The 288,358-nt window shown below is 45.2% G+C and overlaps 2 protein-coding genes and 1 long non-coding RNA gene across 7 annotated transcripts; 1 reads left to right on the plus strand and 2 right to left on the minus strand.

Annotated features, from left to right (window-relative positions):
- Positions 1-42,292: 42,292 nt before the first annotated feature.
- Positions 42,293-187,612, plus strand: PIK3C2G (phosphatidylinositol-4-phosphate 3-kinase catalytic subunit type 2 gamma). 5 transcript variants are annotated; one of them, XM_040435314.1, is made up of 32 exons: positions 42,293-42,350; positions 70,213-70,331; positions 72,525-73,136; positions 80,890-80,972; positions 81,080-81,234; positions 85,231-85,513; positions 94,918-95,017; positions 96,939-97,009; positions 97,893-97,956; positions 98,217-98,342; positions 99,686-99,713; positions 101,532-101,721; positions 103,863-103,985; positions 104,203-104,334; positions 109,013-109,124; positions 117,810-117,934; positions 126,088-126,276; positions 126,434-126,527; positions 128,819-128,913; positions 136,200-136,380; positions 149,796-149,903; positions 151,294-151,386; positions 163,163-163,292; positions 169,083-169,198; positions 170,479-170,648; positions 172,261-172,417; positions 176,681-176,790; positions 176,919-177,090; positions 185,970-186,030; positions 186,117-186,196; positions 186,368-186,493; positions 186,682-187,612. In XM_040435314.1, exons 3-32 carry the CDS (start codon positions 72,546-72,548, stop codon positions 186,820-186,822), a joined length of 4,206 nt encoding a protein of 1,401 aa, XP_040291248.1. In that variant the 5' UTR covers positions 42,293-42,350; positions 70,213-70,331; positions 72,525-72,545; the 3' UTR covers positions 186,823-187,612. The 5 variants fall into 5 exon arrangements, with proteins under 5 accessions (XP_040291248.1, XP_040291239.1, XP_040291232.1 ...); XM_040435305.1 differs by lacking the exons at positions 42,293-42,350; positions 70,213-70,331 and adding an exon at positions 70,369-70,825; XM_040435298.1 differs by lacking the exons at positions 42,293-42,350; positions 70,213-70,331 and adding an exon at positions 70,832-70,913.
- Positions 187,613-187,889: 277 nt separating this feature from the next.
- On the minus strand, positions 187,890-231,148 carry PLCZ1 (phospholipase C zeta 1). The gene is made up of 11 exons (XM_040435344.1): positions 230,973-231,148; positions 216,706-216,907; positions 215,736-215,880; positions 215,010-215,162; positions 210,232-210,429; positions 205,016-205,172; positions 193,536-193,652; positions 192,632-192,804; positions 192,095-192,227; positions 188,783-188,932; positions 187,890-188,322 (listed from the first exon to the last, which is right to left on the minus strand). The coding sequence occupies exons 1-11, from the start codon at positions 230,980-230,982 to the stop codon at positions 188,240-188,242; spliced, it is 1,521 nt and encodes a 506-aa protein (XP_040291278.1). The 5' UTR covers positions 230,983-231,148; the 3' UTR covers positions 187,890-188,239.
- Positions 231,149-284,839: 53,691 nt separating this feature from the next.
- Positions 284,840-286,044, minus strand: LOC120986928. The gene is made up of 3 exons (XR_005775847.1): positions 285,870-286,044; positions 285,706-285,775; positions 284,840-285,127 (listed from the first exon to the last, which is right to left on the minus strand). It is a non-coding gene; the product is annotated as an uncharacterized LOC120986928 (long non-coding RNA).
- Between the last annotated feature and the right edge of the window lie 2,314 nt (positions 286,045-288,358).

Genomic DNA, 288,358 nt, shown 5'->3' on the forward strand with positions numbered 1-288,358 from the left:
TTCAGTTGTTTCACACTTGTTTGTTATGTATATAATTCCACATGTGTTAATTCATAGTTTTGATGCCTTTAGTGTGAATCTACAATTTTCATAGTCATGAAAATAAAGATAACTCTTTGAATGAGAAGGTGTGTCCAAACTTTTGGTCTGTACTGTGTATATATATATATTCTAATAATAATAAACCCGCATCCCACTTGGCCATGCTGGCTCAAGTGGATTCTACAAATCTGACACATTGTAAGGCCCCATTCACACGTCCGCAATTTTGCGGAACGGGTGCGGATCCATTCATTCTCTATGGGCCCGGACGTGAAGCAGAGAGCACACTATGTGCTCTCCGCTTCCGCATTTGCGGAGCACGGCCTTGAACCTCCGGTCCGCAGCTCTGCAAAAGCAGCTGCGGACAAGAATAGGCATTTCTGAAGGGGTGCCGGCCGGGGGTGTTGCGGATCCGCAATTTGCGGGTCCGCAACACACCACGGATGTGTGAATGGACCCTAAATGGTTCAGACATACACTTCAAGTTATAATACAACATTTAAAATGTAATGTATTTTATCAACAGTAATCATATCATGTCTTCAGAGGATGAGCAACAGCCCTGTACTAGTAAAAAAAGCTAGGCGGCTTTGCAAGTTTCGGGATGAGTGGCTTGAAAATGCTGACTTTAAAACATGGCTTGTAAAGGAACAAAACAAGGTGATAATACACTGGGAAGATGCCGTGTGTGTCGCAGTACATTCAAGGTGACATATGATGGCCTTAAAGCTGTTAAAGCTCACCAAAATTCAGACCGTCACAAGCAAGCTATCCATGCTCAGAAAACATCAGATACTCTGCAAAAGTTTTTTGTCAAAGTCAACACAGAGGAGGAAGACAAAGTCCTTGCTGCTGAAATCTAATCTATCATGGGGTTACACATCATCATAGCTATTTGTCTCAGGTGAGTTATTTTATGATTGTTATAATTCAACCCTTTTCTAGTAGTAGTAATTTAGTTTACTTTACATAATTTGCATTATTCTAACAGTATAACTAATGTATTTTTACTGATTATTTATGGTATTTGATAAAAAGAAAAGAAAAACAATTTTAGGGTACTTTCACACTAGCGTTTTTCTTTTCCGGCATAGAGTTCCATCCTAGGGGCTCTATACGGGAAAATAACTGATCAGTTTTATCCCCATGCATTCTGAATATAGAGTAAGGCCTCTTTCACACTTGCGTTGTCCGGATCTGTCGTGCACTCCATTTGCCGGAGGTGCCCGCCGGATTCGTAACAACGCAAGTGGACTGAAAGCATTTGAAGATGGATCTGTCTTCAAAATGCATTCAGTGTTACTATGGCAGCCAAGACGCTATTAAAGTTCTGGTTGCCATAGTAGTAGTGGGGAGCGGGGGAGCAGTATACTTACCGTCCGTGCGGCTCCCGGGAGGCTCCAGAATGACGTCAGAGCGCCCCATGCGCATGGATGACGTGATCCATGCGATCACGTCATCCATGCGCGTGGGGCGCCCTGACTTCACTCTGAAGCGCCCCGGGAGCCGCACGGACGGTAAGTATCCTGCTGCCCCGCTCCCCACTACACTTTACCATGGCAAACAGGACTTTAGTGTCCTGGCAGCCATGGTAACCATTCAGAAAAAGCTAAACGTCGGATCCGGTAATGCGCCGAAACGACGTTTAGCTTAAGGCCGGATCCGGATTAATGCCTTTCAATGGGCATTAATTCCGGATCCGGCCTTGCGGCAAGTCTTCAGGATTTTTGGCCGGAGCAAAAAGCGCAGCATGCTGCGGTATTTTCTCCGGCCAAAAAACGTTCCTTTCCGGAACTGAAGACATCCTGATGCATCCTGAACGGATTTCTCTCCATTCAGAATGCATGGGGATAATCCTGATCAGGATTCTTCCGGCATAGAGCCCCGACGACGGAACTCTATGCCGGAAGAAAAGAACGCAAGTGTGAAAGAACCCTAATCCGTTCAGGATGCATCAGGATGTCTTCAGTTCAGTCTTTTTGACTGATCAGGCAAAAGATAAAACCGCAGCATGCTGCTGTTTTATCTCCGTCCAAAATGCCTGATCAGTTGCCAAAATGCTGGATCCGGCATTAATTTACATTGACATGTATTAGTGCCAGATCCGGCATTAAGAAACACCTGAAGGACGGATCCGTCCTTCTGGTCTGCGCATGCGCAGACTGGGAAAACTGTGAAAAAGAATGCAAGACGGATCCATCTATCGGCATCCGTCTCACAGATGCTTTCAGTCACATCCAGATCGGCGGATCCGGCAGGCAGTTCCGACACTGCCGCAAGTGTGAAAGTCCCCTTAATCCCCTTGTAATAGTAAAATATTAGCAATACATTATGAGGTGTTCACTCAGAATATAGAGATATTAAAATCCATACATAATCTTTAGATTACACTATAGCATATACTTGCTTTTTATTACGATATATTTTTTTAACTTCTTTTTTAGGACTGTGGGAATAAACTTTATTCTAAAGTTTTTTTCAGACTCTCAGATTGCCAGGAAAATGCATTGTGGAAGAACAAAATGCAAAGCAATTGTCCAAAATGTTTTAGCCTCTTCTTCAGTTGAATCCCTAGTAAAGCAGATTCAAGGTGGAAAACCTTTTTCAATTTCGCTTGATGCTTCAAACAAAGGCAACTCCAAATATTTTCAACTTTCAGTGACCTATTTCACAATGGATAAGGGAGTTCAGAAAAGAGTGCTGGATTTTTATGAGGATGCTGATGAAACATCTGATGCAATGTCTGCTCATATACGTCAGGTTCTGAGCCCATTTCAGCTTGATCTCAAACAAGTTATTTCTTATGGTGCAGACAATGCATCTGTGAACTATGGTATCCATCACTCCGTGTATACCAACCTAAGGTCAGAAAATTCTTACCTTTTGGCTGCAGGATGCAACTGCCATCTGTTGCATAATACTGCAAAACATGGATGGAAAAGGTTGACGCTAGATGTGGAAGCCTTCATAATAAAGGTTTACAATGAGTTCTCCTGCAGTGCTAAGCATGTCAAAGAACTAAAGTCATGCTTTGAATTTCTTGATATGGGATATCAAAAACTTTTTTGCCATGTACCAACACGATGGCTATCGTTATTCACGGCTTTGGATCGGTTGTTGAAGATGGCCAGCTGTGAAGATGTACTTTATTAAAAAGGGAGAAGAGAACTTTCCACTTCTCATTTGGGATTTTATCAAGTCTCAGGAACATGGTGTTAATCCAAAATCGGAATTTACAATCCATGAATGTTTCCTTTTTTTTGTCCACAATTTTATGAATGTATTTAAACCTGCCATTTTAAAACTGGAGAGTGACACTATGCAGTCGACTGAAATCTTTCATATTCTTGATGAAGTTCTTAACAATCTCAAGTCACGCAGAGCAGAGAATTTTTTGGGCTTCAGAGTAAACCAGACACTGAAGAATCTTCCACCAAGTTCACAGGAGGCATTAAAAAAAATGCTTTTTAAGTTTACAACTCAAGTATACTATATCTGGAGAAGCGATTTAATTTTGGATCAGATTTCTATTTAAAGAAAATCGCCATTGTTAGTCTAAAACCTAAAGAGACTTTTACATTTAACAGTGTATGTGAAGTTCAGAAGATGTTTAACATAGATGTTGATGGTGATGAACTCTTCAGTGAGTTCACCATTCTTCAAAAAATTCTGCACTCATTGGATCCTGATGAAGAACATTCTGTTTACCAAAGATGGGTAATATTATTAGAGAAATGCTCTGCACCCAATCTTCAGAAAATAGTGGAATGCATTTTGGCGATTCCGGTAAGCAATGCATTTGTGGAGCGTGTTTTCAGTGTTATGCAAAACCTTTAATGAACAAAACAGGATGTCCTCTGACTCGGTGAAATCGAAAATCTGCATAAAATTCTACTTTGACATGTCTTGCATGGAAATGTATGACTTTGTTGTGAATAACAAACAACGTCTGAAAGCTTCAAAGCCCAATTCGAAGTACATATGGAAGAAGAAATAAAGTGTAAGTTTTTTATTTTAATTATATTTTGATGTGTAGGGTAAATGTGATATATAGCCAAGTATACATGTGGGGTTTAATAGTAGCTTTTTTTGCCCACAAAAGCAGCTTTACATTTTTTTTTGAACCTTGTGCATTTACAGTAAGATTCAGCAGTTTTTTTCAAACATATTTTATTTTACTAGAGCATATGTATAATTTCGGCATATTCTTTTCTTTTTTTAGATAATAAGACATTTTTTTATATTCCTTTTCAATTTACTTAGGTATCCAGGAGTAGAAACACTAAAACTGAGGATGACCAGGACTTCTCTTGCTGCATTAATCTGTTACATTTCTATTGTTTGAATTGTTTAATGGGCACTTTATTTTTTACTTAAACAAAAAAATGTTAAATTTTTCAGGCAATGTATTATTTGGTTAAGATTTTGAAAACCGAGGTTTTATTTATCAACCTGGGATGGGTTGTCGTTTGTTATTTAAATTTTTAAAAAGCACTTTATTTGGAGTTTATTACTACTGGATGTAGTATTTTTGTATTGAGGATTGTTATGTACCAGGTACAATTTGTTCCTTAAAATTTAAAAAAACATATTTTGTTTTAGTACGTAACCTCGGTTACTCCTTTATTTAAAGTGTATAATTTATTGTTGCATTTCAAGGTTCAGAAATAAAACAAATCTGTTACTAATTTGTTAGATTGCCTTCTGTTACTATTTTATAAAACTCTAAAAGATACAGTTGTAAGTAACCAAATTCTTGCCTTATAAGGAGAAAAAGTTTACTTTTTACTCATTACATACAATATATTTCCTTTTGTATAACTAGTGATGGACAAACATCTTCCGGGACGGTTCGCAAACACGATCGCGCGAACGCAATCAAATGTTCTCGAACCGCAAATTCACGGCAGGCCCTATTCACTTTAATGGCAGGCGAACCTGAAAAACCTTCAGCTCATATTTGCAGCCAGCAAATACTTACTAGAAGTGCACAAATAGTCCCACAACATGGACAGTGACATAGCATAGGGGGATCATTGGCAAAAATTCAGACAAAAAATATGTATTTTAATCATGGGCCATTTTATTTCCTATCAGTTTGATGTATACAAATGTGTAGCACTCCACGTTTTTGTATCCTGCAGAGTCTATTAAAAAAATGCATACGTAACGCACATTTTTTTTCTACCATAGAACTGTATGGTGAACGGACGCCACTGTACGGCATCAGTCTGAGGCATCTGTGAACCCAGCCCTAGTGTCAGAATAAGCACCAGTACACATCAGAGCAGCGTGGCAGAGAAGGGAGGCTGCCATGTACTGACAGAGCGCTACCTGGTCCTGGTGGTCAGGGATGAGGATTGTGCTTCCCAAGGATCATTTTCTACTGGGAAATACAGGGCACAGTATAATACACTAGAATCTATATAATATAAAGATATTAGCCCTACCCCTGAATGATAATACAATTAGGTGATCATTTATTATATAGAAATACGTCTATGTTAGGTGTATTTCTGACACAGATTGTGGCGCAAAGGTCCTTAGCACAGCAATCTGCATATTTTTCCCGCTCATGCCAGGTCTAAAAAAGGATGGCGTGGGCAGGGAAAGGGATACAGTTACGGCCATCCAGATATTAAATACCACCGCCATTCATTGACCGGATAACACCTCTATATAATGACCGGATAACACCTCTGCACAGTGACCGGATAACACGGCCATACTGTGCCCGGATAAAAGGGTATAAAAGGTCACAGTACAGGGAATAACTAGGGGCACTGCACAGGGTGTTGTAAGAGGGCACAATGCAGGGTATAAGGTAGCACAGTACGGGGTGGGGGGCACAGTCACATGACCCTGTGACATTAGGTCCTTATGGTGAATGCAGTTCATACGCCACCATAATGAGAGGCACAGAAGTAAGACAGGGGTGTGATTATGTGGCTAGAGATAAAAAATTTACTGTCGGCCAGTACAGGCCCCAAAAATGAGGCAATAGGCATTCACCTGACAGCAAAGAACTTTGGATTCTGTGACTGGAGGTACATTAGGCGGTCACAGGATAACTATGTAACTGTCGGCCAGTACAGTACAGACAAATGCTGCACTACCTAAATGCACTATATAGAAAGTATATTATCAGTATATAACACTCCTGCTTTAATCAGTTTTTATGTGGGGTAACTGGTAAATCACACCAGTAGAAATCAGAGTTCGGGCGAGTTAGAGAGATGGGGGCCTAACTGTAGTTCTTGCTTAACCGTAGTTCAAGCTGGGGTTTCATCAGATATTATTCCTCATTTTATTGCTGATTATTCAGATGTTTTTTCCACCACTGAGACAGATACTCTCCCTCCCCATAGGTCTTATGACTGTGTTATTGACTTGGTACCCGAGTCCAAATTTCCTAAAGGACGGATTTATAATCTTTCCGGTGCTGAGCACAGGGCCATGAAAGACTATATCCAGGAGAGTCTCAAGAAGGGACATATTAGGCCCTCCACCTCTCCCCTGGGAGCAGGATTCTTTTTCGTTAAAAAGAAGGACGGTGGTCTCAGGCCCTGCATTGACTATAGAAATTTGAATAAAATCACTATTAGGAATCAGTATTCCATCCCGTTGATTCCTGATTTGTTTAACCAGATTTTGGGTGCTTCGCGGTTTTCTAAATTTGATTTGAGAGGAGAGTATAACCTAGTTCGTATTAAGGAGGGAGATGAGTGGAAAACTGCTTTTAATACTCCAGAGGGACACTTTGAGTATCTTGTTATGCCATTCGGTCTTTGCAATGCCCCAGCTGTGTTTCAGAATTTCATGAATGACATTTTTAGAGAACTCATCGGCAAAGTTATGATTGTTTATCTCGATGATATTCTTGTCTTTTCACCTGACTGGGATTCTCATGTGTCTCACATCAGATTGGTTCTTAAAATCCTCAGGGAGAATCATCTGTCCGTTAAATTAGAGAAATGTTTGTTTGGAGTTAGGAGAGATTCCTTATCTCGGCTATATTCTTACTCCTCATTCATTTAAAATGGATCCCAGTAAGGTTCAGGCTATCCAAGATTGGGTAAGACCATCCTCATTAAAGGCACTCCAACGCTTTTTAGGATTCGCCAATTTTTACCATAAATTCATAAAGAATTTTTCTGTTATTGCCAAGCCCCTTACTGACTTAACTTAAAAAGGTTCTGATCTGGTTAACTGGTCGTTGGAGGCCTGTCGGGCCTTTGACACCCTTAAAAATTGTTTTCAGATGGCTCCAGTCTTGGTTCAGCCCGATACCGAGGAACCTTTTGTGGTGGAGGTTGATGCTTCAGAGGATGGTGTGGGGGCCATCCTTTCTCAGGGGTCTTCTAACCTCACTAATTTAAGGCCATGCGCCTTCTTCTCTCGTAAGTTCTCTCCTTATGGGCATTTGAGTAATGGAGGCATTTTTTAGAAGGGGCTAGACACCGTATAACTGTCCTCACCGATCATAAGAACCTAGTGTTTCTTGAGGCGGCCAAACGCCTTAATCCTAGACAAGCCAGATGGGCCCTGTTCTTTACTCGTTTAAATTTTTCTGTTACTTTCAGACCAGGTAGTAAAAATATTAAGGCAAATGCCTTATCCCAGAGTTTTAATGCCGTCCAACCTCCTGACCCCCCCCCCCCCCCCCCGAACCCATCTTTCCGGCAAGCATCTTTGTGGCAGATTCAACGGGCTCAGCAACTTGCTCCTCCACAAACACCGGCAGATAAGTTATTTGTTCGTTTTCAATTATTGGGTGAATATAATGACTCCGTGCTCTCTATTGCTGCCACTAGGGAATTGCTGCTGAGGTCTTTCTGGTAGCCCACTTTGTCTAAGGATGTACGGTCTTATGTTTTGGCTTGCGATGTTTGTGCCAGGTCTAAGACCCCGAGAACACTTCCCGCTGGTGAACTACAACCACTACCCATTCCCTGCAAGCCATGGTCTCACATTTCCATGAATTTTATTTCTGATCTGCCCACTTCTGAGGGGAAATCAGTGGTGTGGGTAGTGGTTGACTGTTTTAGCAAGATGGTGCACTTTTTTCCTTTAAGTAAGCTCCCTGATGCGAAGACCTTAGCATCCTTGTTCATTGAACATGTGGTACGTCTGCATGGGGTCCCTGAGAATATCGTCTCTGATAGAGGCATTCAGTTTGTTTCTGGTTTCTGGAGGGCTTTTTGTCGAAGATGCGATATCTCTTTATCCTTTTCGTCTGCTTTCCATCCACAGTCCAATGGGCAGACGGAACAGTTAAATCAGGCAGTGGAGCTTTTTCTAAGGTGCTATGTATCACATAACCAACTCTTATGGATGAGATACCTCCCGTTGGCAGAATTCGCTATTAACAATCAAGTTAATTCTTCCACGGGGGTGTCTCTTTTTTTTTGTAACAGTGGTTTGCATCCTCGCTTTTGTTCTAGTCCCTCTGTATCCTCACTCAACCCTCAGGCAGATTCTTTTACCTGTAGACTGTGCACAGTCTGGGCACAGGTTCAAACAAACCTGGAAAACCCAGTGTAAACATGCCAATAAGAGACGTTCCAAGGGGGTAAATTTTGTACTCGGCGATAAGGTGTGCTTGTCGACGAAGAATATTGCTTTGAAACAGTGTCCTAGGAAATTCTCTCCGCGTTTCATTGGACCATACAATATTATTGAAGTTGTTAACCCAGTGTCCTTTAGACTTAAGCTACCCGACTCTTTTCGTATTCATGATGTGTTTCATAAGTCGTTGCTTAAGAGATATGTGTCACCAGTGCTTCCGGTTAAAAACCTCCTCCACCTGTGGAGGTTGGAGGTCAGGAGGAATTCATCATCTCTAGAATTATTGATGTTAGAAAGGAACTCCTTTCAATACCTGGTCCACTGGAAAGGCTATGGACCCGAAGAGAGGTCTTGGGTGCCAGCTACTAAGATCCACGCCCCGAAGCTCATCAAGAAGTTTCATAATGAGCATCCTGGGAGATTTGTACCCAAGGGCTTGGGTCCGGTGGCCCCTCGTAAAAGGGGGGTACTGTAACGGAGCGCCGAAGGCGCACTCGGTCTCCCATCAGCCGCAGACCTGCTGCTTAGCTTCGGGAGCAAGGATCTGTGTTCAGCCTCGTTCCCAGGACGGCTTTTGCTAGCTGGGAGGCTCCCTGCTCCTAGGTCTGCCTTGAGCACTGAGCTGATCACTCAGTGCTCGACTTGTTTGTCTGTCGGTCATGTGACGCTGGCCACGTCACATGACCCTCACTCCTCACTATAAACACAGGCAACCTGCTGGCTACAGGTTGCCTGTGATTTTGGTCTCTTAGGCTGTGTATTATTATTGTTATTTAGCTTACCTTTGGATTTGACCCTTGATCTGCTTCCTGACACCTCTTCTGCGTTCTCCGCTTGCTTTTGGATTTTGTCTTTGCCTCTTCTCTTGTACTGACATGACCTCCTGGACTGACCCCGGCTAGTTGACCCGCCTCGCCCTTCCGTTTTTCCACCTTGCATATTCCACCTCTCTGTCCGCTCTAGTGCTACCTCTCATTGGCTCTCCGCTTCCCTGCTGTCTCTATCTCTCTGCTTGCACTTACTCAGGTCAGGGACTGTCGCCCAGTTGCGCCCCGTCACCTAGGGCAGGTGGTGCAAGTAGGCAGGGGGGACTGGGTTGCAGCTCAGGGGGTGCACCTCCGCTCTATCTTTATACCCGCGACTCTACCCTGTGACAGGTCTTCTTTGGTCCTGGATAGAAGTGTGCCCCGGAGACTTTGATTGCGGCTTAGTTTAATGTCTGAATGAGGTCAGAAGCAAATACAGTATGTGTTTTTCAGAAATAACACAATGGGACCCCTGGTTGTTTAAGTAGGGAATAAGAAGGTTGTGTCTGAGTGGGGGAAGGATAAGAGTAAAGGCCTCTGGTGATTAGAATTGGGAATAGGTGTAATTTTGTGAATTCCTGAGTAAAAGGAAGAGAGCCCTGGTGGTTAGAATTGGGAATAGGTGCAATTTCATGAATGAGTGAGGTGTAATCCTGAATAAAAATACAAATGGTGGCACTGTATATTGGATATATAACATAGGCTATGTATGAGTATTTGGTTTATATTAGAAAGTTGTACTTGTGCGATGTTTTAGATTTATGTATACATTAACACCTGGAAAAGTCCTAAGGGGGAGGCTCAGTTCAGTCATTGATGTACCCTTGTTTATAATTTTTAAAGATTCTATATGCAGTTCAGTTCTGGGAACCAGTCTATAGAAAGGATGCTTTGGAACTGGAAAAAGTAGAAAAAAGAGCGACTAAACTGATAAGGGGCATGGAGGGTCTTAGTTATGAAGAAAGATTAAAGGAATTCAATTTATTTCGTTTTGAGAAGAGACGTCTAAGGGGGACACATGATTAACCTGTACAAATATATCAATGGGCCATACAAAAAATACGGTGAAAAACTGTTCCATGTAAAATGCCCTCAAAAGACAAGGGGGCACTGCCTCCGACTGGAGAAAAAAATGTTCAGTCTCCAGAAGCGGCAAAGCTTCTTTACTGTAAGAACTGTGAATCTGTGGAATAGACTACCTCAGGGCATGGTCACAGAAGGAACAGTGGACAGTTTGATAAAGGGTTTAGATGAATTCTTAAAAGTAAATAACATTAATGATTATGAAAATGTGTAGAAATCTGAGTCTAACTTCCATCTGGGATTCATGTCCCCACCTATCCTATGGTTGAACTTGATGGACTTTTTTTTTTACCATATTAACTATGTAACTATGTAGCACTAGCTCAACTGCCACTGACCACCCACTAGGAAATTCCTTTGTCTTTACACACCCTTGTGCCACTGTAATACCCCAGATTGGTATTGCCATTCCTACACCCTGCTACTGTCTCTAACAGGCTAACAATAATGTAATCTTTGCATTTTTTCTAGGTCCTTTACACTGTGTAATAAGAAAATTTAGACTAGCACATTCATAGTCGCAGGTGCACATCCATAAAGCTAGCATGCAGGAAGCTAGCAATAATACACTGTGCATTCATATTATTGCTATGTAACTGTTATTCGTTATATTTCATGTAATGTGCCTGGTTGTCCAGCAGATGGTAGTGTGTATCTGGCAGAGTAAGAGAGATCTTTAGATAGAATGAAACTTACCATTCCATTCTCCCCCTTTTTGGGGAGATGTGGGCTAGTCCTGCTGCTTATCAAGGGAGGGGCTGCAGGAAGTGTTTGGTCAGTCTTAGTGGAGGCTAGTGTTCAAAGCAGACGAGTCAAAATGGAGCATTTAGGGGAAGGCCCCCCTACTGCAGCAGAAGTCTCCCAAATGGGAAGCAGCTTATAGAGCACTCTGACTCCTTACAGATTAAGAGACAGAGTATTGCAAGAGGGTCAACAGTCAATGGCACCCCACTCCAAAGGTACCAGAACTGCTACAGAGTCAAGGAATCAGACTGAAGCTAGAGTTTAGCACAGGAGAGAAAAAGTAGTATATTCAAGTTAGCAGGCCAGTTATCCCAAAACCTGCTGAAACTAAGAGAAAAATCACTTCTTGTATGGATGCAAGTTGATTCAAGTAATGCTGTTTAACTTTATAAAGTCTGGACTCGACTAATTCTCCACCTCCACCATTACTCTCCTACTCTAACCCTGGGGATCAACGGTATCCAGGTAGGAGCACCATGACACACACAGAAAGGCCGCACCACACCACTTGGCATTCCCTTAAACCTGGGACACGATTGGCCCTGGAGGGTGGCGCATTGCAATTATTGACATCATGAACAGGATAAAAATATTTTTGTGCCTTACTATTGAAGGCCCCTGCATCTATGAAACCCCCTACAAGTGACTTTATTGCATTTACTTACTGCTGCAAGGTGTGAATCTGCATCAGTTGCAGCACTGTGGCAAAACAGGGGTTAATCGGCCATCCACCAAGCAGAGGGGAAGGAAACAAACAGCCCGCTGCCACAGAGGCACCATCCCAGGAGGACAAAGAAACCTACTGTATCCCTACAGGAAGTAAAATCAGCAGCCATCTTGGAGAAGGGAAAATACAGTTCCAGCTTCATTCGATTCTGAAAATCAATATGCAGAGGTCTGAGTGAGTACTGCTGGGGAAACTAACCTTAATAAAGACTGTTGTGGCCATAATCTGCCTGCCAGAGCATTATACTCCCCAAATGTGAGCAATTGAGCATGGGTACTTCATGTTTCCTCATGGACTCCATTTCTACAGATATTCAGCTGAAGATCTTATCAGCTGTATTCAGGATCATAATCCCTGAGAAGTAGAGCAGAGAGGGGGATGAGGCGGCTCTATAGCTCAGTGTTGTAAAGTAACTTGTCCTCTTGTGTGATTAGGACAGGCTTTGTGTGTACTAATAGGACAGCTGCCATTTTATTTCTCCTAATGATTACTTCCTAGACAAAACGAGCCATTATAACTAATGAAAGGTATTTGGGAATATATTTATAATAAAGTAATATTTAAGTATTTTCACTTTCTTAATTTCCGGAGAACCCCTTTAAAGGACAGGGCAGAATCAAATGTTATCCCCAGGCAGCGGACCTGCAAGACTGGAGAAAGTGTTGTGCTGTTAACTGTAATAGGGGGGCTAAGTGACATGGGGGAAAGATGATAAATTCCGTTTTCTCCATGTTGAGTTTTAGGAAGTGGGAGGAGAAGAATGAAGATATAGCTGCCAGAAATTCTGGGATTTTGGATAGCAGGGAAGTGACATCTGGACCAGAGAGGTAGATTTGACTGTCATCAGCATAAAGGTGGTATTGAATGTCATTGGACTCTATGTGCTGTGCCAGGCCGAATGTACAGTCAGGTCCATAAATATTGAGACATCAACACAATTCTAACATTTTTGCCTCTATACACCACCACAATGGATTTGAAATGAAACAAACAGGATGTGCTTTAACTGCAGACTGTCAGCTTTAATTTGAGGGTATTTACATCCAAATCAGGTGAACGTGTAGGAATTACAACAGTTTGCATATGTGCCTCCCACTTGTTAAGGGACCAAAAGTAATGGGACAGAATAATAATCATAAATCAAACTTTCACTTTTTAATACTTGGTTGCAAATCCTTTGCAGTCAATTACAGCCTGAAGTCTGGAACGCATAGACATCACCAAACGCTGGGTTTCATCCCTGGTGATGCTCTGCCAGGCCTCTACTGCAACTGTCTTCAGTTCCTGCTTGTTCTTGGGGCATTTTCCCTTCAGTTTTGTCTTCAGCAAGTGAAATGCATGCTCAATCGGATTCAGGTCAGGTGATTGACTTGGGCATTGCATAACATTCCACTGGTATGCTTAGGATCATGAGCAGTTCCTTTCCTTCTCCATACTCTTCTTTTCCCATCACTCTGGTACAAGTTGATCTTGGTCTCATCTGTCCATAGGATGTTGTTCCAGAACTGTGAAGGCTTTTTTAGATGTCGTTTGGCAAACTCTAACCTGGCCTTTGTGTTTTTGAGGCTCACCAATGGTTTACATCTTGTGGTGAACCCTATGTATTCACTCTGGTGAAGTCTTCTCTTGATTGTTGACTTTGACACACATACACCTACCTCCTGGAGAGTGTTCTTGATCTGGCCAACTGTTGTGAAGGGTGTTTTCTTCACCAGGGAAAGAATTCTTTGGTCATCCACCACAGTTGTTTTCCGTGGTCTTCCGGGTCTTTTGGTGTTGCTGAGCTCACCGATGCGTTCCTTCTTTTCAAGAATGTTCCAAATTGTTGTTTTGGCCACGCCTAATGTTTTTGCTATCTCTCTGATGGGTTTGTTTTGTTTTTTCAGCCTAATGATGGCTGTCTTCACTGATAGTGACAGCTCTTTGGATCTCATCTTGAGAGTTGACAGCAACAGATTCCAAATGCAAATAGCACACTTGAAATGAACTCTGGACCTTTTATCTGATTATTATAATTGGGATAATGAGGGAATAACACAGACCTGGCCATGGAACAGCTGAGAAGCCAATTGTCCCATTACTTTTGGTCCCTTAACAAGTGGGAGGCACTTATGCAAACTGTTATAATTCCTACACCGTTCACCTGATTTGGATGTAAATACCCTCAAATTAAGCTGACAGTTTGCAGTTAAAGCACATCTTGTTTGTTTCATTTCAAATCCATTGTGGTGGTGTATAGAGCCAAAAATGTTAGAATTGTGTCGATCTCCCAATATTTATGGACCTGACTGTATAAATGGAGAAAATAAGGGGACCCAGGACAGAGCCTTGAGGGACACCAAGAGACTGGGCATTATGAGGAGATGATTTATGAATGGGAAACGCTGAAGCTTCTGTTCTTTGATGCCGAGGGAAAATAGGGTTTGTAACAGGAGAGGGTGGTCGACAGTGTCAAAGGCAGAAGAGTGCACACGGCTAGTGCCTGTATATTACAGACCCCATCCTGAAATAATTGATATAGCTCAAAGGAGTTCTCTGGCGTCACAGTTCTTCAGGCAATGTGCTGACGACAAGACACGGGTGGTTTGCACGCTGTGCAGTCAGAGCCTGAAGCGAGGCATAAATGTTCTAAACCTGAGCACCACCTGCATGACCAGGCATCTAAATAAAAAGCATGAGCTGCAGTTTTTCCTGAAAAAACATGAAAGATCTGAGACTTCTCCTGCGGTCATCCTCTTCCTCCCCCTCTGGAGCGACAGGTGTGGCGTGCCAGAACCGCAGGGGCGACACGTGAGGTGCACGGTGGGCCGATGAGGGGCAGTAATAATACAGTTCATCGGTTTACTCACGGTTAGCAGAAAGCCTCCCTGGGCCGGCAGCACAGTGATGAGGAAGACAGCACGAAATCCTCCGGGGCACACTCTGTGGTAGGGGAGCACGAGCCTAGATGGAGGTTGAGGTGCCCTTCATGACGGCGGTGTTTAGGGTGCTTGTGGCAGCTGGGTGCCTTGGTGGTATTTGTCGTGACGCCAGTACCGTTTATGGTGGTACAACCAGTCTTAGTGGTGGTATTGGAGAATGAGGTAGAGAGTGGTAGGATACAACTCACAACTTTTACTGTAGCTGGTTTTAGTTGCAGCATATACATCCAGACAGAATACAGATTCTTGATATTTAGAGGAATTTTGTTGATCCACTGTTAATAGGTTTTGGCTAGGCCGTGACTCAGGCTGTGGTTCAGTAGTACTCTTTTCAGGTATGCTTAGTCCTATAATTTCTGTATCTTCCAAGCCCTTGAACAGGTAGCTAATCTGTCTTCTATACTTTATGGTGAGGCTGCCTGTAGCTAGATTGTCCTCCACCATGTGCAAAGGTGCCCATTAAGCCTTAGGTAGTGGCTGTTATCACCTTTTGTCTCTCTGCTTGGTTTTCTTCCAGGGACGCAACTCTATCCTCTGGTTGTAGGATGAAAGGAACTAAGAGGACCACAGGAGGAAAACGCTCTCCTGCTCCTCATACCTTGGCACTACCACATAGCTGCTTCTTACTTCACTCACTACTCTGTGATGTGGTGTCTCAACTGACCTGAATCACTTCACTAGCAACCACAACAGCAACTCCCAACAACAACAAACCACACTAGGCCTCACTAAGGTATTTATATAGACTGAGTGTTATCCCCCTCTAGTGGTGGGATGTATAAAACACACCTAACCAGCCTATGAACAGTGATACAACAGGTGATGTAATGCAGAATGACATGCAACACAGTAATGCAGCTTTTCAGTAATTTTGCAATTCCCACGTGTCCTGAGTGGGACGCTGCATACCCCCATGGTAAAAGATAAGTCGACCTCAACGTTGGTATCTGAAGCTGTGGATCTCTAAGCCGTTTTCCTGTAATACACTAAATACACACCACCAAATATGCACATATTGATATAGACATTGCAATGCATTATCATGACTCTTCGATAACCTCCTGTAAATAAAGGGTTATGCACAAAAATACATTCTAGGCAAATATATAATATATCGCATACACATTATTATTTTTTTGGTTGATGCTTTACGGCCAAAAATGGTAATTAAGTAGTGATCTCAGATAAGGGCAGTAAAGTCCTTGATACGGTTTTAAAGACAAAGTCCATACCTAAATTGGGGTATAAAACATGTATAAAAACTTTTTAAAGTGCAAAATTTTTGTAAAAAGGATGAACACAGAAAAGTCTTTCTGGGTAGTGTACTTTAAACGTTTCATCAACATAGTCCCTTGATAACCTGAAAATGGGGTAAAAAGGGGTTAAATAGCACAAGACACACAAATAAAGTGCAACTGTGATTATTTTAATTTTTTCTGGATTCAAGTGGAGTCCAATGATGGAGTCCTTGCTAATAAAACACAGAGAGGGTCTCAAAACAAAAACAAGAAGAGAAGTCCTCTCAAAACAACGGCAGCTCCTGCTCCATATAAATGCTTGGGATACGGCCTACTTAATTGTAGGGATCTGGACTGGACGACACATCTGTAGGGATTGGACTTCCAGAATCCCATGAATCAGGGGAAGATCCTTCTGGTTTTCCCTCCATTATCCGCTGTTTAGGAGTGGATGGCAAATTCAACTTCTTTCTCAGCTCTTCGAAAATAGGAGATCCCTCCTTCTTAGTACTGTAATCCAGCCCAACTGCGGGGTTAGTCCTGGCTACAGGCTTTGATTCCACTGAAGGAATTCTCATTAGTGGTGGACTTGTTGGTTCACCTCTGTAGGTTGGAATGTCGAATTCCTGATGCTGCTGTACAGCCAGCCGCTGGAACAAAACTGCACAGTCCTCAGCAGATGCGCTTAGGCCTTTTGGCTCTGGCCTCTTTCTCCTAACACGTTCCCTCTGGGGTTTGGGATAACCCCCAGGGTCTTTAGTAACGCTGGCAGGTTGCCAGAGAATGTTGGTGCCCGCAAATCCAGTGGCATACTGATTTTGGGTGCTAGGCGGCACATATTTTGCAGCAGGCTGCACGTTATCCTCCTGCACAGGCATGGTAACAGCAGGTGAATTATGGTTAGGTAAGTTAACTGTGGTTGTAGACACTTTTTTGTGCGGCGTTGCTAGGGGCAACCGCTATCTTGCGGGTGTATGGCCCTTTAAGAAACTTGGTGCCGGCTGAATGCAGTGCTTGAGTAGCACCTGTTTAATTCTCTGACAGCGCTCCTGGCTATCAACGCTCCTTATACTTAGTAAGGGCAAATCGGAGTACTCACAGGTCACGATTACTACTTGGGGGACGGCAAGCAATGCAATCTTTTCCTCTTCGTTAGTTCGCATGCGAAGTCTCGCGACTTTTGGGTATGCGCACGTCACACTCTCCTCCCGTGACCGGCGTCTCACTTTGATGTGGCTGCAAACAGAGGAGGCGGCGCTGCGTTTGCATATAGGATCGGCCTCCCAGAATTGATACAGCAAAGGTAGTAAGGGCTGGCCGGCCAATTTTGCATAAATGGGCGGCACTAGGTTTTCCCACTCTTAGGGGGTGTCACTAACTTATCCACTGTGATGGCACAGTATTTTTTCAACAAGAAGGCCTCCGGTGGCCATCTTAAGTGCATAGAAACAGTCCATTCAATTACAGCAAGCCGTTTTAGTAACACACAAATATCTGATTTTCTCACTTTTGACACTGAGATTTTTATGCTGAAGACTGGTATAACACTTCCATGCAACTTCCAAACACTTTAAACAGTTCTGTGGCCCAACACAGCGTGTAATAAGTCAAAGTCTCTCAATGAAGCAAAGGGGCTTATTCTCATGCGACAGTCTTTTAAATAAGGCGCAAGGGTTAAAATCCTGTTCGTGACGCCAAAATTCAGATGTGGCATGCCAGAACCGCAGGGGCGACATGTGAGGTGCACAGTGGGCCGATGAGGGGCAGTAATAATACAGTTCATCGGTTTACTCACGGTTAGCAGAAAGTCTCCCTGGGCCGGCAGCACAGTGATGAGGAAGACAGCACGAAAATCCTCCGGGGCACACTCTGTGGTAGGGGAGAACCAGCCTAGATGGAGGTTCAGGTGCCCTTGATGACGGCAGTGTTTATGGTGCTTGTGGTGGCTGAGTCCCTTGGTGGTATTTGTCGTGACGCCAGTACCGTTTATGGTGGTACAACCAGTTGTAGTGGTGGTATTGAAGAATGAGGTAGACAGTGGTACGATACAACTCACAATTTTTACTGTAGCTGGTTTTAGTTGCGGCATATACATCCAGACAGAATACAGTCTCTTGATACTTAGAGGAATTCTGTTGATCCACTGTTAATAGGTTTTGGCTAGGTCCTGACTCAGGCTGTGGTTCAGTAGTACTCTGTTCAGGTATGCTTAGTCCTATAATTTCTGTATCTTCCAAGACCTTGAACAGGTAGCTAATCTGTCTTCTATACTTTATGGTGAGGCTGCCTGTAGCTAGATTGTCCTCCACCATGTGCAAAGGTGCCCATTAGGCCTTAGGTAGTGGCTGTTATCACCTTTGTCTCTCTGCTTGGTTTTCTTCCAGGGACGCAACTCTATCCTCTGGTTGTAGGATGAAATGAACTAAGAGGACGACAGGAGGAAAACGCTCTCCTGCTCCTCATACCTTTGCACTACCACATAGCTTCTTCTTACTTCACTCACTACTCTGTGATGTGGAGTCTCAACTGACCTGAATCACTTCACTAGCAACCACAACAGCAACTCCCGCCAACAACAAACCACACTAGGCCTGCCTAAGGTATTTATGTAGACTGAGTGCTATCCCCCTCTAGTGGTGGGATGTATAGAACACACCTAACCAGCCTATGAACAGGGATACAACAGGTGATGTAATGCAGAATGACATGCAAAACAGTAATGCAGTTTTTCAGTAATTTTGCAGTTCCCACATGTCCTGAGTGGGACGCTGCACAGGATCACCTGGCCCCCCCAAAAGAGAGGATGTGACAGCACCACTAAAATCACAAGCAGTGTCACTGAGCATCTCCACACTGTCTCATGGAATCGTTCAGCTGTCCATACCCCAAACCATGGAGAGAAAGAAGAAATCGGTTGGTGCATTTCCTACCACCACCGAGGATTGCTGGACATTTCTTGGTGCCTGCTGTTGCCTTCTCCTCCTACTCTGTTTCTACTACCTCCTCATCCTCCTCTGGGCCTAGCTGGTTTAAAACACATTCCTTGTCTGCCGCATGTGCAGTGGGCCGCCCCCTGGGGCCCTACTGGGAGGACAGAGAGAGTGTACCCCGGTGTAGGAATGGCCGAGTGGTATAGGGTGGCCTAAAATGTCCCTTTATATGAGGTGTGAGTGTCACAGTCCTCCTACCTGGATACGTCTGGACCCCAGGTGTTGGCTCCAAAGCGGACAAATAGGGGTGAATCATTGAGGGATAAAAGAATAACTTGAGTCCAGACCTTGTGATGAAATTGAATAGCAGCTTTACTTTGCATAAACCTTTCTCCAAAATGGTTTACAGACTTTGTCTTGGTCCCATCAGGCTTTAGCATGAAACTGACAGGCAAACTCGTTACTGCTACATCTGTTTCTCTCTGCCTCTGCTGTACTGTCAGGCTGACTGTATGACTTTGCTTCTTCTGTATGCTGCACGTCTCTTTGTATGGTCTGTCTCTAGATTAGACCAGGGAATTTTCCTCCTGGCTCCTGAGGCTTCAAGCTTTGGCCTCCATGGCCAGCAGAGCCGAGGGTGCTCTGGCTGGCTTGGCTTGGGCACGTCCAGCAGAGACATGCCCAGCACACCCTCCCTTGTCAGGGGGTAAGCTGGAACTCACTAACTCTGGTCCCCGCGATTCCTGCAGGAAGTGGGACTAGCCCACCTCCAGGGTTCCCTCTAAGCCTTGGCAGCTGCTGAGCAGGGTCGGCTCAGAGCTGGCACAGCACCATCAAAGGTGGGCGATAGGAAAACCTAAGATAATTGTCACATTAAAGAGCATACAGTGTAACCCCTGCACCATCCCATACAATACAGTATAATCCCTGCACCATGCTGTGTAATATACAGTATAATCCCTACACCATGCTGTACTGAGAACATTATAATCCTTGCACCATGCCGTATAATATACATTATAATCCCTGCACAATGCTATACAGTATACATTATAATCCCTGCACCATGCCGTATAATATACATTATAATCCCTGCACTGCTGTACAGTATAAATTATAATCTATACATCATGCCTTACCATATACAACATAACCCCACAGTGTAGGTGTTATATTGTATATTGAACAGCATGGTGTATGGATTATAATGTATATTGTATAGCATGGTGCAGGAATTATAATGTATATTTGCCAGGGAGGCTAGCCCTGATCTGTCACACCCCAACAAGTTTGCACGTTTGACAGATGAGGGGGATATCAGTCCAGAGACGGCACTGCCGCAGCCGGACACTTCCTCTGCCAGTCAGGGGAATGTCAGCTCCAGTAAGCAGGGGACCAGGAGAGCAGGGCAGGCCAGACAGGTGCTGGTAGTGGGAGACTCCATTATTAGGGGAACAGATAGGGAAATCTGTCGCAAAGACCGTGATCGCCGAACAGTGTGCTGTCTTCCTGGCGCTAGAGTTCGACACATCGCGGATCGGGTTGACAGATTACTGGGAGGGGCTGGAGAAGACTCAGCGGTCATGGTCCATATCGGAACCAATGACAAAGTTAGAGGAAGATGGAGAGTCATTAAAAATGATTTCAGGGATTTAGGTCAAAAGCTTAGGGCAAGGACCTCAAAGGTACCACGGGCCACACAAGAAAGGCAGTGGGAGATTAGGGAGGTTAACAAGTGGCTCAAGAACTGGTGTAGGAAGGAGGGGTTTGGGTTCCTGGAGAACTGGGCCAACTTCTCTATCGGCTACAGGCTCTATCGTAGGGACGGGCTGCACCTCAATGGGGAAGGGGCAGCTGTGCTGGGGAGAAAGATGGCTAGAAGGTTGGAGGAGTGTTTAAACTAGGGACTGGGGGAGGGTAATTACGTTATAGGATGGCAAGATAGTGAAGATAGAGACCAGGGGCAAGGTAGTGGGACTGGGGGAGGAATGGAAGGAGGGACTAGAACAGTTCAAAAGGAAAGGTGTAGGGTAAAAAATATACATAAACCTCTCAAATGTATGTATACTAATGCCAGAAGCCTGACTAATAAAACTTGGGAACTGGAATTAGTGATGTGTGAGGAGGACTATGACATAGTGGGAATAACTGAGACATGGCTGGATGATAGCTATGACTGGGCAGTTAATGTACAAGGTTACAGTCTGTTTAGAGAGGATCGTCAAAACCGGAGAGGGGGAGGGGTCTGCCTTTATGTAAAGTCCTGTCTAAAGCCCACACTCCATGAAGATATAAGTGAGGGACATGAACATGTAGAGTCACTGTGGGTAGAGATACATGGAGCTAAAAACAACAATAAATTACTAATAGGAGTTTACTATAAACCACCTAATATACCAGAGTCCACAGAAAATCTACTACTAAATGAGATAGACAAGGCGGCAAATCATAATGAGGTGGTTATTATGGGGGACTTCAACTACCCAGTTATAGATTGGGAAACTGAAACTTGTATATCTCATAAAGGAAACAGGTTCTTGGCAATAACCAAAGAAAATTACCTCTCCCAACTGGTTCAGGACCCGACTAGATGGACGGCCATACTGGACTTAGTATTAACCAATAGACCTGACAGAACAACAGACGTGCAGGTTGGGGTACACCTAGGAAATAGTGACCATAAAGTAATAACCTTCCAATTATCATTCAAAAGAGCGTTTCTACAGGGAGGAACAAAAATACCAAACTTCAAAAAAGCTAAATTTAGCCAACTAAGAGAGGCCATAGGCCTAACTAAATGGGATACAGTCCTCGCAAATAAAAATACAGCCACAAAAATGGGATATCTTTAAAAACATCCTAAAATCTCATTGTGAGAGGTACATACCGTATGGGAATAAAAGGTTAAGAAACAAAAAGAAACCAATGTGGATAAACAGAACTGTAAAGAAAGCAATAATTGACAAAAACAAAGCATATAAAACGCTAAAACAGGAGGGTAGCACGGAAGCACTGAAAAACTATAAGGAAAAAAATAGAACATGTAAAAAGCAAATAAAAGCGGGCAAACTAGAGACTGAGAGATTAATTGCCAAAGAGAGTAAAACTAACCCTAAATTGTTCTTCAATTATATAAATGTTAAAAAGTATAAATCTGAAGGTGTCGGCCCTTTAAAGAGTAATGAGGGGGGAGTCGCAGAGAGCTACGAGGAGAACGCAAAGCTGTTAAATATTTTTTTCTCCAATGTATTCACTGAGGAAAATAAACTGTCAGATGAAATGCTGAATGTTGAAATAAATTCCCCATTAAAAGTGTCCTGTCTGACCCAGGAAGAAGTACAACAGCGACTTAAAAAGATTAAAATAGACAAATCGCCAGGATCGGATGGCATACACCCCCGTATCCTAAGGGAATTAAGTAATGTCATAGCCAGACCCTTATTTCTGATATTTGCAGATTCTATACTGACAGGGAATATCCCACAGGATTGGCGCATGGCAAATGTGGTGCCAATATTCAAAAAGGGTCCAAAAACAGAGCCTGGAAACTATAGGCCGGTAAGTTTAACATCTGTTGTGGGTAAACTGTTTGAAGGTTTTCTGAGAGATGCTATGTTAGAGCATCTTAACGGAAATAAGCAAATAACGCCATATCAGCATGGCTTCGTGAGGGATCGGTCATGTCAAACTAATTTAATCAGTTTCTATGAGGAGGTAAGTTCTAGACTTGACAGCAGCGAATCAATGGATGTCGTGTATCTGTACTTCTCCAAAGCATTTGACACTGTACCACATAAAAGGTTAGTATATAAAATGAGAATGCTCGGAACTGGCTCAATGATAGAAAACAGAGGGTGGTTATTAACGGTACACACTCAGATTGGGTCACTGTCACTAGTGGAGTACCTCAGGAGTCAGTATTGGGCCCTATTCTCTTCAATATATTTATTAATGATCTTATAGAAGGCTTGCATAGTAAAATATCAATTTTCGCAGATGACACTAAACTGTGTAAAGTAATTAACACTGAAGAGGACAGTATACTACTACAGAGGGATCTGGATAGATTGCAGGCTTGGGCAGATAAGTGGCAGATGAGGTTTAACACTGACAAATGTAAAGTTATGCACATGGGAAGGAATAATGCAAGTCACCCGTACATACTAAATGGTAAAACACTCGGTAACACTAACATGGAAAAGGATCTAGGAATTTTAATAAACAGCAAACTAAGCTGCAAAAAACAGTGTCAGGCAGCTGCTGCCAAGGCCAATAAGATAATGGGTTGCATCAAAAGGGGCATAGATGCCCGTGATGAGAACATATTCCTACTACTTTACAAATCATTAGTCAGACCACACATCGAGTACTGTGTACAGTTCTGGGCTCCAGTGAACAAGGCAGACATAGCAGAGCTGGAGAGGGTCCAGAGGAGGGCAACTAAAGTAATAACTGGAATGGGGCAACTACAGTACCCTGAAAGATTATCAAAATAGGGTTATTCACGTTAGAAAAAAGACGACTGAGGGGAGATCGAATTACTATGTATAAATATATCAGGGGTCAGTACAGAGATCTATCCCATCATCTATTTATCCCCAGGACTGTAACTGTGACAAGGGGACATCCTCTGCGTCTGGAGGAAAGAAGGTTTGTACACAAACATAGAAAAGGATTCTTTACTGTAAGAGCAGTGAGACTATGGAACTCTCTGCCTGAGGAGGTGGTGATGGTGAGTACAATAAAAGAGGGGCCTGGATGTATTTCTGGAGTGTAATAATATTACAGGCTATAGCTACTAGAAAGGGGTCGTTGATCCAGGGAGTTATTCTGATTGCCTGATTGGAGTCGGGAAGGAATTTTTTATTCCCCTAAAGTGAGGAAAATTGGCTTCTACCTCACAGTTTTTTTTTGCCTTCCTCTGGATCAACTTGCAGGATGACAGGCCGAACTGGATGGACGGATGTCTTTTTTCGGCCTTATGTACTATGTTACTATGTTATTGTACGGCATGGTACAGGGATTATAATGTATACTGTACAGCAAATGTATGGAGGTTACACCATGCCGGACAATATAACCCCTGTGGGATGGATAGATACGAAATAGATAGATATACGTATATACAGCCTATACGTATATACAGCCTATACCTATACACAGTCTATACCTATACACAGTCTATACCTATAAACAGCCTACACCTATATACGTCCTATACCTATGTACGGTCTTTACCTATATACGGTCTATACCTATAAACAGCCTACACTTATATACATATATACAGCCTATACCTATATACAGTCTATACCTATATACATTCTATACCTATATACAGCCTACACCTATATACAGCCTATACCTATGTACATATATACAGTCTATACCTATATACATTCTATACCTATATACAGCCTACACCTATATACAGCCTATACCTATGTACAGTCTACACCGTGTAGACTGTACATAGGTGTAGACTGTATATAGGTATAGACTGTATATAAAAATAGGCTGTATATAGTGTTGTGGAAATTTTATTATGCGGACATTTTATCTTAGGATGTGTGTGTGTTTTTATAGATTGTCATCTGTCTCCCTGTGTCTGATTTAGCCGAAGAGCGCTCTAGTAGAGGGTACTTTGGCTGCATCTGGACCAGTGGTAAAACCGTCAGTATGAAAACCTTCTCATGGGCTTGGAGACATATCTGCTTTTAAGACATGCATATCTACTCGTACCGTACACTGACAATAGCCGTAGCAATGTCTCGCAGATAATCTCAAACCTATAGGAACCAGTAGAATGATCTTTATTAGATACTGATCACCTTTGAGCAGTATTGAATGAGGTCCATGCTGACAGTGATGGGGGGGGGGGGGCGGCCACCTGGCTGATCAGACAATGGACATGACTTATACAGGGATGGGGTGTGTGCATTGTCTGCCCAGCCACATTCATTGCCCCTCCCTGTCCTTTGACATGTCATCACTTCCGGTATGTTATCACTTCCTGTATCCTTGTCTTGGGCCAGCCCCTTTTACACCTTTTGTTAGTAAATAAAAGGTGTAAAAGGGGCTGGCCCAAGACAAGGATTCAGCAAGTGATAACATGCAGGAAGTGATGTCAAAGGACAGGGAGGGGCAATCAATGTGGCTGGGCAGACAATGCACACACCCCATCCCTGTATAAGGAAGGATGAGTCATGTCCATTGTCTGATCAGCCAGGTGGCCGCCCACCCCCCATCACTGTCAGCATGGACCTCATTCAATACTGTTCAAAGGTGATCAGTATCTAATAAAGATCATTCTACTGGTTCCTATAGGTTTGAGATTATCTGCGAGACATTGCTACGGCTATTGTCAGTATACAGTACTTAAAAGCAGATATGTCTCCAAGCCCATGAGAAGGTTTTCATACTGACGGTTTTACCACTGGTCCCGATTCAGCCAAAGTACCCTCTGCTAGAGCGCTCTTCGGCTAAATCAGACACAGGGAGACAGATGACAATCTATAAAAACACACACACATCCTAAGATAAAATGTCTGCATAATAAAATTTCCACAACAATAGGTATAGGCTGTATAAAGGTATAGGCTGTACATAGGTGTAGACTGTACATAGGTGTAGACTGTATATAGATCTAGACTGTATATAGATATAGGCTGTATATAGGTATAGGCAGTATATAGTTGTAGGCTTTATATAGGTATAGGCTGTAGACTATTATTGAGATGGGATGGTGTGTTTCTGCCAGTGGTTTCACCCCTTGTGTTCTGCAGCAGCATGTCCTCCAAATCTGTCCCCAGCATACTTATGTAGCAGGCGCAGCAGGCAGCTCTCAGTCTCAGGACGGAGTCTAGCTTCTAAGATGGCGCCGCCGCCAACGCCGCCTCCACGTTACCTCTCCCTGTGCACTGCTGCTCCTCCTCTTCGGTCAGAAAAAGAAGGAGAAGGCAGCAGTAGCGCCGGAATATGTGGCAGGCGGTGCCCCGCTGAGCTGCATAGCAGGAAGTTTTGGAGAAGTCAGACTCATCATGTGTAAGCAGGGTAAGCGGGTAAGCGACCGCTGAGCAGCACAATAATTGCTGTGTGGCCGCGCACCAGCGCAGCTTAGCGGGAACACCGCTTACCTCTCCACAGAGGGGGATTAGAATGGAATGGAAAGCTCTATTCTACCTAACTGTAGCTCTGCCATTTACGCTGCCACCTGCTGGTAAACCAGGCACATTACATATGAACAATTACACAACAAAATAGAAATGCACAGTGTTGAGGACCCGGAATAAATACATTAAATGACATGGGGTTAGACCATTACAGATAGTGCAGCGCGCTACAGGGTGCGACGTCAACCAAGGGGTCCCTCTAAGATATGATGAATGTAATTTTTAGTGACCCCAGTTGCATTTCAGCAATGAGCGACAAGGTCCCCCTAAGTAGGTGGTGGTGGAGCCCAGTGTAGGAATGCCAGAGTGGTATAAGGGTTGCCTATAGTGTCCCTTAGGTGCGGCTTTAGCACTTGTCACGGTGCTTCTACATGGAGAACCTGGAACCAGGCGTAGTCGTCCGCAGCGGTGCAACTAAAATAGTTAGGTGGTGAGGATGAGGGTGAAATAACTTGAGTCCAGACTTGTATTAACTTTGAACACAGCTTTGATTTGCATAAACCTTCAACAGGGAACAATCCTCCAACTTTATCTTGGTTATCAGCCGGTTTTGGCATTAGTTTTGGCAGGCAAACAAATTCGGCTCTGCAACATGTGTCACTCTTTTAGCTCTGCTATGCTGACTAAATTAAATAGGAACTTTTCCTCTTCGATTGTAGGCTGTAACTTAGCTTTCTGTTATCTGACTCTGTCTTTATCTTTATCCAGAAAATCTTTCCTCCTGGCTCTGAAGCTCTTTCCTCTTTTCTTTTGGCCTTCTCTAGAGAGGGCTGGAATGCTAGAAGGTTCCACTCCAGGGACACTAGCTCTGCCAAGATTGCCGCCATCTGCTGGTAAACCAGGCACATTGCACTTTAACATAACATTACAGGGAAATACAAATATACATTATGCTGGAACTGACAATAAGCACACAGGATGACACAGGATCACCCATAGGAGATAGTGGAGTGGCACAAAGAGGTGGTAATGCCACTCGTGTTACAATAGTAGCAGGGTGAAGAAGTGTTAATGCCACTCTGGGGCATTACACATGTGCAGAACTTGGTGGTGCATAGGTTCCTGACAAATTATCCCGAGATGTCAGAGCTGCTGCAGAAAGTGTGAGCCATCTGTGCACGCTTTCAGCATTCTCACCCTGCTGCTTCTCACCTGTCTGCGCTGCAGCGTAACTTCTGCCTTCCTGCTCACTGCCTCATATGCGATGTACCCACAAGGTTAAACTCCACCTTGAAAATGCTGGAGAGACTGTGCGAGCAGCAGCAGGTGATAGTGGAGTTTCAGCTGCAGCACGCACGGGTGAGTTGCTCTACGGAACAGCATCACTTCACCACCAACGAGTGGGCCTCCATGCGGGACGTGTGTGCTGTGTTGCACTGTTTCGAGTACTCCACCAACATGGCCAGCGCTGATGACGTCGTCATCATCGTTAGTATCCAACTTCTATGCCTTGAAATAACACTTCAGGTTATGATGGATGAGATGGTGGCACAGGAGGAAGAGGAGGAGGAACAGGGATCATTCACACGGTTATCATGCCAGTTGTCCATACTTGGCTCGGAGGGTGGGTTTCTGCACCAACTGCGGCCAGGTACACAACTGTCCAGGGCACAGTTTTGGAGGAAGAGGTGGATGATGATGGTGAGGAGGAGGAACTGTGTTCACAGCAGGACGGCACCCAAAGCAGCTCATGTGCATCACTGGGGCGTGGCTGGGGGGATACAAAGGCCATAGACAATACACATCCCACCGAGGACAGCTTGTCGTTGCCTCTGGGCAGCCTGGCACACATGAGCGAGTACATGCCGAATTGCCCGCGTACCGACTGCCGTCTTTACTTCTGTTACTGTATCGTGATCGGAAGATGGCGAATACAAGCGCTTGCTGTTAGACGCATTACTGACCTGATTTCCACCTCGAAGCACGAGGAGGAGGAGGAAGTGGCCAAAGCAGCTGGGGCGTCGGCACCACTTCAGAAGGGAGGGTTAGTATTGCAGAAATGTGAAGAACCTTCGTTAGCATGCCACAACCTTCAGCACCACTATCTGATACAGACCGTCTTAGCAGGAGGCAATGTTTCAGCAACATGGTGGAACAGTACGTTTGCACATGTCTGCAAGTATTGACTGATGGGTCTGATCTATTTAACATCTGGGTCTCGAGGTGCAGCGTACTCAAGTTAGGTGTAGAAATGTTCCTGGGTGTTGTAGTGCAATCATGACACTAACCTGAGACGGCTGACTCTCTGCAAGGGCAGGGGATGATAGGAAATGTTCGTGACGCCAGTGCCAATTAAACGGTGGCACGCCGTTTGCTGATAGCAGGAATAACTGAGGAACCACGTGATGTTAAAGCAGAACTCAAACTTTAGTAGTCATCATATAGGGACACAGTTCCTTTGCAGACAGTTGATTTTCAATACAGTTGATGCAGGCAATATATGTATAGCAAGGTGACTTCAGAGTGTTAAACACAGGACTTGCAGTACAGGCAGCTTGCACTCTATTCCTGACTGATCCTGGAACATAGAAAATCTTCTCCAAGGCCCAATACCCTAGCTCTGGCGTATATCCTTGGTTTTATCTTTATCAAGTACCTCCTCTGTTATCTTGAGTACCTCTTGCTTTTCTGAGCTTTGCCTCTGTCTCTCTCTCAGCTTCCTCAGGCTCTAGAAACTTCTGAACTCAGGTGTTCCTGCTTCTGCATAGATGAACTCAGGAGGGGAACCTTCTCCTTGAATCTGGAACCCGGTTACAGGGACTGCAATACCCTCTCCTGGTCTGCAGGCTTCCGGCCTGGACTTGACTCTGACATTGTCTAATCTCTGGTTAGACTAGACTATCAACCTTAGACTGACTTTCCCTTCCCTGACTGGGCCTTATATAGACTAGGGCTCCCTAGCTCCCTCTAGTGACTCAGAGCTGGAATGACACCCCTAGCAGGCCTGTACATGCAAGTTTCACAGTAACAGGGAAATACATAGCATTACATTACATTTTATAAAGATGACTTATACCAACTTCCCCATAAATAAGGGGACACGACAGCACAACAAGTGACCCTTTTGGTAGTGACGGGCATTACAGTCCCCGTACACTACATACCCCACTGCTTTAAGCTGAGTACGACCTCGTACTCCATCAGGGCTCGCCCAACTGGAATCTCTACCTGAAACAGAAAAAGAGACATGCAGGCATACATATATGTAATTCATCTGCATTTGCATTCATATCAGGTCCAATTGGCCAAGGTGAAGGGTGATGACAAGGGGCGTCGTTCTCTTCTTCTCAGGATAGTGAATGGAACTGGGACGCTGACCTGGCACAGCGTAACATTATAACCAGGATAGTCCATGACAATGAATAAGTCCATAATAGAACAGCAAAATAGATAAAACAGTATAAAAGTTCTTGGAGGCTCAAAGAACAAACATGAGTCCGTACCCAGCTTATTTTCCTATTAAATCACAGAGGCTCTCGTGCGGTGGAGTCCATCTCTGGGCACATTCACTTTAAAAAGAGTAAGAATCTCAGAGGCTCAGGTTCTTTTGAGTCTGTCTCCGGGCACGGTTCCTTAGTATCAAGTTGCACAATATAAAACAAGTGCTGTAATACCCCTGATCAACCTGAAAAGGGGGTTAAGGGTAAAAGGTGCAACTCAGGAACAGGCACAACTTGGCGTGGGATAGCAGAAGCAGGCAGGAGGTCCTGGAAACAAACTTGGCTTTGTTGACTTTATTATTTCAGTGGGTGACCACTACCACCGAGCCGTGGGTAAACTGGCAGCAGCAACAAAGGACCAGAAACATAGGACTCCTGTCCTGGAAGGGTTAATAACATCATTCTTTGGTGAAATAAATCAAAGGCCTAGCAGGCTGATTCACAGGGGTATGTCGTCATTACCCGGCTCTGCTGGCAAATACGGCCTGTAGTAGTCCTCTACAGGAGGATGGGCCCACATAACGGTGTTAGGGGGCAGCTGCAAGGTAAAGGGGCCCCTAATAGGTATTGGCCCCATGGGCCTAGGGGTAAACCCTTGGGTGGACCGTACTGGTCCCGGCATGATAATTGTGGGATGTAAGACAGTTGGTACCGCCGCCGCAAGCGGTCCGGTGGGCTCGGTGTAGCAACTCACAGGAATAACGGGTCTTCCTTGGGGCCTTGACGGAGCAACATTAGCAGACGGTGGTTTACGGGTGGTGACAGGCACCCTTACCTCGTCCTTCTTTGGCGGCGTCTGGATCCTGGCGGTCGCGATCTTGCGCAGCTCCTGCAACTTCTCCTCCAGCCGGACAATCTGTTCACCGATGCTCTCCGTGTCAGAGTCGCTGTCATCTGCTGGCGCCGCCGGCGCAGGTACAGTCAACGATGGCGCGGACTCGGCCTCTGCAGGTTCTGGTGATGCATCGGGTCTCCGACCCCTCCGGATGTTCTCAAAGGTATTGCGAAGTCCTTTTAAGTTTTCCATATCTTGTATGGTCTTCTCCCGACGAGGCAGCTCGGAGGAAGGATAGGGGCTCACCCATTTTTCCAACACGGTGGGCTGCCAGAAGACGTTAGGCCCAAAGAAGGAGCTCCGCTCCTGGAAGGCGTGATGGGCCGGCTCTGGAGAGCGTTCCGGTTCCCGCTCGCAGCCAGAGTAGTCTTCTTCTTCTGCCTCCCAGTCCTCAGGTTCTCGCTTGGGACGGGTCACAGCAGTTGCATAAGGGCCTCTCAGGCTCTCGGCAGGGGTGAACTCCACTTCCTCTCCCTCGCGGAGGCTGTGCTGATAGAAAGGGAGGTAGTCTCTCTTGACAGATCTTCTGTTAACATATAGGTCTCTGCCAGTCAGGTAATCTTGTATGAACCCGTAGCCACGGGCTTTGTCAAAGGACACCACCAACCCCTTTCTCCTTTCCAGGCGGGGTTGGGTGTTGGTGTGTCGTTCATGGATAGTCTTGGTCAGTTCCTCATAATAGATTTTGGTCTTTGTATTCCGCTTTATAGCGGCCTCCCGGATCTCTGCCATTAGTGAGGACCACTTGAAAGAGGGCTGAAAGAAGTCTCTCCAAGAGCCATAGCAGGGCTCTGGTTCTTTCTCCCGTGGCGGGCAGGTGGGTTTCTCCGGTCCCGGAGAGTAGGCCGGTGGAGCCTCTTCTGGCTCTACACCAATATCTTTCATTTTTGGTATTTCAGGCGCGGACGTTGCAGCAAAGTGGTGCTCACTCTCCAACATGCTCGATCCTTCTCCCGAGAGCGATAGGGTGGCGCCCACAAGTTCCGCCAGCTCCTCCCATTGCACTGGGAGGTCGCCCCCCAGGTATTCCAGTATGTGGAAGGCGGAGTCCATGCTGGCCGACATGCAAATGTCCAGATAAGCAGTGGCGCCTGACCTTGAACTCCTTCCCGCTATTTCCTCAGGAAGGCGCCAATTTTTCCCGCCTTTTCGGGACGAAGATGACGCAGCAGTTATTTCAGTAAGCTCAGCGGCCATCTTTGGGTATAAACGCTGTCTATTCACTGACAGCAAGCAGGATGATGAAAAGTCCATAAAACCACACTCCAATGTGGCGATTTTCTTCCTCTTGATAGCGCAACACTGCATAGCGCTTTTTAGAGGTTTTAGGTACACTTTGGGTAGGATTTTCAGTCCACAAAGTCCACTTTAAATAAAACAAGCAATTTGTCACTTTAGTCACAGGGCAACTGTATAAGGCACAAAGTTCACGCTTCTTGCACCAGAAAGCATGCGTATCCTGTTCGTGACGCCAAAAGAGAGGTGCAGCGTACTCAAGTTAGGTGTAGAAATGTTCCTGGGTGTTGTAGTGCAATCATGACACTAACCTGAGACGGCTGACTCTCTGCAAGGGCAGGGGATGATAGGAAATGTTCGTGACGCCAGTGCCAATTAAACGGTGGCACGCCGTTTGCTGATAGCAGGAATAACTGAGGAACCACGTGATGTTAAAGCAGAACTCAAACTTTAGTAGTCATCATATAGGGACATTAACGGAAACGCAGTTCCTTTGCAGACAGTTGATTTTCAATACAGTTGATGCAGGCAATATATGTATAGCAAGGTGACTTCAGAGTGTTAAACACAGGACTTGCAGTACAGGCAGCTTGCACTCTATTCCTGACTGATCCTGGAACATAGAAAATCTTCTCCAAGGCCCAATACCCTAGCTCTGGCGTATATCCTTGGTTTTATCTTTATCAAGTACCTCCTCTGTTATCTTGAGTACCTCTTGCTTTTCTGAGCTTTGCCTCTGTCTCTCTCTCAGCTTCCTCAGGCTCTAGAAACTTCTGAACTCAGGTGTTCCTGCTTCTGCATAGATGAACTCAGGAGGGGAACCTTCTCCTTGAATCTGGAACCCGGTTACAGGGACTACAATACCCTCTCCTGGTCTGCAGGCTTCCGGCCTGGACTTGACTCTGACATTGTCTAATCTCTGGTTAGACTAGACTATCAACCTTAGACTGACTTTCCCTTCCCTGACTGGGCCTTATATAGACTAGGGCTCCCTAGCTCCCTCTAGTGACTCAGAGCTGGAATGACACCCCTAGCAGGCCTGTACATGCAAGTTTCACAGTAACAGGGAAATACATAGCATTACATTACATTTTATAAAGATGACTTATACCAACTTCCCCATAAATAAGGGGACACGACAGCACAACAAGTGACCCTTTTGGTAGTGACGGGCATTACAGTCCCCGTACACTACACATGGACTGAGCTTGGAGGTGCTGGAATACCCTGCGGCAAGTGTATTGTCTGAATGTGTGTTTAGCACACCAGGAGGTGTGATCACAGACAGGTGTATCCGCCTGTCCACAGCCAACGTGGACAAGCTCACGTTCATTAAAATGAACCAGGCATGGATCCCACACCCAGCCATTGTTATACTTGAGAGCAATTTGTTTGCTCTGTTTGCCATTTCCCAATGTTTTGGGGCCTCAACAAATAATAATAAAAAAGATATATATATATTACAAAAAAACAAACAGTGTTGGCTACCTGTTCTGCCTGCACCGCCATGTTCACCTCCTCCTCCACTCTGACCTCCACCTTCTGGTTCAAGAATATTATTTGTTATATTGGCAGAGTGCAGTGTCCTGAAACACACTGCTTAATAATGTGATTGTGTTTCATGTAAACTGTGCTTGTATAGGAGTTCCAATAAAGTTGCATAGGGAGGGGGAGGTTCTAACAAGCCTCCCAGGGCTGACTCCACCCTGCACACAGTACAGAGGAGAAGGAGAAGGAGGTCAGTATGTGTGATGTCTGACCTCAGTAGCCATTTTGGAGAGTTATCCAAACTCCATAGTTAGTTCCATGTACCAGTCCATAGAAGGGAAAGATTAAAGAGGAACCAGGCAATTCAGAGAGGGAGTGAGAATATTGGCAAAGGAAGGTAACTGTCGTTTATCAGGCTCTAGTCTCCTTTGCATTAGGTGGAGAGATTCTAAGCTACCAGCTGCCCACCATAACCAAGGACAGAAAGGCCATCTGTCAGAACATAGTATTCCTAGAGAGGATACAGAAGTATATCATTATACAATACAGCAGAGATAGTACATCCCTCCAGCTTGGAGAAATAAGGGAGAAAGATTAATTGTCATAGAAAACTGCTCCTTATGCAACTTCTGGGAACTAATCACTATAAAAACTGCCTTGCTGTAAATTACTTTTGCATACATTGATGACCTTTGGATCAGCTTCAGTAAAGTACTGGGAGTTTGTTAAGAAACTTGGTCTCCTTATTCCACATCATCTCTGTTAAAGGAAATATTAATTCAGTGACGTATGTGACGACTTCTTTTCAGTGTTCAGTGGGTGTGCAAGGCAATCAGAAAATCGTTAATACACAAAAAATCTGAAAGATTTTAGGTTCTCTGCTGTTGATATTGCCCTGTGTCGAGTTCTGATTGAGAAAACCGCTCTACCTGTCCGAACCATCAGGCACTGGACCCTCAGAATCCACTGACCGCGTCCCTCTCGTCTGACTAGTTCACAGCGTAATCGATTTTCCTCACCAAAACCAAACACAGAAAACAAATTCTTAGCAGTGGGCCTGGCTCGCCAATGTTAAGGGAAATATTAATTATTTATATTTTGAGTAATCTCAATTATTAGTCTCCTACCTGGCTCTCCAATTTTAAGGGAAATATTAATTGTTGAAATTTAGGGTAATCTCAATAATTAATAATCATAAATAGGCATGAGTCGTCTATTGATGACTCCGCCTATTTATACCTAAAATAGAAATACTCTCTTAATTAGCTAATTGACTAATTACCTCTGTTGCCTTTACACTACACCGAACTACGTGTGGGTTACTACTACTACTACGGCGTCTACTACAAAAGATTATACACTGTATGTTATGAATAAAGAAATATTTATTACACAATACAAATACAGTATATTACGCTATATCTATATATATTTATAGATCAATGGTTATAAATATATATACATATAGACGCACACACCACAGTACAGTAATATCACCACAATAAACACCTAGCTACACTACACACAGTACAATATAATACACAATTCCAACCCAAATCTACCTAAATTACACACGTAATTACCAGCAACCCACCCACCTGGCTATACACTATCCCTATTGGGATAACACAATTATGGCACTGCAAGGGTTAAGACAATGCAGGCCAGAGACATTTACAGGGAAAGGGTTAAAAGGTTAACCCAGGGTTGGTGGGTTAACATAGGGAACCCAGGGGTATACAGGGAGTGGCACAGAACACAAGGTCAGGGCTGGAACAGGGGTTCAGCAGGGTTAAGGCTGGTTCAGGGGTTTAGCTGTAGGGATTAGGGTTGGGGTGATTCAGAGGTACTTCAGGGCATTCAGAGGTACCTCAAGGGTTAATGATGGGCTAAAAGCGTTGGTGGTATAGGGAATACTCAGCCACTAATGCTCTTCTTCCAGGGGTTACTCGTTCCTCCCAGGGGATGATCCTCGTTAGGGGTTGCTGGGGTTAACGTATCTTCTGAGCGCCAGCTGCGCTCTCCTTTTGCAGGGGGTGCGGGGGTAGCCTCCTCTAAGTGCAGCGCATCGCTGCCTGCGCTCTCTTCTTCGGCTGGGGGGTTGGGGTTCTCACCTGTAGCGCAGCGCTGACGGGCTATTTAAATCAGGCGCCCTCGCTACCGCCTTCCCACGCTACAGGCGTGCACACGCATGTCTGCATCCAAGTCCACGTGGGCCGACGCGGTGATATGACGTCACCGCGCCAGCCCACGCATCCTGGAGCGCGCTTCCAGGCGGGGGATGATTTGAATCTCCCGCCTGTGAAGCGCCTGCATACCTCCTGGTGCTGTAATTACATAACTGTCCAGTTGTTGGCCTCCCTTCCTGCAAGCGCATTCCAGAGGGGGGGGCACCAGAAATGGGGGATATTCTGGACGCATTTTAAATATATATACAGTATATATATATATCCACAGATGCTTGAGGCACATCTGTAAATATATATATATACACTCACCTAAAGAATTATTAGGAACACCATACTAATACGGTGTTGGACCCCCTTTTGCCTTCAGAATTGCCTTAATTCTACGTGGCATTGATTCAACAAGGTGCTGATAGCATTCTTTAGAAATGTTGGCCCATATTGATAGGATAGCATCTTGCAGTTGATGGAGATTTGAGGGATGCACATCCAGGGCACGAAGCTCCCGTTCCACCACATCCCAAAGATGCTCTATTGGGTTGAGATCTAGTGACTGTGGGGGGCATTTTAGTACAGTGAACTCTTTGTCATTTTTCCAGTCTTCAACAGTCCAATTTTGGTGAGCTCGTGCAAATTGTAGCCTCTTTTTCCTATTTGTAGTGGAGATGAGTGGTACCCGGTGGGGTCTTCTGCTGTTGTAGCCCATCCGCCTCAAGGTTGTGCGTGTTGTGGCTTCACAAATGCTTTGCTGCATACCTCGGTTGTAACGAGTGGTTATTTCAGTCAACGTTGCTCTTCTATCAGCTTGAATCAGTCGGCCCATTCTCCTCTGACCTCTTGCATCCACAAGGCATTTTTGCCCACAGGACTGCCGCATACTGGATGTTTTTCCCTTTTCACACCATTCTTTGTAAACCCTAGAAATGGTTGTGCATGAAAATCCCAGTAACTGAGCAGATTGTGAAATACTCAAGCCGGCCCGTCTGGCACCAACAACCATGCCACGCTCAAAATTGCTTAAATCACCTTTCTTTCCCATTCTGACATTCAGTTTGCAGTTCAGGAGATTGTCTTGACCAGGACCACACCCCTAAATGCATTGAAGCAACCGCCATGTGATTGGTTGACTAGATAATTGCATTAATGAGAAATAGAACAGGTGTTCCTAATAATTCTTTAGGTGAGTGTATATATACACATACAAAACCGGGGGTATGAATGGGCAGTTAATAAGCCCACATATACACTGCTCAAAAAAATAAAGGGAACACAAAAATAACACATCCTAGATCTGAATTAATTAAATATATTCTTCTGAAATACTTTGTTATTTACATAGTTGAATGTGCTGACAACAAAATCACACAAAAATAAAAAAATAGAAATCAAATTTTTCAACCCATGGAGGTCTGGATTTGGAGTCACACTCAAAATTAAAGTGGAAAAACACACTACAGGCTGATCCAACTTTGATGTAATGTCCTTAAAACAAGTCAAAATGAGGCTCAGTAGTGTGTGTGGCCTCCACGTGCCTGTATGACCTCCCTACAACGCCTGTGCATGCTCCTGATGAGGTGGCGGACGGTCTCCTGAGGGATCTCCTCCCAGACCTGGACTAAAGCATCTGCCAACTCCTGGACAGTCTGTGGTGCAACGTGACGTTGGTGGATAGAGCGAGATATGATATCCCAGATGTGCTCAATTGGATTCAGGTCTGGGGAACGGGCGGGCCAGTCCATAGCATCAATGCCTTCGTCTTGCAGGAACTGCTGACACACTCCAGCCACATGAGGTCTAGCATTGTCTTGCATTAGGAGGAACCCAGGGCCAACCGCACCAGCATATGGTCTCACAAGGGGTCTGAGGATCCATCTCGGTACCTAATGGCAGTCAGGCTACCTCTGGCGAGCACATGGAGGGCTGTGCGGCCCTCCAAAGAAATGCCATCCCACACCATTACTGACCCAATGCCAAACCGGTCATGCTGGAGGATGTTGAAGGCAGCAGAACGTTCTCCACGGCGTCTCAATACTCTGTCACGTCTGTCACATGTGCTCAGTGTGAACCTGCTTTCATCTGTGAAGAGCACAGGGCGCCAGTGGCGAATTTGCCAATCTTGGTGTTCTCTGGCAAATGCCAAACGTCCTGCACGGTGTTGGGCTGTAAGCACAACCCCCACCTGTGGACGTCGGGCCCTCATATCACCCTCATGGAGTCTGTTTCTGACCGTTTGAGCAGACATATGCACATTTGTGGCCTGCTGGAGGTCATTTTGCAGGGCTCTGGCAGTGCTCCTCCTGTTCCTCCTTGCACAAAGGCGGAGGTAGCGGTCCTGCTGCTGGGTTGTTGCCCTCCTACGGCCTCCTCCACGTCTCCTGATGTATTGGCCTGTCTCCTGGTAGCGCCTCCATGCTCTGGACACTACGCTGACAGACACAGCAAACCTTCTTGCCACAGCTCGCATTGATGTGCCATCCTGGATAAGCTGCACTACCCGAGCCACTTGCGTGGGTTGTAGACTCCGTCTCATGCTACCACTAGAGTGAAAGCACCGCCAGCATTCAAAAGGGACCAAAACATCAGCCAGGAAGCATAGGAACTGAGAAATGGTCTGTGGTTTCCACCTGCAGAACCACTCCTTTATTGGGGGTGTCTTGCTAATTGCCTATAATTTCCACCTGTTGTCTATCCCATTTGCACAACAGCATTTGAAATTGATTGTCACTCAGTGTTGCTTCCTAAGTGGACAGTTTGATTTCACAGAAGTGTGATTGACTTGGAGTTACATTGTGTTGTTTAAGTGTTCCCTTTATTTTTTTGAGCAGTGTATATATATCTGGGGGAAAGCCCATATATACATATATATATATATACAGATGTGTGCAATATAAGGGGCATACACACATATCTCTCTCTCTCTCTCTATATATATATATATATATATATATATATATATATATATATATATACACATACCTGGGCCCATACTGGCCAACCAGGCCCAATATACATATGTATATATTAAAAGACATATATACATATTTTAGCATAATACTCCTTCCCTCTACAATCTCCTAATTGCACCTCACGGTGCTGACATCACAAACACAGGGTCCCAGCAACCAAAGCACCCTAAGCATACCCACTACGATCAAGGGCACCTCAACTTCCATCTGGCTGGTGTTCCCTGCAATAGAGAGTGCCCCGGAGGATTTAGTGCTGTCTTCCTCATCACTGTACACCGACCCAGGGAGCTGCAAAACTGTGAGTACAACTACTACCCCCATCAGCCCACAGTGAACTCACATACTGCCCCTGCTGTCTTGTCCGCTGCAAGAGTAGAGAAGTATACCAGCCGCACGTAGCCATTGTTATATTCCAGTGCAGTTTGTTCATTCTGTTTGTCATTTCCCAATGTTTTGGGGCCTTCCCCCCCAAAAAAGACAGTGCAGGCAACAGTGTTGACAAAAGACAGTGTTGACAAAAAACAGTGTAGGCTACCTCCTCCTCCGCCTCTTCCACCTACACCGCCACATCCACAGCCTCCTCAACCTCCTACTCGACTTGGACCTCCGCCTCCTGGTTCAAGATTATCATTTTTTATTTTTTATATTCTATGTTAAGTAATTTCCCTATCTATATTTGTTTGCAGGGTGATTGTCCTGCTCTTGCCCTTACTACGATTATTTTATAGCATGAAAGTTCGGGTCCCCATTGACTTCTATGAGGTTCGGGTGTCAAGTTTGAACTAAAGTTCAGTCGATCCTGAACGTCCCATTTGCGGTCTGCAATGCAGGCACAGAGCCCTTACGGTTGTTTTAATGAGTCCTAATGATGTTAGCTTTGGCAGCTAGCAGATCGTTTATGACTTTGGTTAGGGTGGATTCAGTGGAGTGATTGGGTCAGTGATAGATGCACTGTACCACTTTTCTTGTTCTCTTCGTTCTGTCGCCCTCTGGTGTCCTTTGTGAGTATTGCTGATGGTGACTTGCTGACTAAAGCTCAAGTGCATGACTTTACCTTGTGGATTCACACTCATTTCTTCCATTTCTTTATCTATGCAGGTAGAGCAGCCTGCACTGCGGGAACATTCTTCAGATGCCTTCTTGTTTGCACCAAACAGGAAAAGCAGAAACATCAGCATTATGTGTGATTACGAGAAGAGACAACCCACTGACATAACTGAACCGGAGGCTGCAGCATCTTCCTGGTAGAGGAATCCTAACATGACGTCTACTCCTGACTTGGAAACTCCAGAAAATATTTATCTTCTAGACATGCAGATATAACCTGCATGAAGGAAAGGTGAGTGACCAGTAATATGTTCGCGACCACTTCACCACCTTCTGACTAGTATATCTCTGTAATGATGTAGCGTATGTAACTATACGAATGTATAGCTTGTCAGATTTGCTGGGCAGAACCGTCCTTGGTAATATGTAACCAGGACATGAGGTAACACTTTCTTATCACTTTCCATTCTCATTATCTAAGGTAAAAACAGTAACTGAGGCCATAAGAGATGCTGAGAGCAGTGTGAGCGAGAGAAAGAATCCCTGGAGCCAGGACGCAGGTAACGGTAAGGCTCGAGGCACTTGATGCCCCACAAATTGCTAACATCTCTAGTGGGGTCAGGATTCTGTATCCTTGTACTCATCATGGACATGTAGGCAGGGGCGGATTGGCCATGGACCTTACAGGGAGATATCCAGGTGGGCCGATGCCCAGGGGGCCTGTGGCAGGCGCAGCACTATGAACTGCCTTTTGCGCTGTGGCATTAGAAGAATTTTGATATCTCTGACTTTTAGTCTAACCAGACTGTCTATTACTCTATAATTCCTCTAGCGCCATTCTATGGAAACAGTAGGTTTAAAGAGCACACCAAATGTTTCAAATAACTTCCTTATTAACTTCAACTTTTCTTCATATCCACGTGAAGTTAAGTGTTGTCTTCCCTATTGGTATTTTGTTTGTTTGTATTTCCTTGTCTTTTGTATCTAGGCCTGAGGGAGACTCCTGTTCATCCTTCTGGTGGAGTAATAGCTTGTCTCAAGTCCTGTCACTATACCAGGGCCCTACAGGGTGTGTTAGGGCTCTAGGTTTCTGTGTATGAACTTTCCTACCATCAAGGTCAGTTAATACTGATAGGTAGTCAGGACTTGGATTAGGGTTGTTCTAGGTGGTGACCTTCTCCTTTACCCTAGTTTCCAGGCCTAGTTCCTGTCCCCTTTCCTCCTGTGCTCGGTGTGGAGTTTCCCACCCAAACCGCATCCGTGACATCATGCCTGTTGTCCATACATGGCTCAGAGGGTGGGTTTCTGCACCAACAGCGGCCAGGTACACAACTGTCCAGGGCACAGTTTTGGAGGAAGAGGAGAATGATGATGATGAGGAGGAGGATTGTGGCACCCAAAGCAGCTCACGTGCATCACTGGAGCGTGGCTGGGGGGGATACAGAGGACATAGACAATACACCTCCCACTGGATACCACAGAAACTGTCTGTACGTTGGCCAGAGTAGAAGCCACTCCCAAGTAGGTGTTTGCCATTTCCCAATGTTTTGGGGCCTCACCAAATAATAATAAAAAAAATAAAAAAAATACATTAAAAACAAACAAACACAAAAGCAGTGTTTGCTACCTGTTCCGCCTGCACCGCCATGTCCACCTTCTACTCCACTCGGACCTCCACCTCTTGGTTCAAGAATATTATTTGTTATATTGGCAGAGTAGAGAAGTATACCAGCAGCACCCAGCCATTGTTATATTCCAGCGCAGTTTGTTCATTCTGTTTGCCATTTCCCAATGCTTTGGGGCCTTCCCCCTTAAAAAAAACCCGAAAGAAATAAAAAAATAAAACACAAAAACAGTGTAGGCTCCTCCTCTTCCACCTACACTGCCACGTCCACGGCCTCCTCAACCTCCTACTCCACTTGACATCCGCATCCTGGTTCAAGATTATTATATATATTTTTTTCTATTCTATGTTAAGTCATTTCCCTATCTATATTTGTTTGCTCTTACACGCATTTTGCTTCCTTTTGCAGCCCTCTAGCCCTTACTTTGGGAACCAAAGTTTGGGTCCCCATTGACTCCTATGGGGTTCAGGTGTCAAGTTTGAACTAAAGTTCGGTCGATCCTGAACGTCCCGTTTGCGGTCTGCAATGCAGGCACAGAGCACTTACGGTTGTCTTAATGAGTCCTAATGATGTTAGCTTTGGCAGCTAGCAGATCGTTTATGACTTTGGTTAAGGCAGATTCAGTGGAGTGATTGGGTCAGTGATAGATGCACTGTACCACTTTTCTTGTTCTCTTGGTTCTGTCGCCCTCTGGTGTCCTTTGTGAGTATTGCTGATGGTGACTTGCTGACTAAAGCTCAAGTGCATGACTTTACCTTGTGGCTTCACACTCATTTCTTTCATTTTTTAAATCTATGCAGGTAGAGCAGCCTGCACTGTGGGAACATTCTTCAGATGCCTTCTTGTTTGCACCAAACAGGACAAGCAGAAACATCAGTATTATGTGTGATTACGAGAAGAGACAATCCACTGACATAACTGAACCGGAGACTGCAGCATCTTCATGGTAGACGAATCCTAACATGACGTCTACTCCTGACTTGGAAACTCCAGAAAATATATATTTTCTAGACGTGCAGATATAACCTGCATCAAGGAAAGGTGAGTGACCAGTAATATGCTCGCCACCACTTCACCACCTTCTCTGTAATTATGTAGCGTATGTAACTATACATGTGTATAGCTTGTCAGATTTGCTGGGCAGAACTGTCCTTGGTAATGTGTAACCAGGACATGAGGTAACACTTTCTTATCACTTTCCATTCTCATTATCTAAGGTAAAGACAGGAACTGAGGCCATAACAGACGCTGAGCGCAGTGTGAGCGAGAGAAGGAATCCCTGGAGCTAGGACACAGGTAATGGGAATGCTCAAGGCACTTGATGCCCCACAAACTTCTAACATCTCTAGTGGGGTCAGGATTCTGTATCCCTGTCCTTATCATGGACATGTGGGCAGGGGCGGATTGGCCATAGACCTTACAGGGAAATTTCCCAGGGGGTCACCTGGGCCTGTGGCAGGCGCAGCACTATGAAGTGCCTTTTGCGCTGTGGCATTAGAAGAATTTTGATATCTCTAACTTTTTAGTCCAACCAGACTTTTTTGTTACTCTGTAATTCATCTAGTGCTGTTCTATGGAAACAATAGGCTTAAAGAGCACACCAAATGCTTGAAATAACTTCTTTATTAACTTCAACTTTTCTTCATATATAACACTGCCGACTCCGCAGCAGATAGTCCATGTACATAACACGTGTTGAAAAGATATCACAAGATGGCGGTATGCATAAGATGGTGGTTCAACTGTTCAATCTTGTCATTCAACATAAAATAGTGGATATATTTACTGTATCTCTTGAGTATCTGTACTCTGACTTTAAGTTATTTAAGCACTTTATGATCTCTCTGAGAGGTATATCTGAGGTCTAACTAATAGTTCTACTTACAGAATTTGGTCGCAATTTGCAGTATGCAGTTAGCAGTAACTATTTGCAGATTAATTGAGTATGATCTGGTATGGTTGTATGCAATTTGGATTGCAATATGGAATTTGAATGGTTGCGATTGTTTGTATTGTATTTGTAGTTTGCAATTGAATTTGTGGTTTTATTTGGTGGAACTGTAATGAAACACACATATAACTGGTTCAGTATACAGTTCTAATCACTATATTAACAATAGGAACATTATAATACTGTTTTAAATACCTATTTTGGCCTCTCTGCTTCCATAAAACACAGCTCTTAGTGGAGTTAATGTCTGTTCAGCTTCTCTCTCTGGTGAATAATGATTCCAGCAGCTCCTGCTAGGAGAATTTCCCACACAAGCTGTGTGTGAGGCTGGCTGTAATTGGTCAAAACTCCTGCTGTGTGTGAGGCTGGCTGTGTTTGGTCTAGTCTCCTGCCCAGCAACAACAGTTTAAGTCTATGCTTTCTGTTGTTTCTGCTGTGTCATTGAGCTTACCTCACATCCATATAATGAATCTTAAAGGCAAACTATCTTTTCTGCTTCTGTGAACACAATATATAACAGTTATATGATATCCAAACATGAAGTCACTGTATATATCTCTGCTTTTGTCTTTAACACACAAACATAGGAACTGTATTAAGGTTATTGTCAGGTTTAGTTGTATAAACATATAAGCTATATTAGCAGCCTAGGACAGGTCTTAGTTGGCCAGCTACAGGGCCCTACTTATGGCCGACTAGCGGAAGTATTTGGGGATTATTTTGTTGGCAGTATTTTGTGATGCACTGTTGTATTTGGCTCTGTTGGGATGGTATAATGTGCCACAATATGTTATTGCTGGCCCTGCACTCCATCAATTTGGCCCCAACTACAAAACGGGTCCACTTTTAGTATTTTTTCCAGGGTCACTTTAAGTTCCCAGTCCGCCCCTGCATGTGGGAATCACTTTGGCTTTGACTCTGTTTCATTTATAAACTGTAAATAGCTGGCTGATAACAGGGACCAATAGATTGAATTAATCTGTCTCATGATCATCCTCTCTCCATGCGGAAATGTCTAATACCCGAGACCAGGTATGCTCAAACTGCGGCCCTCTAGCTGTTGTAAAACTACAACTCCCATCATTCCTTGCTGTAAGCTGTCCATGCATGCTGGGAGTTGTAGTTTTGCAACAGCTGGAGGGCCGCAGGTTGGACATCCCTGCCCGGGACCAGTAGATTGTATTCACCTGCCGTTCAATCAGCTTCTCTCCATCCTGAAATGTCTGGGACCAGGGATCAATAGATTTTATTCATCTGCCACCCCAATTAGCCCCTCTCCATCCTGAAATGTCTGATACCAGGAACCAATAGATTTTATTCATCTGCCCCCCTCCCCAATCAACCCCTCTCAATCTGCAGCGGCCCACTGCCAGCATCCGGGGTATCCCTTGCCCCTGAGGAGGTTTCTACGAAATATGTCCCTCTTATAGAGCAAGTAAACGTGACGCCAGTTCAGGTAAGCAATGAGGACATCGAGTCCCCTTTGTAGATGGTAGTGTTGGTACCCAGATGTAGGATTGCTAGAGTGGTGTAGATGTTGTATGCATGTGTCACGGTGCTCCTACCTGGATATTCTTGGATCCCAGAAGTGGTGTAGTCCGAAGCAAGTGCAAAAGGGAAGAATAACTTGGATGATGAAGGAATAATTGAGTCCAGACTTGTAGTAACGCAGAACACAACTTTACTTTGCATAAATGGTAATCCAAACAGTTTTCAAACAATATCTTGGTCATCAGCAGGTATTGGCTTATTCTGGCAGGCAAACACTTCTGCAATAATCTCAGCTCTGCTATGCTAGCTGGAGTAAATAGGAACTTCTCCTCTTCTGCTGGAAATTAGGTTAGCTGTAGTCTGTAGGCTGTCTCTTACTTTAATCTTAGGAACTTTTTGTCCTCACTTTGAGTACCTCAAGCTCTAGCTTCAGCTTGGATGTGCAATGAGCTGGATCGGGGTATGCACTCTGATGCCAAAATATGCAATGGCTGGGTCAGATGTAAGTGATAGTCTATAGTTTTGTTCTTGACGCCAATTGCAGCCTGCGCAGGGTACTAACACAGGGCCCTTTAACCCCTTCCCGACCTATGACGAGTATACTCGTCATGGAACACTGCTACTTAGCACTCCATGACGAGTATACACGTCATGGCATTAAACTGACACCATGTCTGCAGACATGGTGACAGCGCTGAGACCCCGGCTGTTACACACAGCCAGGCACCTTGGGTCAATGCCGAGGGGGGTCCTGTGACCCCCCCTTCCCCCGTATCGGCGATCGCTGCAAACCGCAGGTCAATTCAGACCTGCGGTTTGCAGCGCTTTTTGCAGTTTCTGATCCCCGCGATCAGAAACTTTTAAATGCCTAAAATAAAGATTTTTTACCCCCCCCCCCCTGCACCCCTGAATGATTTTATGCTGGCGGGTGGTGCAGGGGGGGGTTGCAAGCGGTGCGGGAGGTGCGGGAGGCGGGCGGTGCGGCAGGCGGGATCGCGATCCCCTGCCCGCCTCCTCTTGAATATTCATTGGCGTCCAGTGGGTATACCAGAGTGTCAGCACATTGCTGACACTCTAGTAAAAACGTCTGACATCTGTGCTTTGATGTCAGCCGTTTAACCCTTTCCCTACCGCAGTCCGTACGGACCGCTGTATGGAAGAGCAGAGGTTAACAGTCAGGGAGCTCCCTCAATCTCCCATCGGGGTACTGCTGTGCCTTTGCAGCCCCCAGACAGGATGGTGTCACAGAGGGAGGGAGCCCCCCTCCTTCTCCTTCCCCGTCTGCTCAGTTGTGGCAGACGGAGAAGGTTCCCATGACAACAGGACGCCTTCTCAGGCATCCTGCTGTCCATGGTGCTGAACAGATCTATGCTAAAGACAGAGATCTGTTCAGACAAAGTGTAAGTAAAATACAGTACAATACACTATATAGTGTACTGTACTGTATTATACAGACATCAGACCCACTGGATCTTCAAGAACCAAGTGGGATTTTTTTTTGTTTCAAAAATGATATTATTGTGTAAAACTTAAATAAATAAAAAGTATACATATTAGGTATCGCTGCGTCCGTAAGAACCTGCTCTATAAAAATAGCACATGATCTAACCTGTCAGATAAACGTAAATGATAAAAAATAAAAACATTGCCAAAACAGCTATTTTTGGGCAAATTTTCCATTTTAATCCATTTTTTCCCGTAACAAAGCAAGGGTTAACAGCCAAACAAAACTCAATATTTATTGTCCTGATTCTGTAGTTTATAGAAATGCCCCATATGTGGTTGTAAACTGCTGTATGGCCACATGGCAGGGCACAGAAGGAAAGGAGCGCCATATGGTTTTTGGAAGGCAGTTTTTGCTGGACTGTTTTTTTGACACCATGTCCCATTTGAAGCCCCCCCTGATGCACCCCTAGAGTAGAAACTACACCCCTCAAGGTATTCAAAACTGATTTTACAAACTTTGTTAACCCTTTAAGTGTTCCACAAGATTTAATGGGAAATGGAGATGAAATTTCAGAATTTCAATTTTTTGTTACTTTGCCTCACAAAAAGTGTAATATAGAGCAACCAAAAATCATATGTACCCTAAAATAGTACCAACAAAACTGCCACCTTATCCTGTAGTTTCCAAAATGGGGCCACTTTTTTGGAGTTTCTACTCTAGGGGTGCATCAGGGGGCTTCAAATGGGAAATGGTGTCTAAAAACCAATCCAGCAAAATCTGCCTTCCAGAAACCATATGGCGCACCTTTCCTTCTGCGCCCTGCCGTGTGCCGTACAGTAGTTTACAACCACATATGGGGTGTTTCTATAAACTACAGAATCAGGGCAATAAATATTGAGTTTTGTTTGGCTGTTAACCCTTGCTTTGTTACTGGAAAAAATGGATTAAAATGGAAAATTTGCCAAAAAATTGAAATTCTGAAATTTCATCTCTATTTGCCAATAACTCTTGTGGAACACCTAAAGGGTTAACAATGTTTTTTAAAATCAGTTTTGAATACCTTGAGGGGTGTAGTTTCTTAGATGGGGTCACTTTTATGGAGTTTCTACTCTAGGGGTTCATCAGGGAGGCTTCAAATGGGACATGGCGTCCAAAAAAACTGTCTAGCAAAATCTGCCCTCCAAAAACCGTATGGCATTCCTTTCCTTCTACACCCTGAGCCCGTCTGCCGCACGTCAAGGCGATCTCTGTTAGACGGGTCCTAACACTAAATACTACCTGTTATGTGCCATAGAGTGGGCTCGGCATGCATGTTGGTACCTGCATCCCTTGTAATGGAGGCCATTATGGCACCAAAAATGGTAAAAGGCAGCATGCATGTGGATCCAACACTCCCTGAATTTTATGGCGACCATTATGGCGCATAACATTTAGTATTTAGTGTTAGGACCCGTCTAACAGAGATCGCCTTGACGTACGGCAGACGGGCTCAGATGGTCTTCTACAAAATGATTGGCCAAGCATCTCACTTTATAAATAAGCGTAGCATTAGCACTATAATTTTTGTGACTATGGCATTGTTGTACTTTATCTGATTTGCAGGGTGCTGCTGCATTGTCTCTTTTTTCCTCTAGGTCTTTGCCATGGCAGCGTGCACCTGCGCACTGGGAGGTGCTGACTAACCTCCCTGAATTTTATGGCGGCCATTATGGCGCATAACATGTAGTATTTAGTGTTAGGACCCAAAATACAAAGGAGAAATGTCTCTGGTTGTTTTACGGTAATTCCTCTGCGCTGCAAGCCGCAAATAGTGACGTGGGTTATTGTCACTTAGCCAAGGTTCAAACAAAGACTGCGCTGCCGAAAGAATATTCCTTTTCTTTTCCTCTCTCCTCGGATTAAAGGGGAAGAGAACTAGGTTTTCACCAGGTTCACAGGATGTAACAAAATCCTCCTCAGATCTACAAGTGCAAGATTCCATTCACAGTGTGCGTATTTATCACCACTTGTGTCCAGGTACTTGTGTCCGCGCTTGTACAGGCGGCGCATGCGCCGTCGGACTCAAGCGCGATCCTGTAACTGAATCGCACGTGAGGAAGAGAAGACAGGCAGGCATCGGGGACGGCGCATGTGCGATTCAGTTACAGGATCGCGCTTGAGTCCGACGGCGCATGCGCCGCCTGTACAAGCGCAGTCCCGGCGACTGAGCCGGGTGTCAATTACACTGCTTAGAGGCGGGGTTAGGGCAGGGGAGTTACAGCCTGGAGTGAGGGAAGGGCTACCCCCTTGACTTCTACCGTGACTTGTGGAGCTGGAGAAGAGTACTTTATAAAGCGATTTTTCCATGCATATACATGACAGAAAAGCGGGACAAGACCGTGTGCTAACACAATGAGGATAATCTATAAGGTACTTTTGATAGTTTATTAAGTGAAATCCAGGTGAAAGGTTCGCTTTAAGGAAATCTTCCAAACCCTCTTTACTGCCCTCCCATATGAGCAGGCAGTCATCGATATAACGACGCCATACCGTCAGGGTTCCTCTTTCAGTTTTTTTCTCCAAGATGGGGTTGATTATCTCTCTTTCCCACATAGTCATAAATAGATTTGCGAGGCTGGGGGCGAATTTCGCCCCCATTGCCACGCCAGACTGCTGCAAATAGAAACTATCTTTGTAGAGGAAATAGTTATGGGATAGGCAGAAAGCGACACAGTTCAAAATGAACTGTGTTTGATGTTCTGTTAAATCCGGATCCCCATTAAGGGCTTCTTCCACCCCTCATGCCTAAATCATTTGGAATGCAGGTATACAAAGAGGCAACATCCACAGTCGCCAGCCATGTTTGTTGGTTAAGACTAGGGATGTCCCTGCCCCTGCACCTCGCACAGCTAACAGCTTCAGAGGGCAGCAGCAGGCACTGTGTAATAGGAGCCGACAGTGGAAGCTAGCTCCGCCCCGCCCCTCCCCGCCCTCCAACCAATCAGAGACTCACAGCACAGGGAGCGTAGTGCAGGGACTCAGAGAATCGTCTGACAGTTTATTAGTTAAAAGAATCCAATGAGTCACAGACCTTGTCACCGAGTCCCTGCCAGGCTTCCTGCTCTGCGGCTCCCTGTAAGTCCGTCCGGGGGAAGGGGGGGCATTATTAGCATAGCATGTAGTGGAGCTGGGTGTGTACAGGGTGCATGTAGCAGAGCAGGAAGTCTGGCAGGGACTCGGTGACACAGTCTCTGACTCATTAGATTCTTTTAACTAATAAACTCTCAGACGATTCTCTGAGTCCCTGCAATAACTATAATTACATCACAGTCTGCTCCACTGCATTCACTGCAGCAGAGCTGTGTTTGCCAGGAGCGAGTCCCTCTAAAAGTGATAGTGTCTGTCTTCTATGGCCCTGGTCCTTCCCTTCCTGCCTGCAAGCTGCACATTGATCTCTAAAAGCAGGCATTAGGGCAAGAAGAAATATACATTACTGTATGATGGCCACAAGACTATTATACTGAGGAGGGGGGCTTCAAAAATTGTTTTCCTGACTCCTTACAGTAGCGTCTCCTTGTGGCCGTCCCATACAGTATAACGTCTCCTTGTGGCTGCCCCCATACAGTGTAACGTCTCCTTGTGGCTGCCCCCATACAGTATAACGTCTCCTTGTGGCTGCCCCATACAGTATAACGTCTCCTTGTGGCTGCCCCATACAGTATAACGTCTCCTTGTGGCTGCCCCATACAGTATAACGTCTCCTTGTGGCTGCCCCCATACAGTATAACTTCTCCTTGTAGCTGCCCCCCATACAGTGTAACGTCTCCTTGTGGCCGCCCCCATACAGTATAGCGTCTCCTTGTGGCCGCCCCCATACAGTATAACGTCTCCTTGTGGCCGCCCCCATACAGTATAATGTCTCCTTGTGGCTGCCCCCATACAGCATAACGTCTCCTTGTGGCCACCCCCATACAGTATAATGTCTCCTTGTGGCTGCCCCCATACAGTGTAACGTCTCCTTGTGGCTGCCCCCATACAGTATAACGTCTCCTTGTGGCCGCCCCATACAGTATAACGTCTCCTTGTGGCCGCCCCATACAGTATAACGTCTCCTTGTGGCCGCCCCATACAGTATAACCTCTCCTTGTGGCCGCCCCCATACAGTATAACCTCTCCTTGTGGCTGCCCCCCATACAGTATAACGTCTCCTTGTGGCCGCCCCCATACAGTATAACCTCTCCTTGTGGCTGCCCCCATACAGTATAACGTCTCCTTGTGGCCGCCCCATGCAGTATAACGTCTCCTTGTGGCCGCCCCCATACAGTATAACGTCTCCTTGTGGCTGCCTCCATACAGTATAACCTCTCCTTGTGGCTGCCCCCATACAGTATAACGTCTCCTTGTGGCCGCCCCATGCAGTATAACGTCTCCTTGTGGCCGCCCCCATACAGTATAACCTCTCCTTGTGGCTGCCCCCATACAGTATAACGTCTCCTTGTGGCCGCCCCATGCAGTATAACGTCTCCTTGTGGCTGCCCCCATACAGTATAACGTCTCCTTGTGGCTGCCCCCCATACAGTATAACGTCTCCTTGTAGCCGCCCCCATACAGTATAACGTCTCCTTGTGGCCGCCCCCATACAGTATAACGTCTCCTTGTGGCTGCCCCCATACAGTGTAACGTCTCCTTGTGGCTGCCCCATACAGTATAACGTCTCCTTGTGGCCGCCCCATACAGTATAACGTCTCCTTGTGGCCGCCCCATGCAGTATAACGCCCACTATAATGCCCCCCAGTAGTAATAATTCTCCTTATAATGTGACAGTGCAAAAATACCCCCTTGTAATGCCCCCAGTTGAGCTAATGTCCCCATAGAAACATAGAAACATAGAAACATAGAATGTGTCGGCAGATAAGAACCATTTGGCCCATCTAGTCTGCCCAATATACTGAATACTATGGATAGCCCCTGGCCCTATCTTATATAAAGGATGGCCTTATGCCTATCCCATGCATGCTTAAACCCCTTCACTGTATTTGCAGCTACCACTTCTGCAGGAAGGCTATTCCATGCATCCACTACTCTCTCAGTAAAGTAATACTTCCTTATATTACTTTTAAACCTTTGCCCCTCTAATTTAAAACTGTGTCCTCTTGTGGTAGTTTTTCTTCTTTTAAATATGCTCTCTTCCTTTACCGAGTTGATTCCCTTTATGTATTTAAAAGTTTCTATCATATCCCCTCTGTCTCTTCTTTCTTCCAAGCTATACATATTAAGGTCCTTTAACCTTTCCTGGTAAGTTTTATCCTGCAATCCATGTACTAGTTTAGTAGCTCTTCTCTGAACTCTCTCTAGAGTATCTATATCCTTCTGGAGATATGGCCTCCAGTACTGCGCACAATACTCCAAGTGAGGTCTCACCAGTGTTCTGTACAGCGGCATAAGCACTTCACTCTTTCTACTGCTTATACCTCTCCCTATACATCCAAGCATTCTGCTGGCATTTCGTGCTGCTCTATTACATTGTCTTCCCACCTTTAAGTCTTCTGAAATAATTACTCCTAAATCCCTTTCCTCAGATACTGAGGTCAGGACTGTGTCAAATATTCTATATTCTGCCCTTGGGTTTTTACGCCCCAGGTGCATTATCTTGCACTTATCCACATTAAATTTCAGTTTCCAGAGTTCTGACCATTCTTCTAGTTTTCCTAAATCCTTTTCCATTTGGCGTTTCCCTCCAGGAACATCAACCCTGTTACATATCTTTGTGTCATCAGCAAAAAGACAAACCTTACCAGCGAGGCCTTTTGCAATATCACTTATGAAGATATTAAACAAAATCGGTCCCAGTACAGATCCCTGTGGAACCCCACTGGTAACATTACCTTGTTTTGAATGTTCTCCATTGACTACAACCCTCTGTTGTCTGTCACTCAGCCACTGCCTAATCCACTCAACAATATGGGAGTCCATGCTCAATGACTGCAGTTTATTGATAAGTCTTCTATGTGGGACAGTGTCAAAAGCCTTACTAAAATCTAGATATGCGATGTCTACTGCACCTCCACCGTCTATTATTTTATTCACCCAGTCAAAAAAATCTATAAGATTTGTTTGACATGATCTCCCTGAAGTAAACCCATGTTGTTTTTCATCTTGCAATCCATGGGATTTTAGATGTTCCACAATCCTATCCTTTAATAGGGTTTCCATTAATTTGCCTACTATTGATGTCAGACTCACTGGTCTATAGTTGCTCGATTCCTCCCTACTACCTTTCTTGTGAATGGGCACGACATTTGCCAATTTCCAATCTTCCGGGACGACTCCTGTTACTAATGATTGGTTAAATAAATCTGTTAACGGTTTTGCCAGCTCACCACTAAGCTCTTTTAATAATTTTGGGTGTATCTCATCAGGCCCCTGTGACTTATCTGTCTTCACCTTAGACAGCAAACTTAGAACATCTTCCTCTGTAAAGATACATGCATCAAACGATTTAATAGTCATTCTTTCTAGTGGAGGTCCTTCTCCTTTTTCTTTTGTAAAAACTGAACAGAAGTATTCATTAAGGCAGTCGGCTAGCCCTTTATTCTCTTCTACATACCTTCCGTCCTTTGTTTTTAATTTAGTTATTCCTTGTTTTAATTTCCTTTTTTCATTTATATATCTGAAGAATGTCTTATCCCCTTTTTTCATAGACTGAGCTGAGCATAGTGCCCCATAGTGCCCCCATAATGTCCCAGTATAAAATACCCCTATATAGTGCCCCCAGTAAATTCCCCCATAGTGCTCCTCTCCCCCCTTCCTGCTAGTGCCCCGCATAATGTACCAGTATAAAATGCCCCATATATAGTGCCCCAGTAGATGCCCCTCAGTGTCCGGCCTCTGATAGGCTGCCGGCCTAGTGTCCCCCATAATGTCCCCCAATAATGTGCCAGTAAGTGTCCCCATAGATGCCCCCCCCATCATGTGCCAGTATCAATTGCCTCTCTCCTCCCCCCCACATGTCCCAGTATCATAGTGCCATCCCCCCCCCCCCAATGTGCCAGTATCAAGTGCCTCTCTCCTTCCCACCCCCCATGTGCCAGTATCATAGTGCCAAACCCCCCCATGTGCCAGTATCAAGTGCCTCTCTCTTCCACCCCATGTCCCAGTATCATAGTGCCATCTCCCCCCCCCCTCAAAAAAGTGCCAGTATCAAGTGCCTCTCTCCCCCCTATGTGCCAGTATCATAGTGCCAAACCCACCCATGTGCCAGTATCAAGTGCCAACCCCCCCATATGCCAGTATCAAGTGCCTCTCTCCTCCCCCCATGTCCCAGTATCATAGTGCCACCCCCCCCACAAAAAAAGTGCCAGTATCAAGTGCCTCTCTCCCTCCCCCCCCATGTGCCAGTATCAGGTGCCAACCCCTCTCCCCCCCATGTGCCAGTATCAGGTGCCTCTCTCCCCCCCCAGGTGCCAGTATCAGGTGCCAAACCCCCTCCCCCCCAGGTGCCAGTATCAGGTGCCTCTCTCCCCCCCATGTGCCGGTATCAGGTGCCAACCCCCCCTCCCCCCCAGGTGCCAGTATCAGGTGCCAACCCCCCTCCCCCCATGTGCCAGTAACAGTCGGGTATTAAAAAAAAATAATAAACATTTCTACTTACCTCCATGTCAGCGATGCGACATGTGGACTATTTAAAGCCTCAGCATCAGCGATGCGACATGTGCACTATTTAAAGCCACCCGCGCTGTCCAGAGACCGCTCATCTTTCCGATCACATGACCCATCGCGTGACCACAAACGTCATGGTCACGTGATCGCAGGTCCTGCGACCACACTGTATCGGAATAAGGTATGTGGGGATGCTGTGTCTCGCTCTGTATGTGTCACGGGTGTATGTGAGCAACGATAGTAATTCACAGTACAGAGCAACTGACTGGACCCAGAACTAGGGAGGATAAAGGGTGACCCCTGTCCGACCCTCAACGCTTTCCCTATTCTGCTAAAGCACATGCCCGGATCCAAAAGGCGGAACGAGGCATGCCCACGTGCCTAAGACTAATGACCACTGTAACCCCTACAATAGTGGAAGGGGCACGGCCACCAGTGCCCTACTCAGTATATGGAGGGAACCGTGGCCACCTCAGATCCAGTCAGAAAACAAACAGGAATACAACAATGTCTGCAGACTTAGCTGAAGGTGTTGTAGCCGCAGAGAAGACGGATCCAAGGACAGGCTGGCAAAATCCGGAGTGCTAGCTGCAGCAGAACACAGGTCCAGTGGACTGATAGCTACAAGTGAAGAAACCAAAGCAAGAGCCACAACTGAAGTGAGAACTATAATCCACATCCTATCATAGGAGGAGGGGTGATATAAAGAGAAGGAAATCAAACACATGAAGGACAGCTGTGGTGAAAGAAACCAGAAGTAAACAGAGTAGTGAGAACTAGGGTTGTTGCGGGTATCGAAATTTCGATACCCAATCGATACTTTTGTCCCGGTATCGATACGATACCGGGATTTCCGTTTTTTCGATACTGGGCTGCGCTTCTGCGCAGTCTAGTATCTCTGAACATGAGCGCGCTGCTATCGGCGCGCTCATGTTCTCTCTCAGCAGCACGGGGAGAAGGAAGCTGTCCTCCCTCCCCCTGTGCTGCTGCCGCTGCCACCAATGAGAAGAGAGGGGCGGCAATGAGAAGAGAGGGGCGGAGTAGGGGCGGCAATGAGAAGAGAGGGGGTGGAGGAGGGGCGGCAATGAGAAGAGAGGGGCGGAGGAGGGGCGGGCGCACTGCGCCACCAATGATAGGATTACTATCGGAGCGATGGGAGGAGACATCAGCTTCACTAGTGGGCGTTCCTTTTCCCTGCGCTGCGATTGGACAGCGCTACAGCCAGGGAGAAGGAACGCCCACTAGTGAAGCTGATGTCTCCTCCCATCGCTCCGATAGTAATCAGCAGCATGTGGAGCAGGAGAGGAGACAGTAATGGGGCACTGCGGGCGAACGGAGCGGCGCCCAGGACTAAATGGTGAGTGCTGAGACATCGCTGGGCGCCGCTCTGTGTGGCCTAATAGTGAAAGTCTGGACTCATATACAGTAGTCAGTCTTTAACACATACAGGAGGCGGGTGCCGGCAGCAGAATCGCATTGCCGGCACCCTGCCCCTGACAGGGAGCTGCGATCAGCGGCAGTTAACTGCCGCTGATCTGCTAGTACCCGCCTCCTGTATAAAGGGGTAAAATCATTGGTGGTGCAGTGTGCCCCCCCCCCCCCCCCTCAATCCCCCCATCCCATTAAAATCATTGGTGGCACAGTGCGCCGGCCCCTTTCAACCCTCCAGTATTAAAATCATTGGTGGCAGTGGCCACAGGGACCTCTCCACTCCCCCTCATTGGTGGTGCAGTGGCAGCTTCTGATCGGAGCCCCAGCTGTGTAAGCCTGGGGCTCCGATCGGTTACCATGGCAGCCAGGACGCTACAGAAGCCCTGGTTGCCATGGTAACATCCCTGATGCTGTGTGCACAAAGCACAGAGCAGCAGGGACAGTGTGGAGTCCTATTCACCCTGATAGAGATCTATCAGGGTGAATAGGAAAAGGGATGAAAGATCCCAGGTTCTAGCCCCTAAGGGGGGAAATAGTTATTAAATAAAAAGTGAAAAAAAAAAAAAACACTAAAATATGAAGTATAAATCACCCCCCTTTTCCCAATTTCACATATAAAATATATAAATAAACATATTACATCGCCACGTCAGAAAAGTCCAAACTATTAAAATATAAAAAAAAAAATCTAGGTGGTGAATGCCGGAACAGAAAAAATAAAATAAAAACTGCGCGATTCGCCATTTTTAAAAATGAGGAATGCACGTGGCTTTTTTTGTTTATTTTTTTCGCGTGGTATCGAATGGTATCGAGTATCGCAATACTTTTTCATGGTATCGAAACCGAATCAAAAATTTGGTATCGCAACAACTCTAGTGAGAACGCCTCCCAGCTCTAGTAGTGACATCATCACAGGGGTGGAGAAACAGAGCTGTGAGAACGTCCCAAAGCTCTGGTAGTGACAGTACCCCCCCCTCTACGGGTGGACTCCGGACACCCAGGACCCACCTTCTCAGGATGAGCCCTATGAAATGCCCTGATGAGGCGAGTGGCTTTAATGTCCGACACCGGAACCCACATCCTCTCCTCAGGACCATAACCCTTCCAATGAACGAGGTACTGAAGAGAACCGCGGACCATGCGAGAGTCCACAATTCTGGAAACCTCAAACTCCAGATTGCCATCAACCAAAATCGGAGGAGGAGGCAAAGAGGAGGGTACCGTGGGCTGGACATATGGTTTTAAGAGAGATCTGTGAAATACATTATGTATCTTCCAAACCCGTGGAAGATCAAGACGGAAGGCAACAGGATTGATGACTGACAAGATTTTATAAGGCCCAATAAACTTGGGACCCAATTTCCAGGAGGGAACCTTCAACTTAATGTTTCTAGTAGACAACCACACCAGATCACCCACATTCAGGTCCGGACCAGGCACACGTCTCTTATCAGCCACACGCTTATACCTCTCACTCATCTTTTTAAGATTACTCTGAATCTTTTGCCAAATGGTAGACAAAGACGAGGAAAATCTCTCCTCCTCAGGTAAACCAGAAAGAGCCCCTCCCGAGAATGTACCAAACTGCGGATGGAACCCATATGCACCAAAGAATGGTGACTCACCAGAAGATTCCTGACGACGGTTGTTCAGAGCAAACTCAGCAAGAGGGAGAAATGAACACCAATCCTCCTGGTTCTCTGAAACAAAACAGCGCAAATATGTCTCCAGATTCTGATTAAGGCGCTCAGTCTGACCATTCGACTGCGGATGAAAAGCAGAAGAGAAGGACAGCCGAACCCCCAGGCGAGAACAGAAAGCCTTCCAGAACCTGGACACAAACTGCGTGCCTCTATCGGAAACAATATCAGAGGGAATGCCGTGCAATTTAACAATATGGTCGACAAAAGCTTGCGCCAACGTTTTAGCATTGGGTAAACCAGGGAAAGGTACGAAATGAGCCATCTTGCTAAAACGGTCCACCACCACCAGGATCACCGACTTCCCCGAGGAACGAGGAAGATCCGTGATAAAGTCCATGGACAGGTGTGTCCAAGGACGGGAAGGAATGGGTAACGGGAGAAGGGAACCTGAAGGCCGTGAACGAGGGACCTTAGCGCGAGAGCACGTCTCACAAGCAGCCACAAAACCCTCCACCGACTTACGAAGAGCCGGCCACCAAAATCTCCGAGCAATGAGATCCACCGTGGCTCTACTCCCGGGGTGACCAGCAAGAACCGTATCATGATGCTCCTTAAAGAGTTTGTGACGTAGCTCAGGAGGCACGAACAACTTCCCAGAAGGACAACGGGCAGGTGTCTCAGTCTGGGCAGCCTGGACCTCGGCCTCCAAATCGGAATATAGAGCAGAAACAACTACCCCCTCCGCCAAAATGGGACCCGGGTCCTCAGAGTTTCCTCCTCCCGGAAAACAGCGAGAGAGAGCATCAGCCTTCACATTTTTTATCCCAGGTCGGAATGTAACAACAAAATTGAATCTGGAGAAGAACAGAGACCATCTGGCCTGTCTCGGATTCATACGCCTGGCCGACTCCAAGTATGCCAGATTCTTATGGTCGGTAAAAACGGTGATAGGGTGCCTGGCCCCCTCCAACCAATGGCGCCATTCCTCGAAAGCCAACTTGATGGCCAACAACTCCCTATCTCCCACATCATAGTTTCTCTCTGCCGGGGAGAGTTTTTTAGAGAAAAAGGCACAGGGTCGCCACTTGGCAGGGGAAGGGCCCTGGGACAAAACCGCACCCACACCCACCTCGGAAGCATCCACCTCAACAATAAAAGGTAAGGAAACATCGGGATGCACCAAGACGGGAGCAGACGCAAAATTCTCTTTAATCTTAGAAAAGGCTGCAAGCGCCTCCTCCGACCAAGAGGAAAAATCCGCCCCCTTTTTTGTCATGTCAGTGAGGGGTTTGACAACAGAGGAATAATTCAAAATGAACTTTCTGTAATAGTTCGCAAAACCCAGAAAGCGCATCAATGCCTTCTGATTCTCAGGAAGCTCCCACTCAAGTACAGCACGGACCTTCTCGGGATCCATGCGAAAACCAGAAGCAGAGAGGAGAAAACCCAGAAATTGAATCTCCGATACCATAAAAAGACATTTCTCCAGCTTGGCGTACAATTTATTTTCCCGCAGAATCTGCAGAACCTGAAAAAGATGATCCTGATGGGTCTGAACATCAGGGGAAAAAATCAAAATATCATCAAGATATACCAATACGAATTTCCCCATTAAATGATAGAAAATACTATTAACAAAATGCTGAAAGACGGCCGGAGCATTCATCAGGCCGAAAGGCATAACGAGATTCTCGAAATGCCCGTCAGGGGTATTAAAGGCCGTTTTCCATTCATCCCCCTCTCTAACCCTGACCAGGTTGTACGCGCCTCTCAAATCCAATTTGGAAAACACCTTGGCCCCAACAATTTGATTGAAGAGGTCCGGGATCAGAGGAAGGGGATAGGGATCGCGAATCGTGATACGGTTCAGCTCCCTAAAATCTAGGCAAGGTCTCAGAGAGCCATCTTTCTTTTTAACAAAAAAAAAACCCGCGGCCACAGGTGACTTTGAGGGACGAATATGCCCCTTTTCGAGACTCTCGGAGATGTAAGTTCGCATTGCGATTCTTTCCGGTTGTGAGAGATTGTAGAGGCGTGCTTTTGGCAGCTTGGCGCCGGGAATGAGGTTAATGGGACAGTCAAACTCCCGGTGAGGAGGTAGCTCCTGAACACCGCTCTCGGAAAACACGTCCGAGAAATCAGAGAGAAATGATGGCACCGTTTTAGTAGACACCTCTGCAAAAGTCGCTGTGAGACAATTCTCTCTACAAAAATCACTCCACTCATTTATTTGCCTTCCTTGCCAATCAATAGTGGGGTTATGTCTAGTGAGCCAGGGTAACCCCAAAACTAGAGGAGACGGCAATCCGTTAAGGACAAAACAAGATATATCCTCCACATGAGTGTCACCTACAGCTAGCCGGATATTGTGAACAATGCCCTTCAGAGATCTCTGTGAGAGTGGAGCAGAGTCAATAGCAAAAACAGGTATATCTTTATCTAATGTGCAAACCTGAAAACCATGCATGGCTACAAATTGAGTGTCAATAAGATTGACGGCCGCTCCACTATCGACAAAAATCTCGCAAGAAATGACTTTGCTCTCTAGCGCCACCCTGGCAGACAGGAGAAAACGGGAACTGCAGGTCAGAGGAAAAGCATCAAATCCTACATCAACTTTGCCCAAAGTAGCAGATGAAGCAGAACTTGATGATTTACCTTTTGAGATTTTTCTCTTATTATCGCTCTTAGTACGGTTCAAGAATCTCCTAGACGGACAAACATTAGCCAAATGACCTATGCCCCCACAACAAAAACATACCATACTCTGAGGACTAAATCCTCTTTTATCAGGGGCAAGTCGAGCTAGCTGCATGGGCTCCTCCTCAGAGGGGAGCGAGACAGGATGAGGCCCCTGCACACTGAATGAGTCCGCACCATTGCCCCTAGACTGACAATGGCTGGACAGAGAGGTCTCGTTTCTTTCTCTTAGACGCCTGTCAAGGCGTACCGCCAATGACATGGCAGACTCTAAGGACGTTGGTCTCTCATGGAAAGCAAACGCATCTTTTAATCTCTCCGAGAGACCATGACAGAACTGACTCCGGAGTGCAGCATCATTCCAACCCGAATCAGCTGCCCATCTCCGAAATTCAGAACAATAAAGCTCCGCAGACCGTTTGTTCTGGCATAAAACACGTAGGTTAGATTCGGCCAGAGCAACACGATCCGGGTCATCATAAATCTGCCCCAGGGCCACAAAAAATCCCTCCACGGATCGAAGGGAGGGATCCCCTGATGGCAGCGAAAAAGCCCAAGTCTGAGCATTACCCCTGAGCAGGGAGATGACAATCCTCACCCTCTGCTCTTGATTACCAGAAGAGTGAGGACACAAGCAAAAATGGAGTTTGCATGCCTCTCTGAAACGAACAAAATTCTCACTGCCCCCGGAGAACGTCTCCGGAAGTGAGACTTTTGGCTCGCAACAGACTCCATGAGCCGGAGCAGGGCCCAATGCTTGAAGCTGGGTCATAGATTGACGGAGATCCGCTACTTCCAAAGAAAGACCCTGCATGCGGTCAACCAGGTCAGAAAGCGGATCCATGTCAAAAAAGGACGGTTTTGGTGGATTATAATGTCACGGGTGTATGTGAGCAACGATAGTAATTCACAGTACAGAGCAACTGACTGGACCCAGAACTAGGGAGGATAAAGGGTGACCCCTGTCCGACCCTCAACGCTTTCCCTATTCTGCTAAAGCACATGCCCGGATCCAAAAGGCGGAACGAGGCATGCCCACGTGCCTAAGACTAATGACCACTGTAACCCCTACAATAGTGGAAGGGGCACGGCCACCAGTGCCCTACTCAGTATATGGAGGGAACCGTGGCCACCTCAGATCCAGTCAGAAAACAAACAGGAATACAACAATGTCTGCAGACTTAGCTGAAGGTGTTGTAGCCGCAGAGAAGACGGATCCAAGGACAGGCTGGCAAAATCCGGAGTGCTAGCTGCAGCAGAACACAGGTCCAGTGGACTGATAGCTACAAGTGAAGAAACCAAAGCAAGAGCCACAACTGAAGTGAGAACTATAATCCACATCCTATCATAGGAGGAGGGGTGATATAAAGAGAAGGAAATCAAACACATGAAGGACAGCTGTGGTGAAAGAAACCAGAAGTAAACAGAGTAGTGAGAACGCCTCCCAGCTCTAGTAGTGACATCATCACAGGGGTGGAGAAACAGAGCTGTGAGAACGTCCCAAAGCTCTGGTAGTGACAGTATGTCCATATATGGAGTCAGTGCTTGTATTTCAGAAAAGTTTCTGCTGGGATTCGAACCCACGACCTTCTGTATCAGAGGCAAAGCACCTAACCACAAGACCATAAGAGCTCTCTTGCTGCTGACTGAAAAAATATGAGACTTCTACTGTTATAGCTAGCTAAGTGTACATCTATACACATGACAGCTGCTCATATATAGAGATATTATTTATTTTTTCAATCAGTTGCAATGCCTCCTTTATGGCTGTGTGGGTAAATGCTTTGCCTCTGATACACTGATACATTGGAGGTTGTGGGTTCGAATCCCAGCCACATCAGGAGACTTTAGGATACAGTAAGATCAGATCACATTGGCGAGGGGGCCTGGTCAGCCGCTGCTGCTGTGAAGAATCGATATTTAACTAACTTGAAAATAAACTGTCACACGCTGCCGGGGCCCGAAGCAGCAGCTTCCCCGGTAGTTACGCCGCTGCCTGTGTGTAGTGTATGTGTGTGTTAATAAAAAATAAATAAAAAACAGAATGCGGTCCGGACGGGCCCCCAGTGGCCACTGCTATGGTTGCTATGGCGATCCCTACGCCACTGGATGTGGTGACACAAGTGGTGATAAATATGCACACTGTGAATGGAATCTTGCACTTGTAGATCTGAGGAGGATTTTGTTACATCCTGTGAACCTGGTGAAAACCTAGTTCTCTTCCCCTTTAATCCGAGGAGAGAGGAAAAGAAAAGGAATATTCTTTCGGCAGCGCAGTCTCTTTAGTGTTAGGGCCCGTCTAACAGAGATCGCCTTGACGTACGGCAGACGGGCTCAGATGGTTTTGTACAAAATGCATTGGCCAAGCATCTCACTTTATAAATAAGCGTAGCATTAGCACTATAATTTTTGTGACTATGGCATTGTGGTACTTTATCTGATTTGCAGGGTGCTGCTGCATTGTCTCTTTTTTCCTCTAGGTCCACCTGTGCACTGGGAGTTGCTGACTAACCCCCTTTTTTTCCTAACATGAAGAAGACTTATGGGAAATGTAAAGTAATAACTATTTTTGTAGGTATTAATATGTATTATAGAAGTAGAGAAATTGAAACTTGGAAATTTGCTAATTTTTTAAAATTTTTGGCAAATTTGGTATTTTTTTTATAAATAAAAATTTATTTTTTTGACTCCATTTTACCAGTGTCATGAAGTACAATATGTGACGAAAAAACAATCTCAGAATGGCCCGGATAAGTCAAAGCTTTTTTAAGTTATCACCACATAAAGTGACACTGGTCAATTTTGCAAACAATGGCCTGGTCCTGAAGGTGAAAATGAGCCCGTTCTTAAGGGGTTAAGGATGTTATAACTCATGCCACAGGTTAGGAATGCCAGAGTGGTGTAATGTCTCTGTATGGTAGTAGTAATGGTGTCAATGGTGTCTCCTACCTGAGTACGGCTGGACTCCTGGATCCTTGCACACTTGCAATAAATTGAGTGTGGTACTAGTAGGAGTAATAGAGGGATTTGCAGCAGTAATTGAGATCCGGACCTTTGGTAAAGTTCAAACTTGTCTTTACTGGTTGTAGCTTTCATCCCAGCAAGAAACAGCATTAGATCCAAGCAGGTATTGGCAATGTGTGGCAGGAATATATCTTCTGCTCTATCATGTACCTGGAGCTTTTCAGGAAAGGACGTCTGCTTTGTCAGTTCTATTTTATGGCAGGAATTTGGCTTCTGCGCTTTTCTATCATCTGCTGTGTGGGGATTGACTAGCTGAGGAGGAATATGGTTTCTCCTGGGGTTTATTTGACTGTACTCACAGTTAGCTTTCACAGGGTATGCTTCTTCCTGGAACTGGAGTTGTCTGCTTGCTTCTTCCAACTGAGGCTGCAAGGCTCAGGCTGGGGATGAGGATCAATGTCTCAGCCGAGACAAGATCCTGGCTTTGGATCCCTATATCTGGGAGCTCCTACACGCACAGCCTTCCCCTAGCAGGGGTGGCTGGCACACTAACTTAACTTCCTTCCCTCCCCATGCTGCAGGAAATGGGTGCAGCCCACTTTGCTCACAGGGGGGGGGGAGCTGAACTGGAACAAACTATTCCAGCTCAGAGACACTAAACTGACTTAAGTCCCTGCCAAAACATTGCTGCCACCTGCTGGTGAACATGAAGAATGACAACAATATACATTTGACAAGGCTTATAATGCACATTTGTGAGGATATCATGTAAAATTACATCAGGTGACAAGGTAAATGCTTTTAAGGAGATTGTAGCGGGATAAAAAAGTTTCGTAACACAACTCTGGGGTGTTACAGATGAAGGCAATGCAAGCCCAGGAGGGGACAAGCAACCATGTAGCACTTCACAGGCAGGGCCTGTGGGCCTAGCAAAGCAAGCAGTGCTCTGCTAGCCAACACACAACCTTTCCCTAGGAGGGGGTAGGCTAGACTTCTTACTAACTAAACTCCTCCTCCTCCTCCCTCCAGGCACATTACATGTTAACATTACATCTGCATTGGAATAAATATATACAGCGAGAATGACATGATACAAATGTATTAGATAATAACATAAGTAACATAGTACATAAGGCCAAAAAAAGACATTTGTCCATCCAATTCGGCCTGTCATCCTGCAAGTTGATCCAGAGTAAGGCAAAAAAAAAAAACTGTGAGGTAGAAGCCAATTTTCCCCACTTTAGGGGAATAAAAAATTCCTTCCTGACTCCAATCAGGCAATCAGAATAACTCCCTGGATCAACGATCCCTCTCTAGTAGCTATAGCCTGTAATATTATTACGCTCCAGAAATACATCCAGGCCCCTCTTGAATTCCTTTATTGTACTCACCATCACCACCTCCTCAGGCAGAGAGTTCCATATTCTCACTGCTCTTACCGTAAAGAATCCTCTTCTATGTTTGTGTACAAACCTTCTTTCCTCCAGACGCAGAGGATGTCACCTCGTCACAGTCACAGTCCTGGGGATAAATAGATGATGGGATAGATCTCTGTACTGACCCCTGATATATTTATACATATTAATTAGATCTCCCCTCAGTCGTCTTTTTTCTAAAGTGAATAACCCTAATTTGATAATCTTTCAGGGTACTGTAGTTGCCCCATTCCAGTTATTACTTTAGTTGCCCTCCTCTGGACCCTCTCCAGCTCTGCTATGTCTGCCTTGTTTACAGGAGCCCAGAACTGTACACAGTACTCCATGTGTGGTCTGACTAGCGATTTGTAAAGTGGTAGGACTATGTTCTTATCACAGGAATCTATGCCCCTTCTGATGCAACCCATTATCTTATTGGCCTTGGCAGCAGCTGCCTGACACAGATTTTTGCAGCTTAGTTTGCTGTTTATTGAAATACCTAGATCCTTTTCCATGTCAGTGTTACCCAGTGTTTTACCATTTAGTATGTACGGGTGACTTGCATTATTCCTTCCCATGTGCATAACTTTACATTTGTCAGTGTTAAACCTCATCTGCCACTTATCTGCCCAAGCCTCCAATCTATCCAGATCCCTCTGTAGTAGTATACTGTCCTCTTCAGTGTAAATTACTTTACACAGTTTAGTGTCATCTGCGAAAATTGATACTTTAATATGCAAGCCTTCTACAAGATCATTAATAAATATATTGAAGAGAATAGGGCCCAATACTGACCCCTGAGGTACTCCACTAGTGACAGTGACCCAATCTGAGTATGTACCGTTAATAACCACCCTCTGTTTTCTATCATTGAGCCAGTTACTTACCCACATACAGACGTTTTCTCCCAGTCCGAGCATTCTCATTTTATATATTAGCCTTTTATGTGGTACAGTGTCAAATGCTTTGGAAAAGTCCAGATATACGACATCCATTGATTCGCCGCTGTCAAGTCTAGAACTTACCTCCTCAAAGAAACTGATTAAATTAGTTTGACATGACCGATCCCTCACGAAGCCATGCTGATATGGCGTTATTTGCTTATTTCCGTTGAGATGCCCTAAGATAGCATCTCTCAGAAAACCTTCAAACAGTTTACCCACAACAGATGTTTAAACTTACCGGCCTATAGTTTCCGGGCTCTGTTTTTGGACCCTTTTTGAATATTGGCACCACATATGCCACGCGCCAATCCTGTGGGACATTCCCTGTCAGTATAGAGTCTGCAAATATCAGAAATAAGGGTCTGGCTATGACATTACTTAATTCCCTTAGGATACGGGGGTGTATGCCATCCGGTCCTGGCGATTTGTCTATTTTAATCTTTTTAAGTCGCTGTTGTACTTCTTCCTGGGTCAGACAGGACACTTTTAATGGTGAATTTATTTTTACATTCTGCATGTCATCTGACAGTTTATTTTCCTCAGTGAATACATTGGAGAAAAAAATATTTAACAGCTTTGCTTTCTCCTCGTCGCTCTCTGCGACTCCCCCCTCATTACTCTTTAAAGGGCCGACACCTTCAGATTTATACTTTTTAACATTTATATAATTGAAGAACATTTTAGGGTTAGTTTTACTCTATTTGGCAATTAATCTCTCGGTCTCTAGTTTGGCTGCTTTTATTTGTTTTTTATATGTTCTATTTTTTTCCTTATAGTTTTTCAGTGCTTCCGTGCTACCCTCCTATTTTAGCGTTTTATATGCTTTCTTTTTGTCATTTATTGCTTTCTTTACAGTTCTGTTTATCCACATTGGTTTCTTTTTGTTCCTTAACCTTTTATTCCCATACGGTATGTACCTCTCACAAAGAGATTTTAGGATGCTTTTAAAGATATCCCATTTTGTGGCTGTATTTTTATTTTTGAGGATTTTGTCCTAGTTACTTAGGCCTATGGCCTCTCTTTGTTGACTAAATTTAGCTTTTTTGAAGTTTGGTATTTTTGTTCCTCCCTGTAGAAACGCTCTTTTGAATGATAATTAAAAGATTATTACTTTATGGTCACTATTTCCCAGGTGTCCCTTAACCTGCACATCTGTTCTGTCAGGTCTATTGGTTGATACTAAGTCCAGTATGGCCGTCCCTCTAGTCGGGTCCTGAACCAGTTGGGAGAAATAATTGTCTTTGGTTATTGCCAAGAACCTGTTTCCTTTATGAGATATACAAGTCTCAGTTTCCCAGTCTATATCTGGGTAGTTGAAGTCCCCCATAATAACCACCTCATTATGATTTGCCGCCTTGTCTATCTCATTTAGTAGTAGATTTTCTGTGGACTCTGGTTTATTAGGTGGTTTATAGTAAACTCCTATTAGTAATTTATTGTTGTTTTTAGCTCCATGTATCTCTACCCACAGTGACTCTACATGTTCATTTCCCTCACTTATAGATGACACGCTGTCAGCACATAGGAGGTAACAACAAGGTGCACAAGAGTGGTAATGACACTCTCTGGGTCATTACACATCCTAAAATAATTAATACTAGACACCAATAGATTGTATTCACCTGTCCCACAGTCAGCCCCTTTCCATCCTGAAATATCTGATACCAGGGACCAATAGATTATATTCACCTGCTCCGCAATCAGCACCTTTCCATCCTGAAATAATTGATACCAGCAGGGCCTAATAGACTGTATTCACATGTCCCACAGTCAGCCCCTCTCCATCCTGAAATGTTTGATACCAGGGACCCATGGACTGTATTCACCTGTTCTACAGTCAGCCCTTCTCCATCGTGAAATGACTGATACCAGGGACTTGTAGATTGTTTTCACCTGTCCCACAGTCAGACACTCGGAAGCCTTAGGCCTCTTTCACACGGGCAAACCTGCGAGAGTAGGCATGCACGCGCATGATAAAAAACTGAATGTGGTACCCAGACCCGAACCCGGACTTCTTCAATGAAGTTCGGGTTTGGGCTAGGTGTTCTGTTGATTTTATTATTTTCCCTTTTAACATGGTTATAAGGGAAAATAATAGCATTCTTAATACAGAATGCTAACTAAAATGTCCATTGAGGAGTTAAAAAATAAAAAAAATAAACTCACCTCATCCACTTGATCTCGCAGCCGGTATCATCTTCTTTCTTCTTCCTACAGGACCTGCAAAAGGACCTTCGATGACGTCATTGCGCTCACCACGTGGTGAGCGCGGTGACGTCAGCGCAGGTCCTGCTGAATGAAGATAGAAGGACCTATCAGGAAGAAGAAAGAAGACGATCAAGTGAATGAGGTGAGTTTATTATTTTATTTTTTTAACCCCTCAATGGACATTTTAGTTAGCATTCTGTATTAAGAATGCTATTATTTTCCCTTATAACTATGTTTAGGCTAGTTTCACACTAGCGTTCAGGTGTCCGCTCGTGAGCTCCGTTTGAAGGAGCTCACGAGCGGTCCTGAACGCAGCCGCCCGGCCGCAATGCATTCTCAATGGAGGCGGATCCATTGAGAATGCATCCGCCTGCCAGCGCTCAGCCTCCGCTCCGCTCAGTGAGCGGACACCTGAACGCTGCTTGCAGCGTTCGGGTGTCCGCCTGGCCGTGCGGAGGCGAGCGGATCCGTCCAGACTTACAATGTAAGTCAATGGGGACGGATCCGCTTGAAGATGACACCATATGGCTCAATCTTCAAGCGGATCCGTTCCCCATTGACTTACAATGTAAAGTCTGAACGGATCCGCTCAGGCTACTTTCAGACTTAGAAAATTGTCTAAGTTTTAATGCAGACGGATCCGTTCTGAACGGATGCAAACGTCTGCATTATCGGAGCGGATCCGTCTGATGAAACATCAGACGGATCCGCTCCGAACGCTAGTGTGAAAGTAGCCTTAGAAGGGAAAATAATACTGTGAATTGACTTTAATGGGGTCCAGGGTTGCTCATCCCTATTTACTAACATCATCTCCTAGCAACCATGCGTGAAAATCGCAGCGCATCCGCACTTGCTTGCGTATGCTATGCGATCTTCACGCAGGCCCATTCATTTCTATGGGGCCTGCGTTGCGTCAAAAACGCTGAATATAGAACCTGTTGCGATTTTCACGCAACGCACAAGTGCTGCATTAAAAACAATGCTCATGTACACAGCCCCTTTGAAATGAATGGGTCAGGATTCAGTGCAGGAGCAATGCGTTCACGTCACGCATTGCACCCACGCGGAATACTCGCCCATGTGAAAGGGGCCTTAAAAGGAACCTCTATCACCCTGATTTTAGACCATTATCTACAATACATATACATGAGTAGTAGTGCAGATACGGAGTCCAGATCGCTATTTATTATTTCTCTGCTGCCCTCAGTTACTCTGCTGTCAGACCTCAAAGCTGCACTAATATACACAGTCCGGACTCCTGTGGTGTTTTAACATAATAAAGAGGACTCCTGTATGGATGCTTGGCAGTCCTTATAGAGAGGAAAGTGCTGGCCGGACCTGAGGCTAAAAGCCTGGGGGAAGGCCAGGCATGACTACGTTTGGAGGGAGTGATAGTGAGGGTAGGCGAGCATAGGGTTAATAGGGGGCAGGAAGGGGCGGCGTTTTAGAGGAGGGGGTTTAGGTGTTATATAGTGGTCGTTGGGGAGTGGAAAAGGTGCCATTTTGGGGAGACAGAGAATCGAGCAGCACCCTTGGGCTGCAGGATTCCGAAAAGTAACGGGGTGTTCGGGCAGGTAGGGGTTGTGTGGCTATGGAAGGGGTGGAGTTTTATTTGGCCGAGCAGGGCGGTGTTTTTGTCATGGCGGCCAAGGTAGGGCGGTGGGGGGTCCTTGGAATTAGTGGTTATGGTGGCTTTGGCGTGGTGGGGAGGGAGCCAAAGGAGGCTCTGAACTCCCCAGGGATTGGTTTATGGAGTGGCGTATGGCGGATATCTGCCCTCGTCGTTGCCCAGGGTTATCGGTTCTGCCTCTGAGCTGGCGTTTAACGGCTAGAGGTAATTTAAAAAGGAGGGGCGGGGCAGTTACCCGTCAGATTTGCGGGGCTCCAAGGACTCCCCCCGTTATTGGTAACAGGCTTTAGGTTGGGTCTAGGTTCTGGAGGCAGGCCTTCAGGTGGGAAGGCCTTGGGAACGGGGTTATTTAATATTTATGTTATTTATGTTAATAAAATGGCTGCTGTGGCCAATAAAATCCACCTTTTGTGTTGTGTCTTATTTGGAAAGGGGGTATTGGCAGGGTGAACGAGTTGACAATACGCTAGTCATGAAGGGGGAGAGGGCTGGGGGGTGGCAGTAGGAAAATAAAAAATAGTGAAAATTGTGTGTTACTGTGTAGATAATGGTCCAGAATCAGGGTGACAGATCACTTGCTGCCGTCTTCATGCAGTACGCAGCCCTGCAGGGTATGGCGAGAGTGAGGTCACGGTTACTTAGGCAAACGAGGGTTGCTCTTGGTTACTCACAGTTTGTAGGGAAACCCTGGACAGGCGTACAGCAGTGATGGAGAGGCTGGCACAGGGGTCCTCTGGGGCACTCTCTGTGTATAGGGACCAGGCCGGTGGTAGGTGAGGTGCCCTGGGTGTGGCAGGATTAATGTGCCGGTGGCAAGATCCCTTTAAGATTCGTGATGCCAGTGCCTGTAACGGTGGCAAACCGATTTATAGTAGTAAGAACTGAGGAACAGTTTGTAGTGAACCAAAACTTTCTGGAAACGGTTAACTATATACAGTTCTTTTAGGTTCAGTTCCATATGACAGATGCAGTGTCAAGCAGGCTTTTACAAATAATGGGAGGCAACAATGTTCTTGCAAGATACTCAGAGGGTTAAATACACTCACAGATCAGGCTGCACCTTTTCCTCAGAAATCCTGTGCACTATTCCTCAGAACTCCTGTCTGTCTTGATCCCAAGGCCCGTATGCCCTATTGGTGGCTTTATCCTTGGTAAAGAAACTTCCTCAGGTATATGTCTCCTTGCATTAGATAGATCCTTCTGCCCTTCAGCTCACTTGTCTGGCTGGAAACACTTCTGCTCTGTACTGTACTTGGTAGGAACTGCAGGCTTCTCAGGAGGTAACTCTTCCCCTGGTAACAACTAGAAGCCTGGGCTGTCTAGCTGCATGTCAGAAGCTCCCTTCAGCTGCTGCCTAGCTAAAGTCCATACTCACTTCTGACTCTACACACCTTTCCCTGAACAGGACCTGACTATTTATATTAGGGGTTCCCTAGCTCCCTCTAATGTTTTGGAGGAGGAATTACACCCTAGCAGGCCTGATAGTCATTTAAAGCAGGGAAAATGCACATAAATAACATGAATAAAGTGACATTATGCATCAAGATGACATGTAAGACACAATGGCCCTGTTCCACAGGAGGTGGAGAACAACGTGGCCCAATTGACCCTTGTGTAGTGCCCACAATTACCTAGTGGGACACTACATTCATGTTTCAGATATTTTATCTTCTGATATCTCGTCATCTCTATGCAGGAAATGTGAGAGTGGGAAATGTCTGGCACATTGCTGTGGTCATGTGTTGCTCCCAAAATAACCAGCAACTGAGACGTGAGAGGATGATGTCCGCCTGAGTCCAGTCCTGAAGAAGGGAGGTAATGACACAGACAACCTGTAGGTCCCCCCTTATGAATGTACAATCATCACACAACCTGTTGTATGGCCGTGTATTCCACCGGTCTGCACTACAGTCTGCTCTCCTGCTTCTGGTTGTGTACTGTTGGCTGTTAAGGCTATGTTCCAGCTTGTACTATGGTTGGCACTGGCACAGCACAGACTGTTGTGTGATGATTGATGTAAAGAAGTTTGTGAAGTATCAGGATCTCCAGGGTGACATCCCACTCTCTGTTTACATGCCTCTGCTCATTCCCTCCCTCCATGTTAGGAGTCTTCTGCACAGCCCTCTGCTTGCTGCTTGCTGTCACAGCTCGCTGTCTGCCAGTGAACGCGGCCCTGTGGGCATTCCAGCCGACACCTAACCTGTTTTACGACAATCCAGAGTCCAATGCGCAGCTGCTGGGGCTGCTCGTGGCTGTGAGTCTTGTCATCTTACATCTCAGACTGATCCTGTGACTGTCACACTGCGCAGGTGAGACCAGAAGCCTGGATTAATATGTAGCCTGGGTTCATAGGTCATGACAGTATACCAGGAGGTGTCCGCAGCTGCATCGTGCCAGGTAGTTCTGAGCAATACAAATGTCTCCTGTGCCATATGTCTCAGCAGGACAGTCCTGTACCTCATACAGTTAGGCCTCTTTCACACGAGCGTTTCAGGTGAGGGACGGATGCTTTCAGGGTGCCTTGTGGGAAACCCGCGCGAAAAGCCACGCAATTTCAGTCAGTTCTGACTGCGTTCTGTTGTTCAGTTTTTTCCACACAAGTGCAATGCGTTTTGATCGCACTTGAGAAAAAACTGAATATGATACCCAGACCCGAACCCGGACTTCTTTACTGAAGTTCATGTTTGGGTTTGGTGTTCTGCAGATTTTATTATTTTCCATTATAACATTTTGCAGGTCCTTCAAGAAGAACCAAGAAGAGGATCCCGGCTGCGCGAACAAGTGGATGAGGTGAGTTATGTTTTTATTATTTTTTAACCCTCAATTGACATTATACTTAGCATTCTGTATTAAAGAATTCTATTATTACTAAATAATAAAGTAAATGGGGTCCCGGGTCATACATCCCTCATCTCCTTAGCAACCATGCATGAAAATCGCACCGCATCTGCACTTGCTTGCGGATGCGATGCGATTTTCACGCAGCCCCATTCATTTCTATGGGGCCTGCGTTGTGTGAAAAACGCAGAATATTGAACATGTTGCGATTTTCACGCAACGCACAAGTGATGCGTGAAAAACATTGCTCATGTACACAGCCCAATTGAAATGAATGGGTCACCTCATGCACTGCACCCGCGTGGAATACTCGCCCGTCTGAAAGGGGCCTTAGTCCTGACAGCTCAGAGCTTTTATAGTAAAATTAGTAATGTCAACAAGCCAGCAGAGGGCAGCACAGAACCGTGTGAGTGGTTACTACTCTGTGGGCAAGTGGGACTGTAATGCACTATTATCTGGGCACTGCATGGCACAGCTTAACCAGGGAATGGACCAACGTCACTTATTGTTGAGGACTGCAGACCGTCAGTCACCGGACAAGCTTTAAAGGTACACTCTCGCCAGCGTCCTTTGTGAGGGAATCAATATGTGGGTGTTGGAAACGGATTTGTACATTATCGCAGTCAGTGCCCAGATAATAGTGTCTGTAAATACAGAGGCATGCTGTGCCTGGCACCACTCATTCACTGTCAATGTTACAGCCAGGTGTAAGGACATTCAGATCGTATATGTGCAACTGCATATTGTTACATTGGCATGATCCCAGTGCCCTGCACAAAGCTGGTACCTGATATCAACATCTCCCAGTATACTGTTGCATAACCATGAGCAACTGTAGAAATCCCTGAACTTTTACATCATGTCTTATACTTCAGTCAACTCCAGAGCTGCAGTCACAATTCTGCCATTGTGTCATGTCTCGTCACCTCTAGTGCTGCCGTCACAATTTTGCAGTTACATCTTGTCTTATACACCAGTTACAATTCAGCTATTTCATCATGTCTTATACTCCTTCATCATGTCTTATACCTTCAGAGCCGCAGTCACGATTCTGCTTTTGCATCATGTAGTAAATTCCTGTATATTGAGTGAGTAGCTAGTGATGGTGGAAGCGGGGCACACTACATAATAACCAAGCAGTGGCATGATTTCACTATGTTTGTCTTTCAGATTTGTGAAACTGGTGTAATCATGAATCCGCCATTCAATATCGGATTTTCAGATCACGTGATGAATTTCCACCCGGAAGAACAATTCCCACAGTTCTCTGCTCCCCCAGGTTTTCATCATGTGACACATGGACCTGAGAACATGATTCTGAATGTACCTACCCCTCCCAGTGTTTTTGCCTCCACTACTCCCAGCGTTTTTGCCCCTGCATCTCTTGAATCTGGTTCATCATGGACACAAGCGGCGGCTCCCTATGGATTCATCACTAATAACTGGATGGAGGAGCAACAGTCATGGTTTCCTCAGCCGCCAGCGCCTTATCTTTGCAGTGAGGAAACAGAGGAGGAAACTCAGACTCTGCCGATCACCATAGGCTTTAGGATTGGATTTGAAAATTATGGAGACCTGGACGATCCGACAGTCCATTACCATCACATCGACAGTGTCGGAGTGCACGTTCCAGCAGGGAGACTTGTGAGGAGCCACACACTGGACGCCAGCACTTGGCCATGGGATCGCCTGTACATGGACAGAAATGAGATGAGACACCACTCCTTATATGACTCTCACATCACGGCTCCACAGTATCATGGATACAGTAGTCAGACTCAGGTAAAGCTTAGTAGGAATTAGATTCTCGTTATTATTTTCCGTAACATTGTGGGTCATTTCTAAAGTGTCTTACACACACTGTATTGGGGGGTGGGGTTGTCATGAAACATTATGCTTGCTCTGGAGTTGTCATGGTAACAGGAACAGACTCACTGCATGGACTTCCTGTTCTGTGACCTCCACTCATAAGAACACCTTTATAAGAGTGGAGGTCACATGACAGGAAGTCCATGCTGATGTGCTACCATGGCAGCACCAGAGCAACCAGAATCCTTTCATGGCTGCAGCACTGAGAAGAGGAATCATGAGTCTCCTTATAATGTCTGAAGCCATTGAACTCTGAAACGGGAATATCTAAACTAAATTTTATACTATAGGGGAGAAGCTGCTGGCAGCTGCCACTGAGGGAACTCAATTTTTATGGATTTGTACAGCAAGTATTGACTTCAGCGAGAGCTGTAGAAATCTGTGTAGAGTGTCCCCCCAGGAGGTGGCTGCAGGTAAAATGTTAACATTAGAGGAGTTGTCTAGAATTTTTCTATTAATGGCCTACCCTCAGGATAGGTCATCAGTATCTGATTGGTGGGGGTCGCCCGCCATTGCCGATCAGGTGTTTGAGAAGTCACCGGTGCTCCTGTGAGCGCTAAGCCTTCTCCGTGCTTACCAACCACAGCGTCGTGCATTGTATAGCAGCTGTGCTTGGTATCACGTTCAACACCATTCACTTCTGTGGTAATGAGCCACACCTAGGCCATGTTACCGATGAATGTTTCATAATTTGGCCTAGGAAAAGCTGAGAGAAGGCTGCGGGTCTACTGCAAGTGCCGCTGCCTTCTCAAACCATATCGGTTGGGGTGCTGGGTGTCGGACCCCCACCGGGTTTTATACTGATGACCTATCCTGAAGAAATGTCAGGATAATGTCACGCATTATATTAGATAATTAGAATTTTTTATGAGGATTACAGTTTGTACAGTGGAAAAAAAATTACATAGTAATTACATAGTATATAAATACTAGAGATGAGCAAATTTCATATTTTGAAATTCGTTCACACTTTTTTTCGTGGTAAATGCAGAATTGCGTTATAGATTCCGTTACCACGGACCATAACGCAATTCTATGACGGAATGCATAACAGAAAGCCTTTAGAGGCATTCCGTTATTCATTCCGTCATAATAGAAGTCTATGGGCTGCAAAACGGATCCGTCCCGTTTCCGTTATGCAGGGGAGTCCTCTCCTGCATAACGGAAACGGGACAGATCCATTATGCAGGCCATAGACTTCTATTGTGACGGAATAAATAACGGAATGCCTCTAAAGGCATCCCGTTATACATTCCGTCAAAGAATTGCATTATGGTCCGTGGTAACGGAATCCATAACGCAATTCTGCATTTACCACCAAAAAATGCGTGAACGAATTTCAGAACATGAAATTCGCTCATCTCTAATAAATATGTATAAATGCTTTCATGCAGACAGTGGTTGACAGTGGTTTTTGCATTTCATTAACATATGCAGCGTTGAATGTAGACCTGCGTGGTAGTGCCGTGGCGTTCTATCAGCTTTTCCCAGGCCAGTGACGTTATGTTCATCGATCACATGGTCTAGGAGCAGCTCAGTCCCATTGAAGTGAATGGGGCTGAGCTGCTATACCAAGCACAGTGCCTTACATTGTATAGTGGCTGTGCTTGGTATTGCAGAGAGAAGGCTGTGCTCACAGGTGTGCCGGTGCCTTCTCAAACAGCTGATCGACGGGGTCCCCAGTGTTGGACCCCCATGATCAGATACTGATGACCTGTCCTGAGGATAGATCATCAGTATAAAAATCTCAGAAAACCCTTTTAACTAAATCCTGTTTCACTTTTGCGGCAGGCTGTTTCGGCAGAGAACAGCCTGCCTGAGCTGTCTGTATTTGGCTTTGCTGGACATTACCTGAATACGCCGACCTCATTGACTATAGTGGGGTCTGGCAGAGATCCAGCCGTTACCTGGGAAATATGCCGGGATTCTCCTGGACAAATACCTCTGCACACATCCGGCAATGCAGGATCCAGAAAACTTAAGCAGGCTGTTTCCCGCTGGAACATCCTTCCGGAATTCCTGACGTAAATATAAAACAGGCCTAAGTTCGCTTTCGAATGGGCATAATGTGGATGCTTTATTGCTGCCGTATTATGCACACAACACCTAAATATCCCGCAGTTCATCAGAAAATAAGTTAGAGCACCATATCTCTGGTTCTGACGAATGTCAGGAGGTTTGGGTGTAGCATCAATAAAATGGGCAGAAGAAGCATCTGCCTTACACCCAGCTGAAAATCAGTTAAAGGAGTTGTCTACTTTGTTTTTGATATTGATGACCTATCCTCAGTATAGGTCATCAATATCAGATCGGTGGGGGTCCAACTCCTGGCACCCCGCCCATTAGCTCTTTCAAGAGACTAGCGCTGCCTTCTCTTCGCTGTTTTCATGCTCATTGTCGCAACTGCAGTGGTGAGCAGGTGTAATTACATCTATCCTGTTCCATTCATCTCAATGGGATGGCTCTGTAGTATTCACTTGAATAGGAAGGAGTTATCTGGTTGAAGTGAATGGGATATTTTAGGTGTAATTACACCTGCTCACCACTACAGTCGCATCAGGTAAACAGTGAAGAGAAGGTAGCGGAATTGGGAATCGGACCCCACTGATCTGATATTGATGACCTATCCTGAAGATAGGTCATGAATATAACAAAAGAGGACAACCCCTTTAAATACAGTTTTTTTTTGTAAAACTAATTAAAAATGAACATTTATGGCAAAAGTCATTGAGCAAAAATGTCTTTCCTGACTTGCAGAAATCTTTTATATCTGTTGAAAATATATTAGATGTTCTCTTGTGATAAGACTATTACTGTAGTAGACAGCATATTTGACTGTAAAGATCAGGTATGGACAGGGTGGACGGGTTTAAAATTTATTGATATTTGTGTGTGGTGCATGTGCTTGGTATTACTTACTTGAGGTTGTGATCCAGACGCAGGTACAGTGAATTTGGAAAGTCTTCAGACCCCTTCACTTTTTTACATTTTCTTATGTTGAGGCCTTGTGCTAAAATAAAAAAAAATTCAAGTTTCCCCCATCAATCTGCATTCAATACCCTTAATAATAAGTGAAAACAGAATTTTAGAATTGTTTGCAAATTTATTAAAAAGGAAGAGCCGAAAATTTGGCATGGACATAAGTATTCAGACCATTTGCTATGACACTTAAAATTTCCCTCTGGGTTCTGACAGCTGACAATACATATCAGAGCAAAAACCAAACCATGAGGAGGAAAGAACTCCTTGTACAGCTCAGAGGAAGGTTTGTGTGGAGGTACAGATCTGGAGAAGCGTCCAAAAAATTTCTGCTTCACTGGAAGTTCCCAAGAGCATGGTGGACATCATAATTCTTAACTTGAAAAAGTTTGGAACAACCAGAACCCATCCTAGATCTGGGTTCCTCACCAAACTAAGTAATTGGGGGGAAAGGGGCTTGGTAAGAGAGGTGAAGAAGAACCCAATGGTCACTCTGGCTGAGCTCCAAAGATCCTATGTGCAAATAGAAGAGAGATCAACCATCACTGCAGCACTCCACCAATCTGTGCTATATGGCAGGCTGGCCAGAAAGAGTCTTTTCCTCAGTAAGATATGTGAACATTTACAAATAAGCACCTAAAGGACACTCAGGCTGTGAGAAACAAGATTCTCTGGTGTGATGACACCAAGACTGAACTTTTTGACCTCCATTCTAAGTGTCATTTTAGGAGAAAACCAAGCACTGCCCATCAAATTCCCAATACCATCCCTACAGTGAAGCATGGTTGTGGCAGCATCATGCTGTGGGGGTGTTTTTCAGCAGCTGGGACAGGGAGACTGGTCAGAGTTGAGGGAAAGCTGAATAGAGCAAAGTACAGAGATATTCCTAATGAAAACTTGATCCAGAGTGCTCTGGACCTCAGACTGTGCTGAAGGTTTACTTTCTAAAAACACAGTGACCCAAAGCACACAGCTAAGACAACACTGGAGTAGCTTTGGTATAACTCTACAAACGTCCTTGAGTGGTCCAGCCAGAACCCTGACTTGAGCCCAATCAAACATCTCTGGAGAGACCTGAAAATAGCTGTCCACTGATGGTCCCCATCCAACCTGACAGAGCTTGAGAGGATCTGCAGAGAAGAATGGCAGAAAATCCTGAAATCCAGGTGTGTAAACCTTGTGGCATACCCAAGAAGACTGGAGGCTGTAATCGCTGCCAAAGGTGCTTCAACTAAGGGTCTGAATACTTAAGTCAATGCAAGATTTTATTTTTTCCTTTTTCCGTAAGTAAGCAAAGATTTTTTTGAGCATGCTGTTTTCACTTTATCATTATGGGGTACTGAGTGCAGAATGATGAGGAAAAACTAAAAAAATATTTATTTTGGCTCAAGGCCGCAACTAAACAAAATGTGAAAAGGATGAAAGGGTGTTACGGATGGTGTTGCAGAACTGGAAGTCACAAATAAACATCAGACTGACTTGATCCCAAACTTAGGAACATATGGGTAAGCCCTATAACAGCCCTAGAGCTCACCCTTACTGCTCAGCCCATGCAAAGATCTCTATGATAGATAATGGCATGCCCATGTGCCTCGACTATATGACACCTGAAAACTCTACAATAGTGAGGGGACACGACCACCGGCTCCCTGCACTTAATACGGAGGGAGTCAGGGTCACCTAGAATCAAGCCAACAGAAAAACACAAGTAAAGGAAGCGACTTATCAGCAGTTGCAGCTTCTAGCAGAGAGTACAATCCAGGAAGTAGTATAAACCCCAAAGTGAGGCAGTATGGGAGGGGATATAAAGAGAGGCAATCAGTGTGAATAGATGACAGCTGGGAGAAGGAAAAGAGATGACAAAGTGAAAGCAAAACAAAAGAACATCATGCAGGAGGTACAGAAGAACATCTGTCAGAGCTTCTTAGAGATCTGGCGGTGACAAAGGGTCTGAATACTTTCTGAATGCATTGTAAATGAATTGGTCATGGCGTTAATAAATGCCCTAATTAGGCATAGAAGGTTGATTAGATAACCAAGCACTCATCTCACTCTTTTAGACCTCAAGCACACAACCGTATTTTTGGTCTGCATCCGATCTGCATTTTTTGAGGATCAGATGCAGACCCATTCATTTCAATTGAGCCACAAGAGATGCAGACAGCACCATATGCTGTCTGCATCCAGATTTCCATTCCACGGCCCCGCAAAAAAATAGAACATGTCTTATTCTTGTCCATTTTGCAGACAAGAATAGGCATTTCTAACAGAGGTCAAGACGTACTAATCCGAAATGTGGAAAGCACAGCCGGTATCCATGTTTTGCAAATTCGCGATTTGAGGATGACAAAACTGGATATCATTATGTGCAGGAGGCCTTAATGGAAAATAAAAAAGTCATAAATCAAGCATACTCTCAAGATTGAGAGAGAAGTCCATGTTAAAACTCCTCTTACAGCTCTACATAGAGAGGTGGATCTGTGCATCTCCTCCTCTCCTTGCCTCCCCCTGCTCCTCCATAGCCGGCCTTTTAGCAGCCAGAGATATAGGCCAGCCAGGTCTTGTTTTAAAGCATACTGGAATCATAGTGCTAGCCATCATACAGCCAGAGATATAGCCCTTAGAAACCAGGGCTAGAGTGAGAGCTGCAGGTATATATGATTCATCCTTAACCTGGTTGTATCTTAAGTATATATTACACCTGCAGATAATACTGAAGATCAAAGCTAATGAGCGTTTGCAGGAACGCTCATTAGCAATGATCTGGCATTGCAATACTCCTGCCAATAACCGGATGAACGAGCAAATACTCATTCATCGGGTAATTGGAATCTTTTAGCAGGTTTAAAAATTATTGTTTGCCGGCAGCAGATCGTGCTGTCTAATCACAATCTGCTGCCGGCAAATAATGATTCAGTATGGGGATGAGTGATAGCATAAGCGATTGCTCCTCCCTATACTGAGGAGGAGATTGCGGTAATAGTGCTAACGAGCAGGCGATTGCCAGGAAGGAAAACTTCCTTCCTGACAATCACGTGCAAAATATGCCGGCGTAATATAAACTTATATCTTGTCTAAATGCTTAGATTGCAAGCTGGCATATATCTCTAGTTGATGTACAGCCCTTGTCTACTCTGCAAAGACATTGTAACTTAGGGGCACATTTATTAAGACCAGTGTTTTAGATCCCTAACCCCTAATTTGGCCTCTCCATAACTTTGGTGCATCTAGCGCCAGTTCTAAATGTAAAAAAGACCCAGATGGACAGCACTCCTAGAATGTGAGCGATGGGTGCACGTCTCCTGGGGAAGTGGTAAGTTTCCCCATAAAAAAAGAAGTAATCCACGCAGAAAAAAATAAAAAAGGATGGAGACAGCATGTCCAAGAATTTGGAATTTACTCCAGATGCAATGATGCAAGCAAAGGCTCTTCACCCGAAACGTTGTATCTGGAGTAAATTCTAAATTCTGGGACGTGCTGCCTCCATTCTTTTTTATTTTTTCTGCATGGAGTGGCCTGGTTTACAAAAAATTACATTTCTGTGCAGCACATATCAGCCATTTCTTATTTCTATCTGTTTCTGGAAAAGTCATTATACATCAACAGGCTCGGGAAGGGAGAGGAGGACAGGAGTGGTGGTAATGGTAAACCCTGGCGCTCCCTTTCCTTCCCTTCGGGACACTTCCGACTTTCGGGCTCCTGCTTGGTGTTAGGTGGGGTACCCTTGGTGTAGATGAGTTTTGGTGCTAGGCCCAAATGGTGAGCTGCCACACAATACAATAAGATAGCAAGGCACGTGTTGGTGCACGGAGGTAATTTGGTGGTTCACACTGGCACTTTCAAACATGAGCACAATCACAGGTGTTTTATGCCATTTCCTCAAAGACTATGTGTATGGGATAGGTAATTTACTAGTCCCTTTTGAGTCTCTTGATTTTCAGATCTATATATCCACAGTACCCTCAACAGGGTGCAGTCTCTCCAAACCGATGACCAGTCTGTACTTTTAATATGGTAGAGGCCCTAGAGTATATCATCCCAACCAAGATGCAGAGAAGTCAATAGCCAAGGTGTAGGTGTTTCATTTCTGGGACAAATGCTCAGCATTCTCCCTTTGTAATGGCTGCCTTCAGTAGTTCTTTCCCTCAGGGGCTGGCACATATGCTGTTACATTGCTGGCTCACAGCTCGGCTCCTTGCTGCTTGTTTTTTCACAGTCTACACACAACAACCTCACTTCCCACTAGAGGAAGGGGTGGTGCCTGCCTCCACCTAGCAACTGTTACTAGGGAGCTCCCTCCCCACACAGCCTATGGAATTCCCAATGCACAAAGTACATAAGTATTAACCCCTTGCAGTGGGACACTGCAATATCTCAAGCAGGGACTGTTATCCTGCTTTACTCAGCCTCTGAATAACAGATTTCCTTGGTATTCAGTTATTCGTCAGCCTTTCTGTGCTGTGACATGGCAGATTGGCCTATTTTAGGAGTTTTGGAAAGTTATGTGACACACCCTATAGGAACTGTAATGGTGGTCATTATGGCCTTGGGAAATGCTGTTTCTATGATGTCAGATCCCACAATGCATGTGTGTAGGAGTAGCACTGTAAACGCTGTTACGCTGGTAATGTATGTCAATTATTTGATAACATTCTTGTGGAGAAAAATTATTCTTTTTCTTGCTCAGACGATTGATTGGAGAATAAAACTACAGGAGATACCAGTAAAAAAGAACCCAGAGGTCGCTGCATTCTCTGATGCTGTTTGGCGGTATGTGTTATGCTGCTCTGTATATAATGTTACTGTTCTATTATCTGATTTACCAGGCGTATTGTCAGCCTGGTGATCAAGCGGTTTCTATGCCCTCTCTCTTTCAGTATAAGGCAGAAGTACTGTGCCTATGATCAGTCCACCAACTCCGGAAGATTGTGGAGCGTGGCTGTTCCCTTCCCAGATGACATTAAGGACTCAGAAGTAGAAATTTTCTTTGTTGGTGATAGTCTCCATGATGAACTACACACCCTGCAGAGAGGTGAGGTGTTCTGTATGTGTGGCACTATACTAACACTATAAGTGGTTGGACTCTACTGACGCTGTACGCGGGGGGACTCTTCTGATGCTGTACGCGGGGGGACTCTTCTGATGCTGTACGCGGGGGTGTACTCTACTGACACTCTACACCGAGGTGGGGGGACTCTGCTGACACTATAAGTGGGGGGACTCTGCTGACGCTGTACGCGGGGGTGTACTCTACTGACACAGGTGGACTCTGCTGACTTGAAAGCAGCAAGAAGGATCCAGCACCAACGAATAAAATCCAACAGTTTATTGTCCAATTAAAATATCAATAGAGAAATCCATATTCCATAGACCATACACAAATTAAAGAGTGCCAAGATACACCCAAAGCTATTAAAAGAGCTCAGCGGTGAACTAGCAAAACCGTTAACAGATTTATTTAACCAATCACTGGTAACAGGAGTCGTCCCAAATAATTGGAAATTAGCAAATGTTGTACCCATTCACAAGAAAGGTAGTAGGGAGGAATCGGTCAACTATAGGCCAGTAAGCCTGACATCAATAGTGGGGAAATTAATGGAAACCATACTTAAGGAGAGGATTGGGGAACATCTAAAATCCCATGGATTGAAAGATGAAAAACAGCATGGGTTTACTTCAGGGAGATCATGTCAAACTAATCTTATTGATTTTTTTTATTGGGTGACTAAAATAATAGATGGCGGAGGTGCAGTAGACATCGCTTATCTAGACTTTAGTAAGGCTTTTGATACTGTCCCACACAGAAGGCTTATCAATAAATTGCAGTCTTTGTGCTTGGACTCCCATATTGTTGAATGGATTACGCAGTGGCTGAGGGACAGACAACAGAGGGTTGTAGTCAATGGAGTATATTCAGACCATGGTCTTGTTACCAGTGGGGTACCTCAGGGATCTGTTCTGGGACCATTGTTTAATATCTTTATCAGCGAAATTGCAGAAGTCCCCAATGGTAAGGTGTGTCTTTTTGCTGATGACACAAAGATTTGTAACAGGGTTGATGTTCCTGCAGGGATACACAAAATGGAAAAGGATTTAGGAAAACTAGAGGAATGGTAAAAAATCTGGCAACTAAACTTTAAAGCGAACCTTTCACCTGGATTTGACTTAATAAACTATAACCAGTACCTTATAGATTATCCTCATTGTGTTTCTATACAGTCTTGTGCCGCTTTCCTGCGATGTATATTCATGAAAAAAACCACTTATAAAGTACTCTTCTCCAGCTCCTGAAGTCACGGTAGAAGTCAAGGGGGTAGCCCTTCCCTCACTCCAGGCTGTAACTCCCCTGCCCTAACCCCGCCTCTAAGCAGTGTAATTGACACCCGGCTCAGTCGCCGGGACCGCGCTTGTACAGTCCCCGATGCCTGCCTGTCTTCTCTTCCTCACGCGCGATTCAGTTACAGGATCGCGCTTGAGTCCGATGGCGCATGCGCCACCTGTACAAGCTCGGTCCCGGCGACTGAGCCGGGTGTCACTTACACTACTTAGAGGAGGGGTTAGGGCAGGGGAGTTACAGCCCGGAGTGAGGGAAGGGCTACCCCCTTGACTTCTAGCGTGACTTCAGGAGCTGGAGAAGAGTACTTTATAAGTAGTATTTTTCATGAATATACATCGCAGGAAAGCGGCACAAGACTGTATGGAAACACAATGAGGATAATCTATAAGGTACTGGTGATAGTTTATTAAGTGAAATCCAGGTGAAAGGTTCGCTTTAAATGTTGATAAGTGCAAGATAATGCACCTGGGGCGTAAAAACCCAAGAGCAGAATATAAAATCAGTGATACAGTCCTAACCTCAGTATCTGAGGAAAGGGATTTAGGGGTCATTCAAGGATTTAACAAGGTAAAAAAATCTAATTTTATTCAATATAAATCACATGAACATTACAGGTGAGACTCAAAAGGGACAGAACATGGAGACCGGGCCCCAAAAGGGCTCTGTAATGTGGAGAATCACAATGGGGGATAATGTGACCATATACAGCAGGTAACAGACAATTAACAGAAGCTGTGAATATTGGAGTAGTTGTGGGTGCAATTACTGTCCCCTAGTGTTGAACAACTACCTAGCTCTTATTCACAGCGTCCAAGCAATGGATGCTGTAGGGTGTAATTGGACAGTGCAATACTACTCATAAAGATGGCATATAACAATAACTGTAAATCACTAGTCCCACCCTAATCCAGATACCATGTTACCTACCCATGTTGCTGCTGAAAAATGGTGACACGGTTCCCCCACTGCTTCAACCTCGACACGTGTTTCGCCACGTAGGCTTCTGTTAATTGTCTGTTACCTGCTGTATATGGTCACATTATCCCCCATTGTGATTCTCCACATTGCAGAGCCCTTTTGTGGCCCAGTCTCCATGTTCTGTCCCTTTTGAGTCTCACTTGTAATGTTCATGTGATTTATATTGAATAAAATGAGATTTTTTTTACCTTGTTAGATCCTTGCTCTTTTTTTGTACAAGTTGCAGTAGGTTCGGGAGTGAGGTTCGGTTTTGGGTTATTGTAGGCTCTAATCATTATTTCAGAAGACTTAAAGGTAGGCAGACAATTTCATAGAGCAGCAGGAAATGCTAGCAGAATGCTTGGGTGTATAGGGAGAGGAATTACCAGTAGAAAGAGGGAGTTGCTCATGCCGCTCTACAGAGCACTAGTGAGACCTCATTTGGAGTATTGTGCTCAGTACTGGAGACCATATCTCCAGAAGGATATTGATACTTTGGAGAGAGTTCAGAGAAGAGCTACTAAACTAGTACATGGATTGCAGGATAAAACTTACCAGGAAAGATTAAAGGACCTTAACATGTATAGCTTGGAAGAAAGACGAGACAGAGGGGATATGAGAGAAACTACTAAATACATAAAGAGAATCAACAAGGTAAAAGAGGAGAGAAGATTTACAAGAAGAAAAACTACTACAAGAGGACACAGTTTTAAATTAGAGGGACAAAGGTTTAACAGTAATATCAGGAAGTATTACTTTACTGAGAGAGTAGTGGATGCATGGAATAGCCTTCCTGCAGAAGTGGTAGCTGCAAATACAGTGAAGGGGTTTAAGCATGCATGGGATAGGCATAAGGCCATACTTCATATAAGATAGGGCCGGGGGCTATCCATAGTATTCAGTATATTGGGCAGACTAGATGGGCCAAATGGTTCTTATCTGCCGACACATTCTATGTTTAAGATGCATGCAGAAAAAACACATCAGTTGATGCATTTCTGACCCGAACTGAGTCCTTTCTCAAGTCCCAAACAAGGACCCAGTTCAGGTCAGAAATGTGTCAACTGAAGTGATTTTTCAGTTTGAATTTTGGCACGCTTTAATTTGTGTATGGTCTATGGAATATGGACTTCTCTATTGATATTTTAATAAACGGTTGGATTTTATTAGTTGGTGCTGGATCCTCTTTGCTGCTTTCAAGTTGGGTCTGAGACATGGAAACCGTGCCCCGGGTGGGGTAAGCTGATTCATTACTGTATTACTGTAATTGATTGCACTGTGCTGATACTGTATGCGGGTGGACTCTGCTGACACTGTATTTGTTTGGACTGTGTATATGGGCAGAGTCTGCTGATACTGTATGTGGGTGGACTCTGCTGATGCTGTATGTATGGGCACTCTGCTGACTCTATTTTGCGGGGCACTTTGCTGGCACAGCCCACACTGACCAGGAAGGTGAGGTGCTCTGCATGTGGGCCGTGTGTACACATTGGGTTTAGAGCAGCTTCCATAACTCTGCCACAAATGTTGTTTGCTAGTTCTTTCTGCTTCTGAGAAAGCTTGGTGACAACCATCCTGTCTGCATTCTGACTCCCACAGCTGGAAATTTCTGCAATATTCACTGTGCTTCTGGTGGTCTCTGTGACTGGTAGACCTGACAGCTGAGAGAAGACTGACCGTTGTAAATATTATTGCACCGTTTCTCATAATCTCTACCTTTCTGCTTATTTACAGACTCTGTACGTATCAAAGATTTAGTCGCTGAAGTTTTGCACCAGATTGAGCACCCTGCACGGCCTGTGCTGGCAACGTGTCCTCCTGCTTCTCTGTACCCTCTCCTACATGCACCGTCACATGACCTATATCCTCATCCACATGATTTGTACTCTGTGAAAACGCAGTCACTGTATCCCTCACTTCAGCTGCCTGTGCAACCGGTTACACCAGGAGAGAAGGCGGAGCCTGTGCCGGGTATCTGTTACCTGAGCATCTGTGGCCTCGATGAGTACTTACAGCCGTGAGTATCCATTGTCTTTATTTTTCTGATATTTTGACCCTGCAAATCCCTGATATGAAATGGTGCTGTTTATCTTTAAAGTGTGTTGTGGTTGGAAGGTAATAGTGTATCATTAGGAAGCAGCACTCAGTATTATGAGTTACCTGATAAAATGTAAGGAAGCAAGCAAGCAAAAGTCTCAAATGGTAACAGCCTGTATGAATCATAAATAGATTAAAGCATAACTTTTAATGTAGATATTTAACCCCTTAAGGACCCTGCCATATTTCACCTTAAGGACCCGGCCATTTTTTGCAAATCTGACATGTGTCACTTTATGTGGTGATAACGTTAAAACGCTTTTACTTATCCAGGCCATTCTGAGATTTTCTCGTCACATATTGTACTTCATGACAGTGGTAAAATTGAGTCAAAAAAATTAATTTTTATTTATATAAAAGAATTCAAAATTTACCAAAAATTGGGAACAATTAGCAAATTTGCAAGTTTCAATTTCTCTACTTCTATAATACATAGTAATACCTCCAAAAATAGTTATTACTTTACATTCCCCATATGGCTACTTCATGTTTGGATCATTTTGTGAATGTAATTTTATTTTTTGGGGACGTTAGAAGGCTTAGAAGTTTAGAAGCAAATCTTGAAATTTTTCAGAAAATTTCTAAAACCCACTTTTTCGGGACCAGTTCAGGTCTGAAGTCACTTTGTGAGGCTTACATAATAGAAACCACCCAAAAATGACCCCATTTTACAAACTACACCCCTCAAGGTATTCAAAACTGATTTTACAAACTTTGTTAAGGCCCCTTTCACACGGGCGAGTATTCCGCACGGGTGCAATGCGTGATGTGAACGCATTGCACCCGCACTGATTCCTGACCCATTCATTTCTATGGGGCTGTGCACACGAGCGGTGATTTCTTACGCATCACTTGTGCGTTGCGTGAAAATTGCAGCATGCTCCTCTTTGTGCGTTTTTCATATAACGCAGGCCCCATAGAAATGAATAGGGTTGCGTGAAAATTACAAGCATCCGCAAACAAGTGCGGATGCAGTGCGTTTTTCACGCACGGTTGCTAGGTGACGATCAGGATGGGGACCCGATCATTATTATTTCCCCTTATAACATGGTTATAAGGGAAAATAATAGCATTCTGAATACAGAATGCATAGTAAAATAGGGCTGGAGGGGTTAAAAAAAAATCAAAATAATTTAACCCGCAACCGGCATCTCTTCAGTCTTCATCTGCGAGCAATAGGACCTTTGATGACGTGACTACGCTCATCACATGATCCATCATCATGGTGGTGGATCATGTGATGGACCATGTGATGAACGCAGTGATGTCATCAAAGGTCCTATTGCTCACAGATAAAGACAGAAGAGATGCCGGCTGCGAGAACAAGTGGATTAAGGTGAGTTAAATTATTTTTTAGCATTTTTTAACCCCTCCAGCCCTATTGTACTATGCATTCTGTATTCAGAATGCTATTATTTTCCCTTATAACCATGTTATAAGGGGAAATAATACAATCTACACTACAACTAACCCAAACCTGAACTTCTGTGAAGAAGTTCGGGTCTGGGTACCACAGTCGGTTTTTTATCACGCGCATGCAAAACACATTGCACCCGCGCGATAAAAACTGAACATCGGAACACAATCGCAGTCAAAACTGACTGCGATTGCGTACCTACTCGCGCTGGTTTGCCGCAATGCACCGGGACGCATCCGGACCTAATCCGGACATGCTCGTCTGCAAGGGGCCTAACCCTTTAGGTGTTTCACAAGAATTTATAGAAAATAGAGAAAACATTTCAAAATTTCACTTTTTTTGGCAGATTTTCCATTTGAATCCATTTTTTCCAGTTACAAAGCAAGGGTTAACAGCCAAACAAAACTCAATATTTATGGCCCTGATTCTGTAGTTTACAGAAACACCCATATGTGGTCATAAACTGCTGTACGGGCACACAGCAGGGCGCAGAAGGAAAGGAATGCCATACAGTTTTTGGAAGGCAGATTTTGCTGGACTGGTTTTTGACACCATGTCCCATTTGAAGCCCCCCTGATGCACCCCTAGAGTAGAAACTCCAAAAAAGTGACCCCATTTTAGAAACTACACCCCTCAAGGTATACAAAACTGATTTTACAAACTTTGTTAACCCTTCAGGTGTTCCACCAATATTAATGGAATATAGATATGAAATGTCAGAATTTAACTTTTTTGGCAGATCCCATTTGAAGCCCCCCTGATGCACCCCTAGAGTAGAAACTCCAAAAAAGTGACCTCATTTTGGAAACTACGGGATAAGGTGGCAGTTTTGTTGGTACTATTTTAGGGTACATATGATTTTTGGTTGCTCTATATTACACTTTCTGTGAGGCAAGGTAACAAGAAATAGCTGTTTTGGCACCGTTTTTATTTTTTGTTATTTACAACATTCATCTGACAGGTTTGATCATGTGGTATTTTTATAGAGCAGGTTGTCATGGACGTGACAATACCAAATATGACAACTTTTTTTGGTTGTTTGTTTCAGTTTTACATAACAAAGCATTTAAAAATAAATAAAGATTTTTTAGTGTCTCCACATTCTGAAAGCCGTAGTTTTATTTATTTTTTGGGCGACTGTCTTGTGTAGGGGCTAATTTTTTCCGGGATGAGATGACGGTTTAATTGGTACTATTTTGTGGTGCGTCTGACTTTTTAATCGCTTGCAATTACACTTTTTGTGATGTAAGGTGACAAAAAATTGCTTTTTTTACACCGTTTTTATATATATATTTTTTTACGGTATTCACCTGAGGGGTTAGGTCATGTGATATTTTTATAGAGCAGGTTATTATGGAGGCGGGGATACCTAATATGTCAACTTTTTTTATTTATGTAAATTTTACACAATTATTTCATTTTTTAAACAAAGAGAGCTATAGTCTTTTCAGTTTTTGGGCAATTATCTTAGGTAGGGTATGATTTTTGCGGGATGAGATGAAGGTTTGATTGGCACTATTTTGGGGTGCATATGACTTTTTGATCGCTTTTATATTCTACTTTTTGTGATGTAATTTTTTTTTTTTTTTTTTTACAGTATTCACCTGAGGGGTTAGGTCATGTGATATTTTTATAGAGCAGGTTCTTACGGACATGGTGATACCTAATATGTATACTTTTTTTATTTCCTTAAGTTTTACACAATAACAGCATTTTTAAAACAAAAAAAAATATGTTTTAGTGTCTCCATATTCTGAGCCATAGTTTATTTTTTATTTTTTGGGCGATTGTCTTAGGAAGGGGCTCATTTTTTGCAGGATGAGGTGACGGTTAGATTGGTACTATTTTAACAGGCATACGCCTTTTTGATCGCTTGGTGTTTTACTTTTAGTGATGTAAGGTGTAAAAAAAATGGTTTATTTAGCACAGTTTTTATTTTTATTTTTTATGGTGTTCATCTGAGGGGTTAGGTCATGTGATATGTTTATTGAGCCGGTCTATATGGACACGGTGATACCTAATATGTCTACTCAATTTTTTTTTACTTTATTTGGGAAAAATGACTTTTTTTTTTTTTTACTTGAAACTTTTAACTTTTTTTTCACTTTATTTTTAGTCCCACTTTGGGACTTCAACTTTTGGGGGTCTGATCCCCTTTACAATGCATTCCAATTCTTCTGTATTGGAATGCATTGACTGTATGAGTAATACAGTGTGTATTAGGCCTCATGCACACGACCGTTTTTTTTTAAGGTCCGCAAAAACAGGGTCCGTAGGTCCGTGATCCGTGACCGTTTTTTCGTCCGTGGGTCTTCCTTGATTTTTGGAGGATCCACGGACATGAAAAAAAAGTCGTTTTGGTGTCCGCCTGGCCGTGCGGAGCCAAACGGATCCATTCTGAATTACAATGCAAGTCAATGGGGACGGATCCGTTTGACATTGACACAATATGGTGCAATTGCAAACGGATCCGTCCCCCATTGACTTTCAATGTAAAGTCAGGAGTGCCTATTATACCATCGGATCTGAGTTTTCTCCAATCCGATGGTATATTTTAACTTGAAGCGTCCCCATCACCATAGGAACGCCTCTATGTTAGAATATACTGTTGGATATGAGTTAGATCGTGAAACTCAGATCCGACAGTATATTCTAACACAGAGGCGTTCCCATGGTGATGAGGATACTTCAAGTTAGAATATACTAAGAACTGTGTACATGACTCCCCCCTGCTGCCTGGCAGCACCCGATCTCTTACAGGGGGCTGTGATCTGCACAGACTCCCCTCGGCCCCCCTCCCTCCCTCTATTGTATAAATTTTATTGGTGGCCAGTGTGCCCCCCCCCCCGGTCCCCCCTCCCTCCCTGTATTGTATTATTTTCATTGGTGGCACAGTGTGCGGCCCCTCCCTCCTTCTATTGTATTATTTTCATTGGTGGCACAGTGTGCGGCCTCCCCTCTCCCCCCCCTCCCCCGATCATTGGTGGCAGCGAAGAGTTCCGATCGGAGTCCCAGTTTAATCGCTGGGGCTCCGATCGGTAACCATGGCAACCAGGACGCTACTGCAGTCCTGGTTGCCATGGTTACTTAGCAATGTTAGAAGCATCATACTTACCTGCTGCGCTGTCTGTGACCGTCAGGGAGCTCCTCTTACTGGTAAGTGACAGGTCTGTGCGGCGCATTGCTTAATGATCTGTCACTTACCAGTAGGAGGAGCTCCCGGCCGGTCACAGACAGCGCAGCAGGTAAGTATGATGCTTCTAATATTGCTAAGTAACCATGGCAACCAGGACTGCAGTAGCGTCCTGGTTGCCATGGTTACCGATCGGAGCCCCAGCGATTAAACTGGGACTCCGATCGGAACTCTCCGCTGCCACCAATGATCGGGGGGGGGGAGGGGAGGCCGCACACTGTGCCACCAATGAAAATAATACAATAGAGGGAGGGAGGGGGGGCCGGGGGGGGCGCACACTGTGCCACCAATGAAAATAATACAATAGAGGGAGGGAGGGGGGGGCCGGGGGGCCTCACACTGTGCCACCAATGAAAATAATACAATAGAGGGAGGGAGGGGGGGCCGGGGGGGGCCGCACACTCTGCCACCAATGAAAATAATACAATAGAGGGAGGGAGGGGGGGCCGCACTGGCCACCAATGAAATTAAAACTGGGGAGGAAGGGGGGTCTGCCCCCTGCTGCCTGGCAGCCCCTGATCTCTTATAGGGGGCTATGATATGCACAATTAAGGGGTTAATTGTGCGGATCACAGCCCCCTGTAAGAGATCGGGTGCTGCCAGGCAGCAGGGGGCAGTCATGTACACAGTTCAAAGTATATTCTAACTAGAAGCGTCCCCATCACTATGGGAAAGCCTCTGTGTTAGAATATACTGTCGGATATGAGTTTTCACGAAGTGAAAACTCAGCTCTGAAAAAGCTTTTATGCAGATGGATCTTCGGATCCGTCTGTATGAAAGTAACCTACGGCCACGGATCACGGACGCGGATGCCAATCTTGTGTGCATCCGTGTTCTTTCACGGACCCATTGACTTGAATGGGTCCGTGAACCGTTGTCCGTCAAAAAATAGGACAGTTCATATTTTTTTGACGGACAGGAAACACGGATCACGGATGCGGCTGCAAAACGGTGCATTTTCAGATTTTTCCACGGACCCATTGAAAGTCAGCGAGTCCGCCAAAAAAAACGGAAAACGGCACAACGGCCACGGATGCACACAACGGTCGTGTGCATGAGGCCTTACTCATACAGCTTCTTGCCTGTGAGATCCAGGGGGCTGGATCTCACAGGCTCTTCACCGGAAGGCAGCCCCGATGCCTAAGGAAGGCATCGCGCTGCCTTCCATGCCATTGGGTCCCCCTCACAGCAGCACGGGGACCCGATGGCAGCGCCGATCCCCGCCCGACATCGTACGTGCCGCGGTCAGTGCTGACCGCGGCACATGAGGGGTTAATGCACCGGTATCGGAGATTTCACCGATGCCAGCGCATGCAGCAGGGGTCCAGCTATCAGTGACTGCCGGACCCCTGCTGCTCCTGCACCCGCCCGATCCCCATGAAGTACATGTACGTCATGGGTCTTTAAGTCCCGCAAAGAAATGACGCACAGATAAGAAGTTATTTGAAACAAACAAAAATAAGTTCACTTATTAATAATAACAATATGGGATCACAATATGCAATTATACACAGGTGCACGGCGGCACCGCTTGGGCACCAGTGGAAGACAACCCAGTTGTCCTACCGCATCCAGGCAATTAAGGTAGATATTCCATTGATAGGTACCTTGAGATATTGGCGAGGTAGGGAAACTTTCCTGTGCCTGTGACGCCCTAAAAGGGGGTGCTACAATAGCTCTAAGAGGCCTAATTATGAAGCACCTGCCCTGACAAGGACAACCCCATCCAGAACCTGTCACTTCAATAAATAGCCCTGACTTGCCCTAATCTCATTTCCCTACACGCATGTTTCGCAGTGAAACTGCTCCTCAGGGGAAAATGACACTGGATAGATGTTAGTATGTACAGCAAACAGGGGGCTAAAATAGGATATAAATGCCTCGTTCATGGGTCAAAAGAAGAGCTATGTTGATAAAATAGAGTCCATATATGGGGCAGTAGACACTAAGCTGATGTAGTAGTGTCCACAGAAAACAACTTAGGTGGGCTCCCAAGGATACAGCGAAGTCACGAACGAGGAAAGTAACTCCAACACTAGCTTTTCCCAAAACAAAATTTTACTAACACGTGGTAATAAACACAACCACAAATACTGAGAACATAAAATGAATTTACATACACCCAGCCCGAAGGCTGAGACCCCTGTGTTGCACAGCACGGCGCCCTCTGATAGATGCCGGAGGAAATTTTGCAGTAATTTACCTACTGGCGGACACAACTAAAACTGTCTTGCCGTACCTATTATTACCCATTATTACCCATTATTACCCTGAAGAAAACACTAACAATTGTTTGGGTGCTTAGTACGGGCTAGCCTGCGGTGCAACACAACAGTTTACAATCTTACCGTGCTCTATAGTATTCCCCCTCCCATAACTAGTCCGTTAGCACGTGCCTGAGTATAACTCCTGAGCAAAACGCTGAACTGGATTGAGTTTGTGGGGGTGTTTATCAGCTCACAAATATGCAATGTCCCTTTAAAGAGGACCTTTCACTAGAATAAAAAATCTAAACTAAATATACAGACATGGAGAGCGGCGCCCAGGGATCTCCCTGCACTTACTATTATCCCTTGGCGCCGCTCCGTTCTCCCGGTATAGGCTCTGGTATCTTCATATGTTCGGCTCCACCCAGTTGAGCTTGCCGGGGTCTCCTTCTCCCATGCTGTAGCGATGGCCAATCGCAGCACTCAGCTCATAGCCTGAGAGGTTTTTTTTTCTCTCAGGCTATGAGCTGAGTGCTGCGATTGGCCAGCGCTACAGTCTGGGAGAAAGAGACGCCGGCAGGCTCCACTGGGTGGAGCCGAACATATGAAGATACCGGAGCCTATACCGGAAGAACGGAGCGGCGCCCAGGGATAATAGTAAGTGCAGGGAGATCCCTGGGCGCCGCTCTCCATGTCTGTATACTTCGTTTAGATTTTCTATTCTAGTGAAAGGTCTGGAGTCTGAAAAGAATATACCCAAATCTTTCTCCCATTGTGAGAGGTAATTACGGTAGGTTTGGTTGTAGCGTTTCCCTCCAAAAGTTTTCTATATAGTAATGAAATGATACCTTTGCGTTGGGATGTAGATTCTAACAGTGTCTCATACCACGTGAGGGCCAAAGGTATTTTCTTGGCCTTTAAAAATTGGGAGCATATGTTATAGAAATGTTTATAATGACTAATAGACCATGTTTTGGTACTATAAACCTCATTTATGGTTTTCAGGGAGGGTATTGCATTATTCGCCAATAGGTCTCTTATTAGTGCTTTGCCTAGCGTGGGCCAGATGCCAACATAGCTCTTCTTTTGACCCATGAACGGGGTATTTAAATCCTATTTTAGTCCCCCATTTCCTATACATACTAACATCTATCCAGTGTTATTTTCCCCTGAGGAGCAGTTTCACTGCGAAACATGTGTGTAGGGAAATTAGATTAGGGCAATTCAGGGCTATTTATTGAAGGGACAGGTTCTGGATGGGGTTGACCTTGTCAGGGCAGGTGCTCCATAATTAGGCCTCTTATGGCCATTGTAGCACCCCCTGTTAGGGCGTCACAGGGACAGGACAGTTTCCCTACCTCGCTATTATCTCAAGATAGCTATCAATGAAATATCGACCTTAATTGCCTGGATGCGGTAGGACAACTGGATTGTCTTCTTCTGGTCCCCAAGCGGTGCCGCCGTGCACCTGTGTATAATTGCATATTTTGATGCCGTGTCATTATTATCAATAAGGGAACTTATTTTGGTTTGTTTCAAATATCTCCTTATCGTAAATATCTACATTAAAAGTTATGCTTTCATCTATTCATGATTCATACAGGCTGTTACCTTTTGAGATTTTTGGATTTATCCTGGTAACATTATTGGGCTCACTATAATCAGTGACTGTTAAGATTTGTGGAAGCAGACAACATATCTGCGTGCAGGTATCATGAAGGTGTATGCAGTGGTGAATCCCCCTTTATGCTGGTGATTGTTATGGCTGCAGAGGTGGCTGTAACCAGCAGGAGGCACAGCTGAGCTACAATTCAGCCATCCCTGAAATGGTCCTCAGATTCATATACAGCAGTGACTTGCTGGGTTTTACATGTGGAGAGTGGGACCCTGACACAGCTCGTTATCACTAACTACATAATCTCCACATATCAATAGTACTTCCGTGTGTCCATGTGATGAGATTAGATACACTATTCCAGTAATGAGCTTAGATACACTGTCCCAGGGGATGAGTTTAGATATGCTGCGTCTGGTAATGAGCTTAGATACACTGTCCCAGGGGATGAGTTTAGATTTGCTGTGTCTGGTGATGAGCTTAGATACACTGTCCCAGGGGATGAGTTTAGATTTGCTGTGTCTGGTGATGAGCTTAGATACACTGTCCCAGGGGATGAGTTTAGATTTGCTGTGTCTGGTGATGAGCTTAGATACACTGTCCTCGGTCAATAGTTTAGATATACTGTTCCTTGGGATGAGCTTAGGTATGGTGTACTCGGAGAATAGCTTAGATATGCCGTTCCTTGGGATGAGCTTAGGTATGGTGTACTCTGAGAATAGCTTAGATATGCCGTTTCTGGGGATGAGTGTAGGTACACTGTCCTCTGTGAATAGTTCACACATGATGTCCAAATTGATGAGCTCAGGTATGCTGTCCCCACTGATGAGCTTTGCCCTCAGTGATGAGCTTAGATACACACTATCCACTTTGTATCTGTTCTATGCTGCAGAGCTTACAGTCTACGGAGTCACACAGCCCTGCAGAGAGAGCGCAGTGTTCGTCTCAGGCTCCATATTGGAGGAAACCCCCAGCCCCTGCTGGGACGCACGGTAAGTTTCCTGATTAATAGAAAACACTTTAACGGGTCGGCAGTCTGTGCATAAAGCTTCATCAACGTGTAAAGAAAGTTCTACAACTTTCTAATGGACATTGTATTTAAAGAGTATGGAAACATTAAATACAATTTTAGGCTGCTTTCACATCTACACTATTATTTCCATTATTTTGCTGTTATAGGAACAGAAGAACGGAAATAACGGAAGTGCTGGATTCAGCACATAACTGACACAAACGGAACCTAACAGATCCCATCGACTGCAATGGGATCTGTTCAGTTTCTGTTCTGGAGAACATTTTTTAGCAGAGAAAAAAGTCCTACATGCCGATATTTTTGACAATTTCTACGATGGAATCCCCAAATGGAGCTTCCAACGCAGACGTGAAAGCAGCCTTACAACAGATCTTTTCTAAAAATGTTGCTGTGTTTTGTTTTTTGTTTTTTCTTCTGCATGTTTTCCCATATATTGCAGGCTGCTGTCTTGTTAAAAGCCAAATCCATTAGAGCATGGATGCTCAACCTGTGGCCCTCCAGCTGTTGTAAAACTGCAACTCCCATCATGCTCTGCTGATTGCTGTAGGCTTGCCGGGCATTCTGGGAGTTGTAATTTTGCAACAGCTGGAGGGCCGCAGGTTGGGCATCCCTGCATTAGAGCAATTGTCTGAAGGCTTAGTCTTCAGCCCCTCTGCCTCTTGTAAACTGATTTATAACCAGAGCGGTTGGAGACAAAGTTATCAGGCGGATTTCACTCTTAACAGGACAGGGCAGCCTGCAATGTATGTGAAAACGCAGCTACATGTTTAAGAAAGATCTATTGGAAATATGTGGTTTAACATCAAAGTACAATGCAATAATTAACAAAAATGTCAATCACAGATGTCTATATATTCCATTTTTGAGATCTCTCTTTGCTGTCAATGAATATAAACATTCATTGGTTACCAGGGGAGTGTTTGGAACTTAAAGTGGCCCTGGAAAAAATACTAAAAGTTGCCCCGTTTTGTTGTTGGGTCCAAACTGATGGAAGGCAGGGCCAGCAATACCATATTGTGGCACATTATACCACCCTAGCAGAGCCAAATACCACAGTCCATCACAAAATACTGCCAGCAACACAAAATACATCCCCAAAAACTTCCGTTGGCCAGCCCCCTGGGCATCTGCCCACTGGGACATTCCCCTGTAAAGTCTATGGCCAATCCGCCCCTGTTGGTTACATCCAAATGCTGAAAACCTGTCCTGGCCTAGTACTCCTCACAGCTGAAGAATACAACGTATTATGCTAGACCAGGGGTGCACAACCTTTTCCAAGGGCCAAAAATAAAACTTAAAGGGGTATTACCAACTTAAATACTATATTTATGGCATATTGATCATACAATATATATCATAGTCTACTTACACATTGAATGGGAGAATACATGGAAAATACATGTGAGAAGCCACAAGACATAGACATACATGTCTGTTACCAGATGGTTGGGGGCCGCACTGAATGGTATCGAGGGCCACCCCTGTGTGAGACAGTTCTCTGTGCTAAACAGTCTGGACTCCGGAATGATACATTTTAACTGCACTGTTACATTGTACCAAACTTTAAGGACAGGAGAGAGATTTTTGCTACTTCTGTGTTCTTTGTAGCTTGTCTAGATTTGATACATTGTAACAAAGCCTCAGCTGTGACATGCATCGGGCCAGACCATAGTTAATAATATGACCATGAGTAAAAACCGCCATGTGGAGGAAATGCATTAGTCCTGTAGTCTTACAGGAGAAAATGTTTTAATATTTCTTCAATAAATTGGATTTTACATCACGTTGGATCAATTCTATTATTCCAGGTTTATGAATGCTGTCTTCAGTGTGAATATTAGAGAATCACCCACTCTGAGACGTCATCTTGTTTCTTACAGATTGAAGACGATCAGATGGAGTTGAGTCTCTGTGACCGATTTGAGCACGCTCAGTACTGGCAGGAAATGAAGTAAGAAATGACTAATTACATAGATGCTGATATGGAGCCTGACCCTCTGTTAGGGCAGCAGCTGACCCGCCCATCCCATCTTGTGGTCTGGCAGTCCAAACCTATCGGTCCTTCTCGGCTGCCAGATTTGTACCGCAATCTCCTTGCCGGCCATGGCCTGCTTTCTGCTATCGCTGTCCCTGCTGCCAATAAGGAGCATGTGCATACAATATTATAGCCAGTGGCTAGCAGCCCTGGGATACTTTAAAGCATCTTCCTCTATGGAAAGATGCTTGAGCAATAGGTTGTCTAGCTTGTCAGTCCCCTGCAAAGGTGTGCTGTATTTGTTGTCTGCCTGTATTTCGACTTTCTACCAGTTACTGGCTTCTGACCCTCCTCTGCCTGCCTGACCTCTGTATTGACCCTCTGCTGCCTGCCTCACACCATTTATTGTATAGCACGTACGTGTCCAGCTCTAACCTATGCCTGTCCCTGACTACAATTTTGCCTGACCCCTCAGGGCTCTGCACTGTTGTCTCTGACCCCATGGGTCTGCTCTCAGTCACACAGAGACTACTCAAGGAGGTAATGGCCTGGTGGTTCCCCTGCAGTGAAGTCCAGATCCCTGTACAGGGGTTAAAGGGTGAATACCAGGGACTGCCAGCATAACACCCTTAGGTTTAGCCCAAAATCAAATCTGTTGGTTGACACAGAGTTTCTACACCCACTGCCGTAACACCTTCACTCCACCCAGTAAATATCAGCCCTTGAGTTGCCCACTTCTCCTACCTTATAACGATCTCCTGCAAAGAGCGTTACACATTTGATTCTACTGTTACTTAATTCTATCTGATGCTGGGAAAGCTGGGTTACCAATGACTAAAGTGTGGATTATCTCTTTTAGAAAACGTCTGTTTGGCGCTGTCTCTCACTATGAAGACCAGGTGCAATATTTCCTTCATAATCAGGTAAAGTCAGGGCCATCCCCTGCGGATAATGATCAGATCTGTGGGCAGGACCTCTAAGGGTTTGGCCAAACGTCCTTAATAATGAATAAACAGTTTGGTTCTAATTAGTTAATATGATTCTGCTATGGTTTTTATGACTGCAACGTATGGCCACCTGGGTGTAGATGACATCAGAGCTGGCTCATTATATAGAAATATATATGAACAAGGATGGCGGTAATGTAATACGTGTTATTACACTCATTAATTATATTTGTCAGTCTGCAGGTGTCAGCCAAATCCTAGAAGCTGTGAAGGAAATTTGTTACCTCCTCCGCTCTGTGGAGACCCAGGAAATCAGCCTCGCCGTCCAGAATCTGGGCCTGACCTTACAGCAGCCGTCCATGGTCAGTATTATGAGCGGGTGTTTTGTTGTGGGAGCAGGAGTGGGGACTTGGCAGCCATCTTGGTTTAGGAATAGAAGAAATAGAGATTATAGGTTAAAGGGTCGGCAGCAGAGAATGGTGAAGCATGTGGCATACAGTAAGTTAGCGACAGACATGAGTGATTCCTTGGACCTGTCGATCCATGGCGCAGTCCTGTAATTATGAGGGTGCTGTCATAATGCTGTTTACTTATGATTTGTGGGAGATATATAGATATATTGTGGGGGTGCCATTATATCATTAGGGTGCAGTTATGGGGGTTGGATATGTTATTGTGGTTCAGTGATATAGTGTGGGTTGGAATATATTATGGAGTTATTTTCTTGTTTTGGGGCGGTAATAGTGGTTTGAGACAGCTTATCCCCTCCTCGGAAAACTAGAGGAATGGTCAAAAATCTGGCAACTAAAATTTAATGTTGATAAGTGCAAGATAATGCACCTGGGGCGTAAAAACCCAAGAGCAGAATATAAAATCAGTGATACAGTCCTAACCTCAGTATCTGAGGAAAGGGATTTAGGGGTCATTATTTCAGAAGACTTAAAGGTAGGCAGACAATGTCATAGAGCAGCAGGAAATGCTAGCAGAATGCTTGGGTGTATAGGGAGAGGCATTACCAGTAGAAAGAGGGAGTTGCTCATGCCGCTCTACAGAACACTGGTGAGACCTCATTTGGAGTATTGTGCGCAGTACTGGAGACCATATCTCCAGAAGGATATAAATACTCTAGAGAGAGTTCAGAGAAGAGCTACTAAACTAGTACATGGATTGCAGGATAAAACTTACCAGGAAAGATTAAAGCACCTTAACATGTATAGCTTGGAAGAAAGACGAGACAGAGGGGATATGAGAGAAACTACTAAATACATAAAGGGAATCAACAAGGTAAAAGAGGAGAGAATATTTAAAAGAAGAAAAACTGCTACAAGAGGACATAGTTTTAAATTAGAGGGGCAAAGGTTTAAAAGTAATATCAGGAAGTATTACTTTACTGAGAGAGTAGTGGATGCATGGAATAGCCTTCCTGCAGAAGTGGTAGCTGCAAATACAGTGGAGGAGTTTAAGCATGCATGGGATAGGCATAAGGCCATCCTTCATATAAGATAGGGCCAGGGGCTATTCATAGTATTCAGTATATTGGGCAGACTAGATGGGCCAAATGGTTCTTATCTGCCGACACATTCTATGTTGATACCATACTCTCACAGTACTTGCCCCATTGTAAATGATTAAGGGGTGTCTCTCACCCATTAAGTCTGTATGGATTGTTCAGATCAGTGACTCCAGTTTTCTCATTTCCCTACAGAACTGGGCACAATTCCCACAGGTGGCGGGTGAGTAAATGATAGAGATTGTCCACAAGTGCTGCTTATTAATGGGATACTGCAAGCAAGATAGACAATAGGTACATATGACATTTTACCCACCATGTTTTGTCACTAATCCTTCAATACAGTGCCCATACAATAGAGCCATTCAGTGCCTAAATAATACTGCCATATAGTACCCCAAAATATTACCATAGAGTGCTCAAGTAATACTGGGATACAGTGTCCACATAATAGAACCATATAGTGCCCTAATAACATGTAGAATCCAAATAACCGCGTCATAGTGTCCTCGCAGCACTACAATTCAGTGCCCTTTTGTACATTCCCTGGTGGGTGGTGTAGGGCAGTGATGTGGTAAATGATAACGTCCCTGGTGATCTAGCACAGTTTATTAGTAAAGTCCCTAGTCTAGGATGGTGAAGGGGTCACGTGTTCCTTCGCCTCCATGCTCCAGGAACATTGTCACTTGAGCCGAGGACGGCCTTCCATGTAACAGCTGCTTTGGTTCTAAAGTAGACGAATGGTGGAGGTTTTCAGAATTTCATCATCACTTAAATAATTTCACCCCAGAACCACTGTCCCTGCTCTACTTTACCTGTGTGACTGTGCTGAGGACGAGTCTGAGCACTCTGCTCGGCTATTTCTGTGCTTCTGTAGCTCCCATGAGTTTGTATGGAGCAGCTTGTAATAGCCAATTCCACGTGATAAGTGTATAATATTTTATCCAGTTTTTGGTGGTCAGTGTATTATACAATATCCTGTGCCAGGTGGTCATTGTAGTATATGTAATGGTCAGTCCCTGGTAGTCAGTATATGATATAGTCAGTCTATGCAATACTGGTCAGTCTCTGGTGGTCAGTGTAGAACATATAATGGCCAGTCCTTGGTAGTAGAAAATACTGTATAGCAGCCAGTCCCTGATGGTCAGTGTATAAAGGGTATAATCTACTGACTAGCCTTGGTGGTCAGTGTATGAAGGGTATAATCTATGGACTAGCCTTGGTGGTCAGTGTATGAAGGGTATAATCTATGGACTAGCCTTGGTGGTCAGTGTATGAAGGGTATAATCTATGGACTAGCCTTGGTGGTCAGTGTATAAAGGGTATAATCTATGGACAAGCCTTGGTGGTAAGTGTATGAAGGGTATAATCTATGGACTAGCCTTGGTGGTCAGTGTATGAAGGGTATAATCTATGGACTAGCCATGGTGGTCAGTGTATGAAGGGTATAATCTATGGACTAGCCTTGGTGGTCAGTGTATGAAGGGTATAATCTATGGACTAGCCTTGGTGGTCAGTGTATGAAGGGTATAATCTATGGACTAGCCTTGGTGGTCAGTGTATGAAGGGTATAATCTATGGACTAGCCTTGGTGGTCAGTGTATGAAGGGTATAATCTATGGACTAGCCTTGGTGGTCAGTGTATGAAGGGTATAATCTATGGACTAGCCTTGGTGGTCAGTGTATGAAGAGTATAATCTATGGACTAGCCTTGGTGGTCAGTGTATGAAGGGTATAATCTATGGACTAGCCATGGTGGTCAGTGTATGAAGGGTATAATCTATGGACTAGCCTTGGTGGTCAGTGTATGAAGGGTATAATCTATGGACTAGCCTTGGTGGTCAGTGTATGAAGGGTATAATCTATGGACTAGCCTTGGTGGTCAGTGTATGAAGGGTATAATCTATGGACAAGCCTTGGTGGTAAGTGTATGAAGGGTATAATCTATGGACAAGCCTTGGTGGTAAGTGTATGAAGGGTATAATCTTGCCTGTGGAAAGCAGTCAGATGCTGATATAAATGTATAATGTTCTCACTGCAGATCCTATGCAGCTCGCCTTGATGGAACTCTCTAAGGTTGTCTCTGGGCTCCTTAGCATCTACAGCCATAGTTTCCACACAGATTTCACAGCTGAACTCAATAGAAAAAACTTCAGAATGAAGACCAAATCAACAATCCTCAGTTTCCACTTATATGCTGTGCACAATCTGCCTGAGAATTGGATGAAAAGGTGACCAATGATCATAGCATTACTGATGATGTCATCTCTCATGTCTGGTAACTATGTCCCTCTCATATGTCTGTTGACATCGTCCATCTTGTCTTCAGGTATCTTACCCAAGTAGCAATGGTCCTCTCTCAACCTCCAACCTCTAAAGCTCAGTCACATAACCTCCTCTCCACCACCTCCAGGGCCCAGATCTGTATTGGCACACCTTGTGCAAAATTTATGAAACATCTAATGTTTGTTAAATTTGCTGCATCTGTAAACCTAACACTTTTGTCTAGAGATGCTGCTCAGTTTTTATGCCATCCCTTACTGGAGTGAGTTTGTGACTTTAAAAAAAGTTCCAGAGGTAAATTGGGAATGAAACTAGTTAGTGGGGTTGTCAGAGGTAGTCACTCCTTTTTTTCTCTGCTGCTTCTAGTGATCAGCTCCGATCCTCCCTGCTGCTGACATCACTTTTCTGGCTGCAGCAGTGACGTTCCATGCACGCGGGTCATTAGGCAGGCAATCACTGGCCTCGGCAGTACATCAGACTTAACTGCTGAGGCCAGTATTTGCTGCAGTAGTGACCTGTGTGCAATGGACGTCACCCCTGTAGCCAGGAAAACAAACAGAAGTGAGTGGTGGAAAAATACGGAATTGCAAACTTTTTGTGCAGGTAAGCCCAAAAAGTTGCAAAGCCCTATTTTCCCACTGTTTGAAGACAGAATTCTGCATGGCATGATAAATTCCTCCCATAGTTTCCTAGTATCCTGTTCAGCCTATAAGTCTGTGGGATTACCCCTTCCTTGATATCCCCTCTGTCAGTGAGTCTCTGTGGATCAGCCCATTTTCACTGCCCCTGCTTCTTACTGGGTGCTGCGATATTAACTGGAATGTATGACATGGTAGGTAATATATAACAACAGTAGAATTATGATTGCAGCTCTGAATGTGACTGAAGTAGTGTATAAGTATGATGTAACAGCAGAATTGTGACTAAAGCTTTGGATAAAAGTAGTCAGCACATCCCAATGCGCAGGTGCATGTCACCTTGGTTAAAATTACAAAACCAAATATAACGCATTAGCACTCTGCACACAGAAAATACCTGAACTAATGCTATACTCACTATAAAATAAACTAGTACTAATGCTATGCTCATTAGACAGTATAAATGTAAAGTTCTTGGAATTTTTTTTTTTAGCAAAATACAGTGGGATGCGAAAGTTTGGGCAACCTTGTTAATCGTCATGATTTTCCTGCATAAATCGTTGGTCGTTACGTTAAAGGTTAAATATATCATATAGGAGACACACACAGTGATATTTGAGAAGTGAAATGAAGTTTATTGGATTTACAGAAAGTGTGCTATAATTGTTTAAACAAAATTAGGCAGGTGCATAAATTTGGGCACCACAAAAAAAGAAATGAAATCCATATTTAGTAGATCCTCCTTTTGCAGAAATTACAGCCTCTAAACTCCTCCTGTAGGTTCCAATGAGAGCCTGGATTCTGGTTGAAGGTATTTTGGACCATTCCTCTTTACAAAACATCTTTATTTCATTCAGGTTTGATGGCTTCCGAGCATGGACAGCTCTCTTTAAGTCACACCACAGATTTTCAATTATATTCAGGTCTGGGGACTGAGAGGGCCATTCCAGAACGTTGTACTTGTTCCTCTGCATAAATGCCTTAGTGGATTTTGAGCAGTGTTTAGGGTCGTTGTCTTGTTGAAAGATCCAGCCCCGACGCAGCTTCAGCTTTGTCACTGATTCCTGGACATTGGTCTCCAGAATCTGCTGATACTGAGTGGAATCCAGGCCTCCCTCAACTGCCCAAATTTATGCGCCTGCCTAATTTTGTTTAAACAATTATAGCACACTTTCTGTAAATCCAAAAAACTTCATTTCACTTCTCAAATATCACTGTGTGTGTCTCCTATATGATATATTTAACTGACATTTTTTATCGTAACAACCAACGATTTATACAGGAAAATCATGACGATTAACAAGGTTGCCCAAACTTTCGATCCCACTGTAATTTGTGCCTATCTACTGGTTGGAGTAGATTATGAGAGATTGCGAGATTATACATTTCTTACACAGTGCACCTTCCATGGGGCAATTATTCATGGTCACTGTGATGATTGTGTCTTGCAGTGATAGCTTCTTCTACATTTCATGCTCAGTAATTTATGCTGGGAGGAAGATCTGTCCAGAAGTGAAATCCAGCCATGTCGCTGCCTCCAAGTCTTTCTTCTTCAGGGCAGTATGGGATGAAATGTAAGTTTCTGGGGTAATCAGGAAATATTCACATGAATGGCAGTAATATAGATCTGCACATAAGGGCCGTGTCTATGTGGCCTGACTTGTTGACATTAACTAGCAACCAGTAACGAGGGGTCAGTAGTAGAGGTCACTGCTCAGTAATGGAGAGTGAGGGGTCAATGATGAATAACCAGTGCTCATTATCGCTTCCTGTTGCCTCCATCTTGTACAGGATCAGGTTCCAGGTACCCACGTCGTCCTTGCCCTATGAGTCGATGCTGGTGCTAAGACTGTGTGCAGTGAACCAAACAACACCTTCTGGCTCTTTCATTGCTTGGTCTTGCCTTCCCCTCTATTATAACCAGTAAGTTCTTGAGTTCCTTCCATGTGGAGGGGGGGCGGGGCGCATTCTGACAACCCACCCTATACCTGTCCTGAAGATGAGGCCCTGACACCAGGCCTGGTTCTCTTCTCAGCATCACTTTCACATTTCGCCAATTTGTTCGTGCTCATCTTTATCTGCTTATAAAAGACTTCACTGAGCAATGAAGACGTAATCATTAGAAAGATGAATCATGGCGCCTCCAGGCAGCGGTGAGGCTAATTTATGGGAGACTAATGTCCTCTATCTGATCCAACGCCTTGCTCATTTGACAATGGAATATATACCAGTGATTGAATGGTTAGATTGGTCCTACTAGCAACTAAGCCCACCTAAACAACCGAGCCTGCCCTAAACAACTACTATGAACCACAAAGCCCATCCCAGCCACTGAGCCTGCCCAACCTGCCGAACCCACTCCCAGTCACAAAACCACCCTCACATGCAGCTACGGGGCACCTCCCTGACTTATCATACATGATAATGCCTCCAGTGCTTGGTTTTGACGACTCCCCTGTGATTAATTCATTAGGTTATTATACAGAACAGCACATTATGAGGGAACAGCACTGAGTTCATTGCTCCTTCCAAAGTTACGCCAGACAGTTTCCACACACAGTTACGGGTAGTATACACACTGGCATAATAATATACTCCACAAGAGGAATCTTCTCACTGGCCACAAGGGGCAGCAAAGCTCCACATCTTCCTGATGAGTATCCCTCAGGAGCACTGGCTGCACCTTCAGGTCCTCCCTCTAACGGGATACACATGCTTACGGGGTCTCTCTTAACCTCTCAAGATTATAGGTGGAGGCAGATTGGGATGGGCTCTACCTGCCCTTCAGCAAATATATTGTACAAATTGATCAGGGGCTTAGCAGAGATCAGTGTCTCCAGCATCCATGTAGTTAGCAAGTGTAAACTGGTATCATCTTCAAAAACTGCCTTATTTTATAGTGATCAGTGAACAGTTTATCAGATTTGTAACATGTCATTTTAGGGAGACAGAAAATTTCTGTGGCTGAAAATCAGTTTCATTCATATGAATATTGTTGTTTTGGCGGGAAGCACATGGATTTCTACAAACTCCTTTCAAATGAATGGAACTGATTTTCAATTGCAGAAATTTTCTGCAACAAAATCTGCTGCGTGTGAAGGCACCCTTATGGTTTAACCCACTGTATTCCCCCATGGCGAGCACACAAATGTCCTGTGCATCCTCCAGTATAATAGAGGACTCCAAGTACTCCTTCACCGTTTGCTTACAGCAGGGGGAATACGAAACATAAAGATGACTTATTCTGAATCTCTGTCTACTACGCCATGCACTGATTACTGTAGTTTGGGGGAATTCCAGGCTGACAGATTCTCTTCAACTGAGACAGTCATCCCCCATACTGTGCTAACAAGGCAGGAGACATGCAACTCGGCTGAGACCGCCAGTACTGGGGTAAGGCACATAAACCGTATAAAAGGATGACACTCACATACAATTCAGCAGACATGGGAACACATAAATCAAGATTCAAAATGACCTTAACATGAGACACAATTACCCCACGTACACACACACTCGATATCTTGTGCAATCTTCTCCAGCAATTCGTATATTTCCTTTCTACTGTCATTTCTGTCTTCTTATTGATGATCATAATAACAATTGCAATTATATTTTTAACAATGTAGAAAAAAAAGTAAACAGCGGCACTCACCAGTGTGTTCAAATAGTTTCGGTTTATTCCACAGATAAGGTATGGCAGGGGGCGGACAATTCTGACATGCATCAAACAGCGACGGCCGTTTCGCGCTACAAGCGCTTCCTCGGGCTGTGCGTCACTGCGTACTTTCGCATCACCCTTTTTAAATGCCGGTGCTGCCCGTTGTCATAGTGATAGACAACAAGACTGCGTCCGCATCGAAGTATTGGATAAAACAATACAAGAATGTATACATGCAACAGGACAGTTATAAGTACCAAGCAGCATGACAGTAATGTTAGTAATGTATGCCTACAAAAAAGGGCTTAGATCATTCCTGTCATTCAATCCAAGCTCACCCAGAGCTTGCGTCCGCAAAATCCACCCAGCATTTGCTCGGGTCCCTTGTCACTAAATATGTGGAGGAAGGTTTCCTCCCTAAGAATATGTTGGACAAACTTGTCCCTTCGTTTCCAGCTAAACCATCGTGGTACTTTCTACCTAAGGTCCACAAGTCACTGAGCCACCCCCCGGGACGCCCCATCGTTGCGGGGATTGGCTCAGTGACAGAGCCTCTGTCTAAGTATGTAGACTGGCTCTTGAGGCCAGCTCTGGTAAGTGCCCCTGCCTATCTCAGGGACACCAATGATTTCTTACTGACCTTAAAGGAACTGCATTGGCAGGAAGGGTACCAGTTGGTATCCCTCGATGTGGAAAGCCTCTACACCTGCATCTCTCATGGTGCGGGTGTAGAGGCGGTCCTTGACATCGTAACTAATTTGGGAAAGAGTCCGATTTTTTGTGATTTCATTGGTGAGGCACTTGAATTTATTCTAACTAACAACGTGTTTCAGTTTGGAAACGAGTGGTTAAGGCAAAGGCTGGGTACAGCTATGGGGACCCCATCTCCTGTACATTCGCAAATATGTACCTTTCCAGATTAGAGGACGTGTTCATAGTTTGGGAGGGTACAGAGAAGGAGTGTAGCGAGTTTGTCGAATTCCTTAATATGAATGACATGGGAATGACCTTCACCCTCAATTTTGGAGGTACCAGATTGGAATTCCTGGATGTGGCTGTCCTGGTGGAGGACGACGAGTTGGTCACGGAGGGCTTTCGCAAGCCCACGGCGACCAACTCCTTGCTCCACCATGACAGCTTCCATCCACGGAACGTGAAAAAAGCTGTACCCTACGGACAGTTTATCAGATGAAGACGTATTAACAGTAGGGATAGTGGATACCGCAGACAGGCATGTGATTTGAAACAACGACTATTGAAGAGAGGGTACCCGGAAGAAGTACTCAACAAGAATATGAAGAGAGTAGAGGAGGGCTTCTCCCAGAATGATCTACTATTGAGTAGTAGTTGCAGAAATGACCAGACTAAGATTAGCACGAGGGGTGCCAGGTTTGCATTCTCCTTTAAATACAGTCCCATGGCAGAACGGATTCGCTCAGTAATATTTAAAAATTGGGACATTTTGAGGAGAGATGCAACCTTGAGTGAGCTCACAGAACAGAAGCCACTTGTTACTTTTAGAAGGAGTCACACTATCAAAGATAGAGTCGTAAGAAGCAGATTTCAGTCTACTAAAAGTAACAATTGGCTTAAGAGTAACATACCAAAAGGTAATTTTAGATGCGGTAGCTGTTCACTATGCCCCCACAATTCCCAAAAGAAATATATTGAGTTTGCAGGTACCCAACATAGAATTAACAGTTTTATCAACTGCCGGAGCACGTATGTGGTATATCTACTGCTGTGCACCTGCGGGCGATTCTATATTGGGAAGACCATTAAGTGCATGTTCGAAAGAGTGAGGGAGCACTTTAAATCTCTAAAAACAGGAAAAGGTTGCCCGAGATTTATAGACCATATAAGAAACGCCCATGGAGGTAATGTTGACTATCTCCTTCACAGGGTTAGAGACTGTATCCACCCCTCTGCAGGGAGGGGATAGACACCGCCTCCTCCTGCAGAGAGAAGCAAGGTGGATTTTGCGGACACAAGCTGTGGGTGAGCTTGGATTGAATGACAGGAATGATCTAAGCCCTTTTTTGTTTTTACTAACATTACTGTCATGCTGCTTGGTACTTATAACTGTCCTGTTGCATGTATACATTCTTGTATTGTTTTATCCAACCCTTCGATGCGGACGCAGTCTTGTTGTCTATCACTATGACAACGGGCAGCGTCGGCATTTAAAAAGGGTAATGCGAAAGTACGCAGTGACGCACAGCCCGAGGAAGCGCTTGTAGCGCGAAACGGCCGTCGCTGTTTGATGCGTGTCAGAATTGTTCGCCCCCTGCCATACCTTATCTGTGGAATAAACCGCAACTATTTGAAGACACTGGTGAGTGCCGCTGTTTACTTTTTCTTCTACATTGTTATCATATGCACTCTACATGCTACGCTCAGCTGTGCACCACCGGCAGTGTGTGTCCTCATCAGCCGCGGGAGTCGTGTGGCTATCGGTGCTAATTGTTTGTGTGGCGGTGCCGCCCCCTACGTCACCTATGTGCAATTATATTTTTAGCTTGGTGCCCTAAATGGAGTAAAGTGAGATCACTACAGGACACCTCACATGTCCATTCACACATTAGGTCTTATCCAACAACAGGCCTTGTATACTGGAGGCACAAGACCAGAAGGGTGGGAGATACAGTATGTAGGGGCAGCAAGTAACATGTATTTTAAGGCTATTTTAACGCACAAGGCAGCGTTTTGGTGTCCGCCTCCAAAGCGGAATGGTAACTGAACGGAGGCAAACTGATGCATTCTGAGCGGATCCTTTTCCATTCAGAATGAATTAGGGCAAAACTGATCAGTTTTGGACCGCTTGTGAAAGCCCATGACGGATCTCAGAAACGGAAAGCCAAAACGCTAGTGTGAAAGTAGCCTAAATCATATGTAGTATTTTATTATATCTTGTTGTTACAGACTCCTTTCTTCTTCCAGGCAGATTGTACAGGGTGAGCTGCTGCTGAATATGATATCCCACTCTGAGCCCCCCGCAGTCATCACCCCTGGAGCCTTCGATGTCTCCCTTCCGACTCTACTAACTGTGCAGGTACTACAGCACCCAGTGTATTTACCTATCTGTATCATTACCTTGTTAACAACGTATAACCCTGCATGTTATTGAAATGTCATAAGTAAGGCCTCATGCACATGACAGTATCCATTTGTGGTCTGCAAAATACGGATGCGGTCCATGTGCTGTCTGCATTTTTTTTGCGGATCCATTGATTTTTATCCGTTGACTTCAATGGATATTCTTTGTCAGGGGCATAGCTAGAACTGACTGGGCCCCACAGCAATTATTTTATGCCGCCCCTTCCCCCTCACCTACTTCAATTAAAACCTTTGGGGAAAAAATTGTCTTTGTATCGCCAGGTGAGGGAGAGCATTCTTTGACATGAGGCAGGGGCCAGGACACATACCTGCCGAATTTGCATGAAAGAAGCAGTGGCATGCCTAAGGTATTTGGCACTTGGGGTGGGTTTCTTCTCTGGCACCCCCCCATACTTTAAAACATTATGCCCCTCACAGTGGTTATGCCTTCATTTTCCCCCCTCATAGTAGTTATGCTCTCATTGTACCCCTTCACAGTAATAATGCCCTCTCTGTGCCCCCTTCACAGTGGTAATGCCCTCTCTGTGCCTCTTCACAGAAGTAATGCCCTCTATGTGCCCCTTCACAGTAGTAATTCCCTCTCTATGCCCCTTCACAGTAGTAATGCCCTCTCTGTGCCCCCTCAGTGTTAATAAAATAAAATAAATATATAGTAACTTCTCACCTTGTCCCGTTCCTGATGATCAGATCCCCTCCAGCACTCCCCTGCAGGCACAGATCTCGCTGCAGCACTGTGAGGGAGGAGTGCAAAGGCAGATTACCAGCCTGCAGGCTCCTCCTACACAGTCTGGCAGTGCAATCTGCGCCAGCAGGGCTGAATGGTGAAGCAGAGAGCCGACGGCCTGGAGGAGGGAAGGAGCGAGGAGAGCTGAATGGTCAGTAAGTATTGATGGAAGCGCTCATTGCATCTGGTACCCCACGACAGCTGGCACCCAGCTTTTTCTTTTTTTTTAAATAAATATCTGTCTCAGTATCAGTGTCCTAATTATCTGGATATGAGTAGTAGTGCTTTATTCTCTCTCTCTCTCTCTCTCTCTATATATATATATATATATATATATATATATACTAGAAAAAGGACCCGGCTTTGCACGGGTATATTTTATTTATTGTTTGTGTGTGAGGTTAAAAGATATCCACAGTATTCTCCATCACAGTGACCTCTACAGCATCCTGCCTCTTTTATAGTGGCCTCCACAGTCCCCTGCCCCCTTAACAGTGACCTTCACAGTGCCCGCCCCTTTAACAGTGACCTCCACAGTGACCTGCCCCTTTAATAGTGGCCTCCACAGTCCTCTGCCCCCTTAACAGTGACCTCCACAGTGCCCGCCCTTTTAACAGTGACCTCCACAGCGGCCTACCGCCTTAACAGTAACTTCCACAGCACCTGCCCCTTTAACAGTGACCTCCACAGCAGCTGCCCCTTTAATAGTGAACTTCACAGTCCTCCGCCTCCTTGACAGTAACCTCCACAGCGCCCGCCCCTTTAACAATGATCTCCACGGTACCCTGTCTCCTTAACAGTGATTTCCACAATAACCCATCCCCTTAAAATGTGACCTTTACAATACCCCACCCCCTTAACAGTGTCCTATACAGCACCCCGCCCCTTAACACTAACCTCCATAGCAGACTATACCCTCAACTGTGACCTCCACCATTCCCTGCCCCCTTAACAGAGACCTCCACAGTGCCCGCCCCTTTAACAGTGACTACCACAGCATTCAGCTCTCTTAACAGTGACCCCCACAGCGACTGCCCCTTTTAATAGTGACCTCCACAGTCCCATGCCCCCTTAACAGTAACCTCCACAGTGCCCGCCCCTTTAACAGTGACCTCCACAGCGCCCGCCCCTTTAACAGTGATTTCCACAGTGACCGCCCATCTCCTTAACAGAATTGCCACAATAACCTGCCTCCTTAACAGTGACCTCTACAGCACTCTGTCTCTTAACACTGACCTCCATAGCGGACCATCACCTTAACTGTGACCTCCACAGCACTCCGCTCTAGGGTGGCCAGAGGTCCAGTTTTAGGCTGAACAGTCTAGCTTTCAGACTCCCTGTCATCCGTCCGGCTCGGGGCCTGGATGGACGCAAGGATGTCCTTTTGAACAGCTCACTTTCATACAGCAGCACTGTGTTGTCTGAACGTGAGCTGCAGGGAGAAAGTCACCCTGCCTCCAACCTCTGCACCTGACGTGAGGTTGATTTTACCTTAATTTTTTAAATCTCTGCCGTCTGTGGAGAGGGAAGGGCGTGGCCTAACCAGAGCCGGGGGCGTGGTTTAAAAGTCTGTCTTTTGAGAGTGGTCGGAGTGGTCACCCTACTCCGCTCCCTTAAAAGTGTCATCCACAGCGTCCTGCCCCTTTAAAGCTGCCCTACAGCAGTGAAGAAAAATGGCTGGGTTGTTATGGAAACCTGTTGTAAAACTGTGTGTATGTGGAGACTAAGGGCCTGCGAGCTTCTATTGGCTGATAAGAGACATGTGACTGTGTGTATGGCAGTTGGGATATGAGGAGGAAGACCTGCAGGCTTCTATTGGCTAATTAATTTTTGGGGGAATATCTCAGGAACGGTACGTCCTAGAGAGCTGGTCTAAAACCTTCCCGGACACCTAATGTACCTGTGTGCCACATTTCGTGAATGTAAATCTGACAGTACGGATTCCTTTAGCCGACATACATACACACACACACACACACACACATATATATATATTGTAGGAAAGCGCAAGGAAAGCGTTGACGGAAGGTATGTGTCACCGAGGTTCCTGGCCTCGGTGGAGTAAGAGCCAGTTTTCATGTGTCAGCAGCAGTTGCTGTTTGACACCTTGCTATTTAGTATAGCTGTAATAGCTGATCCGGGATGGCTCTTACTGGGAGTAGTCAAAGTGCTAGGTGGGTGACTACACCCCATGTTCCAGGCCGGGTCTTGACTGGCCTATATAAAAAACCCAGCCTGCAGTGTCAGCTGGTGGTAATTGCCTCTTTCTCTGACAGAGGAGCTCTGGCAATCGCTGGGTTGGGATCTGAGGCATGTGCTAGGCTGGAGGCCTGAGTTTGGGAGGTCTGCTCTGTCCTGAGCAATGCCGAACAGGTGACTGTTTTGCTGTATGAACTGTCTAGGTGTAAACGAACACCAAAACTGCAAATGGACTGTCGTACTGTTTTGTTGCCATAAGTGTGAATAAAACACTACATTTTTTGAGTTACAAACTGGTCTTTGCCTCTATACTGCATCCACTTGTCCTGTCTACCAGAGCGAATCCCCACAATATATATATATATACACTACTACTCATATCCAGATATTTAGGACACTGGTGGTATCTCCCATATACACATACCTCCCAACAGTCCCGTATCCGGCAGGACAGTCCTGGATTTCAGTGGCTGTCCCACTTTCCTGGTATGGGGGTGGTATGTCCCGCTTTCTGGCAGCTGTCTCTGCATCCATAGGAAGCAGAGACAGTTGCCTGTGTATTATGATGAAGCATAGAGCCGGCTCCCTGCTTCATCATTCCTCCTCTCTGCCGGCTCTCCACACCTCTGGTGTGTGTGGGTGGCGGGGCCGGTAGTTAGCCTCGGCTCCGCCTCCTTCACAGACTAGAGCAGCCGATGTCCTGCTGCTGCTAGGCAGAAGGTAAGTATGTGGTGTTTTTTTTTTTTTTTTTTACATTCTGTGAGGGGCACAATGTGGGTATATTACTGGGTGGCACAATGTGGGCATATTACTGGGGGCACAACTGGGCATATTACTGGGGGCACAGCTGGGCATAATTCTGTGAAGGAGGCACAATGTGGGCATAAATACTCTGCGGTGGCATGAAGGGGGACTGGGTGGGATTAGGTGTATAGTTATGTTTTTGGCGGAGTTAGAGGCATGGCCTAGTGCAGAAAAAATGTGTTCCTCTTTGTTCATTTACAAAGTTGGGAGTTATGTATACAGGAAAGGCAGATGTTGACACAGATACACAATCACACACACACACACACAGATAAATACACACACACACTTATTTACTTACAGGCTTCAGGTTCTCCTTTCTTCTCCTTCTCCACTGGTGACTTTTGGAGGCTAAAGGACCTGCAATCATGTGACATGATGATATCATCAAAGGCCCTTTAGCCTACCATTACTATTTCTCAAAGGTCCTTCATACTCTGGTATGTCCACCTATTACAGACATGAGCCCCCCATGTGACTATATCTGGAGGGAACCCGGCCTGGCCTGAATTGTACTAGAAAGACACGGCTCCCGGGCCCCTTCTCAACTTCCCCTTTAGTTACATCACTGATCTGTGTGCTTTTTGCATCTGCATGTCCATTCTACAAAATGATAATCCGGCGCTTCTAGCAATAGACGCGGAAAAGGCATTCGACAATGTTAGTTGGGAGTGGCTGAGAGAGGTCTTGGACACTGTTGGACTAAGGGGATCTTTTCGCAACTATTTAAAAGCAATATATGAAGATTCACAAGCTAGGGTATATATGCCTGGATTTTTGTCGGGTATAATAAAACTTAAAAAAGGAACTAGACAAGGGTGCCCACTGTCCCCTCTGCTTTTTAATGTAGCCCTTGAGGCTCTTGCGCAGTTATTTATACAATCTGATCTATATGAAGGGATTAAAGTGGGAAGGAGGGAAATAAAGCTAGCATGTTTCGCAGACGACCTATCGGTTTATATGAAGGCTCCGGGGCTACTAAAGATCTTTGACACTTTTCAATTTTATGGCCCAGTCACGGGATACAAGGTAAATGTGATGAAAAGTCAGCTGTTGTTCCTATGGACACAGGGAAATATGCCTACTCTTATTTGGATGTGGAAGTAACGCAGGAATACATTACGTATTTAGGGATTAAGAGAGGCAGAACCCCAGCTTCACTATATGCCTTAAACTATCCCCCATTGATTCAGAAGATAGAGAAGGAACTAGACAAGTGGAGAGAGCTACCCTTATCTCTGAGCGGGAGGGCCCGTCTTGTAAAAATGATACGTTTTTCCAGGTATTATATCCCCTACAAACAATCCCATTGTTATTGAAGCATGTAGATATAATGAGGCTACAAACAGCATTTACATCTTTCCTTTGGGGGAAAAAAAGAGACCCTGCAGAACATACAAGAAACTATGTATGTTAAAATGGGAGGGGGGACTGCAATTGCCAAATATAAGACACTATAACTTGGCTGCTTTATTTAGACATGTGAAAGACTGGATTTGGGAAACCTCAAATTTTTCAGCAGGGCAGCTAGAATGAGAATTAGCATATCCCTGGGATCTATCAGCCTTGCTGCACAAATGGTTAAAGGATATTCCAGTCCAAATCAAAAGATCTGTACTCCTTAGGTCTCATGCACGTGGCCGTTGGGCGGCCATGGCCGTATTGCAGCCCGCAAACGGCGGGTGGGCAATCCAGGGTCGCTGGCCGTGTGCACCACGCATCATGGATGCGGACCCATTCACTTGAATGGGTCCGCAATTCCGGAGATGCGGAACGGAGTCACAGAACGGAACACCGGAAGCACTACGGAGTGCTTCCGCAGTGTTTCTTTTCGCTGTTCCGCACCCCAAATAAATATGACATGTCATTTTTTTTGCAGTACGGACAGACCACGGACCCATTCAAGTTAAATGGGTCCGGCCCGCAATTGCGGTCCCCAATGCACGGAACGGCCGCACAACGGCCATGTGCATGAGGCCTTAGGGACACGATTATGGCTTGGAAGGCAATAAGAAAGATATATACTTGTCATCGAAGATGCCGTTATGGTCATTACCAGCTTACCCCCAGCGGCGCCACAACAAAATGTATAAAGAATGGAAGGGGAAGGGCATCAATAAATTGCAAGATATGCTAAACACATCATGTCAGGGACTGATGTGCTGGGAAGACTTTAGATCCAAATACCAACTAGCAACTTCACACTACTTGCCTTTTCATCAGATCAAATCCTATTGTAAGAAGCAATCTGAATCGCTGGGGGAGGATGATGAGTGATGTGGTTTGAGGGCGGCTTTACTGGGGACGGATAAGTCTATGACTTCTCTTTCAGATTTATACCGCAGAATTCAGAATGTACAATCCATGGGCCTAGTCAAGGGAGTTTTCGCCAAATGGGAAAGAGAACTGGATGACAAAGATCTGACTCGAAAGATGAGGGAAGGAATTGAGTATATAAGACGTGCAGAAACACAGTTCCGGATCATGCACAAAGCCACATTTGCATTTGATCTTTCTTATAGAGATGCCCCGAAACATTACCTTAGACAGTGTCCTAAATGTGCGCTACCAAAGGCAGACCTTTTACATGGATTGTGGAGCTGTCCTACCCTGAAATTGCTCTGGGAACAGGCCATACATTATATACGGTTAGTGTGGGAGGTGAAGGTTTCTCCCAGTCCACAACAGTGCATATTCCACTACATACCAAGAGGCCAAGAAGGGGCCCCAGAGATGGCGGTGGCGGAAGGAGGGGTACATGTGTTACTCATGGCGGTTAAAAAGTGTATATTGAGACATTGGCTGATAGCAAAGGTTCCAACATGGGAAGAAGTGCTAGGGTCCATGAAACAGGTGTTATACATGGAAAGGTTAGATGTGGAAAAGAGTAAAGAAAAAGCAATAAGTAAATTCATTAAAAAAAATTAGGAAGTTTATTGAATTGACTTTAGTTGACGTGGAGATTCGGGAGCTAATTTCCCCTTTCAAACAAACCAAATGGTATTTGGAGGCCTAAATAGGAGGGAGACTTGGAAAACTAGAAGTCTAAATAAAAGTAAACTTGCCTGATGAGAAGAGATTAGTTTTGTTTTAGACAACCAACATGGAGAAAGGATTTATAGTTTGAGTTGGGTTAGGGTGGGGGGGAGGGGGAGGTTGGTTTTTGAATTGGGATAAAAATTTAAATAAAGGATATTCGAGAAGTAAATGTAAGCCTTTTACTGCTTTACTGATCATTGTTCATTTTTATTTTACATGGTATTGTAATATACTCTTGCATTTCTTGATTATTCTAATAAAAAATATTATTTAAAAAATAATATGGATGGAAGCAATATTTTGCAGGTTCACAATTTAAGGACTGCAAAATACATACAGTCGTGTGCATGAGGCCTAATGCTGATGTGTAATGCTCTTATATTACTACCAATTACTGAAATGTAAAAATCTAAAATTACTACGTAATACTGATGGGTCATACAAGTAATTTCCAGCATGTTATTAACATGTAATATTCTTAGGTTATCACACGTTGCTGATGCAATACTCTTAGGTTACCGAATGTTAATGATGTGCAATACTCCTAGATTACTGCACATTACTGATGTGTAATACTCCTAGATTACTGCACATTACTGATGTGTAATACTCCTAGATTACTGCACATTACTGATGTGTAATACTCCTAGATTACTGCACATTACTGATGTGTAATACTCCTAGATTACTGCACATTACTGATGTGTAATACTCCTAGATTACTGCTCATTACTGATGTGTAATACTCCTAGATTACTGCACATTACTGATGTGTAATACTCCTAGATTACCATATATTCCTGACGTGTAAAACCCCCAGATTGCTGCACATTACTGATGTGTAATACTCCTAGATTACTGCACATTACAGTGTAATACTCCTAGATTACTGCACATTACAGTGTAATACTCCTAGATTACTGCACATTACAGTGTAATACTCCTAGATTACTGCACATTACTGATGTGTAATACTCCTAGATTACTGCACATTACTGATGTGTAATACTCCTAGATTATTGCACATTACTGATGTGTAATACTCCTAGATTGCTGCACATTACTGCTGTGTAATACTCCTAGATTACTGCACATTACTGATGTGTAATACTCCTAGATTACTGCACATTACTGATGTGTAATACTCCTAGATTACTGCACATTACTGATGTGTAATACTTCTAGATTATCATATATTACTGACATGTAAAACTCCTAGATTACTGCACATAACTGACGTGTAATACTTTTAGATTACTGCACATTCATGATGTGTAATAATCCTAGATTACTGTGTATTAGGCCTCGTTCACATTTCTGTGTCAGTGTCATGTCTGAAAAAAAGAGTACACGTCTCATCCGTGAAGCGGTCTGTGAAGGATCCGTGGTTGGTCAGTGTGTCTGTTTTTACCATCCGTGTGCCATCTGTAATTCACTGATGTTGCTCAGCTGAAAATTAATTTTCAAAGAATCTCCTATTAGTCTTCAGTGAAAAACGGACGCAACACGGACACAACACGAATGTGATTTTCCCGCACCCATAGACTTCAATGTCCGTGCTTGGTCTGCATCACGGATCAAAGTAGTGCATGTCCCCGTGATAATTTTTTTTCAAATACTGCAATGTGAACAGACACATTTAAAGCAATGGGTCAGTGAAAAACGGAAATGTGAACGAGGCCTTATACTTGCATTTGGTGCTTGTGTAGTTGATAGAATGTAGTGTTGGTAAGGTGTAGTATGCATCTCACCTGCACGCTCTTCTTGTCATACATCACAGACATGATCATTTATTATCAGAGATTATGGTAAATTCTTTAAGATCTATAAATGTATTGCTCTGATTATTTGCAGGTTGATTTTCTGGATTCTGAACACGTATTTCAGAGGCCGACTGCTGAGGAGACACTGTATGATGCAGGCGCTGAGAACTTGGTGCAGCCGCTCCAGTGTCTGGCACATCGCAGCTCTGTGCTTCTGTAAGCTCCACATTATGTGTTACTAAATCTATTGCCTGCTCATGGTGCCATGTTGTCCCTATTCTGCTACATCATTTGTCCGCAGCATCAAACACATGACAGCTCGCTCCTCACTGAACCCCTCTACACAGAAGTCTCAGGGGTTTCAGTTGTGAAATATTCAGTTTAGTCATTTCTTAGTGTTGTTGTGTCAGTGTAAGTCAGGACGGATCCGTTTGCCTCTGCATCGTCAGGCGGAGACCAAAACGCTGCAAGCAGCGTTTTGGTGTCCGCCTCCAGAGCAGAATGGAGGCACAACGGAGCCAAACTGATGCATTCTCAACAGATCCTTATCCATTCAGAATGCATTGGGGCTAAACTGATCCAGAAACGCCAGTGTGAAAGTAGCCTTATCTGTGTCTGTGATTGCTGGATGATTAGTGCAATGAGCCTGAGAAGGGAGAAAGGTAGAGGAGCATGAGAGTGGTGGTAGCGGCACTGGTGAGGGTAGTAATACTAGTAGTGGCAGTCCTCACTCTCACATTCCCTGGGGCAATGCAGTGATAGGACACACCCTTTTTTCCCTTGGAACATACCCTGGATTTGGGGGAGTCTCCTGCCTTGTGATGATTTGGGGAGCCCTTGGTGTTGGTGGGTGCTTGGGGTCCAGATGAAGGGCGCAGGCAACCATGCAATACAGGTGTTGGTGCAGGCAATGATGAGGCCTGTTTAACTGTTGAACCGTACTTTACTGGCAAATAAAGTTCAAGCACAGGAGTGACAGTTCTCAGCATGCATGGACTGGCAGATCTTATACAGTTTTGCAATTTCCATGGTTCTTACATTTTCACTGGCTACAAAGCTGGTTAACATGCCAAGTTGTCTCTATTACTTAATCATTCCAGCACTGCACCTTTCTTTCAACTTCAAGCATCCAGGCTGCACCACTTTTCTTGCAGTTTCCTGCACTCTCTCACATAACTCTGTACTCACAATGCAGTGCTACAAATTCCCACTGCGGGTTGTAGACTTTAGCAAATCCTCAGTCTGCCTCAAAAGTATGTCCAGGCTCCTGATGCCTTACATCTCCAGGACAGGTTAGCCGTGGAGTTCAAAAATGTTTTTTCTCGCTCGTACCATTGGGGGACACGGGACCGTGGGTATAGCTGCTTGCTGCCACTAGGAGGCGACACTAGGCTGAAAAGTGTTAGCTCCTCCCCTGCAGGCTATACCCCCTCCAGCCTGGAGAGAGCATGTCAGTTTTTAGATTAGTGTCTGTAGGAGGCAGACCTCCCTGCTTAATGCAGGCCGACTTATTTTATTATTTTTTCTTTTTCCCTTTTTTTAGGTTTTGGGAAACAGAGTCACCTAGCCATTCTGTCTACCCCGGGAGAAAGGCCGTTGTCTGAATCCCTCACCGCCCGACCTCCCCAAAAAGAAAAGGTGGACCAGGGCAGCCCAGCTCCACTGCTTCCCACTAGCCAAGAGGTCACCTGAATCTGGTGAGACCCCCCCTCCCCGCCATTCCAGTCTCCTGCCACTTTGGATGCCAGCTGCTGAAGAGGTGACCCTGCTGGTAAGCTGAGGAGGGGTGAAGAGAAGAGGATCAAGATGGAGTGAGTAATCCGGATTAGGTGAGTATTTTTGGCACCATCCCCACCCCCCTCCCACACACCCCTTCCACACACCCTTCTCCACTACGGTTCTGGGCCTCTGGAGACCATGTCTTGAGGGGGAAAAAACAGGGACTTGGTCCCCTACCATTCCCCATACCAAGTCCACAGGCCTCCAACTCTTGCTCCTTAGGCCCTGCGGCCTGCAGCGATTCTTCCCGGCCTGCGGGATGGGCTCCCGTGGCCGGTAACTACAAGCGGGCGCCTTCTGCGCTCCATTCCGGGCCCCCGATTCTCCGACCGACCGCACTATATTCGGCCTGCGGGGTGGGAACCCATAGCCGGTATACACACCCGGGCACCTAGCGCCGTTCTAGGTTCCTCCGTTCCCCGGCGGCGGAACGGACATCCCGATCGGCCCGGGCGCCGCAAAATCGGCCTACATATTTTTCCCTGGCCCTCTGTTTTCTTCCCACCTGGCGGGCGCATTCCGTGCATTGGTCCAGGTCCCACTGTGCTCCGGCCGGTGCTGATTCCCGGTCGGCCTGCGCCAAAACTTTAGGCCCTGGCTTTGCGGCCTACTAGGCCGCAACTTTCATCCCCGGGTATGGAGGGGCGGGTTCATCTTTCTGGCGCAAATTCTTCCCGCTTAGCTGTCCCACTCCCCCAGGAGCCCGCTGGTCTCCAAAGCAGTTTTAACCTTTCCTGTCCAGCCACCTCTTTGAGGCCGGCACCAGATTATCCGGGGGTTTCTATCTGCAGGCAATGTGCCTTAATATTGAAGTATTCAGCCCTTCCTGCCTCTTGTTCATTTGAGGCTGGGTCATCACTAAAAAGAAAAAAAAGAAGAAAAAACAAAATGTGCGCCCATACAGGTCTTGCCCCCCACAGCCCACATCACCGCAGGACCACCCTGACTGTCTGTATCATACTGGGCCCGTGCCCTATCCCAGACAGTGGAGGATTTCTCACAGTTTCCCAATCCGCCCTCCGGGGCCGTTTGGTTGATAATGCTCCACCTGCGCAAATTCAGTGGAGGACATCTAAAGGATTCCCAATCCACCCTCCGGGGCCGTTTGGTTGATAATGCTCTACCTGTGCAAATCCAGTGGAGGACATCTGAAGGATTCCCAATCTGCCCTCTGGGGCCGTTTGGTTGATAATGCTCCACCTGCGCAAATCCAGTGGAGGACATCTGAAAGAATTCCCAATCCGCCCTCCGGGGCCGTTTGGTTGATAATGCTCCACCTGCGCAAATCCAGTGGAGGACATCTGAAGGATTCCCAATCCACCCTCCTGGGTCGTTTGGTTGATATTTCTCCACCTGCAAAATCCAATGGAGGACCTCTGGAAGTTCCCAATCCATCCTCCAGGGTCGTTTGGTTGATAAAGCACCGCCTGCGCAATCCGGTGGGTGGACTTTTAGAAGTTTCTATTCCACCCCCTGGGTAGTTTAGTTGCTATATCCCCACCGGCGCAGCCCGCAACTGCCATGGGCAAGATTCTGAGGGGTAGAACTGCCCACAAGTGGGCCAGAGCAGGACATATTCCTCCTTGGTCATCTCCACACCCCCACCCTTCCTCCTTAGTGTCACGCTCAGACGCACCCTCCCTCTCTGGAGAGGTTCGGTCCGAGGGGGGATCAGCGATTCGGACTCTGACATGCATCTGGTACAATCTTCCAAGATTGAGTCCACGTTGGTCAGCAGTTCTTGTTGTATGTGTTACTTCAGGGGGAATAGGGTGGACTAACCGCACTAGCACTGGTGTCGGTGCTGGCTGTAGGCGTTCCCCCTTCCGTAGGTGGCAGAATTGCATTACCACTTGTACAGTGTTTTCCATATGCATTAACCTACAGGTCTCGTCATATGCATTACCCCCTTCCCTAACTGGCGTATTTTCTTTACCATTGGATTCAGTTCCTGCTGTATGCATTACCCTCTTCCATAGGTGGTGTATTTGCAATACCTTGGGATACAGTACTTGACGTATGCGTTACCTGCCTTCATAGGTGGAGTAACTGCACTACCACTGAGATCTGCGCTTGCCGTAGGCATTACTCTCTTCCATAGGTGGGGTATTTACACTACCGTTGGATACGGTTCTGACTGTCGCGCTACCTCCTTCCTTAAAGGGACACTGACAGGCGAAATCAGCATATATAGTTAGATATATCACATTACAGGTCTTATAGAGTCTTTTAAAAGCATATAACTATCCCCCCTGTCCACCTTATAAAGAGCGAAATATAAAGTTTTATAACCTGCATCTGCGGTCAGCAATCTGCCCAAGGGGCGGCGTTTCATGTGAAAATGCGCCCAGCCAGCCTTCCCAACTGCCGTTCTTAAGCCCCGCCCAGCTCATCATTATTCACTTCGCTGGCCGGGGCTAGAACTCTCCCCAGTCCCGATCCTGCGCCTGCGCAATTCAATCCTCCCGGCATCGTTCATGCCCAATCTTCTGCGCCTGCGCCCCGCCGTGCCGTCGGACGCACTATAATTAACCCCTTATATGATGTGAGTGAGCAGCGCTCTGAAGCGCTGCTCTGAACAGTGCATGGCTGAGGCAGCTGCAGCCTCAGCCATGCACTGTTCAGAGCAGCGCTTCAGAGCGCTGCTCACTCACATCATATAAGGGGTTAATTATAGTGCGTCCGACGGCACAGCGGGGCGCAGGCGCAGAAGATTGGGCATGAACGATGCCGGGAGGATTGAATTGCGCAGGCGCAGGATCGGGACTGGGGAGAGTTCTAGCCCCGCCCAGCGAAGTGAATAATGATGAGCTGGGCTTAAGAACGGCAGTTGGGAAGGCTGGCTGGGCGCATTTTCACATGAAACGCCGCCCCTTGGGCAGATTGCTGACCGCAGATGCAGGTTATAAAACTTTATATTTCGCTCTTTATAAGGTGGACAGGGGGGATAGTTATATGCTTTTAAAAGACTCTATAAGACCTGTAATGTGATATATCTAACTATATATGCTGATTTCGCCTGTCAGTGTCCCTTTAAGGGAGTATTGCTCTACCACTGGATGCTATTTCACCAGTCGCATTGCCACCACCATGCTTCCTGTTGCCCCCTTCCACAAGTGATCTGCTAACGGGGGAATAACTAAGCATCTTGGATGCTACAATTCAACTAGATGCCTTGGCTTCCTTCACAGGTAGGGCGTGGCAAAAGTCCACCACTGGATACTGTGGCTACTTCCATATTGTATCCTTCTGTTCTTCCGGTGCTGGTTGGGGGCGCAAATATGTCGACCTCTGTCCTCTCAGGGGGGTTACCCAGCAACACTTATGTGTCCTAGAGACCCCCCATCCCCATGGGCCTCCACAGTTCAGGTCAGTCATGGTATTGGTCCTCGACAACATGTAGTGCGTACGCCATTGCACAGAATATTGTGATTACGTTCCAGCGACCCGAGGGTTGCACTGACTCTGTATTCTCTGTCCACCACTTCTCCTCCTCTAGGTGAAGTGGTTATGCTGGCACTCTGGATTAGCTACTACAGCATGTTCTCCTTGCAGGTGCAGTTTTCACGCTAGTGCTAGAGATCGTGGTCGCTGCAGTGGGGCAGCCCCCCTCAGCTAGCGGTTCTACCCGGGCGCTGGCTTTGGCGGTTGCTCCTGTTAAGCGCCATTCCCAGGTGGAGTGTTTAAGGTTAGCTCTACTTAACTGGGATAGTATGGTACCATGGCTCCTACTGGATGTCCTCAGGCCTCCTCCTCAGTTTTGCGCTGGCGGGGCATGCTGTAGCTATTACTGGATAAGGGGTATTTGCGTTACCACTACATACTAGGGTTACTACTGCACAGCTCCTTCGTCAGGTGACGGATTCTTCTAGCACTGGAATCGGTGGCCTCTACTGTGTGACCTCCTCCTCAGCTGGAGTATGGCGTTAGAATTAGATTTGTGGCTCCCCTTGTATGGCCTCCTCCTCAGGCGGAGTATTGCACTACCACTGGATTCTGTGGCTACTTCGGTATAGCGCCAGTCTCAGAGGGGAATGGGCTTTACCCCTACCCTCGTACTCATTTACACTACTGATAATTACCGTTTCTCTGACAACTGTTGTCCTTCTGTTGTCTACACAGGGGTTTGCGATTGCATAATTGCTTTAGCTGATCAACACCTCGCTTCGGGTGCGCTCTACTGGTTAGCTTAGTCCCTATGGCACTGTCTAGCACTGGGTTGCTGTTATAAGCGGGACTTGGGTGCTAATAGTGGATGCTGTGACGCCATCGTTGCTACCTCAATTCAGACATGAGTAATGTCTACGTCATGTCGGTCTGATAGTGGTCATACCTTTCACTGCTCATTCCGTCGGTGGACTACAAGTCTCTTCATGCCAGGCAGAGCGGATGGCTGTCACACCTTGCCACCACTGGTAGGGGTTTCGTTCCTGCACGGGACACCCTTTCTATTTCTTGTCCCTCTTAAAGCTGACCACCTTCCCCTTCTGTCTACCTGTCCAGTAGCCATGTGTGGTACGGCTCTGGCATCCCATCTCTATTTTTTCCCTACGTGACCAGGGTTTCTCGCGTACGGTGGGGGTGTTGGAAGTCGTCCTCGCACTCCATCCGACAGGAGCATTTCTCTCATCTTGGTCCTGCTCATTGCCCCTTCTGGCAGAGTTGCCACACTGTCAATATATGGTCGCTGACGAGGCTTCCCATCGCCGGTGATTCTCACATCGGCTTTACTTCTACCTATCTACAAGGTATTGGTTCTTTGGCATGCAGTTGGGCATGCCTGATTCAGGCATTTTTTTCTCGGTGGTTCTCACCACAAGCCTCTACGGCTCTGCGGGCATCGATCTACCAATTTACCGCTTCCTAGGGAGCGTTTCTCTTTACCACAGGAGGATCGGCCCTGGATTTTTGGTTCTGCTTCCAGAGTTGCGGCCAGGCAACCGGCATCATCCAAACGACCTGTGGGTCGTTTGGTGTCAAATTTCGGAGTTGGTAGCGCCTTCTTGTACGTACATTTTTCTCTTGTCATGCACCCACATAAGGCAGTGCTCCGACCAATTCCTTCTTTTTTTGCTGAAGGTAGTCACCGCCTTCCACGTCATCTCTCTTTTTTTTTTCCGCCTTTCTCCCTTGCAATCTAGAGAGCGGGCTCTCCATCAGCCATGTGCTTTGGCCTCTGAGGTTTGCTTGTCCATGACTAGCTCTTGTCGCCGTACAGACTCTTACCTGTTTTTTTTCCTGGAGGTCCTTGTAAAGGCTAGGCAGCCTCCAAGGGGACATTTCCAGGTGGATCTGTTTGATAGTTGCTGAGGCGTTCCGCTCCCGGGGCTAGGCACCGCCCAGCGGAGTTATGGCCCACCCGACCAGCGGTCGGCACTTTGTGGGTTCATCTCCACCATGCATCATCTTTACAGCTGTATAAGGCAGTGTCTTGGTCTTCCGGGCACACGTTCTCCAAGTTTTACCAGGTGCTTCCTAGGCATCGGCGGATCCTACTCGGGGCCGCAAGGTCTTGCAGGCGGCGGTGGATTAAGCATCCTCGAGGGTGTTTTTTCCATGGGCGTGTGATTTTTTTTTCTCCCCTCCCATGAACTGCTTTGGGACGTCCCACAGTCCTGTGTCCCCCAATGATACGAGCGAGAAAACGAGATTTTTGTGAACTCACCTGTAAAATTTATTTCTCGCTTAGTTCCTTGGGGGAAACAGCAACCACCCAGTATTTATTATTGTTGGTGGTGGTGGTTGGTTGCTGGTCGGGTATTCAGCTCGGGTTCGCTCCCGCCGGCATTGGTTGTGTTCTCTTTTGCTTCGCACATGTTTCTACTGCTCCTACTGCTTGAGCACAAACTGACATGCTCTCTCCAGGCTGGAGGGGGTATAGCCTGCAGGTGAGGAGCTAACACTTTTCAGCCTAGTGTCGCCTACTAGTGGCAGCAAGCAGCTATACCTACGGTCCTGTGTGCCCCAATGAACTAAGCGAGAAAGAGATTTTACAGGTGAGTTCACAAAAATCTCGTTATCTCCACAGTCTGTTGCATGCACCTCCTCTTTTCTCATAGGCTGGTTTAAAGACTTTTTCTCCACTGTATTTCGTTATATCATACTCTCACTCCTCTGTCTCATTATTTTAACAGTTTAATCAGTGGAACATTGCAGACTTATGCCACCATTATAGCTACTAGTGGATTCCCAGGCACAGTGGATTGCACGGGCACAGACCGTGGGCCAGCCGCATGCGGATCGGGACCCCATTCACTTGAATGGGGTCCTCGATCCGTCCGTTCCGCAAAAAGATAGGACAAGTTCTATCTTTTTGCGGAATGGAAGCACGGAACGGAACACCACGAAAGCACTCCGTAGTGCTTCCATTCCGTAGTTCCGTTCCGCGCCGCATCTCCGGATTTGCGGACCCATTCAAGTGAATATACTTTTGCTTAGTTATTGTATGTTGTGATACGTTTCTCACTCACTTAGTGGTGGATCTATGTGGGGATTTACCATTCAGGATTCCCGAAAAGCTAGGTGACTGATGGGTAGAGACGCTGGTGGGTGAGACAGTGGCTAATAAATCTTTTGATTCCTTTCCTGAGGCTTTCAGAGGTGGACAAGCAGTGTCTCTGGTATTACCGCCAATGCCGCCAGAAGCCCGCCAACATCCTCCCTCTGATCCTTGGCAGCACTCCCAGCTGGGACCCGGCCTCAGTATCCGCCATGTACCGTGTCCTGGATGACTGGACGTTTTCAGGCCCCCTGGAGGCTTTGGGCCTGTTGAGTCCCTGGTGAGTCCAAGCTGTACAACATCTCAGCTGAAGATTGTAGTTAGGCTGCTACAAATCCTCTTTATACTGTTGTTAGGGTCAGTTGATGGCACAGATCCTACACACTGTATAGTCACACCTCTGATATTTGCTCTTCACTCTGTGCATTTCTAATCAGCTTTGCAGATGAGAAGGTCCGCACCATGGCATGCCAACAGCTGGAGAGGCTGTCAAGTGATGAACTATTGATGTTCCTTCCTCAGCTTGTCCAGGTGAATCAGGTTTTGTAAGATAACCCTCATCCAACTATCCAGTTTCCTGTAAATGAAGCATCACCCCTTTCTAAGGGTGCATTCACATGAAGTACGGTATGGTTTTTTTTAGTGGCAGTTTTTGCATCTGCTTTTTTTGCTGCAAAAACACCAGCTCCAGGACACACAGGCGAATTTTTGCCACTGGTGTTTTTGTTCATTAGGTGGAGTTTTTAAATTATTATTTTTTGTTCCTTTTCAAAAACGCAGGATGCTGTAGCTCCTGACATTTTTCAGGCTTTCTCTGTAGAGAAAAATGGCATGAAGAAAATAATAGTGGTAAGAAATACTGGCCCAGATTTACTATATTTGGTGCAAAATGGTGCATTTTCAGCCACGTTCCCTTTCCTGTGACACTCAGCTGACTTTCCACTATGCCCCGCCACATCATCGAGCTTGTCGGAAAAAAGTGTAGAAACCCTAGATGTGTCATATTGCGCCACTTTTTTTGACAGATTTTTGTCCCAGACACATTAGTACACACCTCAACATTGAAATTGCAATACCAATAAGGAAAAGTCATGAAAATATGGAAATCACAGGATTGATAGACGTGTTAATGATATGCAAATTGAAACAAAATAATAAAAACATCTCAATTTATTCAGTATAGGGTATGAGCACCATGTAGGGAAAATGCACACACTTATATGCCATTGCATGCAGTCAATGAGGTTAAAGATAATCCAGCTCACCTATCTGGTTTGTGTATAGTCCCGGCTCCAGGGCCCTGGGGGAGTGTTCCCGGTACAAGCAGAGAAAATTGAAGGAAGGATCCCGGAGACAGATAAATTCCTCTTTCAGCTCTTCTTTATTGTTATAAACAGTAGACAGACATGACCATCATATGCACGGCAAGATTGACGCGTTTCGGGTGTGTACCCTTAGTCGTAACAAATTGCTGAATGTGGCCCCTCAATATATAGGGGTTGGAATCACCCCTCCTCAAAAGGGAGGAACTGATTTCAAGCAACATCCGTTGCACCACACCCAGACACTTTATTTTATAACAATAAAGAAGAGCTGAAAGAGGAATTTATCTGTCTCCGGGATCCTTCCTTCAATTTTCTCAGTCAATGAGGTTATTAATGGTTGTCTGAGGAATGTTCTGCCATGCTGAATGCACTTGGGCATGCAAATCATCAAGATGCACTGCTGGCAGCTCTTTTTGCAATTGCTGATTATTATTATAATTATTAAAGGGCCATTCATTCCATAGCGCTGTACATATGAAAAGGGGTATACATAATACAATTGCACTAAGCATGAACAAGAAGAGTTACAAACTGGTACGGAAGGAGAGAGGGCCCTGCCCGCGAGGGCTTGCAATCTACATGATCAATGATGTCCAAGATGTACTTGATGGAAGACACGTCTGGAGACGCTGCAGGCCATGCTAGCATATTTAGGCCAGGCAGGCTGCTCACAGTGGCATGAGCAACATGTGGCCTGGCATCTTGTTAAAAAAAAAACTCCTGGGACACTTTGGAGAAATGGGCATACCACTGATTCCATTACCAAATCAATGTAACAGCGAGCTGTTAGTGTACCTGAAATGGAGACTAAGTTCCGGCTACTGTACATTATGCAACCCCACACTATAATCCCAGGAGTAGGAATGGTGTCATGTTACCTTCTGAAGGCCTCTTTATGGCTGTACCCACATGGCTTCCCGAAAAATCCCCAGCTCTCACTGTGTCTGAGACAAAAGCGAGCTCATCTCTGAAGAGGACAGACCTCTATTCTAGCCTCCATTGCCATCTTGCTGTGCAACTTGATCGCTTTTGAGAATGGGGGAGTATGGCCAATGGAACACCTGTAGCTGAGACACAAAACAGTATAAAACATTTTATATTGCTATTTTCTACTTCTTAACCAATCCTAATAAATGCACCTGGAATATTAAGGTCAGGAGGAGAGTAACACCTGTATCTGAACATCTGGCTCATAGCCCAATGTTGGGCAAATGCCTTCTAATGGTTTCTGTGAACACCAATTGCTGCCCTAGGATTGGGATGTGATTTCCAATTCCACTTGCAGTACTTGCAGTGTAAATCAGGGCCACTGTGCAAAAACTGACAAAAAACACACAAAAAGTTGGTTATTCTGGGGGGGTTTTAGTGGTGAAAAAGCCAAAGTCATGTGTGTTGGGACCCCAATAGGCTTAATGGTTCATCTCTACACAATCTCTGCTTGGCAGAGATCTGATGATGGCGAGGAACATCACTCACTGCTGCACTTTCTCCTCACAGGCAGTGAAATTCGAGTGGCATCTGGACAACGCTCTGGTGCGGCTTCTTCTCGACCGATCTCTGCAGAGCATTCAGGTGGCACACAGGTTGTACTGGTGAGTTTTGGGGTCATGGTTTACAAGGTCATGGTTTAAAAGATTTGTACCTGTTCTGTGTTCAGACTCGCACCTGGTTTTGGCTCGCAGTCACTGATGAAAGTTACTGACCAAACACTGACCATGTGAGTAAGGCCTTACATTGAGAGCCACAATCAACATTGAGAGATGGTTACGAGCCACATTCCACACCGAGAGAAAGCCATATAACTAGGAAACCGTTTGAAATAGTTACAAGTGGGATGAATATAGAGGATTCGCTACAGCCAATTTGCTTAGGGGAAATCTGTAGCATTTACAGTAGCAGTGAAGTGGATGAGATTTCAGAACATTGCAGAGAAAACATGCAGCTTCACAGTTTAATTCCCAGCATGTCTATTTATGCTTCCGTTTTTTTTTCTGCAGCTTTCCACCTCTGAGCTACCTCCACACACTGCCAGTCCGCTGCAGATTTTCCACACTGGGAATTCTACAGCAAATTTGGCCCCAAAAATATCCAAGGTGGGCTGCTAGTATTGTTGTAATCACACCGAGTCTTCCATTGCTTTCAACCTCTGTATTGCAAAGGTGAAAGCTGCAGGTGAAACCACACATCCCTGCGAACGCTGAGCATCCTACACCATGCTGGAGCAATAAATAGTCAATAGTTGCCCTATTCTGCAAGATAGCCTTTCCATACGATTGTATATCCAGCAGCATATCTTGCAGAACTGCACTAGTGACATTTATCTGTTTTACCATAAAACAGGCAAGTTTTGATATTGTCCTGTGGTTATATATGGCCAAACCTGGTACTCCTATCAAAGACATCCCTAAACTCATATATTCTGATCTAGAGAGGAGATTCACATTATAATCACAATTTTCTGGTAACTGTAGGGAAGTGTCTCTCGTGTGTCGTGTCTGCATTGCTGGAAATAGTTGTATCATTGCTAATGTCAACCTGGCTATTGTACAGGGTCCCTCTGTAATATTGGCCGGTATGTATGTGTAACTAGTATTCCCACAGGCCAATACCCATCCTGCTGGTAGAGGTACATGTTTGTCTAGGGATGGTACTGTTTTTGTAATATTACATTGCATATTCTTTCCTGATACTATTTTTTTACAACTACCTAAATCTCTATCACAAATATTTGGTTTAGTCTTATTCTGCATTTTTGCTTGTATGCAGGGAGGCAATAGTGTCTCATCACAGGTGAAGTTATAACATATTCCTTCTATCATATTACTTTGCAGAGTCTCATATGTAGGACAGTCATAACAAGCATGATAAGGATTTACATATCCATATTTAACATCATGATCCTCCATATCTGCGTCATTGGGAACGTAGGAGCTCCGTCCATACATCTAGTGGGGTGGGGACCGCTACCAGACATGTCTCCAAAATGTTAGATGCCGATAAAGTGGTTTGGAGACAAAAGTCAGTTAAGTTCAGAGTTTTGGCCAGGTACAGCCATAAGTTCTCCTTTGTCTTGCATAGACTGTCTTCCCCTCTGCATTCTGTTTTCAGGTATATCTGTCTGTTCCACAGCCATGGGACAGTAAGTAGGAGACACAAAACTACAATTATTAAGGCACTACATCTCAGCCATCTCGAGGAATTTCCCGACTGCGTCATCTCGTTGGGGGTCAAGGCTGTCTGCCTCCGTTAGTACCCCTTCTGTATCTTCTTCGAGGTCAAGGCTGTCTGCCTCCGTTAGTACCTCTGGGCCTCGTTGGAGGTCAGGGCTATCTGCCCCCGTTAGTACCTCTCTTTTCTTCACCAACTTAATCCTTGTGGCGTGAATCCACGTGGGCGATTGTTCAGTGAGGACTGCTGTTCTGGTGATCACGACTACCTCGGTGGGTTGTCCGTAGGTGAAGCTTCCTGGTTCCTTTCCCTTCTTTAAGATCTTGATCATCACCTGGTCGCCTATCCGGAATGGACGGGTTGATTCCTGTGAAAGAGAAGGAGACTTACAAGCCACTTTTTCTTCAGTTTTACTGAGGACTTTGATCAGATTAGTACTTCTCTCTGATCAGGTCCAAGTCCCCTTCCTGCACCACCAGGGGGCGTCTTGCCCATGGTGTGGGGAAAGGCCTACCCATGAGTATCTCAATGCTGTTTATGTCCTACTCTGTGGAAATGTGCTACTTAAGATGGAAGCACTGTATTGGGGGAATGCATAACTTCCCCTCTTTGCAGACTAATTCTAATCCTGTCTTAGGATTTTTCTGCAATACTGGATAACACCAGTCTTGCTGTTCCTGTTCAGTGGCATACCACTGAAGATCAGTAAGCATTTGCAACATCTCAGGGGTTGGAGGTGCCAAACATGGCATCTCCCAATGGTTATACAAACCTGTGAGGTTGCTTTTGGCCACTCATTTCGCCATCTTAACTGCCAGCGCATTGCCCTGTGAGACATGATCCTTACCATCTGCTGCCGTGAATCCTCTCCTCTGCCAGATCATACCATGGTCCCACACTACCCCATGTGTGTACCTACTTCTCAGTATAAATGGTGACAGGTCTATCAGCATGTAGAATACATGTCCTAGTGAGTGCAATGAGCTCAGCTGCCTGCTGTGTTGAATGCGGATGTCCTTGAGTAGGCCTACAACATCATGAGTGGTGTGCAAAATGATGTAATGTCACATTGTGAAAGAATTTGTCAACTCTACCATCATAGCACAGGCTGCAAGAGAACACAGACATGCCGGCATCCCCTGGACAGAGGTGGGCATTACCTTTGAGAAAAACACACAAGGACGCAACTTGCCTCCGTTTTCTTGTGTCAGTACACCCGCCATGGTTTTACAATTTTGGCGTGCAAACATGTGGAAGGGCATATTATAGTCAGGGAGGCCCAGCCCTGGACTCGACATGAGTAAACATTTCAAATAATCAAATGCATTGTACATTTCAGAAAACCATTTAATCAAATCTGGATTTCCATCCAGAGTGGCTTGCCTCAAAACATTGTCAATAGTGGGAGCAATCAGTAATCCATTGTCTACCGTTTATCATACCAAGGAAAGATAACATTTCCTTCTTGGTGTGCGGGGCGACCAAACCCGCAATAGACTGGACTCTTTCTGCGCTGATTCTCCGTTCACCTTTTGTGAGGACAAAGCCCAAGTATTCAACCTGCATTTTACACCATTGCATTTTCTTAAGTGTCACTTAGTGACCATATCCTGACAATCATTATAACAGTGATAAACCATCCTGAATGCTGGCCTCCGCTGACATGCTACACAGTAATAAATCATCGACATATTGCAACAGCACAGAACCTTGGGCGGGTGTACCATGATTCTAACATTGCTTGGAGGACTATGCTGTACACTACAGGTGAATCAGCATATCCCTGGGGCATTTCTGCACAGGTCAGTTGGCGTCTGTCAAAGGAAAAAGCAAAAAGTAGTCTGGTTATCTTATCAACTGGGATAGAAAAGAATACATTTTTCAGATCTATCACACTGAACCAAACAGCGTCTGCTGGAATGGCAGATAATAATTAAGTGACATCAGGTACAACAGGGGCTATAGGCACAATGATGTTGTTGATGGCCCTTAAATCCTGTACAAAGCGGGTAGCACCATCTGCCTTTGTCACTGGATTCACGGGCGTGCTGTAGGGTGAAATCACCTCTGCCAGGATTCCCTTTTGTAGGAATTCCTTTATCATTGGCCTAAGTCCATCAAGTTTCTCTTTTTACAGCAGGTATTGTTTCTGGAACACTGAGATGACACCTGGTTTCACAGTAGCTTTGTAAGGTGTGCAATCTATGAGCCCCGTGTCATATTCATTTGAGGACCATAATGCAGGGTTAATGTTATTCTGGGTGGTCCTGTATGTTTGCAAGAATCAGTGGCACTGGTGTAGAGACTGGAATGAGATCTGAGTGTACTCTTATGTCCTGATTCTTTGCTGATACCTGCAAGTCAAGCTTAATGAACAAATCTCTCCCTAATAGGCTGACTGGGCAATCTAGTATAATGCTAAATACATGACATGATGTATTCTTTGTCCATGGTTTCTACTGGTAAGGAATCTGTTCTGTATGTCCTTGTCAGTACCCCATTTATTCCCATAGAGGGCTCACATTTCCTTCCTGATACTCTGAGTCACCTAAGTCCACCCCTTTTGGTCGGACGCTTTGGTCTGTCTTCTGTTCTGCCATTAGTATCTTAGCTGTCCATACGAGCAGAGCTCTGATGTTAGCACAACACTGAACATGTAACATGTAACTGCAAACATTGAAACAAACAGATCTGACAATACAGACATGAACACACAAAGGGCCCATAAAAACTTTTCATTGAAATAAAAATGTACAGCTTGATCAATGCTGTTGGTACCAATAAAAAACCAAAAAACTTCCAAGAAAATAAAATAAAATTCTTAATGCGCATATTTAAAAACAAATACCGTATTCCATACGCATTCATATACATTTTCATGTACTCATCTTCACAAACCAGCTCATAACCACGCCCTTACACATAAAATATGAATTGCACACACAGCTCTGCTACGTACATACAACTCAGAGCCACACCCATTCACATTCCACTGAATCATATATCTTTCACCCAATCACACAATCTCTTTGTTACATTCCAAAATTTGCAGCACAGACAAACACAGCTTTCCGGGAAGCAGATATCCATACCACACCCAGAATTGCTGATGGTCTGTTACTGTAAAACAATATACATGTTAATCATACAGTCATTTTGTTAAAATTAACAAATCATCTTATATGCCATGTAGTTTTTTTGTTTAGTGTTATACACATCGCCCCTTATTCTATATAACTACGCCTTCTACTTCCTCTTGTCTTGCGTCTCTTATTTCAGGAGTGTTCAAACAGGGGAAGTAAAGCAATACATCAAGACGTTCAGCTGTACCACATGTTCCTCAAACTTTTACTCATACCTGAATAAGGACTTAGAATGGGTGCAACCTTAGATTGATACGAGTGGACACTTCCAATTAGCATCATCACTGCAGGCACATTTTAAACCATTGGAACATACAATTGGGAAAGATCTAATCCAATACTGGAGCCCTGTCTGGAATATCTTATAGATAACACAGGTTAGCATCTTCACATTCTGCCAATGCATTTAACAATTAGCAGCCCCCCTCCCCCCTCAACCCCCATATGAAATTCCTGAGCAGAGGAGGGGGGTGAGATGGCAGGGGGCTCTCTCTGAAAACACATCTCAGACAGAACAGGAAGAAGTTTTTTTTTTTGTTTTTTTTGTGGAACTACAAGTGACATTTTGGAGTTTACAGCAGATGTGGTGGGGGGGAAGGGGGGGGAATGCCTCATGGCAACTTCTTTGTTCTCTATATAGGATTCAAAATCCTCCATCTTGAAATAAGAAATGCTGCTCATTTCATTTCTCTAACTTCAATTATCAATACACTTATGCATTAACTGTCCATCTTTTAGTGCTGTAATCTCTAATTCTAGGACTATAAATCGTCACTATTTAAACACACACAGATCATTAGGGCAACAAAACTTAACCAGTTCATTTCTGAACATTTAACACTAGCCCTTTCTAATTGCAAACACTGAAACACTTTTTCCCTTGCCATGAATTAACTTCCTGACTCTGCTGTGTCTTGTCACTCACCGTAGCCCAATTGTCTACTCATGTGTTAACTAGGAAGTCATTTGTGGGACTAGACCGTGCAACAAAGTTTACATGTTGGCAGTGATAGAAACAGAATGATTTCAAAGCGGGATGCGACCGTAAACTTACCACCCGGCCAACATCTCACACAGACAGATAATCTTAATACTTCTAAAATACTTATACTATATATACATAAGAGTTAATTCAAGCTTGTATCCTTCTGTTCCCAGAACAGATTATTCTTATATATAGTGCACTATCTAACGATACGGACCCAAATGAGCCTCTTACAATCAACATTTTATACCTAACGATATGGACTCAATGATATGAGCCGCTTAAAATCAACATTTGCGTGTCCCAGACATCGCATCACTGAAATCATAAATAGATGGTTCGACTTACTTGAATGGGATTTTGGTCATTGCTCCAGGTCCAAGAGGACAAAAATTGATGTCCTTCACTGTAGACCTGAAGAGGACCCTCCCAATCCCGGAAACCGAGCCCCCAGAACTGTTAGGAAAATTTACTCTCTTTTACCTAACTTGTCCCTGTCTTCAGATTTCGGCGATCAGCTTGAATTAAGTCTAACCGGTACCGGGAGAATGAACTAGATTGACCACATGAACACATGTCTATTTCCAATCCATTCTGGTTTATTCACAGCTGGCAAACTGTTTTAATAGAGGGGGTTGAGCTTCCTTTACATCCAATCATATGTTAGCATTAGTATTTGACCTATAATATGGTCACACATGAGCTCTGCATTAACATAATAGCTGACTCATAGTAACAGCATTTGACCAATCAGGTATATACACATGAGCTAGCAGACACTTGAGCCAGATGACCTTATATGGCTTGGACTGTTCATACTTTCAAACTAAGGAATGTATGGATTCCTTGAAACAGTTTAAGGAAGTGTCTCACATTCCTTAAGGGGGAAGGGAGGTTTTGTAGTGCACTAACCAAATGTAATACACGTGGCTAAATGAGACAAAATGGAGTCACATATATCCCATCAACCACCACTGAATCCGCTGCAGATTTTTCACTGCATACACCATACACCAGTTTTTGGCATTAAAAAAGTTGCAAGACCCCTTTTTGCGACATTTAAGACACCTATGTGACAATATTTTGCCACACTCTAGTTCTGTGGCATAAGATGCACTTTGTTCCTGCTGGATTACATACACCCAGTTCCTGTGGGATTAGATATTCCTGGTTCTGCAGGATTACGCGTAGATATGTTCAATTGCCGCAATATTAGATATATTCTGTTCCTGCAGGATTAAGCATACAGGAGGACATTTACAAAGACTTTCTTTTTGCGTCACTCTTTGTTTCCCCTCTGCGCTGCCAGATGACTTGCCTTATTTATGACGAAGCGTGCCCCTGACTGGAGTAATTTTTACTCCTTTTTACGCCTGTTTTCAGGCCTCACAGTTAAATGACCCCCACAGTTCCTGTGAGAATGGATATACTCGGCTTCTGTGGGATTAGTTAATCTTGGTTGCTGCAGAATTGGACATACCCCGTTCCTGTGACATTAGATACGTTCAGTTTACTGTTGTCTCCAGTATTTAGACGGGCAGTGAAGTATCCTTGGTTATTTGGTATCCTCTTTTGCCTCCAGGCTGCTAACAGATGCATCCACTGAATCTCATTACCGTGGTTTGTATCAGCGACTCCTAGATGCCGTTGAGCAATGTGTTGGTCGAGCCCTGAACGACCAGTTCTCCAGACAACAGCGACTCATGAAAATCCTTAAGGATGTCGCAGAGAAAGTGAAGAATTCTCCAGAGGACAAAAGACAGGTGAGTTCTGACCATGATGAATTGTACTGCACAGGGGCAGTGGACAAAAGTGAATCAAACACATATCTTCTGGCAGACCAACCGTCCACTAAAAGGCTAGGGCTACACAGCGACGTGTATTGCCAAAATGTTGCGCAACATTTTTTATAACGACAGTCGCAAAAAAGTTGGATTTTTGTGCGACAGTCGCAGCATGTTGCAGTGCGGCAGCATTGATTATTATTACAAAAAATTTGCACGACATTGGTGCGACATGAATGTTGCAGTGTAGTTGTACCGGTTTTGTCGCGCGAGACACATGTCACCATGTAGCCGTAGCCTAATTTATGATGCAAGCATCCACTCACAGTTTGGTTGTTGTTCTGTAGAACATAATTTTTCCACAAGTTCCCAGGAAGAAGCCAAATCAGCAGCCAGTTTTTTGGGGCACAGTGTTCACTGGCATCATCACCGCTCTCAGAGGAGATTATTTTGGGTTTTGGACGCGAGATGTGCAGCGAGACGGACCGCAGGGGAAACACGTGGGCCGATGGGGGTAGTAATTGTCACGGTTAGCAGAGCCTCCCTGGGCTGGCAGTGCAGTGGATGGGAAGACAGCACTGAATCCTCCGGGGCACTCTCTATTGCAGGGAACACCAGCCAGATGGAAGTTGAGGTGCCCTTGATGGTGTAGGTAAGGCATGGCCAACTTGTGTGGTCTCCAGCTGTTGTAAAACTACAACTCCCACCATACCCTGCTGTAGGGTGATAGCTGTAGGTAGTCTGGGCATGCTGGGAGTTGTAGTTTTGCAACAGCTGGAGAGCCTCTGGTTGGCCATCCCTGGTGTAGGTGTTTAAGGTGCTTTGGTGGCTGGGCCCCTGTGTTCGTGACGCCAGCACCGTTAGGTGCAAATGTTTAGTGTAGTAGTAGTAATAAAGAGTCAGTTGTTGTAAAACAATTCAAACATTTACTTGAATCAACAGTCTCAAGGCAGATGTTACAGTCCATCAATAAAGTGCATTCATATGGCATAAGTGAGGACTCAGAAATAAGTTAAATTGTATTCCTCTTATCAGGTTTGTCAGTTGAGTTTTCTCTTTAAGGTTGACACTTTACAGGCAAGACTTCTTATAATAGTTCTAAGCTTAATCTATAGCACTCTGGTACTAAATATGCTGGTTTCGGTTTACTTTGAGCTATCCTATAAGGGTGTTCTCCCTCGTGGCAGGCATCAGCCTCCTGCTACATTATTTGCAGGAGGCACTCCTAAAAAGGTTTAGGTTTTTCCACTATGTCCTGGAAGGCTTGTGTAGCGGATAAGGACAATTCTGTGCACTAATTATCCATACGTGTCCCGGCACTTGGAAAGTTGCTCTCAGGCACTTGTGCTGATGAGGTCCATAAGCTAGACTCAGCTGTAACCCTCACTAGGCTTGCTTAATATTTAGACATACCGGTAGACTCACTGTCTGGTTCTTGGTTGCTATGGTTGTCTTCTCCAGGATTGATCAGGGCCCAGAGGAAAGGAAAACAGTTAGGCCCCTTTCACACGGGTGAGTTTTCCGCGCGGGTGCGATGTGTGAGGTGAACGCATTGCACCCGCACTGAATCCGGACCTATTCATTTCTATGGGGCTGTGCACATGAGAGGTGATTTTCACGCATCACTTGTGCGTTGCGTGAAAATCGCAGCATGCTCCTCTTTGTCCGTTTTCCACGCAACGCAGGCCCTATAGAAGTGAATGGGGCTGCGTGTAAATCGCAAGCATCCGCAAGCAAGTGCGGATGCGGTGCGATTTTCACGCACGGTTGCTAGGAGACGATCGGGATGGGGACCCGATCTTTATTATTTTCCCTTATAACATGGTTATAAGGGAAAATAATAGCATTCTTAATACAGAATGCTTAGTACAATAGGGCTGGAGGGGTTAAAAAAAAATAATAATAATTTAACTCACCTTAATCCACTTGCTCGCGCAGCCCGGCTTCTCTTCTGTCTTCATCTTTGCTGTGCACAGGAAAAGGACCTGTGGTGACGTCACTGCGCTCATCACATGGCCCGTCACATGATCCATCACCATGGTGATGGATCATGTGATGGGCCATGTGAGGAGCACAGTGACGTCATCAAAGGTCCTTTTCCTCAAAGAAGAAGACACAAGAGATGCCGGCTGCACGAGCAAGTGGATTAAGGTGAGTTAAATTATTTTTTATTTTTCTTTAACCCCTCCAGCCCTATTGTACTAAGCATTCTGTATTAAGAATGCTATTATTTTCCCTTATAACCATGTTATAAGGGAAAATAATAAAATCTACACAACACTAACCCAAACCCGAACTTCTGTGAAGAAGTCCAAGTTCGGGTCTGGGTACCAAACATGGCGATTTTTCTCACGCGCATGCAAAACGCATTACAATGTTTTGCCCTCGCGTGGAAAAATCGTGCATTTTCCCGCAACGCACCCGCATCTTATCTGGGCCTAAAAACATGACGCCCGTGTGAAAGAGGCCTTACATGGTGACTTTAGCCTGTTTCTCTCCTCCATGAACTTGCTTTCCTCCTCACTCACTAACTACTTCACTTCAACTAACTTTATTAACACACCCCAAGCTATATATATTATGTGGTGCCAGCACCACCTAGGGGCGAATGGGTGGAATGACAATGCCAAACTGATAATGTGAAATACCATACATTAGATAAATTCATAACTAAGCAGATGTTTAAAGTGTCCCATTTACACACATATGTGGAACGCTTCAGATGTTAAAGGTTTTCTTGCCAGTTACTGTATTGTACACAACATATATCATTGCGCGATTATCTGCTATAAACTACTCTTATCCAGTGACTGATCCCCTCCAAATATCTGTCCCTGAGTCTACAATACTACTGTGAAATGTCTTAGTTTTTGGAGCACTGGGTAATACTGTAACTAAGATGGCCGTTATTACAGCTATTGCAGAGGCAGTCAGGCTCCTGAATGACTATGCTGTCCAATTATACAGTGATACATGATACATCCTGCACTACTTCAGGAGTGTGGGAGAGCTAGGTGACAACCTGTGTGTGCTCTAATGGCAGCTAATATAGTTGCTACTACTTGCCCATGCTCCTTAAAGGCCCATTGCCCTGTTTTGTACTAACATACTGATATTTACTGGGTTTGGCTGACATTTTGCAGGAGAGTGGGTCACTGTTTCCCCCACTCCATTGCTGTGTCTGCAGTAAATCGCTTTTTGGCGCCATCCATGTAAAAGCAGAATAGTGCTGCACTTCTGGATGTGACTGGAGTATAAGACATGAGGTAATGGCAGAATAGTGCTGCACTTCTGGATGTGACTGGAGTAAAAGACATGATGTAACAGAAGAATAGTGGCTGCAGATCTGGATGTGACTGGAGTATAGGACATAATGTAACAGCAGAATAGTGCTGCACTTCTGGATGTGACTGGTGTATAAGACATGAGGTAACAACAAAATAGTGGCTGCAGATCTGGATGTGACTGGATTATAAGACATAAGGTTACAGAAGAATAGTGCTGCACTTCTGGATGTGACTGGAGTATAAGAAATGATGTAACAGCAGAATAGTGCTGCACTTCTGGATGAGGTAATGCACTTGATGCACTGGATGAGGTAATAGTGCTGCACTTCTGGATGTGACTTGATGCACTGAATGCACTGGATGAGGTAATAGTGCTGCACTTCTGGATGTGACTGGTGTATAAGACATGAGGTAACAACAAAATAGTGGCTGCAGATCTGGATGTGACTGGATTATAAGACATAAGGTTACAGAAGAATAGTGCTGCTCTTTTGGATGTGACTCGAGCATAGGACATGAGGTAATGGCAGAATAGTGCTGCACTTCTGGATGTGACTGGAGTATAAGACATGATATAACAGCAGAATAGTGCTGCACTTCTGGATGTGACTGGAGTATAAGACATGATATAACAGCGGCTGCTGTGTTCCGCTGTTCCCCTGCTTACCACCGTGGTCCTGGGCGCTGTGTTCAGCGGTGATCTTCTGCCAGTGCTTCGCATTCACTGATGCAGTCCTGGGCTCTGTCTGTGTAGGTGCTGTTGTTCTGGGATCCACTCCACAGTTTTCTCTCTGCCCTGGCCACAGCATGTTTGCTGCTTGATTCCTGAAGCACTTCCTTAATGGATATCTGTCACATTTAGACCCTAATTTCAATTTTCATATATGTAGTTACTAATAACATGATATTTCAGAATCAGTTACTATTAGACTGACTTACCCCATATTTATTGAGATTCAGCCCTTAGCAACCAGTCTGCATAAAACTGCAATTTCACTATTCAGTTAAGATGGCCGCCACTGCCCTTACCCTGAGGCTAATCCCGCCTGCCCTCACTAGCCAGTAACAATAGCCCCCCAAAAGTGTCAGTAACCAGGGCCCTCCCCCCTAAAGGGTTAATCTCCTGCAGCACAAAGGGGTCCTCTTACCACATGTTGCTTTCATTTATACACTGAGCAGATGGCAGATCTCCCTTCCCTGTTGTGCGCTGCTCCAACTCTGCATTCTCCAGCTCTGCTGAGTGAGGGAGCGTCTGCCAAGCGCAGGGACAGGGAGAAGTGCACACAGCCCAGGCACTGTTATCAGCTGCTGGGGAGAACCTGGCTTTAATCATTTACTTACAGTCCCTGGCTGTCAGTAATGTGACCCTGCACGCTGCGTGCTCCGTCTATCCGACCATGCCTAGCAACCCTATTTTAAGCACAGGTAAAAGTAGGCAGTACAGGGAACAAAAATGTGGAATTAAGGGGTAATTGAATACACCGTGAAAAGTTGAAAAAGGGCCACCAGGGTGAATCACCACAATCAAATACTCAAAAAAAAAAAAATCCTTTAAGGGCTGGCGTGCGTCACTTCCTGTGCTTTATGGGTTAGGTCATGTGACCTCGCTGACCAATCCTAGCCCTCCTGCACATATAGAAGTGTCTCAGCCTCCTTCCCAGATGCCTGAGTGTCAAGGTCCTTGTGTCCTGCTAAGGTTCCTGATATCTGCTTGTGTTGCTGACTCGTACTTGTATTCCTGGACTCTGCAACCTGTTTGATCCCTGCCTGCCTGCCTTGACTCTCCTGTTGCCGACCTAGATTCTCTGACCAGTACCTGTGCCGCCTGCCCTGACCTATTGCCTGTCTGACTTCGCCTCTGCTTCATCCTTCAGTTCTGCACTGTTGCTCCTGGTTACTGTTCCCCTTGGGAAAGTCTATCCCCACCATCAGGGTACTGTGAAGATCAAGGAGTTCACGTACACAAGGCCCTTAGAGGAGGTAGGACACATGGCACAGTGGGTTCACACCCGCTGATTCGTGACAGTACACTGAGGCCAGGGACCCCGCTGGTCACCCCAAGCCTGTCGTTCAGTAATTGTTACATGAAGTAAGGTGTCAGAGTGAACGTCAGGATGTCATGATGAAGTTCATGCCAAATGTTGCTGCTAGTCTCGATGCCATCTCTTCTCCAGCTACTGCAGGGTCGCCAGCCGCTGCTACCCCTGCAATACCCACACCGGTGAATCCTGATTTGTGTACCGCTGGTGTGCAACTGGCTCTGCCATCCCCCAACCTGTTGTGGATTCCTGAACCAGTGCCTGATCCTCTCTGAGTTGCATGGACAGAAGTTTCCCAGTGAGCGGTCCAAGGTTGCCTTCATTGTGTCCCTGCTGTCTGATTAGGCCCTTGTTTGGGCAAATCATATTTGGGAACATGGAGGTCCAGAGACCACTAATCTGCAGTCTTTCCTGGCTACCTTCTGGCTGGTCTTTGAAGAGCCCGGACGCACGTCCTCTGCTGCGTCTAAGACAGGGTTCCTCGTCTGTGGGTCAGTTTCGTACCCTGGCTGCCGAACTTGCATGCAACAATGAGGCTCAACTGGCGGTGTTCTGGGAGGGCCTTTCTGACCAGATTAAGGATGAATTAGCTGGTCGCGACTGTCCGTCTACTCTGAATGACCTCATCACCTTGGCCACAAGGATAGGTATGCGTTTCAGGGAACGTTCTAAGGAGGTCGCATGCACCAGAAGACCACCTCGTTTGGCTTCATCCTTCCAGAGGCCGGTTCTTCCTCTAGTGTTCACCCCATCTGAAGAGCCCATGCAAATAGAGCACCTTCGATTGTCTGACCAGGAATGTTTATGCCGCAAAGCAGAGAATCTGTGTCTGTATTGTGGAGGCAAGTCCCACTTTGATGCGTAATTGTCCACAGAAGCCTGGAAACGCCAATGTCTAGGATCAGTTGGAGAGGTGGTTCTAGACAAGGAGAAGTCCTCTCTGAAACTTTCAGTTCCAGTGACTCTCTCTCACAAGGAAGTCACACTGTCTGTGCCTGCATTCTTGGACTCTGGGTCAGCCGGTAACTTCATTCAGCAACCTCTGGTCCATTGGTACCGGCTCCCTTCCATCCGTCTAGAAAGGCTTCTGTGTGTGGCTTCCGTAAATGGACTGCCACTTCCTGAACCTGTGTTTACTTTTACTATGCCCCTTAAGTTGCAAATAGGGGTTCTGCATTCAGAGATGATCTCCTTCTATGTGCTGCCATCTGTGAATCCGGTTATCCTTGGTCTTCCCTAGCTGCGTCAGCATACTCCAGTTGTGAACTGGCACTCCGTTCAGATTCTGCATTGGGGATCATCCTGTCAGTCCACCTGCTTATCGGAAGTCCGACCTGTTCCTCGCCTACTGTACCTGTAGACCTGCCTGAACTTCTGCAGCAGTATGCCAGTTTTGCGGATGTCTTCAGTAAGAAAGAGGCTGAGACCCTGCCTCTTCATCGTCCATATGATTATCCGATTGACCTTCTGCCTGGTGCACCTCCTCTTCATGGTTGAGTCTACCCACTCTCACTTCCCGAGACCCAAGCGATGTCTGATTACATCAAGGAGAAGCTCGAGAGGGGGTTTATCCGGAAATCTATTTCACCAGCCGGTGCCGGGTTCTTCTTTGTGCAGGAAAAAAAGATGGATCCTTACGGCCCTGTATCGACTATCGAGATCTGAATAAGGTCACAGTCAAGTATCGATACCATCTTCTGCTAATCTCCAAACTCTTTGACAGGATCCGGGGACCTAAGGCCTTGACATTACGTATACAACCTTATCCGCATTCGAAAGGGTGATGAGTGGAAGACTGCTTTCAACACTCGTGATGGACACTACGAGTATCTCGTCATGCCCTTCGGTCTGTGCACTGCTCCCGCAGTATTCCAGGAGTTGGTAAACGATATCTTCCGGGACCTGGTCTATGTCTGCGTGATAGTGTACCTGGACGATATACTGATCTATTCTCCAGATTTGACCACTCACCGGAAGCATGTACGTTTAGTTTTACAGCAGTTGAGAGAGAATCGACTTTATGCCAAACTCGAGAAATGCATCTTTAAAAAATCTACTGTACCGTTCCTCGGATACATCATCTCGGATGCTGGGTTGCAGATGGATCATGAAAAATTGAATGCAGTAATGGACTGCCCCCCCCCCCACAGGGTCTTTGTGCTATACAGAGCTTGGATTTGCTAATTTCTATCATCAGTTCCATCACAAATTTTTCATCTCTTACATCTCCGATGTCCGCTCTTACTAAGAAATCGGTGAATGCCAGACACTGGACTCCTGAGTCAGAGGCCGCCTTCGTCCAATTAAAAGGTCCTTTGCTTCTGCACCTGTTTTGTGTCATCCCGATGTCTCCAGCCAATTCTTTTTAGAAGTGGATGCCTCCTCAATAGGAGCCGGTGCTGTTTTCCTACAGAAAGGTTCCATGGGCAAGATGTTTACATGTGGATTCTCCTCTGAGCTATTCTCACCTGAGAGGAATTACTGTATAGGAGACAGAGAGCTTCTAGCCATAAAACTTGCCTTGGAGGAGTGGCAGTATCTATTGGAGGTGACTCAGCATCAAGTGATAATCTTCACCGACCACAAGAACCTTACCTTACATACGGCCCAATGTCTGAACCCTCGCAAAGCCACATGGGCACTCTTCTTCTCCCGTTTTGATTTTGAGCTTCACTTTCGCCTGGCCGAGAAGAACATCAAGGCGGATGCTCTGTCTTGGTCATTTGACTTCTCCGACCAGCAGGAGGAGCCCAGTACACTGTAGATCCTGCTCGCTTGATTACAGTGGCTCTTGTCCTGCTAAAAGACATCCCTCCCGGAAAGACATTCGTGCCATCTGCCAAGAGAAAACGTATTCTAGCTTGGGGGCACAACTCCAAACTGGCTGGTCACTCAGGGATCCACAAGACCACAGAACTTTTGTCTCGCCACTACTGGTGGCCCACACTGTCTAAGGATGTGCGTGATTATGTGTCTGCCTACACTGTCTGTGCTCAGAATAAAGTCTCCAGGACCAAACCACCTGGGCTGTTGTTACCTCTTCCTGTTCCTGATGCCCCATGGCAACACATTGCCATGGTCTTTGTTACAGATCTGCCCTCTTCTGCCAGATGTACAGCTATCTAGGTGGTTGTGTGTAAGAGGCAGCCCTGAATCAACCAGCAGCATTTCCAGCACTAATATCTATGCAGACTGTCATGTTTCCCTCCGGCCACCAGAGGCCACTATGACTAAACAGGAACCTGAGTTGTGCTGGCCAGAGGCCAGAAAGAGTTAAGAAGTTTTTCCCGGGCTGTTCTGGAAGTTGCTGGGGCATTGCTGCGATAATAGGGAGAGATGGACTGCTGAGAGATAACAGTAAAAGACTGGAGCAGAAGGAGGCTATTATAGCTGAGTTTTCCCTGACAGCTGTGGAGCAGCACACAGAGGACTGTACCGTGTGTTCCAGAGGAGTGGGACCATGTGTCAGAGACCAGTACAAGCTGGATCCTTCCTGCCAGAGCTGAAACTAGGTGAAGAGCTGCATCTGCTGTAACCAGAGAGAGAAAGACAGACAAGCAAGCGACCGCACCTGGAGCCAGACTGCATCTTATTGGATCAAGGAGAATCTGCAGAACTGTGAGTGGTACCGGTGCTTTTCTGTGATAGGTTATAGAGAAACGGACTTTGAGTAGCAGGGGTAGATAGGAGTATATTAGCTGAGTGTAGCCTGGACTCTGATGTGTTTGCTGCGAACACATTTATTCTAACTCTTGTTCTGTGTTCTGTGTAAACCTGGAGAAAAGTATTCTGTGTAAACCTGTTTATACTGTTAATCCGATTTTCCGGCAGTTACATCTGGTTCTTTAGTAAAGCCGGTTTATCTTCAGTCTCCTTGTCTGCTGTACTGTACTTGAATCCTGCTTTGCAGTCTCTCCCTCCTCTGACCGCTACATGTGGCGCTGCGAGCAGGGTACAGTCACAGAGATGGAGGTGGCTGAAAGCAATGTGCATAATGCTAATGTGAGCACCTCAGGCAATGGTGGAACCCCTGGAAGGGCCCTCCCTATTGGCACGTTGTTTAACTTGCTACCCAAATTTGATGGCCAGAACATGTCATTGTCGGACTGGGTGTCAAGATTACAGAGCACTGCTAGGATTTACAATGTCAGCCCAGAACTACAAGTAGAAATCGCTCTAGCGGGTGAGGCCCGACAAAATGTTCTACTACAACCGGAAGCCACGCGCAATACATTGAAAGAGATGCGATTCCTGGAAGAAATATACGGTGAAACGGCCAGCGCAGGGCACCTCAGGGCGAAATTCTTTTACTGAATTCAGCGGGAAGACGAAGGTGTCTCGCAGTATGCAATGGCGCTACAGGAAGTGTTGGCCGAGGTGCAGAAAAAAGAGGCGGACAGAGTAACCGCCATGGGAACTGCAGATCGGATCCTGCGGGAACAATTCATTCTAGGACTCTACAGCACTCCCCTGAAACGGGCCCTGCAGGAACGAGTTAGGGTGGACCCTACACTAACCTTTTGACAAATATTAGCAGAGGCAGTGGCACGGAGCAAAGAAGAAAGTTATGTGTCTGGAGTGATACGGACCCAGACCGTCACCTCCCTCGGGGTTTCAAAGAGCGTAGAGGTCCTAGTCAGAGTAGTACAAGACTTACAGAGCTCTCTGAGAGTCTCCTTGTCTGCTGTACTGTACTTGAATCCTGCTTTGCGGTCTCTCCCTCCTCTGACCGCTACATGTGGACCGCTTCTCCAAGATGGTGCACTTTGTTCCTTTGGCTGGACTGCCCTCGGCTGCTGAACTTTCTAAATTGTTCGTGAGACACATATTCCACTTGCATGGTCTACCTTGGCATATTTTTTCCGATCGCGGAGTCCGGTTTACCTCTAAGTTCTGGAGAGCTCTTTGACGGCTGCACGAAATTGAGCTAGATTTCTCTTCCGGTTATGATCTCCAAACCAATGGATAAGTAGCAGGTCAATAAAATATTAGGGAACTATCTCCGGCATTGTATTTCAGCCCAACACGACAACTGGGTACAATTGCTACCTTGGGCTTAATTCTCCTATAACAACCACTCTAGTGAGTCTACTGGATCCTCTCCATTCTTTGTAGTTTATGGACAACACCCTCATACTCCTCTCCCTGTTCCTACATCTTCTGGGGCACCAGTTGCGGATTCCTCTTGTAGGGATTTTTTTAAGATTTGACGTGATACCAAGGATTGCATCAACAAAGCAGTGATATGCATGAAAGCGAATGCAGACAAGAGAAGAAGAAAACCTCCTCAGTTCTCGTCTGGAGATAAGGTATGGCTCTCCTCTAAAAACATCTGCTTAAGGCCTCATGCACACGACCGGTGTGTGCATCCGTGGCCGTTGTGCCGCTTTCCGTTTTTTTTCGCTGACCCATTGACTTTCAATGGGTCCGTGGAAAAATCGGAAAATGCACCGTTTTGCAGCCGAGACCGTGATCCGTGTATCCTGTCCGTCAAAAAAATATGACCTGTCCTATTTTTTTGACGGACAACGGTTCACGGACCCATTCAAGTCAATGGGTCCGTGAAAGAACACGGATGCACACAAGATTGGCATCCGTGTCCGTGATCCGTGGCCGTAGGTTACTTTTATACAGACGGATCCGAAGATCCATCTGCATAAATGCTTTTTCAGAGCTGAGTTTTCACTTCGTGAAAACTCAGAACCGACAGTATATTCTAACATAGAGGCGTTCCCATGGTGATGGGGACGCTTCAGGTTAGAATATACTAAAAGAACTGTGTACATGACTGCCCCCTGCTGCCTGGCAGGTGCTGCCAGGCAGCAGGGGGCAGCCCCTTCCCCCTGTAGTTAACACATTGGTGGCCAGTGTGGCCGGCCCCCCCCTCCCCTGTAGTTAACTCATTGGTGGCCAGTGCGGCCGCCCCCCCCCCTCCCCTGTAGTTAACTCATTAGTGGCCAGTGGGCCCCCCCCTCCCCTGTAGTTAACTCATTGGTGGCCAGTGCGGCCGGCCCCCCTCCCTCCCCTGTAGTTAACTCGTTGGTGGACAGTGGGCCCCCCCTCCCTCCCCTGTAGTTAACTCGTTGGTGGCCAGTGGGCCCCCCCCCTCCCCTGTAGTTAACTCGTTGGTGGCCAGTGGGCCTTCTCCCCTCCCTCCCCCTCCTAATTAAAATCTCCCCCCTATCATTGGTGGCAGCGGAGAGTACCGATCGGAGTCCCAGTTTAATCGCTGGGGCTCCGATCGGTAACCATGGCAACCAGGACGCTACTGCAGTCCCGGTTGCCATGGTTACTTAGCAATTTGTAGAACCATTATACTTACCTGCGAGCTGCGATGTCTGCGTCCGGCCGGGAGCTCCTCCTACTGGTAAGTGACATGACCTGTCACTTACCAGTAGGAGGAGCTCCCGGCCGGACGCAGACATCGCAGCTCGCAGGTAAGTATAATGGTTCTACAAATTGCTAAGTAACCATGGCAACCGGGACTGCAGTAGCGTCCTGGTTGCCATGGTTACCGATCGGAGCCCCAGCGATTAAACTGGGACTCCGATCGGTACTCTCCGCTGCCACCAATGATAGGGAGAGATTTTAATTAGGAGGGGGAGGGAGGGGAGAAGGCCCACTGGCCTCCAACGAGTTAACTACAGGGGAGGGAGGGGGGGGGCCCACTGGCCATCAACGAGTTAACTACAGGGGAGGGGGGGGGCCGGCCGCACTGGCCACCAATGAGTTAACTACAGGGGAGGGAGGGGGAGGGCCGGCCACACTGGCCACCAATGTGTTAACTACAGGGGGTGGGGGCTGCCCCCTGCTGCCTGGCAGGTAATAGCAGAATAGTGCTGCACTTCTGAAAGTAACTGAAGTAGAAGACGTGATGTGGCAGCAGAATAGTGCTGCACTTCTGAAAGTAACTGAAGTAGAAGACGTGATGTGGCAGCAGAATAGTGCTGCACTTCTGGATGTAACTGGAGTAGAAGACATGATGTAACAGCAGAATAGTGCTGCACTTCTGGATGTGACTGGTGTATAAGACATGATGTAACAGCAGAATAGTGCTGCACTTCTGGATGTGACTGGAGTATAAGACATGAGGTAATGGCAGAATAGTGCTGCACTTCTGGATGTGACTGGAGTATAAGACATGATGTAATGGCAGAATAGTGCTGCACATTTGGATGTGACTGGAGTATAAGACATGATGTAACAGCAGAATAGTGCTGCACTTCTGGATGTAACTGGAGTAGAAAATATAATGTAACAGCAGAACAGTGGCTGCAGATCTGGATGGGACTGGAGTACAAGACATATTCAGTGGGGGATTTCCTGCGTTCGTCAGGTTTCTCTGATATTTTCCAGTAATAGTGATCCCCCTGTTGTTCCAGCGTTTTTCTGGGAATTATGTAGCGGTATTATCATGGCGTGTCTCACCAAGGACGGACACTGTAGATGTGAAGTATAACGCACACAAAGTTTCTGACAGACAGGATAAAGTGGTAGCGGGCACATCGGCTCACAGCTTGCTCTTTCCTTGTGATGATGAATTTTCTCCATCTTGTCTTTTATCTGGAGTTCAGTCAGAACTTCCTTTGCAGAGATGAAGGCGCCTCGCAATACCCTGGGGCCGTGCTGTTCTTGACAGACCGAAATAAGACATCGCCAATGCATAAGAATAGCGGCCTTGTATCTTTGCTCCGAATATTATCACCTTCACAATCTACAAATACATTAGAGCTAAAGTCCGTAGTGCAGAAGGTCTCCCTGCAGTCCTCAGTACATGTGCAGTCCTACACAAGGATAACACCATGAGCTGAGCAAGGAAACAGCCTCAGCTCTGCTGTATCTGTATGCTGAACGACATAGCCACCTTTCACTGCAGCTTTCCCTGTCTGGTTGAGCTGGACACAAAAAGGGCTGCATTATACAGACCCTAAGGGTGTGCGACCTGGCGGTCTTTACCTCTATCTTTCTACTGCACTCTCTGTTCCTCTCTCCTGTACTCCCCCTCTCCTCCTCCCTCCCTCTCTGTATCTTTCTGTCTGTGTGAACTCATAAGATTATTTCTCTGCAGGAAGCTCTGAAGCTTGGACTCAATGACATTGACAGGTTTTTTGAAGAAGTTGGAGTTTGTCGCCTTCCCCTGGACCCTGGAATTGTTGTGAAAGGAATTGACCGAGATGTAAGAACAGAAGTGACTGTGGGGAGGGGGACATGATAGGAGTATTTGTGCACAGTGACTGTACCACCAGTGAGTACAGCTCTTGGGTATAATACGAGATGTAATTCAGTGTTAGTACAGGATAAGTATGTGCACAGTGACTTCACCAGCAGAATATTGAGTGCAGCTTTGGAGTTTCATACAGGATGCAAGTCAGGATCAGTACAGGATAAGTAATGTATGCAAACAGTGGCTCCACTTGTAGAAGAGTGAGCACAGCTCTGGAGTGTAATACAGGATTAGTACATGATAAGTATGTGAATGGTGACTCCACCAGCAGAATAGTGAGAACAGCTCTGGGGTGTAATACAGGATGTAACTCAGGATTAGAAAAAGATAAGTAATGTAATGTAGGCACAGAGTGACACCACCAGTAGAATAGTGAGTGTAGCTGTGGTGTACAGTATAATACAGGATGTAACTCATGATCAGTACAGGATAAGTAAGGCTACTTTCACATTAGCGGCAACTTTCTCCAGCAGGCTGTTCCAACAGTCTGCCGGATCTGTGCTGCCGCTAGTGCACGCGTGCCACTGGAATTCCACTCCGGCCCCATTCGATACTACCACATGTCTTAGTTCTATTCCGGCCGCCTCTCGGCATGCTTGCCGGCTGCGGTCGGACCTCCGGCCTTCCCCCATTATAGTGAATGGGGCCAGAGCGGACTTCCAGCGGCACGCGTGCACTAGCGGCAGCACGGATTTGGCAGGCTATTCACCCGCCGGAACAGCCTGCCGGAGAAGGCTACCGCTAATGTCAAAGTAGCCATATGTAATGTATGTACACCGTGACTCCACCAGCAAAATAGTAAGTGCAGCTCTGGAGTATAATACAGGTTGTAACTCAGGATCAGTGCAGAATAAGTAATGTATGTACACAGTGACTCCACCAGCAGAACAGTGAGTACAGCTCTGGAGTATAATACAAGATGTAACTCAGGATCATTAGAGAATAAGTAATGTAATGTATGTACACAGTGACTCCACCAGCAGAAAATTGAGTACAGCTCTGGGGTATAATACAGGATGTAACTTAGGATCAGTACAGGATAAGTAATGTATGTACACAGTGACTCCACCAGCAGAATAGTGAATGCAGTTCTGGAGTGTAATACAAGATGTAACTCAGGATAAGTAATGCAATGTTTGTACACAGTGACTCCACCAGCAGAATAGTGAGTGCAGCTCTGGAGTATATTACATGTACAGTGCATTATGAGGACTTAGATGTGGAGATGAGTGGTTGTTTGGCTTCTCTAGTGTCACAATATTTCTCAGAGAATAATAGGACTGGACAGGATGTTTGCTGGAACAGTATTTCTACTAAGTTGTAATTTTTGCTTCCATTTTAGTTGTGCTCTTTCTTCAAATCCAATGCCAAACCTCTGAAAATCTCCTTCATCAACGCTGATCAGCAGGGGCCGAACATTCACATCATGTTTAAGGTGTGCGGCGATAATGCTGTCTCGGAATATTTATTCACAGCGATGAGACTTGTCTCTTATCCCTCATTTATCGCCTGCATTGTGTGTTACTTATACAGTAACTGTATTCACTGCTGTGTTTTGTGTTCTTCATATGACCTTCCTGAATAGATTGTCAAAACTGCAGACTAGACTGACACATAGGCAAGGGCAGCTAGGAAGACGCCATGCACACGACTCTATCCGTTTTTGAGGTCTACAAATCATGGATTCGCAAAACATTAATGCCTGCCGTGTGCTTCCTGCATTTTATACAAATGCCCAAGAAGGACCCTATCTGGGTTTAGGTGTATTCAACAGCACTCACAAAACAGCCTAAGTAGGCCAACTACCCAGCTTGCCCTAGATATATTTGCTATGTTAAAATGTAACTTTTATTAGCTTATAGGGAACCGGTCATCAACTTTATGCAGCCCGTACTAACGGCAGTATAAAGTAGAGACAGGGGAGTTGATTTCAGTGGTCTGTCATTTATAAGTTAAAAGTAAGTGATTGCCAAGAACCGACATCACAATCATTGCAGACTGGGCCTGGAAAAGAGTCACGGCCACCTGAGAAGAGTCATGGTTAATCATGAATTCCTGCTCTCCCTGCCCACCTGCACATATCAGTTTACTGCTGTATATAATATAAATCTGTACACACTGCATCTATTATACCTTGTACCTCACATATCAGTACACCGCTGTATATACTATATACCTGTCACGGATGAAGTTAGAAGATAGCTGGAACATATAAAAAAAACGAGCGACTGTCTTGATCCCAAACTAAGGAGCTTATAGGTGAGCCCGATAAAACCCTGGAGCTCTCCCTGACTGCTATGCACATGCAAGGGTCTGTATGGTAGACGATTGCATGCCCGCGTACCTAATACTGTGTGACACCTGAAAACCCTATAATAGTGAGGGGACATGACCACCTGCTTCCTGCACTTAATACGGACGGAGTCAGGGTCACCTAGAATCAAGCCAGCAAGGAAACATAATAAAGTAAAAGACTTATCTGAACAAACAGCAGAAGCAGCCTCTAGCAGTGAACACCTCATCCAGGAAGTAGCATAAACCGCAAAGTGAGGCAGTATGGGAGGGTTTATAAAGGAAGACGATTAGTCGAAATAAATGACACCTGGCAGAAGGAAAGGAGATGAGAAAGTGAAACCAAAACAAAGAACATCATACAAGAGGTAGAGAAGAACGTCTGCCAGAGCTTCTCACAGAACTGGCGGTGACAATACCTGTACACACTGCATCTATTATACCTCGTACCTCACATATCAGTATACCGCTGTATATACTATATATCTGTACACACTGCATCTAATATACCTTGTTCCTCACATATCAGTACACTGCTGTATATACTATATACCTGTACACACTGCATCTATTATACCTTGTACCTCACATATCAGTACACCACTGTATATACTATATACCTGTACACACTGCATCTATTATACCTTGTACCTCACATATTAGTACACTGCTGTATATACTATATACCTGTACACACTACATCTATTATACCTCGTACCTCACATATCAGTAAACTGCTGTATATACTATATATCTATACACACTGCATATATTATACCTTGTACTTCACATATCAGTGCTTTGCTGTATATACTATATATCTATACACACTGCATCTATTATACCTTGTACCTCACATATCAGTACACTGTTGTATATACTATATATCTATACACACTGCATATATTATACCTTGTACCTCACATATCAGTACACTGCTGTATATACTATATATCTATACACACTGCATCTATTATACCTTGTACCTCACATAAAAGTACACTGCTGTATATACTATATACAGTCAGGTCCATAAATATTGGGACATCAACACAATTCTAAAAATTTTGGCTCTATACACTACCACAATGGATTTGAAATGAAACAAACAAGATGTGCTTTAACTGCAGACTGTCAGCTTTAATTTGAGGGTATTTACATCCAAATCAGGTGAACGGTGTAGGAATTACAACAGTTTGCATATGTCCCACTTGTTAAGGAAACAAAAGTAATGGGACAATTGGCTTCTCAGCTGTTCCATGGCCAGGTGTGTGTTATTCCCTCTCCCAATTACAATGAGCAGATAAAAGGTACAGAGTTCATTTCAAGTGTGCTATTTTCATTTGGAATCTGTTGCTGTCAACTCTCAAGATGAGATCCAAAGAGCTGTCACTATCAGTGAAGCAAGCCATCATTAGGCTGAAAAAACAAAACAAACCCATCAGAGAGATAGCAAAAACATTAGGCGTGGCCAAAACTACTGTTTGGAACATTCTTAAAAAGAAGGAACTCAGTGAGCTCAGCAACACCAAAAGACCCGGAACACCACGGAAAACAACTGTGGTGGATGACCAAAGAATTCTTTCCTTGGTGAAGAAAACACCCTTCACAACAGTTGGCCAGATCAAGAACACTCTCCAGGAGGTAGGTGTATGTGTGTCAAAGTCAACAATCAAGAGAAGACTTCACCAGAGTGAATACAGAGGGTTCACCACAAGATGTAAACCATTGGTGAGCCTCAAAAACAGGAAGGCCAGATTAGAGTTTGCCAAACGACATCTAAAAAAGCCTTCACAGTTCTGGAACAACATCCTATGGACAGATGAGACCAAGATCAACTTGTACCAGAGTGATGGGAAGAGAAGAGTATGGAGAAGGAAAGGAACTGCTCATGATCCTAAGCATACCACCTCATCAGTGAAGCATGGTGGTGGTAGTGTCATGACGTGGGCATGTATGGCTGCCAATGGAACTGGTTCTCTTGTATTTATTGAAAATGTGACTGCTGACAAAAGCAGCAGGATGAATTCTGAAGTGTTTCGGGCAATATTATCTGTTCATATTCAGCCAAATGCTTCAGAACTCATTGGACGGCGCTTCACAGTGCAGATGGACAATGACCCAAAGCATACTGCAAAAGCAACCAAAGAGTTTTTTAAGGGAAAGAAGTGGAATGTTATGCAATGGCCAAGTCAATCACCTGACCTGAATCCGATTGAGCATGCATTTCACTTGCTGAAGACAAAACTGAAGGGAAAATGCCCCAAGGACAAGCAGGAACTGAAGACCGTTACAGTAGAGGCCTGGCAGAGCATCACCAGGGATGAAACCCAGCGTCTGCTGATGTCTATGCGTTCCAGACTTCAGGCTGTAATTGACTGTAAAGGAATTGCAACCAAGTATTAAAAAGTTAAAGTTTGATTTATGATTATTATTATGTCCCATTACTTTTGGACCCTTAACAAGTGGGAGGCACATATGCAAACTGTTGTAATTCCTACACGTTCACCTGATTTGGATGTAAATACCTTCAAATTAAAGCTGACAGTCTGCAGTTAAAGCACATCTTGTTCGTTTCATTTCAAATCCATTGTGGTGGTGTATAGAGCCAAAAATGTTAGAATTGTGTCGATGTCCCAATATTTATGGACCTGACTGTATCTGTGCATATTGCATCTATAATACTGTGTAATATATGCAGTGTGTGTATATGTATATATCATATATATACAGAGCAGTGTATTGCTGTGAGACATACAAGGTATAATAGATGCAGTGTTTACAGAAGTATGTGGTCAGTTATACATTATGGTCACTGTGTGTGAGGTACATGAGGTAGTGGTCATTGTAACTGTCTGAAGTATTATAGCAATAAGTAAAAATAGGGCATGGGGGGGGGGGGGTAAAAGGACCTCCTCTTACCACTCCATTCCAGTCTGTATGGATCAATGCAGAGCTGATTGTGAACTTTTAATACTTGCTGTTACGGGTTGAAGGACCTGTGATGATGTCATCACAGGTCCTGGCAGATGTTCCTTTCAAACCTAGGTATTACACCATTTTAGGTGCAGTTCCTGGCAGATGCATTGTTCTAACCTGGGAACTACACTTTACACTGTGCAGTTCCCTTACAGGACCTGTGATGACATCATCAAAGGCCTTTAGCTTTAGAAAGATAGACAGGAGCAATTAGGGGGCAGGGCCTCTGCTCCACTGCAGGCCCCTCTTCCTCACGTGTCCCATAGCAGCTGTGTGGTCTGCCTATATGGTAGGTAGGCCACTGACCATGACTCTTCTCTGATAGATTTGACTCTTTTCTAGGCCTGTGCTGCAATGATTATCATGCTGGTTCTCAGGAACCACTTACTTTTAGCTCATGAGTGACACACCGCTGAAATCAGCATTTCTGTCACTACTTTATGCTGCCCACAGTAAGGTAAGCATAAAGTTGATGACAGGTTCCTTTTATTATTAAAACTAAAAAAAGTGAGCTAACCAAAAAGATAATAAAAATAGCTGTTGTCTGTGTCCCAAACTCGCTTGTTTTTCAATTGTGAGTGATCTTATGGTTGTAGGGATGTGCACACTCCCTGCACTACCACTTAAAGGGTTTCTACCACCAGAAATACTGTTATGTAGCTGACTGACATTAGCGATGCGCTAATGTCAGCACTACATAACAGTATGTTTCTAACATTAGTCCCTGCAGCCGTTTTTGTTAAAAAAAAGCACTTTTATTATATGCTAATGAGCCTCTAGGTGCTATGTGGGCGTAAAATCAGCACCTAGAGGCTCCGTCCACTCACCCATTATGCCGCCCAGGTCCAGTGTTGTGCCCGCCCAGCTCCTCTTGATTGATGGCACGGTCCGCCGCATCGCTGCCGAAATCCCGCGCCTGCGCCGTTCACTTCTGTCTTCGGCGCAGGCGCAGTGAGTGAAGGCCGCTCTCCTGATGCCGGCTTCCTCACTGTGACGTAGTCGGCGCAGGCGCAGTGAGGAATCCGGCACCAGGATCGCATCATTCACTCACTGCGCCTGCGCCGAAGACAGAAGTGAACGGCGCAGGCGCGGGATTTCGGCAGCGATGCGGTGGACCGTGCCATCAATCAAGAGGAGCGGGGCGGGCAGAACAGGGGACCTGGGCCTGATAAAGGGTGAGTAGACGGAGCCTCTAGGTGCTGATTTTACGCCCACATAGCACCTAGAGGCTCATTAGCATATAATAAAAGTGCTTTTTTAACAAAAACAGCTGCAGGGACTAATGTTAGAAACATACTGCTATGTAGTGCTGACATTAGCGCATCGCTAATGTCAGTCAGCTACATAACAGTATTTCTGGTGGTAGAAACCCTTTAAAGGGGTTATTCAATGACTAATATAAAAAATCTAAATCAGACATCATATGGTACATGACAACCTCTTTTTAACAAAGCTAGAATCAGCCTTGCATCGTACATGGATCCGGAGATCTCCCCATTCACTGCTCTGCTAGATTTATATCAAGCTGAAAGCACAAGGAGAGTGTCTTTTCTGCCGCAGCTAAGGGGGCGTGTCCATGTTCTCCCTATCACAGCTCAGGAGACAGTTGAAGGATGAAACTGAGCATGTGCGGCCATCTCAGTGAGCAGGTCTTAGAAATAAGAGAAAAACAAACAGCAGGTGGCGCCATACAGATACATTTTATTGAATAACTCAGTGGCTATGCTAAATCTTTAATTGCATGCAATTACAGAAGTATTCAGATTCAGGTGCTGGTTTCAAAACTGTACAATATTGTTCATGGGACAACCCCTTTAAGTGATACTAACAACTCAACTTATGGCCAGTTGATTCACTTAGTATAATCATTACTAGTGCATGATGCTAGAACGAGGACAACAGATTCCTAAAAGCAGTTTTAGGTTTTAGGAATCTGTTGACTGTTGTCCTCGTTCTAGCATCATGCACTAGTAATGATTATACTAGGATGAGCCAGTGAATCAACTGGCCATAAGTTGCGTTGTTAGCATCACTTAGGTAGTGCTGGGAGTGTGCACATCCCTACCACCATAAAATCACTCACAACTGAAAGACGAGTGAGTTTGGCACACAGCCAACAGCTATTTTTATTATCTTTTTGGTTAGCTCACTTTTTGATTTTTAATATTAAGCTAATAAAAGTTACATTTTAACATAAATATGTCTGGGTCAAGCTAGGAAGTTGGCCTACTTAGGCTGTTTTATGAGTTTTCTTCCTGCATCCACACTATGTTACAAATACATATTCTTGTCCGCAAAACAGCTGGACATACAGATGTGGACAGCACGCAGTGTGCTATCCACATGTTTTGAGGCCCCATTGAAATTAATGGGTCTCAATCCGATCCGCAAATAATACAGTTCAAATGCGGACTGAAAATATGGTTGTGTGCATGGGGCCTTAATGATACATTGTAGGATTGGGCCCAGTCATCAGTCGGGTGCCACATGGGTCAGTATTGGGCTATCCTTTTTTAAATATGTTTATAAGGGGACATTAACACAACCGTATGTATTTTGCAGTCCGCAAAATGTGAATCCACAAACTACAGATGACGTATGTGTGACGTCTGTGTTGCATCCATTTCTTTGTAGACCCTTTAACTTCAATTGGTCCGCGTTCCGGATTTGCAGCCAAGAATAGGACATGTTCTTTTATTTGCAGAATGGACATACGGATGCGTAACGCACACTGATGTCTTCCATGCACTTTTAGCATCCGTATATCTGTTCCACAAAAGAAAGAACATCTTCTATTTTTGGCTGCAAAATGCGGTTCATGGAGCCATTGAAGTCAATGGGTCAGCAGATAAAAACAGATTCAACAAGGATGTCACATGGATGTCATCTGTATTTTGTTGATCCGTATTTTGAGCGCCTTGTATGAAGGCTTTGTAGAGGATTTAGAGATTAAAATGTCAGTATTTGCAGAGGAAGATAATGTTACAGAGGGATTTGGGGAAGCTGGAGTCTTGGATAGAGAAATGGCAAATGAAATTCAATGTGAATATGCACTTGTACTTACAAAGCAAAATGAACAGTTATGTAATAACTTGGGGATATTGGTGGACAGTATACTTCACTTTAGCAAGCAGCTGCCACTAGAGATGGGCCAAGTTACCAAAAATTCACTTCGGCTGCTTCGCCAAAGTTCACAAAGAAATTCGATTAGTTACAAAGTACTTTGTCATGAATCGCATTCCATTGTATATAGCAAGCGCAATGACAGGGAATGGTGATCATGCCGCCTCCCGTCATTGAACCCCCCAAATGTTGTGTGCAACGTTGATTGCAGCATCTGACAGTAACATTGAGGCCTTTTAGGGGTTAGAAACAAAAAAAAAACCATACTCATCTCATCCACTTGCACACAGACAGGCCGTCGCAGCCATCTTGATTGAAGAAGCGTGCCAAGTCTCGTGCTCGCTGACGTAATGACTTCACTGAGCACATCACTGCATACGGCCAGCATGATGAGATGGTGCTGTCACACATTAGCGCACACAAGATTTGCCACCTTTTCTTCTATCTAGATGGCCGCAATGACCTCTCCGCGAGCAAATGGACGAGGTATGTTTTTTTTTGTTTGTTTTACCGCCATTTCAGGAAAAATGGATTCGTTACCATGAAACACCAGGAAATTTGGCTTTGTGGCGAATCAAATTTTTCCGGAAATTTGGATCAAAGTCAATTCGTTTGACTTCGATTCGCTCAACACTAGCTGTCGCCAAGGCGAATAAACATGCTCACGACAGAAACATAGTTTTTCCGGATGCCTCTTAAAATCTGTCGCATCTTCTGCTTTCCACGTGCCGGAGCTAGCATAGATTTTAGTTAGAATTTGCCCTAGTCTTCTAGTACAAATTATTGTAAATTTGTTGGGCCATGCTGGCTCTGCCCCCTTAGGTAAGTTCCGCCAACTTTTTAAAAACTTGGTGATGAACATAAAAGGTCACAAAATTTTACAAAATTTGTAACTTTTGTATGATAGAAAACTACAAGTTTTCTGAATGACTCCCACTGTGTACACTTTTAGGCAGGTGCATACAAGAAGGACATAACATAACCAGAGTACAACAGCTTTGAGTTATTCAGTTTAAGTAAAAATGGTTAAAGGGAGATCTAATTACAATATAAAGCAGTGAACGCACAGCAGATATGGCTCACCCATATAGAAGATCAATTCTGGTGTGCTGAATATTTTCTTGTCAGTGCACAGATAGCTCGGGGACCTACAGGCCAGTTAGCAACTCCAGGATGAGGCCTCATGCACACGACCGTTGTGTGCATCCGTGCACACGACTGTTGTGTGCATCCGTGGCCGTTGTGCCGTTTTCCGTGTTTTTCTGCGGACCCATTGACTTTCAATGGGTCCGTTGAAAACTCGGAAAATGCACCGTTGTTCATCCACGGCCGTGATCCGTGTTTCCTGTCCATTAAAAAAATATGATCTGTCCTATTTTTTTGACGGACAACGGTTCACAGACCCATTCAAGTCAATAAGTCCGTGAAAAAACACGGATGCACACAAGATTGGCATCCGCGTCTGTGGTCCGTGGCCGTAGGCTACTTTCACACAGACGGATCCGCTGATCCGTCTGCATAAAAGCTTTTCGTGAAAACTCAGATCCGACAGTATATTTTAACACAGAGGCATTCCCATAGTGATGGGGACGCTTCTAGTTAGAATATACTTTGAACTGTGTACCCCCCTCCCTCCCCAGTTTTAAATTCATTGGTGGCCAGTGCGGCCCCCCCTCCCTCCCCTGTAGTACTGTACATTCATTGGTGGCCAGTGGGCCCCCCCTCCCTCCCCCTCCTAATTAAAATCTCCCCCCCTATCATTGGTGGCAGCGGAGAGTTCCGATCGGAGTCCCAGTTTAATCGCTGGGGCTCCGATCGGTAACCATGGCAACCAGGACGCTACTGCAGTCCTGGTTGCCATGGCTACTTAGCAATTTTTAGAAGCATTATACTTACCTGCGATGTCTGTGTCCGGCCGGGCGCTCCTCCTACTGGTAAGTGACAGGTCTGAGCTATAAGCAATGCGCCGCACAGACCTTTCACTTACCAGTAGGAGGAGCGCCCGGCCGGTCACAGACATCGCAGCTCGCAGGTAAGTATAATGCTTCTAAAAATTGCTAAGTAACCATGGCAACCAGGACTGCAGTAGCGTCCTGGTTGCCATGGTTACCGATCGAAGCCCCAGCGATTAAACTGGGACTCCGATCGGAACTCTCCGCTGCCACCAATGATAGGGGGGGAGATTTTAATTAGGAGGGGGAGGGAGGGGGGGGCCCACTGGCCACCAATGAATCTACAGTACTACAGGGGAGGGAGGGGGGGCCCATTGGCCACCAATGAATCTACAGTACTACAGGGGAGGGAGGGGGGGCCCACTGGCCACCAATGAATCTACAGTACTACAGGGGAGGGAGGGGGGGCCCACTGGCCACCAATGAATCTACAGTAATACAGGGGAGGGAGGGGGGGCCCACCGGCCACCAATGAATTTAAAACTGAGGAGGGAGGGGGGGTGCCCCCTCCTGCCTGGCAGCACCTGATCTCATACAGGGGGCTATGATACGCACAATTAACCCCTCAGGACCTGAGGGGTTAATTGTGCATATCATAGCCCCCTGTAAGAGATCGGGTGCTGCCAGGCAGCAGGGGGCAGTCATGTACACAGTTCAAAGTATATTCTAACTTGAAGCGTCCCCATCACTATGGGAACGCCTCTGTGTTAGAATCTACTGTCGGATATGAGTTTTCACGATCTAACTCAAATCCGATGGTATATTCTAACATAGAGGCGTTCCCATGGTGATGGGGATGCTTCAAGTTAAAATATACCATCGGATTGGAGAAAACTCAGATCCGATGGTATAATAGGGACTCCTGACTTTACATTGAAAGTCAATGGGGGACGGTTCCGTTTGCAATTGCACCATATTGTGTCAACGTCAAACGGATCCGTCCCCATTGACTTGCATTGTAATTCAGGACGGATCCGTTTGGCTCCGCACGGCCAGGTGGACACCAAAACGACTTTTTTTTCATGTCCGTGGATCCTCCAAAAATCAAGGAAGACCCACGGACGAAAAAAACGGTCAAGGATCACGGACCTACAGACCCCGTTTTTGCGGACCTTAAAAAAAAACGGTCGTGTGCATGAGGCCTAACATGTAGAATCCAGCACTGGAGATTAAAACTGGTATCTTTATTTCTAAATGTTAAAAATATATTTATGGTGGAAGTTTAATCCTTAAATATGGTGCCCACTCATGAGTGCAGCGAGCACAACAGCCACTGGGATTCTGCTGTTTTAAACAGCAGACACCCAGGCTAATGTCTGTGATCAGAGATAACATCGATTGCAGACATTTAACCCCCCCAGATGCTGTGGTCAATTGTGATCATGGCAGCTGAGGCGGCATTCCCATTGGAGCGCTGCGCTCAAGGGGCCCAAACGCTTTCCTCAAGCTGAGATTGCGGAAGCCATCTGTTGCTGGTGATAGCCTCGAACCTTCTTGAAGCTGTTATGCATACCACAGGTATAGTCCTATGGAGGCTTGCAGGTGGCAGTACTCCATAGGAATTTATTAAATCTCCCATAGGCTGCATTCTTATGGGAGAAGTGATCTAATGATCACATGTTAAAGTCCCCTAGAACAGTGGGGGGAAAAAAGTTTTAAAAAAAGTTGAGAAATACAAAAATTCTAATTACCCCCTTTCCCCATATTAAAATATACTCTCCAAACTGGTATCAATAAAAATTACAGATCGCCATGCAAAAAATAGCCCTCATACAGCTCCATAGACGTAAACTATAAAAAAAACTATTGGGGTCAGATTATGGAGATGCAAAGAAAAAATCTTTTTTTCCAAAGTTTTTTTTTTGTATTAAGACTTTATTTAAAATAATTATTAATTATGTGGTATTGCTGTAATTGTACTGACCCGCAGAAGGAAGCTGACAGGTCAGTTTTACACATAGGATTTTTCCAATTCCATCCCATTTGGATTCTTTTAAGAGGTTCCTGCCCTCAAAAACAAGCCCTCAAACGGCTATGTGAACGGAAAAATAAAGTTATGGCTCTAGGAAAGCTGGAAGTGAAAAAGGAAAATTGCCTGGGACTGACAATGCATTCCAGCGCAGCTTTAAAGGGAATCTGTCAGCATAATCTTTGACATCTGTATATCTGCGCTGCAAATAAAGAGTCCAGATCGCCTCTTCCTGTTAATCTGCTTACAGCACTTAAATCTACATTGAAGTACATAGTCTGAACTGCTGTGCTAACATAAGGCCTCATGCACACGATTGTTGTGTGTTTTGCGGTCCGCAAATTGCGGATCTGCAAAACACGTATTGCGTCCGTGTGCGTTCCGCAATTTGCGGAACAGCACGGACAGCCATTGATATAACTGCCTATTCTTGTCCGCAAAACGGACAAGAATAGGACAGGTTATGTTATTTTTGCGGATCACAGAACGGAGCAACGGATGCGGACAGCACACAGAGTGCTGTCCGCATCTTTTGCGGCCCCTTTGAAGTGAATGGGTCCACAAAAACTGCGGCTCGGATGCAGACCAAAACAACGGTCGTGTGCATGAGGCCTAGTAGAGATGACTTTTTGTGCGCAGGTACATCAGTCCATGTATTTCTGAATGTAGCTATGAATGTGATTCTATATAACTTGCCGCTGGGTGACATTCCTTTTGTGTTTTGTAATGGCGGCCATTAGTGCTTGTCACTCAGTAGCATTCTCTGGCACTGTCCTGTCTGGTATAATTTGCCACCGAGTTCAAGCCATGTGATGTGGTTCCTACTTGTTGTCATCTACTGATTTTAGACCTTTAAAGATGATAAATTAATGAAGTATTTTTATGCACTGCTCCAGACAGGGGATGACATGAGGCAGGACATGCTCGTCCTTCAGCTTGTAGAACTCATGGACAGAATTTGGCTTCATGAGGGATTAGATCTGCGAATGATCACCTACAAGTGTGTGTCCATCGGCCACAAGCAAGGTCAGTGACCATCAGGACTGGTTATACTGGAGGAGGAGTATGAACAGCCACTTATTGACTGGAATGGTCACTGTAGATGAATGGTGACCACAGATGAATAATGAGCACAGAGGGTGGCTTCAAATGATGAGAACAAATTGTTGGTGGCTTCAGATGATTGGTGACCGCAGATGAACGATGAACACAGATGATCGGTGACCTCAGTTGAATGATGACCCCAGCAGAAAATCAGGTGTAGATGATTGCTGACCACAGATGTTTGTTCTTTGAGTAGAGGATGATAGTGACTGTTTCATAAATCACATCCTCTGCTTGGTGAGGAAGGATGATCACTGGTGATAGATGTTATTGCATATGAATGATGACCTCAGAGCAATGGTAACTGATAATCATCATTGGTGGTTGAAAAATGAAAAGAATAAAAATCACTGAAAAATGATTCATACGATCATATGAAAATATATAATATATGGATAATCTTGAGTGGTTTGTAAATGATTTCCAGTGGCTGGTCCACTGATGATGGGTGAGGAATGGTGACCACCACTGATGACAGACGAAAATCATTGCATGTCAAAGGGAGCCTGTCCTGTTGAACATGATGTCTGAGCTGCAGGCAGCATATTATAGAGCAGGAGGAGCTGAGCAGATTGATGTATAGCTTTATGGGAAAAGATTCAGTATAAATTGTGTTTTAGTCGTTTAAATCTCTGCTTATTCTGAACTTTGAAGTCAAAGAGGTGGTCCTATCGGTGACTGTTAGCCTTCCCTCTATGACTGTGTATACAGATATAGCTGTCAATCACTGATAGGACCGCCTCCTTGACTTCAAAGCTCAGAAAGAGCTGAGATTTAAACGACTAAAACACAATTTATACTGAATCTTTTCCCATAAAGCTGTATATCAATCTGCTCAGCTCCTCCTGCTCTATAACATGGTACCTGCAGATTGCACTGCATTTTCAATCAGAATAGTTCCCTCCTAAGCAGGGGTGCACAAGCTGTGGGCCACATGCGGCTCCCAGAAACACAGCTGATTGTGTGATCAGCCTTGATTCTGACTGGAGTGCCGCACTGAGCTGGATTACATCAGTCAGTGACAGCGGAGAAGCTGAGGAGGAGACAGAAGCAGTTTATCAGCACTTTTGCCTTCTCCTAAGATAGGTGGCATAACTCTTAATGAGCGCTATGCAGTTTGGACCCGGCGAACACATGATCACTGGGCGTCTTGGGGGCAGTGGAGTGCGGAGCTGCAGGGTCAGTAGACCCTGATAAGCTCTGCCATGTACAAAGTCCCCACGGGAGGCTGGTCTCCCCTGTAACTGGGCTTACAGTGGAAATAGTGCAAAAAAAGTCTCATTGTCTCCCAAAGGTCTTTCAGCGACCTATTGGAGACAAATTATGTGGAAAAAAATATATTTTAAAAAAGTTAAGAAATGGTTTAAAAAAATTGAAAACACAAAATAAAAACCAATAAAATACAAATAAAGGATAAAAAAAAGTCCTCAATTGGACTTATTATGTTATGTGGCAAAATATATTTTAAAAAAATTATAGAAAATGATAAAAAAATTAATTAAAAAAAAATACAAATAAAAGAAAAAAAAAAGAAACTGGAAAGTGACTTGTATTAACTTTCTCTATATGATAAATGTCATTTGCTGAAGTGACAAAACCCCTTTAATGAAAAGACCAGTTAAGAATGAAGAAACACCTTTGACAGGCAACTCTATGTGATCCAAAATAAGGACTGTATTAGAAGCTTAAAGAGGAAATAAAAGATAGAGAAATTGGCTAGATATAGGATATTATTTTCATGTACTCGGCTTTGAAAGCAGGAGGAAGAGGGAGGCTAACATGTGCGTCCTAGTTTTGCTTCCTTTTCTCTGAAAGACCTAGTGCAATCACTAAAAAAACATCTACCTGAGTAGCCCTATCCTAGCCAACAATAAATGTCGTTAGCTGCTACTGATTATATACACACTGTATCACAAGGAGCATCTAAGAAGTAGCGGTGCAGAGATATACCATATTTTTCGCCCTATAAGACGCACCGGCCCATAAAACACCCCTAGGTTTTAGAGGAGGACAATAAGAAAAAATATTTTTCATTAGACCTCAGGTCAGACCAGCAGTAAGACCCCCAATGTTAATCAGACCTCAGATCACAGCTCCAATCAGATCCCCAATGTTAATAAGACCACAATAAGACCTCAGATAAGACCCACAATCAGACCTCAGCTCACACCCAAAAGTTAATGACCCCCAATCAGAGCTCGGATATGAGCCCCAATATAAATGAGACCTCATTCAGACCTCAGATCAGATCCCCAGTCTCAAACAGCCCCATATGCCTCATTTAATCAGTCCCCACTCTCATATCAGCTCCCATGCCTCTTTTGGGTTGCCCCAGTCTCATATCAGCCCATATGCCTCTTTTTATCAGCTCCCATTACCTCAGATGTGCCCCATGCCTCAGATGACATAAAATAAAATAAAAAACACTTACCTCTCCTGCTCCTGGATGTCGGCTGTGCTGTGAATCTGGCGTGCAGCCTTCACAGCCGAGGACCAGGAAGTGGTGAGTACAGAGCCTTCACCACTTCCCGGTACTCCGGTACTAATGAGCATTTCCATAAAGGAAGCGCTCATTAGTATTTGCCCCATAAGACACAGGGGCATTTTCCCCCCACTTTGGGTGAGGGGTGGGAACGGCGTCTTATGGGGCGAAAAATATGGCGCTACCAGGTATATCTCTGCACCGCTACTTCTTAGACGCTCCTGATAATACAGTGTGTATATAATCAGTAGCAGCTAACGACAATTATTGTTGGCTTATGGGATAGGTCTACTCAGGTAGATGTTTTTTAGTGATTGCACTAGGTCTTTTAGAGGAAAGGAAGCAAAGCTAGGACGCACATATCAGCCTCCCTCTTGCTCCTGCTTTCAAAGCCCAGTACATGGGGCACAGACATTCTCTAATAGACCGGAATAATATCCTGTATCTAGCCAATTTCTCTCTTTTATTTCCTCTTTAAAGGGGTTCTCCAGGAATTAAGAAAATGAAAATACTTAAATATTACTTTATTATAAATATATTCCCAAATACCTTTCATTAGTTATAATGGCTTGTGTTGTCTGGGGAGCAATCATCAGGGGGAATAAAATGGCAAAACCTGTCCTAATCACACAGCAGGACAGGTTACAACACTGAGCTAAAATGCTGCCTCATTCTCCTCTCCTACTTGTCAGAGATTATGATCCTGAATACTGTTTCATATGATCTTCAGTCTCTGTAGAAATGGAGCTCATGAGGAGACATAAAGTACAGAGAGGAGGCGGGGGTGAGGCTAATGAGCAGCAGCACTTGTTTGTAGTCTCCATTACCACAGCCCCACATTACCACAGTCTGTCCTCTCTGTACTTCATGTCTCCTCATGAACTCCATTCCCACAGAGATTCAGCTGAAGATCTTATTAGCTTGAGGCCTCATGCACATGGCCGTTGTTTTGGTCCGCATCCGAGCCGCAGTTTTGGTGGCTCAGATGCGACCTATTCACTTCAATGGGGCCGCAAAAGATGCGGACAGCACTCCGTGTGATGTCCGCATCCATTGCTCCGTTCCGTAGTCCGCAAAAAAAATATAACCTGTCCTATTTTTGTCCGCGCTTTGCGTACAAGAATAGGCAGTTATATTAAAGGCTGTCCGTGCCGTTCCGCAAATTGCGGAACGCACTCGGACGCCATCCGTGTTTTGCGGATCCGCGATTTGCGGACCGCAAAACACAGAACGGTCGTGTGCATGTAGCCTAATTCAGGATCATAATCCCTGACAAGCAGAGCAGAGAGGAGGATGAGACAGCTCTACCTCACTGTTCTGAAGTAACTTGTCCTGGTGTGTGATTAGGACAGGTTTTGTGTGTGGCGGTGGCATTTTATTTCTTCTGATTGCTCCCTAGACAAAACAAGCAATTATAGCTAATCAAAGATGTTTTGGAATATATTTATAATGAAGTAATATTTAAGTAATTACATTTTCTTAATTCCTGGAAAACCCCTTTTAAGCTTGATCCAATACATTCATTATTTTGGATAAGAAGTATCACATAAAGTTACCTGTCAAGGGTGTTTCTTCATTCTTAACTGGTCTTTTCATTAAAGATTTATTATTTTCTTTTTTACCTTCTCTATAGGCAGTGAATAGGACATTTTATGTAGCAGAAATATATGAAAATTAAGTAAAAAAAAAAATAAAAATACATAAACACCCACACCAACCAAAACCGTCCCCATTATCACCCCATTCACATGAAATCATACATATTATATAACAAAAAACCGACACATAGTAGGGAACTAATTATAATAATTTATTTTGGTGTCAGTTTGAATATTTAAAGAATAAGGAGCTATAGTTTGAAAAAAATGACTTTAAAAAAGTTTTCTACAGTTTTCCCCTAAATAAAAGTAAAAATAAATAATAAAACCCTATGTATCACGTAAAAAGTTGTTGCAAAAATTATTTTGATAGTCCAACAAACTAAATTAGAGTCCATACGAAAAGCGAAATCCAGCTCAGTCTCGCAGAGGTAAAATCGATACTTTATTAAAGCGGTATAAAAATACATCCAGGAAAAGCAATCTTAGTCTACGCGTTTCGGGCTACTCAGAATGTAAGCCCTTACTCATGACAAATAAAATTACAACCGTTTGAACCACCACATGCGCTAAGGGTACTTTCACGCTAGCATTTTTCTTTTCCGGTGTGGAGTTCCGTCACAGGAGCTCAATACCGGAAAAAACGGATCAGTTTTATCCTAATGCATTCTGAATGGAGAGCATTCTGTTCAGGATGCATCAGTTCAGTCCCTCTTAAATTTTTTGCCCGGAGAAAATACCGCAGCATGCTGCAGTTTTCTCTCCGGCCAAAAATCCTGAACACTTTCCGGAATGCCGGATCCGGCATTAATTTCCATTAAAATGTATTAGTGCCGGATCTAGCATTAAGTGTTCCGGCAAAACGGATCCAGTTTTCCGGTCTGCGCATGTGCAGACTTTTACAAATGCAAAGATAAATAAATACCGTATCCTTTTTTTCCAGATGACACCAGAGAGACGGATCCGGTATTTCAATGCATTTGTCAGACAGGTCCGCATCCGGATCCGTCTGGCAAATGCCATCTGTTTGCGTCTGTTTAAGCCCCTAATACACTGCATGATATTCAGGACAATTACTGGGAACAAGTCTTTATAGGAGCGCTCATTCCTGATATCTGCCTGTATAATTGTGCCGCCGATCAGCTGATAAATAAGCAATCACTTGTTTGTCAGCTGATTTGCATATTTTATCAGGATGAAAGATGTTCAGTTTATCAGCAACATATCTTCCTGTGTAATCAGGGATGGGCTACCAATAATCAATATAACTAATAAAAGGAGGAATGACTGGTAGCTATCATTCCTCCCCAGTCACTTTGCATTGGCTTGTGTAATAGGCGTTTTTTATTTGCGGCCTCTTGAAATATCGCGATGTGACAATGTGGCCCTCGGACCAAAAAAGGTTGTGCACCCCTGCTCTAAAAGGGCTTTTCACTGGTGACTGATGATCATTGATGGAGCACAGAACTGAGGAGAATTATTATATTAACTGCAGATACTCTTGAGGTGCTGCTAGAATAATCCTTTTGATTGAAGTGATCATGAGTGATGATGCTGACAATGTAGTAGTAGTAGTGGCAGTAGTAGATGAAGATGTATTACTCTTGTATTTATTGCACTCTTTTTTTCAAGGTTTGGTTCATTTGGTTCCAGATTCTATTACTCTGGCCAAAATCCAGAACAAGACCGGCCTGTTAGGACCTTTGAAGGACTCGTCAATGAAGAAGTGGTTCTACAACAACAAGATGGTACTGATTCGACTTCCACCACTTTCCTAACCATCATTTCATTACAATAAGTCAAGGATGAGCAGACGAGGTCTCAATCTTCCTGTGCAATATACTCGCCCCTCCCCACCGCCGTCCGCTGAGGCTTATGATTACATTTCAGATTAAGTTTCTTCTTTGCCCTCTCTCTGTTACCAGAATCCAATTTTCATTTACCAGTCCGTTTGGTTTGTTACAGGTGTTAATCAGCTTTCTCTCTCTCACGTCTTTGTGGTTTTGGCGGCCGAGCGTTAAGACGGTGACTCACAGTAATTATTGTGAGGATTCATGGTCTGAGCTCCATTCATTCTCAGGAACGCAGCTGGTGGAGTTTTGTGGGGTAACTAGAGGCAATATTATGGTGTGCACTTGTATGGCAGCTGCTAATTTACGGTCCGTGTGTCTTCCTTCCCATATATTATCATTGTACTGAGACCCTAACTCCGGATTCTGTCCTGCCCCGGGAATCATTCCTGAATCATCCCTCTGAGCAGTCACTGGAGGGAGGTATAGAGACTATTATAGTACTTGCACATGGGTGGGGTTTGACAAACAGAATTTCTGTGCAGATTTTCGTGCGGATTTCTCAGCGTTTCCTCACCAAAATCCACGTGTTGCTTCTGGATTTTGATGCAGTTTTGCCCCAGTCTCACCCTTTGCAATGCACTAAAAATCCACAGAGACAATTGAAATGTTGCAGATTTCAAAATTCGCACTGCAGGTCAATTTCAGCTGGGAAGAAATATTTAAAGTGTACATGAGATTTGTCAAATCTCTTTCACTTTGCCAATACTTTATTACGCTGTGGGTTTTGCACGCAAAAAAAATGGACGTAATCCGCAACATGTGCAGGTACCCTTTTATGGAACTTAAATAATTCACCACAGATTCCTAGATTCCTGTTCTCCATTACACAGACAGGTACCATCAAGCAAACAATGCGGGCAGTTATATAGGGTGCAGCAGGTATGTAGCTCTGGAAGATGCAGCAGCTGGTATCTATGATGTATAGGTAATCACTATATGTGGGTTCAGTATTAGTTTGTAGGTGGGCACAGTCTGTAGGTAGGTACAGTTTGCAGGCTGGTAGGTGGGCAGTGTCTGCAAGTATGGACAATCTTTAGGTTTATAGGTGGGCACAGTTGGTAGGGGGATAGTGAGTAGTTTTGTAGGACACGGTTGGTTGGTAGGTGGTGTACAATACATTCTTGTATACAGTTCTTCTCACATTTTGGTAACCTTTTCTTGGCTTTCCTCCTCAGGCTTCTGACAACTTCTTGTGCTCCTGTGCTGGTTGGTGCGTCATCACGTTCCTCCTGGGTGTCTGTGACCGTCACAATGACAACATTATGCTTACCAGCTCTGGTCACATGTTTCATATTGACTTTGGGAAGTTTATGGGTAATGCACAGAAGTTTGGAAAAATTAAGAGGTGAGAAGTGAAGTAACACACATAGGCGCCAAGGCTTTTTCAGGAGGACTGAGGAATTGTGGAATAATGGAAATTTAGGAGGTGGAGCAAGCGCCTGGGGACTGGATTCTTATTAGTGCTTAATTAAAATAATCCTAACAATGGCCTTATTGTCCCCTCCGCCCATAGATCAGTGAGTGACTGAGACAGTGACAGAGTCTGAAAAGCTGAAGCTTTCATGCTGTTATATCAGGTCATATGATGAACATATGTCACAAATGTGATGTTGGTGTCACTTGATCTCTGGGGGGTTGGGGTATTCCTTGAGAGGGTGATAACTGTCAACGAAGGTAAAAAAAAACCTAGACATGAGGTCCCCTACATATGCCCCTGCCTGATCTGCTTTCTAATGAACACTCAGTTATATAATTGTATAAGTTGTGTAGCATTTTATCTGACAAACTCACATTGACTATGATAAAGGGGTTAAGGGGGGAGAGCTTTGAGCTGAGAACCCCCCCCCCCCCCCCCCCCAGCTTTAATCTACATACAGGGAGAATGGGCAATTAGCTGCTTAACTGAGAAACGTCATCTGCAATTTGTGTTAGACGAGGCGAGGGAAGGCGACGAAAGTGCTAATGACTCTGGGGAGTATATTAATGGGAGCAGCAAATTAGAAGAAAGAGACACTTGATGATCAATGTGACCAGTGCTTGACGCCAGGTGGACATCCCATCAGGGTGCAGTATCCTTGACTGGGATGTCCTCATGGCAACAGGCATCAATCACATCAATCATCAGACATGGAGGTAGGTAGTGCAGCATACACAGAGTACTGTATGGCAGATAATGCAAGACTGCGCAGGATGGATAGGCAGCCTACAGTACAAAAGATATACAAGAATATACGGCATTGTCAGGCGGTGGCGGCCAGGCAGTCTACTGTACAGCAGAAAATACAAGCCTGTGCAGCATGGAGAGGCAGTCTACTGTACAGCAGAAAATACAAGCCTGTGCAGCATGGAGAGGCAGTCTACTGTACAGCAGAAAATACAAGCCTGTGCAGCATGGAGAGGCAGTCTACTGTACAGCAGAAAATACAAGCCTGTGCAGCATGGGGAGGCAGTCTACTGTACAGCAGAAAATACAAGCCTGTGCAGCATGGAGAGGCAGCCTACTGTACAGCAGAAAATACAAGCCTGTGCAGCATGGAGAGGCAGCCTACAGTATTGCAGATAATAAAAGCTGGTTCAAAATAGAGACGCAGTGTATTTTACAGCAGACAGAACTGCTGCATGTAACAAAGTAGTGGTCACCTGCAGAGAAGATCCACTGGTTGCTAGGCAACCTAGAGCTCCACAGGCTGCCAAATAAAAACGAGTGAAAAATGATGTCATATTAGTGATATCTTATTCCTCTGTGCTGTTCTGGGGAGTCTTTGCTCCATATCTCTATAGATTACCATAGCAGCTGCGGAGCTAAACTTGTGCTCGTTTCCTATCATATTATTGCTTGAATACTCAGCTCATTATTTATTAATAATTTATGGTACTAGCTAGGCAGTTTTCATAACCCACAAATCCTGGCTCTGCAGTATTAACTGTTACTAATTATGGTTATCTTTTCATTCCAGAGATAGGGCGCCATTCATATTCACCACAGAGATGGAGTCTTTCATCACTGAAGAAGGTAAACGACCAGAACGCGCTCAGGAGTTTGCGGAGCTCTGCTGCTGTGCATACAACATTATCCGGAGATACAGTTACCTGATTATCACCCTGCTGGAGCTGGTGAGTGATGCCCAGGGGCCCAGACTGCACATCTCTCACTACAAACCTCTCATCGTAGATGTCACACAAGGTCCTCGATTGTTATGTAGATGCAATGTTCCTGGCAGTGTTACATGGTACTTTCTGAGTTCACGTGTTACATGGAGCCACAACAGAGTCCCAAATGACATGTCACCATTACAGCATGGTTAGGAATTTTCTGGAGCATGAAGAACTTGCAAGGTTCCTGTAGGGGCCCAATCACCAATTACAGAGTGTACACAGCCTGATTACAATGCATTCAGAAAGTCTTCAGACTCTTTCACTTTTTTATCAAAAATTTTAAAAAATTATGTTTTCCCCCATCATTGTGCACTCAGCACCCTGTAATGAGAAAGCAAAAATTTATAAAAATTTATAAAAAGGGAAAGCTAAAATTTTGTCATGGACATAAGTATTCAGACCCTTTGCTATGACACTTGAAATTTAGCTCTGGGGGGCTCCCATTTCTCTTAATCATCTATGAGATGTTTCTACACCTTGATTGGAGTCTACCTGTGGTAAATTCAGCTAAGTAATCGTGGGAGAAGGGCATTGGTGAGGTGACCAATAACCCAATGGTCATTCTGGCTGAGCTCCAAGGATCCTGTGTGCAGATGGGAGAAATGTCAACTGTCACTGCAGCACTCTACCATTCTGGGATTTATGGCAGTGTGGCCAGAAAGAAGCCTCTCCTCAGTGAAAGAAACATCAAAGCCTGCATGGAGTATGCAAAAAAAAGCACCTAAAGGGCTGTGCTGGGTGTGTTGGGGCAGCTGTCATGTGTATAGATGTACACTGACTATAACAGCTATAACAGAGTCTACAGTAGAAGTCTCATATTTTTTCAGTCAGTAGCTATGCAGCTCTTATAGCTGCGTGGGTAAGTGCCTTGCCTCTGATACAGAAGGTTGTGGGTTCGAGTCCCAGCAGAAACTTTTCTGAAATAAGGCTAAATTAGAATACACAGGCACTGACTCCATATATGGACATACAGGCCGGAAGAGGCCTGCAGCGCATAACTGACATGGAGGTAAGTATAAGTGTTTTTTTTTAAACACATGGGGGGAGCGGGAGACACTTTGATACTGGCACATGGGGAGGGGGACTGGCACATGGGGGGGGTTGGAACTATGATACTGGCACATGGGGGGGAAGGAGAGAGGCACTTGATACTGGCACATGGGGAGTTGGTACTATAATACTGGCACATGAGGGGGTGGTTGGGAAGGAGAGAGGCACTTGATACTGGAACATTGGGAGGGGGGAGATAGCACTATGATACTGGCACATATGGGGGGGAAGGAAAGAGGTACTTAATACTGGCACATTGGGGGGGGTGGCACTATGATACTGGCAAATGGGAGGTGGGTGGGAAGGAGAGAGGCACTTGATACTGGCACTTTTGGGGCGGAGATGGCACTATGATACTGGGACATGGGGGGGCTGGAGAGGCACTTGATACTGGCATGTTTGGGGGGGAGATGGCACTATGATACTGGGACATGGGGGGGTTTGGCACTTGATACTGGCACATGGGGGGGCACTATGATACTGGCACATGGGGGGTGGGAAGGAGAGAGGCACTTGATACTGGCACTTTTGGGGGGGGCGAGATGGCACTATGATACTGGGACATGGGGGGAGGAGAGAGGCACTTGATACTGGCACATGGGGGGGTTTGGCACTTGATACTGGCACATGGGGGGGTTTGGCACTATGATACTGGCACATGGGGGGTGGGAAGGAGAGAGGCACTTGATACTGGCACATTGGGGAGGAGATGGCACTATGATACTGGCACATTGGGGGGAGAGATGGCACTATGATACTGGCACTTTGGGGGGGGGCAAGATGGCATTATGATACTGGGACATGTGGGGGGGAGGGGGGAGGCACTTGATACTGGCACATGATGGAGGGGCATCTATGGGGACACTTACTGCCACATTATTGGGGGGCATTATGGGGGTCCCTTTTTACTGGCACATTATAAGGCCCTTAATCATACCCAGTGTCACCCATAGCCAGTCTCCTGCCCCCCTTAATCATACCCTGTCACCTTTGCCCATCCCCCTGCCCCCCTTAATCATACCCAGTGTCACCCTTATCCAGTCCCCTGCCCCCTTAATCATACCCAGTGTCTGTCACCCTTAATTTAAGGGGGCAGGGTCTAATTGAGGGGGCAGGGGACTGGTTAAGGGTGACACTGGGTATGATTAAGAAGGGCAGGGGACTGGGTAAAGGTGACAGGGTATGATTAAGGGGGGCAGGGGACTGGGCAAAGGTGACAGGGTATGATTAGGCGGGGCAGGAGACTGGCTATGGGTGACACTGGGTATGATTGTACTTGTTTACACTTGCACTTAAATTATCTGTAATAAAAAAAACTGTTTGTTACAAAAATTGTTTTCCTCTTTGTGTATGTTTAGGTGAAGGGGGGGGGGGGGGCACAAGATTAGCTCGCACAGGGCGCCTGAACACCTAAGGCCAGCCCTGTCTACAGTGAAGCATGGTGGTGGCAGTATCATGCTGTGGTGTGTTTTTTAGCGACTGGGACAGGCAGACTGGTCATTGTTGAGGGAAAGCTGAATGGAGCAAAGTACTGAGATATTTTTAATGTAAACCTGATCCAAAGTGCTTTGGACCTCAGACTAGGCCGAGGGTTCACCTTCCAGCAAGTTAATGACTCGAAGCACACAACAAAGACAACACATGAGTGGCTTTGGGACAACTCTGTGAATGTCCTTGAGTGGTCCAGCCAGAGCCCTGCCTTGAACCCAATTAAACATCTCTGGAAAGACCTGAAAATGGCTGTCCACCAAATCTCCCCATCCAACCTGACAGAACTTGGGAGGATCTGCAGAGAAGAATGGCAGAAAATCCCCAAATTGTAATTGTTGCTTAAGGTGTTTCAACTGCAGCAATGGCCGGACTGGGGGGGGGGGGGGGGGGTGGAGCCCCCTTTAGGGGAGGCCTCCATGACGGGGGTTTGGTTTAGTGAGCTAGAGGGGAGGGGGGGTCGGAATAGGGTAGTGGGAGGGCTATAGGTAGGGATTGAGGATAGGATAGGTTAGTTTGAGCTGGGGGGTGGAGTTAAGGGGTTAAATAGGGTGAGAGGAAGAAGGCAGGGTGCCATTTTAGGTAGAGAGGAGAAGCTCCCGCCCACCCGTCCCTTTTGGTTGGAGTACTTCGGGGATCGGGGTTAGGTTGGCGGAAGGGTCTTGTGAGGAGGGTCATGTCACGGCGGCTTGTGGCGGTGGGGGGGGTCCTTGGAGTTGGTCATGGTGGAAGCTGAGGACAATTGGGGGGGCCCCACGGTTGGGGCTGGACTCCCAGGTGGACCGAGAGGTTGTGGTGAATCGAGGGGGGGTCGTTCGGTGGTGCCTTTGAGCTGGGCGTTACGGCTGGAGGCAAGAATGGCTCACCCTGGTTCGGCAGGTCGATGTTTGGGGCTTCAAGGACCTCCCCCCATTGGGGGGTATACAGTATTATGTATGTTATGTTGTATTTGTTATTTAATAAACGGATGCTGTGGCCATTACATTTCCAGCTGGTGGTCCGTGTTTTATTGGTTATGGGGCTCAATGGTGGGGAAGTGTAATGGTGGAATAAAAGGGGGGTTGTTAGAAGTGGGCTATTAAGGTGAATGGAGGTGGTGAACGGGAAATAACCAATACCCTCGTCATGAGTAAAGGGTCTGAATACTTATGTGAATGTAATATTTTATTGCTTTTTAATAAATTAGCACATTTTGAACATTCTGATTTCACTTTGCCATTATGGAGTATTGAGTGCAGAATGATGAGGAAAAACTGGATTTAAAAAATAATAATTAGCACAAGGCTGCAACATTACAAAATGTGAAAAATAAAGGGATCTGAAGAATTTTCAAATGCATTGTACACTCCACAGTATGTTGGAAAAATAACACCTCCCCTCCAAAACACACAGTTCCTCCATCTCCCAAGACTCCTCTATTCATCCTAAGCCTCCTGATTTTTTAATCAACTGACGGAACTACAATGAAGACTGACATACAGGCAAAGCTGTAGGAGAGAGAGCCAAAGAATATATACAGTATATGACAGTGCTATTTAATAGGCCATTCAGGGTGCATGGGAAGTTCAGTGACAAGTCCTTCTCAACCCTGTAGTGGCAACCATCAGTGGTTGTCATCCAACATCCATTCAGATATAACACGGCTCAGAGGCTGAGAGTTCACAACCTCCATTATCTTGGCAGATGCTGCAGGGCGGCCTACCGGAGCTGTGCACGGTGGAAGATCTGAAGTATGTCCACAATAAACTGCGCCCGTATGACTCTGATGTAGAAGCAGCCAATTATTTTACCAGGTAATGTCCCAAGGCAAAGTGTGATCTATTCCTCCCATATCATCTAGGAAAGCTTGGTGACAACAATATGGTCACCATTACAGTCCCTAGTGTGACCATAGCTGAGGACATTGTGATTCATTCTGCAGCAAAATCAAGGAGAGTCTGGAGAGTCCATCGGTGAAGCTGAACTTCCTGATCCATGCATTTGCGAACATGACGCCGTCCGATCTAAGCAGAATGAGCGAAGAGATGACCCCATCCCTCACCAAGTTTATCAAGAGAGCAGCAGTGAAGGGAATGCAGAAGGTGCAAAGGGCGGTGAGTGCTCCGCAGATGGTTATAATATTCATCATTGACTCCCATGCCATGAAGTGGTTCAGTGTGAACATTGTGTGAGGTCCAGATCTCAGGTTGTGGTCACATGGTGTTGTTGTTCATTGCACTGGCTGTTATAGCTCATTTGTAATTTATTGACACAATCAGATAACATAAATTATGACACAAGGTACCAAGGTAAAGGAGGGTGGGACGCCCCATGTGAAGGGATCATGAACAACCACCCTCACATATACCCAACTAACAAGGAAAGGGGGGTCACAGCCCTGGGTATGGAGCCACATAGATTTGGGAAAGTTGTAAGCTTGCCGTATATGTACTATTATCATGATTGATATATTGATTCTATGCATTTATTTATGCATGACACTCAGGCCCGTCGCTAATAGACAGGCAAAACAAACAATTGCTTGGGGCCCCGAGCTGGTTGGGGCCCCGAGCTGGCCAAGCAGAGTAACTCAGAAGATCCAATGGTATAAAATATTCTAACCCCCAGGCGTTCCCATGGTGACGGGGACGCTTGCCTGGTTAGAATATACCATCGGATCTGAGTTTTTCGAGCTCAGTGAGATCGTAAAAAACTCAAATCCGATGGTATATTCTAACCCCCAAGCGTTCCCATGGTGACAGGGACGCTTGCCTGGGGGTTAGAATATACAGGGCCCCGACTACTTTAACTTTAATCATTGCTCATTGGCATTGCTGAGTGAGCTGTTTACTTGGATTATTTCGGATATCTCTTACTTTGTCTTAGCTCCGGACTCCGGTAATAGCAGGCAGTGTGGGGGGCGGCGCTCACTCACTGTCACTGACGTCACGCGCCTGCTCCTCCCACTAGGCGGCGCAGGCGCGTGACGTCAGTGAGTGAGCGCCGCCCCCCGCTCTGCCTGCTGTTGTTACCGGAGCTAAGACAAAGTAAGAGTCAGAGACCAGAGTCAGAGATATCCAAACAATCCTAGTAAAGAGCTCAGTAATGACTTGAGCAATGATTAAAGTAGCTACTGATTCGTTTATAAATATACTGCTGTGCTGTGAGCGTCGGGGAGGGGGATCTGTGGATGGCACTGTAGGGGGATCTGTGGATGGCAGTGCCATCCACAGATCCCCCTACAGTGCCATCCACAGATCCCCCCTCCCCTAAACAGTGCCATCCACACAGATCTCCCCCCTAAACAGCGCCATCCACAGATCCCCCTACAGTGCCATCCACAGATCCCCCCTCCCCTAAACAGTGCCATCATGATGATCATGGCACTGTTTAGGGGAGGGGGGATCTGTGGATGGCACTGTTTAGGGGGGGATCTGTGTATGGCAGTGCCATCCACAGATCCCCCTACAGTGCCATCCACAGATCCCCCCTCCCCTAAACAGTGCCATCCACACAGATATCCCCCCTAAACAGTGCCATCCACAGATCCCCCTACAGTGCCATCCACAGATCCCCCTACAGTGCCATCCACAGATCTCCCCTTAAACAGTGCCATCCACAGATCTCCCCCCTAAACAGTGCCATCCACAGATCTCCCCCCTAAACAGTGCCATCCACAGCCCCCCCCCCCCCCTCCCCTAAACAGTGCCATCATGGCACTGTTTAGGGGAGGGGGATCTGTGGATGGCACTGTTTAGGGGGGAGATCTGTGGATGGCACTGTTTAGGGGGGAGATCTGTGGATGGCACTGTTTAGGGGGAGATCTGTGGATGGCACTGTTTAGGGGGGAGATCTGTGGATGGCACTGTTTAGGGGGGAGATCTGTGGATGGCACTGTTTAGGGGGAGATCTGTGGATGGCACTGTTTAGGGGGGAGATCTGTGGATGGCACTGTTTAGGGGGGAGACCTGTGTGGATGGCACTGTTCAAATTTCATGCACATTAAATGCAACAGCAGTATTTGCACTGTAAACCTCCTTTTTTATTTTATATAAAGTGTGGGTGAACTTAAACTGTATGGCTATACTGTGGTTCCTGTAGGCTTTGCGTGCGTAAGGTGTGGAGGGGGGGGGGGGGGGGGGCCCCCCTGTCTATTTTGCTTGGGGCCCCCAAATTCCTTCAAACGGCCCTGATGACACTGTAATAATGGTATGGGAGAGCACCTTTCCTTGTAGATATTATTTATTTATCTAGTAGAGGTTGATGGCCTCTCATTAGTGCACAATCATGTCGCATGTATTTACTTTGCATTCACACAATCATGTATATCCACATGCATTAATATCACAGTTTTATTTTTATGTCTATGATTCTATACATATTCAGGGTCAATTCTCCACCAACGGTACAGGTCATTGGAATCATGGTCGTTTATAACCACCTAATAAGGTGTGATTCAATGGATTAATTTGCCTGTTGAATACTGTACCGTTGTATTTGTATATGTATTATTGTTCCTTAGCCCATACCAACATGGGGAATATATTGGGACTCAGTTTCCATATGCATTTGTAATGGATAGATATAATAGATCTCTAATTGGTTACTCTGCGCTTTTGGCATTGTTATATCCACCTAATGTTGCTTTGGTATGCCGGACCACTGGGCAAACACTCCTAATTACATTGCGATCTGCTTTTCTCCAAGTTCCACCTCCACCTGGCATATGTGTATCGCACCAGTGCGCTGTGGGGCGGTATTGTGGTGGCGCTCCTTTACCTGGTCCTTCGTGAGCCGGCTGACGCGCGCCTCCGGGTCATGTGATCGGACGGGAGGAGGTTGTGGCTGTGCGCTGTCAGTGCGGTTCCCTCCCCCTGGCTGGTCATGTGATCCGGTGGGCTTGCCTCGCCTGGCTTTTGGTACTCGGTGGCGCGCCTCTATGATGTCATGCTCCACATCACTGGGCGCATGCGCTAATTAATTGCCGGCTGTGGACCACACTATTTAAAGACGGACATTGTTAGTTACCTCTACCTCCTGATGAAGCCTCTCCAGGCGAAACGTGCGTCGAGGTGCAGCTTCGGTCACAGACTCTGGGTTCCGGCATACCATGGGTAATTTATGTTTTGCTTTATGCTAGGATAGTTTGTCACTCCAGTGTTACTGCTTACACTTAGCACTCTTGCCCTGCCTTGATCCCGGCCCGGCCATCTATGCTACCTAGGGAGGGCAAGCTTGCTAGGTGTGACCATATTCACTTTTTATTTGCATGTACCAGACATATGTTACTTTGGGCAAGCTTACAACTTTCCCAAATCTATGTGGCTCCATACCCAGGGCTGTGACCCACCTTTCCTTGTTAGTTGGGTATATGTGAGGGTGGTTGTTCATGATCCCTTCACATGGGGCGTCCCACCCTCCTTTACCTTGGTGCCTTGTGTCATAATATATGTTATCTGATTGTGTCAATAAATTACATATATTTTATATGTGTTCTCTCATTCTTATGGGGTTATTGGTTTGATTTGTTGGTTGGTTTCGTATATTATACTAGACCCCAGTGTATTGTATACACTTATCTGAGGTTTTCTTATAGGTTGGTCTAACTATTATAGCTCATTTTCCAGACTCTGGCTCTGCACCAGTGCCGTGTAGTAGTGGTGCCGCAGCATGATACTTTGTTTTCTGGCAGTGCAGTGTGCTACATTGTTTGCAGTGGTGCAGTGTGCTACATTGTTTGCAGTAGTGCAGTGTGCTACATTGTTTGCAGTAGTGCAGTAGGTAACATTGTTTGCAGTGGTGCAGTGTGCTACATTGTTTGCAGTGGTGCAGTGTGCTACATTGTTTGCAGTGGTGCAGTGTGCTACATTGTTTGCAGTGGTGCAGTGTGCTACATTGTTTGCAGTGGTGCAGTGTGCTACATTGTTTGCAGTGGTGCAGTGTGCTACATTGTTTGCAGTGGTGCAGTGTGCTACATTGTTTGCAGTGGTGCAGTGTGCTACATTGTTTGCAGTATTGCAGTGTGCTACATTGTTTGCAGTGGTGCAGTGTGCTACATTGTTTGCAGTGGTGCAGTGTGCTACATTGTTTGTTTCACCAAGGGCCCAGGATGTTGTGTCCAGGTCCCCTGAGATATTAACATGGATGACATATGTTTACCATGTACCTGCTTGGAGGATGAACTGGAATGTGGAGCTGGTGCTGAAAATGCAATCAATTATTAAGAATCCATGTTAAAACTTTCATGATGAGAATCTGGAGACTAGATTGCTGCCAGATTTCTAGCGGCTTGAAGTACTGGATGCAGGCAGAAAAACTGCTGGGACTGGTGCCATGTGACCGCAACAATGGAGGCAAGCAGTATGAACCTGCTTCTTTAATAAAACAATAGCCTGCACTAGATGATTCATACAGCAAGAATCCATCCTATGTTTCTACACAGAAGTCAGTGTAACTGTAGCAGGAGCAAGGACACTCAAGATATCCACCCTAAATTTTTATATTTTTTTAACTTCTACTTGTCCTACAAGATTATGTGGTGATAGTTGTTATCACATGATGGTGTGGTCATCATAATGGTTGTCACATGGTGGCAGTGGTTCCTAGGTTGTGCTTATCTTGTGTTGATGGTGGTCACCAGGTTGTGGTGGTAGTGGTTTCCAGGTTGTAGTTATCACATGGTAGTAGTAATCATGATGTGGTTGCCTACTCATCATGTTGTCATCACCTAGTTGTGGTCAGGTTTTGATGTTTTGACATTCTGCCTCATAATGTAGTTAATGATCTATCTCATGTCCCATCACTGCATGACTAGGAGGAACTTCTTTTAAAGGGCCTCTAAATACTGGGTGATAATCAATGAGCTACTGCTCATATCTCCCCCAGATTCCAGAATGGGATGTCCACATGGTCCTCCAATGATTTAAAAGTTGATAAACACCACAAGTGCCTCATTCCTCATGGGTCTCCTGGTGTCTGGGGTAACAGCTAAATAAGATTTAGCCAATTGAGCTCCCGGAGGTTGGGAGTTCCAAGGGTTATGCCTCTTGCACACGACCGTGTGTCCCCCATGGCCGTATACACGGGAATAGTGGCCATGTGCATTCCGCATCATAGATGCGGACCCATTCACTTGAATGGTTCCACAAATCCGGAGATGTGGAACGGAAGCACGGAACGGAAGTCTACGGAAGCACTACGGAATGCTTTTGTGTGGTTCCGTTCCGTGCTTCCGTTCCCCAAAAAGATAGAACTTTTCCTATCTTTTTGCCGGACGGATGGATCGCGGACCCATCAAGTGAATGGCAGTCCGCAGCACAGGCACGGCCAGCACACGTTAGTGTGCAAGAGGCCTTACTCACAAATTTTTGGATTGTCCTGATGAATTAAGATAAGTGATCCTCCTACAAGTGTTTCTGTCTAATGGGTGGATTTAGCACCTATGTCACTCCAGACATTCTAGAATGATATCATGGGGCAGAAAGTGAACATCAGAAAGATACATGCAGACTCCCCTGGGCCCACCATTGAGGACACTTCAGTTATTACATGTGCATTCGCCCCCAGAAAGGATTGAGTGGGGGCAGTGGCGGGGGGGGGGGGTAAGGGTTACCGCCCCGGGTGCCGGCTCTCAGGGGGGTGCCAGAACAGAAGCAATGAGCGCTTCCATCAATACAGATGGAAGCGCTCATTGCTTTTTCCTTTATAAGATGCAGTGTATTTTATAAAGGGAATACTAGTGAGCGCTTCCATAATGGAAGCGCTCACTAGTCTGGAGGGGGAGAGAAGCGCTGTGAGCGCTGTACAGTACTTACCCCTCCTCCTGCTCGCTCTTCTCAGGGTCCGCGCTGCTGTGTCCTGGCTGCCTGCAGTGTCAGGACGTACAGAGCGCACTCTGACCTGACGCTGCAGGAGGTCAGGTGGCTGCAGCACGGGCCCTGAGAAGGGAAGACAACCAGAACAGGGAGAGAGGCGACAGGAGAGGTAAGTGACTTTATTATTTTACAGTCTGATCTGAGGTCTGATATGGAGGTCTAATGGGCGGTCTGGAGTGATCTATGGGGGGGTCTGGAGGTCTGACTGGGGGTGGTCTGGAGGTCTGACTGGGGGGGGTCTGGATGTTTGACTGGGGGGTCTGGAGGTCTGACTGGGGTCTGGAGTGGTCTAATGGGGGGTTTGGAGGTCTGACTAGAGGGTCTGGACATCTGACTGGAGGTCTGACTGGGGGGTCTAGAGGTCTAATGGGGATCTGATTGGGGTCTGGAGTTCTGACTGGGCGGTCTGGAGGTCTAATGGGGGTCTGGAGGTCTAATGGGGTCTGGAGGTCTAGTGGGAGTCTGGAGGTCTTATGGAGGTCTGGTCTGAGGTCTGATATGTGGGTCTGGAGGTCTAATATTGGGTCAGGGTCTTACATGGAGGTCTAATGGGGGTCTGAGCTGAGGTTTAAAACTGGGGTCTTATATGGGGTCTGAAATATAGGTCTAAAGGGGGTTTGGTCTGATATTGGGGGGATCTCATTTAGGGTTTTATATAGGGGTCTGATCTGAAAGGAAGGTTTTTTTTTATTACTAGCGCACAATATAAAGGGGTGTTTTTGTACTGACTATCTGTGTGGTACCAGTATTTTCAGGGGGACTGTTTCTGCAGGAAAGTATTAGGGAGCACAGTAGACACAGTATTAGGGGTGGCAGGATGGGGTGTTGAGAAGGTGGGAGGATGATTGAAAAGTAGGAAAATAGGATGTCTGTTTGTTAAACTCTGCAGAGACGAGGAGCGGCTGAAAGAAGTCACCATGATGGTCTGATCCAGGGATGGGCAAACTCGGCCCTCCAGTTGTTGCAAAACTACAAATCCCATCATTCCCAATCTGCCTACAGCTATCAGCCTACAGCAGGGCATGATGGGATTTGTAGTTTTAAAACAGCTGGAGGGACGAGTTTGCCCATACCTGGTCTGGTATAACAGGAGAAGAAGAGGAAAGAGAATATCTACAGAGAAGAGAAGTCACTGGATGTAAGAGGTACATATGTGGCGCTGTATTACCCTGTATGTTATGTAGCGCTGTATGTAATGTTTTCCAAGTTATTTTTTTGTATGAGCGCTGCCTTTCTGCTCTGTTTACCTGCTAATCACTGCAAATGCTACGGCGAGCAGGTGAACAGAACAGAGAAAGCAGCTCTCATATGAGCACTGCCCTATGTTCAAACAGCTGGGGGCTGAGGGCACAGAGGGCATTACTACTATGGAGGGGGCCGAGAGGGCATTACTAATGTGGAGGGGCACAATGGACATTTCTACTATGGAGGGGGCACAGAGCCAGAGGGCATTACTACAATGAAGGTGGCACAGTGGGCATTATTACTGTGAAGAGGGCACAGTGGGCATTATTATTGTGAAGGGGGCACAGTGGGGATTTCTACTGTGGAGGGGGCACAATGGGCATTATTACTGTAAAGCGGGCACAGTGGGCATTATTACTGTGAAGGGGGCACAATGGGGATATCTACTGTGGAGGGGGCACAATGGGCATTATTACTGTGAAAGGGGCAAAATGGTCATTATTACTATGAAGGGGGCACAGTGGTCATTATTACTATAAAGGAGGCACAGTGGGGATCATTACTATGAAGGGGGCACAATGAGGATTATTACTGTGAAGGGGGCACAACGAGGGCATTACAACTGTGCAAGGGGCACAGAGAGGGCATAACTAGTGTGAGAGGGCACGATGTGGGCATAACTACTGTAAAGGGACACATTTGTACAAAACTACTGTGAAGGTTGTACAATGAGGGGGTACTACTGTGAAGGTTGTACTACTGTGAGGTTGTACAGTTTTTTTTTTTTGTATTGGGTGGGGGTGCCAGAGAAAGGACCTGCCCCGGGTGCTAAACACCCTAGGCACACCACTGAGTGGGGGATAGCTGTGGTAGTGGGTCTGGCAAGAATGAGTGTACACACGGATCACAATGGCAATCCACACTCTGTGCAGTGACAGGAGGGCGAACCCTTTCTTCCCTCAGAGCACACCCTGGTGTTGGGGCTACTATCTGGTGGTAGTTGGGGTGCCCTTGGTGTTAAGCTTTTTGGCAGGGTGCGAGGCAGGAGTATGAATACAGGTACAATGGTCAGCATACGGTAGTGGAATCAGTCACCAGGCCAGTTGAAGTACATCCAACAATATCAAGGCACAGTTCCAAGCAAATCACACTGCAGTTCTACTTCAACAGCAATGTATGGATACCAGCAATGATGGGAGTTGTGGTACTCCTCTATCTTTCTAAAGGCTCTCTCCCTCTTCAGAACCTTAGGCAATCAACTGAGGTTTTAAGTATAGGTTCTTTAATTTCCAGACTTACTACATAATTAAGATACGCCTGGCCAAATTGTCTCAAGTGTGTTATGGCAAATCAATATTCCCTCTCACAGCGGCAAAGTCTTTTTATGCCATAAACATACATAATATCTTGTTGACTGACTCCAGTGCACAGCTTTGCAGATCCTGGACCTTCTAATCTTCCTTCTCTTTCTCGCTGGAGCACTTTGGATAATTGTAACTGTCTTAGAGAAGATGGTTCTCTGGAACTCAGACCTAGTCCTGAAGAGCAAGCAAGCATGTGTCCTTTCCATAGCAGAGCTGGCTAGACACTCTTTACTGACTAGGGGCAGACCCAGGTCCATCTCCTAGCATCCTAAAGTAGCTGCATCAAGGTTGTTAACCCTGACTTATCCATACAATACTGTTAAAAAGTCAGACATAACAAATCAGAGCATTTCAATTAACCAGATAACAATATAATGATTAGCCCTTTTCCAGTTACTCTACTTTGGAGTACTACACATGTAGCCAACACTCTTATGATTAAACCTTGTGAGTGCCAGGCATAGCATAAGCCATATGACAGTATTATAGGCATGGCATAGGTCATGTGATTATCCAGCATGTCTCATTAAGGAATCCCGTTGTTGACCCTGATTTGATCTGTCTCCTCAGAGTGGAAGGATTCTGAGTGAGCTTGGAGTGCTCAGTGGTACTGAGCCGACGGGCACAAGAGGTATGTGTCCATCCTGCAGTATTAGTATACACATACATACAAATGATTCTTTTGAATTCATTACTGACTGTCTTCTCTCTCATTAGATTCTGGACGGATGGTTCAACTTAAGGTTTCATTCTCTGCCCCAAAGCTCTGCATAATTCTAAAACACTTGAGGAATATTGTAAGTCATAGAGTCTGATGTATGCTGTGTTTCCTCTGTCACCTGCAGTGAAATCCTATGTACAGTCCAGCTGAGCCTAATGTGCACATTATTGGGGGGGTCATTGTGTGTCTTGTTGTTGTCTAATGTTGCTCTGTGGATATACTCTATATGTAAATTTTGTGTTTTCAGTATATGCCAGATGGGTCAGAGCCCACTGCCAGTGTCACCATCTCGCTACATTCTGGAATGTGGGAAATCTCCAGGCAGAAAATCAGTTCACAGTCAAGAACTTGTGCCCCTGTCTTTAACCAGCTGGTATGTACCATCTGTAACATGACCATGAGTCTTATGGGAGGGATGGTACCAGGGTCATGTTGGTGATAAACCTCAGGGCACTCCAACCGCCACATTCCTCACAGTGCCAGCCACCTCTCACCACCACTTATTTCAATGGCTCTGTATGATCCAGTGTATAACGTTGGGTGTCCTCTGATCTGTCACAGGTGGAGTTCTCTGTCCCGCAGCTGGACGGTTACATCCTGAGGATCCTTGTGAACAGTAATGGAACTTTCCTGGGACAACTCAGCCTCCCCCTAAGCACCATCCGACTACATGAAGACATCTGGTACCGCCTAGGAGTGTGAGCTGCGGTTTTACAGGAGCTGGGAATAATATGGGACAATACAGTTTATAGGTTCATGGGGAAATGGAGTCATGTTGATTGAAACCCCAAGAAAATGCCCAACACTTAGTCTAGTTCTTTTGCAGGCCAACTAATAGCCCAGAGTGAACAATGACTGGTGCTTTCCAGAAATTACATCTAGAATTACGCCTTTGGTGATTGATTATGTCATGTATACTCCCACTTTTCAGGGATTATGTCATGTAAACACTCTCCAGGGATTCTGTCACGTAAAATGGCGCTTTCTGGGAATTCCGGCACGTAAACGGTGGCTCTTCAGGGATTATGTCACATAAACGACCACTCTCCTGGATTACATGTGATAAACACCTGCTCTCCAGGGATTACTTGTGATAAATGGCCTCTCTCCTGGATTACAGGTGATAAACGGCTGCTTTCTAGAGATTACTTTTGATAAATGGCCACTTTTCTGGATTTTATCTGATAAACGGCTGTTTTCCAGGGATTACTTGTGATAAATGGCCACTCTCCTGGATTACATGTGATAAACGCCTGCTCTCCAGGGATTACTTGTGATAAATGGCCTCTCTCCTGGATTACATGTGATAAACGCCTGCTCTCCAGGGATTACTTGTGATAAATGGCCTCTCTCCTGGATTACATGTGATAAACGGCTGCTTTCTAGAGATTACTTTTGATAAATGGCCACTTTTCTGGATTTCATCTGATAAATGGCTGTTTTCCAGGGATTACTTGTCATAAATGGCCACTCTCCTGGATTGCATGTGATAAATGGCCACTCTCCTGGATTGCATGTGATAAATGGCTGCTCTCCAGGGATTACTTGTGATAAATGGCCACTCTCCTGGATTGCATGTGATAAACGCCTGCTCTCCAAGGATTGTGTTGTAACGGCATCTATTCAGGGATGACACCACGCCATACCTGTCACAATCCAGGCTCAAGCTTGACTAATCGTGTGTACTACTGTACTTATAAAACTCAAATAGCAACTTCATTTGGTGTGCTGTCTCCGCCATCTTTTGCGGAAAATGGCATCTCTTCAGGGATGACACCACATAATGTTTGTCTCTCTGTGGATTATGTCACATAAAAGGACACTTTTTGTGGGTTCTTTCGATTTGTTGTTTGCTGCTTTTATATATGAAGGATCTCAGGTTTATTACATACAGTTATGAATTCTGGTTTTAACATTTCGCTATTTAATTATGAATAAAGAAAAATGTTGTTTGATGTTTTTCTGTGTTTTCTGACACCAGAGCTGCACTCACAATTCTGCCGGTTGCTGACCAGATACCCTATGTGGTGATGGAAGGATTAATTTAACACATCTACATTTTAGAGCTGCCGCTAGTTTTTATTAGTGCACAGACGGGTGGCGTCATAGCCGGGGACGATTACTGATACCAGATATGAACAAATAAAGATGCGGGCGCCATGCTTTGACCATGCTTGTTCAGCAAGGGGATGTGACGATATCCTGCAAGAAAGAACAAAATGATGAGATGACCGCAGCCAAGGACAGTGATATTAATGTCAGCAGAGAACGCTAAAACATGACTGTTTTTAGTGTAATTATAGCAGTGACAGAATATTGCTTCCCCCTGACATTAAATTACATTTCTATGTGCGAGACCGGTGTGATCCATGGATTTAGACTGCAGATTCATAAATAGCGGCAGGAATTGTGGCTGCCGCTGCCTTTCTTAGACCAGGGGTTAATCCTCTGCTCCCCCTGTTGACAGTGATTAGCTGTGAATAGAGGAAGCGGCCGCACCTCCATGGCCTCACATGTATCAACTGTTTTTATTACAGAAAAATTGTACCAATGTCTGACGCCATGTGACAGCTGACAGAGGCTGCTTACACTAATTATATGAATTTTTCAATGGATAGTACAGTTGCATAATAGCAGAAAATTGACTTAAAGTGCATTTTACCTTTGCTCATGCTGATCAGCGGCAAAGTATACTGTCCCAGGAACTCGTTTGATACCATTAACAGATGATCTTCTAAAGAGAACCGTACCAGCGCCAGCTCCGGGACCTGGATGGAAAAGGTCAGTGACTGGTTCCACTGGGGGTTAAATGCTGAAAGGAAAGAAGAAAGAAGCAGATAAAACACTGCACACATCCTAACACAGATTGGGTGGAAGGCGTAGTATTGGGGTGAAGGGGTTATCGAAGGGGAGAGTGTCCTCTCCCAACTCCTGCTCGCAGCTATCAAGATCTAAAGTGTTAGAAATACGCAAAGTTTTGAAGTTCGAGTTTGGGTATATGCTGAATTGCATTATGGATTCCGTTACCACGGACCATAACGCAATTCCATAATGGAACCGGTATTCCGTCATGGAATTGCGTTATGGTCCTTGGGAATGGAATACATAAAGTAATTCGGCATATATCATAAATTAGCCACATCCTATGGCAGCGCAGGGGGAAAGCTAAGACCGGCGTAAAAACCGTCTAAGGCTACTTTCACACTGGCGTTTTGGTTTCAGTTTGTGAGATCCGTTCAGGGATCTCACAGGCGGTCCAAAACGGATCAGTTTTGCCCTAAATGCATTCTGAATGGATAAGGATCAGCTCAGAATGCATCAGTTTGCCTCCGTTTCGTCTCCATTCCGGCTGTGGAGGCGGACACCAAAACGCTGCTTGCAGCGTTTTGGTGTCTGTCTGACGAAACTGAGCCAAACTGATCCGTCCTGACACACAATGTAAGTCAAAGGGGATGGATCCGTTTTCAGTGACAAAATCTGGCACAATAGAAAACGGATCCGTCCCCCATTAGATACATTTGTGAAGATCCATGACGGATCCGCACCAAACGCGAGTGTGAAAGTAACCTTAGTAAATGACCTCCTTTGCTTTTTTTTCTTCTGTGTAGAGACTGACCTGCCATGCGGATTGCAACATGTTAACTGATTGTGCGATTCCGCACCTTCTGTAGAGTGGTTTTCCCCATAAACTTCAATATACATAAAGAGAAAATGTGCACCAAAAACTACATTAAAAAACTGCACAAAAAACACAGGATTTCTTCTCTTTCTGCAGACAAATCTGTACCATGTAAAACGGACCAGAATAGGACATGTTCTCTATGTGGACAGCACACTGAATGCTGTCCACATCTTTTGCTGCCCCACTGAAGTGAATGGGTCTGCATCCAACCTACTAAAAATGTTCGTGTGCATGAGCCCTAAAAAAATGCATGGTTTTTGCAACAAGATATCTACATTTATGCTGCGTTTCCTTCCTTCTAGCCAAGGGGAAAAAGGAAATCACACAGTAAAACTGAATGACATTAATTACAACATTAGTTACATTGAGAGGAGAGGCCTCCCCTGCATAACGGAAACAGGACGGATCCGTTACGCAGACCATAGACTTCTATTATGACGGAATGAATAACGGAATTCCTCTAAAGGCATTCTGTTATGCATTCCATCATAGAATTGCGTTATGGTCCGGGTAACGGAATCCATAGCGCAATTCACCTTTTACCACCAAACGAAGTGTGAACAAATTTCAAAATATGAAATTCGCTAATCTCTAGTCACCACGGAAGCCTGTTATTGGCTGCAGCAGCACAGGGGACCGTGTCCATACTTCGCTGGAAGATGAATGAATGGGAGCCAGCGTGCAGGAACAGAGCGGAATAGAACATGTAATTATCAATGTTTCATATGTGATTATGGGACATGAGTAAAGTAAAAAGAGTATAATTACTGAAAAACCTCTTTAAAATGTTTTAAAAGCAATCTATTAGCAGGCCAGTGTTAGTACTGCCAGCAGATGGCAGTATTATTTTGCTGGATAGTAATTCCTAGCATGGGAATAAGGTAGGCTTGGTGGGTGCTCTGTAGTGGGAGGATTTAAAGTGTGATTGTCATAAAAAAAAAATATGTTAATTTTTGTGTAGGGGCAGTGATACTGAACAATTTTGTAATTTTGTCATTACTGAAATCGTACATTTCTATTACAAAAATAGCTTTAAAGTGGCCCATTTTGAGCCTTAGCAACGCTCCTCTGTCTTCTGTTTACATAACAGTGGAGACTTGCTAACACTGACTGTGTTATGTAAACAGAAGACAGAGGAGCGTTGCTAAGGCTCAAAATGGGCCACTTTAGAGCTATTTTTATAATAGAAATGTACGATTTTAGTAATTTAAGTGCCCCTATACATTACAAAATTTGCAAAGTATGCAGGGGCGGATTGCCATTAGACTCTACAGGGAAATTTCCAGGTGGGCCGATGCCCAGGGGGCCATTCAAGCCCTCTTAATGGTTGCAGGCCAGGTACATAGTGATCTGATTCTCACCAGCCACAGGTGCCCTACTGAACTCAACTGTATTACCGTCCTAATGATGGTAATACAGTCGAACACTGTGGTTAGGGCGGCAGTATTTTGTGCTGCCCTGTGGTATTTGGTTCTGGCGGGGCAGTATTTTGTGCTGCACTGTGGTATTGTAGGCCCTGGCCACTTCTGCTGTCCCTGCCTACTTGTTTTGTCCCGTCTTCTGCCAATTTGGAAACCCCTACAACATGGGGCCACTTTTAGTTTTTTTTCCAGGGCCACTTTAAGTTCACAATCCTTCCCTAAAAGTGTGGTACTCTCTAGGCACCATTTTAGCACTGTATAATTTTATAAGGGTCCATTCAGACGTCCGTAGTGTTTTGCGGTCCGCATATTGCAGACCGCAAAACACTGATGCCGCACATCGTCGGCACTTAATAGAGGATTCCTATTCTTGTCCGCAGCTACAAACAAGAATAGAACATGCTCTATTTTTTCTGGAGCGGCGGACCGGAAGTTCGGGGCCGCAGACCGGAAATGCGGATGCGGACAACACACTGTGTGCTGTCTGCATCTTTTCCGGCCCCATTGAAAATTAATGGGTCCGCACCCATTCCGCAATTATTCTGTATGGCACATTCTGAGTATAGTATCTCATATTCTAAGGCCAGAATCTCATATGGATACTAAATAGCAGCCCAGTAGATTGGGATTATTGTGCCAGGAAGGCATAGTTGCCAACTGTCCCGAATTTGGTGAGACTGTCCCTGATTTTCAGAGACAGTCTTAGCAAATTCATTCTGTCCTGGGCCAAAAATGGGCCAACTAGCTTAAACCCCCACCATAAGTGGGTGTTCCCAGGTGCGTTTGGGGTGTCCTAAATTTAACCAACTGAAACCTTGGTAAGTATGGATAGGACAGCTCTCTGTAAATGTTACTAAACCCCATTTCTTACCGTTGTTTTTGACCACTTGTGTCTGTTTCCGCCCCTCATCGACTGGAACCCCATAGATTTCTACCTTTACTATCAGGCTGGTCTTGTTGGTTTTAGAGATACTTCCATGTGGCAGGAGGAAGCCGCTGATCACCTGGAAAACACAGAAGGCCCAGAATTTCCAATGAGTCCTGACATAGATGACACAGGACTCGGAGGGGGTTGGTACATGCATTAATAGGCGAAAACTGAAACGGCGCCCCAATGACAGCGTTCATCTCCCACGGCCCTTCTGCTGCCCCCCTCTTGCCCCTACTTGGTGCTACCTGATGCGATCGCCTCACCAGGCCTCATTGGTGGTGCACCCCTTGGTGCATGGATACAGAGGTGCTTAGAGGGACAGTTACTCCTTTTCATCGTTTGGCCTCATTTCTTCTCACAATATCAATACTGTATATTATTCCAGTAAATTCTGCTGGTCGAGGTGTTGCTGACTCCCCTGTCTCCACTCCACTCCCCGTCTGTGTGGTTTATGAATAGTGGGATATGGAACGATACCTTAATAGTGAAAAACATCTGACGTGTCCTGTGTTTGCGTCCGTGAGGAACAAAGGCGCAGTCTTCATTAAGCAGAAATTCAGGCTTTAATATGTATCCACATCTCCCATTATCTAGAAACTTTCCACCCTGCAGATCCATTGGAATCCCCGGCGTCTGAAAGTTTAAAGCGGCTAAAAAGAAGACACAAATGAAGATGAAAAGGAATGTACAAAAGGCTATAAGGGTGGATTCACACACAGGGCTTTTTGTGGAGTATTTCAGCGCTTTAGCATTTTTTTTTTGTGTGGCATTTTAGGACTTTTTTTTGCAGTTTTTCCTGAAAAATGCCAGTTTTAAGTGGTAGATGGGAAATATGAAATGTAGGACATACATGCAAGTCTCTTTTCTGAAGATTTTCTTTTCAATTTGTTGGTGTTTTTTATTTTAAATGCAGTACGTTGAATCAACAAATTTTTTCTCATGTTTTTCCATCTCTATAGATGGTATTTTACCATTCACATATTTGTTTTGTTTTTTTAAAAACACATTAAAAAAAAATTATGTATGGATGAAGAAGCCCTCAGACGTTGCAAAACTCCACTCTATGAATGGGTTCTTATGAGGTGAGGTCTGTTACCATGGTAACCCCAGAGCAAGCACACTACTTCCATAACTGCAGCAGTGAAGTGATTAGGAGAAAGCAAGAAAATAAACCTTTTCTATATCCGTGTATATCGGATTATTATAGATAAACTGCTCTGACCTCACTCCTCCCCTGACTAATGGCAGCAGCTTGTATAGGCACGCTAACCAGAGGGGAGAAATACACAAGTAGTAGGGTAAAGGTTAGCCTTAAAATATCATTAAGACACTATACTATAATCAGTCCCACAGGCAGACCCAGTGTGTGGCATGTACTCACTCATCTGACAGCCGACATTCCAGAATTCCTGCGGGTAGAAGTTGGAGGAGTCAGTTCTGGACCCTTTAGGGTAAATCCGAGTAATGAACCTCCTGGTGTGCTGGATGAATTCCTGGGCTGGGGATGAAGCAGCAATGTCCAGGTTATTTTACTTGACATTTACACACATGATCAGATAACCTTTGTAGCTAATAAATTTATGGGCCTGAGCGCTATTCCCTCCAAGTTCAACAACCCAAAACAACACTCTGTTGCGTAGCACTCCAATAATTAGCCATATAGCAGACTAATCCATAGTGCCGCACATCCAGCATCCAGACGGCATCATACAGCAGCCACATAGGCCCAGATTTATCATGACTCTGACAGCTCACGCCACTTTCACATATGGCTAAAGTCAGTTTTAGCCAAGTCAGATTTATGATCGGCCCTTTAAGACTGTAATAAATGTGGTTTGACGGTAGCAGTTTATCCGTCAGTAAAGTAAGTCGCACGTCTTTACGAAAAAGTCGCATGTTCTATTAAAAAGTCGCATAAGATAAGCATGGTCCTCACTGGAGTGAAATTGCGCATTTTTTTGTGACTTTTTTGCGACTTCTTAAATAGCCGCAATAGTAAATCTGTCTAGAGATTAATTTACATAAGAAAACTCGCCCACTTTCAGAAAACTTTTTCACTCCATTATTCTGACTTGAGCTAATGATAAATCTGGCCCATAGTGTCAACAGTGTCCATATAATTGCAGCAGAGTCCAGATAAATAGTGACATACAATGTCCAGAAAAACAGCAGTGAACAACATCCACATAAATGGTGTATAAAATGCCCATAGTTTAATCATGCAGCTGCCAAATAACGGCCAAAGTGTCCAGATAAATGGTGAATACAGCACCCATATAAAGAGTTTTATACAATATCCAGATAGATCGTATATTACAGCTGACAGATTAACGACAGTCGCTGTCCACATAAGACGTACTAGTATATAAAATCCAGACAAACAGTATAATGCAGCATCTAGAAAGTGCATATAATGGATATACTATCTTGTGTCTAGACAAATAATGTATACAGCTTTCATATGAGCAATGTAACCAAGCTATAGACTAATGTAAAGTTAATAGATAACTGCAGGGTCCTTTAAAGGAGTTTCCTGGGATTACTACATGCAGCGTACTCAAGTTGTGTGTAGTAGGTGTTTCTGGGTGATGTAGTGCAATATACACTAACCTGGTACAGCTGACTCTCTGCAAGGGCAGGTATAGGTAAGGAATAGTTCGTGACGCCAGTGCCAAGTAAACGGTGGCACGCCGTTTGCGGATGCAGGAATAAATTGAGGAAACGTAGTCTTAAACAGAACTTCAACTTTAGTAGTTTGCAGGCAGAGACAATATTGGAAACGCAGTTCCTCAGCATACAGTCGATTTTGCAATTCGGTCGATGCAGGCAATTCAGTACAGCAGGGTAATTACAGAGTGTTGAACACAGGACTTGCAGCAAAGGAGCTTGCACTCTAACTCTGTCTGATCCTGGAATGTAACAATTCTTCACCAAGGCCCATTAACCTAAGTCTGGCTTTATATCCTTGATTATGGCTTAAATAAGTACCTCCTCTGTTTCTCTTAGTACCTCTGGCTCCTCTGATCTTTGCCTCAGTCTCTCCTAGCTTCTGAATGGTTCCTCAGGCCCTTAGGCTAAGATGTTCCTGCTTCTGCATATGGGTATTCAGGAGGGAATCTTCTCCTGAACAGCAGGCTTCAGGCCTGGACTTGTCTCAGACATAGTCTAATCTCCAACTGTAGCTTACTGAAACTAGACTCCGTCTCTTTTGCACTTCCCTGACTGGGCTTTATATAAACTAGGGCTCCCTAGCTCCCTCTATGGACTAGAAGTAGGAATGACACCCCTAGCAGGCCTGTAAGTGCAAGTTTCAGTGACAGGAAAATACACACATTACATTACATCTTATAAAACTGACATATAGCAACTTCCCCATAATTAAGGAGGGACGACAGCACACCAAGTGACCTTTGGTAGTAACGGGTATTACAACTCCCGTATACTACATACCCCACTGCTTTAAGCTGAGTACGACCTCGTACTCCATCATGGGTCTCCCAACTGGAATCTCTACCTGAAATAGAAAATAGAGACATGCAGGCATACATACATGTAATTCATCTGCATTTACATTTACATCAGGTCCAATTGGCAAAAGTGAAGTGTGGTGACAAGGGGCGTCGTTCTCTTCTCTCAGGATAGTGAATGGAACGGGGGCGCTGACCTGGCACAGCGTAACATTAGAACCAGGATAGTCCATGACAATGAATAAGTCCATGATAAAACAGTAGAAAACGGTATAAAAGTTCTTGGAGGCTCAAATAACAAACATGAGTCCGTACCCAGGTTATTTCTTATTAAATCACAGAGGCTCTCATGCGGTGGAGTCCATCTCTGGGCACAATACTTTTAAAAGAATAAGAATCTCAGAGGCTCAGGTACTTTTGAGTCTGTCTCCGGGCACGGTTCCTTGGTAACTGGTTGCACAATAAAATGGACAGCAAAGACAAGTGCTGTAAAACCCCTGATCAACCTGAAAAGGGGGTGAAGGGTAAAAGGTGCAACAAAGGAACAGGCACAACTTGGCGTGGGTAACAAAAGCAGGCAGGAGGTCCTGGAAACAAACGTGGCCTTGCTGACTTTGTGATTTCAGTGGTCAACACCTACCACTGAGCCGTGGACAAACTGGCAGCTGCAACAAAGGACCAGCAACATAGGACTCCTGTCCTGGAAGGGTTAACATCACCTTCTGAAGAAATAAATCAAAGGCCTAGCAGGCTGATCACAGTGGCATATTGTAGCTACTTGGCTCTGCTGGCAGGTATCTTCTGTAGTATTCCTCTACAGGAGGATGGGCCCACATAACAGTATCAGGGGGCAGCTGTAAGGTAAAGGGGCCCCTAATAGGTATTGGCCCCATAGGCCTAGGGGTGAACCCTCCGATGGACCGTGCCGGCCCTGGCATGATCACTGCAGGGTGTGACGTGCTTGGCACCGCCGCAGCAAGCGGTCCGGTGCTCTGGGTGCAGCAGTTTACGGCAATCGCGGGTCCGGTCTGGGGCACTGACGGAGCGGTGGCAACAGAAGGCGGTCTACGGGTGGTGACAGGCACCCTTACCTCATCCTTCCTCGGCGGTGTCTGGATCCTGGCGGTGTATGTCTTGCGCAACTCCCGCAACTTCTCCTCCAGCCGGACGATCTGCTCACCGATGCTGTCTGTGTCGGAGTCGCTGTCCTCTGCTGGCGCCGCCGGCGCAGGTACAGTCACCGATGACGCGGACTCGGCCTCTGCAGGTTCTGGTCTCCGTCCCATCCGGATGTTCTCAAAGGTAGCACTAAGTCCTTTTAACTGTTCCAGCTCAGATATTGTCTTCTCCCGACGAGGCAGCTCGGGGGAAGGATAGGGGCTCACCCATTTCTCCAACACGGTTGGCTGCCAGAAGACGTTCGGCCCGATGAAGGAGCTCCGCTCCTGAAAGGCATGATGGGCCGGCTCTGGAGAGCGTTCCGGTTCTCGCTCGCAGCCAGAGTAGTCTTCTCCTTCTTCTGCCTCCCAATCCTCAGGTCCTCGCTTCGGACGGGTCACAGCAGTCGCATAGGGGCCTCGCAGGCCCTCGGCAGGGGTGTACTCCACTTCCTCTCCCTCGCGGAGGCTGTGCTGGTACGAAGGGAGGTAGTCTCTCTTGACAGACCTTCGATTCACATAGAGGTCTCTGCCAGTCAGATAGTCTTGAATAAACCCGTAGCCACGGGGTTTGTCAAACGACAGCACCACTCCCTTTCTCCTTTCCAGGCGGGGTTGGGTGTGTGTATGTTTCTCGTGAATGGTCTTGGTCAATTCCTCATACACGATCTTCGTCTTGGTATTTCGCTTGATAGCGGCCTCTCGAATCTCCGCCATCAGGGAAGACCATTTGAACGATGGCTGAAAAAAGTCCCTCCATGAGCCATAGTAGGGCTCGGGTTCTTTCTCCCTGGTGCGGCAGGCGGGTTGCTCCGGTCCCGGAGCGTAGGCCGGTGGAGCCTCTTCTGGCTCTACACCGGTGTCGGTCATTTTTTCAATTACAGGTGTGGACGCTGCAGCAACGCTCTGTTCACAATCCAACATGCTCGATCCTTCTGAGGAGAGCGATAGGGTCGCGTCAATTAGAGTAGCCAGCTCCTCCCATTGCATTGGGGAGCCGCCCCCCAGGTATTCCAGTATATGGAAGGCGGTGTCCATGCTGGCAGACATGCAAATGTCCAGATAAGCCGTGGCGCCTGCCCTTGACCTTCTTCCCGCTTTTTCCTCAGAAAGGCGCCAATTTTTCCCGCCTTTTCGGGATGAAGGTGACGCAGCAGTAAATTCAGCAAGCCCAGCGGCCATCTTTAGGTACAAACGCTGTCTATTCACTGACAGCAAGCAGGAATGTTTAAAGTCCACAAAACCACACTCCAATGCGGCGATTTTCTTCCTCTGTGCAGCGCAATACTGTACAGCGCTTTTTAGAAGTTTTTGACACACTTTGGGTATGATTTTTAATCCACAAAGTCCACTTGAATAAAACAGGAAAATTGTCACTTTGGTCACAGGGCAACGGTATAAGGCACAAAGTTCACGCTTCTTGCACTAGAAAGCGTGCGTATCCTGTTCGTGACGCCAAAAGAGAAGTGCAGCGTACTCAAGTTGTGTGTAGTAGGTGTTTCTGGGTGATGTAGTGCAATATACACTAACCTGGTACAGCTGACTCTCTGCAAGGGCAGGTATAGGTAAGGAATAGTTCGTGACGCCAGTGCCAAGTAAACGGTGGCACGCCGTTTGCGGATGCAGGAATAAATTGAGGAAACGTAGTCTTAAACAGAACTTCAACTTTAGTAGTTTGCAGGCAGAGACAATATTGGAAACGCAGTTCCTCAGCATACAGTCGATTTTGCAATTCGGTCGATGCAGGCAATTCAGTACAGCAGGGTAATTACAGAGTGTTGAACACAGGACTTGCAGCAAAGGAGCTTGCACTCTAACTCTGTCTGATCCTGGAATGTAACAATTCTTCACCAAGGCCCATTAACCTAAGTCTGGCTTTATATCCTTGATTATGGCTTAAATAAGTACCTCCTCTGTTTCTCTTAGTACCTCTGGCTCCTCTGATCTTTGCCTCAGTCTCTCCTAGCTTCTGAATGGTTCCTCAGGCCCTTAGGCTAAGATGTTCCTGCTTCTGCATATGGGTATTCAGGAGGGAATCTTCTCCTGAACAGCAGGCTTCAGGCCTGGACTTGTCTCAGACATAGTCTAATCTCCAACTGTAGCTTATTGAAACTAGACTCCGTCTCTTTTGCACTTCCCTGACTGGGCATTATATAAACTAGGGCTCCCTAGCTCCCTCTATGGACTAGAAGTAGGAATGACACCCCTAGCAGGCCTGTAAGTGCAAGTTTCAGTGACAGGAAAATACACACATTACATTACATCTTATAAAACTGACATATAGCAACTTCCCCATAATTAAGGAGGGACGACAGCACACCAAGTGACCTTTGGTAGTAACGGGTATTACAACTCCCGTATACTACATACAGTCTTTCATAGATATGCTCATGCAGGTGCTGACCTCATGTACATCTTATCCATGCATTTTTCATTTAGACTCTCCTGACTCTTTTTTACCAGGTAAACAAATCTCTCTGGTTTGTTTCCATCCTGTAGGTAGCACGTTGCTGTATCCAACCAAACCCATGATGCACTTCTCCTTTCTCTGCCCTAACAAGGTCCAGTTAGTTTATAGCTCCTCCCATCAGCTATTTACATAGAGACTCCCCTAGCACTGCCCCTAACACACAGCTCCTTTATAGCTCCTCCCACCCAGCTAGTTACATAGAGACTCCCCTAGCACTGCCCCTAACACACAGCTCCTTTATAGCTCCTCCCATCAGCTAGTTACATAGAGACTCCCCTAGCACTGCTCCTTTATAGCTCCTCCCATCAGCTAGTTACATAGAGACTCCCCTAGCACTGCACCTAACACACAGCTCCGTTATAGCTCCTCCCATCAGCTAGTTACATTGAGACTCCCCTAGCACTGCACCTAACACACAGCTCCTTTATAGCTCCTCCCATCAGCTAGTTACATAGAGACTCCCCTAGCACTGCCCCTAACACACAGCTACTTTATAGCTCCTCCCATCAGCTAGTTACATAGAGACTCCCCTAGCACTGCCCCTAACACACAGCTCCTTTATAGCTCCTCCCATCAGCTATTTACATAGAGACTCCCCTAGCACTGCCCCTAACACACAGCTCCTTTATAGCTCCTCCCACCCAGCTAGTTACATAGAGACTCCCCTAGCACTGCCCCTAACACACAGCTCCTTTATAGCTCCTCCCACCCAGCTAGTTACATAGAGACTCCCCTAGCACTGCACCTAACACACAGCTCCTTTATAGCTCCTCCCACCCAGCTAGTTACATAGAGACTCCCCTAGCACTGCACCGAACACACAGCTCCTTTATAGCTCCTCCCATCAGCTACATAGAGACTCCCCTAGCACTTCTCCTAACACACAGCTCCTTTATAGCTCCTCCCATCTGCTACATAGAGACTCCCCTAGCACTGCTCCTAACACACAGCTCCTTTATAGCTCCTCCCACCCAGCTAGTTACATAGAGACTCCCCTAGCACTGCATCTAACACACAGCTCCTTTATAGCTCCTCCCATCAGCTAGTTACATAGAGACTCCCCTAGCACTGCACCGAACACACAGCTCCTTTATAGCTCCTCCCATCAGCTACATAGAGACTCCCCTAGCACTGCCCCTAACACACAGCTCCTTTATAGCTCCTCCCATCAGCTATTTACATAGAGACTCCCCTAGCACTGCCCCTAACACACAGCTCCTTTATAGCTCCTCCCATCAGCTATTTACATAGAGACTCCCCTAGCACTGCCCCTAACACACAGCTCCTTTATAGCTCCTCCCATCAGCTATTTACATAGAGACTCCCCTAGCACTGCCCCTAACACACAGCTCCTTTATAGCTCCTCCCACCCAGCTAGTTACATAGAGACTCCCCTAGCACTGCCCCTAACACACAGCTCCTTTATAGCTCCTCCCATCAGCTAGTTACATAGAAACTCCCCTAGCACTGCCCCTAACACACAGCTCCTTTATAGCTCCTCCCATCAGCTATTTACATAGAGACTCCCCTAGCACTGCCCCTAACACACAGCTCCTTTATAGCTCCTCCCACCCAGCTAGTTACATAGAGACTCCCCTAGCACTGCCCCTAACACACAGCTCCTTTATAGCTCCTCCCACCCAGCTAGTTACATAGAGGACTCCCCTAGCACTGCACCTAACACACAGCTCCTTTATAGCTCCTCCCCCCAGCTAGTTACATAGAGACTCCCCTAGCACTGCCCCTAACACACAGCTCCTTTATAGCTCCTCCCACCCAGCTAGTTACATAGAGACTCCCCTAGCACTGCACCGAACACACAGCTCCTTTATAGCTCCTCCCATCAGCTACATAGAGACTCCCCTAGCACTTCTCCTAACACACAGCTCCTTTATAGCTCCTCCCATCAGCTACATAGAGACTCCCTAGCACTGCTCCTAACACACAGCTCCTTTATAGCTCCTCCCACCCAGCTAGTTACATAGAGACTCCCCTAGCACTGCACCTAACACACAGCTCCTTTATAGCTCCTCCCATCAGCTAGTTACATAGAGACTCCCCTAGCACTGCACCGAACACACAGCTCCTTTATAGCTCCTCCCATCAGCTACATAGAGACTCCCCTGCACTGCCCCTAACACACAGCTCCTTTATAGCTCCTCCCATCAGCTAGTTACATAGAGACTCCCCTAGCACTGCACCTAACACACAGCTCCGTTATAGCTCCTCCCACCCAGCTATTTACATAGAGACTCCCCTAGCACTGCCCTAACACACAGCTCCCTTTATAGCTCCTCCCTTCCGCTATTACATAGAGACTCCCCTAGCACTGCCCCTAACACACAGCTCCTTTATAGCTCCTCCCATCAGCTATTTACATAGAGACTCCCTTAGCACTGCCCCTAACACACAGCTCCTTTATAGCTCCTCCCACCCAGCTAGTTACATAGAGACTCCCCTAGCACTTCTCCTAACACACAGCTCCTTTATAGCTCCTCCCACCCAGCTAGTTACATAGACTCCCCTAGCACTGCTCCTAACACACAGCTCCTTTATAGCTCCTCCCATCAGCTAGTTACATAGAGACTCCCCTAGCACTGCTTCTAACACATAGCTCCTTTATAGCTCCTCCCACCCAGCTAGTTACATAGAGACTCCCCTAGCACTGCCCCTAACACACAGCTCCTTTATAGCTCCTCCCATCAGCTACATAGAGACTCCCCTAGCACTGCACCGAACACACAGCTCCTTTATAGCTCCTCCCACCCAGCTAGTTACAGAGACTCCCCTAGCACTGCTCCTAACACACAGCTCCTTTATAGCTCCTCCCACCCAGCTAGTTACATAGAGACTCCCCTAGCACTTCTCCTAACACACAGCTCCTTTATAGCTCCTCCCACCCAGCTAGTTACATAGAGACTCCCCTAGCACTGCCCCTAACACACAGCTCCTTTATAGCTCCTCCCACCCAGCTAGTTACATAGACTCCCCTAGCACTGCTCCTAACACACAGCTCCTTTATAGCTCCTCCCATCAGCTACATAGAGACTCCCCTAGCACTTCTCCTAACACACAGCTCCTTTATAGCTCCTCCCACCCAGCTAGTTACATAGAGACTCCCCTAGCACTGCCCCTAACACCCAGCTCCTTTATAGCTCCTCCCACCCAGCTAGTTACATAGAGACTCCCCTAGCACTGCTCCTAACACACAGCTCCTTTATAGCTCCTCCCACCCAGCTAGTTACATAGAGACTCCCCTAGCACTTCTCCTAACACACAGCTCCTTTATAGCTCCTCCCACCCAGCTAGTTACATAGAGCCTCCCCTAGCACTGCCCCTAACACACAGCTCCTTTATAGCTCCTCCCACCCAGCTAGTTACATAGACTCCCCTAGCACTGCTCCTAACACACAGCTCCTTTATAGCTCCTCCCATCAGCTACATAGAGACTCCCCTAGCACTTCTCCTAACACACAGCTCCTTTATAGCTCCTCCCACCCAGCTAGTTACATAGAGACTCCCCTAGCACTGCACCTAACACACAGCTCCTTTATAGCTCCTCCCACCCAGCTAGTTACATAGAGACTCCCCTAGCACTGCCCCTAACACACAGCTCCTTTATAGCTCCTCCCACCCAGCTAGTTACATAGAGACTCCCCTAGCACTGCACCGAACACACAGCTCCTTTATAGCTCCTCCCATCAGCTACATAGAGACTCCCCTAGCACTTCTCCTAACACACAGCTCCTTTATAGCTCCTCCCATCAGCTACATAGAGACTCCCCTAGCACTGCTCCTAACACACAGCTCCTTTATAGCTCCTCCCACCCAGCTAGTTACATAGAGACTCCCCTAGCACTGCACCTAACACACAGCTCCTTTATAGCTCCTCCCATCAGCTAGTTACATAGAGACTCCCCTAGCACTGCACCGAACACACAGCTCCTTTATAGCTCCTCCCATCAGCTACATAGAGACTCCCCTAGCACTGCCCCTAACACACAGCTCCTTTATAGCTCCTCCCATCAGCTAGTTACATAGAGACTCCCCTAGCACTGCACCTAACACACAGCTCCGTTATAGCTCCTCCCACCCAGCTATTTACATAGAGACTCCCCTAGCACTGCCCCTAACACACAGCTCCTTTATAGCTCCTCCCATCCGCTATTTACATAGAGACTCCCCTAGCACTGCCCCTAACACACAGCTCCTTTATAGCTCCTCCCATCAGCTATTTACATAGAGACTCCCTTAGCACTGCCCCTAACACACAGCTCCTTTATAGCTCCTCCCACCCAGCTAGTTACATAGAGACTCCCCTAGCACTTCTCCTAACACACAGCTCCTTTATAGCTCCTCCCACCCAGCTAGTTACATAGACTCCCCTAGCACTGCTCCTAACACACAGCTCCTTTATAGCTCCTCCCATCAGCTAGTTACATAGAGACTCCCCTAGCACTGCTTCTAACACATAGCTCCTTTATAGCTCCTCCCACCCAGCTAGTTACATAGAGACTCCCCTAGCACTGCCCCTAACACACAGCTCCTTTATAGCTCCTCCCATCAGCTACATAGAGACTCCCCTAGCACTGCACCGAACACACAGCTCCTTTATAGCTCCTCCCACCCAGCTAGTTACAGAGACTCCCCTAGCACTGCTCCTAACACACAGCTCCTTTATAGCTCCTCCCACCCAGCTAGTTACATAGAGACTCCCCTAGCACTTCTCCTAACACACAGCTCCTTTATAGCTCCTCCCACCCAGCTAGTTACATAGAGACTCCCCTAGCACTGCCCCTAACACACAGCTCCTTTATAGCTCCTCCCACCCAGCTAGTTACATAGACTCCCCTAGCACTGCTCCTAACACACAGCTCCTTTATAGCTCCTCCCATCAGCTACATAGAGACTCCCCTAGCACTTCTCCTAACACACAGCTCCTTTATAGCTCCTCCCACCCAGCTAGTTACATAGAGACTCCCCTAGCACTGCCCCTAACACCCAGCTCCTTTATAGCTCCTCCCACCAGCTAGTTACATAGAGACTCCCCTAGCACTGCTCCTAACACACAGCTCCTTTATAGCTCCTCCACCCAGCTAGTTACATAGAGACTCCCCTAGCACTTCTCCTAACACACAGCTCCTTTATAGCTCCTCCACCCAGCTAGTTACATAGAGACTCCCCTAGCACTGCCCCTAACACACAGCTCCTTTATAGCTCCTCCCACCCAGCTAGTTACATAGACTCCCCTAGCACTGCTCCTAACACACAGCTCCTTTATAGCTCCTCCCATCAGCTACATAGAGACTCCCCTAGCACTTCTCCTAACACACAGCTCCTTTATAGCTCCTCCCACCCAGCTAGTTACATAGACTATAACTGCCCCGCCCATGGGCATAACATCACAGAAAATAGGAAAGAGCTGCATGGTCATGTGACCAAAGCCAGAACAGAAGATAAGAACAACAAAGGTAAAGGAAATGCATTACAAAATTAGAGCTACCTTCATAAATTATTAATTTAAAGGGTATGGATTCAAACTGGAAAACCCCTTTAAGGTGGCTGATATTTGCTGATGTTATTCACGTAAATAGCTGATTTCCAATTGACTAATCTCATCTGAGCGTCCATAAAAGCCTGAATCAATTTTATTTTATGCACCGAGTGAAACCACAAACCCACATCATTAATTGTGATGGAGCCCAGACGACAAAACCAGAGGGAGGAGTCAAGAGCAACATCACAGCGAGACGAGGACATAACTGACCTGAATTTTGTGCCAGGTTTTGTGCCTTCTTTTCCGACAGAGAATTGTTTTCATAAACCTTCTGATTTTCCTTTGAATGTTGAAAACTGATAAACTTCTTGGATTTGGTATAAATTACAAGATCTGAAAGCATCATGGCCATTGCCGTGTTCTGTACCTGAGAAGAAGACGAGGAAATCACTAAGATCTATCTGATACCCATGATCTGAGCAGACGCTGATTACATATGATGTCAGCAATAATAATATAATAATACTACATAATAACATAAGATGAATGATTAGAATCCATTTATTAGAAATGATGATATTAATAATTTGTTGCCAGGGCAGTGGTGCAGGATTAGAAGTCTTGGCATCAGTAAAACTACAGAAAGTCCACACTGATCCTAAACCTGATCCCTAAACAGAGATCAGCAACCTCCGGCACTCTATCTGTTCTCAAACTACAACTCCCAGAATGCTCCTCTCACTTCTATAGGAGTCAGGGCTTATGCACACAAGCGTATTTTTGGTCCACATCCGATCCGCATTTTTTGCAGGTCACATTCACTTCAAAGGGGGCGCAAAAGATGTGGACAGCACTCCGTGTTCTGTCCGCATCCATATGTCCGTTCTGGGGCACCCGCAAAAAGATAGACCATGTCCTATTCTTGTCCGTTTTAGGACAGTTCTATAGAGGCCAGGACGTTCCGTTCCACAAAATGCAGAACACACTGCCGGTATCCGTGTTTTGCAGATTCGCAATTTGTGGACTGCAAAAATGGCAATGGCTGTGTGCATGAGCCCTTACAAGAACAGCCAAGTAAGTGTGCCTGCTGGGAGTTGTAGTTTCACAGCAGCTGGAGTGCCGAAGGTTGCGATCCCTGGTCTATTGATTATGTGATCCATTCATGATTATACGATTAGTACATTGAATGATTTATTGATTGATCATTTCATTGATTGATTACCCCATAGATTATATGATGAGTCTAATGATGATGTGGTAGGTCCATTGACTGACTGATCATTTATTGGTTATGTGATCAGTTCATTAATCAATTAATCGGTTCATTAAGTGATAATTGCATTGATTTGTTCATTGGTTGATTGATTGATCAGTTCATTGATTTACATGATAAGTCCACTGACTCATTGGTTGACTGGCATATTATACATCTATATATACTGTATATAAAGAAGGACGTATGTATGTATGTTCCGCGATCACTCAAAAACGCACCCATCGATTTCAACGAAACTTGGTATACACATCCCTTGCTACCTGGAAAGAAATCTTGTGAAGGTCACAGCTCTCTAGTTCCTGAGATATTCCCCAAAAATTACCTGCATTAGCCAATACAAGCCCCCAACTGTCATACACACGGTCACATGTCCCTTATCAGCCAATAGAAGCTCGCAGGCCCTTAGTCTCCACATACACACAGTTTTACTCCAGGTTTCCATAATAACCCAGCCATTTTTCTTCACTGCTGTAGGTCAGCTTTATGCTAGGGCTGCACGACGACATGTGTTGCGCGACAATAAGTCACAGGACACATAGGGCACAACTACACTGCTACATGTGTCGCACGACATTGATGTCGCATGACAATTTTTCTAATGATAGGCTATAGTGTCGCACTGCGACATGTGACATGCTGCGACTGTGACACAACAGTCGCAGAAAAATCCATCTTGGATGAATTTTTTGCAACTGCCGTGTCGCAGTCACAGCATGTCACATATAGCAGTGCGATGCCACAGCCTATCATTAGAAAAATTGTCATGCGACATCAATGTCGTGCGACACATGTCATCGTGTAGCCCTAGCATTAAAGGGGCAGGGCGCTGTGGAGGTCACTGTTAAAGGGGCGTTCACTTTGGATGTTACTGTTAAGGGGGCAGGCCGCTGTGGAGGTCACTATTAAAGGGGCGGACACTGTGGAGGTCACTTTTAAGGCAGCAGGGAACTATGGGGTCACTGTTAAGTGGCAGGCCCCTGAGGAGGTCACTGTCAAGGGAGTGGGGTGCTGTAAAACTCACTGTTAAAGGGGCGGGCTGCTGTGAAGGTCAAAGTTAAGGGGATGGGCTGATGTGGAGGTCCCATTTTAAAGTGGCGGGGCACTGTGGGGGGGGTCAGTGTTAAGGGGTGGGGGACTGTAGAGGTCACTGTTATGGGGGATACTGTCGATATCTTTTAATGACACACACAAACATTAAATGAAATAGATGCAGGGCCGGCATTAGGGGGAGAAAACTGGGCAATTGCCCAAGGCCTCCATTGTCTAAGGGGCCCCCTGCTTCAGTGCTGCTGTTCAGCTGAACGTCCGAGGAAGCAAGCGGGCGGTCAGCTGAACAGCTGCACTTTACAATGCAGGGTACAGTCTCCTCCCTCACATGTAAGAGAAATCATTACCACAGTGCAGACAGGACCTGCCATAATGTCATATGCAGGAGGCGGAGCTCAGCAGTGCAGTAAAGTAATGAAGAAGGAGACCAGCCATGCATGTGAAGAAGGATGGATTCAATGTAAGTGCAAGGGAAATGCTGGGAGTTGTAGTCCTCTCCTTTTATACCTCCTGTTATGTAATATCAGAGTACATTACAAGAGGAGGTATGAGGAGAGGACTACAACTCCCAGTATGTCCAGCTTGTTATGTAACATTAGAGTACATTACAAAAGGAGGTATAAGAGGAGAGGACTACAACTCTCAGCATCTCCAGGCCATTATTATATAATATCAGGGTACATTACAACACCCTGGATATGCTGGGAGTTGTATACCTCCCCTTATAATGTACTCTGGTATTACATAAAAACTGCTTGGATATGCTGGGAGTAGTCTTCTTTTATACCTTCTCTTGTAATGTACTCTGATATTACATAATAATGGCTTGGACATGCTGGGAGTTATAGTCCCATCATCTTATATGTCCCCCTGTAATGTGCTCTTATATTAAATAATAATGGTTTAGACATGCTGGGAGTTATAGTCCTCTCCTGTTATATCTCCTGCAGTAATGTGCTCTGAATAAGGGCCGGGACGATGGATAGGGGAGGGTAGTCATCCGCCTAGGGTGCCACTTCGCCCCATAAAGCGGGCCGCACTCATGGCTGTCCAACTTCACAAGCCTCAGGCCGCTAGGCCTCAAACCTGTGAGGCGTTAGAACAGAGCAAGAAGCCGCAATGACATCATTGCAACCTCCTGCTCTGGGTCTCACATGATGATGTCATCACGTGAGACCCGGAGCAGGAGTGGTGATATCATTGGGACAGCATGCATCAGGACGCAGCAACACAAGCCACAGATAAAACTGTGGTCTGCATCGCAGAAAGCAACAGGGGGACGGGAGGTAGGCAGTTTTTTTTTTTTTTTATATACTAACTGTCCACACTGCGGGGGGCACCAGGGATGGGGGGAAGGAGATTTGACATACTTGGCACTTCTGGGGAGGAATGGAGGAGCATTATATACATACTGGCACTACCGTGGAACATTATATATATATATTGGCACTATGGGGGGAAGCATTATATATTGGAAATAGTGGGGGGCACTACAGGGGGACATTACAGCCACTGAGAGCATAATGGTTAATATTATTACTACTAGGGTACTGTAGGATAGGTCATCAATATTAAATCCGGCACTCCCGCCGTTCAGTTGTTTGAGCAGACGGCGTGCGCTGTGCTCACGTGCTGTCTCCCTCCTCTCTTCCTGCTCTGCTGCTGTATGTCTATGGGACAGCAGCAGTGAACAGCACGCGCCGTCTCCTCAAACAGCTGATTGGCGGAGGTGTCGGACGTCGGACTGTGTTTTTAGCACATTACTACAAGATGTGTGCCCCTTTTGATTTTGCCCAGGGCCACATTTTGTCTAAAACCGGCCCTGAATAGATGAAATATACCCGTGCGAAGCCGGATCCTTCTGCTAGTATATTATAATTACTTGCTCATTGAGGCTGCTAGTAGTGGAATTTTGTATCATTTCCCCTATGTGACCCAATTGGAAACGTCCGTGTTTTTGCACACAGCATTTGCAATCAAGAGCTGTTTAGTATCTTGTCTCGTCCACCCGGCGCTCTCCGCATGCTGTATAATCCTCTAATTGAATATCATTTCTGGAGCTGGAATCGTATTAATGCGCATTTACATGGAACAATAAGCAGCCACACCACAGCTCACTAAGGCCTCTAATCCTGCATTTCCAATCTCATCCTTGGCGATTTTAGCTGGGGCACAGCGTGCAAATAAAGGCGATTTTCCACTAATCACATAGAAATGATAGAAATCTTTGTGAGGTGAACATATATCAGTATTATAATGTGAGATAGAAATAAAGGGGCAGAGAAAGGGCTGGAGCAAGATGCCCGACCTCAAGGTAGCGAGGACAGACGGGAAGGGAATCCTGAAACAGGATAAGCCCGGGATCACCAAGGCATTAGATCAGAGATCAGCAACCTCCGGCACTCCAGCTGTTCTGAAACTACAACTCCTAGAATCCTCCTTTCACTTCTATGGGAGTTGAAAGAACAGCCAAGTAAGTGTGCATGCTGGGAGTTGTAGTTTGTAGCAAGTTGTACTGTTACTGATGCCTGCAATAGACGGATCAATCAACACAGTGATCACATAAGCTCTGGTCTGATCATATGATCCATCACTTTCACGATTTATGCTGTAAATGGGGAGGGGGATAGAGTAATGCAGTCCAATCCGAAATGTTATAAAATTTAAATTTATGCGGATTGTTCAGGTGTGAATATGAGGACTGATGGAGTGCAGTGGAAGGCCAAGGCTGGGACTACAACTCCACACAGACCAATCACCATAACAATACAATATCAAACAATAAGTATCGAGTAATTGGGGGCTAACTGGACTTTCCATGAGTTGAAACTTCAGGGACCTCCAGCACTGAAAATATTTGCTGAGGAACATCTCCTCTCTTAACAAGGGGGTAGGTTCACGTTTTATAAAACATGGTTCCTGCCCCTGAGGAGATGATTGTGGTGGATTCCTCTACTGGGAACCCTTTTCCCTAATGGGTTGACTTTATGGAGAAATAATCCATGTATATGAAACTTTACAGTTTTTATGGATTTTGGAACTTGTTCTCCTGAGATATATTGCATAAATGCAGAGAAGAACCAGGAATGACCAAGAGAACTGGAGGACTGGGTCAGAAGAGAAGAGCAGGCACAGATTTATACCAAGACGCTCATTGTGTCACCTGTTTGGTTTTGGACTCTGCACTTCTTCTCAGGAGATTTATGGATACACCGATCTTCCTTAGTTGCTGTTTTTGAGACCTATCATCATGCTCAACTAATTCTCCAATCTGGCCATGAGCACTGGGAACAGGGCGTAGAATAGTGTCCTGGAGGAGCCCAATCTTCTTGTGTTTTATTAGGATTTTACCTTTCAGGGCCTGGGAAATAATCATAAAAACGACATAACATGAAGTAATGCAGAAATCATGATGCAAATAAAAGACAGCATCAAATAAATATTGCTGTATAATGGTGAAATAGCCATATAGAAGGCAGCTACAAAAACTGCTTTATAATGTCTACAATGTGCACACTATATATTATATATTAATATTACATACAGCACCCACATAAAACAGCGCAGCCCAAAGAATGTAGACATTATGTGCCCCACCAGTCGGCCATGCACAGTGTTATACAGTGGAGGCCCCTGATGGACGAGTCCGGCTCCATATCAGCTTCATAGTGGGATAACAGCGTGTACTGTGATTTAGACTGTACTTAACAAGAGTTCGACAATTTACAAATATGGAAATCGACATTGATCTGGTCATAACATTATATTAGTAAGTGGATAAAATAGCTGTTTCCTGCACAAGAGTCCCTGTGCTTTCAGAAAACGTATGATATGTTATAGGGACATATCAGGAGTTTTTATCAGTGAAGGGGGGGGGGGGGTTTGAGCACTGAGACCCCCAGCAATCTCTACAACGAATGGAGAGAAAAGCTTGCTTAGGTTATTTTCACATCTGCAGCAGAGAATACCGATAATCGGCTGGACACAGACCACAGCGTTGGACCCCATTATTTTTAATAGGGCCAGCAGGCATTTTAGTTGCATCCGGTAATGCCATATCTGGAGAAATCCAGCAGGCTGTTCTGGCAGAGAATACATGCCGCAGATGTGAAAGCAGCCTTAGCAGGAAGCGAGACAGACTCAATAAAGTCTACAGGCCCGTCTCGCTCCCGTCTTCAACAGCCAATAAGCGCTTCTCTCCCCTCATTCTAGAGATCTTTTGGTGGGCCTCAGTGCTCAGATCCCCACCAATCAACACTTCTGTTATGTCCCTATAACATATCAAAAGTTTTCTGAAAGCACAGTGACCCTTAAAAAGTAGTAGAAAGATATAAACGATATAAATTTGGTATTGCCATAATTGTACTGACCTGCAGAATACAGCCATCATGTCATTTTTTGTGCACAGTGAACTCCATAAAAATAAAACCCCAAAACCCATTTTTTTCAGTGTCAAAGGACTATGTAAATGGAAAAGTAAAAAAACAGATGGCTCGGAAAGCAAGAAAAAAAATAAAAAATAATGAAATTTACCCTCATTCTGAAGAGGTTGGTATTAGCATTTCTTGAAGAAAAGATTAAAGTGAGTATTTCTGGTGGTCTAGGCTAGTGAAGGGTTATTGTTAGTGTGTGTTTGAGGGAAGACAAGGGGTTAATTTCAATATTCCTGATAGTTTGGGGGAAGGGGAAGTGTTTGATGATAGCATTCCAGGTGGTCTTGGGTAGGAAAGAGGTTAATATTGACATCCCTCCCTTCCATCACTTTTAACTCCCATGATGAATAACACGATATTCCCCTTTTTTCATAAAGATGTTCTGTAGCAGTTGCGTTGTCACAATAGACCCCCTCCAAGCCTATATTTCATCGTAAGCCACCAAAATTTCAGGTGAATTTAAAATCAGAATTTTTGGCTATTTAATATGGGCGAATTTCACAAAATGACATTTCTCAAAATGCCATTTTTCAGCTCAGAAGCCAGGAAAGATACTGTATATAAGAAGGATCACATGACCAGGTATTGGTGTCTACACACCAGCAAGCAGTCTAGCAGAGTACCTCCTGTTAAACACTGGTTCCTATCTGCAGACAACTAGGCAACTGGACTGCTCGACCTTTATTCTAACTGATCTAAAACCTTCAAGTGGGGGCGGTGAAGCCAAAGAATCACAGCCCAACAGAAACAATGTTGAAGTTCAAGCCTGCCATAGACTTGTATTGTGCCTCAAAACAAGTCAGTGGGAATGACAGTCTGACAGAGCTAAACCACATGGTCCAAAGTTAACTGTGTCTGGCCTTTTCCTCCAAAACTCAGCTCTGCATAGTCCCTTATGCCGGCAGTGGAAAATGACTAGCTTCTCAGCACACAGGCTGGAAATTCCCAAAATATAGCAGATATAAACTGTAGGACCATACTCTTATCCGTAAATGTATGTGAGCCTGTGAATTATACTCACAATTCCTCCAGTACTTAAAGGGGTATTCCCATCTTAGACAATGGGGGCATATCGCTAGGATATGCCCCCATTGTCTGATAGGTGCGGGTCCCACCGCTCGGACCCGCACCTATATCAAGAACAGAGCGGGGAGCGCTGTGGCTAGAGGACTCCAGATTTCCCGGGGTCCGTCCACCACCAAGCGCTAATCCCCGCCTCTCCCATTTATTTCTATTTTCGGCGGCCCCATAGAAATGAATGGAGGGTGGCTGCGCATGCGCAGTGCGCTCTCCTTCACTTTCGGGGCTCTGTTCTCGATATAGGTGCGGGTCCCAGCGGTGGGACCCGCACCTATAAGACAATGGGGGCATATCCTAGTGATATGCCCGCATTGTCTGAGCTGAGAAAACCCCTTTAAAGTGCATTCAGTCTTTTTATTGTATTTTCCACAAATAAAGGATGGCTCGCAGGCCTATATCTCATGCAAAAACACTGAGCTTTTGCTATGCCAACCCGGCCAACGTTTCGGGCGTCTTGCCCCCTTACTCATGCGTAACAATGAGATGTATCTATGTTCTTTAAATATTACGTTTCATCTGCGTCATTAATTTAACATGCTAATTAGTATACAAAGAATACATTAATAATCTATACTAGATATTTATGGAAATATACATAAAAACATAATATCTCAGAGACGGATCTATAAAAATTCTCTTTGGTATCTATGTTTCCATTTTTGTAATCCATCTTGTTTCATGTTGCAACAATTTACTGTGAATCTTCCTGTCAATCTAAAGGGGTTACATATTCAAGTATTTGTCCATTTGAATTCATTCCATTTATGTTTCATGTCAAAACAATGTTGCAATAATATGACTTCATATTGTTTATTATCGTTTTTCCTCTGTTCAATCCCTTTCGTCTGTGCTTCACAGTACTTTTTGATAATAGACTTATGTTCGTTCAGACGAACTCTCACTTCTCTTTCTGTTTGTCCAATGTACCATTTGCTCCCTGGGGATATAATGTCGTAATTTTTGGAAATGATGGATAATGGACAAATAATGGAAATTCCCAAAGTCTCAGTGTGAACTAACTGTATTAATCCTTTCCACAAATCAGTGCAAATATGGTGCAATCACAGTGCAAATCAACAGGATATATAATATAAAATGCAATCAACTAACAATATCAAACAGTATAGGTGCAAACAATGGCATAAATCACAGTGCAAGTTAACCCTTTAAAACTTCAATGTGCAGTAAAGTGGTCAGTTGATGGCGTTTTATAACAGTAATAGGGGCAAATGTCTACAAACGCCCAAACTCCAAAGTGCCCTTGCTCCAGGGCACTACACACAGCAGAGATGGGCTGTGCTGGTTGTGTTTTGAAAGTGTTCCAAGGATGGACTATGTGTGTGCATGGCTAAGCGTTTTTGCTGGATCCGGCAGGGTTCAGCAAAAACGCTCCTGTTACTGATAATACAATCATCTGCATTCGTTATGAAAGGATCCGGTTGTATTATCTTTAACATACCCAAGATGGATCTGTCATGAACTCCACCGAAAGTCAATGGAGGACGGATCCGTTTTCTATTATGTCAGAGAAAACAGATCCGTTCCCATTGACTTGCATTGTGGGTCATGACGGGTCCGTCTTTCTCCGCATCCCAGGAAGGAAAGCAAACCGCAGCTTGCTCTCCGGTATAAGAACAGAACGGAATGCATTTTGGAACATTCCGTTCTGTTCAGTTACGTTTTGTCCCCATTGACAATGAATGGGGACAAAACGGAATCGTTGTTTTCCGGTATTAAGACCCTATGACGGATCTCAATACCGGAAAATATTAACACTAGTGTGAAAGTAGCCTGATATATAAGACTGCACACAGCTAGTTAGGCACTTCCTTCCCTACCCCTTACATGTGTGTTCCTGTCCCTTATGCCTCATGCACATGGCCTTTGCTCAGACGTTCCGTGCATTGGGAAACACAATTTGCGTTAGGTCCATGATCTGAACATGTTCTATTTTTTGCGGTGCGAAGGCATGGAGAGAACTCTGTTTGCGGGTTGCAATACAGGCGCGGCTGGGCAAAGGCCGTGTGCACGAGGCCTTCATTAGAGTTAGCTAACCTTTTACTTATTACTCCCTGTACCATTAATAAATCCCCTTTTAAAGATCCAAGATTTACTATTAATTGGCAGCCCAAAAACTACTACCCATAGCCATATCTGTCACTTGGCATTAAAGATCTTGACATGAGTTGCATACAGTCCTGGGAGACCCTAGAATATAATCCACACCTTTTCAGGGTAACTGGAGCACTTGTCACTCAGGTCAAATTTATTCAGAATGAATCAAACCACCCAAACGATTTGGCCGAATAAAATCGAATTTCAAGAAATTTGCACTTCATGACTGTATTCTGTATCATGCATCCAGTCAATCCTGAATGACTAGTAGAGCAGCAGCACCCTCTGCACTTATTTGTACATTGTCATTTACCTCAGGGGACGGCAGGAATCTGGAGAAGGAATTGGCAACTGTCATGGTGAGAAGCTTATCGCCCAGAATGCTTAATAAATGTCTCGCCATCACTTCCTGTTGCTTAGGGGAGCAATGATTTTCCAGTGACAAGATAAGTGGATATGGGGAAGCCTGGAAGGTCAACAGAAAGACACAAGAGACACAAAAATAAATTACCAGATGATTAATTAAGAGCTGGTAGGGTGGGGGGGGGGGGGGGGCATTACTGTTATATCTGTAATGACTTCAGAATCATCACTTTGTAATATCAAAGGGTGGAGCAGAGAGTCCGGGACAACCCAACACCAGCAACAGCAAACTGCAAGTCAGGTACATGACCGGTAGATGAGTGTACATGACAGGTAGATTACAGTGTATATGACAGGTAGAGGACAATCGCTGGAAAGTCACAATCTGACTTCTATTATATTCTATGGAGAAGCAAGACATACAAGATTAGCTGCATGACTGGAGCAAGCAGGTCTCCAGAATACTCCACCACTGGACTGCCTTAGGAGTGTGCAACCTGTGCAGTTGTGCGGGGAGCATTAGCCACCCCTACCGAAGGGAGCACCAAAGACTTGTAACCACCACGTAGATGACTTTCTCAATGGAGCTGTTTGGTCACTGTATTACATGACCACTCTGCAGTGATACTATTTAGGCCTTGTACTGTATATTATAATGATGTGCGGCAGTTCTGACCTGGAACGCGTATTGGTTGATGACAGAGATGACAGTTTTAAATAGGAGTTTGCTGGTCAAAGTAAATCCATGAAAAACGACAGGCTCGTCCTCGTCTCCATCCCAGCAGTCAATTTCCAGGCACCGACATCCCCTCATGAGAGCACTAAGTGTGAAGAAGGAGATTATGAGTGAAATAGTTTGTGACCCCCTTAGTTATGAGCAATGCAAAAACACACACCCCTCTACTTATTTATAGGAACATACTATGGATGGGGTTGATGACCACTTGGACACATGTAACCTTCCAATATAAAACTCAGTGATCCCAGCATGTTAGCTGTATGTTACACCTTATATCGCTGCTCATACCATGGACACGACTGGTGAGCATGCACTACTCCATACTAGACCTGCTTCCCATGCCATATTATGCTGCATTGAGATACACCTAGTACAGGGCCTGAGGGGGCGGAGTATAACACAGGGGTTAAAAGAGCATCAAAGAGAGAAGCAGCCTCGGTGTCATGCTCCGCCCCCTCAGACCCTGTACCAGGTATAACACAATGTATTGAGTTTGCCTAGAGTATTCCTGTAAACCCCTTCCTCCATGTGAATAGTACAGCATGGGTTGACTGGTAGTTCTCAGAACAATGTACAAGACCCTGAACTTTGGACAATTCCCTTCCATTAGTAGGATCTCATGATGCCTTGCTGCTGAGACCCCCAGTAATTACTTGTAATCTAGATGGAGCTGTCAGTATCCAGTCTCCCTGCAGCCCCTCCAAAGATGAAACTAAACATTACACTGGAATGATTAGACTGCATGAATGTGCCAGGTCCTCCAGAGGGTTAGATGCACTTTGTAGTCGTCATTCTCCTCTCTGGGTAGGGTATGAGGCTCCTGAACACGGGACATGCCTTTACTTCTATCCCACCTCTAGAACCTCAACCCCCCCCCCCCCCTCCCATATTATAAGCTTTTTCTTACCTGCTATAGGCAAACGGGTGACTCTGGCCCACAAGCTGGTCAGAGAGCAGATAGGTGTTGTGGGACGTGGATATATAATAATTGGTCAGCGGCTGGTTCATGTCCTGGTAGACTTGGCGGTGCTTCCTCCGCAGGATGTGGTTGTCCTCAGAATTCATGAACCTGACAAACCCTTCTAAGGTCATGTAGTTCTCTCTGCGGGCTGAAAGAGATATCAGGGTCACATACCTCCCACATTTTTGGACGGTCAGATAGGGACACTTATGGTTCATTGTGTGAAAGATCCATTTTTTCGGCATATTTATACATTCTTACTAGTTTTCTTAGTGCACAATAATGCAAATATTATCTGAATATAGAAATCTGTAAAATCCAAATCGCATCGAATAATGAAATAATATGCAAGACGGGATCTAATATACAGATAGGAACCAGATAAACACTTTCTGGATCAATATTGTACGTATTATAATGAAATTATATACCTCAGATCCAAAAAGAGGGACATTTAAAGAGCAAAGTGCGACAGAGGGACTTAGGTGAAAAATAGTGACTATCCCTCCAAAGAGGGACACTTTGGAGGTCTGGGGTCAACGTATTTCATAGGAATGGTGCCATTTCCACAGTTATGTCCTGGTCATAGATTCAACTTCAGGACTCATGGATCAAACTCTGTATAATAACCTGCCTTCAACCATACAGCTCCAATGTACAAAATGGGCACGGCTAAGGAGTTACAGTATTGTCTTGTGTACTGTATGATGTCATCACACAAGTATTGGCCCCCATTGTCCTATCATCCAAACCTGTAAGGACAGGTCAGGATGTGGTGCCGCAGTTTGCCATAGACACAGTCATTGGACCAGCTTACATATGGAGAAACTGTCGTGAAATCATCTATAGCCAGTTGTGCGACTGCACCAAGGTCAGTACTTAGGGCGGGTTCACGTCACGTTTTTCCCATCCATTTAACGTATACAAAAACGTATGTATGTTAAAAGGATACCTCAGACTGATGTCAGGCAGTGGCATCCGTTCACCACAGAGTTCCATTGTAAAAATAAAAAAGGATACGTTTTTTTCCCATTGTAAAAAAAAAGTATACATTTTTTTTACCTGACTCTGCAGGATACAAGAAAGTGGTGTGCTGCGTTTTTGTATCATTTTTTTTTCTAATGTGTACATCAAACGGAGGCATAAGGCTGGGTTCACATCACGTTTTTCCCATCCGTTTAACGTATACAAAAAACGTATACGTTAAACGGATGCCTCAGACTGATGCCATGCAGTGGCATCCGTTCACCATAGAGTTCCATTGTAAAAAAAAAAGTATACGTGTTTTTTACCGGACTGTGCAGGATACAAGAACGTGGTGTGCTGCTTTTTTTTTTTGTAACGTATACGTCAAACAGAGGCATAAAACATGATGTGAACCCACCCTTAGGCCTCTTTCACACAAGCGTGTCGGATTACGTCCGGATGCGTTTAGGGTGCTCTCAGTGAAACTCACACCATTTTGCAAGCAAGTTCAGTCAGTTTTGTCTGCGATTGCGTTCAGTTGTTCAGTTTTTTTCCGCGAGTGCAATGCGTTTTAATGCGTTTACAAACAACATCTCTTAGCAACCATCAGTGAAAAACGCATCGCACCCGCATCTGCTTGTGAATGCAATGCGTTTTTCACTGAAGCCCCATTCACTTCTATGGGGCCAGGGCTGCAGGAAAAACGCAGAATATAGAACATGCTGCGCTTTTCACACAACGCAGAACTGATGCGTGAAAAACAACGCTCATGAACACAGACCCATTGAAATGAATTCAGTGCGGGTGCTATGCGTTCATGTCACACATTGCACCCTCGCTCGTGTGAAAGGGGCCTTAGTCGTACTTGAGCGGTTTTCTCTCATACCATTCTTTTTTATTTGTCATCTTACACTGTTCTGTCACTTCCTATCGGTGATTAATTGCTCCTCCACTACAGTTCTCAGGCAGTGACCTCAGTATCTGTAGAGGGGGCTCATCTCACTGGACACAGGGGTGACCTCTGACCCATGGAAGCTCCAGAATTACCAGCCGTAGGTTTAATGAGCGCTTCACAGGATCTCCAGACTTTGTGCATTTCTACTTTAATCTCATCTTTGTGTGATTTCCTCTTGAAGTCGCTTTTCAGACGAAGCCGCTGATCCTGAGATAAATTATTCATTCGCCCAACTATTAATTGTCCCAATCTCCAGTCCCAGTACAAAGGATGATTATTGATTTATTTTTACATAAAGTGAATCTTCCACTGATCCAACAGATTCACACTCAGCAGCGAAGCAATGTAGAATCTGATACCTAATTATATTAACGAGCAAGATTTTACCATAAATTATACAACATAACAGCAAAACTGCCTGGTCTAATAGAGAATGACTGCATACATCCTCTGCTGCACTTGTCATCCCTCACATACGGTAATGTATACTCCAACCACATCCCAAGCTGCAGACACAATTTTGCTATTATATCACGTCTTAAATTACAGTCATTTCCGGAGCTGCATTCATGTATTCTTCTGTTAGATCATGTTTTATACTCACAGGCACATCCAAAGCTACAGTCACAACTCTGCTGTTACATCATATGTAAAATTCCAGTCAAATCAAGAGCTGAATTCTGATTTTATACTTTATACTCCAATCACATGCAGAGTTATATACAAATGTATGTTTCTTATCATGTATTACACTCCAGTCATATCATATCTTATATATTACACTCTGATCTCCCTTATTGACGTCCGATGATTTGCTTGCAGCCAGTGGCATGCCCGGGGGGGGGGTGGGGGGGGGGAGCAGGTGGGCATAGCTCCCCGGGTGCCGGCTCTGACGGAGGTGCCAGCAGGCCCAGAAGCAATGAGTGATTGCATCAATACAGATGGAAGCGCTCATTGCTGAAGCGCTGACACCCATGACCCAGTTCCGCCGCCGATCACCGCCATAGGCCTGAAGCCTATGCGGTAGTGAAATCCCGCCACAGACGTCATCGCGCGCGCCTGTGCCGGGACTCAGCAGCACAGTGCTGGGACTCTGCAAGCAAGCGCAGGTAAGTATTTAGCTTTTATTTATTTATTTATTTTTTCTTTTATGTGCAAACTTTGGGGGACATGAGGGGGCCAGGGTGCACACAGGACAGAGGACGTGTGGGGGGAAAATATGTTGGGATACCGTGTGGGGGCAAATTTTTATTTTATTTTATAATGTGCCAACTTTGGGGGTCATGAGGCGGGTGCACACAGGAGGACGTTGGGGGGGATATGGTAGGATATTGTGTGGCACAGTGGGGGGAAAATTATTATGGAAGGGATGGCAACTTGGGGGACACTACTGTGTGGGGGGCAGCGTTGGGGACACTACTGTGTGGGGGGCAGCGTGGGGGGACACTACTGTGTGGGGGGCAGCGTGGGGGACACTACTGTGTGGGGGCAGCGTGGGGGACACTACTGTGTGGGGGGCAGCGTTAGGGGGCACTACTGTGTGGCGGGCAGCATGGGGGACACTACTGTGTGGGGGGCAGAGAGGGGGACACTACTGTGTGGGGGACACTACTGTGTGGGGGCAGCGTGGGGGACATTACTGTGTGGGGGAAATTACTGTGTGGGGGGCAGCGTGGGGGACACTACTGTGTGGGGGGCAGCGTGGGGGACACTACTGTGTGGGGGGCAGCGTGGGGGACATTACTGTGTGGGGGGCAGTATGGGGGAAATTACTGTGTGGGGGCAGTGTGGGGGACACTACTGTGTGGGGGCAGTGTGGGGGACACTACTGTGTGGGGGCAACTACTGTGTGGGGAGGTGTGGGGTAAACTACTGTGTGGGGGCAGTGTGGGTCACACTACTGTGTGGGGGGCAGCATGGGGGACACTACTGTGTGGGGGCAGCGTGGGGGACACTACTGTGTGGGGGGCAGCGTAGGGGAACTATTATGTGGGGGGCACTACTGTGTGGGGGCAGTGTGGGGGACACCACTGTGTGTGGGGCAGTGTGGGGAAAATTACTGTGTGGGGGACACTACTGTGTGGGGGCAGTGTGGGGGACACTACAGTGTGGGGGAAATTACTGTGTGAGGGGCAGTGTGGGGGACACTACTGTATGGGGGCAGTGTGGGGGACACTACTGTATGGGGGCAGTGTGGGGGATACTACTGTATGGGGGACACTACTGTACCATTCTATTATTTGTGGGGACACTATACAGGGATTATTGCTTGGAGCACAATATAGGGTGTTATTATTACTGGGGGCACTCTATTGAACATTATAACTGCTGTAGACACTATAGGAACATTTGGGGTCATTTATCAAACTGGTGTAAAGTAGAACTGGCTTAGTTGCCCACAGCAACCAATCAGATTCCACCTTTCATATTTGACAGCTCTTTTGGAAATCCAGTTCTACTTTACACCAGTTTGATAAATGACCCCAATTATATCTATTAGGGTCACTATTTTTTCAGCAGTATAGTACCTGGGGCGTTGGGGGGCACAACGGGCACAGGTATTTAAATTTAGAAATCTAATGATAGGGGCAAGGCCGAAATTGGCGCTTGCCCCTCATGGTGTCATTGAGACACATTATATGTTTTTTGCCATGTTTTCTTCCCCCCCCCCCCTGTTCTCTTTTCTCCCTGGTTTTTCTCCTCAGGTTAAGCCGGCAACTGGACGGCAGGTGATTGGTCCGGGACGGTTGCTGTCCGGTTGCTGGGCTTAGGTGATTGGTCCAGAACGGTTGCTGTCCGGTTGCTGGGCTTAGGCTATTTTTAGCCAGAATCAAGGATTGGCCTGGAGGTTCTGTGGCGGGAACTGGACCTGTATTTAAGGTCGGTCACTCACCTGGGTCTTGGCTGTCGGAATCTTCAATCAAGAAGGAAGCATCCCCCGCCCGCCCTCCCTGTTCTTTGTCGCGGTCTTGATAAATTTGAGCAAGCGCAGGTAAGTATTTAGCTTTTATTTATTTATTTATTTTTTCTTTTATGTGCAAACTTTGGGGGACATGAGGGGGCCAGGGTGCACACAGGACAGAGGACGTGTGGGGGGAAAATATGTTGGGATACCGTGTGGGGGCAAATTTTTATTTTATTTTATAATGTGCCAACTTTGGGGGTCATGAGGCGGGTGCACACAGGAGGACGTTGGGGGGGATATGGTAGGATATTGTGTGGCACAGTGGGGGGAAAATTATTATGGAAGGGATGGCAACTTGGGGGACACTACTGTGTGGGGGGCAGCGTTGGGGACACTACTGTGTGGGGGGCAGCGTGGGGGGACACTACTGTGTGGGGGGCAGCGTGGGGGACACTACTGTGTGGGGGCAGCGTGGGGGACACTACTGTGTGGGGGGCAGCGTTAGGGGGCACTACTGTGTGGCGGGCAGCATGGGGGACACTACTGTGTGGGGGGCAGAGAGGGGGACACTACTGTGTGGGGGACACTACTGTGTGGGGGCAGCGTGGGGGACATTACTGTGTGGGGGGCAGTGTGGGGGAAATTACTGTGTGGGGGGCAGCGTGGGGGACACTACTGTGTGGGGGGCAGCGTGGGGGACAATACTGTGTGGGGGGCAGCGTGGGGGACATTACTGTGTGGGGGGCAGTATGGGGGAAATTACTGTGTGGGGGCAGTGTGGGGGACACTACTGTGTGGGGGCAGTGTGGGGGACACTACTGTGTGGGGGCAGTGTGGGGGAAACTACTGTGTGGGGAGGTGTGGGGTAAACTACTGTGTGGGGGCAGTGTGGGTCACACTACTGTGTGGGGGGCAGCATGGGGGACACTACTGTGTGGGGGCAGCGTGGGGGACACTACTGTGTGGGGGGCAGCGTAGGGGAACTATTATGTGGGGGGCACTACTGTGTGGGGGCAGTGTGGGGGACACCACTGTGTGTGGGGAAAATTACTGTGTGGGGGACACTACTGTGTGGGGGCAGTGTGGGGGACACTACTGTGTGGGGGCAGTGTGGGGGAAATTACTGTGTGAGGGGCAGTGTGGGGGACACTACTGTATGGGGGCAGTGTGGGGGACACTACTGTATGGGGGCAGTGTGGGGGATACTACTGTATGGGGGACACTACTGTACCATTCTATTATTTCTGGGGACACTATACAGGGATTATTGCTTGGAGCACAATATAGGGTGTTATTATTACTGGGGGCACTCTATTGAACATTATAACTGCTGTAGACACTATAGGAACATTTGGGGTCATTTATCAAACTGGTGTAAAGTAGAACTGGCTTAGTTGCCCACAGCAACCAATCAGATTCCACCTTTCATATTTGACAGCTCTTTTGGAAATCCAGTTCTACTTTACACCAGTTTGATAAATGACCCCAATTATATCTATTAGGGTCACTATTTTTTCAGCAGTATAGTACCTGGGGCGTTGGGGGGCACAACGGGCACAGGTATTTAAATTTAGAAATCTAATGATAGGGGCAAGGCCGAAATTGGCGCTTGCCCCTCATGGTGTCATTGAGACACATTATATGTTTTTTGCCATGTTTTCTTCCCCCCCCCCCCCCCCTGTTCTCTTTTCTCCCTGGTTTTTCTCCTCAGGTTAAGCCGGCAACTGGACGGCAGGTGATTGGTCCGGGACGGTTGCTGTCCGGTTGCTGGGCTTAGGTGATTGGTCCAGAACGGTTGCTGTCCGGTTGCTGGGCTTAGGCTATTTTTAGCCAGAATCAAGGATTGGCCTGGAGGTTCTGTGGCGGGAACTGGACCTGTATTTAAGGTCGGTCACTCACCTGGGTCTTGGCTGTCGGAATCTTCAATCAAGAAGGAAGCATCCCGTGTGAAGACATCGTAGCGGTGACGGCGGCGGCAGCAGCAGTGGCAAAAGAGCTAAAGTCCCTGGAGATTTCCTGTGTCAGCGGCGGAGCAGTGTTTCAAGAAGCGGCCGGAGCGGCGGTTCAAGTTCGGCATCTGCTGTGTGAAGCTGCGGTCGGCGTTTCCAGTGGGCTGCCTGCGGGGTGAACGAAAGCCTCCAGCATTTGAATTTTTCCTCCCCTCTTTTAATAAAGTGACCGGCGCTGCAGGATGGAGTTCGGCCCGCTCGATGCGCTCCTCAGCCAGATTCACAAAAGAGCTCTCACCTGCGGCGGCGAGGAATGGCTGCGCAGGTGTCTGGCTGAGGTAGCGCCGGTATCTGCAATGAGCGGACCTGCTGTGCTTGTGGAGGAAGTGGAAGGCAGCGGAGGTCACATGATCTGGGGAGAAGTGCCGGTAACCAGTGAGTGCAGGGGACAGCTGAGCAGTGTGCCCTCCTTTCGTCCTGTGCCGGAGACAGCGCCACCTTGTGGCTCCAGCGATGTATTACTGCCTCCTTTTAGGAAATCCAGGCAGAGGAGCAGTGATGTTCAGCCCCACAGTAGAAGAAGCAGTTCCCGTCAAGGCGCTGTGGTTTCTCCCTGCACTACAGCTGCAGCTTCTACCCATGGAGGATACAAGAATGTTGGTGTTCCTGTGCGGTCTTCAAGCCGGAAGAAGAAGCCCAGGATCTCCTACTCCCCGTCCAGGAGTCAAGAAGCGGCTGGGCGTCAGCGGTCTCCTCCCAGGTCGGCGGTCTCGCAGCCTGGTTCTGAGGAGATAGCTAGGCAGCCTGCTGAAGATACCATGGATCCAAGTTTTGGTGAGATCAATGATAGGCAGGTTAATCTGCCTGATTGTTTTCCTGTTAATGATAACCAAAGTTTTTCCTTTTTACAGGGTTTAGCCAGGGTTTTTTCGGATCTGGCGCAAGGTGTTGTTGCTAGTTCTAGCACTACCTGTCCGTCACCTGCTGCGGCCTGGACTGATCGTCCTGCATCTGTCGCTGTGAATGCTTCTGGTGCGGGTGAACCAGTGCTGGCCAATGCAGCTGGTGTGACGGAGTCATGTTTAAAGGAAGCAATGTCATGTGAATTGTCTCCTCTGGGTTTTCATCTGCCTAATACGGTGAAAGAGAAAATTTGGAGGAGGGAGTATATTGATTTATTATCATTGCTCCCTTCTTCCAGAGAGATTATTAAAACGGAAAAAAGGGCGGATGAGAAATCAGAGGAGGACAGGAAAAGGACAGCACCAAAGTCCTTTAACAATTGGCTGCAAGCCTTTTGTATTTATTCATCAATTTTAGGATCTAAGTATCCCCAATTGTGCAGTGGATTGTTTCAGCATATTGACATCATTTTAGAGGCCTACCGTAATTTCGGAGGTTTCTCATGGTTTCACTATGATGAAACATTTCGTCACAAATTAGCTGTTCACCCAGGTTTACAGTGGGGTAGTAAAGATGTAGGTTTATGGCTGTCTTTGATGCTTCCGCAGAGATCTGTCGGGCCTCCAAGGCAGCAGAGCATCAGTCAGAATGTATTGAGGAAGGGACTATGTTTTGCCTTCAACGAGTCATCTTGTAAATGGTTAAATTCCTGTAAATATAGGCATGAGTGCTCGGTTTGTTCGGGCCCCCACCCTATGTTTCGCTGTTTTAAAAGGGTTTCAGGGGCCCAGCATGCCGTTGTTAGTCGAGAATTTCAGAAAAGCTCTGACACCTGTGAAGTTGCAAAACATGGTTCCTTGGTTAAACATTTATCCAAACCAGGAGAAGGCGGAGCTAATTAACAAGGGTTTTAGTGAAGGTTTTTTCGTTCCACAGTTTAAAGGCCCAGGGTGTGTTTGGTTAGATAATTTGAGTTCAGTTAGTTCTAATATGGATATAGTACGGGAGAAAATTCAGAAAGAGATAGATGCAGGGAGAGTGGCTGGGCCTTTTGTTCACCCCCCTTTTCAGGACTTCCGTTTATCCCCCCTGGGTTTGGTCCCTAAAAAAGCTGCCAATGAGTTTAGATTAATTCATCACCTATCTTTTCCGGAAAAACAGTCTCTCAATGACGAGTTAGATAAGGGGTCGTGTTCAGTGTCTTATAGTTCTTTTGATGAGGCTGTTAGTTTGCTAGGTTCTTTTGGTAGGGGTTGTTTATTGGCTAAGGCTGATATAAAGTCTGCCTTTCGTTTATTGCCAATTTGCCCGAGTGGTTTCAATTCACTGGGTTTTCAGTTTGAGGGGAATTATTATTTTGATATGTGTCTGCCTATGGGTTTTTCTTTATCGTGTTCTTATTTTGAGTCGTTTTCATCTTTTGTTCATTGGGTTACTATGTATTCAGTTAGTGTTGGTGGTTGTTTACACTATTTAGACGATTTTCTGTTTGTTGGTCCCCCTGATTCTGAGGTCTGTTTAGCTTTATTAAATCGTTTTCATGAGGTTTGTCGGTTTTTTGGCATTCCATTAGCGGAGGAAAAAACGGTTCTTCCTTGTTGTGAAATTGAGCTTTTGGGGATAACAATTGATTCAGTAGCTATGGAATTCAGGCTTCCTATGGATAAGGTATTTAAATTGTTGGAGTCAATCAGGAAAATGTTAGCGGTGAAGAAGACGACATTACGTGAGATACAGAGTTTATTGGGTCTTTTTGTTTTTGCATCTAAGGTAATTCCTGTGGGTAGGGTATTCTCTAGGAGGTTGTACATGGCAACCAGGGGTCTTAAATCTCCATCTGCCCATATTAGGTTATCAAAGTCTTTGAAAGATGATTTGAGGGTTTGGGAGGAGTTTTTAGTGCATTTTAACGGATGTAGCTTATGGCAGCAGGATTTTGTCGAGTCTGAGGCTTTAGGCCTAGTCACGGATGCAGCCGGGTCTTGTGGTTATGGGGCTTATTTTCGAGGTCAGTGGTCAGCGGAGAAATGGGATGAATCTTGGAAAGTTGATACGGTTTTAAAGAATTTAGTGTTATTAGAACTTTTCCCACTAGTGGTGTCTTTAGTGATTTGGGGGCAGGAGTTAGCAGATAAAAGGGTGTTGGTATATACCGATAATATGGGAGTCTTATTTGCAGTAAATTGCTTGTCTTCTAATAATGAGCTTGTGGTGAAGCTGTTGCGATTTTTAGTTCGTTGTTGTTTGTCTAGGAATATTTGGCTTAAAGCGAAATATATTAACAGTAAGTCAAATGTAATAGCAGACTCTCTCTCTCGTGCACAGTGGGAGAAATTCTTCGCCTTGGTCCCCAATGCAGCAAAGGAAGGCATCCCGTGTCCACCTTACCTCTGGAGTCTGATTTGGCACTAATAAGTGAACAGATTCGACATTCGGTGGCTCCCAATACATGGAATAGTTATGCGCTAGCATGGAATAAATGGGAAGTGTTTTGTAAAGGTAATGGAGTGAATGTTTTTGAAGGTAAGGCTGGTCATGTATTGAACTTTATTTGTAGTTTGGTTAAATCAGGGTTGGGTGGGTCCGCAGTTCAGAAGACATTAGCTGGGGTATCATTCTTTTTTAAGTTGTCTGGTTTCCCTCCTGTGAATAGTTCATTTGCGGTTAGACAGTTTTTGAAGGGTTTCAAGAAAGGTAGGGTTTTTCCGGACGTTCGTCGTTCGATTTCTATTGATCTTTTAGGCAGATTGTTGTCATCCTTGCAGCTGTGTGCTGCTTCGGGTTACGAGTTTAAATTATTTAGGTGTGCATTTGTTTTAGCATTTTTTGGAGCCTTTAGGGTTAGTGAATTGGTCGCCCCGAATATTCGGTCAGCCTCTCCTTTGTTGTTGTCGGATATTCAGTTAGTGCCTGCTGGCATTTTTATCACAGTACGGAAGTCTAAGTCGGATCAGTTTGGAAGGGGTTCTGTTATTAGTTTGGGTCAGTTGGCTGGTTCTGATATTTGTCCGGTCCTGGCGGTAAGGGATTTTCTTGAGGTGAGGCCCCCCGGTTTTGATTCCTTTTTAATTCATGCTGATAGTTCAGTTTTGTCTAAATATCAGTTCAATGCGGTTTTTAAAAAATGTTTGTACAGCCTGGGATTGGAGTCTGAGCCTTATTCATCTCATTCTTTTCGCATCGGGGCCGCTACTGAGGCGGCTAGAATGGGATTGGATAAGGTTTTGATTAAAGAGATTGGAAGATGGAGTTCGGATAGATATAAACTTTATATCAGACCTAATTTAGTTTTGTTTTAATTATTTTCTTTTTCAGGTTCTGGGCAGATCAATGTGTGGATTTGCGGGCATTCCTTTATTTTCTGGGCTGAGAAGAGGGCCTGTCTGCGTAACTATGCTCAGCAATTGTTTTTTGATCTGCCTTTTGTTTATATTTATTGGTTGGGTTTTAGGGGGTTAAAGTGGAAGCAGGTAGTCCCCCTTATTGAAGGTGAGTTACAGTCTCTCCCCCCTCCTCAGGTAATTATTTTTCATGTGGGGGGAAATGATTTGGGGAAAGTGAGAACCTTGGATTTATTAGCAGATATAAAAAATGATTTAGTTTATATCAGTCAGTTATTACCAGGAACTATTTTGGTTTTTTCTGAAATTATTCCCCGTTTGTTATGGAATAAACCACAACTTCGTTTTCTGGATAAAATTCGTAAAAGGGTAAACAGGGGTTTGGAGAAGTTCCTTCCCGCTGTGAATGGTTGGACCTTCCGGCATATGGAGCTGGATGGTTCTGTTGTTGGCCTTTATAGAAATGATCTTGTACATTTATCAGACATTGGTCTTGATATTTTTAATACAGGTTTACAGTCAAAAATGGAAAGGGCCGCGGTTTTGTTGGGGGGGGGGCCAAGTCCGGCTGATGCCGGTCTTGGCTGGTGGGGTTAGTCGCCCAGTCTTTTGGGTGGACGGATATTAACTTAAGGGATTTTTTGGTATTTATTTCATTTAAAATCAGTATGATTAATTTATTGTGGTAATATTTATTGGTTAACCCCCAGATTTAATAAAGACCGCGGCCTTATTTATCCACAATTGGTTGTCAGTCTTTTATTATTATTATAGGTATTATTTATAGGGCTTTGTTAGTTGTCGATTGTGACACCATGATAGGGGCAAGGCCGAAATTGGCGCTTGCCCCTCATGGTGTCATTGAGACACATTATATGTTTTTTGCCATGTTTTCTCCCCCCCCCCTGTTCTCTTTTCTCCCTGGTTTTTCTCCTCAGGTTAAGCCGGCAACTGGACGGCAGGTGATTGGTCCGGGACGGTTGCTGTCCGGTTGCTGGGCTTAGGTGATTGGTCCAGAACGGTTGCTGTCCGGTTGCTGGGCTTAGGCTATTTTTAGCCAGAATCAAGGATTGGCCTGGAGGTTCTGTGGCGGGAACTGGACCTGTATTTAAGGTCGGTCACTCACCTGGGTCTTGGCTGTCGGAATCTTCAATCAAGAAGGAAGCATCCCCCGCCCGCCCTCCCTGTTCTTTGTCGCGGTCTTGATAAATTTGGGGGGGGGTTAGTCGCCCAGTCTTTTGGGTGGACGGATATTAACTTAAGGGATTTTTTGGTATTTATTTCATTTAAAATCAGTATGATTAATTTATTGTGGTAATATTTATTGGTTAACCCCCAGATTTAATAAAGACCGCGGCCTTATTTATCCACAATTGGTTGTCAGTCTTTTATTATTATTATAGGTATTATTTATAGGGCTTTGTTAGTTGTCGATTGTGACACCATGTGTCTGTGTTACAAACTCTGTAGAGACGAGATGCAGCTGAAAGAATTTCTCATGGCGGTCTAACGGATGAGAAGAGGAAAGAGAAGGTCTACATGACAGGAGATGTCCCTGGATGTAAGAGGTATGTGGTCAAGTATTGGGGGGTGCCAGAGAAATGACCCGCCCCGGGTGCCAAACACCCTGGGCACGCCACTGCTTGCAGCAGTCATGTCTATACACAAGGTGCTGACCTACACTAGAATAGAGAGTGATATGGGCCATGGTATCTTAGCTGAGGTATTTGGGGTGATGCTGCAGCATCCCACTACTACAATAGCGGTACTGTACAAAAGGTTAAAAAAAATATGTTTTTATGTGGTATGTGCATTTACTGTACTTATGGCATGCAGAGAGTTAATAGGCCTTAGCAACTGGTTGCTAGGTGGGGCTCACATAGGGAGTGGTTAGAGCAGTCAGTGTAGAGACAGTGGATCTACAGCTCAGCTCTGGTCGGTGATTGGTTGGTGGGCGGGGAGGGGTGGGGCTGGCAGAAGCCAGCTTCCACTCTAGGATCATATTACTGACTCCTCCCGAGTCCCTCCCTCAGGCTCCTGCTGCCAGCGTGAGGTGGTGAGCTGAGCGTCTGCATTCATTGCCTGCTGTGACTGAGAAGAGCCGTTTCAAACGGATCGGATCATTCAAGTGAATCGACTCCTCCGGTTCACTGAACTGAATCGATTCAAATGAACGATTCGTTCATGAACCGGACATCACTAGATGTCTGTGCAGTGAATTGTGTGCTGAGGCAGCAGAACACAGCCCTGAGGAAAGCTAGCTCACAAGAAGGCTTAAACATCAGTTGAAGTGGAGAGAAATGAATGTATATATTTGAAAAAGATACCAGTGTCAAGAGGAGGTGCAAGTAGAGGCCCTGTGGAGATAAACTACCAGAAAAGAAGCCTATAGACTCCATAGAGACATTGTCCAGAAAGAGAAAGGCTTTCAGCTCTAGATAAACCTATAAGGCAGAATCTGGATATGCCCACCATACTACATCCCACAGTAGAAACCTGCAGTAACATAAACTGTGAGTCTGACATTGCAGTCCTCCCTGTGGTTGCATAGTGAGAAGTGTTGCACCCCTATTTTGGATGCATATGCAAAAATCAGCTAGAGAAGTGCAGTGTGATGAAATTTGCTTTAAAGAGACATCTTGGCCTATTAACTGTTACTGCAGCCACATAACCTATAAAAGCTGTGAAGACTGTACCAGTATATAAGAACTGGCAGTCTATAAATGCAGTAAACTATAAATCATGTGCTCAAACTTGATACTTCAGTAAAGAACTGCTCTACAGAAAAACTGCAATGTCATTCTTTCCACCACTGCAGGGGACCTTACCTTGCACCTCACAACTCCTCACCATCAAGGGCACCTAAACCATCATCAGGCAGGAGAACTCCAAAACCAGGATGTGCCCCGAAGGGAAGAAAGGTGCACCCTTCCCATCACTGCATGGCTCAGGGGAGTGTCAGAGTGATTAACAACTACAACCACCATACTTGCTACTATTATTATTATCCTCTTCTCTCCTGGGCCCGCTGCAATGCCATGTCACCGTGGATTATGTGGTGATTTCAGGATGTTATCCGCAATGGAGGGTAACCTATATGAGCCCACACTTTCTGAGATTTCTTATTTACCACCTTCTAGACATTATCCCTCAGGTCTGCCGCAAGGGGTTGAGAATCCAGAGATTACTTGTACCTTCTAGCATCAGCTCATGTTTCCCGATAAGTTGTCTTACTGCATCTTCATTTGTATCCGGTTCGCACAGGTCGTTTTGGAGGAACTCAAGAAGTTTCTCTGAGGAGAGGGCTCTCTGGTCTTTGGAGAGTCTGTTAAATAGTTGCAGCAGCTCTGGACGGTGGACAAATCTCTTGTAGATTAATTTAAAGGCTTCTATGTGAATGAGGCCAGTTCTGTCAGGATCATGCTCCTAAATGAAGACATGGGAAACAAAATGGATAAACAAAGCGGGGAGGCATATATCCACTCCCTATTAGTTGCTTCTAAGACAAACCATAACCCTGGTGCACAGAGCAATGTCTACCATAGAAAAATGACAAGGCCTGTGCCAAGCACTGTACACAAACACAACAAACTGAGGTTAACTGTCCAGTTCCATGATCTCCTCAAAAAACTTTAAACTCCCATTGAATGCCCCAGAGTCTTCCTTATCTCGGACACAGAAGTGGCAGCTCTGCTGTGTTATGTAGCAATGTAAGAACACACATTGGGCCAGATTTATCATTACTCTGACAGCTCACTCCACTTTAACATATGGCTAAAGTCAGTTTTAGCCAGGTCAGATTTATGATCGGCCCTTTAAGACTTAAAGAGGACCTTTCACCGATTATTACACTATGAACTAAGTATACAGACATGTAGAGCGGCGCCCGGGGATCTCACTGCACTTACTATTATCCCTGGGCACCGCTCCGTTCTCCTGCTATGCCCTCCGGTATCTCCGCTCACTAAGTTATAGTAGGCGGAGATTCCAGTCACTAAGTTATGGTAGGCGGAGATTCCAGTCACTAAGTTATGGTAGGCGGAGTCTGCCCTTGTTCTGCTCTAGCGCTGGCCAATCGCAGCGCAGAGCTCACAGCCTGGGAGGTTATTTTCTCCCAGGCTGTGAGCTCTACAATGCGATTGGCCAGCGCTACAGCAGAACAAGGGCAGACTCCGCCTACCATAACTTAGTGAACGGAGCTACCAGAGGACATAGCGGGAGAACGGAGCGGCGCCCGGGGATAATAGTAAGTGCAGTGAGATCCCCGGGCGCCGCTCTACATGTCTGTATAGTTAGCTCATAGTGTAATAATCGGTGAAAGGTCCTCTTTAAGTAATAAATGTGGTTTGACGGTAGCAGTTTATCCGTCAGTAAGCAGCTTTACAAAAGTCGCTCATCTTTACGAAAAAGTCGCACGTTTTTATGAAAAAGTTGCATGTTCTATTAAAAAGTCTCATAAGATAAGCATGGTCCTCACTGGAGTGAAATTGCGACTTTTTTGCGACTTTTTTGCGACTTTTTAAATAGTTCCAAAAGTAAATCTGTCTAGAGATTCATTTACATAAGAAAACACGCCCACTTTCAGAAAACTGGCGAGCATAGTGCAGAGCAGAAAAAAGTCGCAAATTTGTGCGCAGTTTTAGCGTTTGGGACTTTTTTTGGGACTTTTTCACTCCATTATTCTGAATGATAAATCTGGCCCATTGAGTGCATTTGAATATTAAGAAAAGGTTGAGCGAGAGGATTAGGAAAAACAGGAATAAGACGAGAAAGAAGAAATAAAATATGGAAGAAGATGCGGAAATGGGATAAAGAAAAAGAGAGAAAAAAAGATGAGCAAGAGGATGAAGAAGGAGATGAGCAAGATAAGGAAAAGATGGAAGAAGATAAGAAAGAAAATAAGGAAGAGGATCAGAAAGAAGATAAAAGAAAAGCAGAGGAAAAATATGAGCATGGATATGAGGAAGAGGACAAAGAAGATAAGCAGGAAGGTGACAATGAGAAACAGAATGAGTAAGAAGATGGAAAAAAAAATGAGGAAGAAGATCATAAAGATGAGTATGAAGATGAGGATATGGAAAAGAAGATCAGGAAGAATGACAAGGAAAATGGTAACTAAAAAGATAAGGAAGAATATTGAGGATGAGGATGAAAATGAAAATGAAGGGGAATAAGATTGTGGAAGAAGATAAAGCGAATGGATGAAGAAGATGAGGGAGAAGAGGATGTAACAAAGATGAAGAGGAAGAAAGTGTGAGCAAGAGGATGAGGAGAAAGATGGGGGAAGAATAGGAAGAAGATAGATGAAGAAAATACAGGAAGACGATGGGGAAGAAGCAGGAAGATATTCAAGAAAATGAGTCAGAAGATGAGGAAGAAGAAAATAACCTAAAAAGATAAATAAAATGATGGATGCAGAAGATGAGAAAAAAAAATGGAAGAAAACTATAAGGAAGATGGACACCAGAGGAACACATCTGTAGCCAGGAGAAGTGATGGATCTGATCATATAACCACTGGTTGATTCAGAGACCTGGGTGCTTTTCTTGAAAGTAATAATATGACAATTTACTGTATGGTTACTATATGGGACATTGATCCAGGGATTTATTCCAATTGCCATAATTGAAGTTGGGGTAAAATTTGCAACTACCTCAGACATTTTTGCCTTGCTATGGATTAACAGAGTAGGATTATAGGTTGGACTAGATGGACCTGTGTCTTTTCTCAGCCTTATCAATTAAATAACTATCCCATCATTATCTTCACCAAATCATAATTGACAGTAACATTATAACTATCATCATTCACTCCATCATCATAATTTTTACAAATCCCTATGTAAAAATTGTCTGGTTGGCTCACTGAAGAGTGGAAGGTGCTCTGTTGTACGTTAGTACTACTGTTAATGTAGAGTTAAAAACCACTACACTCAAGAGTAATGTACGAAGTGACATGGTTTTTAACTCTGGATTTAAAAATCACTAGTTAGACTGCGCTAGGAATATTGTCTACAGTTTTTTTTGGCTCCAATGCAAAAGAAAGACACAATTTGAGCAAGTTTGAAGGTGGGCAACCAAAGTAATAAATTAAATGGGAGGACTATAATATATTTATACATAGTGATTTTTACATAGCCATTATGATCTATTTATACTGACAACTGTATTTATAGCAAGGGACATCCTCTACATCTAATGGAGGGCAGGTTTCTATATCAACATAGAAGGAGGTTCTTTACTGTAAAAGCAGAAAGACTATGAAATTCTGCATGAGGAAGCTGTCATAGTCAACTCACTAAAGAGTTGAACAGTGGCCTGGATGCATTTTTTTAGAGTAATAATATTGCAATGTTATAGTTACTAGATTACTGTAGAAGCGTTGTTGATTCAGGGATTTATTCTGATTGCCAAATTTAGAGTTGGAAGGAATTATTTTCCTAAGATGAGAAGGTTTTGCCTTCCTCTGGATAAACATTGCAGGATAACAGACTGAATTGGATGCATGTATTTCTTTTTTTCAATCTTACAAACTGTGTTATTATATACCGTATTTTTCGCCCAATAGGATGCACCTGCCCATAAGACGCACCTGGGTTTTTGAGGAGGAAAATAAGAAAAAAAATATTTGGAACCAAAAGGTGTGCTTTTGGTGGGTTTTGAACTATCGTAATGGTGGTCTGTGGATGACACTATTATAGGGATCTGTGGATGGCACTGTTATGGGGGCATCTGTGGATGGCACTGTTATGGGAGCATATGTAGATGGCACTGTTATGGGGGATCATTGTGGGGGCATCTGTGGATGGCACTGTTATGGGGGCATCTGTGGATGACACATATATAGCATCTTATGTGTCATCCACAGATCCCCCATAACAGTGTCCCTGTGTAGTGATTGGGGGCCGGCAACTGTTTCTGTAATGGCAGAGGGGCCCAGTACAGTCACTGTATTCTACTACACCGGGCCCTGCTCTCTGTAGTATACAGTAATCATATCTAACTTGTGGGTATTGTTTAAAGTATTCCAATCATCTTCAATCTAGCGCTGTACTACTTACTACTAACTTCTTGGCAGTCAGGAGGCCAGGCGGGCGCTCGTAGTGTAGCTCACTACGCTCACTGCGCCGGCGCCGCCTGCTTCATTCATAAAGTGGGCGGAGCAGTGAGTGTAGTGAGCTACGCTAGTGTACTACTTACAACTAACTTCTTGGCAGTCAGGAGGCAGGGCGGCGTTCGTAGCGTAGCTCACTACGCTCACTGCGCCACGCCCACTTTATGAATGAAGCAGGCGGTGCAGGCGCAGTGAGCGTAGCTCACTACGCTACGAGCGCCCGCCCGGCCTCCTGACTGCCAAGAAGTTAGTTGTAAGTAGTACAGCGCTAGATTTAAGATGATTGTAATACTTTAAACAATAGCCACGAGTTAGATATGATTACCGTATACTACAGTGAGCGGGGCGCGGTGTAGTAGAATACAGTGACTGCACCTGGCCCCGCTGCCATTACAGAAACAGATGCCGGCCCCCAGCCCCTCCTCCCTCTAATCCCTCTAAGCATATTCACCGGACGGTCACAGCATTCGCCCCATAAGACGCACTGCTATTTCCCCCCACTTTTGGGGGGGGGGAAGTGCATCTTATAGGGCGAAAAATACGGTATACTTTATCTTCACCACCATCATAACCAGCATTATCATTATCATAACTATCTATGGAGATGATCGTACATCCTCACCTTTATCAGGGCATTCAGATGATTGGTGTCCAAGTTGACATTTAACCCTTTTAGAGTGACCAGTACATCTTCATAGGTCATCATCCCTATGGCTCCATGTCCAGAAGCAGACTCGATACATGTGCAAGTTGTGTTAAGAGACAAACAACCAGTGAAAATGAGTGTAAAGTAAGACAGAAATGTATGTATGAGAACAACGAATATAAAATAGAAGCTGAGGTGTATGGAGGCAGTGATGTAGGTTACAGATAGGAGACAGCAAGTAATGAAATAACTGTAATCATCATCAGTAATGTTTGCAGTCTACTGTATATGCAGGGTCGAACAGTCCACCAGAGTAGTAGAGGATACCGAGCTTTTACACAGTCGTGAACCTTTAAGGGCAATGTCTCACCTATCACCAATTACCTATTTTTTTCTGACAATTAAAACCAGATAGTCACACATACTTTTTTATAATCTATAATTTAAATGAAAATAATATCATTTTATAATTTTCTGATTGTAGATTTTTTGATTCTATTTCCTGAACATGATTATAGGGCTGCCATCTTGCTTGAGCTGCCAATATTTAGAGAAATTTCTATAGGAAAGTTCGCTAGACTTGTTCTGTGATCTTCTAGAGGTCATTGTACAAAGAGGGATTTTTTTTAAATATAGATAGAGACATGTAAAAAAAAAAAAAAAACACCAAAAATTATAAAATAATTATGTTAAATATTAAACTTAATTCAAACAATAGGTAATTTTCTGTTTACACATTGCCTTTAGGGTTCGGCAGCTGATGACCCCTATATGGAGGCGACTATGAAGCAGCCACACACCACTAGGGACTATTGGTAATGGAATGATTCAGTAAAAACCTTACAATGATAAAGGTTGGACCCCCAGACTCATGTCCTCTGAACAATGTTCACATGTCCATCAAATTCAACCATCAAGTAATTCTGTCCAGAGGAATATAAACACCATCCCTCTCCCCTCTGTGCATCTCCTAAATCTCAGAACCTTCAGGATCTTCCATGTCCTCCACACAGTATGGTTTCCTATATTCAGCCAGTGGCCTCATAAGTCACGTATAACCAAAGGATATTTGTCATCCATGCTGGCGTCTCCTGTGGTGCTGTATTCAAGCCACTCTTGCTCTTAATGCCCACGCTAGCTTGGTGGAGATCTACTGCTAGTGGAAGCCGATGACATCACATAAAAGTGATGTCATAGTAGAAGCCAATAACAGCCCCCACACAAGACCAGAACATTATGTGCCTGAAATACTCTGCACTGCTGGGAACACTTTACTGATGCCACATTGTTCCACTCTCACACGGAGGCGCTACAGAGAGAACAGGGGATTGATTAGACTATTCTATCCTTATGCAGATGCATAACATGTGGTGGAATTCTAACCTGTGTGTTAAATGCTGATGTGGTCCCTGAGCAGAAATACTTTTGGAAGGGGGGGGAGAAGTCTTTAAATCCGGAATTAGTGTTGTCTATGTAACTGTTTAGGCAGGGAGCGATAAGGTGCGCAACCAAGCAAAGGAAAATTCACAGTAGTGTGTATCACGCACCACTACATTTCCATGATGGAGGGTGTTCAATCAAGCAGGACTGCTTTTTAATCCAAGTCCAGTCCTCTCATGTTATGATCCTGATCATGCGCTCTATTGCAGTAGCAAGAAAAATTAAAGGGGTTCTGCACTTTGTTTGAACTGATGATCTATCCTCTGGATAGACCATCAGCTTCTGATCGGCGGGGGTCTGACACCCGGGACCCCCGCCGATCAGCTGTTTGAGAAGGCAGCGGCACTTCAGGGGCGCTGCGGCCTTCTCACTGTTTACCGCTGGCCGAATGACGTCACGACTTGTATCTACTGGCCTGGGCGGGGCTAAACTCCATTCAAGGGAACGGAGCTTAGCCGCGCCCAGGCCAGTGATACTAGTCGTGACATCACTGGGCCTGCAGTAAACAGTGAGAAGGCCGCATCGCTGCTGGAGCGCCGCTGCCTTCTCAAACAGCTGATAGGCGGGGGTCCCGGGTGTCAGACCCCCGCCGATCAGAAGCTGATGATCTATCCAGAGGATAGATCATCAGTTTAAACAAAGTGCAGAACCCATTTAAGTGAACCCTTTGAAATTACCTGGACTTCTGCATTGATTACTAAGAAACAGTTGTCTGATCAAAATCCAAATCACAAGTGTAGACACACACTATATAAGTAAACTTATATGTAGCATAAGGTTAGGGTTAGGACTCTGACTTATGTAGGACACAAATATTCTTTTTCAACCATCCTTTAGTTGATTTACCTGTGTTCTTTGGGTCACTATCACCCAACATCTCTTTAGCTTGAGGTCAAGGACAGCTGCTTATACTTTCTCCTATAAAATGTTTTAATCCACTTTAGAATTCATTTTTACCCCAAAGATCACAAGATGTTCAGGATCTGAGGCAGCAAGGCAGCCCCAAACCATGATGCTCCCTCCACCATGCTACACACTTGGGATGCTAAAAAGTTCCACTTTTGTCTGTCCATAGAACATTTTCCCAAAAACTTTGTGGAACACCCAGGTGGTCTTGGGCAAACTTGAGATGGGCAGCAATGCTTTTTTTTGGATAGCAGCGGTTTCCTTCGTGTGATCCTTTAATGAACATCGTTCTTTTTCAGTGTTTTTGTAATAGTGGACACCTGAACAGAGTCATGATCTTTCTTTTTGAGAAACAGACATACGTATAGCAGGCAGATTATCTGTATGCTTTCCATATACGTACGTCTATTACGTAGAATGTGTTCGCATAATACAGACCACGAACCTACTTAAGTCAATGGGTCAGCAAACAAATTCAGATGGCACATGGACTGCATCCATATTTTGCAGATCCATGATTTGTGGAACACAAAACGGATACGATTGTGTGCATGAGGCCTAAGCCTGAGAAATGCTTCTTTTTATTATTATTCAAATTAGGTTTTTGGTGCACTGCTCCGATGCTCAAGTCTGGGGGGCTACCTGGGTGAAAATAGAGGTATGTCCGGGTTCAGCTCTAAACCCGGACAACCCCTTTAACCGAAAAATCCATCTCAATTCAGTTTTTTTTACGAGGGATAATCTATCACCCCCTCTCTTTGACATTTTTACTTGGTCCAAAATCATGAACCTCAAATCATTTTCTTTATGTTTCATATCAACAAAATGTTTCGATACAGGTAAATCCTTTCTCTGGTTTCTAATGGTCTGTCTATGGTTATTAAGCCTTGTTTTCATATCACAGGTAGTGTCCCCCACATACAACAAACTACATGAGCACCACAGTACATAAATGACCCAAGAAGAGTCGCAAGTCAAGTAACGTTTAATTTCAAATTTCTCTGCTGTTTTCGGATGAACAAAGCATGATCCTTTTAGCATAAGTTTACAATTTACACATCCTAGACCTGGGAAACTACCAATACGTCTGGGTTTTAGATCTGTTTCAATTGATCTATCTCTGCCATACAGGGAGTGCAGAATTATTAGGCAAGTTGTATTTTTGAGGATTCATTTTATTATTGAACAACAACCATGTTCTCAATGAACCCAAAAAACTCATTAATATCAAAGCTGAATATTTTTGGAAGTAGTTTTTAGTTTGTTTTTAGTTTTAGCTATTTTAGGGGGATATCTGTGTGTGCAGGTGACTATTACTGTGCATAATTATTAGGCAACTTAACAAAAAACAAATATATACCCATTTCAATTATTTATTTTTACCAGTGAAACCAATATAACATCTCAACATTCACAAATATACATTTCTGACATTCAAAAACAAAACAAAAACAAATCAGTGACCAATATAGCCACCTTTCTTTGCAAGGACACTCAAAAGCCTGCCATCCATGGATTCTGTCAGTGTTTTGATCTGTTCACCATCAACATTGCGTGCAGCAGCAACCACAGCCTCCCAGACACTGTTCAGAGAGGTGTACTGTTTTCCCTCCTTGTAAATCTCACATTTGATGATGGACCACAGGTTCTCAATGGGGTTCAGATCAGGTGAACAAGGAGGCCATGTCATTAGATTTTCTTCTTTTATACCCTTTCTTGCCAGCCACGCTGTGGACTACTTGGACGCGTGTGATGGAGCATTGTCCTGCATGTAAATCATGTTTTTCTTGAAGGATGCAGACTTCTTCCTGTACCACTGCTTGAAGAAGGTGTCTTCCAGAAACTGGCAGTAGGACTGGGAGTTGAGCTTGACTCCATCCTCAACCCAAAAAGGCCCCACAAGCTCATCTTTGATGATACCAGCCCAAACCAGTACTCCACCTCCACCTTGCTGGCGTCTGAGTCGGACTGGAGCTCTCTGCCCTTTACCAATCCAGCCACGGGCCCATCCATCTGGCCCATCAAGACTCACTCTCATTTCATCAGTCCATAAAACCTTAGAAAAATCAGTCTTGAGATATTTCTTGGCCCAGTCTTGACGTTTCAGCTTGTGTGTCTTGTTCAGTGGTGGTCGTCTTTCAGCCTTTTTTACCTTGGCCATGTCTCTGAGTATTGCACACCTTGTGCTTTTGGGCACTCCAGTGATGTTGCAGCTCTGAAATATGGCCAAACTGGTGGCAAGTGGCATCTTGGCAGCTGCACGCTTGACTTTTCTCAGTTCATGGGCAGTTATTTTGTGCCTTGGTTTTTCCACACGCTTCTTGCGACCCTGTTGACTATTTTGAATGAAACGCTTGATTGTTCGATGATCACGCTTCAGAAGCTTTGCAATTTTAAGAGTGCTGCATCCCTCTGCAAGATATCTCACTATTTTTGACTTTTCTGAGCCTGTCAAGTCCTTCTTTTGACCCATTTTGCCAAAGGAAAGGAAGTTGCCTAATAATTAAGCACACCTAATATAGGGTGTTGATGTCATTAGACCACACCCCTTCTCATTACAGAGATGCACATCACCTAATATGCTTAATTGATAGTAGGCTTTCGAGCCTATACAGCTTGGAGTAAGACAACATGCATAAAGAGGATGATGTGGTCAAAATACTCATTTGCCTAATAATTCTGCACGCAGTATATATATAATTCCTGACAATCCTATCCTTGATACTTTTTGATTTTCTATAAGCCATCATTGGGGGATCCTTGAAGGCAGCTATATCAGGATAGCTCTTCTTCAACATACCCCAATGTTTTTTTTTAATACCTTGGATCTGCGGAGACACCTCATTATATGTTGTCACAAATGGAAATCTATCACTCCTGTTTTTTTTACCGGGTTGCAATAACCTCTCTCTTGGAATACCTTTAACCTTGTCCAGCTGTCTATGTACTAAGTTCCTCGGATATCCCCTAGATACAAAAAATAATTCCATCTCGTATAGGGCTTTTTCCGCATGTTCCTCAACATCTACAATTCTTTTGACTCTCAACATTTGACTATATGGCAAAGAATTCACAATTTTTCTCAGATGACAACTAGAGAAATGTAGCAGTGTGTTTTTATCCGTTTTTTAAGTATATATACAGTACAGACCAAAAGTTTGGACACACCTTCTCATTCAAAGAGTTTTCTTTATTTTCATGACTATGAAGGCATCAAAACTGTGAATTAACACATGTGGAATTATATACATAACAAACAAGTGTGAAACAACTGAAAATATGTCATATTCTAGGTTCTTCAAAGTAGCCACCTTTTGCTTTGATTACTGCTTTGCACACTCTTGGCATTCGCTTGATGAGCTTCAAGAGGTAGTCCCCTGAAATGGTCTTCCAACAGTCTTGAAGGAGTTCCCAGAGATGCTTAGCACTTGTAGGCCCTTTTGCCTTCACTCTGCGGTCCAGCTCACCCCAAACCATCTCGATTGGGTTCAGGTCCGGTGACTGTGGAGGCCAGGTCATCTGGCGCAGCACCCCATCACTCTCCTTCATGGTCAAATAGCCCTGACTTTCAAAGTTTTCCCAATTTTTCGGCTGACTGACTGACCTTCATTTCTTAAAGTAATGATGGCCACTCGTTTTTCTTTACTTAGCTGCTTTTTTCTTGCCATAATACAAATTCTAACAGTCTATTCAGTAGGACTATCAGCTGTGTATCCACCTGACTTCTCCTCAACGCCACTGATGGTCCCAACCCCATTTATAAGGCAAGAAATCCCACTTATTAAACCTGACAGGGCACACCTGTGAAGTGAAAACCATTTCAGGGGACTGCCTCTTGAAGCTCATCAAGAGAATGCCAAGAGTGCGCAAAGCAGTAATCAAAGCAAAAGGTGGCTACTTTGAAGAACCTAGAATATGATATATTTTCAGTTGTTTCACACTTGTTTGTTATGTATATAATTCCACATGTGTTAATTCATAGTTTTGATGCCTTCAGTGTGAATCTACAATTTTCATAGTCATGAAAATAAAGAAAACTCTTTGAATGAGAAGGTGTGTCCAAACTTTTGGTCTGTACTGTACACACTGCTCAAAAAAATAAAGGGAACACTTAAACAACACAATGTAACTCCAAGTCAATCACACTTCTGTGAAATCAAACTGTTCACTTAGGAAGACAGAAACATGCAATGCGACAATTAACTGCAATATAGAGTACAAAATTGCATAATAATAACAAGTGCTACACTATAAGTGCGAGATACTTGGCAAATAATTTTGTACAAAACGATTTGCCAAGTATCTCGCACTTATAGTGTAGCACTTGTTATTATTATGCAATTTTGTACTCTATATTGCAGTTAATTATCGCATTGCATGTTTCTGTCTTTCAATGTTGTTCCCTGCCTTAGCAATGTGCTTCTGCGGTTTGGTATGTGCTGACTGACCCCCTTTTTTGGTTTTTGTTCACTTAGGAAGCAACACTGAGTGACAATCAATTTCACATGCTGTTGTGCAAATGGGATAGACAACAGGTGTAAATTATAGGCAATTAGCAAGACAACCCCAATAAAGGAGTGGTTCTGGTGACCACAGACCACTTCTCAGTTCCTATGCTTCCTGGCTGATGTTTTGGTCACTTTTGAATGCTGGCGGTGCTTTCACTCTAGTGGTAGCATGAGACGGAGTCTACAACCCACACAAGTGGCTCAGGTAGTGCAGCTTATCCAGGATGGCACATCAATGCGAGCTGTGGCAAGAAGGCTTGCTGTGTCTGTCAGCGTAGTGTCCAGAGCATGGAGGCGCTACCAGGAGAAAGGCCAGTACATCAGGAGACGTGGAGGAGGCCGTAGGAGGGCAACAACCCAGCGGCAGGAATGCTACCTCCGCCTTTGTGCAAGGAGGAACAGGAGGAGCACTGCCAGAGCCCTGTAAAATGACCTCCAGCAGGCCACAAATGTGCATGTGTCTGCTCAAACGGTCAGAAACAGACTCCATGAGGGTGATATGAGGGCCCGACGTACACAGGTGGGGGTTGTGCTTACAGTCCAACACCGTGCAGGACGTTTGGCATTTGCCAGAGAACACCAAGATTGGCAAATTCGCCACTGGCGCCCTGTGCTCTTCACAGATGAAAGCAGGTTCACACTGAGCACATGTGACAGACGTGACAGAGTCTTGAGACGCCGTGGAGAACGTTCTGCTGCCTGCAACATCCTCCAGCATGACCGGTTTGGCATTGGGTCAGTAATGGTGTGGGGTAGCATTTCTTTGGAGGGCCGCACAGCCCTCCATGTGCTCGCCAGAGGTAGCCTGACTGCCATTAAGTACCGAGATGAGATCCTCAGACCCCTTTGTGAGACCATATGCTAGTGCGGTTGGCCCTGGGTTCCTCTTAATGCAAGACAATGCTAGACCTCATGTGGCTGGAGTGTGTCAGCAGTTCCTGCAAGACGAAGGCATTGATGCTATAGACTGGCCCGCCCGTTCCCCAGACCTGAATCCAATTGAGCACATCTGGGACATCATGTCTCGCTCTTTCCACCAACGTTGCACCACAGACTGTCCAGGAGTTGGCAGATGCTTTAGTCCAGGTCTGGGAGGAGATCCCTCAGGAGACCGTCCGCCACCTCATCAGGAGCATGCACAGGCGTTGTAGAGAGGTCATACAGGCACGTGGAGGCCACACACACTACTGAGCCTCATTTTGACTTGTTTTAAGGACATTACATCAAAGTTGGATCAGCCTGTAGTGTGTTTTTCCACTTTAATTTTGAGTGTGACTCCAAATCCAGACCTCCATCGGTTGAAAAATTTGATTTCCATTTTTTTATTTTTGTGTGATTTTGTTGTCAGCACATTCAACTATGTAAAGAACAAAGTATTTCAGAAGAATATTTAATTAATTCAGATCTAGGATGTGTTATTTTTGTGTTCCCTTTATTTTTTTGAGCAGTGTATATATATATATATGTATGTGTGTATGTTCCGCGGTCACTCAAAAACGCAACCATCGATTTCAACTAAACTTGGTATACACACCCCATGCTACCTGGAAAGAAATCTTGTGTGGTCTCAGCTCTCTAGGACTTACCGTTCCTGAGATATTCCCAAAAAATTCCCTGCATTAGCCAGGTCACTGTAGGTCACTGTTAAAGAGGCGGGGTGCTGTATAGGTCACTGTTAAGGGGGCATGACCCTGAGAATATTAATGTCAAGGGAGTGAGGTGCTGTGAAACTCACTGTTAAAGGGGTGAAGCTCAAAGTTCAGGGGACTGGCTCTGTAGACGTCCCATTGTAAGGAGGCGGGGCACTGTGGCGGGGTCAGTGTTAAGGAGTGGAGTTCACTGTTAAGGGGTCGGGGTGCTGTAGAGGTCACAGTTATGGGGGATACTGTGGATATCTTTTAACGACCCACAGAAACATTAAATGAAATAGATTAAAGGGATTCTGTCATGACATTTTAGGCCTATAACCTAAACATATGGCCAGGTCCGTACTAATAACCTGAATCCGAAACTGTCCTTATTAAATCTGCCTGTGGCTCTATTAGCACATAAAACAGGTTTTTATAACCTGTCATTCACCTACCTAAAGTGCCCAAGGGGACGTCGCTTCATACAGTGTGCCCGGCTGCACCCATCTCCGTCTGGTGCCCAGCACCGCCTTCCCAGTTGTAAATCGCCGCCTTCCTCAGCTCAGCCCCGCCTCCGCAATCGTCCGGTCCCTCAGGTTATGCCTAGTGCGCACGCGCGGGATCTAGCAGAGGGACCGGACAATTGCGGAGGCGGGGCTGAGGTGAGGAAGGCGGCGATTTCAACTGGGAAGGCGGCGCTGGGCACCAGACGGAGATGGGTGCAGCCGGGCAATGTATGAAGCGACGTCCCACCTTAGGAAGGTGAATGTGCTAATAGAGCCACAGGCAGATTTAATAAGGACAGTTTCGGATTCAGGTTATTAGTACGGACCTGGCCATATGTTTAGGTTATAGGCCTAAAATGTCATGACAGAATCCCTTTAAATAAACCAATGCGAAGCCGGGTCCTTCTGCTAGTATATATATAATGTTCCCCTGTAGCGCCAGTATGTAATGCTCCTCCATTCCTCCTCAGTAGTGCCTAGTATATATAATGATCTCCTTTCCCCCATCGCTGGTGCCCCCAGCAGTGTGGACATTTAGTATAAAAAAAATTAAAAATAAACCTGCCTCTCTCCTGTCCCCCCTGCCGCTGACATCACCACTCCTGCTCCGGATCTCACGTGATAACGTCATCATGCGAGACCCAGAACACAAGGTTGCAGTGATGTTGTTGCGGCTTTTTGCCCTGTTCTAATGCCTCACAGGCTTGAGGCCTAGGCTACTTTCACACTAGCGTTTTTGCTGGATCCGGCAGGGTTCAGCAACAACGCTTCCGTTACTGATAATACAACCATCTGCATCCGTTATGAACGGATCCGGTTGTATTATCTTTAACATACCCAAGATGGATCCGTCACGAACTCCATTGAAAGTCAATGGGGGATGGATCCGTTTTCTATTGTGTCAGAGAAAAACGGATCCGTCCCCATTGACTTGCATTGTGGGTCATGACGAATCCGTCTTGCTCCGCATCCCAGGACAGAAAGCAAACCGCAGCATGCTGCGATTTGCTCTCCGGTATGAGAACGGAACGGAATGCATTTTGGAGCATTCTGTTCTGTTCAGTTACGTTTTGTCCCCATTGACAATGAATGGGGACAAAACGGAAGCCTTTTTTCTGGTATTGAGACCCTATGACGGATCTCAATACCAAAAAATGGTAACGCTGGTGTGAAAGTAGCCCTAGCGGCCTGAGGTTGGTGAAGTTGGACCGCCATGAGGGCGCCACCCTTTATGGGTATCGAAGTGGCTCCCTGGGCGGATGACTACCCTTCCCTATCCATCGTCCCGGCCCTAATTCTGAGCACATTACTGCAGGAGGGAGGTATAACAGAAGAAGACTATAACTCCCAGCATGTCTAAGCCATTATTATTTAATATCAGACCACATTACATGGGGACGCATAAGAGGATGGGACTACAACTCCCAATATGTCCAGGCCGTTATTATGTAATATCAGAGTACATTACAAGAGGAGGTATAAAAGAAGACTACAACTCCCAGCATATCCAAGCAGTTATTATGTAATATCAGAGTACATTATAAGAGGAGGTATACAACTCCCAGCATATCCAGGGTGTTGTAATGTACCCTGATATTATATAATAATGGCCTGGACATGCTGAGAGTTGTAGTCCTCTCCTCTTATACCTCCTCTTGTAAGGTACTCTAATATTACATAACAAGCTGGACATACTGGGAATTGTAGTCCTCTCCTCATACCTCCTCTTGTAATGTACTCTGATATTACATAACAGGAGGTATAAGAGGAGAGGACTACAGCTCCCAGCATTTATCTGGCACTTACATTGAATCCATCCTTCTTCACATGCATGGCTGGTCTCCTTCTTCTTCTTCAATACTTTACTGCACTGCTGAGCTCCGCCTCCTGTTCTGGTCACATGATGGTGAGGTCATCACAGGTCCTTCATCACCTTTTCTCTGCTGAGCTCCGCCTCCTGCATATGACATTATGGCAGGTCCTGTCAGCACTGTGGTAATGATTTCTCTTACATGTGAGGGAGGAGACGGTACACTACATTGTAAAGTGCAGCTGTTCAGCTGTCCGTCCGTTTGCTTCCTTGGACGTTCAGCTAAACAGCAGCACTGAAGCAGGCAATGGGGGCCCTGGGCAATTGCCCAGTTTGCTCCCCCCTAACGCCGGCCCTGACCATGTACAGTGGCGGAAATAATTATTTGACCCCTCACTGATTTTGTAAGTTTGTCCAATGACAAAGAAATGAAAAGTCTCAGAACAGTATCATTTCAATGGTAGGTTTATTGTAACAGTGGCAGATAGCACATCAAAAGGAAAATCGAAAAAATAACTTTAAATAAAAGATAGCAACTGATTTGCATTTCATTGAGTGAAATAAGTATTTGAACCCCTACCAACCATTAAGAGTTCTGGCTCCCACAGAGTGGTTAGACACTTCTACTCAATTAGTCACCCTCATTAAGGACACCTGTCTTAACTAGTCACCTGTATAAAAGACACCTGTCCACAGAATCAATCAATCAAGCAGACTCCAAACTCTCCAACATGGGAAAGACCAAAGAGCTGTCCAAGGATGTCAGAGACAAAATTGTAGACCTGCACAAGGCTGGAATGGGCTACAAAACCATTAGCAAGAAGCTGGGAGAGAAGGTGACAACTGTTGGTGCGATTGTTCGAAAATGGAAGGAGCACAAAATGACCATCAATCGACCTCGCTCTGGGGCTCCACGCAAGATCTCACCTCGTGGGGTGTCAATGGTTCTGAGAAAGGTGAAAAAGCATCCTAGAACTACACGGGAGGAGTTAGTTAATGACCTCAAATTAGCAGGGACCACAGTCACCAAGAAAACCATTGGAAACACATTACACCGCAATGGATTAAAATCCTGCAGGGCTCGCAAGGTCCCCCTGCTCAGGAAGGCACATGTGCAGGCCCGTCTGAAGTTTGCTAATGAACACCTGAATGATTCAGAGAGTGACTGGGAGAAGGTGCTGTGGTCTGATGAGACCAAAATAGAGCTCTTTGGCATTAACTCAACTCGCTGTGTTTGGAGGAAGAAAAATGCTGCCTATGACCCCCAAAACACCGTCCCCACCGTCAAGCATGGGGGTGGAAACATTTTGCTTTGGGGGTGTTTTTCTGCTAAGGGCACAGGACAACTTATTCGCATAAACGGGAAAATGGACGGAGCCATGTATCGTGAAATCCTGAGCGACAACCTCCTTCCCTCTGCCAGGAAACTGAAAATGGGTCGTGGATGGGTGTTCCAGCACGACAATGACCCAAAACATACAGCAAAGGCAACAAAGGAGTGGCTCAAGAAGAAGCACATTAAGGTCATGGAGTGGCCTAGTCAGTCTCCGGACCTTAATCCAATCGAAAACCTATGGAGGGAGCTCAAGCTCAGAGTTGCACAGAGACAGCCTCGAAACCTTAGGGATTTAGAGATGATCTGCAAAGAGGAGTGGACCAACATTCCTCCTAAAATGTGCGCAAACTTGGTCATCAATTACAAGAAACGTTTGACCTCTGTGCTTGCAAACAAGGGTTTTTCCACCAAGTATTAAGTCTTTTTTTGTTAGAGGGTTCAAATACTTATTTCACTCAATGAAATGCAAATCAGTTGCTATCTTTTATTTAAAGTTATTTTTTCGATTTTCCTTTTGATGTGCTATCTGCCACTGTTACAATAAACCTACCATTGAAATGATACTGTTCTGAGACTTTTCATTTCTTTGTCATTGGACAAACTTACAAAATCAGTGAGGGGTCAAATAATTATTTCCGCCACTGTATATGCTTTACACTCAGGGTTGGTTGAAATAGATCTTCAGATTTTAGATTCTTGTCCAGACAGATGCTCGATTATAAAGACAAGAGAGGAGAGTCTGAAGATCTATTTGAACAGTCTGTGGCCTGTGTCCTGGCATTCCCTCTGGCTGTTTTTATTCTTCTCCATTTGCAGCCAGCCAGTGGCGCAGGGGCAACACGTGAGGTGCACGATGGACCTATGAGGGGCCAAATAATAACACACAGTTCATCAGTTTACTCACGGTCAGCAGAAAGCCTCCCTGGGCTGGCAGCACAGTGTTGAAGTGGACAGCACGAAATCCTGCGGGGCACGCTCTGTGGTAGGGAAGCATCAGCCAAGATGGTGGTTGAGGAGCCCTTGATGTTAGGGGTGCTTAGGGTGCTTGTTGCGGCTGAGTCCCTTGATGCTTTTTGTCGAGATGCCAGTACTGTTAATGGTGGTACAACCAATAGTAGTAATAATGAGGTAGACAGTGGTAAGGTGCAACTCACAACTTTTACTGTTGTTGACTTTGGCTGCAGCAGTACAGAATACAGACTCTTGTTGGTATTAGAGTTAATCTGTGAATCCACTGTTTTTAGGCTTTCTTGGCTGGATTTAGGCTTAGCCAGAAATTTCTGTATCAGTGTAATTTGATGACAGAGGCTATGGTATCCTTCACCCGAATATCCAAAGGTCTTTAATGCCTGGTTGGTGGCTTTTATCCTTTGGCTGTGAATCCTTTCCTTTGTCCCTTTCTGGACTAAACTTTAATTGATTAAAAGTGCTAGATCTGCACTCCCTCAAACTCAGCAGAGTAACTAACTGAATCAACAACCACTGACCTGTCCTGTCTCACTAGGCCTGAACTAGGTATATATAGAACCTAAATTTTATCCTCATCTAGTGGTGGGATGTATAAATTACACCAGACCAGCCTATGAACAGGGATACTACAGGAATTGCAGTGGAAAATAACAGACAATATAAAAATGCAGTTTTAAAGTTATTTTGCAGTGCCCACGTGTTCCTGAGTGGGACGCTGCATACCCCCATGGTAAAACATGAGTCGACCTCGACACATTCTTGACTCGATGTTGTATCTTCCTGTAAGATATAAGAAGGGGAAAAGCATGCATGCATGCATAGGAAAATAATGCCATAACTTCCACTCTTGTACTTCTTGTACCTATAAGTAAAATGGGTTAGGCAAGCATATCTCAGGCAACAACGAAATGTGACAAATGGGGTAACACTTTTTTTTTTTCTGAAGACTGATGATGTACCAGAAACCAAAATTGTCCACAATGATGAAGAAAAACAAAAATAAACATCTTAGGAGGCTCACAGGGTATGAGTCCGTTCCCTGGGCACAAGTAAATGTCAAAATGGAATATCACGGAGGCTCAGGTACGTGAAAGTCTATCTCCGGATGCAGACTTGAATGTTGCAAAACAGGCAAATAGTCCCTTAAAAAGTCCTTTAAGGAAAATGGAACATGAGAACCGTAGATTAGTCCTTTTCTGGATCTCTGGAACTCCAGACAAGTTAAGGATGTCCTCAACGTTGAATTGGCAGAGCTGTAAGTTATCTTCTCGGCTGCTGGGGCAGGAAATCTCTGTAACGGACAGGTGGTTGTCCTTTTGTAATCCTGTTGGATCTACGAAACGGCTGAGACTCTTCAGACCTTGCTTCAAGGGAACTTGATGTTTCCTGAGTTGCAGTAACTACAGCTTCTGGTTGAAGTGTTGTGGTGTTGGTTTTAGCAGGCACTAAGATGTTGAGCCAGGGCGTTAAGAACCATTGTAACGGATCAGAGTTTAATAATGTTCTTCCAAAAGACTGTATGGGTTCCTCTGAATCAGATGATTTTTCAGGTTCTAGCTCTATGGATTGAATCTCCTCTTGAACAGCCTCTTCTTGAAGAGTTTCTTCTGAAGTATCTTCTTTAAGACACAATTTTAGGCGATTTCTATGCACTATACAGGATTTGTCCTCTTGGTTAATCTCATAAGTATCAGTCTCTGGATTGAGAATAGCAGTAATGGTGCAAAGTTCTCTCTCCCATTTGCTATCTAATTTGCTGGTACGATGGTTATTTTTTAATTTTGAGAGGTTTTGCCTTGCAGATTGATTATAGTCTTTCTGTTGTTTTTCATGAGCATGTCCCATGCGTTGTTGAACAATTTCTTGTGCATCAATCAAACGTCTTTGGTGCTCACCCAATCAGTTTTTGGTAGAGGGTTGATTGCATCAGGCACTTGTACGCCCAAAGTGTGATCAGCAGGTAATGTACCTTGTCGGCCAAACATAAGGTAGTAGGGTGTATACCCAGTAGAACAATGAATAGTGTTATTGTAGGTATACATCAACTGAGGCAATAGAGTAGGCCAGTCATTTCTGGTAGCAGGTGGGACTGCTCTTAACATCTCAATTAGAGTTTGGTTAATTTTTTCACAAAGCCCATTCCCTTGGGGATGGTATGCTGTGGTCCTGATTTTCTGACAGTTGTGAAAGGTACACAGTTCTTTAACCACCTCAGCTCCCCTACCTTAAACACCCTTAATGACCAGGCCACTTTTTACACTTCTGACCTACACTACTTTCACCGTTTATTGCTCGGTCATGCAACTTACCACCCAAATGAATTTTACCTCCTTTTCTTCTCACTAATAGAGCTTTCATTTGGTGGTATTTCATTGCTGCTGACATTTTTTCATTTTTTGTTATTAATCGAAATTTAACGATTTTTTTGCAAAAAAATGACATTTTTCACTTTCAGTTGTAAAATTTTGGGGTGTCATTTTACATATACCCATGCTGGGTGAGATAAATATCTTGGTCAAATGCCAACTTTGTATAAAAAAAATGGGAAAAGTTGTCTTTTGCCAAGATATTTCTCTCACTCAGCATGGGTATATGTAAAATGACACCCCAAAACACATTGCCCAACTTCTCCTGAGTACGGCAATACCACATGTGTGACACTTTTTTGCAGCCTAGGTGGGCAAAGGGGCCCACATTCCAAAGAGCACCTTTCGGATTTCACAGGTCATTTTTTACACATTTTGATTTCAAACTACTTTGCACGCATTAGGGCCCCTAGAATGCCAGGGCAGTATAACTACCCCACAAGTGACCCCATTTTGGAAAGAAGACATCCCAAGGTATTTCGTGATGGGCATAGTGAGTTCATGGAAGTCTTTATTTTTTGTCACAAGTTAGTGGAATATGAGACTTTGTAAGAAAAAAAAAGAAATCATCATTTTCCGCTAACTTGTGACAAAAAATAAAAAATTCTAGGAACTCGCCATGCCCCTCACGGAATACCTTGGGGTGTCTTCTTTCCAAAATGGGGTCACTTGTGGGGTAGTTATACTGCCCTGGCATTCTAGGGGCCCTAATGTGTGGTAAGTAGTTTTAAATCAAAATGTGTAAAAAATGACCTGTGAAATCCTAAAGGTGCTCTTTGGAATGTGGGCCTCTTTGCCCACCTAGGCTGCAAAAAAGTGTCACACATGTGGTATTGCCGTACTCAGGAGAAGTTGTGGAATGTGTTTTGGGGTGTCATTTTACATATACCCATGCTGGGTGAGAGAAATATCTTGGCAAAAGACAACTTTTCCCATTTTTTTATACAAAGTTGGCATTTGAACGAGATATTTCTCTCACCCAGCATGGGTATATGTAAAATGACACCCCAAAACACATTCCCCAACTTCTCCTTAGTACGGCAATACCACATGTGTGACACTTTTTTGCAGCCTAGATGCGCAAAGGGGCCCACATTCCTTTTAGGAGGGCATTTTTAGACATTTGGATCCCAGACTTCTTCGCACGCTTTGGGGCCCCTAAAATGCCAGGGCAGTATAAATACCCCACATGTGACCACATTTTGGAAAGAAGACACCCCAAGGTATTCAATGAGGGGCATGGCGAGTTCATCGAATTTTTTTTTTTGCCACAAGTTAGCGGAAATTGATATTTTTTCGTTTTTTCTCACAAAGTCTCCCTTTCCGCTAACTTGGGACAAAAATTTCAATCTTTCATGGACTCAATATGCCCCTCAGTGAATACCTTGGGGTGTCTTCTTTCCAAAATGGGGTCATTTGTGGGGTGTTTGTACTGCCCTGGCATTTGAGGGTCTCCGCAATCATTACATGTATGGCCAGCATTAGGAGTTTCTGATATTCTCCTTATATTGAGCATACGGGTAATGAGATTTTTTTTTTTCGTTCAGCCTCTGGGCTGAAAGAAAAAATGAACGGCACAGATTTCTTCATTCGCATCGATCAATGTGGAGGAAAAAACCTCTGCCAAAAAAAAAAAAAGGAGGGGAAAGGCGTCTGCCAGGACATAGGAGCTCCGCCCAACATCCATACCCACTTAGCCCGTATGCCCTGGCAAACCAGATTTCTCCATTCACATCAATCGATGTGGATGAATAAATCATTGCCGGGATTTTTATTTATTTTTTTATATACAAAGTGTTTGCCAAAGTATATGAACACCGCCGCCTCCTCAGCTCATATGCCTCGGCAAACGTATCTTTTACTGCAGAGGAGAAATCTCGTCTTGCAGCGCCGCATACACTGACTTTTGTGTAATCTGACAGCAGCGCAATGCTTCTGTCAGAATGCACATCAGTGCTACAGCTGGTTCATCGGTTGGTCCACCTGGAAGGTAAAAAAAAAAAAAGAAAAAACCAGGCCGCAACGCAATAAATTTATTAACTTTATACAGGGAGTGCAGAATTATTAGGCAAGTTGTATTTTTGAGGATTAATTTTATTATTGAACAACAACCATGTTCTCAATGAACCCAAAAAACTCATTAATATCAAAGCTGAATATTTTTGGAAGTAGTTTTTAGTTTGTTTTTAGTTTTAGCTATTTTAGGGGGATATCTGTGTGTGCAGGTGACTATTACTGTGCATAATTATTAGGCAACTTAACAAAAAACAAATATATACCCATTTCAATTATTTATTTTTACCAGTGAAACCAATATAACATCTCAACATTCACAAATATACATTTCTGACATTCAAAAACAAAACAAAAACAAATCAGTGACCAATAGAGCCACCTTTCTTTGCAAGGACACTCAAAAGACTGCAATCCATGGATTCTGTCAGTGTTTTGATCTGTTCACCATCAACATTGCGTGCAGCAGCAACCACAGCCTCCCAGACACTGTTCAGAGAGGTGTACTGTTTTCCCTCCTTGTAAATCTCACATTTGATGATGGACCACAGGTTCTCAATGGGGTTCAGATCAGGTGAACAAGGAGGCCATGTCATTAGATTTTCTTCTTTTATACCCTTTCTTGCCAGCCACGCTGTGGAGTACTTGGACGCGTGTGATGGAGCATTGTCCTGCATGAAAATCATGTTTTTCTTGAAGGATGCAGACTTCTTCCTGTACCACTGCTTGAAGAAGGTGTCTTCCAGAAACTGGCAGTAGGACTGGGAGTTGAGCTTGACTCCATCCTCAACCCGAAAAGGCCCCACAAGCTCATCTTTGATGATACCAGCCCAAACCAGTACTCCACCTTGCTGGCGTCTGAGTCGGACTGGAGCTCTCTGCCCTTTACCAATCCAGCCACGGGCCCATCCATCTGGCCCATCAAGACTCACTCTCATTTCATCAGTCCATAAAACCTTAGAAAAATCAGTCTTGAGATATTTCTTGGCCCAGTCTTGACGTTTCAGCTTGTGTGTCTTGTTCAGTGGTGGTCGTCTTTCAGCCTTTCTTACCTTGGCCATGTCTCTGAGTATTGCACACCTTGTGCTTTTGGGCACTCCAGTGATGTTGCAGCTCTGAAATATGGCCAAACTGGTGGCAAGTGGCATCTTGGCAGCTGCACGCTTGACTTTTCTCAGTTCATGGGCAGTTATTTTGCGCCTTGGTTTTTCTACATGCGACTTTGTTGACTATTTTGAATGAAACGCTTGATTGTTCGATGATCACTCTTCAGAAGCTTTGCAATTTTAAGAGTGCTGCATCCCTCTGCAAGATATCTCACTATTTTTGACTTTTCTGAGCCTGTCAAGTCCTTCTTTTGACCCATTTTGCCAAAGGAAAGGAAGTTGCCTAATAATTATGCACACCTAATATAGGGTGTTGATGTCATTAGACCACACCCCTTCTCATTACAGAGATGCACATCACCTAATATGCTTAATTGGTAGTAGGCTTTCGAGCCTATACAGCTTGGAGTAAGACAACATGCATAAAGAGGATGATGTGGTCAAAATACTCATTTGCCTAATAATTCTGCACGCAGTGTAATAACTTTTGAACAGAACATATAAACTTTATTGAACTGAACGTTAACTTTTTTTGCTTACCGGTGATTTATTTTATTTTTTTACCTTTATAGGACAAACCTCTCCTTCCCCATGGGACAATGTGCAAAGCGCAAATCGCCCAAAGATGTGGCGAAGTACATTATGCACTTTATCCCAGGTGAAAGGAGAGGTTTGCAGCAGCTGTGAGTAAAAGGGCCCTAATAGCCCTGTGTGCCTGTCCTGTGAGATGCAATCCCTATGCTAAGTGTACCTGTGTGTGGTACTTCCGGAAACACTCCCCTAAGCATAGGGCAGGGTGGTCAGGGCAGTCAGGACAGAAATAGCGGGTGTCGCGCCTTATTCCACTCCTGCTACAGACACAACATTTTTTTCGGGGTGACGGTTGGGTTGAGGTACCAGCAACGACATTGGGGAAATGTCGCTCGTGTAGACGGCTCACTACACTGGTGGATGGGGCCATGGAACCTCCTGGATACAGGAGGTTCTCGATGATCTCTTCCTGAAATTTGAGGAAGGATCCTGTTCTCCCAGCCTTACTGTAGAGAACAAAAGTATTATATGCAGCCAATTGAATCAAATATACAGACACCTTCTTATACCAGCGTCTGGTGCGTCGGGAAACTAAATAGGGAGCCAACATCTGGTCATTGAAGTCCACCCCTCCCATGAGCGCATTATAGTCGTGGACTGAGAGGGGCTTTTCAATGACACGGGTTGCTCGTTCAATTTGTATTGTCGTGTCTGCGTGAATGGAGGAGAGCATGTAAACGTCACGCTTGTCTCTCCATTTCACCGCGAGCAGTTCTTCGTTACACAAGAAAGCCCTCTCCCCCCTTGCAAGACGGGTGGTAACGAGCCGTTGGGGGAAGCCCCGGCGACTAGGTCGCACGGTGCCACAGCAGCCAATCTGTTCTAGGAACAAATGCCTGAAGAGGGGCACACTTGTGTAAAAATTGTCCACATAAAGATGGTACCCCTTGCCGAATAAGGGTGACACCAAGTCCCAGACTGTCTTCCCACTGCTCCCCAGGTAGTCAGGGCAACCGACCGGCTCCAGGGTCTGATCTTTTCCCTCATAGATCCGAAATTTGTGGGTATAGCCTGTGGCCCTTTCACAGAGCTTATACAATTTGACCCCATACCGGGCGCGCTTGCTTGGGATGTATTGTTTGAAGCCAAGGCGCCCGGTAAAATGTATTAGGGACTCGTCTACGCAGATGTTTTGCTCAGGGGTATACAAATCTGCAAATTTCTGGTTGAAGTGGTCTATGAGGGGCCGAATTTTGTGGAGCCGGTCAAAAGCTGGGTGGCCTCTGGGATGGAAGGTGGTGTTGTCGCTAAAGTGCAGGAAACGCAGGATGGTCTCAAAACGTGTCCTGGACATAGCAGCAGAGAACATGGGCATGTGATGAATTGGGTTCGTGGACCAATATGACCGCAATTCATGCTTTTTGGTTAGACCCATGTTCAGGAGAAGGCCCAGAAAAATTTTAATTTCGGAAACTTGGACTGGTTTCCATCGGAAAGGCTGGGCATAAAAGCTTCCCGGGTTGGCAGCTATAAATTGAGTGGCATACCGATTTGTTTCTGCCACGACTAAGTCCAAGAGCTCCGCAGTCAAGAACAGCTCAAAAAATCCCAGGGCCGAACTGATCTGAGCTGTCTCAACCCGAACTCCAGACTGGGCGGTGAAAGGGGGAACTACAGGTGCGGCTGAAGTTGGGGACTGCCAATCAGGGTTTGCCAGCACCCCAGGGACTCTAGGGGCTCTACGGGCCTGTCTTTGCGGTGGCTGCGATGGGGTAACTATTGCACGTGCCACCGTACCAGCTTCAACTGCCCTTCTGGTGCTCGCCACTTCACCATGTTGTACGGCAGTGCTGGTACTAGGTCCAGGATGGGCTGCGCTGCTGGTGTATGCCTCACCACGTAATCTGACAGCGCCAGCCCCACTCTGCTGCCCTTGAAACGGATCCTGCACAACCTGTGGTCTAGCGACACGGGGTCGGGTACGCCTGGTGCTATCAGGGACCTCAACCTCCTCGTCCGAACTTTGGGTCAGACTGCCACTGCTTTCTACGGGTTCATATTCTGACCCGCTAGATTCGTCAGATGAGGGTTCCCATTCCTCATCCGACTGGGTCAGAATCCTGTAGGCCTCTTCAGAAGAATACCCCCTGTTTGACATTTGGACTACTAAATTTAGGGGTATTCCCTGAGACTACCCAAAAAAAAAGCAAGCCTGTCTTACAAATGGGAGGCTAGCGAAGTACCGGAGGCCGCTGCGATTGATAAAAAATATCAAAACTGATTTTTTTATCGCCGCAGTGCTTGTAAAGTGATTGTGCAGTGATCAAAAAAAAAATTATTATTTTTTTGTCACTGCGGTGGGGCAAACACTGCGTTTTGGGTGGAGGGCGAGCTAAGGTGACACTAATACAATTATAGATCTGACTGTGATCAGTTTTGATTACTTACAGATACTATAAAAGTACAAATGCTGATTAGCGATACGCTAATCAGCGAATAAGTGACTGCGGTGCGGTGGGCTGGGCGCTAACTGACGCTAAACTACCTAACCAAGGGACCTAAACTATCCTAAAACTATCAGTCAGTACCAGTGAAAAAAAAAAAGTGACAGTTTACACTGATCACTTTTTTCCCTTTTCACTAGGTGATTGACAGGGGGCGATCAAGGGGTTAATTGGGGTGATGGGGGTGATGGAGGGTTATCTGGGGGCTAAGTGTGGTGTTGGTGGGTACTCACAGTGATGTCTGCTCCTCTGCTGGAGCCAACCGACCAAAAGGACCAGCAGAGGAGCAGAGAAGCCATTTAACACCTTATATTTATAAATATAAGGTCAAACAAAAAAGAAAAGAAGCAGCACACAAAAAAGGACGGGTGCAAAAGAATCCTCCTAAGAGACCTGCGACCAAGATCCCAAATGTAGATAATGTAGCAAAAGAAGGCAGCACTCCAGATTGCAGTAAAAAAGTGGACGGTTTATTCACTCATCAGCAACGTTTCAGCTCTCTCAATGGAGCCTTTTTCCAGCTGAGTAACATGTGCAGAATTACATACATATATAGTGTAAGTAATTACCAAGGTACAAATTGACACATCATATAATAAAGTGCAAATGCATAGATATAACCATCACATTACAAATATAATCAGTGTATTGTCATAATTTAGAGTAGCAGCAGTACAGACATAATCGTAGAAAAATTCATAATATAGTGGATGTGATATAAAATCACCAAACTGTCATAATGACCAATCAAATGTGAGGGTGAACAGGTGTGTTTAAACATGATATAACAATCAAAAAGATTAAAAACCTTTGAATGAGTCACTTTCGGCTGACCAGGCATGGTAGGAACTGTTGGCGTCCGGAAAGGAGCACGGCGCATGCGCCGCTCCAACCACTATCGCGAGATTCACTGAGGTAATGTGTGGTAAAACAACCACATCAAAGATGGCCACTTTGAAACAATACTTTAGGGCGCATGCGCATGCCAATGCTACCGCCCATACGAATATCATGAATATCATATTGCACATAGGATCCCTAGAGGGATGCGCTCCCATTTGAGACCAGACCTTTTTATTAACAACGCCGATTTTTTTGTGCCAGATTTGTTCAAATTTCAAATAAATAGAAAAAGCAATAGTACAAGGGACATTATCTGAATTGACAGACAAATTGAGAACTGTGTTGTCCACAGATGATTTTGATGCGTACATGTCCAATAGTGTGTTACATCTTGATAAATTTCGGGGAGAATTACAGAGCAAAAAACGTCGCAAATGGACACGTGATGTGGACGATTATGCCACGGGCTTCGTGTATAATTGGCAAGGAGACCAAAGGAGGAATCGGAGGATGCCAGGGGAGAAGTTTGGATCCAGGTCCCCTTCTACTACCAGGAAACCACAGGGACATAACACCCGGGAAAATGCTATAGTGTCACAGTTGGACATTAATTCCGCTTCGTCATCCACGTCTTTTTTAGGGGGGACCCCCGGATCGGCAGGACCCGCCGAGGGGGTAGGAGACAACACAAACAAAGGAAAAGGGAAAAATGTGCAGCCCCAGCAGGGCAGGACTTTAAGACGCAAGATATAGTGGTAAATATCTCTTCAACACCTTTGAGCACTGCACAACTATCTGTATTGAATAAGGGTCTGTCATATTGTCCTGTAAATGCAGCCAAATGGTTTGACCTAGAAATTGATCTGCAGAGATTTCTGCGTAACATTAAATTGAAAGTATGGTTTGCTGAACAACATGACAGACCTACATCTGAAAATACAAGGGTTAGTGAGCTGTCTTTGAAAAGTTTGGATTTATATGTTAAAAGTGATTTTTCTCCAGCCATTGATCATCCTGCTATTGAGGCTTTTGGTTTGGCGGTCAAACGCGATATTGAAAGTCTCAAACAAGAAACCTCTCAGCAATCACTTAAATTTGCTAATATGACAAAAATGGAGATGGAGGCACTTAGTGATCTGGCTTCGGACCGCAACCTCACCATCAAGTCTGCTGACAAGGGTGGTGGGGTTGTGGTCATGGACACCAGATCCTATGTAGCTGAAATCAGACAACAGCTCGCAGACACTGATGTATATGAAAGAATTTATAATGATCCTAAATTTGTGCTATTGAGGGAGCTCAAGGAGATATTAATTGCAGCTAAAGAGAAAGATATAATTGATGAAAAAATCTTTGCCTTTTTGTATAGTGATAAGCCCGCCACGCCAATCCTATACACCTTGCCTAAGATACATAAGTCTTTGACTTCACCCCCTGGATGTCCTATCGTCTCGGGGATGGACTCACTGTTCTGCAAGGCAGCCATTTTTCTTGATAAAATTTTGCGTCCGTTTGCTCTATCCTCAAGATCATACATTAGAGACACTAGTGACTTCTTGACTAAGATTGATGGTCTTTCCATCCCCAAGGGGGCACTAGTGGCCTCTTTCGATGTAGTAAGCCTTTATACCTCGATTGAACACGAATTGGGCATACAAGCTATTGAACAGGTTTTACATAAAACAAATTACAGTCAGGACTGTCAACAATTTTTGAGCACCTTGTTGAGGTTCATCCTAACCAGAAATTACTTTCTGTTTCAGGATGACTTCTTTTTACAGTTACGGGGGACCGCGATGGGGTCCAACGTGGCGCCGACCTACGCAAATCTTTACATGTCACATCTTGAGGAATCTGTCATCTATGTGAGCCACCACTTCAGCCATGTGCTGGGGTGGTGGCGTTACATTGATGACATTTTCCTGATTTGGGTCGGTGCCACGGAGGACCTCATCGCTTTCCATAGTTTTTTAAACACCATTGATTCTAGTGTAAAGTTTACATTGACCTATTCAGAGACATCTTTGCAATTTCTGGACACACAAGTTGGCATTCACAATGACAGGTTAGTGACGGATATATATGTGAAACCCACAGATAAAAACACCCTGTTACGTTATGAGAGCCACCATCCCAAACCTATGATGAGGTCTCTTCCTTTCAGTCAGCTCCTTAGGGTCAAAAAAATTGTTCAAGATCCAGAAACAGCGGAGAATAGATTACAAGAAATGGGGTCCAAATTTCAAACACGTGGGTATCCCAAAAAATTGATTCGAGAACAGTTGAACAGAATCAATTCACTTACTAGAGAAACCATTAAAGAAGGTTTAGGTGAGCACAGGTCCACCCAGGCTAGAATCCCCTTTGTATCAGAATTCAGTAACAATAGTGGTAGGATTGCTGCCATAATTAAAAAACATTGGCGAATTCTCAATAGCAATTTTGAGAAAGTGCAGGAGTTCAAATCGCCACCTCTATGCTCATACCGACGTAGCCCTAATTTAGGTGATAGACTGGTGAAGTCAGATATTGGATCTACAAGGGAGACATGTGAGAGCTATTTTGGCTCCACACGTAAAGGTTGCTATCCTTGTTATAACTGCATCAATTGTAAATTAATGTTGAGAGGGGATTCTTTTTTGCACCCTACCCTGGGTTACAGGGTTAAGATCAGACAATATTTAACATGTGATTCGTCTTATGTTATCTATTTGTTGGTGTGCCCCTGTGGTCTGCTATATATTGGTGAGACCACTTGGGACGTCAAAACCCGCCTCAACCAACACAGGTACTCAATTAGAAAACAAAAAATGGATCTCCCAGTGTCCAAACACTTCACTGAAGCCAAGCATACACAAGATGACCTACGGTTTAGAATCTTGGAGCAAATATCTCCGTCAAGGCGAGGTGGGGATCGAATAAAGTTATTGAAAAAGCGTGAACTTTATTGGATCTACACACTTGGCACTTTAAGGCCACAAGGTTTAAATGTGGAGTTTAGGGTTGTCTAGTCATTGAATTTATGTGTGTTCTCTCCCAATTTGATGACGTATATAGAAAACAACATGTGCTATATATTAAATATTTTTTTCTTTTTTATAGGAAATTATTCTGAAGCATAAAGTTCGAATGTTCACGTATGGCGAAGCCTGGAGGAACCTGTTGGCGATCCCCTTTCTTGTGATCTTGTAATAAGTTTTATTAATATTTACGGTCGGTACCGGTCTGTGCGATGGTGTGACTCAAGCCCCCTTTGGGACTTGGGTGACACCTACACAGACGGGTACAGTTGACTTATTCTAAATATATATACATATACTATGAGCTCCGATGCAGTTTCATCTGTGTCCTTTTGGCTGATTTAAAGTGGACATTGTCTACTGTATGGCTGCAAGGGACATGGAGCGGATTTGCTGGTAGTCTGGGCAGTAGGATGCCAACGGTGTGACAACCGTATCATCCTACAGATACAGATATCCCATTGGTGACCAACGTTGACCCGTCGGCCCCCGATGAATGGATCAGCTGTTTCTGCTATATACTGCGGCGCTCGGACACTGTACCTGTGTCTGTCAAACTCGTATGGGTGGTAGCATTGGCATGCGCATGCGCCCTAAAGTATTGTTTCAAAGTGGCCATCTTTGATGTGGTTGTTTTACCACACATTACCTCAGTGAATCTCGCGATAGTGGATGGAGCGGCGCATGCGCCGTGCTCCTTTCCGGACGCCAACAGTTCCTACCATGCCTGGTCAGCCGAAAGTGACTCATTCAAAGGTTTTTAATCTTTTTGATTGTTATATCATGTTTAAACACACCTGTTCACCCTCACATTTGATTGGTCATTATGACAGTTTGGTGATTTTATATCACATCCACTATATTATGAATTTTTCTACGATTATGTCTGTACTGCTGCTACACTAAATTATGACAATACACTGATTATATTTGTAATGTGATGGTTATATCTATGCATTTGCACTTTATTATATGATGTGTCAATTTGTACCTTGGTAATTACTTGCACTATATATGTATGTAATTCTGCACATGTTACTCAGCTGGAAAAAGGCTCCATTGAGAGAGCTGAAACGTTGCTGATGAGTGAATAAACCGTCCACTTTTTTACTGCAATCTGGAGTGCTGCCTTCTTTTGCTACATTATATAAATATAAGGTGTTAGATGGCTTCTGATTAGATTTTTTAAAAATCAGCAACCTGCCAGCGACGATCATTGGCTGGCAGGTTGTTGACGAAATACTCCTCAAACTTTTGCCGGCCCGCGATGCGCATGCGCGGGCCGGCTCTGACCGAAATCTCGCGTCTCGCGAGAGGATGTGTATATGCGTCCAGGAGGAATGAATCGACCGCCTCCAGGATGCGTCGCTGCGTTCGGTGGTCCGGAGGCGGTTAAAGAGTTGCGATTCAAAGACAGATCCCTGATCTGTAAGGATTCTCTCTGGGCATCCATATGGCAACAAGAAATGTTTCCAGAAAGCATCTGCAGTTGTTTTTGCGGTCAAGTCTTTGACAGGCACGGCTACAACAAATTTGGTGTAATGATCAATAATGGTCATAGCATATGTGTAACCTGAGCGACTTGGTTCCAACTTCACATGGTCGATTGCTACTATTTCTAGCGGTGTTCTGCTTACAATGGAATGTAAGGGTGCTTTTTGGTCATGTTTCTCATTTCTTCCAACAGCACAGGTGGAACATTCTCGACACCATTTTTCAATGTCTCCTCTCATCCTGATCCAATAGAATCGTCTACGGATTGTGGCTTCCGCTTTCTGCACGCCAAAGTGTCCTGATTGATCATGGTACATCTCCAGAATTATTCTTGCATCACGGCGAAGTATTAAAATTTGGTAGAGACGATCCCAGGTATTTGGATCTAAGGTCCTTCTTAATAGTAGGCCCTTCTGTAGAAAGAGGTGTTTTCTGTGTCTCCATAGTTTTGATAATTCTGGATCAGCATTCCTCCTGCGAATTCTTTCTGGTGTTCATCCGCTGGTGAAAAAATCTTGTAATTCACCTTCTTTCCACCTGCTTTCATTTTGCAGCTTGATCCATCTTTCTTTGTCCACTTGGGATTTTGGATCCACTTGTTGTTGAAGGTTAAGGACCTTTTTCCCTTTGACAGTAATGATGTCTTGGTGGGCAAAGTTTTTGTAGAAGGATGGCATTTCTACCTCTTCCCAAACATCTTCTTGTGAAGTAGGGTCTTCTTTGGTCGGCAGACGGGATAATGCATCCGCATTTTCATTTGTTTTTCCTGTTCTGTACTTTACGGTGAAATTGTAGTTAGCAAGGCGTGAGGCCCATCCATGTTCTAATGCTCCTAACTTGGCGGTGTTAAGATGTGCTAGTGGGTTGTTATCTGTGAAGGCCACGAAGGGTGTTGCAGCAAGATAATCCTAAATTTTTTCTGTAACAGCCCACACGAGTGCAAGGAATTCCAATTTAAAGGAACAATAGTTTTGGTTGTTTCTTTCAGTACCTCTAAGAGATCTACTAGCTTAGGAAATGACTCTTTCTTTACCTTCTTGTATTTGTGACAAGACAGCTTCCAGACCTTTCTTACTTGCATCTGTGTAAAGATGAAATGGCTGTTGGTAATCCGGATAACCTAAGATTGGTGGTTCTGTTAACTTCTTTTTCAGGAGCTGGAAGGCAATTTCTCTTTCAGTGTTCCATTCAACTGGTATTGGAGATTTCTGATACCTTTTAGGATGTCCCCTCAGAAGTTCTAATATTGGTTCTGCAATTTGGGAAAAGTGAGGAATAAAGCGTCTGTAATATCCTGCAAAACTGAGGAAACTTCTCACTTCTTTCACCGTAGTAGGAGTACTCCAATTTCGGACGGCGGCTATCTTCTATGGATCCAGTTTAACACCTTCAGAGTTGACGATATGTCCTAAGTATTTGACTTCTGGCTTCAGTAGATGACACTTGGATGGTTTGACTTTGAGTCCATGTTTAATGAGAACTTGAAAAACTTCGGCCAGATGTTTCAGATGATCTTCTTAAGATTTGGAGTAGATGATGACATCAAAGTACAACAGGACAGTTTCAAAATTTTTGTGGCCCAGACAACGCTCCATTAATCTCTGAAAAGTTCCAGGATCATTACCAAGTCCAAAGGCCATGCAGTTGAACTCAAATAGGCCCATAGGGGTGGTAAATGCAGTCTTCTCACGATCTTCAGGTGCCATTGGTACTTGCCAGTATCAACTGGTTAAATCAAGAGTAGAGAAGTAGGCTGAAGATCCTAAAGCTGTCAAGGATTCCTCTATGCGTGGTAAAGGGTAAGAATCTTTGTGAGTAATTTGGTTGATTTTTCTGTAGTCCACACAGTATCTGATGTTGCCGGGTTTTTTTACGGACAAGGACTAACTAATGGTACAGCCCATGGGCTATGGCTGTCTTTGATGATATTGGAGTCTTTCATCTCCTGGATCATTTGTTTTACGGATTGATACATAGTTGGTGGTATAGGCAGATACCTTTCCTTGATCGGTGGGTGTGAACCTGTAGGGATGGAGTGTTTAATGATATCTACTTCTCCATAGTCTGTAGAATGCTTACTGAAGGCACGGTGATGCTCTTTCACGATTTTCAGTACTCCTTCAACTTGGTGTTCTGGTGTTGAAGCATCTCCTACATGAAGTTCTTTCCACCAGGGGGAGTTCAAATTTTGGTCCTGTGGGTGTTGTCTCTCGGGATCTGTAGCCACGCTGATGACATCTTGAAATGTAACTTGGATCAGCTGTGCAATGGGACGGTATTTTGTTAATGTTACACTGTGATCACTCAAGTTTAGGAGACGAATAGGCACTTTACCTTCAGAGACGGTTACTAGGCTTCTTGCAGCTCTAACTAGAGGATAGTCTTCCCAGACAACTGGCTCTACCAAGGCTTGGTAGTCTTCACCTTGAATTCCGACTACAGCTCGGCACCACAAGAGGGTTTCGGTGTTGGGCTTGAGAACCACTGGTTGATTATCTGGGATGCGGACACAGCAGATTTCTCCTTTTTCATTGGCGAATCTCTGTTGTGCGCTCAGTACACAAATGGTTTGTTGGGTCACCTTCTTAGAAGCAGAAGAAGCAGTAGTCACTGACTGGTGCAAGGCTTCCAGCATTTCAACATAACAGTTCCGAAGGACATTCATTCCTAGGACTATTGGAGGGTTATGGTTATTTTCTTTTACTTGTACCACAATAATGCCTTGTTGGGATAGAATAGTTCTTCCTACTTGTATGGTAGGTTCCCAATAACCAGTATTGGTACAGGTTTGCCGTTACTGGCTATGAGACTCTGCCAGGATTCTGGGGGCTGGGTAAGTTGATTTTGGTCCTAGTATTTCTCAAATACTGTTTGTTGGATGGTAGTGACTTGAGATCCTGTGTCTACTAGGGCAACAAAAGGAACTCCATTTATTTGAAATGTCACTTCTGGACGGGATCCTACATATCTTGGCATCCAATAGGGATCTTCTGGACCTATTGATTTACCTCCCGAGGGGTGGTCCTTGGCCTCGGGGGTCGCTCGTTTAACTGTCAGCAGGTGTCTTCAGTATGGCCTGGCTTGTGACAGTATGTAAAGATAGGCAGCTTGGGGGTACTAGTGCGGTCAGGTGGGCGTCCGCCTGAATTTCTAGAATAAGTCTCTTTATAGTCAGGAGAGAAGAGTCTTCTGGACACAGGTTTCTCATCCGCCAACAATAATGGTTTTTCCCACTGTTCCAATTTTTTGTGAACTTTCTCCAGACTTTTAGTCAGGAATTGGACTTGCTCAGTAAGGGCAGCAACTGCGTCAGGAATTGGGGCTTGAGTTGCCTGACTGACGACAGGTAAAGGTTTTACAGGGGTGACCAGCTGTGTTGCTGGCGCTGCAGCGGATCCAACAGGTTCTGTTGGTGGACTCTATCCCAGTATACTGATAGCTAATTCTTTAAAGTCTAAGAAAGCAGCACTTGGATGCTGAGCGGCTAACATTCTTAGTTGGCTCTTTAAATTGTCTGTATTGACACCTTAGGTATGATGGGCTTGACCAGACAATTTTGAATAAATGGGCGGCACTATGTTTTCCAGCTCTTCAGGGGGTGTCGCTAACTTGTCCACAGTGATGGCACAGTATTTTTTTTTATTGCATAGAAACAGTCTATTCACTGACAGCAAGCCGGTTTAGTGACACACAAATGTCGGATTTTCTCACTTTTAACACTGCGATTTTAATGCTGGGGGCTAGTATAGCACTTCCATACACTTTCCAAGCAATTTAAACAGTTCTGTAGCCCAAAACAGCGCACAATAATCAAAAGTCTCTCAATAAAGCAAAGGGGCTTATTCACATGCGACAGTCTCTCAAATATGGCGCAAGGGTTAAAATCCTGTTCGTGACGCCAATAAAAGATATGCAGCCAGCCAGTGGACCGATAAGGGGCCAAATAATACCACACAGTTCATCAGTTTACTCACGATTAGCAGAAAGCCTCCCTGGGCTGGCAGCACAGTGTTGAGGTGGACAGCACGAAATCCTCCGGGGCACGCTCTGTGGTAGGGAAGCTTCAGCCAAGATGGTGGTTGAGGTGCCCTTGATGTTAGGGGTGCTTAGGGTGCTTGTTGCGGCTGAGTCCCTTGATGTTTTTTGTTGTGACGCCAGTACCGTTAATTGTGGTACAACCAATAGTAGTAATAATGAGGTAGACAGTGGTAAGGTCACAACTTTTACTGTTGTTGACTTTGGCAGCAGCAGTACAGAATACAGTCTCTTGTTGGTATTAGAGTTAGGGTCCATTCACATGTCCGCAATTTCGTTCCGCATTTTGCGGAACAGAATTGCGGACCCATTCATTTCTATGGGGCAGCACGATGTGCTGCCCGGATCCGGAATTGCGGATCCGCATTTCCGGGTCCGCAATTCCGATCCCGAAAAATATAGAACATGTCCTATTCTTGTCCGCAATTGCGGACAAGAATAGGCATTTTCTATTAAGTGCCGGCGATGTGCGGTCCGAAAAATGCGGAACACACATCGCCGATGTCCGTGTTTTGCGGATACACACACGGACGTGTGAATGGACCCTAAATCTGTGAATCCACAGTTTTTAGGCTTTCTTGGCTGGATTTAGGCTTAGCCGGAAATTTCTGTATCAGTGTAATTTGATGAGGTTGCCGGAGGCTATGGTATCCTTCACCCGAATATTTAAAGGTCTTTAATGCCTGGTTGGTGGCTTTTATCCTTTGGCTGTGAATCCTTTCCTTTGTCCCTTTCTGGACTAAACTTTAAGGCCTCATGCACACGACAGTATTTTTTGGCGGTCCGCAAAAAGCTGTTCCGTTGTTCCGTGATCCGTTTCTGTTTTTGTTTCCGTGTGTCTTCCTTGATTTTTGGAGGATCACCAGACATGAAAAGTGAAAAAAAAATCTAAGTCAAGTTTGCATTGCAAATGATAGGAAAAAAACGGACGCGGAAGCGGATGACAATCTTGTGTGCCTTCGTGTTTTTTCACGGACCCATTGACTTGAATGGGTCCGCGAACCATTGTCCGTGAAAAAAATAGGACAGGTCATATTTTTTTGACGGACTGGAAACACGGATCACGGACGCGGATGACAAACGGTGCATTATCCAAGTTTTCAACGGACCCATTGAAAGTCAATGGGTCCGCAGAAAATCACGGAAAACGGAACAACCGGCTTAACTGAGTAGAAGTGCTAGATCTGCACTCTCTCAAACTCAGCAGAGTAACTAACTGAATCAACAACCATTGACCTGTCCTGTCTCACTAGGCCTGAACTAGGTATATATAGAACCTAAATTTTATCCCCATCTAGTGGTGGGATGTATAAATTACACCAGACCAGCCCATGAACAGGGATACCACAGGTATTGCAGTGGAAAATAACAGACAATATAAAAATGCAGTTTTAAAGTTATTTTGCAGTGCCCACGTGTTCCTGAGTGGGACGCTGCACATTGAACAAGTGACCTATCCAGCACTATATATCAAGCTCACAGTTGTGCCTATGTTAATACCTCCCAAGTCCCAACCATCTCAGACCTGATGGGACAGTCCCGGATTTCAGCGGCTGCCCGCGGTCTCGAGAGGGCTGGTGCATGTCCCACTTTCAACTGTCTCTGAGTCCTGAGGATGCAGAGACAGGTGAATGCAATGGTGAAGCAGGGCACCATCAGCTATCCGGCGATCCATTCACCTGGCCAATGCTCTCCCCAGCAGGCGTGATCGGTGACGTCATCACCCCTGCAGGGCTAAATAAGAGAGCGCAGAAGATGCTGAATGATGAACATTCCACGGCCTGTAAGATCTTGTGCTCAACATTGCAGGTGTGTGACGTCACTTCATCATGCATGCTACTGGAAAGAGCAGGAAGCGCTCACTTGCGGGGTATCAGGGCTAGGTGGGTGTTATTTTTAAAATGTATTAACAATACAGGCTTCTCTGCTGTAATGGGGCTACACTATTGTGAGGGAGGACTTTGGGGGCTTCTGCTGCGTGTGGGGCATATATACTGTGTAGGGGCAATCAGGGGGCATAATCCTGTGAGGAAGTAATCAGGGGACATATATACCGTGTGGGGACACTAAGGGGGCATAACTACCGTGTGGGGACAGTGTGCGCTACCTTCTCTGACGGATGCTCTGCACTTTCCCTTAAATGGCCGCTGTATGTTCTGTAGGATGCAGTAACTCTTTCCCTCAGGGGCTGGCACATACTGTATGCTGTCACTTTGCTGCTCTTTAATCCCCAGGGTTAGGCTTGTTTCACATTGTGTTAAACATTGGAGCAGCCTGCCGGAGATGTCTGGATTAACTAGCCGCAACCCGGCAAACATGCCGAAAAGCGGCCGTACAAAAACCACTGCACGCAGCGTTATTTTTACATATTTGCCAGGTTGTAGCCAGTTAGCAGCCGGTCTACATTATAGTGAATGGGGCCAGATGGAGATGTTCGGCAATTTTGTGGAAAGGGTGCGGACCCATTCATTTCAATGGGGCCACAAAAGATGCGGACAGGACACAATGAGCTGTCCACATCCCTAGTTCCGTTCCACGGACGCACAAAAATATAGAGCATGTCCTATTCTTGTCCACAATCACAGACAAGAATAGGCATTTTGTATATAGTGCCGGCCATGTGCAGTTTCCGCAAAACGTGGAATGCACATGGCTGGGACCCGTGTTTTGCAGATCCGCAATTTTTAGATCATGTGAATGTAGCCTAATGCAAATGTAAAACAGGCCTTAGCTCTACTCCTTGCTCCACACTCTGTACAAAGCCTCTAACTTCCCACCAGAAGAAGGGGTGGTGCCAGCACACACCTAATGACTGTAAGGGATCTCCCTCCCCAGACCCATCTACTGTACAAGTAAATGAACCACGATGATTTCAGTAATAAGATTACTAATGATGGCTATGATGTTGATGGTGAAAATGATGATGATGGAGGTGGTTATGCTGGGGATGATAATGATGAAGATGATGATGGTGATACTGATGGTGATCATATTGTCAGCGATAATGATAGTGATGATAGACAAGTGTGAATATAAATCCCTGGTAGTTGTGTCCTCGCTGTGACCCCTCCGCTTGTCTCATTGATGAATACCCTGTGCTTTTGTCATTGTCATTATGTAAATACAGACACTGGTCTTCGGCCAAAAAAACCCAGACTGAAGCTACACAGAAGCAGCAGATTTGTGCAGCATGCCACTAATGAGACCCCAATCCATTAACCCTTCTACTCCTGGTAGAGGAAGTCTGGCTGTTTGTGACAACTTCTGTTTGGAGCAGGAGGTATTTAAAGGTACAGTAACTTCAGTAAAATTTATAAATGTTTTCATATTCAATCCAGAATCTAGAGCTTATTTTATCCCTAATAGCAGACTAAGACTACATGCACACGAATGTTGTTTGTTTCCATGTCCGTTCCGTTTAGTTTTTTTTGCGGATAGGATGTGGATCCATTCATTTCAATGCTGTCCGCATCAGTATGTCCGTTCCGTAGCCCCGCAAAAAAAAATAGAACATGTCCTATTCTTGTCCGTTTTAGGCATTGTTACAATGGATCTGCAAAAAAAAAACGATGGCATACGGATGTCATCCGTTGTTTTTTTTTTGCGGATCCGCAATTTGAGGACTGCAAAACACATACAGTCGTGTGCATGTAGCCTAAGACTGAGTTCACACTTCAGTATTTGATCATCACTTATCGTGAGTCAAAACCAGGAACAAGTCAATAACACAGAACAAGTTTTGATAGAAATAACTGATCAAATAACTGAAGTGTGAACTCAGCCAAAGGCCTCATGCACACGGCCGTTGTTTTGGTCCGCATCCGAGCCGCCATTTTGGCGGCTCGGATGCGGACCCATTCACTTCAATGGGGCCGCAAAAGATGCGGACAGCACTCTGTGTGCTGTCCGCATCCGTTGCTCCGTTCCGTGGCCCCGCTAAAAAAATATAACCTGTCCTATTCTTGTCCGCACTTTGCGGACAAGAATAGGCCTTTATATTAAAGGCTGTCCGTGCCGTTCCGCAAATTGAGGAACGCGCACGGACGCCATCCTTGTTTTGCGGATCTGCGATTTGCGGATCCGCGGTCGCAGAGAGCGACGAGGAGAAAGCAAAGCTGTTAAATATATTTTTCTCCAATGTATTCACTGAGGAAAATAAACTGTCAGATGAAATGCTGAATGCTGAAATAAATTTGCCATTAAAAGTGTCCTGTCTGACCCAGGAAGAAGTACAACAGCGACTTAAAAAAATCAAAATAGACAAATCGCCAGGACCGGATGGCATACACCCCCGTATCCTAAGGGAATTAAGTAATGTCATAGCCAGACCCTTATTTCTGATATTTGCGGACTCTGTACTGACAGGGAATGTCCCACAGGATTGGCGCATGGCAAATGTGGTGCCAATATTCAAAAAGGGTCCAAAAACAGAGCCTGGAAACTATAGGCCGGTAAGTTTAACATCTGTTGTGGGTAAACTGTTTGAAGGTTTTCTGAGAGATGCTATGTTAGAGCATCTTATGGGAAATAAGCAAATAACGCCATATCAGCATGGCTTCTTGAGGGATCGGTCATGCCAAACTAATTTAATCAGTTTCTATGAGGAGGTAAGTACTAGACTTGACAGCGGCGAATCAATGGATGTCGTGTATCTGGACTTCTCCAAAGCATTTGACACTGTACCTCATAAAAGGTTAGTATATTAATGAGAATGCTCGGACTCGGAGAAAACGTCTGTAAGTGGGTAAGTAACTGGCTCAATGATAGAAAACAGAGGGTGGTTATTAACGGTACATACTCAGATTGGGTCACTGTCACTAGTGGAGTACCTCAGGGGTCAGTATTGGGCCCTATTCTCTTCAATATATTTATTAATGATCTTGTAGAAGGCTTGCATAGTAAAATATCAATTTTCGCAGATGACACTAAACTGTGTAAAGTAATTAACACTGAAGAGGACAGTATACTACAACAGAGGGATCTGGATAGATTGGAGGCTTGGGCAGATAAGTGGCAGATGAGGTTTAACACTGAGAAATGTAAAGTTATGCACATGGGAAGGAATAATGCAAGTCACCCGTACATACTAAATGGTAAAACACTCGGTAACACTGACATGGAAAAGGATCTAGGAATTTTAATAAACAGCAAACTAAGCTGCAAAAACAGTGTCAGGCAGCGGCTGCCAAGGCCAATAAGATAATGGGTTGCATCAAAAGGGGCATAGATGCCCGTGATGAGAACATATTCCTACTACTTTACAAATCACTGGTCAGACCACACATGGAGTACTGTGTACAGTTCTGGGCTCCTGTAAACAAGGCAGACATAGCAGAGCTGGAGAGGGTCCAGAGGAGGGCAACTAAAGTAATAACTGGAATGGGGCAACTACAGTACCCTGAAAGATTATCAAAATTAGGGTTATTCACGTTAGAAAAAAGACGACTGAGGGGAGATCTAATTACTATGTATAAATATATCAGGGGTCAGTACAGAGATCTATCCCATCATCTATTTATCCCCAGGACTGTGACGAGGGGACATCCTCTGCGTTTGGAGGAAAGAAGGTTTGTACACAAACATAGAAAAGGGTTCTTTACGGTAAGAGCAGTGAGACTATGGAACTCTCTGCCTGAGGAGGTGGTGATGGTGAGTACAATAAAGGAACTCAAGAGGGGCCTGGATGTATTTCTGGAGTGTAATAATATTACAGGCTATAGCTACTAGAGAGGGGTCATTGATCCAGGGAGTTATTCTGATTGCCTGATTGGAGTCGGGAAGGAATTTTTTATTCCCCTAAAGTGAGGAAAATTGGCTTCTACCTCACAGGGTTTTTTTGCCTTCCTCTGGATCAACTTGTAGGATGACAGGCCGAACTGGATGGACAAATGTCTTTTTTCGGCCTTATGTACTATGTTACTATGTTACTATGTTACTATGTGCACAAGGCCTAAGGGTGTTCTCCTAAATCTTCTCTTTAATTCACTAGGTAGTTGTTGCCATGTTCCAAATAATGTCACAACAGACTGACCCTTGGTCACACCTCCCCTTTCTAACGGAGATGTGGGGCAGATCATGAGATTCTGTATCCTTCCCCCAAGGAGATGCTGCAACCCTTGCAGCGCAAACCCTGAGGGAAACTTCAACGCACTTTATTTATATGATAGTAAAAGATCTCTTTAACCCCTTACGGCGCTGGTGGACGTCACTTAAGGACCAGCACCATACATGTACAGTGGGCTGATCGGGCAGGTGCAGGAGCTGCGCCCGCCCCATCAGCGCCAGGGACCCGGCAGTCACTGACAGCTGGGCCCCTGCTGCATACTCCAGCATCGGTGATAACACCATTATCGGGGACCCGATGGCAGAGAAGGCAAGCCCGATGCCTTTCATAGGCATCGGAGCTTGCCTTCTACGGAAGCCTGTGAGATCCAGCCCTTAGGCCTCATGCACACAAACAGTTTTTTTTTTTGTTTACGTTCCGTTTTTTGGCGTTCCGTATACGGAACCATTCATTTCAATAGGTCTGCAAAAAAAACGGAATGTACTCTGTATGCATTCCGTTTTTGTATTTCCGTTCAAAGATAGAACATGTCCTATTATTGTCCGCATAATGGCAAGGATAGTACTGTTCTATTAGGGGCCAGATGTTCCGTTCCGCAAAAAACGGAATGCACATGGATGTCATCCGTATTTATTGCGGATCCGTTTTTTTTGCGGACAGCAAAATACTGGAAAAGCCATACGGTCGTGTGCATGAGGCCTTAGGCTGGGTCTCACAGGCAGGCTGTCAGCATAAAAGCTTACAGCCAATACATTACAATACAGGTTGTATTGTAATGCATTGCAGAAGGGATCAGACCCCAGAAGTTGAAGTCCCAGAGTGGGACAAAAAGAAAAATTAAAAAAAAAAGTGTTTTTCATAAAAAAAATTAAATAAAGTTTCAAGTAAAAAAATAAAAATAAAATTTCACTAAATAAAACACATAAAATTGTAAAAAAAATAATAGAAAAAAAAGAAAACCAGACATATTGGGTATTGCCGCGTCCGTAACAATAGCTTCTACAAGAATATCACATGATCCACCCCCTCATATGAACGCCCTAGAAAAAATAAAATAAAAACTGTGCTAAAGCAATAATTTTTTTGTCACCTTACTTCACAAAAAGTGCAACACCAAGCGATCAAAAAGACGTATGCCCCCCAAAATAGTACCAATCAAACCATCTCCTCATCCCGCAAAAAATGATCCCCTACATGAAACAATCGAGCAAAAAAAACAAAAAAACTGTGGCTCACAGAATATGGAGACACAAAAACATGATTATTTTTGGTTTAAAAAATGCTGTTATTGTGTAAAACAAATAAATAAAAATAATTATACATATTAGGTATCGCTGCCTCCGTAAGAACCTGCTATATAAAAATATCACATGACCTAACCCCTCAGGTGAACACCGTAAAAAAATAAAAACTGTGTCAAAAAAGCCATTTTTTGTCACCTTACATCACAAAAAGTGTAATTCCAAGCGATCAAAAAGTCATATGCACCCTAAAATAGTACCAATCAAACCATCATCTCATACCAAAAAAAATGAGCCCCAAAAAAACTAAAACTATGTCTTTCAGAATATGGAGACACAAAAATAAATAAATGCTTTATTATGTAAAACTGAAACAAACAACCAAAACAAGTTGTCATATTTGGTATTGTCGCATTCGTAACAACCTGCTCTATAAAAATAGCAAATAATCTAACCTGGCAGATGAACACTGAAAAAAACAAAAAATATAAACAGTACCAAAACTTTATTTTTTGTTAACTTGCCTCACAAAAAGTGTAATATAAAATCATATGTACCGTAAAATAGTACCAAAAAAACTGCCACGTTATCCCGTAGTTTCTAAAATGGGGTCACTTTTTGGAGTTTCTACTCTAGGAGTGCATCAGGGGGTCATCAAATGTGACATGGCAAATTAAAATTATCCCAGTGAAATCTGCCTTCCAAAAACCATATGGCATTCCTTTCTTTCTGCGCCTTGCCGGGTGCCCGTACAGCAGATTACCACATATGGGGTGTTTCTGTTAACTACAGAATCAGGGTAATAAATATTGAGTTTTGTTTGGCTGTTAACCCTTGCCTTGTTAGCGAAAAAATATGGATTAAAATGGAAAATCTGCCAAAAAAGTGAAATTCTGAAATTTCATCTACATTTTCCTTTAATTCTTGTGAAACACCTAAAGAGTTAACAAAGTTTGTAAAATCAGTGTTGAATACCTTGAGGGGTGTAGTGGTCTATTATGTAAGCCTCACAAAGTGACTTCATACCTGAACTGGTCCTTAAGAATTTTAAGATTTGCTTGTAAACTTCTAAGCCTTCTAACATCCCAAAAAAAGAAAATGTAAGTTATAAAATGATCCAAACACGAAGTAGACATATGGGAAATGTAAAGTAGTAACTGTTTTAGGAGGTATCACTATCTGGTTCAAAAGCAGAGAAATATAAATTTTTTAAATTGTCAATTTTTCAAAATTTTTGGTAAATTTGGTATTTTTTTATGCCGCCACCATGTTTCACTGTGGGGATGGTGTTCTTTGGGTGATGTGATGTGTTGGGTTTGCGCCAGACATAGCATTTTCATTGATGGCCGAAAAGTTAAATTTTTGTCTCATTAGACCAGAGCACGTTCCTCCATACATTTTGGGAGTTTCCCACATGCCCTTTTGTAAACTCACAACATGCCTTATTGTTTTTAGCTGAAAGTAATGGCTTTCTTCTGGCCACTCTGCCATAAAGCCCAACTCTATGGAGCGTCGTCCTATGTACGGATACTCCAGTCTCTGCTGTGGAACTCTGCTGCTCCTCCAGGGTTACCTTAGGTCTCTGTGCTGCCTCTCCTTGCCCGGTCCGTGAGTTTTAGTGGGCGGCCGTCTCTTGGCAGGTTTGCTGTTGTGCCATGTTCTTTCCATTTGGTTATGATAGATTTGATGGTGCTCCTGGGGATCATCAAAGATTTGGATATTTTTTTTATAACCTAACCCTGACTTGTACTTCTCAACAACATTGTCCCTTACTTGTTTGGAGAGTTCCTTGGTCTTCATGGCAGTGTTTGGTTAGTGATGCCTCTTGCTTAGGTGTTGCAGCCTCTGGGGGCTTTCAAAAAAGGTGTGTATATGTAATGACAGATCATGTGACACTTAGATTGCACACAGGTGGACATCATTTCACTAATTATGTGACTTCTGAAGGTAATTGGTTGCACCAGAGCTTTTTATGGGCTTCCTAACAAAGGGGGTGAATACATACACACATGCCAATTTTCTGTTTTCTATTTCTATTATATAGTTTTATTTATATATTTTTCTCATTTCACTTCACCAACTTAGACTATTGTGTTCTGATCCATCACATAACATTCAGATTAACAAAACATTGAATTTAAGGCTGTAATGTAACAAAATACGAAAAAGTCAAGGGAGGTGAATACTTTTGCTAGGCACTGTATGTGCAGATCTGGTACCGCAGAGGACAAAACTCCCACATGGGAATCTAGAGAGTACCGTTGCAGTAATACTGAGTTTCATCATGGCTTTCCCTAGGCTGCGGCTGTTTCCTCACAATGAGAAGCCATGTTTTTAGTCTCTGTGCTCATTCACTTTCATATACTGTACACAGTGAGCAGCGAGCAGGCGAGTGCACATAATGGCTGCAGGACTCTCATCTCTCCTCATAATTTGCTGCTCGCTCAGGCAGAAGAGACGATTTTCACTAAACACCGCTTCTTCTTCATCCGCTCAGGATTTAGCTCCAATTTTACTTTCTGAAACGTGTCTTGATTGCTTCTTATTCCATTGAATTGCAAATCTTGTGCAATTTCCCCAGATGTCCAGCCGTGCCCCAAACGATGATTTCACAGTTTTTAGCTGAACTTCTGCTTCCATCGGCTTAATTTTCACTGGGGTTAGCCGCTCTGAGTGTGGTGCGCATGAATGCCATCTATTCATGACGTTTCATCAAGAAACTCATCGTCCAATCAAACTGCGTAAAATTTCATCCACAGACAGCCAATCAACTGCAAGATCTCAGGTCTGCCATCTCTTTTAAGGTGACGAGATTCTGTTTCGCATTCAATAACCCATAGAGAACAGTCGGCGGATTGATTCATCATTGTATTCTATGGGCAGAAAATCAGTAAAATGGAATCATAATGGTGACCAGTTAATAAAATGTCAGGAGTGGGGTGCAGCGGTAGCAGTCAGGGGTGTATCTAAAAGAAGTGCAGAGTAAGTAGTTGGGGGGACTAGCTATATAGGTGCAGAGGTAGCAGTCATGGGTGTATCTAAAAGAAGTGCAGAGTAAGTAGTTGGGGGGTAGCTATAGGGGTGCAGCGGTAGCAGTCATGGGTGTATCTAAAGGAAGTGCAGAGTAAGTAGTTGGGGGGACTAGCTATATAGGTGCAGAGGTAGCAGTCATGGGTGTATCTAAAAGAAGTGCAGAGTAAGTAGTTGGGGGGTAGCTATAGGGGTGCAGCGGTAGCAGTCATGGGTGTATCTAAAAGAAGTGCAGAGTAAGTAGTTGGGGGGATAGCTATAGGGGTGCAGCGGTAGCAGTCAGGGGTGTATCTAAAGGAAGTGCAGAGTTAGTAGATGGGGGAAGCTATAGGGGTGCAGCGGTAACAGTCAGGGGTGTATCTAAAGGAAGTGCAGAGTTAGTAGATGGGGTGGGGTTGCTATGGAGGTGCAGAGGTAGCAGTCAGGGGTGTAGCTAAAGGTAGTGCAGAGTAAGTAGTTGGGGGGACTAGCTATAGAGGTGCAGAGGTAGCAGTCAGGGGTGTATCTAAAAGAAGTGCAGAGTAAGTAGTTGGGGGGTAGCTATAGGGGTGCAGCGGTAGCAGTCAGGGGTGTATCTAAAAGAAGTGCAGAGTAAGTAGTTGGGGGGTAGCTATAGGGGTGCAGCGGTAGCAGTCAGGGGTGTATCTAAAAGAAGTGCAGAGTAAGTAGTTGGGGGGATAGCTATAAGGGTGCAGCGGTAGCAGTCAGGGGTGTATCTAAAAGAAGTGCAGAGTAAGTAGTTGGGGGGTAGCTATAGGGGTGCAGCGGTAGCAGTCAGGGGTGTATCTAAAGGAAGTGCAGAGTTAGTAGATGGGGGAAGCTATAGGGGTGCAGCGGTAGAAGTCAGGGGTGTATCTAAAGGAAGTGCAGAGTTAGTAGATGGGGGAAGCTATAGGGGTGCAGCGGTAGCAGTCAGGGGTGTATCTAAAGGAAGTGCAGAGTTAGTAGATGGGGTGGGGTTGCTATGGGGGTGCAGAGGTAGGAGTCAGGGGCAGGGGCGGATATACCGCCTGTGCAGCCGGTTCAGCTGCACAGGGGCCCAGCGTGGGAGGGGGCCCTCCACAGGACGCACAGACAGCTGATTATTCTAATGGTGAAGCAGAGAGCCGCCCGCTCCCTCCTCACCATTCATAACTCCATCCAGCATGTAGAAGGGGCCCCCCTGGCAAACTCCGGCTCACTGTCTTGAGTCTGAGGACGTGCTGTGCCGTCCACAGCTCTGAGCAGCAGGGCCTGGGCAGCCCGTCCTGAGCTGTATCTGTGATCGCCCTGCCTCCTGTGGCAGGCCTGTGCTGAGCCACTTCACTGTGTCGGTAGCTCCGCCCCCGTCTAGTGATGACGGTAGCCCCGCCCCCGTCTAGTGAAGGCGGTAGCTCCTCCCCCATCTAGTGATGACGGTAGCTCCGCCCCCGTCTAGTGATGGCGGTAGCTCCGCCCCGTCTAGTGATGATGGTAGCTCCACTCCCATCTAGTGATGGTGGTAGCCCCCATCGGTAGCTTCACCCACATCTGGACCTCTCCTAGCTTTTCAGCACATCAGAGTTGGTGCTTAATGTGTGAGGCCTGCAGCAAACCAGCAACTCAGGAGAAAGTGAGTGAGGACTGCAGGTGGCCCCTGTGCCCACTGTCCCTGCCAGACACTCAACTTGACACCTGGTATGTTATTTTTATTACTCCACCCATCACCCCTGTCCCCCTCTATCCCTCTTGTGACTGGCCCTGGCCCACACTCATGTATTTTGCGGTCCGTGGATCGGCAAGATATGGATGTGGTCCATGTGCGATCCGCATATTTTTGCAGATCCATTGACTTAAATGGGTCTGCAGTCCGCATTTTGTAGAGAAGTATAGGACGTGTCACATTTTCTGTTTTGTGCAGAACGGACATACGGATATGGAAAGCACATAGAAGTCATTTGTTTTCTGCATCCTTATGTCTGTTCCCCAAAGGATATATAATGTGACATGTCCTATACTGGTCCCCAACATGCAGGCTCGTTAATGGGTCTGCAAAAAAAAGGTAGATGGCACATGGACGTCATCCGTAATTTGCAGATCACAAAATGCATATGGTTCGTGTCGTGTAAATTGGTTAAAAGTGTTGCTCAGACACTCAGGGGGTCATTTATTAAGACCAGCGTTTTAGACCCCGATCTTAATAACCCCTATATCTGGCGATGCTTCCGCTGAAGTTATGGAGAGGCGCCGGCCTCTTCATAACTTTGGCAGATCCTCCGCCAGTTCTACATGTTATAGATGTCCCAGTTCTAGATGTAGATAATTTTCTACCCCTAAACCAGGCGTAGAAAATGGTGAATGAGACGGGCCTGTCGCCCCTCCCCTTCCATGTCAACTCATTTAGACATGGCGTGAGCGGGGCAAAGTCGCAGATTGCGGCGACTGCACTTGAAATATAGGCGTATTTCGGGATAATAAATGACCCCCTCAGGTTCTTCTGATCAGACATGGAGAAAGAGCAAAAACATTTCCGACACCCAACAATTATCAAATCAGAAGGGTCCACGTACGATACCTGCTGAGCGTGGCATGGTTGCTTTGTCTGGTGTCGGCAGATGGCATGCACCGGTGTCCATCCACGTGTGATGTCAGATTAAGGGCTCTTTCACACTTGTGTTATTGTCTTCCGGCATAGAGTTCCGTCGTCGGGGCTCTATGCCGGAAGAATCCTGATCAGGATTATCCTAATGCATTCTGAATGGAGAGAAATCCGTTCAGGATGCATCAGGATGTCTTCAGTTCCGGAACGGAACGTTTGTTGGCCGGAGAAAATACCGCAGCATGCTGCGCTTTTTGCTCCGGCCAAAAATCCGGAACACTTGCCGCAAGGCCGGATCCGGAATTAATGCCCATTGGAAGGCATTGATCCGGATCCGGCCTTAAGCTAAACGTCGTTTCGGCGCATTGTCGGAGCCGACATTTAGCTTTTTCTGAATGGTTACCATGGCTGCCGGGACGCTAAAGTCCTGACAGCCATGGTAAAGTGTAGCGGGGAGCGGGGGAGCAGCATACTTACCGTCCGTGCGGCTCCCCGGGCGCTCCAGAGTGACGTCAGGGCGCCCCAAGCGCATGGATCACGTGATCGCATGGATCACGTCATCCATGCGCATGGGGCGCTCTGACGTCATTCTGGAGCGCCCCGGGAGCCGCACGGACTGTAAGTATACCGCTCCCCTGCTCCCCGCTCCTACTATGGCAACCAGGACTTTAATAGTGTCCTGGGTGCCATAGTGACACTGAAAGCATTTGGAAGAAGGTTCCGTCTTCAAATGCTTTCAGTACACTTGCGTTTTTCCGGATCCGGCGGGCACCTCCGGCAACGGAAGTGCATGCCGGATCCCAACAACGCAAGTGTGAAAGAGGCCTAAATCCTCTTTCAATAGCGAATTTTCCTACTGGATGCGATGTGTGCAGCAAATGCATATCATCCAGACTGAATCCAGACCCATTCATTTCAATGGGTCTGTGTGAGGGGGCACATATCAGGGCATAGTACTGTGAGGGGCACATATCTGGCATAACTACTGTGACAGGGCACAATGTGGATATTACTACTGTGTGCTGGCACAAATAGGCAATAATTATTGTGTGAGGGCATTAAGGGGGCATTAATATGGACCACAGGATTTGAACGGTCTCCACCATCTTTGATGCCCTTGATCACCCCTTCCTCCCCCTGAAGGATCGGGAGGAGCTGACAATCTGGTGTGCCTTCTGTTGTCACACGTCACTATGTATTAATCTTTGCCTATGTCCTATGTTTATTTCTGTATGTGTGGTTGCAGGGGGGGGGGGGGCTAGGGGAAGGGGGGGCAGGCCCTCTGCTTTCTGTTTCCACCCCTAGGGGGCACATATCTAGATATAAGTACTGTGAAGGGGCACATATCTGGTCAAAGCTACTGTGAAGGGGCACATATCTGGGCATAACTGCTGTGAAGGGGCAGATATCTGGATATAAGTACTGTGAGAGGCACATATCTGGGCATAGCTACTGTGAAGGGGCACATATCTGGCATAGCTACTGTGAAGGGGCACATATCTTGTCATAACTACTGTGAGGGGCACATATCTGGCATAGCTACTGTGAAGGGGCACATATCTGGTATAACTACTGTGAGGGGGCACATATCTGGTATAACTACTGTGAGGGACACATATCTGGTCATAGCTACTGTGAAGGGGCACATATCTGGTATAACTACTGTGAGGGGCACATATCTGGGCATAGCTACTGTGAAGGGGCACATATCTGGTATAACTACTGTGAGGGGCACATATCTGGTATAACTACTGTGAGGGGCACATATCTGGTATAACTACTGTGAGGGGCACATATCTGGCATAGCTACTGTGAAGGGGCACATATCTGGTATAACTACTGTGAGGGGCACATATCTGGTATAACTACTGTGAGGGACACATATCTGGTATAGCTACTGTGAGGGGCACATATCTGGTATAACTACTGTGAGGGGCACATATCTGACATAGCTACTGTGAGGGGCACATATCTGGCATAGCTACTGTGAAGGGGCACATATCTGGTATAACTACTGTGAGGGGCACATATCTGGCATAGCTACTGTGAGGGGCACATATCTGGCATAGCTACTGTGAAGGGGCACATATCTGGTATAACTACTGTGAGGGGCACATATCTGGGCATAGCTACTGTGAAGGGGCACGTATCTGGGCATAACTACTGTGAGCGGCACATATCTTGATATAACTACTGTGAAAGGGGGCACATATCTGGGCATAAGTGCTGTGAAGGGGGCATAGTGTGGGCGTTACTACTATGTGCTGGCCTTGGGAGGAGTTAGAGGCGTGACCTAGTATGAAAAAAATATATAAACATATTGACCCATATTATCAAGATTTTTTTTTATTTTGCACGTATATATGTATATCTGTATGGGGTTGTTTTTTTTGGGGGGGGGGGGGTGGGGGCCCAGGTACATACTTTGCACAGGGGTCCTCTGCTGTCTGTGTCCGCCCCTGGTCAGGGGTGTAGCTAAAGGTAGTGCAGAGCAGAGGCAGACTGGAAAAAACTTAAAAGAGGGCAGAGAAGGCGGGGAAACACAAGTAGGCAGGGACAACAGAAGCAGGCAGGGACAGCAATACCAGAGCGCAGCACAAAACACCGCCCCAGCAGAAGCATATACCACAACGCAGTACAAAAAAACGTCGCCTCCACTACATTATTCAACTATATCTCTATCTTGAGGATGGAGATACAGTGGAATTCAGGAAGCCACCTATGGCCGTTGACCAGGTCCATAGTTACCTAATGCTCCTAGCATTTATTACTATTGAGAGCATCAGATCATAATTTATCCAGATGGCGGCCAAGAGCAGGGATTGGGTGGCCTCGCTGGGCATTGGCCCACTGGGAAATTTGCCCTAGGCCAAAAATGGACTGAGCACCGTCCATATGCTATATAAGCATTCCAGGGTGGATTTGGGATTTCCGGGGGCTTATATGTCCTAAATTTACCAACCACTATGTTGGCAAGTATGTAATAACTCAGTTATCCAAGCTTGTGACAATAGTTATCAGGAATACCAATACGGTATATAAAAAGACTGTTATATTGTTGTGCATTCTGTTACATGTCAAGATTTACTGCATTTTGCACAGTTTTTTCCTGCTTCATATCGTACAATAAACCTGACAAGTGTGTAGCTATAGCTGATGCAGTGGTAGTAGTCAGTGGTCTAACTACTGGGTTCAAAAGTAGCAGTGAGGAATAGGAAGTGTAGAGGTAGCAGTAAGGGGTGTAGTATAGCTGTAGGGGGTGTTGGGGTAGCAGTCAGGGGTGTAGTGCAGCTGTAGGCGGTGCAGATGTAGCAGTCAGGGGTGTAGTCTAGTTATAGGCAGTGAAGAGGTAGCAGTCAGGGGTGTAGTGTAGTTATGGAGAGTGAAGAGGTAGAAGTCAGGGGTGTAGTGTTGTTATGGGGAGTGAAGAGGTAACAGTTAGGGGTGTAGTGTAGTTATAGGGAGTGAAGAGGTAGCAGTCAGGGGTGTAGTGTAGATATGGGGAGTGAAGATGTAGCAGTCAGGGGTGTAGTGTAGTTTTGGGGAGTGAAGAGGTAGCAGTCAGGGGTGTAGTGTAGTGTAGTTTTGGGGAGTGAAAAGGTAGCAGTCAGGGGTGTAGTGTAGTTATGGGTAGTGAAGAGGTAGCAGTCAGGGGTGTAGTGTAGTTATAGGGAGTTAAGAGGTAGCAGTCAGGGGTGTAGTGTAGTTATAGGGAGTTAAGAGGTAGCAGTTAGGGGTTTAGTGTAGTTATGGGGAGTGAAGATGTAGCAGTCAGGGGTGTAGTGTAGCTATAGGGAGTGAAGAGGTAGCAGTCAGGGGTGTAGTGTAGTTATAGGGAGTTAAGAGGTAGCAGTTAGGGGTTTAGTGTAGTTATGGGGAGTGAAGATGTAGCAGTCAGGGGTGTAGTGTAGTTTTGGGGAGTGAAGAGGTAGCAGTCAGGGGTGTAGTGTAGTTATGGGGAGTGAAGAGGTAGCAGTCAGGGGTGTAGTGTAGTTATGGGGAGTGAAGAGGTAGCAGTCCGGGGTGTAGTGTAGTTATAGGGAGTTAAGAGGTAGCAGTCAGGGGTGTAGTGTAGTTATGGGAAGTGAAGAGGTAGCAGTCAGGGGTGTAGTGTAGTTATAGGGAGTTAAGAGGTAGCAGTTAGGGGTTTAGTGTAGTTATGGGGAGTGAAGATGTAGCAATCAGGGGTGTAGTGTAGTTTTGGGGAGTGAAGAGGTAGCAGTCAGGGGTGTAGTGTAGTTATGGGGAGTGAAGGGGTAGCAGTAAGGGCTGTAGTGTAGATATGGGGAGCGAAGAGGTAGCAGTCAGGGGTGTAGTTTAGTTATGGGAAGTGAAGATGTAGCAGTCAGGGGTGTAGTGTAGTTTTGAGGAGTGAAGAGGTAGCAGTCTGGGGTGTAGTTATAGGGAGTAAAGAGGTAGCAGTCAGGGGTGTAGTGTAGTTATAGGGAGTGAAGAGGTAACAGTCAGGGGTGTAGTGTAGTTATAGGGAGTGAAGAGGTAGCAGTCAGAGGTGCAGCTATAGGGAGTGAAGAGGTAACAGTCAGGGGTGTAGTGTAGCTGTAGGGGGTACAGAGGTAGTAGTCTCAGGCCTCTTTCGTGTGCAGTCTGGAACTCCGTGTGCGACCACGACCCTCCATTCTGGACACAGCTCATTTTTCAGGGGTGCACAGTATTATACTGATCTATAAGGGTCCATTCACACATCTGTTTTTTCTTTCCTGATCTGTTCCGTTTTTTGCGGAAAAGATCTGGACCAGATCTGGGCCCATTCATTTTCAATGGGTCCTGGAAAAAATCAGACAGCACAATGTGTGCTGTCCGTTTCCGTTGGTCCGTTCCGCATGTCCGTTTAAATATAAAACATGTCCTATTCTTTTCCGCAAAATTCGGATCCTGGTACAATACAAAGTCAATGGATCCGCAAAAAACGGAAGACATTCGGATGTCATTACGTATGTCATCCGTTTTATGCGGATTCCGTTCCTGGAAATTACATTTTAATTTTTTTTATTTTTTTTTTCAAAGAAATCCAAACAACTTTACTTGCTTATTGAAATTTATACATGTTTCCGTTTTTTGCGGATCCGCAAAAAACGGATGACATACGGAAACATTTTCAGGAACAACGGATCCGCAAAAAACAGACCGAAAATCGGGATATCGAAAAATACTGACGTGTGAATGTAGACTAATGCTGCGTGTCTCTGCATGACCTTATTGCTACAGAATCGTAGTGACAGCTTTACGTCAGTATGATACTGCAGAAGGAAGGTTACACAGAGAGAGGCACATAGCATTATACATTATTATAATGCTGTGCGACCCTGCAAGACGAGCAGTGTCCAGAACAGAGGATCCCGCTCACACATGGAGCGTGATTTTCAGACGGCACATGCTCATCTGAAACAGCCCTTAACTGCAAGGTCAGACTGGTCCGCCAAAATACCAGAGGATCCTCTGGTGGGCCCAGGCACTGATACCATAGTGGGCCCCAAAGGTCCAGGAGAAAGAAAATAATGGAGCTGCCTTTGGAGCCAATAACTTGCCACTAAGGTCTATTTCTTTGATTCAAAGCCTATTAGACTTGATTGATTATATAGTGCAGGGATCAGCCACCTTTGCCACTCCAGATGCTGTGAAACTACAACTCCCAGCATGCAAACATGCTCGGCTGTTCTCACAACTCCCATAGAAATGAATGGAGCATTCTGGGAGTTGTAGTTTCAGAACATCTGGAATGCCAGAGGTTGCTGATATAGGGCTTGGGCCCTGACAAAAATTTCCTGAGGAGAGCAAAGAAGTCTGTCAGAGACATAGCTGTAGGGGTACACAGGTAGCAGTTGCACCTGGGTGGCTCTGGTATCTAAGGTAGGGTTGCCACCTCACCGGCCAAGCCCGTATTTTAGTGCCCCTGCCGTTGTCGGTAATTTTTTTGTACCGGCAATATTAATTGCCAGTATTTTCCTATATTGACTAGCTTCCATTGTGGAGCTCTCATTAGTACAGCCTTTAACTCCCGCCCCCTCCCCCCACTTGTGTTAAGGGGGGGGGGGGGAACTCACCTCATTTATTTTCTTGCGCCACGGTGAACACTCGCTGCTCACTGGAAGCTGAGGACAGGACCTGCGAGTCGTCATCATGCTGGAGGGCTCACAAAGGTGGATCAAATGCACAAGCAGAGAAGGGGGCATTATTAATTTTGGGAGCACTAATGGGGGCATTACTATTACTTGGGGGCATTAATAAGGGCATTAATATTACTGGGGGTCCCTAATGGGGGCACTATTAATTCTGGGGGCCCTAATGGGGGCACTATTAATTCTGGGGGGTGCTAATAGGGGCATTATTAATTCCGGGGGAAGCTAATGGGGGCCATTATTAATTCTGGGGGAGCTAACGGGGGTATTAATATTACTGAGGGGCACTAATGGGGGCATTATTAATTCAGGAGGGCACTAATTAGGGCAATAATATTAGTGGGAGCACTAATGTGGGCATTATTAACACTGGGAGGCACTGATGGGGCATTACTATTACTGGGGGCACTATTAAAGGGGTTGTCTGGGCTTTTAATATTGAGGGGTTCAAACCTGGACAACCCCTTTAATTATGGTGGGAGCTAATGGGGGCATTAATATTAGGGTACATTCACACGACCGTATTATTTTTTCCGCGTCCGATCTGCATCCGTTCCGCATTTTGTGGAATATGAAGTGGACCCATTCATTCCTATGGGTGAATAAAATTGCGCGGACAATATTCAGTATGTTGTCCGCATCCGTGTGTCCGCATTTCTATTCCGCAAAAATATGAAGCATGTTCTACTATTGTCCGTACAGATCGGTCCGCAGCACCATTCAAGTCAATGGATCCGCAAAATTGCGGATGACATACGGAATGTTTTCCGTATGTCGTCCCTTTTTTGCGGATCCGTTTCCGTATTTTTGAAGGCCTAAATAATTCTTTTTTTCTCTCTCTTTTTTTTTTCTTCCGTTTTTTGCGGACTGTAAAAAACGGAGGACATACGGAAGTCATTTGTCTGCAAAATGCGGACACACGGTTCTGTTATTTGCGGACCGCAAATCGGAAAAGATTACACACGGTCGTGTGGATGTGCCCTTACTGAGAGGCAATAATGGGGTAATTATTAATACTGAGAGTCACATGATGTCATAGTGACTTAACATCCCATGTTAAACCACGCCCCCCACGACCACACCCCCTTTGGGTGTGGCTTAACTTGTCCGTTATTTTTTGTTGGGAAAGGTGGCAACCCTAGTCTGAAGGCAGGGGCGTAGCTATGGGGGGTGCAGAGGTAGCAGTCGCTACCGGGCCCATGAGCCTGAGGGGGCCCAAAGACCCTTGTGCTGCATAAGAAAACACCGGTATTATAGAAAGTGCATGCTGGACAAGTTACACCTCGGGCTGGAGGGAAGGGGTTAGGTCAAGAATTTGGCAAGGGTGGAGGAGCGTTTAATTTTTTGCCTCCGGCAACATGAAGGCTATGTGCTTCCCTGCCCCTGGCCACAAAGCACTGAGAGAAGCGGGGCCCCAAGCTGACCTCTTGCACCAGGGCCCATGAGCCTTTAGCTACCCCCTGTCTGAGGGTGTCCCTCTGCCACATGAGAGAACACTGTTATTATAGATAGCACACGGTAAGTAGATTTTGCATTGCATCCTTAGGACCCCCCACACACATCAGCCCCATCGGTATTGGTCTCATTGTGTCTTCCCTGAATTCCTCCTCTACATCTTCCACTATGTGTCTGTGGGGGGGTGGGGGACTATAGTGCTGTTCATCCTGAGACTCCTGGTTCATGACTAAAATGCCAGAATTACAGTGAACACAGAAGCACAGGAAGAGGAAGAAGAACCTGTAACTCTACATAACCATTCATTGTGGAAAGCTGGGTGACAACTCCTTTGGGCACTGTAAATGGTCACCATCTGCAGGAGATCAGGGTAACCGAATAATGATGTGGAGGGGGGAAATCTCACTGCAAAATGCCACATGAGGGTATAATGACGAGGAGGTGTGTGCACTATTCAGCTCACAAACTATGAGCACTTTATAGGGATAATGACAAGCTGCTGATGGGAGCGTCATGTGGGTGAGCACCCTGTGATGGGTGGAGTAGTCGCCTCATTTGTACAGTTCATAAATGACCTTTGTTCATAGTGATAAGTGACCAACACCCCTTCTGCAAACACAACATATGGCAGGGAGACAAGCGGTGTCACTGGCACCCCCTACTGCTCAGCACACCGCATAGCGTTCTCCACGGAATATCAGTCAAGGGGCCAGATTTACTAATCCTGTTTAAAATGATAGATGTGTACATTTAAAGGGATTCTCTCACGTCAGCAAATGGCATTTATCATGTAGGAAAGTTAGTAAAGCGTGCAGTGTAATAATGTGATGGGAAAATGAATCCAGCCAGCAAAGGAGGCAAGATGGACAATCCCAATACATTAGTACGTGCCTTGTATTAACTTTCTGTACATGATAAATGCCATTTGTTGAAGTAACACAACCCCTTTAAGGGGTTACGTATTAATATGGAACTTTTGGCTCTCTCGTGTTTTGTAATGTCTGTCATGGGTGACGTTTAGTCTTTTTTTGGGAAAAATTTACTAAATGTTGCACACCATTTATTACATTTGTCACATGGAATATCAATGGATTTTTCAGTCTAAAGTCTTACCTTATTTACTATAGAGGTTTCTTCAAAAAGTCACCTGGGCATGGTGTTAACCACCCTACAAATGGCGTAAATGCATCATAAATTTAACACAAAAGCCTACTCCAAGGACAAAAGCATTGTCATTTTCTGGTGTGGCGCACTTGATACGTGTATTACCGTGGCTCGGGCTGGATGATGGATTGGATACCTGGCTGGGCGCTTGTGTATAC

This window comes from Bufo bufo, chromosome 1 (genome assembly GCF_905171765.1).
Source record: "Bufo bufo chromosome 1, aBufBuf1.1, whole genome shotgun sequence".
In the NCBI taxonomy this organism is placed as follows: domain Eukaryota; kingdom Metazoa; phylum Chordata; class Amphibia; order Anura; family Bufonidae; genus Bufo; species Bufo bufo.

Excerpts from the sequence above, each read along its gene's own strand:
- PIK3C2G (XM_040435298.1), top strand. The coding sequence starts at position 70,872 with ATGACAGTATACCAGGAGGTGTCCGCAGCTGCATCGTGCCAG. Across the intron at positions 136,381-149,795 it reads CTCCAGAGGACAAAAGACAG|GAAGCTCTGAAGCTTGGACT; the intron begins GTGAGTTCTGAC and ends ATTTCTCTGCAG. Across the intron at positions 170,649-172,260 it reads AAGTTTGGAAAAATTAAGAG|AGATAGGGCGCCATTCATAT; the intron begins GTGAGAAGTGAA and ends TTTTCATTCCAG.
- PLCZ1 (XM_040435344.1), bottom strand. Across the intron at positions 210,430-215,009 it reads GATTCCTGCCGTCCCCTGAG|GCCCTGAAAGGTAAAATCCT; the intron begins GTAAATGACAAT and ends ATTATTTCCCAG. Across the intron at positions 188,323-188,782 it reads GCTGATCAGCATGAGCAAAG|GATATCGTCACATCCCCTTG; the intron begins GTAAAATGCACT and ends TCTTTCTTGCAG.